This window comes from Rattus norvegicus, chromosome 6, assembly GCF_036323735.1.
Source record: "Rattus norvegicus strain BN/NHsdMcwi chromosome 6, GRCr8, whole genome shotgun sequence".
In the NCBI taxonomy this organism is placed as follows: Eukaryota; Metazoa; Chordata; class Mammalia; order Rodentia; family Muridae; genus Rattus; species Rattus norvegicus.
In genome coordinates this window covers 94,403,135-94,673,695 of record NC_086024.1, presented here as the reverse complement: position 1 = coordinate 94,673,695, position 270,561 = coordinate 94,403,135, and the positions used below count along the sequence as shown (strand labels likewise).

Below are 270,561 nucleotides of genomic sequence, written 5' to 3'. Positions count from 1 at the left end.
ATATATGACATGAACTATATTAACACTGTGGTTGTAGGTCAAGATGTCTAGCATAGTATAGAGCCGAAACGAGGCGAAATGAGCTCATGAATTACTCTCTGCTCTCTGCGGTCTGATGCAGTCTGATGTGAGAGCTTGCATTTTCTCAGCACTGCTGAGTACAGCTAGGAGACCTACAGTTTCCCCTGCCATACTATGGGGTTTCTGAGGCGCTAAGATTGCAAAACATAAAACTCTTCTATTAAAATGGACATTTTTACATAACCAACTGATGTTTAGCCCTAAAGCATATCTTGTGGAGATCTCTTTAGTAAGGATTCTTCCGTCCTTAACCCAGAATTTTGTCGAGTGGTGAGAATTCAGGACTTGAGGTTATGAACGTGTATATGGCCAGAGTGCATTCTTTGTTTTTTACTTCCTTTGACAGGCTTCTGTCTCTCAGTTCCTGTTTGCGTTTTTGAGTGGTGTAGGTGTGGGGCTATTTGCAGCCATTATCTACATTTTCAGAGTGTTTTTATGTGCAATCTGGGAGATCTGCCATTTACTGCTTTCACATCTTTCACACAGTAAATTCCTATCCCGACTCCACCATGGAACCCAGCTGACAGAAACTAAGGAAACAGTTAACTACGGGACACGTTGTAAACATTGTAATTTTCATTTCCAAAGGAAACACACTATTTAGACATAGGAAATATGTTTGTGACTATAAACTGAGCAGCAAGAGCAACTGGATCCAGAATAAAGAGACAGATCTTGTAACTTCAGTGAAACAAACAAAAAACAAAAACAAAAAACAAAAAACAAAACAAAACAAAACAAAAAAAACAAAAAACCCTCCTTCCCATGAAGAGGGACATAAGTAAAGCACAGCTTTCTGTCTTCTTTTCCAGGCCCTTCCTGGTTTTGTAGGAATACAGTCATGAGTCATTTAAACACGGGGGTTCCTCATCACTGGATGCATTTCTGTAGACATATGTGCTTAGCTGAATAACTCACTGTGGTCCCCTGATGCAGTCCAGAGTCAAGGTAGACACAAGATGTGTTCGGCTACTTTCTATGCGACATGGAATACTGTCTCAAGTTACTTGTTTCTTTAAGAAGTAGTACTAGATTCTGAAGTAATGCCAAAAGTGTAGGGTCATAGATTATGTCATATATAATATTGTGTGTGGTGTTTCTATATGGCAGACAGTAGATTCGTCTACACAGCAAATACAAACCCATGAATAAGGTGTTGCACTGAAAGAAAATGGGAACTTTCCAACTCCATTTCACTCTTATGGGACAACTGTTGTGGACGCAGTCTGTCCTGGCCGTGTGACTATTCAGATGGACCACAGTTATGTTGTCACACATCTCAAGAGCAGAACTATGCCCGACAACGTAGAGTTGGTTTGTGAGTTTCATCCAGAAACTCAAACCCTGATCCAGGCTGTGCTTCTCACAAAGAACACAGAGTGGAACCAGGCTTCCTCAGCGAAGTCAGGAGGCATATTTCAAAAATAAATCCAAATGTCTCGTGGATTCCAACAGATCAGTGTGGGCCTCAGCATATAATCAGAGCAGGCATTCAAACAACGGGACCTGGGAAAAGGGAAGAAAAGGCAAAAGTGAGAGACATAGGAAGAGATAATTCACGCATCCGTGGAGAGAGCCCAATTGCGTGTGAAGGGGGAGGGGATTCTTGGTCCTGCACTGGGGGGAAGCCCCACATACATGAAGTCTACATGAGGATATTAGCACTAAAACCCAACTTCCCGACTCCTCCTCATTAATGGAACCGTCTTCCAGCAGCTCAGTCAGTCTTTCTCTTAGACCACAAGCAACGATAACACAATTGCTGTCATTTGTAAGCCGTGTCAGAACGTTCTGAGGATTTATTAGCCGAGGGTCTGTTGGCTGACATCTCTACAGAGAATCTGATTCCAATGAATATGGGATTATTAAAACTACATGGACTACATTTTTTATTTCTAAAAGCAGAATATAAATTTAAGCTGTTGTCCGCAGCTTATGAAGGGGAGAGAAATCTGAGCTGTGTTCTTTTTTTTTTTTTTTTTTTTTTTGGTTCTTTTTTTTTTTCCGGAGCTGGGGACCGAACCCAGGGCCTTGCGCTTCCTAGGTAAGCGCTCTACCACTGAGCTAAATCCCCAGCCCCCTGAGCTGTGCTCTAAGGAGGTATCTTTTGCAAAGGCAGAGAGAGAGAGACAAAAATAGAAATGTGAGCAGTGGCTCAAAGCCAATTTTACTACCATTTGTATTGAGAACAAATCGTACCACCACATTTGTCATCAGTAAAGAGCACATCCTGCCCAACTAGGCTGGTGGATGTGATTTATGGGGCACTTTTGCAGAAAATGTGACTTCTGGAAATAAATGAGAGAGAATGGAGGAAACAGCTGTAAACAGTGATTATTAAAATCCAGGAAGGGCACAGGAGATGTATGGATGAAATAGCTTCGGATGAAAAATGCACCTCGGGCTCTTTGTGATGAAATGACCGGAAGCAAGTTACACTCCTTGTGTTTTTCCAGAGACGATAAGTTGCAAGTGTCCAGGGCCTGGAATTGGAGCTGGTTCAGGCTTCCATGTGTTTAATGCACATAAAAAATGATTTCATAGCTCAGAGAAAATCATCCACCAGAAAGACATCTCTGTCCACTTAACAACCTCAAGTTTACAAAATTGTAGGTACTTTTAAGGACATTGTAGTTCCAATTAGTTCAGGAGCTCTGGTCTGAAATCCAGGAGGGATCCTCTGCTATTAGTAACTTCTGATGGGACACAGGTGACATCTGTACTTGAGAGTCATATCAGATACTTAAGGTTGGGAAGTGGTGAGCTATAACTGTGGTTCAGACTGGGAAATAAGAATACACACACATGCATGCATGTGTGCGTGTGCGTGTGCGTGTGCGTGTGCGTGTGTGTGTATGTGTGTGTGCGCACGTGCTCTGTGTTCCTTTTGATGGTACAGAATGCCTAAAGGGTGTATAACACCCTAAATGACAGGATGTTGGATAAATGTTTTGGTGTAATATTTGATTTGGTCCCTGATTCCTAATACAGAGTCCTTCCTTCTTTCCTTCCTTCCTTCCTTCCTTCCTTTCTTTCTTTGTTTTTTGAAAACCACCATTTTATTTAATAAAATTTTAAACAATTGTTATTCATGTTTAATAATTTTGTACATTGACATCAATTTCTTAACATCAAAGTAAATTATGATGACATTAAAGTACATGAATAATATGTTTGGTAATACATAATGAATTAGCATTAAAACTTTTTCAGAAGATTTGCCTCTGATAGAAAATGAACACATCATAGACGCCTATTTCTTATTACAGATTTTATTAAAATCAAGTCTTTGCAACATATTGGAAAATTTAATGTTCCACAGTAAAATATGTACATAAAAACCTCTATATGTAATTAATGGCACATAAATTTAAGAACATAATTAAAAGTACACTAAATATCTTTCTATCCACATAGACACAGATAAATATCTGTCCATATAACAGATCTATAGAATATATGTCACATAATAGACCTATACATCTAGACAGATACATTTATATCACAAATTCATGTTGATGACCTGGAATACTTGAGTTTTTATGCTGTTGGTTTTCCAGACAGTGCAAAATCATTTGTCATCCTCTTTATAAAGGGCACAACCAATCCAGAAAAAATAACTGGTTGATAGATGCTCTCTCCCAAAGATCAAACAGGAGTCTTCCACAGGATTAAAGCTTATCTTCCGAATCTTCTCCCAAGGGGAGGTCAGTCTGTGTTGTGAGGAATGATTCCCATGTAGCAAGGCACTGCTCAGAGTAGCGGATGCTCAGAGTAGTGGACGCTCTCCTCTCTGTGTCTGTAGACGCTGACCTGAGGCCACTCTGCGTGTTCTGCCTCCACCTTTCCCAGTCTGCTTTCAGGGCATTGTTAGCACAATCCATGTTATCTTCACATTTTCCAATTTCCTCTATAAGCAAATCAGCATCCACTTTTTTGTAGGTCAAAGCTTTGGAATCCAGTTCTGTTTGGATTTGATCTCTTCTCAGAACACCCACTAACATCTCACTGTAAAGCACATACTCGTGGATAACAGGGAGCAAAGCCTCTGACAGTCAGGCATCTGCTTCTCCGTGCCCTTAGAGCACTGGTCAATGCGGCTGGCAATGCCTTTCAGTGTATCAACCAGGTCTCCTTCTGAGGCTGACCATAGAATCTGAATAGGCCATACTCTTTCACTTCATCAGAATAACCCTCTGAGATATTTTATCTATTAAGTTTATTTCCTGACTGAATGTTTCAATGAAGTCATTCATCTCCATGAACTCATCGGGCCGAATCTTCACTCCTTGCACAGAAGATGCCACTGCTCTGACTGTCTACCCCATCCTACTCAGCAAGCCAGGCCCTTGCTTCTTATAGGCAGAGAGTTCCCAGGCTTGTGCAGTGAGGAAAACCTTAAATTCCTCCTTAAATGTTAAAGGTGGATGATCGGTGATCCTGTTCAAAAACTTGTGCAGCACCTTCCTGCGGGTCTCAATGAAGTCATCATTGAAGTGTTCCACCATCCATGCCTTTCCCAGTAAACTTTTCTGGCAATGGCCTTATAAACTCATGGGAATAATGAGAGTGGGGTTTACTTCTTCAAGTTTACCCTACAACTAAAGATAACGCTGCCTGACTTCAAATTCACTGGAATTTGAAACTCCCCATGAGATGTCTTGGGTATGATCCTGTAAGTGATGAAAGTTTCCACTGTAGTGACAGGGCTCTCAGATGCATCAACTGTAATGAGGAGATCCTTTAAATCTGGTCCATCTTCAACTTGATTTGGCTTATCATCGACAAAGGGGCTAAGTAAGTTCATGTCCATCAGTGAGACATCCTTACTGAACACCTCCAGGTCATGCTCTTCCTCTTCTAGATCCAGCACGTCGGCCAGAACTGCTGCCACTCAGGATCAGGGCGTTGCCCCGAGGGCTCTCCCCAACCACCACCTCTGAGGAGCCCAATACCCCCTTTTTTTAAATTAACAATTCAACCTTTATTTTCTTTTTTCTTTTTTTCTTTTTTTCGGAGCTGGGGACCAAACTCAGGGCCTTGCGCTTGCTAGGCAAGTGCTCTACCACTGAGCTAAATCCCCAACCCCTCAACCTTTATTTTCAATACCAGAGCTCACACTATACGTAGCATACAATAAACACTTTATATAAGCTGGCCATTTAAGAATTAGGGTTGGTGTTGTTATTCTACGTTTGGTTTCTTGTGTTCCAGGCCAACCTCAAATGTCCTATGTAGTTGAGGATGGCCTTGAACTTCTGATCTTCCTACTTTCACCATGTTGGTTTATGAAGTGTTGGGAATTGAGCCCAAGGCACCATACATACTCTATCAACAGCGCCACATCCCTTTTTCTCAGACAGCTTTTTACCATGTTGCCTAAGCTGGTCTGTACTCATGATCTCTCAACCATTGGACTGAATTAAGGGACCCCTATGGAGGAATTAGGGGAAGGATTGAAGAGGTTGAAGGGGAGGGTGACCCCATAGGAAGACCAGCAGTCTCAACTAACCCGAACACCTGGGAGCTCCCTGAGACTGAGCCACAAACCAGCGGCACACACTGGCTGGTCTGAGGCCCCTGACACATGTATAGCAGAGCTTTGCCTGCTCTGGCCTCATTGGGAGAAGATGTGCCTAATCCTCAAGAGACTTGAGGCCCCAGGGCAGGGGGATGCCCAGTGAGGGGGAGCACCCTCTCGGGGGAAAGTGGAAGAGGAACGGGATGGGAAACTGTGGGAGGGGGTACTGGGAGAGAAGGCAACAGCTGGAATAAATAAATAAAATAATTTTTAAAATAAAATAAAATAGAGGTAAAATTGTTCCAAAGATTTTAAAATAATATTTTAAAGTATGAATATGTTTACGTGCATGTATGTATACGTACATATGTAATCAGATGTGGTGGTACACAATTAAAATTCTAGCAATTGAGAGGTGGGAGGGAGGAGTTCTTTTCTTTTTTAACATAAGGCTTTGTTGACTCTTTGGGAATTTCACGTCATGTACCCCAGTCCCACTCATTTCCCAGTCCTACCATATCTTCCCCTCTGCCTTTGTAACACCCCCCCCCCTCCATAATAATAGTAAAAAACCCAAATGACCAAAAATCCATCTGGTCAACCTGACTGCTCTGGGCAAAGACCTGCTCCTCTATCAACCACTGCCTTCTCACTCATCTGTCCCAGCTGTCAAGCTCCCGGTTCCACTGAGCATGCACTACCACTCCACTCGTGTTTTCCTGACTCTCCACCATCACATATTTATTCATTGTAGTGGCATTGGAAGCTTCCATGTGTCAAGCAGTTTTCCAAACAGCTTTCCTTGCAAATGTTCATTGCAATGAGTCATTGGTCTGGCTGGAGGCCTCTGGCTTTTGCTACACTATCGATACTGGATCCTCATTGAGACACCTCTTGGATATCGTGTTGTTGCCCTGTGTCATGGTGATCCTGTGGCTTGGTTCCATGGGACCAGCCCTTTCACAAGCTCTAGAAGATCCTTGATGGGGTCAATGTGGGGGTGGGCCAACTCAAAGCCCTGGATCTGGTCTGGGTGGTAGCTCAATTGTCAGCCTGCCAGTTCTTTCCCTCATTCACAGCGACAACGACAGGACAGTGGCACAGGGTCCAGCACTCATTCTGGGCCCAGGAGAAGGGCAGGGCCAGCTATCACACTTGCCAGAGCCAGTGAGGAACAGGACCAGCATATCCCTCAGACATTGATGGTAACATGGCCCGGACATCAACACAAACTGTGGTGCTGTAGGGCCAGGACCCAGACATGGCAGCCCCATAGACATCACGATGGCTTCATTACATCAGGCTGTTCTTCACTGCAGTCATTTCTTCAGCGGTGAAGAAGATACCCATTCCAAGAAGAAATACCCCCTTCCACCATGACTTTAAGAGATCATATTTTCATCATTTTACATGAGAGAACTGCCAAGCTCAAGTACTATTAAAACCCAAGAACACACCCAGCTAACTTTTAGCACACCACCAATATGTTCACCATGCCTCAGAGCCAGGAATTTCTGAAGAAAAAAATGTGCTCTCTGTGCAAAGTGACTTAGCAAAAAAAAAAAAAAAAGTATTTTTCTCATTATAAAGTATGAGGCTTCGAATGGGATCAATGTGTAGATTGGTTAAATCATTATTTTTTTATAAACAAGAAGGAAATGTATACAGCGTGCATTCAAATTTTCATTGACATTCTCTTATTTTTCAGATTTTCATGAAGATGTGATATGTATGTATGTATATATATTTTATTCCAATATTTATAAGCAGTAATTTATTATGTGTTTATAGGTATTACAAAATAATAATGTGGAAAATAAAAATTAATCAAGGAAGTACAGATATGGAAATTACTCTAATATATTTGCATAAATATTTTCAAGCCAAGTGTGTTATGCTCTCACTTCAAGACTTAATTTTCAAAAACAAAATAAAGATTAAGTAAAATTTTATAATCCCATGTTGAGTAGTCTTCAGAATTTCAAGGTCTCCTATGAGTTAGGCTCCCCCAAAAGCTAAAATAATCAACATTTTTACTACAGTAATTTTGTGCCTGTATTTTTTTCTGGAAACAAACAGGAACTTCCACATAAACTTTATTTGTAGCATCTGAAAAACTATTAATAAAAGAAAATTTTCAGCAGGATCGACTTATGTCAGGATTCAATTGGGGAGAGGAAATTATGAATTATCTAACTGATATATGCTCCTCAATTAGAATTCCGTATTAAGGTCCTGTACATGAAAGGCCTCAGATTTGCTTAATGAGCAGTAAGGGTCGTCTTATATCTTTTGTTCAATAAATTACACTGCACACTTGAAAATATTTTTTAACTAAAATTCTATGTAATGAAAGTAAAACCTATTCCACATATGTTCGGAAGGCTGTGAATGTATGTCTCTGGAGATTTAGGTTTTTTTTTTTTTTTTTTGGTTCTTTTTTTTTTTTTTTCGGAGCTGGGGACTGAACCCAGGGCCTTGTGCTTCCTAGGCAAGCGCTCTACCACTGAGCTAAATCCCCAACCCCGATTTAGGGTTTTTTTTAAATTTTATTTATTTGGAGCTTCAGATCTAAAAGTCTTGTTAAACTCGCCCACTGTTCACCTCACCTGGGATAATTAATGTGCGAGCCAGTAAATTCCACATTTATCCACTTGCCAGTTCTTTCTTATGACACTGTGGGGGTATTTACTGTTAAAGGTAATGTTCTTTTTGGAAATAAAACATGAAAAAAAAAGCCAGAAATTATTAGCTATGGGGGAGTATTGGATTGTGGGTAGCAAGTCTTGGGAATACAAAGTCTTCTTGTGAAACCAAACTTCCTGGACATTCACCCCTCTGAGGCTTTGTTTCCCCTTGAAGTTTCTGCTTTACTTCTGCTAATTAAGTTTTGTTTGCTTCCTGTGGATATGGGTGGGCAAGAGAAAAAAATCCATCCTGTTTCAAGCCAACCAGTAAACTATCAAACTGCTATGAAAGGAATCCCATGTATCATTTTTTTGAAGAGTTCTTTAGAAAAGTTTGTGCTGAAAGGCTCTGGAGAGGTATTAAAAAAATTACAGGACAGATTCCAGCTAGACAGGCTGATTTCCTAAAGGCCCAGAACTAGGTGTTGAACAGGTTATGAGCTGGCTTTTATAAAGAAGGTTTTTCTTAAAAATATGGTGGTAGTTTTGTGGATAATCATAGCAGTTTAACTACAGGCAGTAGCTGATGACCGTGGATGACTATGGATCAAAAATGTCTCCTGTAGGGGATGTGGATGATCAATGCTAATACTCATGCTTACTCTGACTGAAGCTCAGAAGAGACTATGTGTCTCTGTAGAGCACTGTGACTAGCTAAGAAAAACATTGCAGGATGTGTAAGCACCTAACAAGCTGCGATCCCAGGACTGGGAATGTGGAGACAGAAGGAGGCCCCTGGAGCTTGCTTCCTGCACAGTTCAGACAAACCAGCAAGCTCTAAATTCAGTAAGAGACCCTGTCCCAAAAAGTAAAGCAGATATAAGTGAGGAAGATAGTCAGTGTCAACCTCTGGGCTCCAAATGCCTGCATATCCACATGATCTCAGACCCACACACACCCTGCAATTTTTTTGACTAGTGTCATCTGGGGACAGCCAAACCTTTGTGGTATTATGCATGTAGATTGCCCGGTAACCAGAGCATGATGTTCACGGTCTGGGAGACTACTATAACCAGAAGTCTTTCTGTCTGTAGGTACTGGAAGGGACAAACCACCAGTGAGGTAACACTGGGAAAAGAGAAATCCTTGTCACTGAGTGACAGATGGTTCCATACTCCCCTAATTATTTCAGTCAGAAACTGGGTGGGTACCAGGGATCAAACTCATGTCCTCACCCTTGTGCAGCAAACAATTATTGAGTTATCCCCCAACTCCCAACCCCTGATCTCTCTTTTCAAATCACTGGTACAACATACCTATGTTCACAGAAATATTCTGAGCATCACACATTGGGAGGCTGATGAACCTACATTTTTAATTCCAGCTGACTTCTAGAACAATAAGACAAGTCATCTCTGTGTCTGTTTCCACCAAAGACAATAGATTCAAGGGGGAAAATAATAACCTTTGTCCACATGTGCAAGAATATCTTGTATCCTCCAGGCTCCACTTTATTTTGTATTTATCTAGTACATTATTTGTGAAAAGACTATTTCCTAGAGTATGCTTAAGAGTTTAAGAGGAATGGATGAAGAGCAAAGCAAAAAGAACTGAGGTGTTTTAAATGAGAACAGCTCCAAGTGAGGCTCATATGTTTGAACAATGTGTCTCCAGTTGATGGAGCTGTGTTGGAAGGATTCGGAGGTGTGGTCTTGTTGGCAGAGGTATATCACTGGGCGTTGAGCTTTGAAGATTTAAAGTCCCATGTCACTCCCAGCTGACTCTACCTCCTGCTTGTGGATGAGGATATAAGCTCTCAGCTTACTGCTCCAACACTATGCCTGCCTGCTGCTGTGCTCTCCACCATGATAGTCGTGGACTCACTCTCACAAATTAAGCACTCTCTTCTCTTAGTTGCCTTGGTCATGCTGTCTTATCACAGAAAAATTTAAAAAGTAATCGTGGAAGCCTGTGTAGGAAAGTTGTGAACTTACTATGAACTATGAACACGGCAAAGTGCTCTGTGTTCTTCTCACAAGGTGGCCTTCTAGGAAGAATGGCCATGATAAGTGAGTGCACTTGAAAGCCAGGACAAGAAGACTCTACCTTAACAAGTCCACATTATCTCTGTGGGAAAGTAAAGCCCGGGAGGGATATTCTTGGCTGTTTTCACATGACAAAGATAATAAGGCATAACACCGGGTATGTTCCTGCTGTACTTGTATTTGTTTAATACCTGTAACAATTGTCTTATATCTTACCTGCTTTAACAATAAAATGAGAAGTGTTTTGTTTGTACTACTCTTGAGCTTAAAACTCTTGGATCCCCCTGTTTATACCACACAGGTCTTCAATCCAGGGAGACTTAGCATCACTGGCTGGAGCGGGTTGACAATTAAGACAGGGCCTAGTAAGCATGCCCTATAATATAGTTTAAAGAAATGGAAGTTGCAGACTTAAGATCCCTTATGAGATAGAAATATTCTATCTACTCTGTGTTCTAACATAGAAACAGTTAAGTTTATAGAGATAAATGGCTACCTGACAAATGACTGGTGATGTTTTTGAAAAGGCAATGTCAAACTGCATTAAAATTTCTAATTCCTTATACAGAATTCTTCCTCAGAGCAGAATACAGGCAACTGGAAGCAAGCCAGGAATACAATTAGTAAAATATGGTTGATCATGTGCATAAAATGAGTAGAATGGATTCACATTTGATCCCGGGGCAGTGATAACTAGATTAAGGCCACAAAGTGGAAGGAATTTCTGACTGAAATAATTAGGGGAAGGAAGAAACCATCTGTCACTCAGTGACAAGGATTTCTCTTTTCCCACTGTTATCTCACCGGTGGAAAGCTTGTGGTCTGTCCTTTCCAGTACCTACAGACAGAAAGACTTCTGGTTATAATAGTCTCCCAGACTGTGAACATCATGCTCTGGTTACAGGGCAATCCATACACATAACACCACAAAGGTTTGGCTGTCACCAGATAACACTAGTCAAAATGACTAGAGAAAGGTAAACAAGGTGGGGTAGAGACAAGATCTGCATCACACTCATGCAAGTGACAGAATAGAAGCTTTCTCTGTGTTTCCTCAGACAAGTGACTTATTTCACTTACTGAATTGAGAGTTTGTCTCAGTGCTTGGCTAAGTGACCTCATCAAGACATCAAGACAAGACTGCATCACGACAATAATATTTTGTCTTGTTCTGTTTCCTTGGGTTGTGTTTTGTTTTGAGGCAAGCTCTTCCAATGGGCACAGTTGACCTAGGGTTGGGAATCTCTTTGCAGCAGCCTCCTGATTACAAGGTTGTTTATGTTATGTGATTGTAATTCTTCATCCCTTTCTCATTGCATTCTACCTTTAACTAGAACAGTCTTTTTTTTCTTTTTTCTTTTTTCTCGGAGCTGGGGACTGAACTCAGGGCCTTGTGCTTGCTAGGCAAGCGCTCTACCACTGAGCTAAATCCCCAACCCCAACAGTCTTAATTCACCCTTTCTCCTTTGTAATTACCCTTCCTACTAAGTTTTTTCTTCAATTTTTATTTGTTTCTATGACATTAATCATTAGTTACACTCTGCTTAATTTTTTCATTCTTACCCCATAATAACTAACATACAAAATACACTATTATTGGCCCTATATTTTCCAAAATTATTTAACTTGAATTTATGACTATTTTTGATTGGCTATTTGCCTATTTCTATAGCAGGACTGTGTACTGGTTTTGATTGCTTCTGCACATGGTATTCTGCTTTTGGAGTGGTGCCTGGAGCTGTGTGAGGACCATGCACATGTATGTCCCACCCCTCATCCAGTGGAGAGGAACAATACCTCAACCTTAGGTACAGCATAGTCCAACTTAAGCATTGAAAAAACTTTCAATGAAAGAATATAGGTGGTCAAAAAACTCAGCCCACAACCTAAGAGCAGATGTGCAAGCCCACTCTAGAAACACAAGAAACATGTAAAAATCATAACAACATGAGTCTTCCCAAACCAGCAAGCTTCTTAGTGAGGGGTGACAATGAGAGTAAATCGGGCCAGTTTCCAGATAAAGAATCCAATAAAATGACTACAAGAATGCTTAGCAAAGCCAAAGAGGATGCAAATGAATTGAAATAGTTCATAGACAATTCCACAATTTAAATAAGAACCAATATAGGACATGGAAGAGGGCTTCAATGAAGGATAGTAATGCCAAAGGAAGTTAAATTGACATTCAGAAATAAAAACCTTAGTAAGTCAAATAGAAACAAACAAGGTAGATTAATTAGAACATTTAGACAACAATACATGTGGTGGTTTGGAGAGAGAGCTCAGCAACAGAGAGGGGATATTGCTCTTCCAGAGGATAGAGTTTTGTTCTCAATACCCATCAGGAACCTCACAATTGCCTGTAGCTCCAACTCCACAGGGATGTGAGGCCTCCAAAGTCATCTGCACTCACATGCACGTTAACTATTCAGACACATTAACACACACATCATTAAAAGTAAGATATTTTAAAAGGATAATATATATGAACAAAACATGAGCTCTTTGTGCTGTGATTAAAATTTATGAATTTATGGATTCTACCCAAGGAAGGAGAAGCACAAGCTAAAGGTGTAAAATATACTAAGTAAAATCATATCAGGAAAAAATCTAGGGAGATGAGTTGTCATCCAGATGCAAGAAACATTTAGACAACACAAGAAAAGGATCTCCCCGTATCGTATTATAAAAAAAAAACTAAGAACATATAACAAAGAAAGAACACTGAAAGCTTCGAGATAGAAACACTAACCACATCAGAAAGCAGTAGACTTATAAATAAAAGCTAAAAGCCAGAGGACATGAGTCAAAGTTTTCCAAACTCTGAAAGATAGTGTGTGCCAACCTGGAATACTATACCCAGTAAAACTATCCTTCATTTGAAAAAGAAAAATCTTATATTTTTGGTTGTGAGCCTAGCCTTTAACAGCTGAGCCATCTCTCAATGCCAAACAACCAGAGCTTCCAGGGACTAAGCCACTACCTAAAGACTATACATGGACTGACCCTGGACTCTGACCCCATAGGTAGCAATGAATATCCTAGTAAGAGCACCAGTGGAAGGGGAAGCCCTGGGTCCTGCTAAGACTGAACCCAGTGAACTAGACTGGTGGGGGGAGGGTGGCAATGGGGGGAGGGTTGGGAGGGGAACACCCATGAGGAAGGGGAGGGGGAGGGGGATGTTTGCCCGGATACCGGGAAAGGGAATAACACTCGAAATGTATATAAGAAATACTCAAGTTAATAAAAAAAAAGAAATGTATATAAGAAATACTCAAGTTAATAAAAAAATAAAATAAAATAAATTAAAAAAAGAAAAAGAAAAATCTTTTCATGATGAAAAGAAACAAAGGGAGATAATGACTATTAAGACAGCAGGATAGAAGATACTTGAAAGAATGAACAGACGGAAAGGGAAGATAAACACACCCATGAAGTCTCCAGAAAGAGTAAGGTGCACTAGAATAGCAGATAAGCAATTAAAGATTATGAGTGTATCTCAACAAAACGACAAAAATTAACATCAGATCCCAAAGAAACTCAGGACGCATGGCTAACTGTGGTGCCCATTAGTGTAGCAGAGTGCACACTGGTGGTCAGGTTCACTCTACCTGTGGGTCCTCTCTACTCTTCTCACCTCCCCACCCACCCTACACCTCTCCACTCAGGGGCTTTGCTTCCTCTCCCCAGTTTTTCCTTCCTACAAAACCCTGCCATTTCAGCCACACATTCTCTTTGTATCTTTGGTTCTTCTTTTCTTGGTCCTTCTCTTGCCTCTTTCTCTTAACTTCCTCTCTTGTCCACTCCCCACTCCTGCCCTGCACCACAGCTCAGTTTAATCTGATGGCTGTGTTCAATCTGGAGTCTTCCAGATGCCTCTGGCTAAACTCCCCCTCAAAACTGCAATAAAACCCTTCTCCTTAACCATATCTCGGAATGATCATGTCCTCATTTTCATTCATTTAATACACAACTTTCCATGGAAAGTATAAATGTCGATGCTCCTTCTCCAAACAAAAGGAATAGAGTAGTAGAGTGGATGAGAAAATAGGAGCCACCTCTCAGTTGCCTACAAGAAATGGACCTCGTTGACAAAGGACAGGGCCCAGCTGCCAGACTGCCCATCTTGGCTTGTTAGGGCTGTCATGACCCAGGCACTGAGCATCTCTAGTAACGGGTCAGTCTCACTTTGTAAAGTCTGCTAACTGGAAACTGGAACCCCCTGGTAGAAGCCTTCAGCATTTCCCCACTCCTTAGGCTGGGCCCTACATGGCTTCCCAAAGTCCTTCCATGGGACAAGCTCCAGATTGCACAGTCTTTGCTGCTTGCACACTTTCTCTTCCTTCTCCTTCCTTCTCTTACTTTTCTCCCATCTCTCAAATAAAGACTGCAGGAACATTCTGGTCTGACATGGGGAACCCATACCAGACAAACCTCTGGAAGTTCATTGTGTCCATAAACAATGTAGCTTAGCAAACGCATCCGATTAATTAATCTCATTATAATGTGATAATATTCCATTGTGCTGTAAGTGCTATTTCTCTTTTTGAAGACGTCTACATGTTTAAACCTTACATCCAGTGTCTTATCAGTGTTCGTTCACTTCCAGCTTCTCTTTCAGATGCATTTGCAAATTAGAAAAATATTATTTTACAAGAGGAATGAAGTTCTACTATCCATAAATAGCCACCACTGGACACTTACAGAAAAATGAGAAAATAAAAGCTGCTTTGGAAGGAAAAAGAGTGAGGTGAGGAAGAAGGTTGAACCTCAGAGTCACTTAAGAGACGGTGTAGTTGAAGGTGCTTGTTACTTCTACCATTGAAGACAGGCCAGATTGTCTTTGTCTGTGTCCTGTTAAATTACCTAAAAACGGCCCTAGACCTGGAAAGTTCTGAGGGTTTCTTTGGTCTTCAGTGTTTATAAACTACTGCAGGGAAATCCTCTCAATATTTCCAGTGCTCTGCACCTTAGACAAGAGGAAGGGGCTTAGGAATGTCTGAAGGGAAAACATTAGTCTCATCCTGGATAGTTGATCCATGCCAGTACCTTCCCCCACGGAACACTCTTCCTAGGCAGGCATTTATCTAGGTTTAGAGTCATGGACTCCCCACTAGAGAATCCAGAACCCTTTCTCATTTCCCATGTAACCATGCAACAGCCAGTGACAATGACTGTCCCAGTTAGATACACTGATGCAACACCTCCAACCAAACCTGGTGACCCACCTAAGCTAGTGCCAGGCAGGTTCATTCTGGGAAAGGAGACTGCAGAGCCAAGATATTTCAGAGGCTTTTCTGGGGCAGACACAGTGTGCTTCATCTGTTAGCTTCTGTTGTTTCTTCAAAGGTCAACCAGGAATAGAATTTGCATATTGCCTTGAGCTACTCAGTTTCAGAGCAGATTCTCTAGTTTTTCTAAAAATTCTTGTGCCACTGCTGTCATCTGGACACATTTTTCTCCTTGACCTAACTAGAGTGAATTTTATCTACTTGTAACCAAGAATATATCCTTTATACACCAAGCTATGGAGAGATTGGTCCTGTGAGTAAGAGGATGTCCTGGTTGTGTGTGTGTGTGTGTGTGTGTGTGTGTGTGTGTGTGTGTGTGTGTGTCTGTGAACTTCCCACAAACTAGAGTTATCTGAGAAAATGAACATCAGTTGAGGAAAAGGCAGATTCCTCAGATTGCCTGCAGGTGAGTCTGTAAAGCATTTTCTTCATTAATGATTGCTGTAGGAAGGCCCATACCACCGTGGGTAGCACCCCATCTGGGGAGGCGGCCATGGGCTGTCTAAGAAAGCAAAGTGGGGAGTCCAGGAGGAACAAGCTAATAAGCAGCATTCCTCCATGGTCTCTGCTTTAGTTTTGGCCTCCTTGTTTCTCTCAATGGACTGGTACCCAAAATATGTAAGTCAAATAAACCTTTTCTCCTCAAGTTGCCTTTGGCTACTGTTTTTATCACCGTATACTGAAGTACCAGGGTTTTGGAATGCTTCTGTGACAGACCTGAACACATTGCTTTGGTGAGGACTGTGGAGGACTGTGGAACTCTAGACTGGAGAAGTCATTGAGCGTTCTGAGCTTAATGGATTATTATGGGAGCCTGAGAGATGGGAATGCTGAAAGAGATGCAGATAATGGGGCCCTGGCTTATGGAGTTTTAGAGGGAAGCAAAGACTGTATTGGGACCATTCCTGTGATATTTTGAATTAAGAATATGTGGTGTCTGGTCAGCTGGGACTGAAGAAACATCCGTGGTTAATAAGAGACCAGCATCATTAAAATAAAACCTTTGTTTGCTGAGACAATCTAAGCTGGTTAGCTGGAGCTGAGAAACTAGCGGTGATTAAGAAGAGAGAGACCAACGAAACTGAGGTGAAAACTTCCGGGAGTATTTCATCAGAGTCAGCACACAGCAGCTGTGGTCCAGAGGGGACAAGGTTGCATCTATCCTGGTATTTGAACTGGGTAACATGTGACAGTCACCTAGGTGATACCGGCTTTGACGGTCTGAAAGAGTCATGGAGAGACACTGTGTGTCAGGACTGGGATCTGTGAAGAGAAGTCAGAAGGGACATTGGTGAAGGTGCATCCTCAGTTACAATGGTGATTCCAGCATATTATAGATACCAGGGCCATGTGATGAGCATCAAGGACAGCAATAGCCGTGGCATGGAACCAGCCTAAGTCTATGAGACCAGCCATGTGGATGCAGAACCAAAGAGGTGGAGTTGTCCAGCTCCTTTGGAGTCCAGAAGATCATGAGTCCCAGTTGTCTGACACTGAAATTTATACTGTTGGGCTTTGGTTTTGCTTTGTTTTGATTGTGACTAGGCCCTGGTTCTTCTCTCTTGGCATAAGAAAGCATGGTATAACTTTTTTTTATAGTTGAGACTACAGTTTGGATCTTTAAAAAGACTTTGGACCTGTAAAGAAATGATAGCTTTTATAACTTAAGATTTTTTTAAAAAGACTGTGGGACTTTCAAAGTTATGATTTAGATTGTGACACTAATATTAATATGAGATCTTGAAGATAAACAAGAAAGCAAAGGCTATGGTTTAACAATAATGTATTTGCATGTCATGTTGTCAAGGGGCCAACTGTTCTGGTTGTTTTTGTTTTTTGACACAAGCTAGACAAACCTGGAAAAAGAAAGCCCAGCTGAGAAAAAGTCTCCATCCAGCTTGCCTATAGGCAAGTCTGTGGGACATACTCTTGATCAATGTGGGAAAGTCCAGATCACAACAGATGATGCTGTCCCTGCGCAAGCAATCATGAAAGCAAAGTGGGCAAGCAAGGGTGAGCAAGCCAGTAAGCAGAACTAGTTCATGGTCTCTGTTCCTGCCTGGACTTCAAAGGACTATGACCTAAGAGATGCCAATCCAGAAGAGGGCCATCTATCCCAGCATTTGAACTTGATAACTTGTGACAGTCTTTTCTTCCCCAGGTTTCTTTTGGTCAGTGTTTTCTCACATGAAAGACAGTAGACTAAGGCAGGTAGAAAGAGACAAGATAACTGCAATATACAGGCAGAGGACAGTTACAGGCAAGATTTAATTTTTGGAAACATCTCCAGACCTGATCAATTGTGAACTGTAATGTTGGTATTTTGTATTGGTGAGACTGGATCTTACTATAGCCAAGGTTGGGAATCCTCCTGCCTCAGCTTCCAGAGTGCTAAGATTACAGATGTCTATCAACATGCACAATGTGAACTGATTTTTCTTGGATAAGTTCTTCAACATCTGTGAGTCTCCATTTCCTATCAGTTAGAGTAGGGACAGGCATGTGAGCACCCACAGGATCCTGAGATGAAGAGTTGTGTTGCTTCCTTATGTCCATTCTTCCTTTGAGCACAGGGCAAGAGACTGGGTAGATAACTACAATGTACAATAGCCATGGGTATGGCAGAAGTCTGTTGTAGAGAGACTAAACTTTCTAGAAGCAGTTCCCGGCCAGAGCAAGTGTGAACCATGTTATTATTTTGTTTGGTTGAGACAGGGTCTTAGCCTAGGTTGTGGGCACTAGACTATATGCCTTCAATTTTTTTCAGAACTAGCTGTGCATAGACATGTGACTAGCGTTACTGAGTACATTGAGAGCAAAAGCAGTAAATCCTTATCCTGGGCTTCTGCTTCCTTCCTTTCCTCCTAGTCAGTGGGAAGTGAGGGACGAGTGGCGGTGAAGCTCAAAATAGAGAACATCAGAGTCATTTGGCTTGTCTGGAGTCCGGACCAGTCTGTGGACAAATACTCATGCGCCATTATTTGAAGACTTATGGGAGAAATAAATGTGTTTTATTTGCTTGTTGTCTCAGTTGTTATTCTATTGCTGTGAGGAGACACCACAACTAAGGCAACTTAGCATTTAATTGGGGGCTTGCTTCCAGTTTACAGACATGGTGCTAGAGCAGTAGCTGAGAGCTTACTTACATTCGGATCCACAGGCAGGAGGCAGAGAGAGAGGGAGAGGGAGAGGGGGAAGGGGAGGGGGAGGGGGGAGAGGGGAGGGGGAGGGAGAGAGGAGAAGAGCGAGAGAGAGAAAGAGAGAGAGAGAGAGAGAGAGAGAGAGAGAGAGAGAGAGAGAGAGAGAGAGAGATCTGACAGGGACTTTTGAAACTCAAAGCCCTCCTGCAGTGAAACACCTCCTCCAAGAAGGTCACACCTCCCAATCTTTCCCAAACAGTTTACCATCTGAGACCCAAACATTCAAATATATGAGTTTACGGAGGCCATTCTCATTCTAAACCACATACTTGTACATTTAACAGGACTGAGAATTGAACCCGGAGCCTGTGCATGCTAGGCCACTGTTCTGCCACTAAGCTAACCTCAGCCCTCCCCACTTGTTTTTTTTTTTTTTTTTTTTTTTTTTTTTTGAACTTTCTATTTCATTTTCAGGCTGAACCTTTATTAGCTACCCAGATTGGTAGCCTTGAACTCTATAGCCCAGGCTGACTTTGAGTCTGCGATCCTCCTACCTTGATCCTCGGAGGCGCAGAGATTATTTGCATATACGAGCAGGCCCAGCCAATGTCTATGTCTTCTAGGCCTTTATATCACCAGGATGCTTAGTCACTTAGCAATTTTGGCTTCTACCCTAAACACTGTAGTTATTACATGATTAAATATACATGTGCTTTATACATAGCTAACATAGTTCCTGGCACTAAATACTACATTTTAGCTAGCTCCTCCCCCTTTTCTCATATGAAGACGTTGAGGCCCAAATGGATTAAGCATGAAACATTCAACATGTTGGAATTAGAATTTCAGCCCCGTAACTGTCCAGATAGCTTTCTGCTGTGGAACTACACACGATTTCAAAGTTTGTTTCTTTGTTTTTCTGCTACTTCTTATTTTACCTAAGTCCTATACCTATATACCAATAATGGATCGCCAACCAGTCTTATCTTCCTGGACAGCTGACATGGGTTTCATTTGCTTGGAACTAAGAGGTGTCTTCTGTCCTAGCTTGCTCTATAGGCTATCAGAGGGATAGGAACTAGGTGACACCTAGATCTTTCCAGACTTCCGGTCTATGAGACAAGGAATCCAGGTCTCACTATAAAGCTATCCCTGGGGTCCATTTGGGAAGAAAGAAAAGGAGCACAGAAGAACAAGGAGTTTTGAGCACAGGGACTGTCTAGCAGCCACAGTGAGGAGGTAAAGAGCACCTGAAGGACCTCGAAAATGATGGAAAGGCTAAGCCATAGGAAGTGGCGGTCAGTAGAGGGAACTTTAGATTTAACGTGGTTTGTCTCAGTTTTTTCCTTGATGATACATACATACATATATATATATATATATATATATATATATATATATATATATATATGAAGCAAATTCTTTCATATTAGCAGTCCATATAGTTTCCCTATATTCAGTTTATAAAGGGATTTATTCACTTACCGGCTTATTTGCTGAGAATAACCCTTCACTACTTGTCCGGATGGCTTTTCAAGGCTTGATTGCATATGGATCTAAGGTTTTGACTGACAGCGCTCTACAACAGAAGTGCAGACCTCTAGGGTTACAAAGGAAAGGAGGAAGGAATGTGGGTTCATTGAGCACCCACTGGTATACATTTGACATTTTGAGCATATAATTTTCTTTACTTCTAATTACTCGTGACATTTTATTATCTCAGTTTTTAAGGCGAGAAACCTAAAGTTCAAAGAAGTTACGTAACTTATAGAAGATCACAGACTTCTCAAGTAGAGGAAGTGCTCAAGCTCAGCCTCCCTCCGACTCTGGTCTACGCCCTTGCTGCTTTACTGTCATCACACCCGTGAAGATGTTGGCTTTCAGTCAGCACTACATTTCCTATGCTAAAACAGGAGAGGCAGAGGTATTTACCCTAATGGTGCATGCTACAGAAGGGATGATGAATCAGAAATGGCTCTGCTTAGAAAGCACACATGAATTTTCTACATAAAATCATCAAATTCATAAGGTTATTACATATTACATTTATTTGTTAAGGTGTCTGTGAATGTGTGTGTGTGTGTGTGTGTGTGTGTGTGTGTGTATGTGTGTGTGCATGCCCATATAGTCCACTGTGAGTGTGAGGAAGCCAGAGAAAAACTTTTAGGAGTCATTTTTTTTTCCTCCACTACACAAGTCTCAGGGAATAAATTCATTTCATCTGGATGGTGGCAAGTACCTGTGCCCACTGAGAGAGACATCTTGTCAGCACATAGTCGATAAGGTTTTAATGATATTTCATTTTTCATTGAAAAAAAAAAAAAACAGTGTGCGTCTGGCTTGTCAACCTGGCTGGGTCTCGGAACTATGAGTGGCAGCCTGGACCAATTGCTCTATCTCATGTTATGTCAATCAGCAATGTGACAATCGACTTTTCCTAATTGTTCTGGGAGATAAACAAGAGGAAGTTACCGAAGGACAGATGCCAATAATCCATGGAGGGTGAATCACAGTTGTGTATAGAAGTGAAGGTCATTGGACATGTCCAAACTGGCCAGGCAATCATTTGGGAAAGGTGATGCCTGACAGCACCCTGCAGTGGCCTCTGGACTCCAATCTTCCAATCCTGTCTCCTTACTGAATCTGTCTTCATTCTGTGTTGGTGGGAGCCACTGTCTACTTCCTAGGTAATTTCAGGACATCTCCACCTTGAAATTTATATGGATTATGCTGGGTTGAAGATTGTTATCTTCTTCAAAAGCCCTTTTCCCATTCGTCTTCCCCTGCACCTTTTGAGGGAGGAACCATGTTGAGCATCTGCTCTGGGATTCATGTCCTGTCCTCCAGCTATGCAGAACACCCCCGTTCCTGTGGGGGCGGGAGGCTTGGCTCTCCTTTTAGAAGCTCCCTTCTGTGCTGTGCTAATCACACCCTCAGTACATTTCACATCTTATTTTTAGGAGCAAAGCATAAAGAACCCCAGCACCAACAGCAGTTTCTGTGGCAACCTGGATCGCCCCCCTTGTTTGTCCAGCTGTGCAGAATTAAGCTCTAAAAGAGGCCATTTACATCATGGAAAGGAGATCCATCCGCAATGGTGGCGAACCTTTGAAAAGGTTCTCTTCTAAGAGAGAATTAGCTAGGAATTAGGTTGGGGGGGAAGGGGGGAGGTGAACAAAAGAAATAGAACCTTTACTTAGAGCTAGAACTATTATAAAATCCCAGGTGAGCCCAGGCATGCCCTAGTTGCCTTGATTTTTTTTTTCCCACAAGGCATCATCTCAGATGCAAAAATAGGATTTAGACCAATGAAAACTAGTTTGAATATTTATATCACAGGGGTTTGTTGATAAGCTCTCCTGCACTCCCTCTCTCACAGGGTCTTCCTGGATGACCTTCCAGGCTGGCGTAGATGATTTTGACACAGTTCCTGAGTTTTCTTGTCTAGCTCTTTCAAACCAACTGTCCTTCGTCCCCAGGACACCTTCAGCAAATTCCCTCCTCCTAGCCGTCAACCCAAGCTGTGCTTTACTGGGCCAAGTACAAGGGTAGGCCTGTGGAAACACCTTCCTAAAAGTGTGATCTGGGCAGCACCCAGAGACAGTCATCCCCCGTCATTCCCACCCTTACCCCCAGGGTCATATTGTGTTTGAGATTACAATGGTAGCAGTGTTTGGGGCCAGGTTATTTGATTATTCATAATTCTAAACAGGTGCCCATATACTTTGGAAGGGCAACATCCTGGTATCTTTTTTTTTTCTATTTTATGTAACACCTGATTTTAAGAAAATGTGGCACAGCTGATATTTTTAAAAATATCTCTAAGGATGTCTGCAAAGAAAAATAGAAATAAATGGGCCCAGGCCTACGGGATGTCACTAACCTTAGCTAATAATTGAGCTACAAGTTTCCTGAAGCCAGTCAAAGAAAACCTTTATTATAAGTCATCGCATGATTATATAGTTCATATGTCCATATGATTTTCTGGTACAATTGGTATCTAGAGACCAATGTTTTAAAACATCTGAAAATGAACCACAGCCTTGCCATACTGTGACAGTTTTCCATTAGTGTGGTCTCCCACGTGTTGGCTTCCAGAATTAGGGCACTGATTTTTCTCAAGATTCACAAATTAAGTTTCCATCTTAAGGAACATGGACTTGGCTTTTTAAAACTTGGGCTACCTTTAAATTTCAGTGATGCTATGACCTCAGTAAAATCGATTTAGCCATAACAACATGAGACCCTTGTTCTCTGTCTTTTACCTCAAAAATAGCTACTAGTGGCAGACATGGATCCATGTCTCTCAAGATCCCTGGAGTACAGTGATGGTTGGTGAGTTGTACCTAAGGACCAATGGTTAACAGACTAATGTGCAGGGTTATCTTTATTGTTCAGAAGGGAAGTATGGCGGGAAGGGAAAGGAGGAAAGTCCATCCTAGTTTATTCTCTTATTGGATCACCACAGGCAGAGGACACAGATGGTTCGTTTAGGAGTCCTAAACACCTATACTCCAGGAAGGCAACACTCAGGACATCAATACCGAAGGAGCTGATAAAAAGACCGAGTACTCTAAGTGTAATTTGTGACACCCCAGCAAACCTCACATGCTCTGACCTACACCGCTATCCCTCACACATTTGGAAGCGAATTGAAGACCATTGACTCCAAGGGGCAATGGGAAGGGAGGCGCAGCTCTCCTCTGCATTGCCATCCCCTATCTCTGTCAGCATGGCAGCTACTGGCGGTGCTCACTAGTTTGACTCAGGGGATTTGTGTAGTCTTCCTCAGGCAGAATGGCTGCCACTGGGGCCCAGGACCTCGAAGCAGGTGCTAGCAATCCAATGAAGTTCAGCCAAGTCTCTGTAAAGGAAACCTAGGACAAGGAACAGTAACAGCAGGGTCCTGTGGCATGGCCCACAGCAGAAGCCCAGAGGCATACAAGAGCTGAGGATGCCTCATTCTCTCTATCCACGGATAACCCCAGAGGATGAGGGTTTCTCCTTCACCACTTCTACTCTCTGTATGTCTTCAGTGGCAAGAAGCCCCTTTGTGACATAGTTATGTAGGTTTCACGAACGGTACAGAAATGGCGTGGTCAACTCTGCATATCAGTTGTGTGATTTCCCTCCACTTGACCTCATAGGGTTCAATGTGACAAGTCCTTCGATAGACCTGACCATATTTTCATCTGTCTCTGTCTCTTTGTCTCTCTCTGCCTCTCTGTCTCTCTCTGTCTCTGTCTCTTTATCTCTGTCTCTCTGTCTCCTGTCTCTCTGCCTCTCTCTGTGTCTCTGTCTCTCTCTGGGTCTCTATCTCTGTCTCTGTCTGTGTCTCTATCTCTGTCTCTGTCTCTGTCTCTCTGTCTGTCTGTCTCCCTCTCTGATTAGCTAGCCTTACCTGAGAACTAAGGGTTCTTTGGCTCATTCTGTTTTCTCTGTGCTGCTTTTAGGTTGAAGGATTATTCACTTTTTTAGTCAATTTACTAATACCCAGAATTTTGAACTTTGAGTTTCTTGAAAGTATAGTTTTTCATTTTCTGGGAAACCTATATATCAACACCAAATCCTCTGTTGTTGCTTCTCTGAAGTGTTCTCTCTCTCTCTCTCTCTCTCTCTCTCTCTCTCTCTCTCTCTCTCTCTGTCTTCCCCCACCCCATCTTAATGCCCCAGATTTCCCAAGAGCTCACTGTTAGCACTGAGGTCTGAATCATTGTCTTACCTGATGAATGCTAACATATTTAGCTGAGAGATTTAGCCCACTCACTTTTATTTTAACCATCTATTTTTAGTCATAGTTTTGACTTTAAATTCTTTGTTTTTTGTATTTCTTATATGCTGTTTCTCCCTTTTTCTTGACATGTACCAAGGTTTCTTCTTCTTCCTCTGTGCAACAGAAATTCTGTTTCTTCAGGTTGTGTGAAAACTCCACTGTCCCGGGACTCAGGACCCTCTCTTAGGTGCTGGTCTGGGCGCTGGCTTTACCTTGAGGGTTCGGTCAGTGGAAAGGAGGGGGAGGAGAAGAGAACACCCTCCTCCTGAGGTAGGCATCCTGAGAGACATCATTTCTACATGCATCCTTGCAGTCAAAGTTAACAACAGCACACACTTTGCTGACAAGTGAACCTGTGATGCAGACAAATTTTGAGTCGTATAATGGCTACAAATCCCCTGAGTACAGAAGAGGAAGGACAAATATTTGGGGAGACTATGGCAGCCTTTGCTTCAGCTGAAATGTTGGCTTTCTAACTTATTGCGGGGATTAATTGGCAACTCTAACTCCTTTCCTAACCCAAATAAAACCGTGGGCATCTGGCTATGTTTTAGGTAAGTGCTATGACTCAGTGCATTTGAACAAAATTTTAACCTCAGAAGGTCTGAGCCCTAGGGCAGTTCTGTGTGGAACTTTCAAGAGGTGGGACCTTGTTGAAGGTCCCGACTTCTGTGGGGATATAACTTTGAAGAGGATCATGGGATCCTTGCTACCATTTGCTTCTGGATCTGAAGTGCTAGTGAATGTGCTCTGTCACTTGCTCTCTCCCTCATCCTCCCTCACACCCTGCTCTGTTCCCCCTCACCACTCCCCTTCTTGGACTGGAAACACTATGAGCTAGATAAACCTTCGCCCTTCATATGCTAGCTCAGGTATTTTGTTATGGTAGCATGAAGCTGACTAATGCAATTGTATCAGCACATATTAAACCCACATGCTCATGTACTTACCTCGTTCTCCCTGGACTCGGGTGTTTTCCACACCCAAATGAGTTTTTGGTGTTTTATGCCTTTGATTTAATAGATGCGACATTTTATTAGTGGTTATTATTTTATTATCCTCTCATATATGCCCTGACTGCAGTTTTATGCCAAAGACCTACTGTGGCACCACATGGTAAACTGATTCAGGGAGCAAGGTGTGGTGTTGGTTATTGGGGTCAATGCTGAAAGCAGCTGACAGGAGTCGGTCCTGATAGCTGTTGCCTATGGCAGCCAGCCATTAGAGAAAAGGAAAGGGGGAAATCACACACACACACACACACACACACACACACACACTGGTTGAAGCAAAAGCAGGCTCCATTTTTTTCTCTTTTTTTTTTTTTTATTAACTTGAGTATGTCTTATATACATTTCAAGTGTTATTCCCTTTCCCGGTATCCGGGCAAACATCCCCCTCCCCCTCCCCTTCCTTATGGGTGTTCCCCTCCCAACCCTCCCCCCATTGCCACCCTCCCCCCATAGTCTAGTTCACTGGGGGTTCAGTCTTAGCAGGACCCAGGGCTTCCCCTTCCACTGGTGCTCTTACTAGGATATTCATTGCTACCTATGGGGTCAGAGTCCAGGGTCAGTCCATGTATAGTCTTTAGGTAGTGGCTTAGTCCCTGGAAGCTCTGGTTGCTTGGCATTGTTGTACATATGGGGACTTGAGCCCCTTCAAGCTCTTTCAGTTCTTTCTCTGATTCCTTCAACAGGGGTCCTATTCTCAGTTCAGTGGTTTGCTGCTGGCATTCGCCTCTGTATTTGCTGTATTCTAGCTGTGTCTCTCAGGAGCAATCTACATCCGGCTCCTGTCGGTCTGCACTTCTTTGCTTCATCCATCTTGTCTAATTGGGTGGCTCTATATGTATGGGCCACATGTGGGGCAGGCTCTGAATGGGTGTTCCTTCAGTCTCTGTTTTAATCTTTGCCTCTCCCTTCCCTGCCAAGGGTATTCTTTTTCCTCATTTAAAGAAGGAGTGAAGCATTCACATTTTGATCATCCGTCTTGAGTTTCGTTTGTTCTAGGGATCTAGGGTAATTCAAGCATTTGGGCTAATAGCCACTTATCAATGAGTGCATACCATGTATGTCTTTCTGTGATTGGGTTAGCTCACTCAGGATGATATTTTCCAGTTCCAACCATTTGCCTACAAATTTCACAAAGCCGTTGTTTTTGATAGCTGAGTAATATTCCATTGTGTAGATGTACCACATTTTCTGTATCCATTCCTCTGTTGAAGGGCATCTGGGTTCTTTCCATTTTCTGGCTATTATAAATAAGGCTGCAATGAACATAGTGGAGCACGTGTCTCTTTTATATGTTGAGGCATCTTTTGGGTATATGCCCAAGAGAGGTATAGCTGGATCCTCAGGCAGTTCAATGTCCAATTTTCTGAGGAACCTCCAGACTGATTTCCAGAATGGTTTTACCAGTCTGCAATCCCACCAACAATGGAGGAGTGCTCCTCTTTCTCCACATCCTCGCCAGCATCTGCTGTCACCTGAGATTTTGATCTTAGCCATTCTCACTGGTGTGAGGTGAAATCTCAGGGTTGTTTTGATTTGCATTTCCCTTATGACTAAAGATGTTGAACATTTCTTTAGGTGTTTCTCAGCCATTCGGCATTCCTCAGCTGTGAATTCTTTGTTTAGCTCTGAACCCCATTTTTTTTTATTCTTTTTTTCGGAGCTGGGGACCGAACCCAGGGCCTTGCGCTTCCTAGGTAAGCGCTCTACCACTGAGCTAAATCCCCAGCCCCTGAACCCCATTTTTTAATAGGGTTATTTGTTTCCCTGCGGTCTAACTTCTTGAGTTCTTTGTATATTTTGGATATAAGGCCTCTATCTGTTGTAGGATTGGTAAAGATCTTTTCCCAATCTGTTGGTTGCCGTTTTGTCCTAACCACAGTGTCCTTTGCCTTACAGAAGCTTTGCAGTTTTATGAGATCCCATTTGTCTATTCTTGATCTTAGAGCATAAGCCATTGGTGTTTTGTTCAGGAAATTTTTTCCAGTGCCCATGTGTTCCAGATGCTTCCCTAGTTTTCTTCTATTAGTTTGAGTGTGTCTGATTTGATGTGGAGGTCCTTGATCCACCTGGACTTAAGCTTTGTACAGGGTGATAAGGATGGATCGATCTGCATTCTTCTACATGTTGCCCTCCAGTTGAACCAGCACCATTTGCTGAAAATGCTATCTTTTTTCCATTGGATGGTTTTGGCTCCTTTGTCAAAAATCAAGTGCCCATAGGTGTGTGGGTTCATTTCTGGGTCTTCAATTCTATTCCATTGGTCTATCTGTCTGTCTCTGTACCAATACCATGCAGTTTTTATCACTATTGCTCTGTAATACTGCTTGAGTTCAGGGATAGTGATTCCCCCTGAAGTCCTTTTATTGTTGAGGATAGCGTTAGCTATCCTGGGTTTTTTGTTATTCCAGATGAATTTGCAAATTGTTCTGTCTAACTCTTTGAAGAATTGGATTGGTATTTTGATGGGGATTGCATTGAATCTGTAGATTGCTTTTGGTAAAATGGCCATTTTTACTATATTAATCCTGCCAATCCATGAGCATGGGAGATCTTTCCATCTTCTGAGGTCTTCTTCAATTTCTTTCCTCAGTGTCTTGAAGTTCTTATTGTACAGATCTTTTACTTGCTTGGTTAAAGTCACACCGAGGTACTTTATATTATTTGGGTCTATTATGAAGGGTGTCGTTTCCCTAATTTCTTTCTCGGCTTGTTTCTCTTTTGTATAGAGGAAGGCAACTGATTTATTTGAGTTAATTTTATACCCAGCCACTTTGCTGAAGTTGTTTATCAGCTTTAGTAGTTCTCTGGTGGAACTTTTGGGATCACTTAAATATACTATCATGTCATCTGCAAATAGTGATATTTTGACCTCTTCTTTTCCGATCTGTATCCCCTTGATCTCCTTTTGTTGTCTGATTGCTCTGGCTAGAACTTCAAGAACTATATTGAATAAGTAGGGAGAGAGTGGGCAGCCTTGTCTAGTCCCTGATTTTAGTGGGATTGCTTCAAGTTTCTCTCCATTTAGTTTAATGTTAGCAACTGGTTTGCTGTATATGGCTTTTACTATGTTTAGGTATGGGCCTTGAATTCCTATTCTTTCCAGGACTTTTATCATGAAGGGGTGTTGAATTTTGTCAAATGCTTTCTCAGCATCTAATGAAATGATCATGTAGTTCTGTTCTTTCAGTTTGTTTATATAATGGATCACGTTGATGGTTTTCCGTATATTAAACCATCCCTGCATGCCTGGGATGAAGCCTACTTGATCATGGTGGATGATTGTTTTGATGTGCTCTTGAATTCGGTTTGCCAGAATTTTATTGAGTATTTTTGCGTCGATATTCATAAGGGAAATTGGTCTGAAGTTCTCTTTCTTTGTTGTGTCTTTGTGTGGTTTAGGTATAAGAGTAATTGTGGCTTCGTAGAAGGAATTCGGGAGTGATCCATCTGTTTCAATTTTGTGGAATAGTTTGGATAATATTGGTATGAGGTCTTCTATGAAGGTTTGATAGAATTCTGCACTAAACCCGTCTGGACCTGGGCTCTTTTTGGTTGGGAGACCTTTAATGACTGCTTCTATTTCCTTAGGAGTTATGGGGTTGTTTAACTGGTTTATCTGTTCCTGATTTAACTTCGATACCTGGTATCTGTCTAGGAAATTGTCCATTTCCTGAAGATTTTCAAGTTTTGTTGAATATAGGTTTTTATAGTAAGATCTGATGATTTTTTGAATTTCCTCTGAATCTGTAGTTATGTCTCCCTTTTAATTTCTGATTTTGTTAATTTGGACGCACTCTCTGTGTCCTCTCGTTAGTCTGGCTAAGGGTTTATCTATCTTGTTGATTTTCTCAAAGAACCAACTTTTGGTTCTGTTGATTCTTTCTATGGTCCTTTTTGTTTCTACTTGGTTGATTTCAGCTCTGAGTTTGATTATTTCCTGCCTTCTACTCCTCCTGGGTGTATTTGCTTCTTTTTGTTCTAGAGCTTTTAGGTGTGCTGTCAAGCTGCTGACATATGCTCTTTCCTGTTTCTTTCTGCAGGCACTCAGCGCTATGAGTTTTCTCTTAGCACAGCTTTCATTGTGTCCCATAAGTTTGGGTATGTTGTACCTTCATTTTCATTAAATTCTAAAAAGTTTTTAATTTCTTTCTTTATTTCTTCCTTGACCAGGTTATCATTGAGGAGAGCATTGTTCAATTTCCACGTATATGTGGGCATTCTTCCCTTATTGTTATTGAAGACCAGTTTTAGGCCGTGGTGGTCCGATAGCACACATGGGATTATTTCTATCTTTCTGTACCTGTTGAGGCCCGTTTTTTGACCAATTATATGGTCAATTTTGGAGAGAGTACCATGAGGAGCTGAGAAGAAGGTATATCCTTTTGCTTTAGGATAGAATGTTCTATAAATATCCGTTAAGTCCATTTGGCTCATGACTTCTCTTAGTCTGTCGACATCACTGTTTAATTTCTGTTTCCATGATCTGTCCATTGATGAGAGTGGGGTGTTGAAATCTCCCACTATTATTGTGTGAGGTGCAATGTGTGTTTTGAGCTTTAGTAAGGTTTCTTTTACGTATGTAGGTGCCCTTGTATTTGCGGCATAGATATTTAGGATTGAGAGTTCATCTTGGTGGATTTTTCCTTTGATGAATATGAAGTGTCCTTCCTTATCTTTTTTGATGACTTTTAGTTGGAAATTGATTTTATTTGATATTAGAATGGCTACTCCAGCTTGCTTCTTCTGACCATTTGCTTGGAAAGTTGTTTTCCAGCCTTTCACTCTGAGGTAGTGTCTGTCTTTGTCTCTGAAGTGTGTTTCCTGTAGGCAGCAGAATGCAGGGTCCTCGTTGCGTATCCAGCTTGTTAATCTATGTCTTTTTATTGGGGAGTTGAGGCCATTGATATTGAGAGATATTAAGGAATAGTGATTATCCTTTCCGTTATATTCATATTTGGATGTGAGGTTATGTTTGTGTGCTTTCATTCTCTTTGTTTTGTTGCCAAGACGATTAGTTTCTTGCTTCTTCTAGGGTATAGCTTGCCTCCTTATGTTGGGCTTTACCATTTATTATCCTTTGTAGTGCTGGATTTGTAGAAAGATATTGTGTAAATTTGGTTTTGTCATGGAATATCTTGGTTTCTCCATCTATGTTAATTGAGAGTTTTGCTGGATACAGTAACCTGGGCTGGCATTTGTGTTCTCTTAGGGTCTGTATGACATCAGTCCAGGATCTTCTGGCCTTCATAGTTTCTGGCGAGAAGTCTGGTGTGATTCTGATAGGTCTGCCTTTATATGTTACTTGACCTTTTTCCCTTACTGCTTTTAATATTCTTTCTTTATTTTGTGCGTTTGGTGTTTTGACAATTATGTGACGGGAGGTGTTTCTTTTCTGGTCCAATCTATTTGGAGTTCTGTAGGCTTCTTGTATGCCTATGGGTATCTCTTTTTTTAGGTTAGGGAAGTTTTCTTCTATGATTTTGTTGAAGATATTTACTGGTCCTTTGAGCTGGGAGTCTTCACTCTCTTCTATACCTATTATCCTTAGGTTTGATCTTCTCATTGAGTCCTGGATTTCCTGTATGTTTTGGACCAGTAGCTTTTTCCGCTTTACATTATCTTTGACAGTTGAGTCAATGATTTCTATGGAATCTTCTGCTCCTGAGATTCTCTCTTCCATCTCTTGTATTCTGTTGGTGAAGCTTGTATCTACAGCTCCTTGTCTCTTCTTTTGGTTTTCTATATCCAGGGTTGTTTCCATGTGTTCTTTCTTGATTGCTTCTATTTCCATTTTTAATTCCTTCAACTGTTTGATTGTGTTTTCCTGGAATTCTTTCAGGGATTTTTGTGTCTCCTCTCTATGGGCTTCTACTTGTTTATTTATGTTTTCCTGGAATTCTTTCAGGGATTTTTGTGTCTCCTCTCTATGGGCTTCTACTTGTTTATTTATGTTTTCCTGGAATTCTTTCAGGGATTTTTGCGATTCCTCTCTGTAGGCTTCTACTTGTTCTCTAAGGGAGTTCTTCACGTCTTTCTTGAAGTCCTCCAGCATCATGATCAAAAATGATTTTGAAACTAGATCTTGCTTTTCTGGTGTGTTTGGATATTCCATGTTTGTTTTGATGGGAGAATTGGGCTCCGATGGTGCCATGTAGTCTTGGTTTCTGTTGCTTGGGTTCCTGCGCTTGCCTCTTGCCATCAGATTATCTCTAGTGTTACTTTGTTCTGCTATTTCTGACAGTGGCTAGACTGTCCTATAAGCCTGTGTGTCAGGAGTGCTGTAGACCTGTTTTCCTCTCTTTCAGTCAGTTATGGGGACAGAGTGTTCTGCTTTCGGGCGTGTAGTTTTTCCTCTCTACAGGTCTTCAGCTGTTCCTGTGGGCCTGTGTCTTGAGTTCACCAGGCAGCTTTCTTGCAGCAGAAAAGTTGGTCTTACCTGTGGTCCCGAGGCTCAAGTTCGCTAGTGGGGTGCTGCCCACGGGGTCTCTGCAGCGGCAGCAACCAGGAAGACCTGTGCCGCCATTTCCGGGAGCTTCAGTGCACCAGGGTTCCAGATGGTCTTTGGCTTTTTCCTCTGGTGTCCGAGATGTGTGTGCAGAGAGCAGTCTCTTCTGGTTTCCCAGGCTTGTCTGCCTCTCTGAAGGTTTAGCTCTCCCTCCCACGGGATTTGGGTGCAGAGAACTGTTTATCTGGTCTGTTTCCTTCAGGTTCCGGCGGTGTCTCCATTTTTTTCTCTTAATCCTTTTTATATCCCCTCAAGATAATTTCTTTCTATTTAGAAAGGAAGCTACCGGGGTTGGGGATTTAGCTCAGTGGTAGAGTGCTTGCTTAGCAAGCGCAAGGCCCTGGGTTCGGTCCCCAGCTCCGAAAAAAAAAAAAAAAAAAAAAAAAGATTAGAAAGGAAGCTACCTGACAGCCACAAGTTACACATTTTCTAAAAACAATCACCACAAAAACATATTCTTCAAAAACAGATTAAAAGCATTACACGAGAGAAAATTGCAGTGGGATTATTGATTTTGTATTCCTTTTATGAAACTTATATCTAGCTAAGCAATTCTCATTTATCTTTCTTTCCACGAGCTCACTGTAACGCCAAAGCAGTAATTCTTTTGTCACAGATCAATACAGTTTAAGCAAGCTGAGTCTATAATAGCAAGTTTCTCCCTCTACTTGGCTGAGGACCATCTGTACTTACTAAGGAACAAGTCGTTTATCTTAAATCTTAGTTTTTGACATTTTGATTAGTTAGACTGGCTAATCATCTGTCCTCTGTCCTTATAATGGAATTATTTATTCTTTATTTATAACCTTTCTGTTTCACGGTGTACACTAAAAACCTATAACCACATTCCTCGATCACAAGATCAAGAAACTCAGGCCCAACCTAGAGTGAATGCCTTCTTTGATCATTAACTTATCCTAAGCCTGTTTTTCTTACTACTTCAATCACATACTTGTAATAGATGAATACTCACTGTGCTCCTTTCTCTAACTCATGCAACTCTTGCCAGTTTATGAGGAAGGGGCACGTTCTATTCTTGATTCTGACTTTAAACTTTCTATCCACTACCATAATTTCCCAAAATTACCTAAATCAAGTCAATTTCCTAAAACTACTTAAATCGAATCAGGAATTCCATAAAACCATTAATTCATATAAATAGCATTATCTCAAGAGCCTTCATCTTCATGTTGATCGGTAAGAAACTTGCCCAACAGAGTGGCCCATCACCCAGGAAGTGATTACACCAAGTGATGGGCAGTGAGGGTCTCCGGTGTCCACTCACACCAAGCCAAGTGAGGGAGGAGTATGGCAGTGACACACAGGAGAAAGCACAGGAGTAGCAGGAAGCAGTCCTGGGAGGAAGTCTCTGGGGCCATGTCTTTCCAGAGCACACCCATCCTAGCCAAGCAGGAAGGAAGCCTCTCCAGGAAGCCTATTTGCCCATGATAGCCTTTCCTGTATGGAAAACTGCACCTGCCAGTTTCCCCTTCCTCTCCTCCACAACCTCTCCCCCCACCATTTTCCCGCTCCCCCAGATCCACCTGCCCTCCACCTCCTATCAGAAAAGAGCAGGACATCAAATAAACACGGCATAAAAAGCTACAATAAGACCAGACATGTATCATCAAATCAAGGATAGATAAGGCAACCCAGTAGGAGGAAAAGGGCCCCACAAGTAGACCAAAGAGTCAGGGGACTGGACACCAGGCTGCTTAGTCATAGCATATACGCAGAAGGACCTATGTTAGACCCAATGGGCTCCCTGATCCCTGAGTTCCCATGAGTCCCAGTCAGTTGATTCTATGGGCCATGTTCTCATGCACCCTTACTCCTCTGGTTGCTTCAATCTTCCCTCCCTTCCTCCACAAGACTCCCAAAGCTCCATGTAATGTTTGCCTGTGGGACTCTGCATCTGCTCCCATCTCTTACTTGATGAGTCTCTGTGGTCTCTCTGATGATGCTTCTGCTGTGCTCCAGTCCAGCCCATTCTTCAGATAGGACATACTGTGGGTCAGAGCTTTTGTGGCTGGGTTGATGTCCCAATTCATCTACTTGAGGCCTTGCCTAGTTTTAGAAGGTGGGTAGTTTAAGCTCTGTGTCCCTAACTGCTAAGAATCTTGACTAGGGTTACTCTTATAGATTTCATGAAGTATGATCCAATTATTCTTTGGATTTTCTCAGTGTCTGTTATGTCCTCCCTTTTGTTTCTGATTTTATTAATTTAGATAGTCTCTCTTTGTCTTTTAGTTAGTTTGGATAAGGCTTTGTCAATATTGTTGATTTTCTCAAAGAACCAACTCTTTGTTTCACTGATTTTTTTGTATTGTTCCTTTTGATTCTATTTTATTGAGTTCAGCCCTCAGTTTGATTATGTCTACTCTTCTTGGGTGTGTTTGCTTCTTTTTGTTCTAGAGTTTTTGATGTGCTTTTAAGTTGCTAGTACGGGATCTCTCCAGCTTCTTTATGAAGGTTCTCAGTGCTATCAACTTTCATTTTAGCAGTGCTTTCATTGTATCCCATAAATTTGGGTGTGGTGTATAGTCATTTTCATTGAATTCTAAGAAATCTTTAATTTCTCTTTATTTCTGCCTTGACCCTGAAATTGTTCAGCAGACAATTCAATTTCTATGAGTTTTCCTGTTTCTTTTGTTGTTGTTGTTGATGTAGAGCATTAATTTGTAGTCTGATAAGATACAGAGAATTACTTCAATTTCCTTGTATCAGTTGAGACTTGCTTTGTAACTAAGCATGTGGTTAGTTTTTGAGAATGCTCCATGAGGTGCTGAGAAGAAGGTATAATCTTTTGTGAGGAAAATTCTATGTCTATCTGTTAGGTTCATTTGATTGATAATGTCTGTTAGCTCCATTATTTCACTGTTTAGTTCTTGTCTGTATGACCTTTCCACTAGTGAGAGTGGGGTATCAAAGTCTTCCACTATTAATATGTGAGATTTAGATGTGTGATTTTAGCTTTAGTAACATTAGGTACCCTTGACATTGAAATGTCATCTTAGTGGATTTTTTTCTTTGATGAGTATGAAATGTCTATCTCTATCTCTTTTGATTAATTTTGGTTTGTAATCTATTTTGCTAGATATTAGAATAGCTACACAGCTTACTTCTTGGATTCATTTGCCCAGAAAAATCTTTCAACAACATCTTACTCTGAGGTATCATCTATCTTTGATGTGGAGATGTGTTTGTGTTTCTTGTATGCAGCAGAAGAATGAATTCAGTTTTCATATCCATTCTGTTAATCTGTGTCTTTTTATTGGGGAATTGAGTACACTGACATTCAGAGATGTTAATGTCCAATGATTATTATTTCCTATTTTTGTGGATGTTGTTGAGGTGGTGGTGATGGTGGTGGAGGCGGCAGTGTGTGTGTGTGTGTGTGTGTGTGTGTGTGTGTGTGTGTTTCTTCTTTGGGTTTTTCTGGTGTGAGATAATTTATTGTCTGTGTTTTCATAGGTATGGTTAACTTCTTTGGGCCTGAGGTTACCTTCTTGTACTTTCTGTAGGGCTGGATTTGTGGATAGATATATTTTAAATTTACTTGGACATGAAATATCTGGTTTTCTCCATCTATGGTGATTGAAAGTTTTGCTGGGTATAGTAGTCTTGGAATGCTTCCGTGGTCTTTTAGACATGGTCTTTCCAAGACATGTGTCCAGGGCCTTCTGGCTTTTAGAGTCTCCATTGAGAAGTTGGGTGTAATTTTAATAGGTCTGCCTTTATATGTTACTTGATCCTTTTCCCTTGCAGCTTTTAATAGTCTTTCTCTGTTCTTTATGTTTAGTGTTTTCATTATTATGTGGCATTAGGACTTTCTTTTGTGGTCCAATCTATTTGGTGTTCTGTAAGCTTCTTGTACCTTTATAGGCATGTCCTCCTCTAGGTTAGGAAAATTTCTTTTATGGTTTTGTTAAATATATTTTCTGGGCTGTTGAGCCAGGATTCTTCTCTTTCTTCTATTATTCTTAGGTTTTCACAGTGCCCCAGATTTCCTGGATGTTTTGTGTTAGAGATTTTTAGATTTAACATTTTCTTTGACCAATGGATCTATTTCATCTTTAGAGCCTAAGATTCTTTCTTCCATCTCTTGTATTCTGCTGCTGATGCTTGTGTATGTAATCCGCATTCACTTACCTAGATATTCCATCCCCAGGATTCTCTGTTTGTATTTTCTTTATTGCTTCTACTTCCATTTGTAGGTTTTGAACTGTTTCCTTCACCTGTTTGTTTGAGTCTTCTTGGCTTTCTTGGCATTCTTTAAGGGATTTGTTGTTTTCCTCCAAATTTTGTTTGTCTTTTCCTCAGTTTCTTTATTTCTTCTATTAGGATCTCGATCATCTCCATAAAGTTGGTTTTAAGGTCATTTTCTTGTGCTTTAGCTTCCTTGAAATATTTGTCTCATTATCATAGGATAGCTGGGCCTGTGGTCCCATACTGCCCTGGCTGTTGTTGATGTCTTCTTACGCTAGCATTTAGGCATCTGGGTTTGGGATGATTATAGATCTAGGTGCTGATTTCTGGGTCCTTGTTCCTTGGTTTCTGTTTCCTCTTTTGTCTTCTGGTCTTTGTAGACTAGATTTCTGGTGGCCATCATGACTTCTGATCCAGTAGCTAGTCTCTGACCTGGGGGAAGGGAATGGGTTTTTGGGAACCCAGTCTAGGGAGTGTAATAATTCACCTAGTAGATGGGTTACTCCTAGATGTGACTTATTAATGATCATTCTCTTGAATCTGACCTCTAAATTCAGAGGACAATTAGGCTCCATCTTCCCCTATTTTTCTTCATGGAGAAAAAGCAAAAGACAAGAGAAAAGCTTAATACATTTGCTTTGTACGACCTAGGTTTTAATTATGGTAATTGTGTTTAGTGGTAGATGAATCGCAATGAAATGTTTGCTGATGTGACACGACACTAAAGGAAAAAAAAAAAAACAACCAACCCTCCACAGATGGCACATGTCAGTGCACTAACTCCCCCTGGTGATAAGTGTTGTCAGAACCTCAGTCATCCTCTGCCTCTATGAATAACTTCCCATTTGTATGTATGGGTGTCTGACAGTTTGTTTACATGTGCTATGGGAGGGGGGAGCCAAAATTATTTGGCTCACCATGAAAAACCAGTCTATTTTTGTTGTCTGCAATGCCCTGGTGTGATGCATTTTAATAAGTTTTTAACAATGCATGAGTCTGAGTCCAGGGAACTGCTGAGAAGGCTCAGATGACACAAATTTGTCATATGATCTAGAAGGATGAGACACCATCTATTGTTTGCCAAGCCAACAACTCTTAAATTAATGCCCCTTTTCCTTCAGAAGTTTTCCATTATAACTGGGCGCAAGCCACTTATTATAATTTGCTGGGTTTCTATAAAAGAGTTTAAACCTGAAGCCATGCTTGAGTTAGTCTCAAAATTTGATCACATTTACACTGTCTTCAAGTCTTCAGCAGGGTCTAGATTTGCAAGGCTTCTGCCCTCCATGACAACTAGAAGTTGTATATCACTGTGTGGATATACCTTGATGCAACCTAAGGCAAAGGCTGGAAGGGGTGTCATTTCAATTGGAGGTCATAATCCCCTTTTCTGCATGCTTGTCTCCCTGCTTTTTGACGTGACATTGAACCAACTGTGAAATTGTCAATTGTAGAGCATCGACATTTTTTCTTGACTTTGCTGAACTGATTTTCTTGAATTGATGAAGTAATTTGGAGTCTTTCATTCCGTTCTTAACAAGTAGCCCCTGTGCAGCGGCAAGCTAGCTGACTCAGGCTACTGCAGCCTTTCTCGGCTGCTGCAGATAGAGTGTGAAGTTTAAGTGGCCAAAACAGAAAACCTGCCACCCAGGACTCAGTAACAAATTTCTGTGTGCTGTAATGGAAGCTGCAATCTGTTCTGTAAGCAGGTCCTTACTAGGTTTGACATTGCAGGTAGAGGAAAAGCAAACATCTCTATGCTAATTAGGGTAAGCTCTGAAATAATCTAAATACAGATGTTTCTAACAGATGTTTCCATTCATTTTAGTGGTAGGAGTTGAATAGGTCTGTGTCTTCTAAATATACATATAGATATGTATGGAAATATAGACAGATGAGTGTATAGAGGTATATATAAATTATACATTTGAATGTTGTTTTAACATGTAATTATTTAAGAATAACTTGGACTTTAGCTAACATGTTGCCCATTTACTACTGCAATTGCATCCAGAAAGATGCCTCAGTGGTCAAGAACACTGGCTGTTCTTCCAAAGGACACTGGTTCAATTCCCAGCACTCACATGGCAGCTCACAGTGGTCTGTCACTGTAATCCTAGGGCACCTGATTCCTTCTTCTGACTTCTGTGGACAGTGCATACAAGTGATACACATGAAGGCAAAACACTCATACAAATAAAATAAAAATAAAGGAAAAATGCTTAACCCCTACAACTAGCTTATAGTAGACGGGATAAGGCATCAAACCAACACTGCTTCTCCTATCGGTTGTACTAGATGCTGTCTTAGGATTTTGATGTGAGGAGACACCATGACCACAGCAACTCTTATGAAGGAAAACATTTAACTGGGGCTGCTTTACACAGTTCAGAGGTTCAGTCCATTATCATCATGGTGGAAAGCAGGGCAGCACTCAGGCAGACAAGGTACTGGAGAAGGAACTGAGAGTTCCACATCTGGATCTGCAGACAGCAGGAAGAGAGAGTGACACTGTACTTGGCTCAAGGTTCTGAAACCTCAAAGCCCAGTGACACCCTCCTTCTAATAAGGCCACACAGACTCCAACAACGTCCTAACCCTTTCCAATAATGCCACTCCCTATGAGTCTATGGGGGCCATTTTCATTCAAACCGCCATGGGTGGAATGGAGAAAGATGGACTTCGGAGGAGAAAGAAGACTTTTCTTCACCTGGAGACTGAGGGCAAGCTGTGAGGAATCAGGTTTGGGATGCACCAGGCAGATACCCGTTATGCTGACATGTCAGGAGAAATGACCCATACAAAGGCCTGTTCCATTCACTACTCTTTTTCTAGACTAGAATTTACCCAGCTTACTTAAGCAGGGAATCCCACCCCCAGCCCCCATGGATCACACTTGTTAATATGCCACAGAATGTGCCAAGAGGATATGGTGTTAGCTAGACTTTTTTCTGACACTCATGGACTCATTTTGAATAATTGTTCAAAACTTACTCCTGGCCCTTCCCAATACCATGTCAGGTGGTGGGTCTGTAGGCCTCACGAGAATGCACATGGATGTTGCTAGGTCTATGCTGGAGAATGTGCCACAGACTGAAATGGGCGTGCTCCCCTTCATCATTGTAGAGTAGCACAAGACAATGAGCTTACACCTGGAATAGTGCATTCAGGATCTGTGGCTTACTTACAGGGAAAGCAGAGACACCCTGCTGATATAGAACCCAGGGGAATGGCATCTCTCATTTGTAGCAAGATACTTAGAAATCAGTACACAGGCAGTATAGTTTCAAGCTTCTTGGTGGTTCTGACCATTCCCAACTCAATCATGTTTTGTATCAAGTGTGAAATATTGAGGGGAGATGGCACATCACACATTGCTATTAGCTTCAGTCTACCGTCTTGTCACCTTCAGAGCCATTGGGACATGCTGAGCCTTGTTGTCCCAGCAGTTCATCATATAGTTAATCGAATCTGAAGCAACTCCGCTCATCATTAGGTGATCTGGGATGTGAAGCAGTAAACAACTGATTTCCTTGATTGCTTTGGCTGAATGGATGAAATGCCTCAGAAACAGCAGAGATGGTTCACTGTGTGCAATTTACATTTTTGCTATCCAGTAATTACAGCGTGGGTCTAGCCAGGACTCCCACAGGAATACTGTGAAATGTTCGGAATGGGCATGTTCATGACACCTCGTTATTTTCATTATATTTACCTGACATAGAGAATTCCAAAGACAAGACTAAAGTGCATTAGAAGGATGGCCTGTCCCCACCAAAGATCAACTAGAGAAGCTATGTATGGGTAATCTGTGGCTGTGTGAGGAGTCAAAAGCAGTATATACCAGCAGTCCACAAATTCAAATATACTAAGAGCCTTTAAGTTACTGCCTCTTGGTACAGCTACTTATAGTGATGAACCTCAAGAGAACAGTAAGGCCACTTATCCTGTATTTCAAAGACTTAGGGAGCTATCCATTCATCCAGGGTCTTGTAATGTGCATCTGGTGGTTATAGTGATGGTGGGCATTTGACACTGAGTTATCCTAATGGGAGAAGCATCTTTGCATGCTCCTTGGTGCCTGCCCCTTGGAGCCTAATTACTCCATGGCTGCCACTAGCCAATTACTAGATATAATAACAAAACAAACTTGACACTTGAAGGTCCTGGCTATGGTTTGGATGGCTATGGTGTACCACTATGCCTGACATTTATATGTGGCGTGTGGAACTCAAACTTGGGTTCTCATGCTTGTGAGGCAAAGGCTTTGCCACGTGAGCCATCTCTCCATTGCCAAACTACAGGATCCATTTGCATCCTTCTGCTCTACTTTTCCTCCACCTTACTGTAAATCTGGCTAAAAGCTACAAGCAATAACAATGTCACATCATGAATGTGACATCCTGAAATCTCCTCTTCCAGATAAGTTAGTCCATTACTTTTGAATTCAGCCTCATTCAGAGTTTCAGGACAAAGGAAAATACAGCAGGATATTTCACCAGGACACAAGAATGGCCTCTAACCCAAGTCTTGGTATAGTCCTTGTTCCCATCTCCAACCTTGTGACTACAGTCCCATTTTCCACATCCTTAACCAGCCTCCATCCTTCCACATTTCCACCAGAATCAACCACTACACTCTTCCTGATCTTCTAGGGTTTCCCTCCTCTATACCTGCAAGCTCTTAGACACTCTCCCAGGGCTGAAGGTCAGTTCCTCACAGCAATGCCCCACTTCTTCCTGGGAGTCTTCTATGTTTTCTCATTATTGTGACAAAAACACCCAACAGAAGCACTGCAGGAGAAGAAAGGGTTCTTTCCATTGGTGGTTTCAGAAGCAGAGTGCCCTATGATTGGGAAGGCACAGGTGCAGCTGAACAGCTTGGGGACAATGAAATCAGGTGGAGTGACTCCTTACATGGTGGTAAATACAGAGGACAGCCTGGAACCAGAGATGGGCCCACCTCCAGTGACACCAGCTTTGTCCCACATCCTTAGGGCTCCAAAACTTCCAAACTTCCACAAGCTGTGGGGCCAAGTTTTTAAACACAAGAACCTACGAGACACTTCACACTCAAACCATAGCACTGATTCTCAAGGGTTCTGTTATAGTAACACATGTGGATCGAGGCTGTCTTTCAGTGCATATTTGGCTTGGGGACTGTCTCATAAACCCTGTTTCCACATGGGTTAGACTATGGGTTGAAGACACTTTCTATCCACTATTACTCTTCCCTCTTTGTCCTTCACCAGAGTTATCTCAAATTTCTTACTTATCTATTTTAGCAACCATTTATTAGAAGATTCAAACCAATGTCTATGAATTTTATACCACTATAAATAAAAGAGAAAGGGGACTATTCATAGGGAAAATAGTACTGGGATTAAAGTAAAAAAAATTCTGAACATTTAACATCATTTATTTGCCAGATTCACAACTTAAGTGTAAAACCATGTGTGTGTGTGTGTGTGTGTGTGTGTGTGTGTGTGTGTTCGCAAATGCATTTTCATTTTAGTACATATGCAGATTAGCATCTTGCTTCTCGCTATGTCTTTATAACATTACCAAGTTTGTATTTTTAATGGCTACACACTATTCTATTTTCTAATGACCTCACTATTTACTTAGTGTCCCTTGTACTCTATCCTTAGGTTGTCTTTTATTTTCTAGCTATTATAAGTATCCATATACATAAAACTTGTCTGCATTTTGGAATTCTCTCCTGCATATAAATACTCTCTGGTTTCCCCATAAATCTGTATCTGAGGAAAAATAACCCACAGGCTCACTCCCCATAAAGTGCATTTGAAGACCATAGCCTGGGGTTAGAAGCCTCATACTGACTAGCTGAGGCTCTCCTAAGCAAGCATCTTCAACCACAGACAGTGTCTATACCTACAAAGTTGAGGAACAGCAGCAGACGATCCCTGCTGTCACACCAGTGCTCAGTAGTTTTTGATTTGCTTGGTGGTCTGGCTGCACATCCGATGCCATTATCTTTCTTTGTTAGGGTTGTATAAACACAAGATGAAGACACAATGTCTAGGACATTGTTATGCTTGGTGTCCCAGTGAACACTCACCGTTACATTAGAATAAGGTTGATTCTGCATCTCACATAACTTACTGTCTGTGTGCTTCGTAAATCACCTTTGGTTCAGATTGTGAAGTACATTAGAGCCATATGAACCTGATCCCCAAGCCCCACACAAACTATTGCTTGTTTTTTATGTACTAAAATCTCACATTTAACTTGTTCCTTTGTGTTCCCTTTATATGTGACTCAACCTTCATTTTTAAAAATGCTGCTTTAAAAGTGTTCCTCTGGTAAAGCCTGTGCCAGGGCCTGAGTCACAGAGACATAACTTTTAACGTCCAGGAATTTCCAATTGAAGAGCCAGGACACTGAGAAGAGCCAGGACACTGAGAAGTGGCAGGCAGGACAAAGGGACATCTGAGCAACCAGCCTGTCCCTCACTGCCTGCCAAGAGCTGCCTTTCGGGAAGTAGGGAAGGAAGGCAATGATGGATGCTGACCTTGGAGGCTGGAGATGGTCCACGTCCTGCTCTCAGAGATTTGCTATGTGTGGGAATAAGGTTTCAGAAACTTTGCAATGACAGGGCAAGACCTGGAGCCTACCAGGGCTAGCATTTCAAAATTTGGCCTCTCAGTATATGGAAGTTTGTGTCTGTTAAGTGTAAAGAGAGCCATTTAATGTTTTACAGGATGAAAGTAAGACAGCTCTGGGATAAGCAGGAATGACAAAAACTTAAGCAAGGCAGGTTGTAGTGAGTGGTAGAACCACCAGCTAGTGGAAGTTGTGTGGGGAATGACAGCTGAGGTGTTGGCTATACATACACGAGGACACACAGTTATTGACAGTTGTGCCATACCTCTGCCCAGGTAGCCTTATAGGAAACACAGTAGTTCTAGCTTTTGCTCTCACAGATGGTGAGCCTTATCTAGGGCCGTCATTAATAACTCCAGAGGATTTTGGTCAAATACAAGATAAATATTGTTTTTCCTCCAAATACATTTTGACAACAGAGAATTAATTGCAGAATTTTGAGCACACTAATGTCAATCAGTGCTGTACTATGATATATTTTTTTGTGAATGAGACTTTCTTTTTAATAGACTGGTACCCAGAATACCATGCTACCCACACATAAATTTTATGGTCTTGCCAGTCAAGCCAGAAGAATCTCTGATGAGATCCCTCTGAAAACAAAGTCTAGACAAGGCCTGGGTGTGTCAGTGAACTTAGGAAAGGATCCTGGGGACCAGAAGTGGGGTTGTTGAAGAAATGACCTAGAACTAGGTAAAGGGCCAAAGTATAATGACTGTGAACTGTAGAGGACAGCAGGGGCTCAGTTACTACCATAGACCCTTGAAGGAACAAGAATGTTCCTCAGAGTGGCCCACTAAAAAAACAGATGTGCAAGAGAATTTATTTGCTAACTCCTGTTCTCTGTTCTTTGAAGATTGTCTGCAAGCCAGTGGGGAGGGGTGTCTTCAGAATTTCTGAAACAAAAAGAAACAGATAGATGATGATGATGGTGGTGGTGGTGGTGATGGTGGTGGTGGTGATGATGATGATGGTGGTGGTGGTGGTGATGATGATGATAGAAAGGGAGAGATAAGAAAGAAAAGAAGGAGAGGGAGAAGAAGGAGGAGAAGGAGGAGGAGGAAGGAAGAAGGAAGAAGAAGGAAGAGAAGGAGGAAGAGGAGGAGGAGGAGGAGGAGGAGGAGGAGGAGGAGGAGGAGGAAGAAGAAGAAGAAGAAGAAGAAGAAGAAGAAGAAGAAGAAGAAGAAGAAGAAGAAGAAGAAGAAGAAGAAGAAGAAGAAGAAGAAGAAATAATAATGATGATGCTTATCGTGAGCTGGATTACAGTCTTAGAGGCTAGCCAGCCTCACGGGTTGTCATCTGAAAGTTGAGAATCAGAAAAGCTGGACCTATAATTCAATCTGAGTTTAGGATCCAGAAACCAAGTTGCAAGTGCAGAAGAAAACAATTAGCAAAACTTAATAAAAAGAAAGAGTAAAGAAGGAAAAAAGATAAGGAAGGGCTGGATCGCACAGCTCAAGGGACAACGAGAGACCTCACATTTCTCTGCACTTCTATTCCAGCTGGCCCTCGTGGGGCTGGTACATATTGGTGACAGTTATTACCTTAGTGTACTGACTCAAATGCTAACTCTTCTGGAAACATCTTTACAGTCACACTTAGAAATAATCCTTCACCAGCTAGTGGGCATCATTTAACACAGTGAGGTCAATGCAAAAAGTTAACTGCCACAGACTCGTAGAGTATTATCCTCTCCATGTTCAGATCTCATCTATGTGGGATAAGTGCTTTGAGGAAGATCTTTGGAATAAAGGCAGAGAGGTGCCCTGGTAGACGCTTGAGGCAAGACATTGAGACTGTTCCCTGATGAGTCCTTGTGTACCATCTTAAGTCTGCCTCATAGACAGATGCCTCTAATACAGAGTATAGCCACCACTGACTATCTTAGTCAATGCTACTGCCTCCCTCGCTGCAAGTTCTACACTATCCTAGCAAAGAAACCATCCTAATGGGTAGAAGTATGTAGTAGGGTCTCTGGTAAACCAGTAAGCATAGGTTTTCAATGCATCGGTTGCAATCCCTTTCGGGGACACATACCAGATATGCTGCATATCAGATATTTACATTACATTTCATACCAGTAGCAAAATTACGGTAGCAACAAAAATAATCTATGGTTGGGGCTCATCACAGCATGAGTACCTGTATTAAAGGATCACAGCCTTAGGAAGGTTGAGAACCACTGCAGTAAGCCGGCTGTAACAAGCCTTCCTGGCTCTTCTCTCCACAGGGCAGTGCTCGCACTTCTTGCTGTCTGTCCTTATCATGTGGACACATCAAGGAAACTGACCAGCAACCTCTTAAGCTCACTAGGAGATTAAACCCTAATTCGGGAAAATGACCCTAGGAGGACACTAAGTCATGGGAAAATGACCCTAGGCTAATAAACAACTTTGCTAAACAACTTCCCATCCTCCCTCCCTCCCTCCCTCTCCCCAGCACCTTCCAAACTCACTCCTACGAATGTTCTCAAGTTCCTGCCAGGACATATTAGTAATATCTCATAGTTCTTGCAGAGAAACGCTGTCTGATCCTGCAGCACACACTCTTCAGGTCATACTGAGAATGGATCCAATAAATATGGTAGAAATGATGGGGGTTGGGGTAGATCCTGAGAAGATTGGGGATCGTGTTGTAGCTGAGATTCCTGTGCTGTGGGTTGGCAAGGGCAGGAAAGGGCTACTATGCCTCTGCCATCTAGTCGAATTTGGACTTCAACATCCTCAGGCACAACTACCAACAAGTCTTCTTGTTTCCCAGCATCCTGCTGCCTCTGTAAAGGTCTCTGACTTCACCGGAGGATTCTTGTCAAGGACAAGCAAACAGCATCCACAGAGGCACAGCTGCCCCTCATATGCAGGAGATAATCGTTCCTTTACTGATGCTGTGTACTTTCTGGGTCTTATGGCTTGCCCGAAACTAACAATCTACAACCTCTTTTCTTCAAGGATGTAGAACAATAACAAAACAGCCAACTCAATAGTACTCATACTCAGCCTCAGAAGTGCAAGCATGTCTGACACACACCAGAGTCTGAGCCATTGGGAGATGCCACCCTGGAGGTCCTCGCCAGCTCATACGTTATGGCAGCAGGGTCCCTGTACTTGTCTGATTGTCTTCACTACCCCATCTGGGCCTTTGACATTTCCAGTGTCATTTCCATGTGAAAAGTCTTAATCTGTGAGCCTGAAACAAGAACTCTGTGCGGTGGCTTGAGGATAACCCCAGGAAGCTGAAGCAAAGGATAAGAGAGTCAGACAAAAAAGGGAGGAGAAAGTCAGTTTAAAATAAAGTGCATTTTGAGGGGCCTAATTTTCTTCAGCAGCTAGAACAATCGTCACTCACCAAGAATGAATCCAGAAACAGACATTTTTATAGCTGTTGTTAAAGAGCTATTATTCACAATGGCCAAAAGGTGAAAATAACCCAAATATCTACTGACAGATGAACAGATAAACAAAATATGGCATGTTCACAGTAGGTGCCCTACTTTGGAGTGGGGAGTTTGTGTTTTAGTAACAACAAATTTCAGAGAACAAGAAAGTGCTCTGGTGTGAATCATCGTATGATTGCACTCCATACCACCAAGCTGTTGTTTAAAATTGTTAAAATGATGTATTTCACATTATATTCATTTAATTATACTTAGGGAAGGGAAGGGAAGGGAAGGGAAGGGAAGGGAAGGGAAGGGAAGGGAAGGGAATAGAAAGGGAAGGGAAGGGAAGGGAAGGGAAGGGAAGGGAAGGGAAGGGAAGGGAAGGGAAGGGAAATCCTGAGAGGAGCAAGCCAGTTTTTGCAGACACACAAATCAGGATGCCTTTCATTACTGGATACAGAATAGTGGCTTAGGTTTCACTGGAGTTTCTGCCCAGCAGCCCTGCCCAACTCCCTCTGTCTGGTCCTAGAACCCAAACTGTAGGGTGGTTCACCTGCTCTAACTCTCACCACTACACTGTTGCTATCAGCTGCTGGGAACAATCAGCTGTGGGTGACCTCCTAGCCACTTCTGCAGTGAAGCTGTACTATAGCCCTTCAAATCTTTTCCCACATAGGCAAATGGAGATTCAGTGGTGTTGAGTCATTTTCTGGATTCAAACTACGAAAGCATCTCTCTTGGTAGCTAGCCACTCCAGGCTGGCTTCTGGCTAGACTCTAAGTGGGGAGAGACTGAGTCAAGAGCACATGACTTTAGTCTACTGTGGCAACTCACAGGATACTGGTCACCATGCAGGGAACATTACTATGGTCTGCGATCTGAAACTCTCAGCATTCCCATGCATCTCATAAAACCTCCTCTGCACATGACAGGAAAGTTGAAGCAGCCTGGGGGTGAGGATATGAGTATGCCCTTGTCCACACTGTAGAAAAAACATAATTAAAAAATACATGGTTCTCATTGAGAGAGGGAGAGAGAGAAAAAGATCTTCTACATAGAATAATGAAAGCAAAAGAACAAATGATTTAACCAGGAAATCACCAAATTAGAAATATTTAAAATATTTTAATATTTAAATTTTTTATTTTATTTTTATTTGACAGAGAGAGAGAGAGAGAGAGAGAGAGAGAGGGGGGGGGGAGAGGGAGAGGGAGAGGGGGGAGAGAGAGAGAGAGAGAGAGAGAGAGAGAGAGAGACTGTGCGTGTGCACATCCAGGTACCTGAGAAGGCCAGGAGATGGTCTCCCATCACCTAGAGCTGGAGTTACAGGTAATCCATTTGCCATGGTTTCTAGGAACCAAACTTCCATCTTCTGAAGGAACAACAAGGGCTTTTATCTGCTGAAGCTTCTCTCCATCTTTCACAACTTTTATGTGGTAATTTATTCAGAAGAATGATTTGCAACATATGTTGAAGACATTGGGCACAAGTTTGAGAACAAGACAGTCTCACCGCCTCAAATTATCACTCCACAGATCATTATTAAATAGAAAGGAGGAAAGATGACTTTACAGTGACTGTATCTGGCAGGTACTCTATAAATAAGAAATTAGATGTGATCACTTTATGGTTGCCATGAGGAATAGATTCCTCTATGGGTGTGACTTACCATTATATAATAGACCAAGACATCTTTCAACCCATATTTGAGAGGCTTCTTTTTGTAGCAGAGGGTGATTAACACAAGACCAACAACAGGCTGAACTGAAAAGAGTGAGAGACTGCGTAAGCCTCAGCCTTAAAGGGAACAGATACACTGCTCAGAGATCATCGGAGAAGAGGGGTCAGAAAGAGGGTAAGAGTCAGAGGTGGTGGATGACTACAAGAGGTGGGAGCGACTGCACATATGAATTCACGGTGTGTGTGACACCATGCACAAAGTCTGCTTAGCCCCAAGCCAGCCGAATCCCAACATCGAGAGGGGAGTTGGATACACTATCCCATCCCTAGCAGTGGAGTGAATGGCAATCTTGAGCTACTAGGAGAGGGAGGATCAGTGTTCTCTAAGAAAATAGCCTAGATAAATTGACCGCACTCCAGTGGAAGACCACATATCTAAGAATATCAGGACAGTCGAATTGGACTTGGGTTTTTGTTTTAAACTACACAAAGTTGGGTGGATAGCGAAGATAGGGCAGCAAATACAGTTAAAGCAGTGTATGAACTCAAAACTCTCAAAGAGGTGATGCAGTTTTAAAGGAAAAGGACAAATGTTGAGCGATCGCAGCTTCTGTCCTGTTTTCCCGTCTTCCAGCATGCACTGGAGTCTTGGAGCACTGTTTTACAATAACATTTTAATTTGTGAATGAAAGGTATTTCAGGGCCTGGGGACACAGGTCAGTGCTTAAAAGCACTGGCTGTTCTTCTAGAAGACCTGGGATCAATTCCCAGCACTCCCACGGCAGCTCCCGACCATCTGTAGTAACTCCAAGTCCAAGGAATATACCCTCTTCCTGGCCTCAGTGGGTACCAGGTACATACATTGTGCACTGGCATCCACGAAGACAAAATACTCACATGCAAGATAAAAATTTTCAATTAGAATATTCCTATTTTATAAACCAAACAACCAAGGCAATAGTTAGTGACTACCAACGTCTTCTTAAGTCATGAGAACTGCCCCATATCTTCTTGCCAGCCAAAGGAACCAAACTTGGACTGATATGGTCTTCGGGACTGCTGCCAATTTTCAGGAAACCCCTGAGGACAGATGAGCATGGTGAATTGCAGGTGTGTCTGATTGGCAAAATCACTCTAGAGGCCCAAGGGGGCCTCCCCCACACCACCGCCAAATAGAAAGAAATGGGAAGTATGTATCTTAGGACATTTAACTAGGGCTGGCTTACAGTTTCAGAGGTTCAGTCCATTGTCATCACAGTGGGAAGCATTGCAGTGTCCGGGCAGATGTGGGGCAGGATGAGCTGAGAGGTCTACATCTTGACTGAAGGCAAACAGGAGAAGACTGTCTCATGGGCAGCTAGGAGGAGGGTCTCAAAGCCCCCACAGTGACACACTTCCTCCAACAAGGCCACACCTTCCTGGGCTAGTCCCTGGGCCAAGCATACTCAAATCACAACAGTATGATCATATTAAAATTCCAGCATGTCTTCCTTGGTGGGCACAGCAGGACCATCACGTGCAGGCATTCAGTTTGGTGAGGAAAGTGCACAGCAGCAATTACTTTAAAAGTGATGAGAGAAGACGGGTATACCTGGGAGTTAGAGGAAGGCAGATGTCTGAGTTCAAGAGCAGCCTGGTCTATAGAGGGAGTTCCAGAAACACAGAGAAAACCTGTCTCAGAGAAAGGAAGAGGGTGGAGGGGGAGAGGGAGAGGGAAAGAGAGAGAAACAAAAACCTGGAGTTCACCACAGAGATGAAAAGTGTGAGAAGGCATCTGTACTCGTTTACTCACTACATTGCTGAGGCTGGCTTCAAACTTGTTATGCAACTAAGGATGGCCCTGATTCCTCTTCCTCAGTCTGCAGTTTGGAGATTACATACACACCCTATACTATCCTGAAAGACAAAGGTCTATTTTTTTGTTTTGTTGTTGTTGTTGTTTGAGTGATAGTTGTAAAAGTATTACTTTAAAAAAATGTATGTAGCTGGGCAGTGGTGGCACATGCTGTTAATCCCAGAACTCAGGAGGCAGAGGCAGGAAGATTCTGTGAGTTAGAGACAAGCTTGGTGTATAGAGTGAGTTTCAGGACAGTCAGGGCTACACAAAGAACCCCTGTCTCCAAACATAAAACAAACAAACAAATATAAAAATAGAATAGTAAGAAATTATTGTCATAATTTTTTTCTTTTTTTTTTTCGGAGCTGGGGACCGAACCCAGGGCCTTGCGCTTGCTAGGTTGTCATAATTTTTATGTGCATGTGTGTACATGTGAGGGGGTGTGCACAAATGTGCAAGTGCAAGTGATTGTATGTGCAGTGCACAGTGTTTGGAAGCAACAGATCAATGTGGGGCCTTAGCTTCCATCACTCACGACCTTATCCTTAGGGACACGGTCTCACCGAATCTGGGTCTCCTGGAGAGAACGGCTGACCAGCATGCCCAGTCTTCCTCATGTCTCCACCAGGCAGTGCTGGATAGATTAGTGATGGGTACTGAATCTCAGCTCCCCCCTCATGCTCACACTGATTACCACTGCTCTTGTGGGCTTTCATATAGCTTTGTTATACATCCTATGGAATACAATTTAACTTAGAGTACACTAAATAAATAAATAGCAAATATAATGTTTGGGTGTCATTTGGATCCTGATTTGAACAAACCAGAAAAACAAAACAAAAATGAAACAAACAAAACAAAACAGACAGACAAACAAAAGTCAGGCTCGCAAGGTAAATACTTTTATGTACTGGACAGTCTCTCTGGCCTTGCTCTTTTCGTATTTAAAAGTTATTGTCAGTTTCTAGACATAACTGTGGTACTGTGTGGTTTAGAAAATACCTGCATTTAAAGACATGTTTAGATACTATGTGGAATTTACTTTAACATAACATTCCAGGAATAGAGCAATCAGGTACAGGCATAAGTGAAAAAACAAACTGGCCGTGTGTGGACAGACAATCTGACTGGAGACAGGGCCATTCCTTAAACTATTCCCTCTACCTCAGTGAGTACATGAAGTTCCCCACAAGACAAAAATGTCTTTTACCTATATGATTTGGATGAGAAGTTCATGGCAAAAGAAAGATGCACCCCACAAGTCTCGTATATGGGTGGTCAGGCAACCTCCTCTCTCCTCAATGAACTGTTGAGGAAGACAATCAGGGAAGTAGACCCTTCAGCAAAGGTGTCATTGTCTAAATCCCTGAGGGTTTGCCACCATATTGCTTCCCTGGATCGGCCTGGAATAAAAACAAAACACATTCTACCTTCCCTTGCCAGGCACTGTGATTGGGCAGGGCAAGACCGGAAGCTGGGGTGCCACCACCTTGTAGGACAGAAACAGACATTCTGCAGCGTGAAGCCCAAGCCGAGAGCCTGTCTCTGATATAATAACATGTTGTTTTCAAGGCCTCGCTGCTCCCATTCCTGGCTGGCATCAGCACTGTGTGCCTTCTGGGGTGTCAAATTGAGAAGAAAAATGTTTTTACTACCACCCTGCTGATTTTTCAAAATAACACATCCAGTGAGCCAGCTGTGGTGGGACAGAAAGCGCAACAGCACTTCTGAAGTCAGTGTTGTGGAACCAGTGTTGGTAACCAATTCTCTAACTTTTCTCTCGCTCCCCCCCCCCCCCCACTCTAAGATAAGCACCACTCGGATGGCTTGTGGGGTGGCGTCTGTTATTAACAGGGCATTTTGGAAGAGAAATGTTTCCATCAAGAGGTGGAAAAGCTTCATTTATCCCATAATTTTAAATATGGTTTTGAAAAAAAATGACTTGTATTTTACAACACAGAGCTGTAAGTTCATGGAGTCACTGTGCAATCAATCTTTCTGAAACCTGAAATGGGGAGAAATAAAGGTTTGTGCTTTTGCGTTTGGTTTGTGTGTTGAGAATGCAGATCTAAGGAGAGACAGCATAGCTGTCCGTCAGCTAGCCTGGGCTGGAAAAGAGTGAGTATATTCCAAAGAACATGTCCTTCTGAAGTCGCTCTGTGCAATGTGTGATGGGTGGCGATTGATCTCCCATAAAACAGAAGAACGGTAACAGAGTGTGAAAAATGATGTCAGGGCCCCAGCCTTCACATTCGGTCCTAATCCAGAGAATCCCTCACAGGCTTGTCCAGGGGCTTGATTCCTGAGTGAGTCTAGATCCTTTCAAATTGATAAACAGTCTTAGTCACCATCAGTGGCTTAACTCAAGGCTCTGAGTGATATAAAGTAGGACTTGTGACAAAGACCTCCTCTGCTATGACCCACAGGTGTCAAATTTGGAGACTCAGGGTACAGGTCACAAACTAGAGTGTGGCACCCTAACCTTGCTCACAGGGAGGTTTGTCTGGCTTCTGTGGTTTTGTTTTTAAATAACCGAGTTAACTGGAAATATATTTTAAATGAGAATACTCTATAAAACAATTGTCATTTTTTTAAATTTATTTAATACTTAATAATAATTCTTTGGTTTCCAGGCAAACATCTCCCTCTCCCCTCCCCTTCCTTATGGGTGTTCCCCTCCCAACCCTCCCCCCATTGCCACCCTCCCCCCATAGTCTAGTTCACTGGGGGTTCAGTCTTAGCAGGACCCAGGGCTTCCCCTTCCACTGGTGCTTTTACTAGGATATTCATTGCTACCTATGAGGTCAGAGTCCAGGGTCAGTCCATGTATAGTCTTTAGGTAGTGGCTTAGTCCCTGGAAGCTCTGGTTGCTTGGCATTGTTGTACATATGGGGTCTCGAGCCCCTTCAAGCTCTTCCAGTTCTTTCTCTGATTCCTTCAACGGGGGTCCTATTCTCAGTTCAGTGGTTTGCTGCTGGCATTCGCCTCTGTATTTGCTGTATTCTGGCTGTGTCTCTCAGGAGAGATCTACATCCGGCTCCTGTCGGTCTGCACTTCTTTGCTTCATCCATCTTGTCTAATTGGGTGGCTGTATATGTATGGGCCACATGTAGGGCAGGCTCTGAATGGGTGTTCCTTCAGTCTCTGTTTTAATCTTTGCCTCTCTCTTCCCTGCCAAGGGTATTCTTGTTCCCCTTTTAGAGAAGGAGTGAAGCATTCACATTTTGATCATCCGTCTTGAGTTTCATTTGTTTTAGGCATCTAGGGTAATTCAAGCATTTGGGCTAAAAGCCACTTATCAGTGAGTGCATACCATGTATGTCTTTCTGTGATTGGGTTAGCTCACTCAGGATGATATTTTCCAGTTCCAACCATTTGCCTACGAATTTCATAAAGCCGTTGTTTTTGATAGCTGAGTAATATTCCATTGTGTAGATGTACCACATTTTCTGTATCCATTCCTCTGTTGAAGGGCATCTGGGTTCTTTCCAGCTTCTGGCTATTATAAATAAGGCTGCGATGAACATAGTGGAGCACGTGTCTTTTTTACATGTTGGGGCATCTTTTGGGTATATGCCCAAGAGAGGTATAGCTGGATCCTCAGGCAGTTCAATGTCCAATTTTCTGAGGAACCTCCAGACTGATTTCCAGAATGGTTGTACCAGTTTGCAATCCCACCAACAATGGAGGAGTGTTCCTCTTCCTCCACATCCTCGCCAGCATCTGCTGTCACCTGAGTTTTTGATCTTAGCCATTCTCACTGGTGTGAGGTGAAATCTCAGGGTTGTTTTGATTTGCATTTCCCTTATGACTAAAGATATTGAACATTTCTTTAGGTGTTTCTCAGCCATTCGGCATTCCTCAGCTGTGAATTCTTTGTTTAGCTCTGAACCCCATTTTTTAATAGGGTTATTTGTCTCCCTGCAGTCTAACTTCTTGAGTTCTTTGTATATTTTGGATATAAGGCCTCTATCTGTTGTAGGATTGGTAAAGATCTTTTCCCAATCTGTTGGTTGCCGATTTGTCCTAACCACAGTGTCCTTTGCCTTACAGAAGCTTTGCAGTTTTATGAGATCCCATTTGTCGATTCTTGATCTTAGAGCATAAGCCATTGGTGTTTTGTTCAGGAAATTTTTTCCAGTACCCATGTGTTCCAGATGCTTCCCTAGTTTTTCTTCTATTAGTTTGAGAGTATCAGGTTTGATGTGGAGGTCCTTGATCCACTTGGACTTAAGCTTTGTACAGGGTGATAAGCATGGATCAATCTGCATTCTTCTACATTTTGACCTCCAGTTGAACCAGCACCATTTGCTGAAAATGCTATCTTTTTTCCATTGGATGGTTTCGGCACCTTTGTCAAAAATCAGGTGCCCATAGGTGTGTTGGTTCATTTCTGGGTCTTCAATTCTATTCCATTGGTCTATCTGTCTGTCTCTGTACCAATACCATGCAGTTTTTATCACTATTGCTCTGTAATACTGCTTGAGTTCAGGGATAGTGATTCCCCCTGAAGTCCTTTTATTGTTGAGGATAGTTTTAGCTATCCTGGGTTTTTTGTTATTCCAGATGAATTTGCAAATTGTTCTGTCTAACTCTTTGAAGAATTGGATTGGTATTTTGATGGGGATTGCATTGAATCTGTAGATCGCTTTTGGTAAAATGGCCATTTTTACTATATTAATCCTGCCAATCCATGAGCATGGGAGATCTTTCCATCTTCTGAGGTCTTCTTCAATTTCTTTCTTCAGTGTCTTGAAGTTCTTATTGTACAGATCTTTTACTTGCTTGGTTAAAGTCACACCGAGGTACTTTATATTATTTGGGTCTATTATGAAGGGTGTCGTTTCCCTAATTTCTTTCTCGGCTTGTTTCTCTTTTGTGTAGAGGAAGGCTACTGATTTATTTGAGTTAATTTTATACCCAGCCACTTTGCTGAAGTTGTTTATCAGCTTTAGTAGTTCTCTGGTGGAACTTTTGGGATCACTTAAATAAACTATCATATCATCTGCAAATAGTGATATTTTGACTTCTTCTTTTCCGATCTGTATCCCCTTGACCTCCTTTTGTTGTCTGATTGCTCTGGCTAGAACTTCAAGAACTATATTGAATAAGTAGGGAGAGAGTGGGCAGCCTTGTCTAGTCCCTGATTTTAGTGGGATTGCTTCAAGTTTCTCTCCATTTAGTTTAATGTTAGCAACTGGTTTGCTGTATATGGCTTTTACTATGTTTAGGTATGGGCCTTGAATTCCTATTCTTTCCAGGACTTTTATCATGAAGGGGTGTTGAATTTTGTCAAATGCTTTCTCAGCATCTAATGAAATGATCATGTGGTTTTGTTCTTTCAGTTTGTTTATATAATGGATCACGTTGATGGTTTTCCATATATTAAACCATCCCTGCATGCCTGGGATGAAGCCTACTTGGTCATGGTGGATGATTGTTTTGATGTGCTCTTGGATTCGGTTTGCCAGAATTTTATTGAGTATTTTTGCGTCGATATTCATAAGGGAAATTGGTCTGAAGTTCTCTTTCTTTGTTGGGTCTTTGTGTGGTTTAGGTATAAGAGTAATTGTGACTTCATAGAAGGAATTCGGGAGTGATCCATCTGTTTCAATTTTGTGGAATAGTTTGGATAATATTGGTATGAGGTCTTCTATGAAGGTTTGATAGAATTCTGCTCTAAACCTGTCTGGACCTGGGCTCTTTTTGGTTGGGAGACCTTTAATGACTGCTTCTATTTCCTTAGGAGTTATGGGGTTGTTTAACTGGTTTATCTGTTCCTGATTTAACTTTGGTACCTGGTATTTGTCTAGGAAATTGTCCATTTCCTGAAGATTTTCAAGTTTTGTTGAATATAGGCTTTTATAGTAAGATCTGATGATTTTTTGAATTTCCTCTGAATCTGTAGTTATGTCTCCCTTTTCATTTCTGATTTTGTTAATTTGGACACACTCTCTGGGTCCTCTCGTTAGTCTGGCTAAGGGTTTATCTATCTTGTTGATTTTCTCAAAGAACCAACTTTTGGTTCTGTTGATTCTTTCTATGGTCCTTTTTGTTTCTACTTGGTTGATTTCAGCTCTGAGTTTGATTATTTCCTGCCTTCTACTCCTCCTGGGTGTATTTGCTTCTTTTTGCTCTAGAGCTTTTAGGTGTGCTGTCAAGCTGCTGACAATTGTCATCTTTTACTTCTCTTGAAAATGCTCTGGGGAGGGAAACACCCATATAGAAGGGGAGAGGCAGGGGTTAGGGGGATGTTGGCCTGGAAACCGGGAAAGGAAACAACAATTGAAATGTAAATAAGAAATACCCAAGTTAATAAAAATGGAGGGAAAAAAGAAAAAAAAGAAAATGCTCATAATCTCATGTGGCAAACAACTGAATGTACTGTTTTGGGTGGTTTCTGACATTTTATGTAATTGTGTGTGTATGTGTCTGTGTGTGTGTGTCCATGCTATGGGACCCTAGTGGAGATTCAAGGACAATGTGCAGAAGTCAGTTCTCTCCTTTTTCTGTGAGTGTCCTAGGGATACACGCAGGCTCTCAGGCCTGACACTGGGGCTCCTTTAGCTGCTAAACCATTTCACTAGAGCTAGGATTATTAAAAACTAAATCATATTCGTCTACAATATTATACTTCTGTATATAGGTGGTGTGTGCGTGTATGTGTATGTGTGTGAGTGTGTATGTATACGTGTGTGTGAGTGTGTGTGTACATGTGTGTGCATGTGTGTGTATGTGTATGTATGCATGTGTATGCGTGTGTGTGTAAATGTGTGTATGTGTGTTTATGTGTGTATGTGTGTATGAATGTGTATGTGAGTGTGTGAGTGTATGTGTGTGTATGCATGTGTGGGCGTGTGTGTACATGTATGTGAGTGTGCATGAGTGTGTGTGTGTGTGTGTGTGTGTGTTGGGAAATTAATGGAAGCACAAAAAGTAAAAGTTTCAGTTAAAATAGAAATGATCTTTGTCTCTGAGCTCCTCTCTTCCTGAAGTGTTGAGTGTTTCCGATTGCTTTATTTAATTAGTGTGGCACCCCATGGCTCTTTATATTTCATGGAGGGTTGTTTTCCTAACTCTGGAATTATCTTCTCTCTCCTCCACTAATGTCATTGCCTCTGCGGTCACCCACTAGCCTCCTTTACTTCATAATCTAGAAAATGTCCACCTACATACTGCACCTTAATTGTGTCATCTGCCAAAAGGCAAGATGATTGGAGAAGAGGATCTTAAAAACACTTCCTACACATTCACACATTGCGGATAGGGGGCGGCGCTTCCATAGCAGGCACTCTGGAGTCCCGCTGTGTCTGCACAGAACTTTAGAATGATTCATGCAGAAAATAACTTGTGAAAATATGAACTCTGGAAGATTCTATGCGGTGTGAGTGTCAGAGTTCTGACTCAGAACATCTCTGACACGGTCAAGGGCTTTCGTCTCTTCCCCACCACAGTCACGAACATAAGCACTTCCATTAATTAATTAATTAATTAATTAATTAATTCATAAAATGGTCCTCAAGGATTCACTTGAGCATGTGGCCCCTAGATGCTATAAGTACTGTGTACAAGTGGATGCCATGGCTTGGGTCCCTTGCACATAGGCACTGCTTTGTACTTAATAATAATCAGATGTTTCCTAGACTCAGAAGCAGTTGATGGTGTCTCCAATGACAGTAACCCAGACCAGGTAGCTCATATTTGCTACCACAAATGATCACAGTTGTTTTGTTTCCTGCACGCTGGGGTAGAGCCATTGGGCAGCTCACAGGGGTTTTCCAGAAAACACCACGGAGAATAACACTTGTAGTATGCATTTTCCTCCTACAAGATGGCATCTTTGGATGACAAATTAGCTATTGCTAGAAATTTAAGCTGAAAACTGAAAATTACTTAAACATTATTTCCTAACTACCACTTCCGAATAACTAAAAAGCGTGACAAAACGCCAGAGATTAAATGTCTATCTCCTTATTGTTGCAACCTGAAGTGAGCTCCAACAACGTGACATGCTGAGAAAAGCGCCTCTCAGGACTGTCTGAAAACATGTTCATACCACAGGAGCCCCTTTCTCTCAGCTGCTGTAAAGAAAATGCCAACTATCCAGAGACTCCCATCCATGCCTCTCAACCCTCTGACAAGCTCTCCAGGTATCCAGGGCCCGGGAAGACAGTGTTACGTTTCAGACCAGCTGCTGCCCACGGCATGCTCCATCTATCTCAACGGCCATGGTTGAGTCTGGACTGCCTACTACTACACAGACAGACGGAGATATCTCACTGAGTAACCTTCTACGGCTACCCAGGCATCCAGATTCCAGGAAAATGGAAGGTGCTATCCTCACTCCCTCTAGGAAGTTTGCAAGCCCAGTCTACTGGACTCTAAACCATACTGATATAGTAGGAACACCTTAACCTAATGTGCTTCTTCTCTGCAGTACCCTGGTATCCTCTAAGCCACACACTAACAAGATCCCTTTCCTTCCTTTCCCAGAATACCTCTTGCGTTCTCCTACCAATCTGGGAATTAGTGGCATCTAATGATAGTGCCAAGGGCCACCAACCCCCGCCTTCCTCTGAGATCTGTATAGGAAAGAGCCCACATTCTGCCTCATGGGCCTGAACTCTCCTCATGTTGCCTTCCTGTGTTGTTAATAATTCTGACAAATCTCTTGCCCCAAGTCACACTCCTCAATGTTCCCTGTTTAAACCTCTAGCCTAAGAATCTTAAAGAATATAAATACAGAAATAAGGCAGCAGATACCCTTTAACCTGGAATCTGCTTTGGCTGGCAAGGACTCAAGTGAATCCATCCCACCCCAAATTCAGTATTTAAGACTGATGTGACCTTGGCCAGTCCCCATAACTGAATCCAAAATCTTTATCTATAGCTATAAGAAATTATCCCCTATCAAGGCAATAAAATTACCTGTCCCATAATAGTCTGCTTGCTTAGTTCATCCTCCATTGACTCCAAAAGCAAAGGATGTCCCCTTGGGACAGTGTAGCTACAGCCACTGCCCCAGCTTCTGCTTGAGGAAAAAAGTGTACACTAGTCTCAGATCGTATTGGAGGCTCTTACCAGTGTTGGCAAGATACAACAAAGGGAGCGGGCTTGCCTTTCTGAGGAGAGCCAGCAGACAGTATCTTGAAGGCATTTCTGAGCAGTGAGGTGTGCTGGCCCCCCCGGGGTCATTTAAAATGCCACTTCTACATAGTAGCCCCAAGTGAAACCCATCTTCCTCAGTGTGATTGGGGTTCATGTTTTCCCACATGAGAGCTACCCTGACTTGTATCACTGCTCACACCCGACCTGCTGTCCTGATTCTCTTGGGCTCTCTATTTTCCTCTAGCCTAGCTCTAAAACCTGATATAAAACACTGTTTTCAATCCCATTGCACCTGGATACATCACCTGTCTTTTTCAGCTGGAATATAGCCTTCTGTGGGACAAAAATCTTAGTCTATTTTGAACCTAATGTAATGGACAATCAGTTGAGTGAGTAGATAAACTGGTTGACTCGTGATCTCTGTGCACATCCAAGGATGTGCTACCATTAGTAGGTCAGAGAAAGCTGGGGAACTAGTCTGACTGAATAGGAAAAAATGGTAGGAGGAAGATTTCAATGCTTCAGGGTTTTTTTTGAACCATATTTGATGCATATTTGCATCATGGACGTCACTCTTTCTGACATCACCCACCGGTAATCCTGAATGTGCCTGACTTCTCCTTCTCCCCTAAAGAACTTTCTCTCCCTTCTCTCTCCCCGGTTCCTCAGCATTCCTCTGTCACATCTCAGAATAGTAAGCACTCTTCCTGCTGCATATGCATCAAGACATATCTCTTTTTTTGTGCAAATGAATGTTTTAAGAAAAGTGTGAAAATGAACTTCAGTTTCAAAACAGAGACGTTCTAATCAAATATGCCATTATAACAAAACGTCTTCCATAAGGACTCACCGAACAAGATCAGCAGCAGAGAACTGGATTGATTGACAGAAGAAGCCAAGCCTGAAGTCCCTAGAGGTCCCAGAAACTGATGTAAACCACGACAACGGCTTTGATGGGCATGGAGTCTCAGTGCCAAGGCCCAGTGATGAAGCAGGTGAGATGAGCTCTTGGTTTGGCCCTAGGTTTCTGGGGCTGCTCACCGAGTGTTTGTCTAAGGTCAGGAAATCTGTCCTTCTGGGCTGCAGCTCAGATCAAAAAGCCACTGGTGCTATGGCATCTGAGGTAACTGCCTCAGAGGGATGAAGGGACACAAACAAGCAGAGCTACAACACGGTGTGAAGAAAACAGAAGGAGATGTGAGCAGGGAGGCGTTCAGTGTTATACATTCATTTCCACAGTCGGCAGCAGAAGCAGCTTGACTTCCAGGCAAAGCCAAGAGCCCTGCCTTCCAGTCTCCGGCATGTTGAAACGTCACTGGAAATTTAAAATATCTGCGTTCTGTTATCCTTCCAGCCTCCCCTCCCCCGCTTCCTATATCTTTCATCTAGTTTATGCAAGTGAATTATTGTTCTACCCTAGATCTTTCAGCTAGGAAAGCATAAATACTGTCCCTCTTCATTTCTCGACTGTGACAAAGCACCTGAAACAGTGACGGCACCAGCCTTTACAGGACTTTGCTCCTAGGAAGTTCATGGTCAGCCATTAAGACTCTGTGATGAGCAATGCAAAAATGCAACCTGAGGCCTTGTGACGAACACACGAATTCCGAACCCTTAACCCCTTATTCAGAAAATGAATTTCTTCTTAGCATATGAAGATCTGACCAGCCTAGATCCAGTGCATGACTTTAATACACATCTATGAATTTTAATTACACAAATAAGTAAAATATAGATGGGCCACTTTAAATACAAGATGTAGACATATTTCTCATAAGATTATTTCTCTGTATAAAAACGTTAGTAAATTCCAGCGCCAAAATTTATCAGAATCACACTTCTCAATGATCTGAAAATATCTTATTAAAATAAAGCCAAAAAAAAAAAAAACCCCTTTCATTGATTTCTTAGCTTATATTCAATCCACTGACATAAAATACCCCACTGGTGTAAATGAAAACAACATGATTTAAATTTTGTGTGGTATTTCTTAGTGTTGGCTATGGCTTCTATTCCAAAGACAGAGTTACACAGTGTGTTCTCCAAACCAGACTGTCCCACACCATTCAAATCTTTCCTCCTCCTCTACACACACACACACACACACACACACACACACACACACACACACAGGATTTGTCGGTTGCTGGAAGGGGAGTAGGTCCCTGACCTCCAGCTTTCATAGTCCCTATCCCTGGGGAACACCCCAGTCCAGAGCCACTGAGTAGCACCCTCACAGGGGCACTTCTCACTGGAAACAGCAACCTCCTTATGAAACTCAAAAAGGCACAGTATCTCTCTTACACTGCCCTTCAATCTGTTTGCTGGGTCCTCCCAGAGGACCCAGCAGTCACAGCTCAGTGGCCAAGGGCTGGAGGAAGGGCCCAGGCAGAACCTGGAGCTCTAGTGGTTGCCATGGCAGCAGCAGGACTACGTAAAGCTTCCAGAAGCAGATCTGTCTCAAGAGTTTATAACACAGCCATATGCTGTCTGTGTTTAACCTGTGCTGAGGAGGGAGACAGTTCACCGTTTTCCCACTCCCTCTGTCAGCTTGTGCTGAGATTATTTGCTGACACTCTGGAGACACGGGTCAGATGAGGCCTCTGACCCAGGCCCTTCAGGAGATTGTGCAAGAATGAAGGCTTGCTTGGCGCTTGTTTGCTTGGATGGGGTGTGACAAAGCAGACGCTACTGTGTTTAACCATTGGCGAAATGTCTGGTCCTGTGGCAACTGAACACCCTTTACTAACTGCAGAGTGGTTGATCTAAGACAAAAATCGATTCTGCTATAATCATGGGATTACTTAGAAATACTTAGGCCTATCATACAGGCAGTGCAGGGGTGTGCCTTAAATGCATGCTTCCACCTGAACATTTCCCTCCCTCTCCCTCCCTCCCTCCCTCCCTCCCCCTCCCTCCCTCCCCCTCCCTCCCTCCCTCTCCCTCTTCTTCATCCCTCCCTCCCTCCCCCTCCCTCCCTCCCTCTCCCTCTTCTTCATCCCTCCCTCCCTTCCCCGTTTCATTCCTTCCCTTTGGGTCTCTCTACCATTCCATCCTTTCTTCCCTCCCTCTCTCCCTCCCCTATTCCTTCCTCCCCTCCTCTTCATCCCTCCCCCTCCCTCCCTCCCTTTTTTCTTCTTTCATTCCTCACTGTCTCACACATCCCAGGCAGACCTTGAACTTCCTGTGTAGCTGAAACTAACCTTGAACTTCGGATCCTGCTGTGTCTACCCCTCTATCGATGGGAATACAGTCCTGTGCTGCCACACCCTCTGTTTTCTGCAGAGTTGGAAGGGATGAAGGGCCGTGTGCACAGGGGACAAGCAGAAGGGCCGTGTGCACAGGGGACAAGCAGAAGGGCTGTGTGCACAGGGGACAAGCACTCTGCCAACAGAGCTGCATCTGCAACTCTGGGAGGGTTCATCATGGGCTGACCATGGACTTCCCAGCTAAACACCATGCTTGCCTGTGCTCCCCGTGTGTTTCTGGCTAAAGTCAGCATTTGAGTCTGTGCACTCACCAAAGGAGACTGCCTGATTCTGTGTAGGGTATTTTCCTGCCCTCCAAGCTTTGAGGATCTGAATAAAAATCAAGGGGGTGGAGGGAAGGAAGTGCCTTTCCCCTTTCATTGCTGAGCTGACACCCAATTCCCTTCATTTCTATTTTTTTCCTCATTTATTTGGTGCCAAACCAGACGAATGAAAAAAAAAAGGAAATAAAAAGGAAAGGGAAGGACATGACTGCTCCTAGATATGGTGGAGGAGAAAGTTTATTGTAGAGATATGGCAGAGCAGAGCCAGAGGCAGGGACATCTGGGAGAGTCCAGAGTGGACATGACCCTGAGCCAGGCCATGCTGGGAGATAAGGAGGAGAGAGAAAGGGGAACCAGGCACAGCAGCCAGGAGGCCCAATGGTTCAAAGAGAGTGGGTTAACAAAATGGCTGGATTATATAGGAGAGAGCAGCCCAGCCCCCTGGGATAGAATGTTCAGGGTAAGGGCTGAAGAAACTCCATGTGATGCTAGGCATCCGTTTTAGTACCCAATAGCCATTTCTCTTTGGCTCAAGCTCCTGGAAGATAAATTCCCCAACAACCTGGATTCCTGGATGCACCTCCATTTGGTAATGTGCAGCCACGAGCGACTATCTGCTGGGTTATGATGCGACTAACAACTGTGGTTTTGTTTGTTTGTTGCCTCTATAACTCAGCAGACAGTCAAAGATATTTTTGAAGTCACCTTGACCATCCAGACTGGGCAGAGCAGAACAGCTCTTGTGGTTCTCACCTTTAAAAACCTTCCTCAACCATCTCTGCGTGGCATGCCTCTGATTGGCTTAGAGGCCACGGCCCTGCCGGCAGTCTTAATACATTTGGCTAATTGTAATCTAAATGGAGTCTGGGGGTTTTTTCACAGGGGTCTCGGATTGCATACGTCTAGAGCAGGCAAGCTCAATGAACTTAGACTGTGTTGCCAGAGGCTTCATGGAGGAAAGGGTGATTCCTTAAAGGTGCAGAGTTTCTGCTCGGAATGATGAGCAGCCTGTTGCTGTGAAATTAAAAAAAAATAAAATAAAATAAATGCTGACTTTTACCCCGCACTAGATCTGGCACCTCGGTGCCCCAAGATGTCTGGTGGATGTTTTCATCTCAGTCAGCAAAGCGTCTCACCCACTTTGCTCCATCCCATATCACATTGCCGATGGTCATGCTCTGAGCCTGGCAACAATCTCTCTACCCATCCAGTTCCCAAAGAAGGTTGCCACCCGTGCCAGAAATACACATCCCAATTCGGTGGCGGCCTACTGTCTCCAGCCACCATGCACTCTCTTGAACTTAAATCACCACACAAAAGAACACACAACACAATAACCTCTGATCCAATTGATAAGATATAGTTTGCTCATCTAGACATACAAAGCCCTGTACACATCCATCCCTTAAGAACATTCATAACAACCTGTAAATGTGCAGAGAGGACTCTTAACATCTGCCTCCATGTTCTCTAGGTTGCCCCTCTCCTCCTTACTCCAGTCTCCTCCCCCTCTAAAACTTTTCTCCTGCCCATCCATCCTTCTCGTCCAATGACAGGCCTCGTTCTATCGTGTACCTACCTTCACCTGCGTAAGGCACCATCCTACAGCAACCTTTCTGGGCATGGATCCACGGAGCGTTGGCACAACATTGGGAATGTTCTTAATGCCGCTGAGTACTCATTTTACAGAAGTCAAAATGGTAGATTTTAAATTTATTTTTACCAGCATTGTAACAACCAACCAGGTTAAATTTTTTTTGGAATAAGGGAAAAGTGGGATTTATCTAAAGAATGGATTCTCACCTGTAGGCCTGGCCACTTGTTCCAGAGAAAGAGTAACATTTCCAAACTAAGCCCACTTTCTTTTCTATTTGTATTAGTCACGGGAGAGGGGTAGGGTGAGAACTGGCTTCTGTGACTGTAGAGACTGAGGAGTCCCGCCGCCTGCTGACTGCCTGCAAGCTGGGCCTGAGGAAAGCCCATGGTGTCAGCATCTCAGAGCCTGAGACCCGATGGCTGAGGGTGTAAAGCCCAGTCCCAGGGCTGAGGAAGATGGGGGAGGACGCTGTCGGCTCAGCAGTGGAATGGGGGAAAGGCAACTTCTTCCTCCCCTCCCCTTCATTTTATTTAGATTCTCAAGGGCCGCGTGATGGGAAAGCATGCTGAGTGGGACAATCTTCTCTTCTGAGCCACAGACTCAGAGGCTGTCCTCAGCCAGAAATAATGTCTAACCTGGGAAACCCATGGCAACTCAAGTTTACTAACTTAGATCATCAGAAAACCCAGGGTGTGTGTGTGTGTGTGTGTGTGTGTGTGTGTGTGTGTGTGTGTGTCAGAGAGAGAGAGAGAGAGAGAGTTTGTCTGTCTGCCTGCCTGTCTTTTTGTCTCTCTGTGTCTGTCTCTGTCTCCCTGCCTGTCTTTCTGTCTCTCTGTCTCTCTGTCTCTCTCTGTCTCTGTCTCTCTGTCTCTCTGTCTCTCTCTCTCCCTCTCTCTCTCCCTCTCTTTCTCTCTCTCTCTCCCATGCACATATGCACTTACATTTTATTTAAAGTATCAAGTATCACCTGTTCCTGAGATGAATGCCTTAAGAATTGAGTGGTTGGAACAGTGTGGTTTTGAAGTCAGGTCACCTTACTTTCAACAGTGCAGTAATCAGGAAGAGAGTGATTGTGAGCAGATTAAAGGGAAAAGTTTTTGTGAAGATTTCCTGCAGTCATCAGTTATAAGTTGGTCGCTATTTTCCCTCCTCTTCCTGCTTGCTCGGGACCTCAGTTGCCATAGAGCTGGCTTCAAATACAGGAAAAAGAAGTGCCCACTGTGAATGGGCCATGGTAAAGATATATTTTTTAAGCAGAAACTTTTCAGATTTAGATGACTGTGGATTATGCCTTCGTTCTTATCCTGAAGAATCTTCAGCCAGTTTTGCAATGTTTTGTTAAAATTTGTCTAAGACACAAATTGCAAAGCAACTTAATCACTGTCCTCACCTTTATACCTGAAAAGCCTGTGGGAAATCCATCCTGCAAAGGACGCATGTTTTAAACCCCCAGCACGTACATTAATCAACCTCTCTCTGACTAATGCTTTTGCTGCAAACTGTCTTTTCCCAGTATCTTTGAAAGAGAAGAAGATGGATTGGGACCTTCGTTTGTGTTTCGGGTACCTGCCCTTGTTCTCCGGAAGATGGAAAGCCTTTTCAAAATCCTTTTGTAAATGAGCTCTCAGACTGTTCTTGTATGATTATAATGCAAAACAAAGTGTACCATTAGTCATTCAACACATCCCCCTTTGTGAAAAGCATCCAGCTTTTAAAATCTGAAGGATAAATCACATTTACCTAGTGGACAGAACTTGATAATTTCTCCATATGCTAATACTTAAAATGGACCCAGCAGGCTCTGTTGAGAAGTGCTAACCATATAAGTCTAAAGAGTGAACAGTTCTAAAGTCTGAGGATGGATTGCCATGGTCACATCCCTTTGCAGCAATTAAACAACTTCCAGAGTACTATTTACAAAATTGCTTCTTCCACAGCCAGACTGCGGGAAAAGTCACCAGCCTGAGTAACATTTTTCTGATACTTAAGACACTAATGGATGACTTTTGGGAATGCCCTTGTCAATGGACCAACAAAGCAGGACCCCACCCGCACCACTGATTTCCTATAATAGTTGATGTCACGACAAGGACCATCAGTTGGAAAGCAGGACCCTCCATAGTGGGAAACTCTAAGACACCATCTCCAAGTGCTATCCCATCTCCTGTGGTCATTGTCCATTCTTTAAGCCTATACACTCCAGGCAAGCATGTGTGCCCCTTTCTCCAAGAAGCTGAAAAATTCTACTGATTTTATACAAGCTTGTTCTTTGGGCAATGATTTTCTTTTAAAAAAATTAATTAAAAAAAAAAAGTAATGGCAGCCAAAACCAACATTACTCGATGGCAGCATTCCACTGTTAAAACCCTGTACTTTTTTTTTAAAGCCCATTTTATTGATTCTTCGTGAATTTCACATCATGCACCCCAGTCCCAATCACCTCCTCATCTCCTCGGATCTGCCCTCCATCCTTGCAACCTCCCCACCAAAAGATAATTTAAAAAACTAAAAATAAACAACAAAAAAACCAACCAACCAAACAAACAAACCAAACAAACCAAAATGCAAAACACAACAAAAACCATCTTGTCGTGGAAGCTGCAGAGTAAACCACAGTATACCCTTTTGTCCTCACGTCTTTATTTGCAAATCTTCATTGCAGTGAGTCATTGGTCTGGTTGGAGGCTTCTGGCTTCTGCTACACCATCAATACTGGATCCTCACCAGGACTCCTCAGCTATCCTGTGGATTTGCAGGACTGGTCCCTTCACGACCTTCAGCAGTTCATAGATGGGGTAGATTTTGGAGTGGACCAACTCAAAGCCCTGAACCTGGGCCTGGATGGTAGCTGGGCTTGTCAGCTTACCAGCTCTCCCACAACTGCACCACCAGGGTGAGCTCTCACCCAATGCCACAACATGCGAAGGGGAGGAGCCTGAACTCAAGGTTTACCCTGATTCCTGCCTGCAGGGCCAGCTCTCCTGTGCTGCCCAGGCAAGGTGCAGGGACTGCTCTCCAAAATGCTTTGTCTGTGAGGCTGGCAAGGGTTGGGGCCAGCCCTCCCAAACGCCACAGCTAGCAAGGGGCAGGGCCAGCTCTGTACAGTCCTTGGATATCAACATGGTTCCAGGTGACAGCCTAGACTGGGGACATCAGCGTGACCTTTGGTGGTACTTTCAACCATGGGTATCAACACAGATCCCTGCTACTGCTGGAGTGGCAGGGAGGGCTACTCACAGCAGGCTATTCCTCTCTACCCTCCTCTCCAGTTCCACCTCTCTTCAGAGTGCTCAAACTGTTCACCTCCTCTTTCTCCCCCATCTCTCCACCTCATATTTGCATGTGGTAGTGGCTCGAGCTGTGGGCAGGCCTCTAAAACCTGTATTTTTGCTTCAGTAGTTCCTAAAGCGCTCTCTCTCTCTCTCTCTCTCTCTCTCTCTCTCTCTCTCTCTCTCTCTCTCTCCTTCTCTCTCCCAACTTGTCTGGGCATGACATGGCAAGACACTACTGTTTCTTTTTAATAAAATTAAACTCATTTGTTCTGATTCTCTGACTTGCTGAGAGATGCATCCTTCCATATCTGTTAAAGAGGCAATTCAAAAGGAGGGAACTCTAAACTCCATTTTCTGTGAGCTAAATGCATTCTATGAGTAAAGCTCTGTACTTCACTCTCCAATTCAGAAGCCACAACCACATATAGAGTCATAATTTAGTCCTATATGAGTCTAACTTCGAAGTCAATGATCATCAATTATTATTATTATTATTATTATTATTATTATTATTATTATTATCATTATCCTCTTCTCCTTCCTTTCCCTTCCCTCCTTCTTCTCCCTCTTCCGAGTGAAACTTCTGGCAGAGTGTTACTATGTAGTACAGGCTTGTTTTGAACTCACCGCATAGCCCAGGCTGACCACAGGTACAATCCCCTCAGCTCAGCCCTCTGAGTAGTAAGATTTTATGTATATGCCTGGCTCAAATCTCAACAAAGCTCACCGGAAGAACATTTATATTCACCAAGATTCTTCTAACTTAATTTCCTGAACTAGAATTATTCCCTGTGTGTAACTTACAACTTACATCTGACAGTTTTTATTTGCCGCAGATGTAGGAAACACAATTAGAGCACCATTTCCCTACTAGAACAATCCAACTTGCTGTGACTATAGGCAGCAAAGCCAGCCCTGTGCACACTCAGAGGAAGCATCCTGTAGGTGTCTGTCTCTGTCATCAGGCAGGCTTGTGTTCATCTACTGAGCAGTGACTTAATTCATCAGTGACTGTGCAGAGTGTGACAAACACAGCAGGCCGTTCCTTGTCACTGTTACATAGCAGGGATGTGAGGAGGGAGAGGAAGGCAATGAAAGCCAAAGGGGTTTGAGGAGGAACAAGAAAGTCCCTTAGGGCCACAAAGCACAGGCCTGTATGCTAACATACAGAGACCAAAACTTCCACTTTACAAAGTCAAGGACAGGGCTTTTTCCTCCTATCTGGGGCTTGATGAAGTTTTCTTCTCTTGAACAGTCTACTTCACACTTGAGAGGAAAATCTAAGCTTGGCAGATACCAAACAGCTCTGTGATGACAACAGTGTTCAGATATCACGCCTGGTGACAGGACAAGCTGACGGCGTTCATACCCTCCTCTACCTAGGATTTTGAATTCTCAAATGTGTCCTGCCGCCTGCATGCACGGGCAGATGTATTTATTGATGACTTTATTGCAGATTAGAATTTCCATGAGGTGCTAAGCAGCCCCTGCAGTTTTGACAGGTGGAAGAGAGGTGGTGGAGGTGGGCTTATGAATGAAGCCACCATGCCACCCACTACCGCACCTCGTGGAGGAGCAGCAGGATGTGCCAGTTTGTCCCTGCTGCCATTTGTTCCATAGGGATGAGTGACAGCTGCTGACAGGAAAAAGCCTTTCTAAGTGAGTGTACTGTCCCTCCCCTACTCCTCGCCCCAGCCTTCCACACTTCCTGGGGAGCTCCTTTAGGGAGCTTACAGGGCTGAGCTTGTCTGGCAATACTGTTTTATATTTCTACATCCATCCATGAGGGAGACACTATCTTAGCCCCATTTCACAAGTGAAGGAACAGAGTTGGGGCAGATGAGGAGATTGTCTTGCCTGAGTCATGCTTGTCACCACACAGGGAGACACACTAAAGTCCTCAGGATGAGGTGGGCAGAGCCTTATATGTGAACAATAGGAGAACAACATCAGGACTTCTCCACCACTTCCCTCTAACCAGGGCTGCATTCAGTTGGTGTAAACTGTGTTCCTAAGTTCTGTGTTATGCACCTGTGGTATATTTCTCATTTGGTACACTTTCTAGAGCAAGTGAATACCACCAGTATCCTTCCAAATGGGGAAACTGAGGTTTAGGTGGGGATAAGAAACTCGTCCATGTTAACAAAACTACCAAGAGCCGGCTCCAGAATTTTAAAACTTTGTCTGATCCCAGACCCTATGCTAGACATCCACGACCAATCAATCATTGGGAGTTGGCATGCAAACAGAAACCCATTAGCCCTGCCTGATTCAGAAAGCTTTTAACAAACTGTCAGGCAGGGTTATTAAGATCAAGCTTGGTGTCCAAAAGCAAATTGGGAATTAAGTTTTCCTCTGAACAAATAGCAAATTTAGCAGTGTGCACCCATGGGCACATAGCAGTAGCACGAGAAGAGAAAGTAGTGAGGATTCAGCCCTGGGTGAACAATGGTAAGGGAAGCTCCTGACTGACTCCCTCACTGGCTTTGGCTCTCAGGAGGACATGCTCTGCCTTCCTGAGACACTCCTTTGGAGGAAGTAGTTCTAATGAGAATTGTTACCAGGGAAAGTCATTAGTGTGGTTGACCTCTCTGTGAATTCTTAGGCAGTGCTGCTACACACACCCGCTAACAATGTCTAGACTCCTATCTCTACCCAGAAGGCCTACACCATTAATAGCTTACCTTTAAATGACAATCCACTTACTACTTTGTTTATGTTGTTTTCATTTAGAATTGGCCATGGACCTTGTTGAGAGGGTAAGGTCTAACAGCAGAGGAACCTGTTAGTCACAGAGCAACAACACAGACAGGACTGGGGAAAGAAGCTGGAAAGGATGAGGCCCAGAAGCCAGGAGAGAAGATGGCTCTGTATTTCTTCATTTATAGAAGTTTGATCATATCAGTAAAAGCCAACTAGGAGATGCTGGCCTCCTAGCGCCTGTAGGGTTCTCTCTCCAGTTTCACCTTTGGTGGAAGCAAAACTTCTAATTTTCTCCATCAAGTTCACCATCAGGGTTTTCCTTCAGGAAATTACTGGGGATTGGGGGTGGGGTCTAATTCATACAGAAGGGAAATGACCAGGCAGCCAAATATTTCCTCTTATATGTAATACATAGGCATCTAGGTTTAATGACTGTTGTTGAGTTGAATTTTATTTCATTATTTTTTCCTTAGTTTAAAAATGCTTGCTTTTCAAATTTGTGTTTTTTGTGTTGAATGTGAGGGTTTATAGGAACACATGTTGTATGGGTGTGTGCATCTGTGCACGTGTGTAAAGAAAACAGAGGGGATATTGGGGTTCTCCTCTGTTACCATCTGCCTTGAGACAGGCTCTCCCGCTGAATCAGGAGGCTGGCCAGCGAGGAGTTAGCTTCACCCATCTGTCCTGCCTCCACCTTCCACGGCTCTAAGATAACTGGCTTGGGTCCAACCTTGGCTTTTAAGAGGGTGACAGAGACTTGAATTTAAGTCACCATGCTTAAACAGCAAATTCTCTTACGCATAAAACCATTTGCCCACCCCCACAGAGTCTATGCTAATCAAGAAGCCGGAAGTTATGCAATTCTCAATTGTTATCTAGGTTCCCAGAGGGATTTGAATTAACACCTGAGGGTGTGATATTCTGTGACTTGTGTTATCTGTCGCAGGGTGTGATGAAGTCATACATTCTCACAAGCTATCTGTACATGGAGGGCACGCACCAACACCCCAGAGACTACAGTTATGACTAGCCTAGCACACATGTACCTGAGAATACTAAAGGAGTAAATCAGAGGCTAAAATGTAACCCGAAGCAGCAACTCCAACAGGTAAATAAATACACGTCAGCAGATCCAGAGCTGAAGAGGATGCCACGCTGTGGCTGAGGTGAGCAACTGTGAGACACTGACTCACAGATGGGTTCTTATCTAAGATGGGGCTCTGAGCTCCTGCAGCTGGTGATGAGGGTGCTTCAGTGGGGTTGTGGGGGATGCTTGAATAGGGGAATGGAGATGATTGGGAAGTATCAGTTGGAAGGGAAAGGTTTTTATTCTAGCAATAACATCAATGAAAACGACTGCTTTCGTTAGTAGAAATTGCCCAGCTAAGCAAAAGTTCATCCACCATTTGTTGGAAAACTCCATAGACAGCATTTGCCAGAACAGACACACTTCAAAGTGAGATGAGGCCTGATCTGTTTAGTAAGGATGATAGGTTTTCACTATAATACAAGGAACTTTAAATTAAGCTTATTCCTAGACCGTACTGTTAGGCTGGAACCCCTGCTCATCCCCAGTACAAGTGGGAACCCTGTATGGCCTCCTTCCCCAAATCCCTCCCACACAGAGGAAACTCCCCCATCTGCTTGGAGAAAACTCCCGGTTAACATGTCATCATTCCTTGTCTCTGAGTTTACACAACCCACCCAAGAGTGCCTGCTCAGGGACTCAGTTTTTGACCATGTATAGACAACATCCCAGATCCATACCTAAACACTATAAACCCCCCTTGTTGCCCGGATTTGTGACTTTGCTGACCTCAACCTGTGAGATTGGTGAACCCCCCACCTCACCCCATAAAAGCTTCCTCCTAATAAACTTGCCTTTATCTACTTTTAATCTGGTCTAACCTGGCCTATATCTGCATCACCAAGGGAGAGAAAATGCCTATCATGTTATTTGAAAATTGTCATTTATTGTAATACTTAACAAAAAACTGAATACGTCAGATTCCAGGGAAGGGACCATGAACTCTCTGGAGTTTCTAGGCCACAGTGGAAGCAGACGGACATAAACTCATGTAGGTGTGGGTCTGATGCTAAGGTCCTGTTCCCCAGTTGGTTCTTGATCTATCAGTAAAGAAGCCATGGGCCAACTGCTGGGCGGAAGGGGTATGTGGGACTTCCAAATCCCTGAAGGCAAGCAGAGAGACACAAGGAGAGAGGAGAGGTGTTTGCCATGCTTCTGATGAAGAAAAGTTGACCAGTCATGTCAGATCTTGAAACCCAGGCTGCCCCTACAGGCAGATGAACTAAATGTAACTGAGTGCGTAAAGTTTAGGGCGGACAGGAGGGGCTGAGATGAGAAGAGCGATAAGGGCACGATTCTCCAGGTGGGAGATAGTAGCTTCCAGCAACTCTGTCAAAAGGCAAATTGAAATTGAACAACTGTGTGTGTCTGTCTTTTGTCTGTGAATTCAAGGAAAGCTGGGTGGGTGTGGGTAGCGCAGTCCGTTCCAGGAGCTTAGCCAGGGTAGCAAAAGTACGAGCAACAAGCTCACTCCTGTAGGGAATCAGTGTTTCTCCATCAATTTCTAGAGGTGGAAAGGGAAACATGGGGTACAAAATGTTGTCTTGCAAAATTGATTTGGCTGGCCCTGCGAGTGACCTAAGCCTGTGTCTTTTTAGCCTTTACATCACATCTGGGAGCCCCCATTCCTCTAAAGCTGCTTACTCACTAGGATAAGGAGAACCAAATGTGATCCATAAACAAAGTATTAGTGAGAAGTGAGGTGCAGCACAAGAGCATGCTTCTCTGCCTAAGTGATCAAACTTAGCCTGCCATCACCTTACAATTGCTGTAAGACTGAAGCAGAAATTTTCTGCACAACAAATAAAATAAAATTATATTTATTTAATTCTCCTTTCCCGAATGAGCCTCTGCTCTATTTTATCCTGCGTAAATGTCACTTAAAGTATCTCTAGCCTAATTTAGCACAGGTGCATGTGTGAGATGTTTGTAGGACTAAGTGCACCACCGAGTCTCTCCTAGTCCCAGCAAGCAGGGGAAACTCTCTCCCTGAAGACCCCCAGGCAGATCTTCCTCTTTCTCCCCAAAATATGTCCTAAAATGAGAGACTGGTAGAAGCTTTGGAGTTCAAGGAACTATCTCAGCATCCAGGCGTTGTTAGGGTCAAAGCCTGAACCCAGCTAGCTCTAAAATCCCAGGTCCAGCCATTCACTCTTAATAGGCCAAATTAAACACACGGATAATCGTGAAGAATGGAGAAAGATTACTTACTTGGTGTGGCCACATTTGGAAGAGGGAAATATTATAGTGGTTCAGTGGTGTCCCCAAGTTCATCGTCAGTGTCCTGGTAATAATGACAGTCCTAGACTTATCCTGACATAATTTAGAATCACTCGGATGGGAATGTCCCCTGAAGAACTGTTCTGATAGTCTGAACGTCTGTGGGAAGACACACCTGAGTGTAGTTGGTAGCTTCTGGCAAAAGCCCAGATTTGTTGTCGTTGCTGTTAAATTGCAGCAAAAGGAAGACCATCTGCCGTTTGCACACTGGCCTTTGTTCTCGTCTCTGAGTTGACCCATCCTGTTGCTGCTTCAGTGATATCAGAAGCAGCATTTCTAGATTTCGATATTTGACTGAGGACCAATGGCTCTCTGGGAATCTTTCAGATTCTCAGCACCAGGTTGGGACTACTGAAGTGCCCAGCCTCATGGCCTGAGCAGCTACTGGGTTCTCAACACCTTGGATGTGAGCCAATTTGTTACTATTTTAACATAAGCTGAACTATTTTTTTTTTTTTGGTTCTTTTTTTCAGAGCTGGGTACTGAACCCAGGGCCTTGCACTTCCTAGGCAAGCGCTCTACCACTGAGCTAAACCCCCAACCCCTGAACTATTTTTTAAAATTAACATTTAAAGTGTGTGTGGGGGGGTTGGGGATTTAGCTCAGTGGTAGAGCGCTTGCCCAGCAAGCACAAGGCCCTGGGTTCGGTCCCCAGCTCCGAAAAAAAGAAAGGAATAAAAAAAAAAGTGTGTGTGTGTGTGTGTGTGTGTGTGTGTGTGTGTGTGTGTGTGTTTACATCCTATTGTTTTTCCCCCCCTCTGGAGAGCCTTGACTAATACTGACACCAAAATCCCTTTTTCCTAACAAGTCTAAGAATCTGAAACCAAATTATTGTGTTGGTCAATTTTGCATCTCTTTGACAAATTCCTAAAAGAAATCAAGTTCAAAGAGGAAAGGTTTCTCAGTCTCTGAGGCTTCAGTCCACTGGCTCCATTGTTCCTGGGCTGATGGTCAAAGCAGGGGCAATATAGTTCAGTCACCCAGCTCATCTTGTGGCAGACAAGAAGCAGAGAAGAGAGGAAAGGAGGGAGGGAGGGAGGGAAGGAGGGGAAGAGGGAAAAGGAGAGACAGACAGACAGGGGATAAGCCATATCCAGAACACAGAACATATCCAGTGACCTTCAAGGAGGCTATAACTCCTACATTCCCACCAGCTGCCTCCGTTCAACCTTGATTCTGTTGGTGGATTAACCCATTCATGAAGTTAAGAGCCTTCATGCTCCAATCACTACAGCACATTGCACTGGGGACTAACACTGAACACATGAGCTTTTGAGGGCATTTCCTATCCAAACCATAACCCCGACAAGTGTCTTCAGCTTACAGCAGGACAAACTGAGTCTTAAAGTAATCAAGCAACTGATAAAGGGAAGAACGAAGACCACAGAAGCTTTGTGATCATATATATATATGTGTGTCTGTGTGTGTGTGTGTGTGTATGTGTATGTATATGTATGTATGTATATGTATATGTATATGGCTCTTCAAGTGATCTGAGTGTTCACATCACACTACTTTGTTTTCTGGATGTATCACAGAATGCCTGCCTGTTCTTTTGCTTACTGGAGGGTAAGTACTGGAGATTATAAATAAAGCAGTTGTAAATATATAACGATCCAGTGTTTGTGTCCTCCAAATTTCATATACTGAAATCCTATACCCCAGAGTTATAGCATTAGGAATGGGAGCCCCTGGGAGGCTCTGTCTTCATGAATGGGACCTGCAACCTCTTGGGAGACCCCAGAGAATCTCTTTGACCCTTCTACCGCAGAACACTGCTAAATGTCATTTATGATACCAAAAAGCAAACCCTCACTGAACACTAAACACATTAGCACACTGACACTAAACTTCCCCACCCCCACAACTGTGCAGGATAAGTTTCTGTTGTTTATAATCTGCTCAGTTCATGGTTTTTACTCTAAAAACCCTATCAGACAAAAACAGTATGTTGGCATAAGGTTTCAACAAATGTACGTAAACACCAAGAAGTAGAATTGCTGGGTTATGTAGTAAAACTTGGTTTTACCTTGTAGGAAACTGCTAAATTCTGCAAAACGCTGTATTTTGCGTCCCCGTCAGCAGTAACTGAGACTTCCTTTTGCTCCGCATCCCCAGACGACTCCAAGTTCCCTTTTCAACACGCACCTGCTCTCTCCCCAACTCACTCACTCTTTATCTTGATTAGGCTTTTCCAAGAAGCATGCCCTGAGAAACAAATTTAAATCCAAGTATTTTATTTAGGGTTACTGAAAAAGAGCACCACTAAGCAAAGGAAGTAAGGAAAGTTTGGAAGGTATTGAGTTACGGGTGAACCACCACCCTGGGCAGCTTCCTCACTCCACTGCAAGGTTTTAGCCATCATGAGGAAGACACTCGCCTACTTAACAACTGTGGTATTTTGGGTTTCATTGCTGAGAAGAGATACCGTGACCAAAGGAACTCTAATAAAGGAAAACATTTAATTGGGGCTGGCTTACAGTTTCAGAAGTTCAGGCCCTTATCCTCATGCGGGGGAGTCTGGCAGTGTGCTGGGGAGCTGAGAGTTGGTCAACCTTATCAGCAGGCAACAGAAGGAGACAGAAGGACACTGTGTGCCACACTGGGCAAAGCTTAAGCATATATGAGGCTTTAGAGCCCACGACCAGAGTGATTCACTTCCTCTCACAAGGCCACACCTACTCCAACAAGGCCATGCCCCCATGAGTGCCACTCCCTATGGGCCAAATGCATGAGTCTATCGGGACCATTTTTATTCAAACCACCACAGCAACTTTGTTTGGACTATTCTCTCTCTGTCTCTCTGTCTCTCTTTCTCTCTCTGTGGGGGAGGGGGGATATTATTCATGGTTATAAATATGTTTGGGTAAACGTCTGTAAGTGTGAACATGCCTGAGGTATCTTTTTTAATCACTTTCCATTTCGATTTTTGAGACAAGGTCTCTCACTGATCCTGGAGCTCATCGGTTGAGAGGTGCTGGCTGGCTGATGGGCTCGAGGCATCTACCTGTCTCTGCCCTCTGCTATGTTGGAGTTACAGACACATACCAATGTGCTTACCTTTTATGGCAGTTCTGGGGACCCAAACTCATGCCCTCATCCTTACACAGAAGGCACTTTAAAAACTGAGCTCTCTCCTTGACCCCACATATTATTTCTAAGAGTATTCCCTCCCCGAAGCCTCAGCTTGCCCAGTATGTGGACTGAGTGTGCTTTTCTGGCTAGAAAAAAGTCCTCAAAGGCTCACAGAGGTTTTGTGATAGTCTTTCATGAAAGAGTTCATGCTAAGACAAACCAGGCAGGGTACCAAGAGCACCTGCCTCCATGGGATGTAGAGATGTAAACAGCTAAAGTATGACTGATTAACTAACTTTACTTTGGAATTTTGATTACAAAGAAGAAAGGAAAACTTAAGCTAATCAAGAGAGTAAAGTTTATTGTACAGATAACAAGAGGCCCATGAGTATTTAGTAGAGAAACCAAATTAATGTCATGCCTAACAGGGGCTGGAACTACACAAGCCCCGAGACCCAGTGTGCCTACTTAGCTCTTCCAAGACCCATGCTCCTGGCTTTCTCCTACCCGTTTCCTCCAATCTTCTCCCTTTACTACTGTATGAGCCTTGTCTCGTGTCTGGTTATCTCAGGCTAGTTTCTAGGGAAACGGAAATGGGTATTTGGAATGGCTTCTACCCACCCCTCCTGGGAACTTCAGGTGGTCATAATTTACAACTTTGTGCAAATGTTTTAATAAGTTCCTACAGAGTTACATAACCATTTAAAGATATATGCAAATATGGAGAGTTTAAAGAGGGACATTGTCAAGTCTACCAAAACCTTTTGGTATCCTGCATAGATTCCTGTCATAGTTTGAATATGAAATACCCCACTTAAGCACATGTATTAAAACTGGAGGGTGGGCATTGTCAGTGATGCTTTGGGCATTTCAGAAGTTTGACCTACCTGGAGGAAGCAAGCCACGAGTAGGTCCTTGAGGGTATCTTGTCCTTGGTCCCTTCCTATCTCTTTTTGCTTCTTGTCGGCCATAATGTAAGTGCTCTTTTCTGCTACATTTTTTACCCAGGGTAGACCAAAGCCTCTGAAGCGGTGAGGTGAGAAAAAGACATAATTTCTCCCTGTTAAGTTGTTCTCAGGTATTCTTGTTCCAGCAACACAAAAGTAAAACAATTCCAATGCAAACTACTTGTCTCAGTTAACAATATTGATGGGCACTCTCCTAATCCAAGGTGCATAACACCCCTATTTTTCTCTGGTCTCTATGTCAGTAGTACTCGACCCTCATACTCCTGAAAGAGAAGAATTCAGAGGGGAAACAGTGGATCCAAATCTCAAAAGATTAATTGGAGCAGGCAAGGAAGCAAGAATACACTCTTTAGAAAAAGAAAAGGCCATGAGCTGAACTGAGCAACGATGACTCATCCTTGGCAGAGGGGAGACTTTCAGTCTCTTCTCCTTGTGCCTCTCCTTGGGTAAGCACTTCCAGGAAAGGGGGGTATGCTTTTTTCTTAGAAGCCCGTTTTACCCAGAATTCAGCCTGCTATAACTAGATGTGTAACATGCATAAATATGAATCTGGGCTTAAGTACCCCTATCATCGAGTATTCTGAGCACGGCTCCTAAGTGAAGAAGGCCCTGAAGCTGGTTTGAGCTCATCCAGAAACTGGGCACTAGCAGCTATTGTTCTAATTCCACTTTGGGGTCCTGTCTTAGTTAAGGTTTCTATTGGCAGAAGAGGCCATGACCATGGTGACTCTTAGAAAGGACAGCATTTCACTGCGGCTGGCTCACAGGTACGGAAGTTTAGTCCATTATCATCACGGTGGGAAGCATGACTGCACAGAGGTGGACATGGTGCTGAAGAACCACCCCCTCCTCCCCACACCCACAAATCTGAAGACAAATGGCTCTAAATGAGAACAGGGAGGGATACCAGAAAATACCTCCTTCCTTGTGTTTGTTCTTTAACTCAGAGAGAATACAGAATTAGCCACCAAGCATTACAGTTTAAGAAATACAAAAGCAATTGTAGTTTTCATTAGAAAACATTCATCTTTCCTTTAAGAGTGGAAAAGCTGCCAGTGCTCCTCCAATTTGCTCTCCTCATTGCTGAAGAACATCGTTCGGGCGAATGGTAAGTTTCATGGGATCGTATCCGGTATTTACACAAACGAGAACAGCTGCAGTCATTACCAGGGATGATGAAACTACAGGACCAGCAATCCCACACTCCAGGGCACGGTCAACCACCAGCTGGAACAGAAAACAATCTCCCAGCGGGCTGACATTCTACAATGTCACCAATCGCATTCAGATTTCTTAAATTCCCCTTTAAAGATAACCCGGGGTGGTGGGCTTTAAAGTACATCATGGTCAAGTAGTACAACACAAGAGGACATCTTCAAAGGCCTAACAAAAATAGAGAAATTAATTTTAAAAATGGTAAACTCTCGGAGAAGCTAAGTGGGATAGCAAAAGTTGAATATTTCAGGTTTTGTTATGTGGGGACCTGACAAAATCTGGACTCAGTATTTACTTGGTGAATGAAGAAAAGGAACTACAACCTTCCCTTTCTTGGGTTCTAATACTAGCCTCACCAGTACTGGATCGTGAAAGTCAGTTCATTAATCTGAAAAACGGGAATAACTGTTCTAATTACGGGGACTGACTCAAGTCATGATGTCTGGAAGAGTCAAAAGGCAGCCATTTGGAGAGCTCTCTAGGAGTGACTGATGTGCTAGTTCCTGACCAAACACACCCAACGCTAACTCATCTTAAGCTATTTCCTAATTGATCAACTGTTCCGTAAGTCTGCATCGTATTGAGGGTATTTGTACCTGACACTGAATCCTACCATTGGACAGTCCCTCAGACCACCCACCCTTTGCTGTGAACCAAGGGTAGCCTGTCTGCTAATGACTGGACCTCTTACACGGCATACCCTAGTTAATCCCCAGACCTCCTTCATGGTATACCGTGGTAGGCAAAGCCCAGACTCCAGAAGAATGACAGCTCCTTACTTTGCCAGCCAAGGTTTCCCTGACTTGCACAAGCGAATGCAAAATGCATGAAAGTATTGTAACATGCAAGGGTGGATGACCCTCTCCACCAATTTCTTAAGAATCAATCACTTAGCATGAGCAAAGTGTCTTTGGACTAATGTAGTCTTTGTATCCTGCACTAATATAGATAATGCCCCCAATCAAATCTGAAGAAACTCTTTGCCTGTAAACAGATTGCATATACCTTAGCAGCTCTGGTCTCAACTAATTAAAATATGGGTTAGAAATAAACCCTGTAGGATTTGTGACTAACATAGTTTTAAATAACAATGTGAATTCTTCCTCCCACACAACCAATGATCAACTACTGTAGTCATTGTGCTAAAAAATATATTTGCGAGATAATCCAATTTATTTGTACTATTTCTCCAAAAATCAAAGATTATAGAAAGTACTTCTTTTCCCTGGACAAAAAAAAGTGCTTTTAAATTATAAATGAAGCTATGAATAATCGTTATCTACTGGAAGTTGAAAATTTGGAAGATCCCACGGGACTTGAAAACCATTTTTGTCACTTGTTTTATGAATCACTCAGAAAATTAACTATGTGTGCCCCCAAGATAAATTACTTCCTTGGAATGTCACTGGATTCAAAGATTCTACCCATTGAGTAACAGGCTGATATATTGATTCAAAGATTCTATCGTCGTCCTCATTTAAGGGTTATGCAGGCAAGGGGCAGGATCCATTATCTCTAGCACGATTTGGGGAAAAGAGAAATCGGTTAGAATACAAGGGCTATCATTAGATTCCTTCATTACCTCACAGAAGCAAAAATAACACCCCGCCCCCTATTCTGGAATTTATGGTAGATGCTAAGGGCATGTGACATTGGATAATATCGTTTGGAATCAAACATTGGAATCTGCAATGCCATAGCAATTCGTTCACATAGCTAGTTTCCAAACAATAGCACTCAGAAACACACAAACTCTGCCTGCTTCAACTCAACTAATGTTCCTGGGGCCTCTCTAAAACCCAGCCAGATGCTGAGGGATGAGCTTCGAGAGGCTGGGAGGGTGAGAAGAACCTAGGTACCTTCACTCCAAGGCGTAGGGGCCTCCACACATTTAAAACATGTAGCGATGGTGGTACAGCTTTTGGAGGAATACTGAGCCTTTGCCTCGGAGTAGGGAAAAAGCTACCGGGGAGGGGGGGGAGCGCAAGAAGGGGGCACTGCAGCCATGACACACAACCATCTCCCCCAAACACGATGGATGCGGGCGCTCCAGCTGCTTCTGAGTGCTGGAGAAAAGCCCAAAAGCCCCCAGGAAGGCACGGGGGAGGTGCCAGCTTGATGCCAGCAGCGGAAGGAGAAGGGGTGGGTCGGCGCGCAGACTAGAGCTGGAAGGCAAGCCCCAAGCGCCGGCGACAGGCAACAGCAGCCCACTCACGATTGGGAGGGGTTCTCACGCCCCCTGCTCCCGGGTGACTGCACTCGAGCTCAGAAGGAAGCGTGTGGGGGGTGGGGGTGGAAAGGGATGAATCATCCCGCCCCACTTCTCCTTCTCGGCCCTTGCTCCAGCCCCCTCCCAAAATCCCGCGCCAGCTTCAGCAAGCCAAGCGGCTGCTCCAGCTCCGACTCACTGAGCCCCCTGCGGCCTGCAGAGAAGGGGAGACGGACAGGGCGGGAAGCCAATGAGAACGCAGCTCTCACGGCCGCCGTCCGATGAGCCTCGGCTCCCTGGCGGGGTGGGGCTAGCAGCGGGAAGGGGGCGGGCCCGGGCTGGCGCGCAGCGCGGACGCTCCACCGCTCACAGAGAGAGCGCGTCCTGGGGAGTCGGCGCCTAGGCGACGCGGAAAGGCGCCACCACCGCCGCCGCTGGCCAAGGTGCTGGACACCACAGGCCTATCGACTGCTTCGCCAGGTCAGGCCCCCTTTGCCGCAGCCTCTGCTGCCTCGCTTCCAGCCAGGTCCCCATGGAAGAGATGGAAGAAGAGTTAAAATGCCCCGTGTGTGGCTCCTTCTATCGGGAGCCCATCATCCTGCCCTGCTCTCACAATTTATGCCAGGCTTGCGCCCGCAACATCCTGGTGCAGACCCCGGAGTCCGAGTCCCCCCAGAGCCGCCGGGCCTCGGGCTCTGGGGTTTCTGACTATGACTATCTGGACCTGGACAAGATGAGCCTTTACAGCGAGGCGGACAGCGGCTATGGCTCCTACGGAGGTTTCGCCAGCGCCCCCACTACCCCGTGCCAGAAGTCGCCCAACGGCGTCCGTGTTTTCCCCCCTGCTATGCCGCCACCGCCCACCCACCTGTCACCGGCTTTGGCCCCTGTGCCCCGCAACTCCTGCATTACCTGCCCCCAGTGCCACCGCAGCCTCATTCTGGATGACCGGGGGCTCCGCGGCTTCCCCAAGAACCGCGTCCTGGAAGGGGTCATCGACCGCTACCAACAGAGCAAAGCCGCGGCCCTCAAGTGCCAGCTCTGTGAGAAGGCGCCCAAGGAAGCCACGGTCATGTGCGAACAGTGCGATGTCTTCTACTGCGACCCTTGCCGTCTACGCTGCCACCCACCGAGGGGTCCCCTAGCCAAACACCGTCTGGTGCCCCCGGCCCAGGGTCGCGTAAGCCGACGGCTGAGCCCGCGCAAGGTCTCCACCTGCACAGACCACGAGCTGGAGAACCACAGCATGTACTGTGTGCAATGCAAGATGCCGGTGTGCTACCAGTGCTTGGAGGAGGGCAAACACTCCAGCCACGAAGTCAAGGCTTTGGGGGCTATGTGGAAATTGCACAAGGTGAGTCCTATGCAACCCACCCCTGACTCCCCGCGTCCTGGGTCCTCCTGATTTGCAGCACTGGTTCCCTCTTAGGGTGACAGCGCATCCCAGTGGGGGCGCCGTGCAAGTGCCTTCGGCGTCTGCCTTGCGTTGTGGTGCATTGCAGGAGGCTCTGGGGACATTTGAGGCGACGCAGGGAAGTTGAATGTCTCCAGAGAGCTGTTGCAGGAATGCCTTAGCATGGGTCTCCCTCCCCAGGCATTCTGCCTGTGAGCTGGGTCAGGCCGCCCCCTCTTCAGTCTTCAGCCTATCTATGGTCACCGCCGCCGTAGGGCAAAGCCTATTTGGCTTGGCGGAAGCGCGCGGGTGGCAGAGGCCTCCGGGCATGCGCTGGTATGGGGTAGGCTGAGGGCCTAGGAGACTAGGGCAGGTGGGGGCGGTGGGGGCGGATAGACCTCAGGGGATTGTCTCCGACAGGGAGACAGAAGCCCTGATGCACAGCGGGGGGTGGTCCGTGGACAGAATACTGATGAGTCTGCACTGAGCTAGACCTGGCTCCAGCTGGAAGAGAATCAGGTCCGGGTTCCCAGAACTCCTGTGGTCCTAAGGCATCCTTAGGAGGAGGGGGACCTAAGGCTGGAGCAGAAGGAGTAGAGTTTTCTGAGCGGTAGCGAACTAAAACCGTCCTTTCCCCCAAACCCTTATTCCACCAGGGGTCAAACCTTTTCCCTTTCAGTAGCTGCACGTAAACTTTGAGACACCTGTTAGCAGAATTATCTTTTGGGTTGCTTTTGACATGCTGTCATGGAACTCCTCTACTCTGATGGCTTCTTGTGATTCTCAGACCATCCTTAGAACATTCTAGCAAAGCCTACTTGACATGTTCCTCTAGTCCCCTTCTGCTGATTAGCCCTGACTCTCTGCTTCTGTGTTTCTTGCTGTTCCTCAGTCAACACCTAAGCCTTTACATTTGGGTGTTTCTCTCCTGAAATTCTCTTCCCCAGTGCCTAGACAGAGCGACCCTCTCTTACCTCACTGACTGTGTTCAGATCTGAGTTAAGCCCAGATGGAGGCTGTGATGACCCCCTGCTTCAGACAACCCTTTGCTCCCTGTTTTGTTTTTCTCAGTAGTATGTATCACCATGGTAACGTGCCACATGTCAATTATGCTGGCCTTGTACTTATGTATTGCTCTTTCCCCCTAACACATACAAAACAGGAAGGTAAGCTTTGTGAGGAATGCGCTCTTTTTAATAACATGTCTGTGTTGCTTAGAAGGAAGGAGACCACTTTGCAGAGATGTGCTTTAAGTCCACTTTACTTTTCAAGTATTCCGTTTACTGGGGAGGGGTTGGGAGGTTCTGCCCAGTGTTGTCAAAGGAGAAATTGTCCTTATACCACAGGGTTGTCTGCCCAAGAATAAGGTAATGAAATGGTGTTGCAACCCTCAGCTGTGTCCCTGCTAGTTTGCCAGCATTCCTTGGACTCTAGAGACGCTAACTGAGAGATGCCCTCTCTGCAGTTAAGATTGGGACAGCCATTTTCATTGCCAGCATTTTCAGCAATCACTGGGGGACGTCCTCAGCTCTTTCCCCGTCTCCCAGGTGACAAGGGATTTATGGCATGTGCTACCATGCCCATCTCTCCAATTGTGCTTTTTAAAATAACATTTAATTTTGAAAATTGGAAAAAAATAGTTCTCAGGCATGTTTCTGTACAAAGTATCTAAGAAAATAGTCGCCCTGCCTGGACAAAGACCTTAGTGCTACATGCTAATTGGGATTGGTAGGAACCACAACATGTTCATGAAGAAAAGCCCATACTCTAGCCATAAAGACCAAAAGGAGCCTTCAAATCCCTGCCAAGCCCCGTGTACAGTTGAAATGTCAAGCTGTTTGTGAAGCCTGATAATGGATATTGTGGATAGAGATTAGAGTTGAAAATTTTATATCTGCTTTAAAAAAAAACATGAGAAATGGAATAAAATGGCTAGAAGACCACGTCTGGATTTTGGCACATTTTGCCACAAAAATAAATCAGTTTCAATATGTCCAGTCAATATCAGAGTGACCAAATGGCCTGGGAAAGCTGGGTGGAGAATGACAGAGTTAGAACAGCACTTAGCATTATCCCTTAATTTCAGTTTTTGTAACAAAATAACATGGTGCAGCTGTGTTGTCCCAGCTAGACTCCGTCCTAGGACTTCTGTCTCTGAAAATGCTCCTGGGCCAGAATGGCTATGACCTTCAAGACACAGGAGAGCAGAAAACTATACCTCCTTCTCTCAGAGTCTGGGCATTCAGTTGTGAATGGTTTCATTCATATTCTGTGATAGTAACCATTTCTACTTTTAAAGAAAATCCCGCGAATAAATATCCATGAGGCAGAGGTCATTAGCTTGCACATGCAAGGCAAAATTGTTTTCAAGTAGCTTTAATAGTGGTTAAAATTTATCATCAGTTTACCAAATTAATTTTTAGATACTTATGACTTTCAAAAATCCATAAAAATACATGAAATAATAATCCAAACCAAATATCTGGTAGCAGTCTTTATACTATATTAACACATATGCTATTCCTTTTTTCCAAGTCAGGCAGATTGAAAACCTTGTAACACAAAAGGGGTTTGCAGACATTTGGAACTACTATCATACTCACTTTGTAAATTTTTGTTGTTTGGTTTGGTTTTTGAGACGTGGTTTCTCTATATAAACGGCCTGGTTGTCCTGGACCTTACTTTGTAGATGAGGCTTGCCTTAAACTTACAGAAATCTGCTTGCCTCTGCCTCTTGAGTGCTGGGATTAAGGGAGTGCACCACCACTGCCAGGCATCACTTTGTAATTTTTAGCACTTCTCAAGAGTCACCATAGTCCTAAACTCTTGATGGTTTACCAATCACTGGATCAGTAAATGTTTCATAAAGCCTTCTTCCATGTTTGTGCTACCAAGCAAATGCTTTCCTTCCCTTTTTACCCTAAACATGTGCTATTCGTCCTGATCTGATCTAGAATGGTCTTTCAAATGACTTTGCTTTTAAATTAATTAACTTTGGTGTTTTGAGATTGAGACTTATGTAGCCCAGGCTATGTTGCCAAAGATGACTTTGAACTCCTGATTCTCCTACTCCAACCTCCAACCAAGTTCCCTCTGTTTTAAAATTAAGATTTACAATGTAATCATTTTAAAATAAGCTGTCGGGCTGGGGATTTAGCTCAGTGGTAGAGCGCTTGCCTAGGAAGCGCAAGGCCCTGGGTTCGGTCCCCAGCTCCGAAAAAAAAAAAGAAAAAAAAATAAAATAAGCTGTCAGTTGGTTATACTTTTACTTCTAAACTATGCTGGAAAAAAGTCTGCTTAGCTGTAGCAGTTGTATGTAAAATGATAGCTCTTTAGATGATGTCTCTAAAGTAATGTTCTGTTAGCTATATGTTACAGTGTATTACAATGTATGTTCTTGTGGTCACTGGGCTTAGTAGCTTACATTTGTGCCTTTCCCCTTTCTAGTACTTTACTTGAAGTCTATGAAGAACATTGTGTGTGTGATATAAACATTCTTACAGGTCTTAGGACACTGTTCCTGAGGAGAGAATTGTCCTTCTTGAATTGAGGCACAAAGAACTTTGTATCCCCTTTCATGACTTGTGACCATTACCTGGTTACCTGCATTCTGTTTTTTTCTACTTCTACTTCTATCATGGATATTTTGGTTTGGGCAGTAGATAAGCTTATAAGATATATTCAAAACCAAAACTGTAAAGTTTAATGTGAAATCCCACAGTTTCTGTTTCAAGTGTCCATTCTAACAGTAGAGAAGTTCTTTAAGTTTTAATGACTTTGGGGGTCTGGTTGATTTTGGTATGTACGTACGTATGTATGTATGTATGTATGTATGTATGTATTATTATTATTATTATTATTTTGAGACAGGGTTTCACTGTGTAGCTCTGACTGTCTTAGAACTCACTATGTAGACCAAGCTGTCCTGGAACACCAGAGATCATCCTCTCTCTCCCTCCCAGGTGCTAGGGTGAAAGGTGTGAACCACCATGTGAGACGCTTTCTCTCTCTCTCTCTCTCTCTCTCTCTCTCTCTCTCTCTCTCTCTCTCTCTCTGTGTGTGTGTGTGTGTGTGTGTGTGTGTGTGTGTGTGTGTGTTGTGTTGTATTTTTTTCTTTACTTACAAGTCTGTGGCAATAAAGTTTAGAAAATTTTAAGAATGAACCACAGTGAAGAAGCTAGAGGACAGGAGCTTCAGGCTCCACAACTAACAGGCTACTTACTCTCAGGACTAAGCAAGACTTGCCTCTCTCTGACACCCACAAGGATGCAAAGAACTTCAATGATACTTTCAAAAGTATTTGAAAATATGTGGTAAATGTTTATGTTATTAATTTTGACTTGTGTAAAGTAAGAGCTAACTGCCCTATTATCTGTTGTTTGGTAGTTAGAAATGATGTGCACATGCAATTCTGTCTATCAGCCCATTTCTCACCTATGTAGGTGTCATTTGTGTGACACTGCGGGCTTTCAATTTACCTCTTCTCTGAAATACTTGAAATGTTTCAGATTTTGGGGGTTTTGAAATATTTGCTAAGTATAGTAACATATCTTAGGACAGGACCCACATTTAAACCTGAAAGTTGCTCGTTTCATGTGCATTTTATTTAAATAGCCCGTGGGTCATTTTATCCAGATTTTTGAATTACCAGCACTGCACTAGAGACTCATCTGAGGTAGCCAGGAATTTGTCATTTCTGGTGTCATGCACAACTCAAAACCAGTTTGGCTTTTGAGGCATATTCAGATTTTAGATTTACAAATTTGAGATACTCAGCCTGTAACCTGGGCATCCAGGGAAGGAAAAGAGCCATTCATGTGAAACTAAGACATGAAATAGCACAATTGTTGCGGATAATATCATTTTAAGATCAATTTTTTCAGAGACTTCTGGTTATAACAAACAGGAGCCAGCTTAGGTGATGTAGGAAGATTTCATAGAAAGTACGACAAAATCTCCCTTGTGGCGGAGATGAACCTGGCAAGCCAGAGTTCACTGTGCTGGTCAGCATGGACCAAGCGATGCTGTGCTAACAATCTCCAAACCTCCTTAACTCGTCAGTGTCACATTTTTCTCCTTAGCTCTTTGTGATGTTTTGCCTGCCACTTTCAAGCTGAGAAATCACAAGTTACAAATGTGTATGATTTTTAAAACACTGGGCCATTTGCACTGAGGATTCTAATTGTTTTTGATTCCAGATATGGTCTCTGGAACAGTCTATTTACAAGGCTGCGTTCTGACGCTGTAAACAAATACCAAGACAGTGTTGGTTTGGCAAAGCAAAATTGACATTAAATCTACCTGTTCCTGTTAGTTGATTTCTCTGACTTTTTCATTGTGAAGTTGTTAGCAAACAACTCCAAGGGAAGCTGTATTTAAAAGAATGCTAAATATCCATGTGTCCTGATGCTGCTTTCTTAAAGGACCATCTCCTGCACATACTGGATCAGTAATCAAATTTCTGCCAGTTATAAACATTGTTTTCAAAGGCAACAAGCCTCTTGTTGTGCATAATGTTATGCATAATAAAAATCCAGAATGTTTGTTATTTTATTTGTGTATGTATGCACATCCACCCAAGTGTGTTGCATACAAGCATGTTAATGTCCCATAGAGGCCAGAATAGTGTGCTAGATCCCCTGGAGCAGGAGTTAGAGGCAGCTGTAAGCCATCAAATATAGAGCTGGGAATTGAGCCCTAGATCTGTGCTGAAGCAGCAGGTGCTCCCACCTCTTGAGTCACCTCTCCAGCCCCACTGACCTGCACTCAAGGTCAGAATTTCTTACACTATATTCTCAGTAACTTTCCATAGGTAAGTGTTTGGAACTCTCCATTCTGAACACTCCTGACAGTTCCCATTGTATTTTGCCATATCATAATTCCATATGGTGACCTTCTTTAGCCCACACTTTTACTCTCTGTGGTTTCAATTATTGAAGTCAAACAGAGTTCAAAAGTATCCAATGGAAATTTCCAAACGTAAACAATTTCTGAGTTTTAAGTTGCTTGCCATTCTGGGTGGCGTGATGAACTCTCGTACCATTCTGGTCTGTCCCACTCAGGACGTGGTTCACCTTTCTCCAAAGTATTCACCGCACAGCCTCGGTTGGCGGGTTGGCCCATTATCAGGTGCACTGCGGCAGGATGGCAGTACTTGGGTTTAAGTAGCTCCACATTATGTCCCAGAGCCCACATCATCCACCTCAGTGTAGAACCTCATCTAGGTATAGCACACGCCATCGCAAGAACCACAAATACAATATATTTTGAGAGAGAAAGAAACCCTATACATATCACGTTCATTATATATTGTTATAACTACCATCTTCTACAACTGTCATTAATCTCCTTCTAATTTAGAAACTAAATTTTACCTCAGGTGTACATGTGCATAAAAACACATTGTGTATGTGGGGCTTGGCATGATACAGAGCTTGGGACATCTACTGAGAGTCTTGGTCTATATCCCTCAGAATAGGATAGGAAGAGAAGAGGGAATAGCATGTGTCAGCCACAAACCTGCAAGACCAGCATTTTTAAACTTACTCAATTTTTGGAAACATTTTCTTTTGAGCAGCTGAAATGTTTAGGAAACATTGTTACGAGTGATTAGCCGAAAACTTGGTTAAAGGTAATAGTAATTGTTCAGGCTTTTGTCCATTTGGTTGGTTTTGTTTTGTTAGTTTGTCTATGCAGAATAGAATACCCCAAGCCCCCTTTGTACATCTTATGTTCTTAAGTAAATGTTGAGTTAAATTTGTTACCATTTAAATACCAAGAGTCAGAGGTAAAGAACTACCCAATTTTGTAATGTTTATATATAAGGATCTGGGTGCACACTGTCTTCTTTACTATTGTAAATACTGTAATTCTTTAAAATGATCACAGGCATCAGAAGTCTAAGGCCATATAATGAAAATTAACACATCTTCTCTGACTGATGTTAGGCTTTATGTACTTAATGCCAAGAGTAAGTTTAACTGAGTTTCTCATTAAACTGTATTAAGTATAAATATTATTTTGAAAATGCTTTTGACTTGAAAAGGGGCAGTATTGAAAAGGGAGAGGGCTACAGAGATGACTCCGTGGTTAAGAGTGTGTATACTGCTCCTCCAGAGAACCTAACTTCAATTCTCAGCACTTAGACCCAGAAGCTCACAGTTGCCTGGCGCTAGGGCAGTGGTTCTCAGCCTGTGGGTCTCAAACCCCACAGAGGTCACATATCAAATATTCGGTGTATCAGATATTTACATAATCTGATTGCATAATTCATATAGCATCACAATTATAGTTATGAAGTAGTAACAAAATAATTTTATTTATTATCACAATCATAAACCATGAGGAATTGTATTAAAGGGTCACAACATTAGGAAGGTTTGAGAACCACTGCTCTAGGGGAGTCTGATGCTGTCTTTTGACCTCCAAGGGTATCTACACTCACACGCACGCATGCACGCGAGCACACGTACGTACACACACACACACACACTCTCTCTCTCTCTCTCTCTCTCTCTCTCTCTCTCTCTCTCTCTCTCTCTCTTATCACAGCTGCTCAAGCCAACTTGTAGTTGCTGTCAGGTGGTCTTCCTTTTCTTCTGCAGTTGCCTCAGGGACATGAGCACAGTATTTTTGTTTGGCCCATCTTTCACCCTTCTGGATGAAATTGAAACACATTGGCCTAGTCACAGTCTGGTGAGCCACTTAAGTTTCCTCCTCCCCACCCCATCTGACCTTCTAACCTTCCAGCTATCTTCCTACCCATTGGGTTTATTTTCCCCCACTTCTTAGGCAAGACTTTGACATCCCCAACTAAATACATCTTGAATGAACTGGCTCTTGCCCCCTGCCCGTGCTGTCACCCAGAACAGGATGCTTCACCATCCCTGCAAAGGTATCCCTGCACCTTCAGTCTCTACAACTCCAGACGGCTCTAACTGCAGAACTCTAAAAACAAACAGTAAGAAAATAGAGATAGAGAATTCTCTTAATTTTGCTATGATTTTTAAGCTAAAAAGGTAAGAAAATTCTTCAGTGTTTTTGGTCTTGAAAAATCTCCCCCTTTCTTCTTAATGACTTTAGAAACATCATGGCTTTACCTCCTGGGTGTTTGAAGCAGACACGCTATGTCCATGTCCTTGGCTTTGCTGCTCTGATCCCGTGGTCTCTCCAGCCCTCCCTTCAGTTCGTGCTTCTCCCCAGCATTCCCAGATCAGCGTTCTAAAGACAAACATCCTCCATTAAGTAACTGTTATGTGAGTGGCTTACACTGGATTCCTTTTTCTGATTTTATCCTTGTCCCCACCCATATTTTGTACTTAGTGAATGTTAGGTAAAGATTTACTTAATGAAGGAAAAAAATTGGCGAGAGGAAGATTAACTACTACTAGCACAATCCCAGCATTTTAAGTTTATAGATTAGCCTGCCAGTGATCATCAAAATTTAAAACTTGTATTTAACACTCTGTTCAAATGTTCTGAATATTTATGATACACAAGTCAGTGAGCCAAATACCATTTGCAATTTGGTATTTTGGGTGTTTTGTTTTTTAGCTTTTATAATCTACCTAACTTCCTATTAAGAGAATGCAGGGATGTTATAAAATCACACCAAGTGAACCTAGGTCATCTGATCACACAGCCCTCGCACTGATGGCTGTTTAGCTATACCTTCCGATAAGCAGGTATAGTGCCCTCTAAAGCACAACGCTATGGTCTCCTAAATCCGGTGCCTTAATGAGCAGCTGGGGTCCTTTATTTCTCAAGTATAAATGTTGTTGAGGGATTAAAAGTCATTTTTCTCCTAAGTTTCCCTGTGACAAAATCCGTTACACGAGGAAAAAACATGACAAGGGAAAAGGAGAGATGGATTTGTTGAGCATCCTGCAAGCTACAGCCAAGATTAGGTCCTGAGGGGTCCAGCCTGCCTCCCTGCCAGAGCTGGGTGACCTGTTAGCTTGGCCACAGTCCGTTCAGGAGTCCATTCAGCGACATTTCAGAATGTGCTGGAAATTCTGTCCTGCTCCAAGTCTTTCACTTTTAACGAAAAATTTTTTAATGAAACTCAAATGTCAACTTTTGATACTAGATACTCTAATCCAAGAGTACTAATTAGATATTTGCATTCTCGTGAATGTAGTGGGAAAATATTTTCCAAGTCTTTTTTTCTTTTCAGAGATTAAACCATCATGCTTCTATAAGAACAGAAAACTTTGTAGGTACACGACAGACACTGCAATATACAACTTATGAGAACCACAAATCTGAGGCATCTCAGGGTAGTTTGCCGGACTTGACCACTCACACGGTGCCAAACTTGAATGTTCTACAGGGAAGTCACGCCTTACAAACACCTCAGATCCATTATGTGCATCTAATCATCCTGTGTTCAGAGCCTCTTACTGCTCCCCAACTTTCCATGACCACCCCATTCAGTGCCACATGATGAAGGAGCCATGGGTAGTCCCGCTCGTGAACAGTCATGGTTCAGGGACACATTAAAGCTCCGTCAAATAAAACCATGATTCATAAACTTCCTGCCGTGGTCTGAGGCCATCTTCCAAAGTCCGAGTATAGACGTTTATTCCTCAGTTGCAGCACAGATGAGAGGTGGGAGCTTTCGGGCCTAGTCAGGTCAGAGGGCTCTGCTTCCAGAAGGGATTGATGGCATTGTGAAAGAATGCTGGACCAGTTCCTGAGAGTGTGGAGTCCTGCCGAGAGGAGGAGTCTGGCTTCTCTCTCACTTTCTGTCACCCAAGACACACATTCTGTGTCATGCTACTGCAGGTGGCCCTCAACAGATGCAGTTCTGATCTTCCAAAACTGTGAGCCAAATCAATTTCTGTTCCTCCTGAATTACCCTGTCTGAGGTATTTTGTACAGCAGCTTGTGAGCTGCCATGTATATCACTACAAGACATCATCTGTCCTCTGAACAAAGCATCCAGCAGAAATGGGCATAGGTGGTTACCTAAAACAGGTCGCCATGGCAGGCTCTGACTGCAGACTGAGTAAAACCCTGGCAGGTCAAATAATACAGGCTAAAGAGCAGGCTCGGGTGCAAAGCTGACCAGGACTCCATAACACACTCTATCCTAATCTTCCTTTCCGGATGGTCTGTGATTTCTTTCCACCACAGCAAATGACCAACAGCTGACTGTACCACACACCCACATCATCCATTGCTTACCGGTATTTATGCCATTGCCAGGACAGAATGAGTCACCACGCCTATAAAGCCACGTACATAGCTTATGCCCAACCATCCTCCCTCTCACACCTGTGAAATGTTAGCCCAGGAGCCTTCATCACATAAAGTCAGATGTAAAATTAGACTTCCATCCAACCTAATAAGTCTTCTGTGGCAGAGACAAATCCCCGGGGCTTCTAGCAAGCAGCTGCTATAGGTTTTATTGATCATCAATCATCTAGCCAAGCTGTAGCAAGGAAATACCATAAAGAGCTTTCAGCATGTTATCAGTGGGGAGGAAGTATTGTGTTTACAAGCTGCTGGTGTATCTGGCCATTTTCTGCCACTATGGAAGTCAGCCTATATTGGCTGGGGCTAAAACATGGAATGGTGTTTAAATAAAGTGTTCCCCACTTTCCAGTTTGAGGAACAAGAAAGATAGAATGTTGAAACGTGCATGAACACAGAACTTCAGGTTGGCTTTAACAAGCTCTTTATTTAAAGGCACCATATTTGACCATTCTCTGTAGACCCAAGATGGACATGTACTAGTATGTGTACCTAAAATAGATCATGATTATTTGAACTTGCTTCTGGGAATGGAACCAATGGCTTCTCACATGCTTAGCCCATGTTCTACTATTGAGCTATGTCCTCAGCGTCTTTCATATTTTATTTTGAGACAAGAGTATCACTAAGTTGCCCAGGTTGACCATGAACTTGTGATCCCTCAGCCTCAGTCTCTCAAGTACCTTGGATTATTCATTTAACTGTATTTCAAATGATCAAGATTTCAGATTTTATGGTTGAGCTCATGTCTAGCTATCAATCCAGGATTTGCACTGACTTCAGTATCTGCAGTCCCCTGGAACCTTCATCTGAATGGACTACGGTCACCTCACACTTAGCATGCCAAGAGCAAATCTCCTCATCTCTGTCCCACCGGTTACCATGGATTGCCTCTTTTTGCTCTGAATAGGGTCTGAAGGATGCAATTCTACAGTAGAGTCAAATTGAAACAAGAGAATGGGGGACAGAGTGAGGCCTTATCCCAAAGCCTGGCAAAATTACCATATGAAAAAAGCAAGTTGGTGAAAAGGAGGGCTGAGCCCTCTGTCCAAATCCTTGTGTGTGCCAACTAAAACTATTTGGAACCACTGGCCCAGGCAGAGAGGCACCCAGTGTCCAAGAGTTGCCTATGGCTGTTTTAATACTAAGACGCACGCCTCTATGTGGATGCTAAGGCAGATGACCCATGAAATTGTGTGCAGAACTGAAAGCAGATGGGCGTGTGTAGAAAAGCCTGCTGCACTAAGCTAAGACTGTTTTATGCTATAAAAGTTCCCATGTGTCCCACTCCCATCTGAACCGCCGGACGCCTCTGATAGGTCTGTCCCCTCACTTGGAAGTGGATTCTTTAATAAACGCTCTCATGTTGCTTGTACTATCTGCATGCCATGTGTCACTGTCCAAGTCTTAGTTCTGGGGTACAAGAACTTGGTAATCCCTCAATAGGCTTCCACCAACCACCCAGATCTGCTAGTATCTTAATGAGTAATCTTGATTTCAAGACTGAAGATACCAGATTAGGTGCTTCAAACCTGCACATACTTCAGAACGGCAGCATTAGAGAACTAAGCAGCAACTCACTTGGTAGAGGGAAGTGTCAAGTTTTAGCATCATCAAATAAGGAAATGAGGTTGAGACAGCCCTGGACAAAGCTTTAGTAACTCTGACCTCTTCCACCCAAGCACACGGTGCTCTAGGAGCTGATGCAAGGACTTCCTCCACAGTCATGAGTGGACTTCTCTTCATTTTGTAGCACACACAGGTACTTTGCCCTTTCTTGTGATAATCTATAGCTGATAATCTATTGTGTTAGATATATCATGCTTGTTTGTGCATGCACACATGGTGAGCATGGTTACTCCCAAGTCTCATCAATTCTACTTAGGGCTGCTTAGATCTCTCTGCACAGGTTTTGGTGTGGATATATTCCCAATTATCTCAAGTGTGGAGTAACAGACATATTTGCATTTAGTACCTATAACCATGCCTAGCCTAGAACTCATAAGGCCTCTAATATCCCAAATGATAAGATCTCCTTTGCCCACATCTGAGTCTGTACTAGTGAGGTGAGTCCAGGTGGGCCCCATACAGCTCCTAGAAGCTGGGCCCCGGAAAGACCAAATGCGAAACTCTCATATGCTACCTACACTCCCTGGCCTCTGATCCACAGGGATAAAAGTAAACTGAAAGCTCTGTAAAAAAATTCCTGAACAGCAAGATTCAGGGGCTGTAGGTGTAAGCCCGTGGCCACAGAGAATGTAGCACTCCCAGAGAACACGCAAGCTCCACACTCTTCTTGCCTCGTCTATTCCTTGCATTCGGCTGTTCCTGAGTTCCTAGTCCTATGAGAAAACTGCAAGCACAGAGTCTCCTGAGGCTCCTGAGTCACCATAGAGAACCACTGTACCTGAAAGGGAGTTTTCCCAAAATTCCAACCAAATCAGGCAGACATCTAGGAAAAGTCAGGACCTGGGGCCTGGGGCCTGGGGCCTGTGACTGACATTTGAAGTGGGGGCAGGCTATGGGTCTGACATGGCAGCTCAGGTCAAAACCTACTGACGTTGAAAAATCAGAAGACACCAGAAATGAGTATCTGGGAGTGGAATTACTGAGTCATTTTGGAGTTTGATATTTGACACTTTGAGACTGTCAACCTGTTTTCCAAAGATGTTGCCCCGTCTGGTCTTCCCATCAGCAGTGAGTGCCCTCCAGGTTCTACCCAGATAATGTGCTATTATCTATGTTGATTACAGATATTCTAGAGGGTGTGAAGTGGTGTCTCTTTTCGGTTGTGACTTGCACATCCCCAATGACTAGTGATGTTGTTGGGGAATCTTTTCATACACTTTTGCTTGTGTCTTCCTCCTTTTCCTACTTTCCTCATTTTTAGAAAGACGCCTATTCAAATCTTTTGCCCACTTTTGATCTGATTATTTAGGCTTTATTTTTAATTATGAGAGTTCATTATGAGTCTGGCACTTGCTTATCATCTAAACAGAAGGGGCAGAGCTGTGAGCCTTTTGCCTCTCTGAAACACAGGAGTAGAGCAGACACAGCTGAGAGTGGGGAGATTTGTAGACTTACTTGTCAGGGCCCAGGGCAAGTCCCTCATCCCATAAATCCCAAAGGGCTGATTCTGAGGTAGAGCTTTGGTGAGCTTTTCCCAGCCTGGCTCTGACAGAAAGCATAGAATATCTCAGAGCAGAAGGCACTTCCCTCAGTACCACACTTTCCTCCTCCTCCTCCTCCTCCTCCTCCTCCTCCTCCTTCTCCTCCTCCTCCTCTCCCTCCTCCTCCTCTCCCTCCTCCTCCTCTCCCTCTTCTTCCTCCTCCTCTCCCTCTTCCTCCTCTCCCTCTTCCTCCTCTTCCTCTTCCTCCTCCTCCTCCGACCATCTCTCCCTACTCTCCTGTGGTCCTTGTGAATCTCCTGGTTTCTACCAACCTGTCTGCAGACTGGCTTGCTTCCAACCTACTCCCCTTCCGTCACACTCACTGTGGCTGTGGGTTTGCAGTGCTGGGACTAAAGCAGGCATGTTAGGCAAGTGCTGTAGCCCTGAGCTGTACCCTGAGCTGACTTCTTAGTCATCTCCAAGGCTTACTCTCATTGGCATGTCTGTGGCTCAGCCAGCTGCTAATCCTTACCCAGGAGCTTCTGGGGAGCCTCTCCACATGGCTTGTATCCTCTGCCCTCACTTAGCCACTGGCTTGCTCAGCCCTGGCTTCATTCCCACAGAAGGTCCAAGTGACAAGAGCTCCTCAAATCATATCTGTGTCATAGCCTCAGGTCTGGCACTGATCCCAGCAGTATATTATTGTAATGTACTTGGCCAACAACATGTAATGATAAAATAAGATTACAACATACACATCAGGCCTATTTAAAGTGTGCTTGCTTACATCTTAGCCCGAAAGGTGTCATAAAGCAGTTTAACTAAATGCAACACAGAATCTACTGACATGTAGCCACTACTGATATGACATAGGGTGGAATTGTTGTTGTTGTTGGTGGTGGTGGTGGTGGTGGTGGTCCTAGGGTTTAAACCCAGGGGCTCATGCCTTCTAAGACAGCACTCTAACCACTGACCTTCATCCCTATTCTTTTTTTTTAAAAAAAATTGGAGACAGATCTTTGCTGAGCTGTTCTGACTAACCACTAACTCCCACTCTCCTTCCTGCCTCAGCCTCCTGAGTAGCTGGGAGTCTCGGTGTGTGTTACACCATCTGCCTTAGAGCAGACATTAAATAGAACCTGGGCAGTCTGCTTACATTGAGGACCAGAAGTAAAAAATAACTTATAAATTTCATCTGCAAGTGGGAAATCGAATTAGTCAATAGAACATTATTATCTAAATTAAAGGCTGGATGAAGACTGGCCAATTAATTATTCTCTCTGAGTATGGCCAAAGAGTTCAATTATATTTTCATTCCATTAAGTCATGATTTTGAAACAATATCATTAACATAGTTTTAAATTCTCTTTATTCTGAGTCATGACCTCTTTATAGAGTCCAGGCTGGTCTCAAACTCACACAGTCCTCTGTGTGTAGCACATGTGCTGGTGTTATCGCCTGCACTACCAGTCTCAGATTTATTTACTTATTTAATTGGCATGCTATAGCTCAGGAGGGCTGATTACTAAGTTCTATAAATCTCAGTAAGTACAAAAGGTACAGTGTAAAATAGCCATTGAAGGCTTTTATTCTATTTTCCAGATATGCTTTACCTTATATGTTTAAGGCTCACAGTGTGATGTTCTGAGACACCTGTAGATAATTCTGTAGCTAGTGAGTGAATCAGGTGACACACTTGTCGTCTCACACTGTCCCTTGTCTATTCTGAGAACCCTTAGCAAAGGTCCTGTAGAATACCGTCTTCCTTACTGTCCTTCTTAGGTTGTATGTTATGCATTAGATCCTGAGACTCCCTTATTCTCTGAATCTATTGTACTTTATCATTTGACCCACACATTCTAATTCCCTTACCTGCTGACTCTGTTTCTGTATACATGAGGTTTGAATTCCACGTGTAAGTGAGACTGTCAATATATTTCTTTTTGTGTCTGATTTATCTCACTTAGAATAATGTCTCCAGATCCATCCATATTGTGGCAAGCAGAAGAAGTTCCTTTCAAGGCTGAGTAAGTGTGTGTGTGTGTGTGTGTGTGTGTGTGTGTGTGTGTGTGTGTACATTTTCTTTATCTCCTCATCCTCTAGTGGATGAACTTAGCTCATTTCCATACCTCGTGATTCATATTGTGAATGTGAATCCCAGAATATTTATTGAAGAAATCATTGTATCTGAAGAGATAGATCAACAGATCCTGTGTCAGAAATCAGTTGTCTTTGATGTTTGCTTAGAACTCATGATTTCCCTATGAGGTTGAACCACGTTGATCAGTGGGGTGCTATATTCCCCTCATTCTTTCATATCTTTACTTTCGTACTCTTTACTTCTCAGGTATGATGAGGGATGTAGATGGCTTGTATTCAGAACCCATTCGTATTGTAACTACCTGAGCCTCCACTTAGCTCAAGTGAAGTCCTTGTCAATTCAAGTTCAGGTGCAGGTGAAAGGTCTGTTGTATGTTAGGCAGGCCTTGCCCCCAGTTTGATCAGTGAGGGAGATGTGTAGCGGATTACATGGGCAAGCACTTTTATGTGCCCAGGAAGAAGCATGGTGGATGCTTACATAGATGATAGTGTGTGGCCATTTCAATCCCAGATGCCTCTGAAAACTGTGCTGTTGTTGTTGTTTTATACAAAAACCATGATCAGGAACAGGATTTTGTGGGTGAACTCTGCCCTCATTCCAATTCATTTGCTTTTTTTTTTTTCACTGTGGACCTCTCTATGGCTTGGCAGGGACTCTCATTAGAATTGTCTTAGGAGAGCTTTGCAGGTGTTGAAGCAATGACTGATGAGGAACAGGGCTTAAGTTTGACATGTCAGAGGTGCCTCATCTCAAGTCATATAGTGTCTTTTACATCAGTGTCTTATTGACGGAGTACAAGTCACAGCCAGCATTTTAACACTATACATAGCTAGGAGAATATGAGGTATCTTTAGGAATTCAGATTAATGCACAAGCAAATATAAGAAACGGAAGAGAATAGACAGGACAGAGATGCAAATATAAGTCTCTGGTTAAGTCTTTTTATGGCAAGTGTGAGTGAAAACCAGAGTTAGAGTCAAAGAATTAGAGCTCAAGGAACAGGGTTTTCCTGATAAAAACAGCAGGGACAGGCAGCTACCAGAATAGGGGTAGAGAGGCCAGGTTCACTTACTGGGTCTATGACAATCTGGAAAGTACAGTGAAAGGGTGAAGAATATATGGTGGTTAGCCCCACATGAACTTGGGTTTCTTGGCATTTCTCATCTCTGATATGGACATTGGAACAGATCCCACCCCCAAGGATTGCGATAGGGAAGGAATAGCGGTTTGAATATCAAATGTCTCCTGTAGGCTAATGTGATAAAGCTCAGGTAACCCAGTTAGCAGGTGGTGCTATTTGGGAACCTTATGGAAACTTCAGAGGGTGGGGTCTTTCAGGAAGTAGATTCCAGGGCCACACCTTTGAAAGTTATAGCTAGCCTCCAGTTCCTTCCCTGTTCTTTGCTTCCTGTCCACCATGACATTACCAGTCTCTACCAGACTCCCACTGCTGTGCATGGGACCAAACTACTGCAGACTGAGCTCTGAAGCTGTGAGCTAAAATAAAACATCATTCCCTGTGAGCTGTCCTCATTAGGAGTCTCTCACAGCAATGCATTCGTAGCTAATGAGAGAGTGGTAGCAATATATCCAGCGTTTCATTGTGTTTGTATAAATACACAGATAGGTTCAACCTATACGAAGAGGGGGAGAATGCCCTCACTGCTATGACTGAATTCTTGAGCATGAGTCCCTCCTCTGGGAATGAGGGGAAATCAAGCTGGGCACATAGTCTATTTCAGAGAACACACAAGGTGAGGAAACAGAAAAGGAAGGAATCCAAAGACAAAAGGTCACTCTAGGCCTTGAGTGGGACCATTGCTCTGAGTAGAGGAGGCCAGTGACTTAGAAGCCTTGGGGATCAGGAAACCTCATCATCTTTATTTATGTGACTGCGTTGCTAAGTGATCGACAGGGTCTGCACCTCAGGCAAGTTGTCTGCAGCCTGCTAGAGGCGGTCCAGAGCTTGTCATTGAGAAGTCCCAGACATTGGGATGTTTGCAATAAATAACAGCTCCTTTAAAGTCCTCCCCACCAAGTAGAGGCTATTTAATATCCACTTGCTCAAATATCCTTTTAGCCTTTACTTGACAAAACAGCTCACAATAGTAGCTGTTTGTAGTTAGTAGGTCTGAGCCAAATGCATGTAGACACATTACTCAGAAGTTGGCCAATACTAGGAAAAATCAGACAGATCAGACTAGCCACCAAGCTCCAGAATTCAGAGTTCAGACAGATCAGCCAAGCCCAGAGCCATTTTTTTCTTCCCTGAATTCTATTCAAGACCCCTGACTCACACATGCCATTGGTTTTTGCTAAAAATTCATCCCATGACTTCAGGAAGAGCAACACAAATGGGCAAAAGGGATAGGCAGGAGCAAGCCTAACAGGGTGGGTACTTCTGGAGTATGAGTTCCTAAACCCTTTGTGTAGACTGGAGTAGGTTTTACACATGTAAGAGACACAGTTTCAGTATGAAGACCTCTTTGCTGTATATTTTCATATATAAATAAATACATACAAAACTACATTCATTACCTTGAACCCAAGACACCAACACATTAACAACAGATTTATAAATGTTTTTCCATAGGAAGAAACAACAAATGGAGGGGATCTCAGTCCCAGGCAAGGGTCATTAGAATCTAGGGGTATTGATGTTTCTCTGAGTCTCTGAGACAAAAGTGCCTGGTGCTGGCTGCTGGTGTCTTTGTGCAGACCCTTCACATCTGCAGTGTTTCAAGACTCAGTGGGGCACTTCAGCTCTTAGGGATCAAAGAATGAGAGACTCTTTCTTTCCCATTCCCCTTTTCTTACCAGGCTTTGGAAATCTCCAGAGGGCTTTATAGCCCTGTTGGACCCTTGTTAGAGGGAAGGGAAGAGAAGAGGCACAAAGGCAGCCAAGTGTGGGGAGGAGGCCTCATGCTGGCTGACTTTGAACTTGATTCCCATTCCTTGTAGAATTACAACCCACAGGCTGACCAGTATTGACCCCAGTAGCCCTGGTCTATAGACCATACCCTTTGTCTCTTCCTCACAAGGAAAGACAGGAGAGCACAGGAAAAGCAAGGGGGAATTAAAAGGCTGTTTTTGATGATTTACTTCCTAAAATAATAAGTGAAGAATGAAAGCAAAATAAATATCTAAATGTCAGCTTCTCACTCGGGGCAGGGCACTGAGCTGGGGTGTGAACCTGGCCTGGAGTTCTTCCCCTCAGGGTAAGAGCCACAGTTTAGTGATGAGCTTCTAAGGGGAATAGATATTTGATAAACGTTTATGTGTTTGATCCCCGTTGTAGAGGCCAAATGTGTTTGCTTGTTGTTATTGCCTTCTTTCTTTGTGTTCATAGTCCTTGCCCTTGCCCTTGCCTGTTGGTCATATTCAGGGTTGAAAACACCTTGACTCCTGGTTTGTGCCTTGGCTGGCCTCAGACCACCTTCGAGAGATCACGGGAGTTGGAAAGGACCGGTATGAATCAACCCCAGCACAGCTTGTTAACTTTTAGGTCTATAGGAAAGATTGCAAGTATTCTAAAGCTATTTCTAAAATTGTTGAAGCCTGCAGCTGAGGAAAAAGTCAGAGAACTTCAGTGCAGAAACCGGAATGTATAGCAAGCTATGCGTCCTCACAGCAGCCCCTCCCATAGTGCGCATGCGCACTCTGTCCTCTGTCCCTTTCTATAAGTCATAGCTCCCCTTAGACACACTAGATAACAATCCAGGGAGAAGTGTTCTAAAGAGCAAATGTTTTTAAAAAGAACAAGTATTTCTTAAATAAAAGTAAGGTCTATTCAGTTTCTAATAAAAAAAGCCATACATTTAACTCTAATATTTATGTTTCTGACCTTTTATAAATATGAATTTGGGGACATTTCCATGCATAAACCTAGTTTTCGCTTCTTTAACAGGGGCGTGTGTGTGGACAGTAACAACTAAATAAAAACCCTTTTTCCTCTACTGCAGTTCTTTAAAAACCAACAATAACAAAACTAGGCTTGTCACCACTCCTCCAAGGCATTCTGAGTGGCTCCTCATTGCCACTTTATAAGCTGATGGTGGTTGTTGGGCAAGTGAGACTCTGCACACACCCAGAAATGGAGTAGCCTGTGGTGCTCTAAATTGCACCTCAGCCTTGCTTCTGTAAGCCACCCTAACTAAACTCATTGAATCAACCAAACAATACAAATGAGGAGACTTAAATAGGACAACAACTAACTGGGGAGAAAATGGTGATTAGTGGGAGGGGGACAAATGAGGGCAATGAAGGATAAATGCAATAAAATACATTATGTGCATATGTGAAATGTCATAACAAAACCCATTATTTATAATTAGTCTATGCTAATAAAAGTCTTCAACTATTCACTGAAAGGTTAATTGCTCTTGTATATTGTGTGGGTGTCTTGTTTCTAAGAACCCATGTTTAAATGGTTATATGCTTATTAATCTATAACTGAGTCTATGGCAAGATCAACAATTTTCTGACAAATCCAAGAGGAGAGAAGTCTACCTGAAGACTGTGGAAGTCAGCCACACATAGTAGCGTCCTTCACTGTGTTTTCTTATGGAAGGAAATAATATGAAATTCTCAAGACTTGTATTTCGAGAGAGAAAACTTTTCCTATGAAGATAAAGAAAGAAATTTCCATAAATATTCTGGGAACAAAAACCAGAATATTCCCAGAACCCCCTGATATCTCAGACATCCTCCTGGAAGCCCGTTTGCTGACTTTTCCCATTGCATACAACTTGGATACCACAGCCAAACTGGGAGACCAGGCACTTCCCCATTCATTCTGCTCCTCCTCACTATGGGGCAATTTAAATAGCAAAACTGCCAGCAAGAATTCGAAAATTACAGCACTGACTTCGTAGAGAAGGCACCTAAATTACCGCTGGGAGACCGGAATCCAGAAGGTGGAGTGCGCATCCATGCTCGGCTGGACTCCTGGAGCAGCGCGAGGTTCACTGCTTTATCTGTGAATGGCTGCCAAAGTGCTGTATGTAAATTTTCACTCCACAAAAAGGCCATTTGCTAACACGGACTCTGCAAGTGATAAAGACTGACTCTGTTCTCTTACTCCAGGGAAAATAATAGTGCAAGGATAAAGATAAGGATCATGTCGTGCTGGGCTCGGTGATTGGAGAGAGAGAGAGCGAAGGTTGTAAGACTTCCGAGCCAAGAGATACCTGGTCAGTTACAGCGAGATGTTGCTTTGAAAAAAATGTGGACTCAGTATGCAGACCATCTGAGAGAAGCCTGAAGTCTGCCTAATGTGAATATGGCCTCTCTTGTTCTGAAAGTGTTTATTATAGGGACTGTGGAGAGGGCTCAGTGGGGAAGAGCATTTGCTGTCTATACACAAAGACCTAAGTCTGGATTTCCAGCTGGAGTGGCCACCTATGCACATGTGACCCCAGTGAGAGCAGAGACAGAGGGATGGCTGGTGATTGCTGGCCACTAGCCTAGCTTGGGTTCAACGAGATAACCTGCATCAAAGGAATAAGGTGGAGGGTAATAGAGCAGGACACCCGAAGTTCTCCAATGGCCTCTGCATGTGCACACATGCATTCCCCATACCCTTGTACACGCACAGCACCACCGTGAAACATACTACACCTCGCTGTGTCTGGCTCACCCTGGGATCTCTGTTTCATATTCCCTTTCTATGGGTTTGGAGCAGGGGTTCTCAGCCTTGGCACTGCTGACATCTGGATGGGTAATTCTTTGTAGCATCCCTGCTATACACCATAATGTGCCAATCCTGTGAACTCATCACCCACTCCTGAGTTTTGAAAACTAACATGGCCTCCAGACATGACTCCATGTCCTGAGGAGGTGAGGAGAGTCCAGCTGAGGGCATATGAGGGGCTCACTATGCTCTCGCTCTGCTTCTGAGATCCCTATTTCTCCTGCTTCTAGTTCCTCAGTCACCTTCTTCTTCCTCCTCCCTAAACTCACCTCACTTGCCTGTGTCCTCTCTCCTACCCAGCAGTAGGTCTCCTCCCTCAGCACCCACGATCTACCTCCTGTACCCTACAGACCATCACTGCCAACTTGGTGCATCCTGGGGCCATCTTTGAAGGCATGTTTCAATCTCACACACTCCAACCCCTAAATTTAAGTGTTAATTGATCCTGTGTAGTTGCTTATCAGAAGAGACAGTGAGTGGTCTGCCCTGGACACTCAAGAGTTCTGGCTAAAATGTTCAGAGTCGTGGATTCTTTTTAAATCTTCCTGACCTTCCGTGGGGGTGACGAAATAAAGTCTATCTAAAAACTTTGGCTATGAGATGAGAGCAAAATGTAGTTAGAATTCTTATATGTCTTGACCTTGCCGAACCTCATTTTGTTTTATGCAAATGGGCATTAGAGATAATATTCGCAATTGTGAGAGATTTTGATAATTGTATAAATTCTTTTTAAATTCTGATTAGAGCCTGGTAACAGCTCCAGTGGCTTCTCCCAGATTTTGCTGTTTACCATTACTCTCATGTATATTACACATGCGTATGTTGTAAACCACAAAGTACAGGCTTATAGCTTTGCCTTCAGCAATCACGTGCCTTTTAAATAAACTGGGAGAGAGCATATGTAGTCTCTTCCCTTGCGGCCCATGCACACTTAGGCCTGTTTTGGTGCTTTATTCCCTCCAGCAGATTAAACTTGCCATCTTGTATCACTCCTTGGCCCCCTAAAAGATTCTTACATTTATGCAGTGCAACTCTACTGCAGTCAAATTCCTTTCATTTCTATTTATTTAAAAACATCTTTATTTTGGGCCAGAGATGGCCCAGCATCCAGACCTGGCAACCTAAGTTCATTTCCCTGATCTCATGAGGTATCAAGAGACAACTGAACCCTGAGGGGTGTCCTCTGACTTCTACACAGGTGCTGTGGCATGAACACACTTGTTCTCTCTCTCTCTCTCTCTCTCTCTCTCTCTCTCTCTCTCTCTCTCTAATAAATATAAAATAAAATTTCAAACAGATTGATTTTATCCCCATTTTTGAAAGTTAATTTTTCTTGGACATAAAAATGTGAAAATTTTTTTCCTGTAGCATTTTGAAGGTTTAGTTCCAGTCCATATTTTCTTGCTCCTGATGGGATGTCAGCTGCTACTTGTCATAAAATGCATTTTTCCCTGTCCAATGTCATGGCATCCACCATGTGCCTATATACCATATACACATATGTATATACATATTATATAACTAAGTCTAGACTCTACAGAATCTGACTCTATACACTCTATTTCACTACATAAGCACACATAGATGCCTGTGCCTATACAAGAAACATTGTATGATATTTGTCTTCCCAGGCTGGCTAATTCTGCTTCACATGGTGATCTCTGGTTCTGTCTCCCTATCTGGAAATGACATCACTTCCTTCTTCCTTATGCTGTGGAACCAGTGACTCTGTCCATTTTTACGCCTTTTTCCTTTCAGCGTGTGGAATTGCTATTGGTGTCCTTTCTGAACCCCTGTGTGCTGTTAAACCTACTGTGTGCTGTTAAGCCTACTGTGTGCTGTTAAGCCTACTGTGTGCTGTTAAGCCTACTGTGTGCTGTTAAGCCCAGTAAATTGATATTTACTACAGATCTACTTTTCTGTTCTAATATTTCCATATGGTTGCTTTTTAACATATATTTTATAACTCCAGTTTCTTCTTTGAAATTCCCTATGTGTTCACTCTGGGTCCATCTTTGGACATAGCTGCTATAGCTGTTTTGAAATGTTTTAGTCCTAACGTCTGAGTTAGACGGTGTGTGTCCCACCAGGCCTGGCTCAAAGCCACGTTTATGGCTTCTTTGCCTCCCTTCTTCTTCTTGGCTGTGGCTCTCAGGTTTTGTTCCTGGACATGTTTCAATGATGTTTTATTATTTACTGAACATTCTGAACAGTGCATTAAAAACTCCATCCTCTGCTTCCTTTTCTTGGGCAGTATGTCTGTTGATGTTACCACATAAGTTACCGGGCAACCACTTGGGCCTGGTAGAGGCTTAGTGTCTGCTTTGCCAGGGATCTCTGGACATCCCAATGTGGTTATCAAAATCCCAAACTGTCAGGAATCAAACCCTGTGCCTCTTAATTGGACAGGTATAGCCCCCCCAATTCCTTCACCCCCACAACTGTCTCTTGCCTCTAGACCTGTGGTGCTCCACCTGTGGGTCACGACCCCCACAGGAGTCACAAATCAGGTAATTACAATATAATTCATAACAGTGGCAAAATTACAGTTATGAAGTAGCAACAAATAGTTATATGCTTGGGAGTCACCACAAGAGGAACTGTATTAAAGGGTTGCAGCATTAGGAAGGCTGAGAACCCCGGATTCTAGACCCCTCAGAACACTTCAGCACCCACAATTCAGGAGTTACCCTAAGATTTGGATGGAGGTAAAATGCGTATTTGAAGGTCCCCTCTCCTTGGCACCTTCTTCATAGGATAATATTCTCTGCCCCACAATTTGTAGCTGCTTTGGTAGACATAAATTCTGTCTCTTCACATCACTGGCTATGAGACCTCAGTTTTTCTAGCTGATGTTGTCTAGCAGAAAATATTCTGTAAAAGTATACTTCCCTTTGATCTTGTTTCAATTGCTCTCCAGAGCCTTCAAATGGATTTTTAAATATTTACTTTGCCTAGGGTTTATGATTAAAATCTATACAGATGTTATTCATATAAAAACTAGTTTTCCAATAGGCACTTACATTGTTTTTTTTACAACTCGGTTTTTGATATCTAGCCAATAACTGTAAGATATTTCAAGAATCCCTGGTCGAGGCAGGAAGAAATCAACATAGGCCCAAAGGTGGTCCTGATATTGGTGTTACCAGATAAGGATCTCACATACGAGTATCCACACAGTAACGTATTTGGTAGAGAAGTTAGTCAGCATGCACAGATTTCACCAGAAAGGAAACACAGAAACAATTAACATGTTATTATATTGGGCATGTCACTCATGACTGCTGCTTTTTGCCTTGGAACTGCATTCTCTCTGCATTCTCAGTTCAGTGATAACCAAAGATTTAGGTGCAAGTTAAAAACATGACGTCATTAAAGCAGAACCTGCTCGCTGGGCTTTGTAAGAGACGAGGGCCAAAGAGAAAAGTAGCAGTGAACCAGGAGGAGGAGGCACCCGCAGGGAAACCAGGAAGATGAGGAAGCGAAGACACGGCCAGAGGGTCTGAAATCGGACGGTAGTCAGTATCTTAGTGTTGTCTTAGTTAGGGCTGCTATTGCTGCGGAAAGATACCATGGCCGCAGCAGCTCTTAAATAGGACGACATTTAACTGGGGCTGGTTTACAGTTCAGAGCTTTAGTCCATCACCATCATGGTGGGAAACATGGTGGCATGTAGGAAGACACGGTGCAGAAGGGGTAGTTGAGAGTTCTACCTCTGGCTCCTCGGGCAACAGGAAGAGACCGTGAGCCACTAGGACTGGCTTGAGCTTCTGAGCCTCCAAAGCCTGCCCCAGTGGCACACTTCCTCCAACAAAGCCGCACTTTCTAGTATCGCCAGTCTCTATGAGCCTATGGGGCCATTTTCACTCAAACTACCCTAAGTGTCATCAGTATTTCATCTTACATATTTTATATCACATGTACTTAGCAACATAAAATATTATTAGACTCCATAAACGGGAGAGGGCAATAAAGAAATAATTAAAAATTGATGATTATTAATTTTTCTAAAGTTAGAAAGTTAATTCAACCCTCAGGAAAAAGTGAACAGAATCCCAGATAGAATGAATGGGGATAAATAACCAGATCCTGTGTGGAAAATATTAATTAATGAGAGTGCCAGCTGTGATATTAATATACATGTACATTAATTTAACTGGACCATAGCATCAAAAGTGCAGGTAGAACCATTACAGTTCTAAAGAAAAGTACAGAAAAATATTTTTGCAATTTGAGATGAGCAAAAATTTCATGGAAAGGACACATGAACTGTTAACTGTAAAAAAAGAATATATACATTATCAAAATCTTAATTCTTCCATAAATAAAAAAGTATGAAGGTATAGACTAGGAAAATATGACATTATTAAGGGTTATACACATGTTATGGGAGTGTGTGTATGTATATATGAATTCCTATAATAATAAACAACAAACAATTTGATTTTAAAGCTAACACCAAACAGATGCTTTATAAAAATATATAAAACTGTCACTAGCACATAAACACATTCTTGGCATTAGTCATTAGTCATGAGCAGTAGAAAGGACATGAACCAGGGGTTGGGGATTTAGCTCAGTGGTAGAGCACTTGCCTAGCAAGCACAAGGCCCTGGGTTCGGTCCCCAGCTTTGAAAAAAAGAAAAGAAAAAAAAAGAAAAAAAAAAAAGAAAGGACATGAACCATTGTCAGAGAATGAATTAGGTAAACTGTTAACTTATTATATAACAAACCAATAAACCACAGTTAGGAACGTTCCTAGAAAGGTGAAAATATAAATCCATAAGAGACTTCTAAGAGTGTTCACAGCTGTGTGACTAGAAGGTCTAACACCAGTGAAACCGAGTGTCTGAGAACAGGAGCGTGGGTAGATGAGTAGTAGCTGAGGCACGATGGCACCTGTGATCCCAGCCTCTGGAGGAAGAAGGACTACGAAGTTTCAAGGTCAAAGGTCTTAGTTCATAAAAGATAAAGACCACCACCAAAAAATGCAGTCTGGAACACCCATGAAATAGCTTGCCACTCAACAGTATAGGGGCTGTAACAGTAAGACTGTAGCAGCACCGTCGAAGGTGTCAAACCTCAAAAGCGTGATGTTGAGTGAAAGTAACTCACACATAATACATACACTAGCTCTGTGCAAATGAGGATGGCACTGTTAATTCCAAAGATGGGAAGAGGACTGCCAACCTAAATCATCATGGCCAAATTAATTAAAACAAGCAATCTTTCTTTTAGTTCTATACACAGGCTGCCTCCCCCTAAAGTGGGGTTTGAGAAGTCAGCCTTGGGAGAAAGAAAAGCAAGGGTTTTATAGATGAGGGACAGAGTCTTTTCAGAGGGGATTTGGGGGGGGGAATAAGTGGGTTACAGGAGCATAACAAATTAGTCGTAATGACCTCCTGGAACTAGGACGTGGTTCAAGGGGGCATAACAAGGTAGTCATAACACAGGTAGCCATAATAGTAGTCATAACAAGGTAGTCACAGATGGTCATATACCCTTTCAAAACAAAGCTAGGGTTGCAAGATGGTTATAAACTTTTTTGAGGTCATATAACCTATTGAAATAAAGGCAGGGTTGCAAGATAGTTATGAACAATTTTGAAACAAAGGCATGATTACCATTTCTGGAACAGGCATTGCAGAACCATTAAGTCAAGGTTACAGGTAGGACATAGAATCCTTGAGAAACAGAGGTTTAATCATAAACAGAAATGAACCTAGTTTGTCTTTACCATAAGTGGCTTTTAAGCCTAAGGTGGAGGCAGGCTGGTTCTTCAGTAAGATATATGCAGAGACTTACAAAACACAACGGTGACCCAAGAAATGGCAGCAAGAAGATAAACTGACATGTGCCTTGGAAGACTTAGCTATGGTGGAAAGAATGGAACAAGTAATAATAATAATAATAATAATAATAATAATAATAGGATGTCAGTGGGTAAATAATATGGTGAAATGGTATTTCTCCAACATTATCCTAAAAGGTAAGTGCAGTCTGATGTGGGAAGGGAGACACAGAGCTGGGAACCACATTCTAATACAGATGTCAGTTCATCTATGAATGAAAGACCCACAGATGTCTTACATTTCTTATACAGAATTTACTTCATATTTTCTTTTTAACACATTCTTTGGAGCACTTTTGTTGTTTATTGTTATTTATTTGGTTGATTTTGCTTTGCTGGTGGTGGAACACAGGGCCTGGTCCATGCTAGGTGCTGGTGTTTGCTAGGCACACACCCTGACCCTGGAGACTGAAGGTTTCCTGATGGTAAGATGTCCTCATAGAGGAGTGGGCAATAGTCTTTTTCTACTGCACTCTCAGAGTTATTAATGTTTGTGAGCATTTATACAAAATAATGTTGAAAGAAAAGCCTCCCTCAAGTGGATATATTTTTAATAGATGGCCAGCATTTCCCATTATTAATGAAAGTACCTGGGCAAATTTGTGGCTTATCAGCTCCCACAATTGCTGTTTCTGTAAAAACTAATTCAGAAGTATGTAGTAACCATAGTAACGTGAGGGCAAGTTGCAGAAGTGTTTAAGAGAAATGAAAAAATCTTTCCTTCCCCTGCGATCTGACTCTCTACTCTGTTCCTCCCCTCCCAGAGGGGTTTCCTAGGACACTGGAGCAGGGGTGGGAGTGGGGGGATGGGAGGTAGGCTAGAATGGTATCAGCCTAATGGTATCATTAGTTCTTGCTTTACAAACACATTCTAACCTGGCCTAGACACATTAAATAACAATGATTTATGTCACAGTTTCTGCAACCTTCAAAGAAAACTACAGCCTGTGTGAACATTTTCCTTTTGCTTGGAGGGTTAAGAATAAGATTCCCTAAGCGTAAAATCAGCAAAAATTTCATATTCTTCAAATATCCCATAACGAATCCCTTCCAGTCGCCATTTTGAATTAGTGTGATAGAGACACACCCTAAACATCTAATCTGAAGGAGTCTATATGGTTTCTTTCCTGAAACACTCTGCTGAGTGTCCTGTCAAAACCCTCTTTGGGGTCTAGCATCTTTGGCCTGTTTCTGTCACCTTCAGGGTCCCTGTGGCTCACAGTGATATCTGCCTTCTTACCTCGACATTAGATAAAGGGGAGAGGGCATCCCACAGCTGTACCACTTTTGCCTCTAATCACTTTGTTAGAAGTTAATCCCACGCCACGCCCAGCTGAAGCAAGGCTAAGAAAGGTCGTCTTCTTTCTGGGTGAAGAGATCAATTACAGACGGAGTCTCATTTGGCTTCATGTTGAAGCATTACTGCTGGATACTAGCTCTTCCCCACGTTGCTGTGAAGCTTAAAGCACGTGGGATCTAGTTCAAGGGCAATGAGACAGGAAGTGCCAATGTTTGCGCATGAGCATTGGCCCAGAGTTCCGGAGTGTGGAACGGCCGCGCTGTGATTCTTATGGTGGGAGGCTGCATGATTCCCCAACTCCTTTTCTCAATTCTCCACGCAACCGTATTGGAACAATCCACCGACTGTCAGCCACTCGAGTTGTTTATTTCCCAGTGAAGGTGGGAGCGGCCTTTTGCATGGGGGTTCAGGATCTCATGGTGATGTAAGAACTGGGAGGCTTAGTGCCGTGTAGCATCAGCAGGCACACGGATGACACTCATGTCCTCATGCTGGCTAACGAAAGAGCTTTAGTAATGACTGCTCCAAAAACCGAGGGTCCCAGAGTAATTTTGTTAATGCATTCGAGATGGGTGGTTTATCTGTCCTTTCCTTTGATGGGCAGACACGGAGGTGAGGCAGGACACATCTTAACAAGTGTAAGGCATGGCCTCAAATCTCGATTCCGCTTAACAATTTCGTGCTTCCTCATCCTAAAACTTAACGAACAGTGCTTTTGATTTGAAGAATATAAGAGAAGGCTCAGAAAATTACATTAAACTGGACAAAATGGTAGTGGCTAAGGAAACAAAGGAATGAAGGGGAGGGGAGCTGATGGGAAAAGTCAGGATTGCTGGTGGCGTGCAGTTAATATGTTGAAACCCTGAAGCTCAGGAGCAGGAACATGCACAGGAAGAGTGGAGTCGGGTTTTCTTGTTTCTTCTGCTAAGCTGTGGATGCAAACCAAGCGCCTGGGCCAGATATTTCATTTCCGGAGTGGGCAAACCCATGTCAACCAGCCAGCTCTGCGCATGTGAAATACCATTTCCAATCTGTGGGGACATGTTAATTCTGCCTGCTGAATATCAAACTTTATATGTGAGCTTATGAGAACAAGGATCTGGTGTAACCTGACTCCCGTGGGGGATTACTTCACAATAAATTGGTTTATTTTGTTTTGTTTTCAGACACTCGGCATTGGAGTTTGTGCCTTTGAGGATAGCGTATTTGAATAGACTTAATGGCTAGTGTACTAGAACCCAAGGCTAATAAAAGGATTTGGGGTTTTTGTAATTTGGAAAGCAAACAAATAACAATATTTTTCATTCCCTGATTGCATAGTACCTGATTACAAACTAATTTCTAATCCACCTAGAGAAGTGGACTTTAAAAAAAAACCTTCCAGAATAATCTATTTTTAATCTGGATCAGAATGACTAATCCATAGGCATTACTGTGTTCTCTTGTAAAGGTTTGCTTTTCCACGCTTGTAATAAAGTGGGCTAAACACCAAGAAGAGTGGATTGTCAGCCATAGGTTAGTCCTGGAAACACTTACTGATTTTATACATGCTGTCCCTTACAGAGTGCATTAGAACGCTTTCCATGGATACTTAGTGAATAAAAACTGAGTAAAGCTCGTGAATTTAAGTATCAAGTGAAATATAAATATTGTAACTTTACAAATTTGTGGTCATTGTATGCCTGGATTCCAGGGGTAACCTTGTCTCAGCTGCCTTGTCTGCATAAATCAAACATTGAGTGGTTGAGTAGACACGGGTTTATTCTCCTGCCATCCTGTGGGGCAGAAGGCTATCATCCAGGTCTGCACCGTTGCTTTCCCTTTTGGAGATTCTAGGACACAGCCTACTTTCTCCCCTGCCAAGTTCTAGAAGGCCCTCCTACTGCTTGTTGCAGCTACTTCCTCAGTCCTTAAAGCCAGAACAGGTTTCTCTCAGGCCTCTCCTGCCTCCCTCTTCGGCCCTTGTGAACACTCTGACTGACATCCGTGTGATCTCCTTGATTGCTTATTAGGAAACTCAATTTCACCCCTAACTTTAATTCCCATTTGCCTAACAGATTCATGGACTCCACGGACTAGGATACAGACATGTTCTGGGCATCATTATTTCACCTACTTCTACACAGTTTCCCTATTGTAGAATTTCGCTATCAAAATGCTTTTGACAGGGGCTGGAGAGGTGGCTCGGTGGTTAAGGGCAGGTGTTGCTCTTGCAGAGGACCACAGTTGGGTTCCCAGTGCCTATCAGGTGTCTCACAACTGCCTGTATCTCCAACCCCAGAAGCCGGGACATTCCTTTGACCTCCAAAGTAGCTGCACATAACCCAAACACAGACACACACATGACTAAAAATGATAAAATAAATCTTTATAAAGACATGCTTTACAATCAGTGTGCTAAGATGCTGTTTCATAGTTTATTGGCAATGCTCTTTCTTATTGGAACATAAAGTAAGTTGGAATCTTGTACCTGAATCTTAAACTTAGTGAGACAGTAGCTTCAAAGTGGTGCCAGATGAGCATAGTAAGGATCAATCGGGTTTTTTTCTTCCAATCATAAATCACACCCTTAAGATGTCAAAATTATTTCCACAGAAAGATAAATTAATTCTGTGATTAGTTTCTGGACTTCAACCACTAAATTTTAGAGCAATCAGTTTTTGAACCTCAGATGGACACTCTTTAGGGAAGATAGCTGGTCAAACTGATAATTTACAATATAAAAGGCTTTTAAGGCAATAGGCTCCTTGTAAATTCACTCTGGCTTGATATAGTTCTTTTAGGGTTGTTTGTGTGCGTGCATGTTTTGGGAGTGGCTTGTTTTTATGGGTCATGTATGTACATGTATGGAGTCCATAGGTCAATCTGGGAAATCACTTCTTAAGACCCGAGTGCTGGAGAATCAAACTCAGAACCCCAATCTTGCACAGCCACTTAGCTGACCGAGCTATTGCCTGAGCCCCTTTTTACATTCTATAGCCAATCTTGATCTTTTGATAGTAATTTCTCATTTATGAATACCTGCTGTGATCATTTCCCTTCGTCCTTGCATATCTGAGATTCCTAGGGAGCGTTGAATGAACCTTTCTGTGTTTGAATGGTCAGTGTGCACGGCATAGTGCTTCCCTATCCTCCTGAGACCCAGCAGCCAGAAGACTCTAAAGGAAACAGCTGTGGGTCACAGAGTGGGATTGAAGTCAACGGTGGACTGTGTGTATGATGTGGCCCATAGATTCCATCACTTAACTTGGGCATCACATCGATGGAAATGACAAGTGGCCTCACAGTGCGATTCTCAACACCTCCCCATATGACGCAGGACATAATGAGTAAGAGTACCAGGAAAAGACTGGGGGCCTCTCTTAGGCCCTGGGGTGGGCTGGGGTAAATGCTGACTTATCTAAAGACTCCTAAGACTCAGATAAGTACTAGGAGAGGCCAAACTAAAGCCCATTCTGCTGTTATTAATAAAACATCTCATAAAAATGAATAAAATGCTGTGTTGGGTCTGGAGAGATGGCTCAATGGTTAAAAGTACTTGCTGCTCTTCGAGAAGACCTCTGATAAGTTCCCAGCACACATGTCAGACAGCTCACAACCACCTGTAACTCCAGTTCCAAGGGGTCCAACACCAGCTCCTAGTCTCTGTGGATTCCTGCACACACGCAGCATATATACATATGCATACACATAAGGATATGCATATGCACGTTAATAACTTTTCAAGTGCTCCCTGCAAAGCATCTGTCAACATCTTTGTGATCTTCATTGGTTGCTTGGTTATGGATAGTGAATTGGCAATTCACCCCATGGCCACCAGCCAGGAGAACCTATGACTGAAATCACGTGACTACTGACCTCCAACTCTCAACTCTTAGTGAGGCCTAAGTAATTTCATCCACACGTGGAGTAAAGACTGGGTCTGACTAGAGATGAGCTGAAGTCAGGAAGTCTGAGCACAGTATGGCAGCCACTGAAATGGACGTTCTGTGTCTGAGTGGCTGCTGAGCCAAACCCAAGTCCTTATTTTGAAATCAAGGACTGATTGCTGGAGTGATGATAGGGTAGACACAGCTTCAGGCTTTGAGAACCATTTCCCTCTTCCTTCTCAAAACTAAATCCATAGGGATTAAAGATACATTTCCTGTTGCTAATAGCAACAGTAACCAGAAATAACTCCAAGGGCTGGAGCTGTTGATCATCAAATTTAATTCCCAGGAAAAGAGAAATTCTAGCAGGCATGCAGTCGAAATAGAAAAGGTTTTGAACACATGTTATTAATTAGTTAGTTCCTAATTATAGGCACAGACCTTGGGTCATGCCATCGTCGAGGGCTTCTTCTAGGGTTAAGGAGTCGGTTAATTTGCTTTACAATGTTTATAGGTAAACATCTCTCTCTTTAAAGCCATGCCACTGATTTTGAAAAGAAAAAATACATGTTGAGAGAATTAACACCACGCTAGGTCAGAGTTTTAATGGAGTTTGGTAGCTGGATCCTTCTAGCTATTATGTCGAAGACCTGGATGTGACATTTGTCTATTCCATCCTTTCCTTTAGTAAGCCTGTATTTATATCCCATTAACAATGGTGATTTAGGAAAATTGAGCTATTTGTATTATTCTCCTCCGCTAATTACACCCACGATAGTGAGTTACATAAACGCATGTCTTCTAGGGAGCTTTGTATGAAACTTCCCCCACCTTCAGTGTGCAGTGCAGGCAGTCCAGGCAAGACCTGCTAGCTCATGCTGAGCTCAGCCCAAATTCCTCTACACAACTTATCTTCAATACCATAGCTTTGACTAAGAGCGACACAGGTCCCCTGATATCAGGGGAGAGAGCAGGGCCCCCTGGGTACTGCGGAGGCTTTCTTGTCTTTGGAGAGCATCCTGGGATGAGTTAAGGTTCCAGCAGTCCACAGCCACCAAAGCCACCCCGACCAATGGCTTCCAGATCCATCATCTTGAAAACTTGAAGAATGAATTTTATGAACAGAAAGGCAAGTTTTTAGAAAGGAGTTTTATTGTAAGAAAGAGCTTAAGTGAACAGAAACAAGCCTGTGTAGCAAAAGCCAATCCTGAAAGGGCTGCAGTGCAAGGTCCCTTCCTCAGATTAATAAGGCTTCACTGGGCTGCAACATGGCCTGTCCGGTTGCCTCGCCTGCAAGGCATGGCTAGCTTCTCCATCCCTCGTATCAGGACTGAAGTTTCTGGTGCACCCTGATGTGAAGCTTCCAGAAGAGAGATTTGTAAGCAAGCTTAGAAGACATGTAAGATCATTTCAGTCATGTCTGTTGAGTTGGAACAGATTCAAGGAGTAGGAACACAGATCCCCTCCTGATGGTGGGTCACATTTCTGCAAGAACATCTAGAAAAAGATTAATACACGGATGTGAGAATCTTTAGAAAATATAGTCTTCCATTGGGCAGGTTTCCTGTAGTCAGATCTTTGTGACTCTGTTAACTCAGGTCATACCCCAGGCTCCTGATGAAGAATTTCACCCCCATAATCTCTTCCAGACAGACTCCCTTTTTATTATAAATAGTAAGTGGAATATCTGTGCTAATATTATATCATATTTGATTTTAATAACAGAAAAGCAATGGAGATAAATCTTCCTAGGCGCATTTCCAAGTTGCCCCAAGCATTGTAGTAGCACTGGACTAAACACAGGGGTGGACCAGGAAAGCAGGACGACACTTAGCCACGTGCCCAACACTTACGCACCCTCCCTGTGCCGCAGGTCACTGTGAGCCTCGATGTGATCTCAGTCTGAATAAATGAGCATGAAAAGTCTATCACAGTGTTTATGCAGGCTATGTTCTTGGAAATGCCATGCTGGGGTGGGATGAGTATTAATTTATAGCTTCTGGATCCAGTCATTTGCTTTCGAATTCCTCAACCACTCAGGCCAAACTCAGAAATTACCTGAAAAGTGATGTGCTAACATGACCACATCAAAGGACTCAACATTCAAAGTAAGTAGACACAAATGGACTGTAAGGCTGGCCTTGAGGAGCCCTGGACACAGGCCAACTGTGCTAGTGAGAAAAAACCCTGACCTTCTCTGAGCTAGAACCATACAAACCAAGAACGCTGTGTGTGGTTGCTAGCTGGGACATTTAATAACAAGTTAATAATGGCGATTGTGCAGGTGACAAGGTGCCCAAACACCCCTGCACCATCTTTCCCCCATGGCCTTGTCCACGGGCCCTACCTGACTAGGCCACTTCACCTTCTTCTTCCTGCTGAGTTTCCTTCTCTGAGAATTCCCCATCTCTTGAGCCTTGGCTCTTTCTGGGGCCTTTCTGGAGCCCTGTCCCCAAACTAGAGCCTGCTGCTTGCTTCCTTGCGTTGTCCCCACAGCACCTTGGGGACACACAGTGCACGACCACTCTTGATCACTGATGCTTACAGTAGCACACCACCATAATGTTCGTTTGTGTCTGTTTACCTGCCTTACCTCCTGGAACATGGCTTCTCAAGACCACAGCTGGGTTGTGTTGGGTTTCACAGTAATGAGACGATGACTTTCATGCCAAACATACACGGGGATCTGATAAAAGAACAGGCAGACAGACACATGTGAGGTTCTCTAACTGCCCCACTTCAGGAAGAAAGTGTGAAAATCTCTCCCCCAGCATCCTGTACTGTACTGGGAAAATGACTGATGGCCGTCTTCCTGGACTGTCACGGTGGGTGCTTCTGTCTGTGAGATCTGGGAGGTGAGAATCCCCAGGGCTGGTCTTTGCACTCACTGTGGCCTGAACTTCATGGACATGAATTCAAAAGGCAGAGATAGTTCCAAAACACAATGGTTTCTCCCTATGCTTCTAGAAAATCATTCAACCCCAAAGCCCATGTTTTGTAGGATAGTTGGTGAGTGTAGCTTGGTACAGCTGGACCTGCCTTTCCCAACTTTAACAAGGGTGAGTGAAATTCAGGAAATGGCAATTTGGAGCAAGATGTCAATGAGGGGAAATAATGCCTGAGGTGTCTGGGTGGGAGTGTATAACATACAGATACAAGGTCTGTAAAGTGGATTCTTCAGGTGGAATAAATTTAATGTGAAAACACAACTATCACCTCAAAGAGAATAAAAGGTAGTTTATTCTGGACCCAAATACCAGTGACGATGACCCAGGAACTCAGGTTTGGGTTACCTCCAATCTCTGTTTCCTGGAGCTTTTGTGTAAATAGATCCAGAACAGGTCAAGGCCTTTTAAAACTTCACTGGTGGAAACATAGAGAGTCAGGGAACAGACAGGCAGGCCCAGATGGGCCTGAGAGCATCCTTTACTCTTTGATTGGAGTAGAGTAGGGTTTTCTAAGTTAATACATTCCAAGAGAATTTATCTTTTTTATCAGGATGTTATGTCTGACTCAGAGATGGGCAAGGAATGGCTTCTTAGGGGAGTTGAAGGTAGCCCAGGAAAATGGTGATTTGTCTGAGGAACTGCACCATTCCAAACTGTCGACAGTCACTGGAGTTCTAATTCATTGACCTTGAGGACTCAGCTTCTTTGCAGGAGTTCTCACCATATATGTGTATGTGGAGTGTGTGTGTGTGTGATGTCAATTCTCATCACTACATATATATCACATGTATATGTGTATGTATATGTTCAAAATAAATTGCTCTTCCATTGTGAATGATATAGAAAATTATACTGAAAGCTATATACCTCCCAATTGAGAGTTTCGTCTTTATTTGTATATTTTTCCTTGCTAAAACAATATAAAACTCTAAGTGGTCCAGTTTCCCTACGTGTTGGTATGCACCCCTTTGTGGTGTTTTCTTACCAGATACAGATGGCTCTATGTATGCCTTTCCCAAGTGAGGCCTCATAACCCTTGAGTTGGACCCCACCCTGTTTCTCTTTGCACTTCAAGGCCAGACCTCTCGACCTTGCTGGTGTTGGGTGTTCCGGGTAGATTTCTGTGGTGCCCTTGTTGGGACGGCGACTTCCCACACCCACAGAATGGTTTTCTAAGCTGTGATCCACGTCCATTCCTCCATCTCAGCCACTGCTCAGCACACCTTCCATCATCCCCCAGGAGCTCTGGTGAGAGACAGAATGGACAGACACAAATGACAACAGAGACAGGCGCTGTTGGGGTCATGACCAATTCTTACCTGGGGCAAGCCAGAACAGTATCAGTGAAAGGAGACAGGGAACTCTGGGAAGAGGCTAAGTAGCCCAGAGCCTCAAGTCCACTAGCACCTTCAGGTTAAATGCTGGCCCACAGGCGGTACCAGCCAGGGCTTGAGCAATGACGCCATCTATGTCTAAGACCACCTATTGTGTTCCATGCCTTTCGGGCCAATCTCTCTTTTCCACACTTACCCTACTGTAGTGTTACTGTCTTCAGGTTTCACAGTGTGAAACCCAACGCTGTGCTGGGCACTCAGTGTGCTCTCAAGTGCTGTCACAAACATTGCATGGATGCTGAGCTAGTCCATTCTCAGGATTCCACACTGTAGGTGTTCTCATTGGTCCAGCTTGCTAAGGAAGAAACCACCGTTTCCCATGGCCAGAGTTCCTCACATTACATCAGAGAGCTGGGGTTCTACTCTGGGCACCTACATCTGTACACTTCTTCCTTGACCCTAAATGTAATTGTTATTAAAAGCCTCCCAGGTCTTGCAGGTTATGTGTCGTGTGTGTGTGTGTGTGTGTGTGTGTGTGTGTGTGTGTGTGTGTGTGTGCGTGTGTGCGTGTGTGTCTGTGCATGCACATGCGCGCGCTCAAAGCTGACTCTCTCTTTCCACCATGTGAATCCTGGAGACCAAACTCTGATCATCAGATACCTTTTATTCATTTTGAATTCATATGCAGTTGTAAGAAATAATATGCAGAGAGTCTTAGTTTTCCCCATTGGTAACATTTTGCAAAACAATAGCAGAGTCTCACAGTACCACTAAATATAGGTGTTGGTAAATTCTACTAATTTTATTCAGATTTCCCAATTTTACATGCACCCTTCTGTGTCTATGTTGTTGGACACCGTGTTATCACCTGTGTGAGTTTGTGCAGCTATAACCATCAAGATAATAAATAGTCCTAATTCACAAGTATTCTTTCTATTGCCCCCTTTTCTACCCCATATCCAACCTGTCCCACCTACCCCCACCCTACCCCTGGCCCTGGCAGCCACTAAATGCTTCCATTTGTAAAATTCCATCACAATGCTGTGCTTTACGTATCTCTCGTTATTTTGAAACTTACCTTTGGCTCAATAGGTAAGAGCACTTCTTGTGAAACCTGGGTTCAAATCCCTAGTTTCATGTTAAAAGCCAGGCATGGCGGTGTGTGCCTATAACCCCAGCATTATGTGGCAGAGATGGATCCTTTGAGCAGCTGCCTAGCCTAACCCAGTGAGATCTGAGTTCAGTAAAAGATTCTGTCTTAAAGTAATAAGGTTGAGAAGAGAGGAAGACACCCTAGTCCTCCTCTGGCCTGCACACACACACACACACACACACACACACACACACACACACACACACACTCAATCCCCTCTGCCTTCTTAAAGGTTGTAACCCATTGACAAAAAGCGCTCACCTAGCTAAATCCTCTTTCTTTCTTCCACAAGGACATGTGTTAGATTCATTAACTCTGTGTGATCGCATGGTAGTTGGCTTGGTGGTGTTTATTTCATGTGAACCCCCAATGGTTTCCAGGAACTGCAGTTTTCATTTAAGAGAGCAGAACTTCTATTTGCAGTAATGACTTCAAGGCTTCGTGACTTCACTAGTTCGTGTGGAAAGTGGAGCCTCCCACGTGTCTAATCTCGTTTAGGTTTTCTGTATCTGAGCTTGGTACATTTACCAACGAGACATCAAATTTTGTGTAGTGGCTTTACAGAGAGATATGACTTACTTACCAAAAGAGGGTCACTCTCTTAGTAGGTTTTAGAGTAGTCACTGCGTTGGACGAACAGTACGGCCATCTAATGAGGAGCTATTCAGTCACCCTGAAGAGAAAACTAGTGCTGAGCCACAGTCTCTGCTTCCCCCTCTCTCCGACCACTGACGACTCATTTCCTTTTCTTATCCTGGACATGGATTTGCTTCATACTGGAGGACGTGTGACCTTCTCCATCGTGCATGCTCCTACGGGTCAGCTGTGGCGTTGTGTGTGTGGACACCTCCTTCCTCTTGATTGTAGAGCATTCCACTCTACAGTCATTCATCACTTGCTGGTCATTCGGATTGCCTTAGTAACTCCTATTCGGATGTGTGTTTTTACTTCCCTCAGGAATCTTAGGAATGGTTTGCTAAGTCATTGTTAGCTCTAGCTCCCTGAGTAATGCCACTCCCTTTTCTGTAGGGCTCTGGCATTTACACACTCACCAGCAAGGATCAAGCATTCTAACTGCACCTTATGACAGACACTTCTTCCTGCCTGCCTCCCTTATTGTCTTCTTCCTACTGGGTGTGAAGTGGCATCTTGGTGGGGTTTGTGCTTTGATTATTTATGTACATGGTGCTCTTTGTCTTCAAAGGAGACTTAATTTGCTTATTCTAGAATTAGATGGCTTCCACGCCCCTTTAATACACATATTTTTATTAATTCCTTCAGAATCTCATCTGTTGTATTTTGATCATATTTACCCCACGACTCTTCCCTTAACTCTTTTCAGATCCACCTCCACCTTTCTACCTCCCACCCACATCATGTCTTCTTTTATTTTTTTTAAATAACCCATCACGTCTGATTTGTGCACCCACATACTCCTGGGTGTGGGGCCATCTACTGCGGCATTCCACACTGTTTTGTCCTTCTGTGTCGGGTGGGGTTCAGTTAAAAATTGCAACCACTCAAAGATATGAATGAGTGGATGAAAAGGTGGAGGGAGGGAAGGAGGGGTGCAGGTAGATGGACTTACAAGTTTTTCCTTTATGCCACTGTGGGCGGAACTGATGGCAGTCCCTATAATGTCCCCACATGTTATCTTGCAAGCTTGCAGGCCACAGAGTGGCTGAGTGGGCAAGCAGGAAATTGGGTGCGGTGGGGAGGAGTAAGAGAAAGCTGAAAACACAAGCACCAGCTAGAGCCGGAGGACGGCCTAAACCATTTCACTTCTTGCTCTTCGGTGATACGGTACAAATGACTTGCAGACACTGTGGTCTTTTCTGAGGAACTAAACACACGCACACGTGTGCACACACGCATGCCTGTGCACACAGGCACTCCCATGCACCTGATACAGTAATTTTCCCCCCAGCAAGTTTCCTTTGAAGCTTCTGTGTCACCCGTCTCCTTTCTCCTCTGACTCTTCCCCATCAGACCCCAGGGAGGGCGAATGAGAAAGCAGCGCTGTGTCTGTAGAGACAGATAGATTACAAATGAGGTGTTACACAGAGACTTTCAGACGTCACAGGTCCAACATCCAACTTATTCTGGGCTTGTGCAGCACCTTCCCAATAGCCATTCATTGTCCACCTCTGTGTCAGAACTGACATCCAGTAGATAAAAGCCTCTGTAATCTTCTACCTCAACAGACCCACTGGCTTCCACCAACCCCAAAGCTGTCATCAGACTGACTCTTAGGCCTACGGAAGACCTTCCAACCTCCTGCAGTCCTCTCTTACGTACTCAGCAATGTATTTTAAACTTGCCTTGATTTACCACTTTCTTTGTTCTACAAAACTATACAACTTCATGAAACTACTTGCACTAACGTGGAGTTTGGGATCACGTAGGTCTGTGTCTCTGAACCGTAGTCACTCAAAATGGCTGCAGAATAAGTTATCTCTTGTCTTTTAGATGGAAGCTGTGGTTTTGTTTCTCTTGTTGCTGGTTTGGGTTTCTTTGTTGCTGTTGTTGTTGGTTTTGTGTTAACACTACCTAGCCTTCTAGACAGAAAGCTAGCATTCTAGCATGACAGCAGGTGCAATATATGTATCAGGGCCTTGTTTAAGCACGGTGTGGTGTACAGCGCTAACCACAGGCTTAGACAATGTCCCGTTATGTTTAGTTTTGCAGTTCAAGAGATTAAAACCAGGGCCTAGAATATCTAGGCAATTGTTCTACTGATGAATGATGTACACTAGACCTTTAATGTTTTAAGCCTGGGATGGTGGGTTGCAGGGTATGTGAGCACATGCATACATTCTCGTGCACACACATGTGCATGCATACACACACACTCACTCACACACACATACCATACACACACACATACACACACATACTCTCTCTCTCTCTCTCTCACACACACACACACACACACACACACACACACACACACACACCTGGAATGGAGAGAAGCCAAGGTTAAAGGCAGGAAGTGAGAAGGCTAGCCCCATGTTCATGGTTCATGCAGAAAATGCTGGGACCAGGTCTGAGTATGAGGAGTAGCCCGCAGCAACAAAGCAGACCATGCTCAGCGTCCTGGGGAAGGTGCACAGCATGGAGACATCAGTTCCTCTACCATTTCCAGTTGGACCAGGCTGCCAATGGCCTCAGAGGAATATTCCCACCCCAAAGAGGAAGATGCCCAAAGGAGAAAAAAAAGACTTCATCCTACAAGACCAACTCAGGTTTGCCTTTTAGCCCATAGTGACATTAAAGTGACTTCAAGACACCCTCCCTTCCTCACCAACATCGTTCCTGCACATGGAAGTCCTTTGAACTACAGTCTCACTTGACAATCAGAAATGAAAGATTTAAAAGGAAAATCTTTGGTTTGGATAAAAATTTAATGTGAACAAATTTCTGTGAAAGGATAATGGGTTTTTGATGTAGGAGTAGGGATGGCCCCAAGGGATGGGCTAAGAGAACCAGGGCAAGGTACCACGTGGGAGGCTGGGACTTATCACTAGTGGCAGCCACCATCTTCTGCTGGGTAGGGACAGCACGGGCTTAGGTATCGAGGGAACTGCACAGTGACTTTTAAAACCATTCTTCTAGTATATGTGCCAGCATGCTGGGGGCCGATATAGCCTCCCTGCCCTCTGCAGAGATGTGAGGAGTCGTCTCAGTGGAAGCTGTGCACGCATCCCCTTCTCAAATCTGTGCTGACAGCATCACCTGTCTTTGTCAAGCCTGCTGCTTCAGCAGGGAAGGCCACCCTTCAGAAGAGACCCCTAACTTCAGTGTCCTCAGGGATTTGAGGCCACATGGAATTCATTTGGTGAATTATAGTCTACTAGATTGAGAGCTTTTTAATATATATTCCTGCACATGGAAGTCCTTTGAACTACGGTCTCATTTGACAATCAGAAATGAAAGATTTAAAAGGGAAATCTTTGGTTTGGATAAAAATTTAATGTGAACAAATTTCTGTGAAATTTATTCATTTATATGAGTGTAATTGGCAAGTGCATCTATAAAATATTATTTAAAACACATATCATGTTTGACTTTTAATTCAATTAAAAAATTGAGATGTTTTGATGCATTTTTAAAGTAATATAATAAAATAACAGGGTTGCTAAGGAGGAGAAATGGAGGTAAATGCACAGTAGTAACATAACTTTAATCGAGCAGCAGATAGAAATTCTTGTCTCCTGGCCACATTCAGAATAGCTCTGGAAACCTCTTCTTTTCAAGGAAAGAGGAGGAAAGGTAGGTTATAGGTAACATGTCCTTAGATCAAACCCCTTCTCTCTATTTTAGATTGAACCATCCCTGCTGTTCTGGAGAGGGCCAGGTTCTCATCCAGGTCCTGGAAGGAAGAAGCTTGAGTCCTGCTTAGCCAACACATCAGGCCTCTTTCTCTGTGTGACATCAGCCGTAGGTCCAGCATAACATCACCTCGTGCTTCCTGCCCCTGTGTGTGCACCCTGTTGCAGGCTCTTTGTAGGAAGTCACCACACAGTTATTTAGCTGCTTACAAGATCAGCCAGGTCCCGTGGCAAGATGTATTTCTGTGGGAAATAAACCTTAGATTCTACCTCACTGAGGAAAAGCTGTTGTCATGGAAACCATTCCTATTTTTCACTAGGATGGAGCTGCAGTTCACTTGCATGGAAACAGGTTGATAAAGATATTGAGCAGAGGATGAAAAAAGTCAGACGCAGCTAAGTCCACTTTCGTGGGTAATATTGATCATCCCTATTTGTGTTATTACAGACAGAAATCGGCCTGTAAAACTGGATCCTTGCAAAGCTATCAGTCCTGCCAAGGCAAAAGCTACATCGAATGTAGACACTAGCTAAGATACCCCAAACTTCGTCAGCCATTAGAGTAAGATTGTGTTTTAGTTTGTTTGTGAAACAGTGTTAAGAGGGAGAGTTGTACTGAGGATGCCTTTAGTTGTATTTGAGCTTTTAAAATTATGCAATGTTAGTTAGGGTTATCAGAGACCTTTGTATGTTTTGCCATTGATATGAAAGAAACAAATGTCTCAAACTCATAGTCAAATACAAGAATGAACCACAAATGCTCAAGTGCTCTCTTTACAAACTAGTGGCATCGTGACATGGCCAGGAGGGACTCCTGTGTGTCACAGGCCTTATCGTGTTTGTCCCACTCTGAAGAGTAGAGTACTTCTCAGGATGGGCGAAGGTGTGTGCAGAACGGTCTGTGCTATGGCCTTCCCCACTCTGGGATCTCCTGCTCCCCTGAAGAATCACCGTGCTGGAGTTACTTTGCTCATCCGTGTGATAAAACAGCTGACAAACACAACCTGAGGGAGGAAAGATTTGCTGTGACTTAAAGATCCAGGGGATACTGCCCTGGTGAAGGGGACACATGGAGGCTAGAGCAGGAGATGGTGGTCACATTGTGTCCAGTCAGGAAACAAAGAAAGATGGATGCTGGCATTCTCCCCCACCCCTTTTCAACCAGGGATCTCATCCTATTATGGTACCACCCCTATTTAGGGTAGGTCTTCCTACCTCAATTTCATCTAGATAATCTCCCTTAGGCATACCGGGAGATTTGTATCCATAGCGATCCTAAATCTCATCAAGTCAACAGTCAAGATTAAGGATCACAACCAGGTTTCCAATTAGGCGTAAGTAAAATCATGTGTTTGCGGAAGAGACTTGGCCTCTGCAGAAATAGCATTTGCCATGTGACTAGGCTTTGGATATTTCTGGGTCCCAGCAACAGAAGGAAAACTGGCAGTTCAGTGTGAGGAAGTGCACCCAGAAATTGGAGCATCCCTTAGGTTGTTGGGTGAAGTTACCTAAGAATCAGGATGCCTCTCCATAACACATTCCCAAAGGCTCGAAACCAGAGGAAAAGAGGGGAGCTTTAAATAGAGTGGCGAACTAGAAGGGTGTCCTTGTTGGGCCAAGGAGCACTAGGGGACAAACAGGAACCTGGTGGCTTTGGTCTGTCCACTGAGACTTTTGTTGGTGTAAATACGAAAACTGAGTCTGCCCAAGGTGACAGCCAACCAGGGAAGAAACAACCACGTTTAGTTTCTGTCAGTTTTAACTTTCCAGTACAGGATGTTCTATGTGGCTCCAAATTCAGGATGAGTGTTTGAGATCATTAGGAAGCCCAAGGCAAAGTTTTCTCTCCCCCAACTAAATATTAAATATGTCACTGGCAATGTTCAAGAGTACATTTGAAAACTGAGATTAAAGGCCTGTGTGCTACCACTGCCAGCTCACAAAGCCGGCCTTAAGAGTACTATCAGGGGGAGGGAAGGAGCTTGTTAAGCAAATGCTTTAGGCAGCTCTCTGTGTGCCAGGCCTTCTTCCAAATGCTTTGCAAATACCACCAGTGAGAATTTTCCCTTAGCTGGGAAAAGATCATTAGGAAGCCTGGGGCAAAGCTTATCTCTCCTCCAACTAAATATTAAATATCACGCTGGCAATGTCTAAGTGTACATTTGAAAACTGAGATTCTATATGTTAATGTTTTATATGATTTATTTTATGTATGTTTGTGTTGGGCTGAGTATATATGTGTGTGAGCCAGGCGCCTTCAAAAGTCAGAAGAGAATGTTAGATCCCCTGGAACTGGAGTCACAGGTAATTGTGAGCCACGTGGGTGCTAGGAACTGAACAAGGTCATTCTCAAGGGCAGTCTCTTAATCTGGAACATCTCTCCAGCTCCAAGGTTGACTGCAAATACAAATGTGCCATTGATATTATTTGAAGAGATTCCTTTTACCATCTTCTATGGGAATATAAATGATAATCCCCAAAGGGCAATTTCGGGAACTTGATTTCCAAAAATCTCTAAATCTGAGTGCTTGTTTATCAAGCATATTTGACTCTAGAAGTAGGAATAATTTACAATACATTCAAATACTCACAACATGAATTTCATTTCAGCTCTTTGCAATAATGTGAAAGCAGTCTAATTATGAAATGGGAGATTAATTATGTAGATTGCAGTGATGTACAGAGTGAATTACACTGAAGCCCTGAAGTGAATAGCATGGACCCTGGGCCCAGACTGCCTGGCTTGGAAACCCTGCTTTGCCTCTTAACAGTGTGACTTCAGAACTCACCCTTCCTGTTAGATTCTGTCAGCTACAAAAATCGTCTCAAAAGCCAAATGAGACAATATGTTTAAAATATTACAAACAGTAGCTGGCATATAGTGAATATTGTCTAAGTGTTTGTAGCTATTGAGAAGTAGAAAGATATTTGTGCTACACTAAATGAAGAAGGCAGATTGATACCTGGCATGACCCCAGTTTTGACAATGTTCACTATAAATACCTAAAGGGACATGTGGATCTGCATATAGATGTATGAAAGTTACCCTAGGTGTTTTAGGTCGTCCTTCCAAAATCATTACTTAGTTTTCCAGAAATGAATTCTGCTTTTGTAAATAAGAAGGTTATCTCTTAAATAAAACCTTGTCCTCACTAGCTGGCCCTCCCCATCTTCCTCCACCCCCTGAAAACTTGAGTGGTTGATGGGTGGGCTTCCCTGTTTTAACAGTTAACCCTGAGTCTGGAAGGAAGCAATGAAGACCTTCCTATGTAAAAAGTATATTTCCATGACGGATTGACTGGATTATACTGATTTCTAATTACAGGCTTTTAATTGGTCAATGAGTCATTGTGTAACTGAAATTTTTCATTTCTGAGAGCTGAAGAATCATGACCCTAAGCCTGTTTGCTCATCTCAAAACTGTCCCCAGCAGTATCCGACAGCAGACTGCTGTCCTGTCTGAGCTTCAGGAACAGTCTGTGTGGTGTGACAAGAACATAGCAGGGGCAGCCCAGGGAACCCGAAGAAGAAGACTCAAAGTCTGCTGGGGACAGCTCTCCACAGGAAAAGGCAGCATGTGTGGTGACTTCCTCTCTAAACCAATAAAATCCAGTGTTTGTTCATCACTTAGCCCAAGGAAGACATTTCTAAGCCCAAGCTGTGCATACGTGGCACCTGCCTCGCATCACACATTTCCCAGTTAGACTATCCACAGACTCATGTGTCCTCTGCCCAGTCCTGTGCAGAGTGATGCTCTCATCACAGCCGGCACCCTGACACCTAATAGCCTTCAGTCACAGAAGACCCTGTGGAAGTCTCACTGCCCCAAGCACACCAAGCAAGGAGCCAAGGGGACCAGCCAATCGAAGTCACCTAAGAAACTGTAAATTCTGGGCAAAGGTGGCAGTTTGTTTTTATTGTGTCCTGAGGCCAGAATTGGCTCCTTTTACCTTACTTTAGGGGGGGAAAGGCCCATCAGGAAGAAATAAGTCTCTACTTTGAGAACCCATTGACCAGGGCATAGAATTTTCTAAAATTTGTTTGGTTGTGACTTCTCAGACTAAATCTAAGGTTCAAAGTTTGACCAAAACTAGCTGTGTCTTGCTGTAATGTGGGTATTTTACTTATTTATATTTCTTGCCTTTGCTGAGAATAGAGAAGCTGTTACCTGTGTGCCTGGTTATTAGACTATCCAAAGAAATAGACCTTTTGGTTTTTTACTTTTATTTTATTTATATTTATGATCTTTTTTCAATGCTTATATCACACCCAAGGCTTGTGTGTGTTAGCAAGCACTCCATTCCTGAGCTATGTACCCAGCTCATGGTTTGGGGAAACAGGCTCTCCCTTTGTAATTCAGGTTGGCTGTAAACTTGCTGTGTGGCCCAGTCTGGCTTCAAACTCTAGAGTCTACTGACTCTGCCTCCCTAGGACTGGATAACTGTGCTTCATCACCCAAGCCTCTGTGTGTGTGTGTGTGTGTGTGTGTGTGTGTGTGTGTGTGTGTGTGTGTGTGTTTGTGTTTTGTGTGTATGGGTGCTTGTATGTATATGTGTGTTTTCATGTATATGCTTGTGTGTGTGCGAGTGTGTATGTGTGTGTGTCTCTGTAAGCCTGGCATCCAGAGTTCAATCCCCAGAATCCACAGAAAGGGGAGTGAGAGAACAGACTCCACAAAGTGGTTCTCTAAGCTTCATGTGTGCCACTGTGGCACATGTGCCTGTATGTGCACGCACACACATGCACACATACAGAGAGAGAGAGAGAGAGAGAGAGAGAGAGAGAGAGAGAACAATTTTATTAATTAAAGAGAAAGCTAGCTGAATAGAGGTACTCACTGCTCTCTTCATTGCTAATGTGAGGCAGTGTGACATCTGCTTTGAACTCATGCCACCTTGACCTCCAATGGATTGTACCTTCAAACTAAGAGCCAAAATAAACTTTCTCCTTAAAGAGGTCACTGGTGTCAGGGTTTTCGTTTGTTTTTTTAATCACAGCAATGGGAAATGTAGTTAAGACAATGGGAGGAGTTTGTATATAATATATAATCCCTGGATCTACACATGGCTCAGAATCAGATTCACATGATGAGATTTGTTTACTGTTCCCTAGCAACAAGACCTCTATGACAGTAGCTTCTGTAGCTAGTGTTTGCTACTTTGTGCGTTCTTATTTCTTCCACCCTTTCAACAACCTAACACTAGATTAGAGAGAAAAAGAGATAGAGAGGAAAGGAAAGAGATCCCTGAGTAAAGTCAGGGGTCAGAAAGGAGACAATGTTACTGTTAGACTACTAGCTGCTGATTAGGGGCATCGAGTTCCTTGAGGCGTTTGATCTTGATATCTAATTTCTTCTTCTTCCTCCTCCTCCTACTCTCCGCTTACTCTTCCTCCTCCTCTTCTTCTTCTTGCTTCTTCTTTGCCCATGACTACTTAATAAACCATGACCAACAACCAACAACCCACCCCACCTCAGGGGTCCTAGCATTTATATACCCCCTGAAAAGCCCCCAGAACCCCAAACATCACACACTTGCAGAAACTATCTGCAGCTGGCAAAATGACACCCATGTTAGAGCTCAAGGCAAATCACAGCCAGCTGCTGTGGACAATCTGAAGTGGCCCTGTATCACACAACTGGGATTAAAATTAAAACCATAGTCATAATATTTCTGTGTTTTTTAAAGAAACCAAAATTCCAGAATTGTCACTATAACTTCCCCCAAAGCCAAGAGCCTCCCACCCCACTCTGATGGGTGCACACATGTGCCAACATTTCATACTCACACAGAAACATCCCATAGGACCAGGGAAAGGCAAGTAGAGATTAAAGGAAGAGGTGAGGCTTGGTTTTTGGATTTTTGGGGTTTGTTTTTGGTTTTTTCCTTTGTTTCAGACTCAGTGTCCCCTTTTCCAGGGAGGCCTTGATTATTCCACGCATGACCTGAGCCAAGGAATCCATCAGGGGCTCTGTGACTGCTTCATTGTAACGCTACCCTTCCCTTTCAGAAGCCACCTCAGATTAGGAAACAAATATCCAAGGAACCAAACTTATAAATAGCCTTTAGTGTCGGTGCCAGCACGGTACCGAGAATCGGGCGAAAGCCTGCGGGATGAAAGAAGCACACACACACAGGTTATTCGTGTCAAGCCAGAAGAGGAAGAGAGCTTCTGGTTTCTTTATTGACCAAACTATATATCCAAAGAACACCACTTAGCAGGTATCTGTCAAGCACAGTGGGGAACCCTGGCTGAGACTTCGGTAACAAAGGACTATGTGGCCTGAATAAATTAGGGAAATAACCAGGAAGGCCAGCCTAATTCTGACTCAGGTGAGAAGTACCTGGCCAGACTGTTCCCAGTTGGGGACAAAAGGCTTCCACATGCAAGGGCAGGGCTCAGCAGGGGTCAAACCTTGCTGGAGACCCAGAAGGGTCTGGCTCAGGCTGACAACATTCTGTGAATGTAAACTTCTTGTGCCACACAGTGACAAAGCAACCAGGCCCAAATCCAATACAGCTCCCACACTTTAGAACCATACCTTTCTCCCTCTCAAGACTATGTCCAGCCAAGGATGCTGAAAGGAAAACTCACATCATGGATTTGTGCCTTCAGCGCACAGGCAGGAGTTCGTAGCACTGCTATGTGGTCCTGAATACAGAACACCTCTGCTAGCACAGGCTAGAATTAAAATGTGCTAGCACAGGTAGAATTAAAATGTGATCAGGGGGTTATCCTATGAAAACAGCACATATAAACCCTTATAAGAGCATTTTCTGCTGATAAATAGCTACCAGGGTTTTTCACTGTCTGCTGCAGGATTCTGCAAGTGGACAAAGCTTGAGGAAGGTTTATAGATCTCTATCTTCTAATGTAGCTATTTATCAAATATCAAACAATTACAAATCAGGCGGAAGGCATTCGGCCTCCAACACAGACACAAAAAGACTGACTCTGGAGAAAAAAATGATTATTTGGCAGCTCATTTACTGCTCAGGTGTATAAGATCCTGAATGAAGACAGAACTCTTTGTCTACTACTAAATAACATTTCAAGGATTTGTGGGGGGAAGGGTATTTGTACCTATTTGTGTTGTGTGGGTGTGTGCACCTGTACATGTGGGTGTGCACACATATATGTATGTAGAGGCCAGATGTGATGTTCTCAATCACATTTCAGCCTATTTTCTGAGGCAGAGTCTTTCACTGAACCTACGTCATCCCTTCAGCAAGGCTGGCTGGCCAGGAACCTCCGGATTCCTCCTCTCTGGCTTTCTTGTCCTGGGATTGTAGACTTGTGCCCCTGAGCCTGGCTTTTTCTGTGGATGCTGAGGTCATGCTTGCACCCACTGAGTTCTTCCCAGACCCCATTATAGCTTCTCCTAAGTTTGCAACAGTAGCCAGTCAACAAATCTTTATGACTTTATATAATACACATTTCACAGACATGGTGAATTTAAGGTTGAAATATAAGAAACCTGGCAGTTTAATGTGTGTGTAGCCAGATGAATTTGACTCTGTCTCCCAAATTTCTAAGTACATTCACTAAGGAGATGGGAAAATGATCTTTGTAGCCCTGCAAACTTTCACTCACTTGGGGGAGATGAAGAAACAGGAGTTCTAAGGATGACAGTGAAAACCAAACTTGCCTTTAAAATTGGTCTCTCATTTTATTGCTGTGCTTTCCAAGGAGAACTCCTTTTTTTTCTTCTGCTTCTTTGGATCTTGGGAACAGTTCCTAAGGAGAAAATTTACCCCCAAATGACATGGCACCACTGACACGGCGGTGACAGAGTGATAAGTGGCCCCTTCGCAATGGTGGACTCACTGTGCTCTTTTGGTTGGTCTGGCATGCATGCCCTCTGGAGGTCAGAACACAGCCAAGGAAAGGCGAACAGAGATATTTTCCTATTGAGTCTGTGCTTTGAATCCCTCATCATCAGGTGTTTACCTGCACAGAAATGAAGAAAGTAAACAGGGGTTAAAACTACCCAACACTTATTAAGGATGTACCTGCCTTACAGGGTCCTGGCCTTTAAATGTGCTAACTCGTGCAATGCCCACACTCAAGAATAAGTAGAATCTTCATTTGATGCGGGAGGCAAAACTATGTATAATCCTTAGACAGCCAGTAGTTGGCAGCATCTATGAATGGGACCTAATAAATGCTCCCTTAAGCATTGCCCAGTATTCACAAGAGCCCACCACAAAGTACTATTTCAATCCTCCCTTCCCACACTCCAATTGGAGTTATGCAGACAAAGGTGACTTCTCCAAAGGGCGGGGCCAGAACTTAACCCCTTCTAATCCTGTTTTCTTTCTTACCCTCCTATGTTGCTTCCACCCAGCATTTGGCCTGCATGCTTTAAATAAAGTGGCCAATTTCCTCTTTAATAAGACAGATATAAGGGGGGAAAAATCCCAAGACTATGAGATACCATTTTGAGGTTTTTGTCTTTTTACTGAAAGGCGAGTAAGGCATTGCACTGGCTGAGGAGATGGATGGCTTTTGGACTTTCAAGAAGGCACAGGAAGGAGGAGGAACGAGAAAGCTCTGCCTCTGCCTGAGGGACAGAGGGGTCTGCCCAGCCTGCTAGGAGAGGCATCTTGAATTAAATATATTGCTAATGGCTTCAAAGAATGCAAACCTCAGAACAGAACTGAAATAGCAGTTCGTTCTTCCCAACAAGAAGCACGGAGGTGAGAGGCTTTACATGCCGACCCAGAACCCAGTGTCCTCACCCCTCCATTCTTACTGCATTGACCTCTTCTTCAGAAGACATCCATCTGCCTCAACGGAAAAAAACAAAGAGGACAAGCTACACCATGACAGATTTCCTAGACCCTCCTTTCCCCATAGACCTTCACTGAGGCCCCCCTGATCATCAGTTTGGCCACTGGCTGTCCCAGCAGATGCCGAGACTGGAAAGCAGTGCTCGCCTGTGCACACTTTGCCAGGCCATTTGGTGGTTCGGAAGAGAGTAGGCCTTGGCCTTGTTAGGAGGCTGGTATGGGATCGTAAGTGCACTTGAGAAGGAAGAGGACATTGGTTGGGTGGAATGCCCTCCTGGCCTCTATCTCTGTGGTTAACATTTTTGTGGCCCCAGAACATCACACCAGATCCCAACTCTTCTTCCTTCATCCTGCACTTGAGCATCTCCATTATTTCTGCCCTGCACTCCACTCCCCAAACCTTTGGGCTAAGTACTGCCAATAGGAATCAGTTCAGTTGGCTCCCTAGTTTTTTTTTTTTTTAATGCCTAACAAATGAACTAAATGATTAATTAACTAATGAAGTAAGGGCACACTCTAGGTAGTATCCTGTGGCCAGGAATGTTACTGCTTCAGAGAAGAGAATGCTCGAGCCCAGGGAAGCACTGCCTGCCTGGCTACAGAACCCACCCCCACATGCTACATCAAACACCTAACCCCAAACAAGAGGACTCAGGGCAAGCTAATGGCTCCTGGGATTGGGAGCTGGTTACTTTGAAGTAACCCCCACGTGGCCCTGTGTGACAGCAGCTCAAACTTTCCTTCCTTCTCTCCACAGAGCCAGCTTTCCCAGGCGCTGAATGGATTGTCAGATAGAGCCAAAGAAGCCAAGGAGTTCCTGGTGCAACTCCGCACCATGGTGCAACAAATCCAGGTATGGCGGGGAAGCCAGCTCAGCTGACAGCAACCAAAGCAGGGTGGGACCCTCTGACCAAGGTGTTCCAAGGAAATTCCTCTTGCTTTCTGCCCTGTCTCTTCTACACAGGCAGACACACACAGCGGCCAGCCTCACCCAGGCTCTGTCTTGAGGTTTCTCCTCTGACCATAAGCCAGTGTTGACTGTCTTGGGTGCTTCCTGCCTTCCACTCAGAAGCCCCAAGTCACCACTACACTGCAAGCCTATTTTTGTGAACCCAGATTATTCCTGAGGTTCTAAAACCCCATAGGTCCCCAAGCCCTATTTTACTGGACATTAACTAATTCTTTCTTGTCTTCTCTCTTGTTTTTTTCTTTCTCCCTGGCCCATCATAACACGTCTTCTTTCTCTTCTCAGACAGTGGGATGCTGTCTAGCCTCAGTCCCCTGACAGCTATGCTTTACAATGATTTATGTAGACACAATGACTGGCAGGTCAGCCAACAGTTGAGAATGCATAGTTTCCCCTGACACCTGCAAAAGGCCGGAGACATCAAAGCAATGACCCCTCTGCAGTGTTTACCTTCTTACCTGTTCTGAGCTTTGCCTCTTAGGAATAACCTTAACTCTGCCCTCAAGGGAAACAGCTTTCTGAGTGACTGTCTCACCCTTGTCAAAGCAGAAGTGGATTTTTAATGCAGGGCGGCCTCTCAAAGCATCACACTGGTTCCATTACTGTTTTTATGTGCATAGCCATGTTAAACTGTGGCTTCCCTAGCAGCTTTGCACATTTCCCTCTGTTTTCCAAAGCCCCACAGTTTATCAATCAGCCCTTTCTTTGCATTTGCTGGCACAAACTATGCAGCCCCAGGCTGTCACACCCCTTTCCTTGCCTCTCTACTGGAGCAAAGTGTTCTTTCCCTAAGACAACAGTAGCAGAGTCTTCAAGGGGAAGGATCCCTCCTATCCATCCCATCCACACCCTACACAGGGCACAGGAAGCTCTTAAAGGAGGAAAGGCCCCTTCAAGGATTTTTCTCTGAGAATTCAGACTGTTGCCATGAGAGCCAAAATTAGCATCCTTGGAGCTGGTGCTCGATCTAATGCTGTCTGAGACAAAGACCCTGCATTTGAAGTGGCAGAATTAAGTATCACAGCATCTTACCCTTAATAAATGTCTATAAATCTAAATTACTAGTTATAAAAGAACTATATGGGTTCAAGTCGAGTAAAAATGTTATGCCCAGCATTTAATTTAAATACCATGGGGCCACACTCCTCCCATTTTCTATGTAGCTCTCATGCTTCAGCAAGCCACTGTGTCTTTCCTGATTTTAATAGCAAAAAAAAAATGTTGTTACAAATAGGTTTTTTCTCATTGTGGCCTTTCTTCATGTAAGGGACAACTTTTTTTTGCCTGTTATTCTTAGACCTTATTATATACTTCTGTTATCATTGGATGGCAGCACTGGATCATTGTTTAACGTGGGGGACCTTTGTCACCCCTTCTTCTCTCTTCTGTTAAGTTTAGTACTCCTCTCTCTCTCTTGCCTTGACTCTCCTCTTCCTCCTAGATACCTTATTTCAGCATGCAGAGCCCAGCAGAGACACCCATCGAAGGACGATTGTACCACCCTACAAGCCAAAACTTTATTGTACTTATTACAATTCAAACTACAGAGGTGGTTTCTTTAGATTAAAATTAATATAAGTAGCAAATAGCTATCTTTTTACATATAAATTTAAAGCAAAATTTTACACTATAGAGTACAGTTTACTAGCAGTTTGGAAATGATCAGTGTACTCTACATAGTTCCTTCCCATCTCTTCAGTGGGGAGAACTAGGGTGCTCTGGTTTCCCTGGCTACCTGAGCTCCCATACCTGTGCCTGAGAAGTGTGCTCTCTTGTTCAGGAAAACAGTGTGGAGTTTGAAGCCTGCCTGGTGGCTCAGTGCGATGCTCTCATTGATGCCCTAAACCGAAGGAAGGCTCAGCTGCTGGCCCGGGTCAACAAGGAACATGAGCACAAGCTGAAGGTGAGTGGCTCATTAGGGTCAGTGGTAGACAACCAGCCAACCGGGGGCAACAGTGGCCCACTGGGGACAGCAGGAGGCAACCAGCCAACACCCACCCCGGGGGGCAATGGAGGCCAGTCACAGGAGGATCTCATTCCTCACCCACATGGCCTGATCAGACAGGAACAGACACATCCCTGCATTCTCCATTTATGCCTTCAGTTTTCTAACCAGAACTTGCTAAGTGACTTCTCTGGACCTGGGTATGGAAATAACAAGATAAAAAGATCGGCATTCGTTCTACTCTCCCAGGAGGAGCAAATGTTAAGTAAGGCTTCCAAGGGAAATATACCATAAACTAGTTTTTTTTCTTGTTTGTTTTGGTAAGAAAGGGGATAGTAAGTCCTAAGAACAGGATTGAAAGCTTATATAAGGGTGGTCACACATAAGCAAAAAATAAAATGTGTTCCTATGTAGATAAATAGAATATATGTTTTCTTAAAAAATAAAATGTTTGTAGACTTTTCGATATAGACTTTGACCACTACGAAGTAAAATTAATGCATTATAAATCTGGGGTGCCATTGACAGAACTGGTCTTGAAGACGTGGTAACCTGCCTGTCACTCACTAGCAACAAGGTGGAAAGTAGGAGCAGAAGGGGGTCCAGTGGTTGGAGCTCAGCTAAGGACCACACACATGGCCAACAATCATCAGGCCTGGTGAGGGGAAGCGTAAGCAGTTGTGACCTGGGGTTAAAGCAGAAGCAAGTACCTTCAAGGCTGTCTATTGGACTGGCATCAGGGGACACAGGGCCACTTCAAGGGAAGTGGTGGGTCAATGGCTCAGTGACAAATATTACCCAGCAGGTCAGTTACCTAACACTAGATCTTCAAGAACAAGAGAAATATAACTTCTAAATTCAGATCCAGTAGCTGAACCAAAGAAGTTTCAACAATGAAGAAGTGTATGAACACAGTATCCAGGTCTGTGGCAAGGAGATCCCAAGTGTAGCATCCTTCCCTGAGACTCTCTCCCTTTCCTGCCTCCACAGCTCTCTGAAGTGCATTCGGAGCTACGTGGCTGCTGTTTCCCTGACTAAACTCAGCAAGGCAATGCAGTGGGAGCAAAAACCTTTCCCTGCTGCCTTTTGACTTGGATTGCCACTCAGGGGACAGTTCAGAATTGAGGCAAGCAGCAGGCTATGTTTCCAAACAGGAAGGGCTCATGAGAGCCTCGTCACTTAGTGAACCATGTGTCCTGACCTCCAGCTTGGGCTCCCTGATGTCATACCTCTTTGGGTTTTGCAGAGAACAACGGTACAGTGCTATCAAGGAGTGAGATTCTTAGGTAAAGAGAATAGCAGATCTTGAACTCGGCATATAGACCTAGATTTAGGGTGGGGATGGGGAGTCCCCAGAATGCTAATGTTACAGAGCCCGTGTGGGTAGCAAAGTCTGGCAATCATGATCTCAGTGATGGGTCTGCTAAGAAGGAATCCTGGGTGAGAAGGTCGTGCCTTTGATCATTATCAACAGTGAAAGTCTGGAGGACTATTCTTTGCAGCGAGAGCATACAAGTTAGATTATAGGGATCCCCTTGATAATTTCCACAGTAACTCTGTGAGGTCACTGGTGCTATTATTCCAGAGAGAAGGGAATGATAACACCATGAGTTAAGAATTAACATCACGGGGCTGGGGATTTAGCTCAGTGGTAGAGCGCTTACCTAGGAAGCGCAAGGCCCTGGGTTCGGTCCCCAGCTCCGAAAAAAAAAAAAGAAACAAACAAAAAAAAAAAAAAAAAAAAGAATTAACATCACGAGCCACAGAGCCCAGAATCTGAACAAAAGTTCCCTCACTGCTCATGACAGAAGTTCCGTGCAGAAACAAGGCATTTCTCCTCAGCCAATGGGTTACAGTGCTGCGAAGGGGTACAGAGAGGCAGGGACACAGTGGAAGCAATTAGTATTACCACAGATGGCTGCAGCACAAGTGACCAGCAAGCTTTTGGGGGAGGGGTGGTCAGTGCCTTAGACGTTGTAAGGAAAACCACCGACAGTATAATCGTCACAGAACACCTCGTAGGAGAGCTGGCATCGTAGATGCCTCATCTGTAGGTGTGTTCATGGCCACTGCATTCCTGCCTGCAGGAGGAAGGCTGCCAGGGAAGATGGTGGTGATCAGGACAGTTAGTCCTCAAGACTGATAGTCTCCATTGCCATCCTCCACTCAATGACTGTCACATAGCCCTTCCTTTGTCCCCTATAGAAATGCAGAAATTTACATTTAAGCAATCCTCAGAATATCTTGTGCGTTTTGGGGTTTGCGTGCACATGTGCATGTGTGTTATTGAGGATTGAGCCTACGGCCTCACACACACTAACCAAGCACTCTAACACTGACCTACACTGCCCACACTCTCCTTTTAGTATTCTGAGACAGAGTCTTGCTGAATTGCCCAGGCTGGCTTTGAAAACACTCTAGCATAAGTAGGCCTTGAACTTGTGATGCTTCTGCCACAGTCTCTAGAATATTTGTGCTCACAAATTGTGTCACTAGACCTGGCTTCAAAATACCATCCAAGTCACATAGAGATGTGTAGGATAAAACCGTGGCTGTCTTTGGAGCATGCACTGGACAGCTAGTGTCATCCAGCTGAGAACCAAAGCAGGCATTTCAGTACCTACTTTTGTCTCACTGGAGTCTCTTTGACCAAACATTGCAAGCACTGGCCCCAAAGCAGTGACCACAGTGAACATTTGTGGTGCTGTGTGGTAGAGGTGACTATAGCTGTCCTGTGTGGGAGAAACAGAGACCAGCAGTCTCTATGGAAGAAGAAGTCAAAGACTGGAGAAGTGTCATTGATCTATCTCATGTCAGCAGACAGCAGAGTATGACAGCCCCTGCACTCCTAACTTGGTTCCATCTCTGCTGGTCAAGACTGGGGATCTCACCCATGGCCTGTGCAATAGCTAGATTCTCAGGAATGGTCTCTACCACACCCCCAGGCCTTCCCTCCCACTGCCCTCATCTTCCCCCTGGAAGGAGAGTTGTGCTACAGGCCACATGGATGCCAAAGGGCTATTGGACAGAGGACACTGGTGCCCTCATTTCACCCTGCTCAGACTCTGGAGGATGATGAAAAGAGACAGGAGGCTAGCTGTTGCCCTCAGCAGCAAAGCTGTTCTGTCTTCTGTCTCTATGATTCATCTGTCATTTTCAGCCAGTTGTATCTCTCGACACTCCTAAGGCAGCCACCAGTGTCGCTGCCACCATAACTACTGACACCAGCCTCCATGGGATGTCTTCATTTGTCCCTGTCTGTTCCCCTTCTTGTTGTTTTTGTCACTACCAAGACCTGTGAGGGAAGGCTGGCCATTTAAGGACATCTTCACCAAGCATAGCACTTTGTTGGTTGTGTGGCAGGAATCTCATGTTCTTCCGTTTCCAAGGGCTGCTCTTGGCTGACAAAGAGGCATTGTGTGTGTGTGTGTGTGTGTGTGTGTGTGTGTGTGTGTGTGTGTGTGTGTACACAATTCAATAGCCATGGGATGCTGGGAAGCCAGTGTGGATTTAGGAGTCTCAGTACTCTCTTGTGCCCTGTTCTTACAGCACTGTCAGCCTGAACAAATATAAGGGCTCTGGGGAGACAAGATGGAGTCAAGCATGGAAAAGCCTAGATTCTGTGTTACAGAGACCAGATTGTGTGAGAGGTCAACCTCTGTCACCAACAACTCTCTAACTTTGAGGAATTCTATGGCTCAGTTTCCTTTCTCTGTGTGTAAGATAGAACGCAGATAGAGCATTGTTCTCACCTGTGGGCCATGGTGAAGCGTTCGTCACAGTATCCAACATAAGAAATTATATGAGTACTTAGCACAGTCTCATATTTTGGGCCTGTTTGAAATATAAATCAAAGTCACTGCTATTCTGTGGTTTGAAAAGCTCAGGGATCTAGTTTTGGGATGTCATAAACTGAAGCAAGCTACCGAAAGACATTAGAGAAGGCGTCTGTGAACTTCCAAGAAATATTCCTAGTTTGTGTGTAGAATTAGTGAATTATTTGTGCAATGTTCTAATGATCAGCAGAGGAAGAAAGATGTTATGTTACCATCCTTCCCAGGGCCTCCTCTGCTGGGTACAACCCCCAAACTGTCCCCACTGCTCCGACGTCCTTAAACATCCTTAAATCCAGACAACGTTAGAATGTGCCATTGACGCTTTTTGTATTTTACAAAAGTTACATATTTCCATTTTCTTGTGAGAAGTTTGAAGTATTACCTGAGAATTAATTTTGTTTGTAATACTTTCAAACTTGAAGTCATTCTAAAAGCACCTTAGATATGTGCTTCCTCTCTCTCCCTCCTTTCCTCTCTCTCTCTCTCTCTCTCTCTCTCTCTCTCTCTCTCTCGGTCTCTCTCTCTCTCTCTCTCTCTCTCTCTCTCTCTCTCTCTGTCTCTCTCTCTTTCCCTCTCCCTCCCTGCCTCCCTCCCTCCCCAGCATTTTAGGATGATCCAAGGTTGAATGGTATGAACCTTTGAATTTGGCATAGTTGTAATACTAAAGCTTGCTAGTTATCAAACTCCATATTTGTGGAGGACTTCCGTATGTCCACCATGGTTATATGTAGGCTGCTCCCTTCTGGAGCTGTTGTACCATTGTGTTTTGTTAGAATAGTTCCCATTTTAAAAAAAACTATCATATGGTCATGTCACTAAACAGGAAAGCATCCTGAATGTTCCTGGCTTATAATATGCCCCCCCCCCCATTGCTTCCCAGCAGGCAGATGACCCTTTGAATACGGAATGGGAGAAATAAAAGAATTTAGCCACACTCACAAGGAAATTTTAAGTAATTAGATGGAGTTAGTGTCAGCAAGAAAAGGAGATTAATTCCAGCTGAGCCCCAGCCCAGTCTGGTGAATGCAGTAAAATGAATGCAGAGAATTGGTTGGGCGTTGGGAGGAAGTCTTGTATAAAACCTAAGCACCTGGAATATCGTGAAACCTTTACTTGCCCTTGGCCAAAGTCGGGATGGGGAGAGGGGTAAACACTAATATTGTAACTGCAAGATTCACTGATTTAAGCCTGTCATTATGTCTATGGTCCTCTACCTCCTACATATGAATAAATCTGAAAATGTCTGTGTAAATAGAGTTCCCACTGCCCCCAAAGAATCAACAAGATGCCAGCGCACACACACACAGTTAGGGTCCTCATGAGTAAGACGCACACTTTAGTACCCCAACGCATTCTGGCAATGCCAGTGAAGGGCAGTCTCAGATTGCCTTTGACGTCCTTTACCCAGATACCAGTGAGCCTCCTGCCTCTAGAAGTCATGCGACTCACTGTGGGGCTGACAGACTACCCCTGTACAGCTCCGTACTGCATCCTGAGGGATTCCATGTTGCAGCACTCTGATGCGGCCACCCTCCCACCTCCACGCCCCCTCCCGCCCAGTGGTAACCACCCACTCCCCCCACTCCCCAGATGGTAAACATTCTCCTGCGTGGACAAAATGCCTCCTGATTGCTGTCTTCCTAGGGTGTGGGCTTCCTCCTCCATTAACTTCTCTGTGCTAGGATACAGGCTGCTCGACACCGAGCTTCGCGCACTCCACACAGTGATTATCAATGAGCCTGCTGCTGGCCTTCACGATTCAGAATAGACCACTCACAGCTCTGCTGTTAAAACTCCCGTGCTCTCCTTAAAACATGTATGTGTTCTGTGTGTTTAATAGGCCTAAGTGATTCTTTTCTCAAGTAAAATCTCTCAAAGCTTTAAACTTGTCTTTGTAAAAACTGCTGTCAGGTGAACCCAATGTCATTCGGAGCGTGGGGTTGGGGATAGAGGAAAAGCATTTGTCTGAGACCCTGTGGGAGAGTAATGGTATACAGTATTCTTCTTTAAGTTAAATTTCTCCAACTTTTAAAGAATGTATTATTCTTTAAAGAGAAAAATTACAAATAATACACCTTAGGGGGGAACTCTAGAGCTTTCGATTTAATCAAAGAAATCAAACCAGCACACTTCCCCTGTGACTCCCCATGAGCCGCTCAGTTCAGAGCAACCTCAGTTGCTCACTGTGCTTCTGAACCTGGCTGGGTGCAGAGAAATTTCCCTAACAGTTAGGAGCAAAAACCAGTGGGGAGCAAATCCTTCAGGCTTGAATTCTGAAAGCACATGTGTCTTAGGTAGAAAAGAACAAGCAAGAAAGGCTAAAGTTTTTCTCTATGTGGTGGGGGTGTTAAACTTGGGGTAGAAATAATAGATTACATTTAGAAAAGGGTGAAAAATAGAAAGGACATTGTCATTTACTCAGACTGATGACTTACGAGTGATCTCCCTCCAGCATTCACAAGAGGAGTGTGAGTCAAAGCTGTTTATTCTTATAAATGAAGAGGGAAAAAAATTACAGGCACATGGAAACTGGAGAGGCAAGTGGAAGTCGGGGTGAACGTACCTTTTTCAAACTTAGGTAAGAGTGGAATCCTCTTCTTTAACACCAAGCCTCGCTGTGGGTTATACCACGTGGGCTGATGGAGGAATGTAATGTGCCTGTCATTAATGGGGACGTAGTGTGGTCAGAACGAGCTCTACCTGTGTGCACACACAGTCCTCCTGGGCTAGCTCGGCTGCTGAAAAAGCCTGAGAGTTCAGGGAAACTACAGACCTTCGTTAGACTGTCCCTTTTCCAAATAGGTGCTGGTGTCATGTCCTGACCCAGGCAGTGACCCTCATTACTTTTGCAATTTATCAAAATAAAACTCGTCAAATGATCAATAGGTTCCTGCTGTCCTGCAGAGGCCATCGCTCTTCTGGTAAAATTCCCTAAGCTTCCCCTGGTTTCATGGGCTACAGACAGATCCCGTGGGAACTGGGTTAGACTCCAGTGCAGACGAAAACAGGGGGACTGTTCTCCCAGGACCTATTTCTGTCACTCCTGTGACTTGCACAATGCCCAGGAAAGGGACTTGACTGCTGCCAGCTGCAAACACAGTGCCAAATGGTTTTCTGGGTCACCAGCATCAAAGCCCAGAAATGTGTACCTCAAAGGGGTTTGGGAAAAGACATCCTTGCTTCCTAGGAACCAACTTCAACAAAACGACGAGAAAGAAAAAGAAGGAAGAACGGTCTAAGCAGAAAACTAATGGGTAAGCGAGCTGAGAGAAGAGTTGACCAGAGAGTAAAACACATGCTCCTCACCGGGCCGGGGAGATGGCTTAATGGATAAAGTACCAAGACCAGAAGTCAGGTCCCCAGCACCCACATAACATGCTGGGGGGGTGTGGTGCCTGGAACCTAATGGTAACAACTTGGGAGGCAGATGGTGGGATTTGTGGTAGCCAGAGAGCTAGACTACCTGAATTGGTGATCTCTGGGCTCGAGTCACCTGATGTCAACCTTTGGCTTCCATATGCACAGGTTTACACATATGGATCTATGCACACATGCATACATACCACACACATACATGCCATTTGGGGGTCTTGGGGTTTTTGTTTGGGGAGCTGTTGTTTGTTTCCTGATTGTTTGGTTGGTTTGTTGGTTTTTTTGACCAGTGTTTTCCCCTGGAACTCACTCTGTGGCCTCAATCTCAGAGATCCACACCTACCTCTGCCTCCCGAGTGCTGGGATTAAAGGCACATACCGCCACTGCCTGGCTGCAAAACTTTTAATTAAAAATTCAATAAAATTTTTAGACCTTACAAAGTGTTTATACTCGTAAAAGATCTAATTAGTTGGCTGATCTCCGTAAGGTAGGAAATATCGGTTCAGAACGTGGAAATCAGCGACAGTTCACCCAAAAAACCACCAGGAAGATCACTGAGGAGCCAATCCCTGTTCTGCTTGCTTGAGAATTACCACCTCTTAGGCAGAACGAAAGCTTCTCAGGAGTGGGCAAAGAGCCCCACACTCACACAGCAACAATCAACTTTCCTTAAGAAGGAAATCTTTAAAGCAGACAGAAAACTTTAGAGTATTGAATGGTATCTTTATTAGTACATGTGCGTCATAAACTATCACAATGTAACAATAAAAGCCAGAAGTGAGAAATGGGCAGAGAGAAAACTATGAAGGCATTAAATACCCTATAATGGAGTAGTAGGAATAATTGCTATCATTCCTGTTATTATCCCACTAACTGGGATGTTTACATAGCCAGCAGCATTTACCCATGGTAGCAGCAGCAGCAGCAACAACAACAACAACAGCAAAAATGCCCCTGGGTTTCAGGTGGGGAAACCCCTTAGAAGAAACAGCAGGCCTGGAAAGAGGGTGAGTGCAGCCAGTATCCTTGTAGAAGCTGTAGGTCTCTTACTGACAACTCCTGCCATCACAGGAGTGTCAATATTATGACTTCTGTAACCTTTTCTGAAGGGTCCTGTTAGCAATGTCCGGTAAGAACATCACCCATCTGTCCTCCAGAGACCTTGTTCGTTCAGAAAGCAGCACACACTATTCTCCTCCATGTGGATGCATTTCCATGATGCGCTTGGATTCTGCTTTGCAGGAACTTTCTACTGTGAGGGACCCCCTCTGCTGTTTCGCACCCACCTTTCTGTTCTCTCGCCAACCTTAGGTGGTCCGGGACCAGATCTCTCATTGCACAGTGAAACTGCGCCAGACCACGGGCCTCATGGAGTACTGCTTGGAAGTGATTAAGGAGAACGACCCCAGTGGCTTCCTGCAGGTCAGTTTACTACCTTCCGCTTCCTGTCCCAGATAACCCATACCACTGAGTATAGAACACATAGGTGGGACATCTAGCAGACTGGCTTACCCCATATCGCTCAATAGCAGACCCTGCCTGCACACTCAGGGAGTGTTCGAGAGCCTGTTGCAGAACTCCACTGACTTCCTGGAAGTCTCTGACATCCTATGCATCAAGACTGAGAAGAACATGGGCTGAAGGAGGGTACCGGAGGCTTTCCTTCCTGTGCTTAATCATGAGAACATAATTCTCTGTACTTTCTCCCAAAGAAGAGAGTATTGTCTCGCCTGAGAATCGGGCCTCCCCCCTCATAGATCTGAGCAGTTCTGTTAGCTGACGTCTGTGTGAATGTTCCCTCCTTGCCGCCTCCTCCTGTTGCTCAGTAACCCAGTTATTTTCCCAGTGGTACTAGAGAGGTTGCTTGTTTAGGACTTTTTTTTCATTCTCAGTTGTAAAGAGCTACAGTGTAAGCTGGGGTTTGATTGCATGTTTGATATCAATGACGAGGCGCTTTTTTACTAAGCTGGGACACGTAGATCTCTTCCAGTTCACATTCTGCAATCAGCCAAGAGTGATAGTTAGAACCAAACATAAGAAATGAAAAGAGGTCTCTCCCAAAGAGTCAGTGAGAGCCACATGAAGCTAGTGTGGAACAGCCTCTCTGGCCTGCAGGCCTCATTCCGGAATTTTTGTCTGGCTGCCCATACCTTAAAACAGAAGGGTGGAGCTGTCGATTCTATGGAATGAACTAGTCTCCACTGAAGCATGCTCTTAGGGTCGAGCATTTGGAAGCTCAGTGATAGATCCATGAGCACATTTCATGTGAGACCAGCTAACAGAGGCTAATTGTTTATAATGCCCTCCTTCTAACTCGAGAAAAAGGTTCCACTTTGCTTCAGAAACTGTGGGCCACTCTAGTCGTGCCAGTCTTTCTCACCAAGCACACTGAGACGGGAAGGGCTTGAGGTCCCTGTGGTTGGGTGGTAATACTGACAGAGAGTCCAGGAGCAGTGTTGTGGTTTGAGGGTGACATCGTGTTTCTTTGATGTGTTTAGATTTCAGATGCCCTCATCAGACGAGTTCACTTAACTGAGGACCAGTGGGGAAAAGGCACACTCACTCCCAGGATGACCACGGACTTCGACCTGAGCCTGGACAACAGTCCTCTGCTACAGTCCATCCACCAGCTGGACTTCGTGCAAGTGAAAGGTGCGTCCTTATGTCCCCAGGGTCAGCACACTGTCCTGAGCAGGCGCTGCTGTTTGAAGTACTGTGGATGACCCTGTGATGAAGGTTATACCATCCAGAGTGAGACTAGACGAATGACCTCAGCAGTTGGGAGCGCTTGCTGCTGGGTGTGGCGTGCACTCCTATAATCCTAGTACTTAGGAGGCAGAGGCAGGCAGATTTCTGTGAGTTCAAGGTCAGTCTGGTCTACACAGTGAGAACCACATCAGGCAAGACTACGTAGTAAGACTTTGTCTAAAAAAGAAGAATGAGAAACAAAAATTAGAAAGGAAAGAGGAAGAGGAAATAAAGAAAACGGTCTGCTGCTCTTGCAGAGGACCCGCGTTCAGTTCCCAGGGCCCACTTGAGGCAGTTTACCTGGGATGCCCACTTCTGGCATCTGAGGGCACTTAAAACACCACTGTGGATAGCTGAGCCCTTCCCACAAGCAGTGACCCCCAGATTGTGTCAAATATCCAGGAAATCTGGCTTTGAGTTGAAAGCTTCCTGTGGGGTGGAGAGAGTGTGCCCGGTTTTGAGTGTGGGTGAGCCAGAGGACGGCTGCCAGCCTGGGGGAGAAATGAAACTTGAGAGAAAGTAAAGGTTAGGTCATGGAACTACAGAACTACAGAACTACAGAATATGGCAAGACCGGTTTGAAGTTTTGGTTCGTGTGTGTGTGTGTGTGTGTGTGTGTGTGTGTGTGTGTGTGTGTGTGTGTGTTTAATGTTGGGCACCTAAAGGAAATGAAAGCACTTACAATTAAAAATCCAAGCCAGCTATGTAATGGTATTAATGGCACTGTGAGTCATCTACTGAAGACGGTTTTCTGATTTTTTTTTATAACTTCATGTCTTGAAATACATTCATAGAAAGCTGCAAAAATAGTAAGAAGAGGCCTTTTGTACCAGTTATCCCCTTCCCATCTCCCACCCTGTGGTTACATTTTGTACTGCCCCAATACAGTACCAAAATAACTGAAGTTGACACTCGTGGGGTGTATGGATAATTCTATGACATGACATATGTGGATTCCCACAACTACCACCACAGTCAATGGAGACCTATTCCAACACCATGCGAAAGGATGTAGATCTGTAAGCCCAGCTATGGGGAGCGGGGAGGGGGGGATCTTGATTTCAGACCAGCGCAAACTTCATAGTTAAGATTCCATCTCAAAAACAAAACAGAAAGACCTGCATTCCAAGTCAACCCGTCCCACCCTCACTCAAATCCTTGACAACTATGGCTCTGTCTTCCCACTCCACCATATTAACATTTGAGAACTGAAGAAACGGCCAGGCATGGTGGCACATTGTCTACTCAGCACTCAGGAGGCAGAGGCAGGTCTGTGAGTTCCAGGCCAGCATGGTCTACATGGCGAGTTCCAAGCCAGTGGGCATTACATGGTGAAATACTGTCTTAAACAAAGTAGCCTTTCAAGCAATTCAAAAATGAAAACAATACCTTTCGGGGTTGCAGAGGAGACCCAGCAATTAAGAGCGCTCGCTGCCCTTGCAGAGGGCCAGGCTTGGTTCCCAGGACCCAGTCAGGTGGGTCACTGCCACCAGAAACTCCAACTCCAGGGAATCTGACATCTTCTTCCTGCCTCTTTAGGCATTTACATTGCGAACCCACACATGTACATATAATTAAAAACAAAAGTAAAATCTTTTCTTAAAAACTGGAGAAATTTATTTACATTCTTCACCTCTTACTTCAAGTCTGCATGTAATAAATAAATCCTAAAAGTAGATACTTTGCAAACTGCACAGTCTCATGCTCACTTAGCGATGCGCACAGAGGTAAGAGCAGGGGAAAGCTGCGTGTGTGTGTGTGTGTGTGTGTGTATGTGGGGGGGGGGGTTGCTCAAGTCCGTATACACAGCAGGGAATGCCAACCACACTCCAGGCTAAACTGCAGGGCACCCTAATTCCAGCCACGGACCTGGCACTCAGAACATCCAGAGCAATTCTTTATGGCATTAAAAGAAAGACCATCTGGCGTGAGAGTCAATTTTCTTTTTAACACACTGTTAATTTAATTCAATTTTGATTATTCTCTCTCTGCCTTGTTAATTTGTGAGTCTTGCTTGGTGCTCCTTACGCTTAATCAATTCAGTGGGAGCCTGCTCCCGTTCTGTCTGAATAATGTTTACCTGTCAGAGGCATGTGGTGAAAAGAACAAGTCAAAGGTCAGTCTCAGTTGACTGGCTGCATTTGAAAAGCCCCGCCTGCCGGCTTTTGGGATGCTGGTTAGCACAGGCAGAGCTGCTCCTTGCCTACTGTAGTTTGTTTGTTTTCTAAAGGAACTCAGTCCACTTGATGAACTGCCCTTTCACAACTTATCAGTAAGTTTTGTTTTACTTGTCAGTAAAAGCTATATTTTTCTAACGATGTTACATGGACACAGTCGCAACTCAAAGAAAATTTTAAGTAACTTCAAGTATACGTTTAAACTTCTGACTTTTTATGCAAAAACTATTTGCCTGTTCCTTGACAAAAACCGTTCACACCTTCCCGGTTGTGAAATCACGTCACAGGTGTTCCGTTGTCACTGTGGAGGAGAACAGGCTGCTGTGAAGTCCAGGGACTTCGTCCTGGCATTGCTGTTCATCAAGCTTGGGGTCAGTGCCTCCATAGCTAAGGATTTAGCTGCCTGTCCCTTTGTGGGTTTCTCATCCTCGGCAGGTGATCCCTATCTTGAGAACACTGGACTTCATGACTCTGCAGATGCCTGAATTATTAGCACGCGTCGGTTGTACCTTAATGAGAAAACCACTTCACCTTCTTTCCAAACCGCCATGAGTGACATCTGAGCTCCTTGTCTTTGATTGTATAAAAATGGCATTCACGTTTTGTCTGCCACGTTTATTAGAGATCATTTTAAGGATATTTTTCTGAATTCTCTGTTGGTAATGTCAACTCTTCCCTGGGTCTTGGGGACAGAGTTTTGAGCGTCTTTTTGTAGTCTGCCCAGGGTTCTGCTGTATGGGTGAGAGTAGGTTTCAGTTCTCTACTTTCTTTGAAGACTATTACCCTAGGATTGTGTGGGCACTGAGAGCAGTTAAGTCATGTTGCTAAAATCAAATGCCTGCATGTTAAATTCGTACCAGGACAAAGCTGTGACCCAAAGCTACACCCGCCTCCCAGCACATAGATCGAATAATTGTTCGTTCTTTAAGTGCCTCTCCTTCCCTGGGGATATATTAATCTTCATTAACTCCTCTTGAATGCAACATCCCTTGATATATTCCAAGGTCACAGGCAAGGGCAGAGTGATCTGAGCTGACTTTCCTTTGTATGGCAGGGAAAGAGCTGCAGGAGGCCGTCAGGGGCAGGAGACACACACATGTACAGGCAATCTGACCACACGCAGAGGCTCCCACACATGTACAGTCGGTCTGTCCACAGACAGAGGTTTGGGGCCTGAAGTGACCCCTCAGAACATGAATGCCTTCCCAGTGGACCAGTGATAGTTTTCTAGCAGTGCCCTGCATTTCCTCTAGAGCAGTGGTTCTCTGCCTTCCTAATGCCGTGACCCCTTAATACAGTTCCTCATGCTGTGCTGACCCCCAACCATAAAATTACTCCATTGCTACCTCCTAGCTGTTACTTTGCTACTGTTGTGAATTCTAATGCAGACTATCTGATATTCGATCCCAAAGTGGTCACAACCCACGGGTTGAGAACCTCTGCTCTAAAGCTTAAATGCCATTTTCATTGTTCGGCCACTGTAGAGAGGGATGGATGGTGGACAGGTAAACCTTCAGAGAAGGGGATGCTGTCAGATGGCGTCCTGACACTGTAGTTCTGAATGGGAGCAACAATGGCTACAGTAACCCTTGGGACCTTTGCCATCCAAAAAGAAACAACTTGACTGAGGTGTGAAGACTATCCTCTAGTTCAAATCCCCTGAGCCCCAGCTTCAGGAGCAGTTGACAGTGCACCAAGCCCACAGCCTCAGAACCATCCTGCTAGGCTTCAGACCCCAGTCCCACCACTTGTTAGCCAGGAAACCTCTCTGGGTTTCAGGTTCTCTGTCTATGAAACAGAGACAAGAAGAAGGTGGCTGTGAGAAAATCCCATAGGTGAATGCATGTGGGCCTCTTACCACCCCTGGGTGTTCATAAAACACCCCTTAAGCTTTATGGTCTGTGGGGTGGGGTGAGGAGTCAGCTTCCTTTCTCCCTCACTACATTCTAGCTTGTTGTGGAGGGTCGACAGTGTTCCTGACCTGAAGAATTAGAGTAAGAGTTAAATAAGGAGAGAGCAGCCTCCCAAGGATGGGATTTGAAAACATTTGTAGAGGGCACCACTGTAGAACACGGCTGCAAGCCTCACTTCCACCAGACTCGCCACGGAAGCACGAGTCTCAGCATACTATCCAAGAGCACGTGGGGTATAGGCCAAGAGGATATTAAATGCTGCATTTATAAAGGGAAAACCAAAGATGTCTCAGAATGAACACAAGATGCAAAGACCAAAACAGTCAGGGAAGCCCCAGACACAAACATCTCAATAAAATAACACATTCTTCAACCTCACCCTGGAAACCGCTGTGCTATCTCCATAGCCAAGCCATGAAATACAGAACGATGGAAAATGCTTTGCATTTCCTATAGACTACTCATTTCATACCTGATAAAGTGAAATAGGGTAAGAAAACACCCACCATAAAAAGATCTATTTTTCTAAATATCAACCCAACTCTTAGCTAATAAGGCTGTAACTTGGACATGCTTGCTTTCCATATACAACATCATCTGTGGTAAATAAGGAATAGATAAATATGGAAAAAGAAAAACTAATTCTTAGTTTGTAGAGAATCAGATTCAGACAAGCAACAGGGTCCAATTTAGACATGCCACTGTCTCTGTGTACCCCCACCCTCACCCACTTTGGTCATTTTCCTGTTTTAATATGAGACAAAATCAAGACCTGAGCATTAGTGACAGGTTTTTTTTCCCCCAAGTTATTTGTTTCTTTTTACAGTCTTCCTCTTGGGGATTCAAAACGGAGTCCTGGTGGGTTTTTCAATTATTATTTTTATTGGATATTTTATGTATTTACATTTCAAATGTTATCCCTTTCCCGTTTTCCCACCCTGCCTGTTTCTATGATGATGCTTCCCATCCCACTCACCCACTCCCACCTCAACCCCCTGGCATTCCCCTACACTGGGGAACCAAGTCTTCACAGGACCAAGGGCCTGTCTGCCTATTGATGTCAGGCAATGCCATCCCCTGCTACATATGCAGCTGAAGCCGTGGCTCCCTCCATGTGTACTCTTTTAATTCTGTGTATCATCATGCATTTTACTTATTCGATGATGTCTTTGTCTAACAGGGAGATTTGCGTTTCTTCTCGGACATTGCAGGCATTTGTATGCTTTAAGTTGAAATCATTTCATGGTCTTAGTCTTTGATTTTATAATTGATGGAGTGTATACTTGCTCCCAGCATCATTGAATTAAATTAAAGATTGATACGGGGCTGATGAGGCAGATGGTCCAAGGAGTGGGTTCATGATACTCCTAACAGAATAAAAATCCCAGGAAGATTCATCCGCATGTCTAGATCAACCGATTGGCTAAATCCCACATAAACATAAAATACATATTCCATTTATAAACGAGACATAGTTTTAATAAAGAAAGCTTCACATACGAATAGACTCAAGCTAGCCCTCAGTGGTAACACCCAAGTGATGCCTGTCTCTGCCTGGTGCTTTTATAGCCTTTAAAGTTACGTCTTCTGTCTCCTTTTTTCATGGAGTCCTGGAGTTTGTTATGGAAAAAAAAAAGCAAGAGTTTCTTTCCTTTCCTCCAAATTCAGATGCTCTGGGCACTCAATGGCTGCAGAAGTCATTGGTCTCTTAGAAGGTTCTGCCCTACACCATTGAAACTTGAAGCAGGACTTTGTTCCGAATGGATCACCTTCAGTTAGCTACTCCCTAATTTGTTTTATGGAACGCTTGATGCAGCTCAAATCTGGTTGCACTGGGAGTCTTTCCCAAGCATAAGGTGGCCTCTCTCACCTTCACATCATGCACATACATTGTAGCTGTGTTTGCCTCCTAGGTCATCCACCACAGACCCTGTTTCCTAAGCAGCCGTTAATCAACACATCCTGGTTGGGTGACTGACAGGAACATCCTTAACTTAGTGCAGGACTCACTAAGTCCCATGTTGGTGCAGCATACCACAAGTTCCATCATTAATATGTGTGCGTGTCACCTAAATGTCGCCAAACTTGAATTCCAAAGTGCTCTCTCCTGTAATTAAAGTATGGAGCCTTGGGCATGTTCTGGTACTTTCTGTCGTTGTTTTGGTTTTGTATTTTTTTAAAATATTAATTAAGAGACTACAGAAGTGGCTCAGTGGTGAAAAGCACTTGCTGCTCTTGCAGAGGACTTGGGTTCTGTTTCCAGAGCCCATGCAGCTCACGGTTGTCTGCGTCTCTGGTTCCAGGACACCCGGACACCTTCCCTCTGACCTGCACAAGCACCAGACTTGCAAGGGGTGCACATCCATACATGTAGGCAAAACACTCACACCCATAAAATAAAAAGAAATACTCAAGTTTTTTAAAAAATCTGCTAAAAGCATTTCTCTCAGCTATGTATGTTGAGTTCCCATATTGGGAATGGAGGCTATCAACTGGAATTTTTACGTCCATGTGTCTGAAGATTCAGCAACTCTATGGTTTTAAATAATATAAAAGAATCAGTCTAAATTAGAGAGGGTTGCCAATCACATCTCACAAGACTTGAAAACACCGAAGCCTCCAGTCACACTCAGATCTGCCTCTGGGCTCACAGCTAAATTGTCCTATACCTGAAAAACAAGTGGACATGACCTCTCACTGTCCCATGCTACAACTGCCATGAGAATGTCACGTGCTTCAGAAGTTCCCAGTCTGTCACTTGTTACCAAATTTCAAAAACTGCTGCTCCTGTTTGTGGGCACAAGATCTGGAAGGGCACTCGTGAATGGATGCATGGGAAGAGAGACAGGTGTGTGTGTGTGTGTGTGTGTGTGTGTGTGTGTGTGTGTGTGTGTGTGTGTGTTTTGAGACTACTTGCTTGTGAGGGGGAAGCTTACCCTTACAAGATAGTGAAACGGCTGTAACTCAACAGAAGCTAGAGTGGCACTAATTTCTGTTCAGCTTCCTCTCCAGTCCCAGCAACCCCCATCCTCCAGCTGGAGGAGTGTTGCACCCACAACAACAGTGCTACGCTGTCCTGGAAACAGCCCCCTCTGTCCACTGTGGCCGCCGATGGCTACATTCTGGAGCTGGATGATGGCAGTGGTGGTCAGTTCCGGGTAAGTAGATGACCTACTACTTATGAAGCAATGCCAGGAGCTCCCTCAGAGGACCTGCTGTGCAGTCCTGACTTGGTTCTCCCGTCTCTCCTGGAGCTGGGCTGCCCTGCGGGGATCTCTTGTCTTGTATCATCGAAGATGGATGGAGTCTCTCAAATCATCCTGCTTTTTCACAAGGACGGTTTAGTTGGGTGGTACAGCCTGTGTATTGTCTCTCTGAGCCTTCGGGTTCTCACGTGCCAGGGAGATGGGCCAAAGACAACAGTGTGTATGTGGCACTTTGCTGCTTAGACTCCATTAAATAGTCTGTAAAATCAGCATGGCGCTGTAGCAGGGATGAGCCTGCAACATTAGCCCTTACAGCCACTGTCACGATTTACTGCTAATAGTGCCATCAAGCATTGCCCGAACCTTGTGTCCACAATGACAGATTCCAATGTCTTCCACTGACACTTTTCTTACCTGGCAAACTCTTCTATTACAGCCTCCTTGTTGTGAAGAGTTTTTCTAGAATTTTGTCCAGTTGTTTTTCTTGCTTCTTTCTTCCTTCCTTCCTTCCTTCCTTCCTTTCTTCCTTTCTTTCTTTCTTTCTTTCTTCCTTCTTTCCTTCCTTCCTTCCCTTCTTCTTTCTTCCTCTTCCTCCTCTTCCTCCTCTTCTCCCTCTTCCTCTTCTTCCTCGTCTTCTGGATTAGCTTTCCATCAGGCAGAACTGGTGCCTAAAAGTTATTATTTCTGCAAAACAAGGAAGTGCTGACCACACTGGGAGGGCTTGGTTCTCCTTGGATATGAAGCTGCCTTTGGGCAAGACATGGCTGTTTTGCCCACAGAATAATGATCTCTATGTGGCTACCTGACTGTGCGTGCCTGCTTCTGTCTCAAATGCACTGTACTAGTCAGGGTTCTCTAGAGGGACAGAAACTTATAGAAAAAATATATGTATATGATGTATTAGGTGACTTATAGGCTGTGGTACAGCTAATCCAACAATGACTGACTATGAATGGGAAGCCCAGGAACCCAGTAATTCAATCCATGAGGCTGTGTGTCTCGGCTGGTCTTCATTATATGCTAGAAGCCTGAGTAAATAGATGATGATGCCACTGATGGAATGGACTTAGTGAGGGCAGACAGGCAAAGAGAGAGGCTTCCTTCTTGCATGACCTTATATAGGCTTCCAGCAGGGTATATGGTCCAGATTAGAGGTAGACCGTCCCACTTCAAATAATTTAATTAAGCAAAAATCCCTCACAGATGTGCCCAGCAATTTTGATGTTTTGTTAATTCCAGATGTAGTCAAGTTGACAACCAAAATAGCCAACACACACACACACACACACACACACACACACACACACACACACACACACACAGACAGAGACAGAGACAGACAGAGACAGACAGAGACAGACAGAGACAGACAGAGACAGAGAACTTTCTTCCTCTCTCCTACACTCACAGCTTGCCTTCTTCTACCCCACTCAGTCTTTCTGAGCTTTCATTCCTGGAAGGTCCCATGCTGGAACCACACAAAGGAGCAGCTTTCTGGGTACCAAAGCCCATGCCAGCATGGCAAAACAAACCACAAGCCTCAGAAGATGAGGTTTTCTTCCAGTTACTAGCCAAGGGCCCACTGGCTTCCAAGACCACAAGGCTGTCTGGTTTTCGTCTGTTAGATATACATCCTTTCAATAGGAGGTGTCTTATACAGATCTCCTCAAGATTCTCTACCTTGGTAGAATTCCTCCCTTTATTTATGTATGTGTTGACTGGCATGGAAAATCAAGTGTCTTTCTGTCCAAAACAGGAGTCTTGTGGGTTGTGTGCCTGCCTGCATGCCCTTGTGTGTGCGTGCTTGCGTGCATGCGTGTGCGCAAAGCAGTCTGTGTATTGGTCAGCGTCTTACTTCTTTGGCCTCTTCAGCTCTTTCGTTTTCTTGGCCTTTCATTTTTTATTATTTTTTTCTCTCCTTATTTTCCTCATTCCCTGAAACAGCTGCCCTCCTTCATCGTGTCTGGATATCACCTCAGGCTATTGCTATTCCAAAGGCTCTCTTTCTCCTGCTGCCTCACCACGCTTCCCTGCCTGTCTCTTCATCCCCACATCTTTTCTGATAGTCAGGCCCAAATGTCTACCTATGGAGAATTTTCCACTTTGACACTTTGAAGCTGGTCTAAACTTAACATTCAACTAAGCCACTCATCTTCTCACAGAGAAATTTCTTTTCCAGCTGCCCTTTCACAGACATTTCACTCAAAAATCATAGCACCAGCTAGCTGGCTCCTCTCTCCTTATAGCTCAGGATTAAAAGGAGTCACCCTCTGGCCCCTTCTAATCTAACCACAGCTCTCACATGGTCCCTTCCACTTATGCCACAACCGCCATAAGAAGAGGTCACCCTTATTTTAGGACATGACCCCTTCAAGGACCCATCTAGTTATTCAGCACTGGCTTCACCCCATGTTAAAAGATGCAAAGTCTCAGACCCTACCTCAGGGACCTGTGGGAACCAAAGTGTATTGTCATATGATTCCTAGGTAATTCACATGCACAGATGAATCAGACTCTCTGAATGAATAGTGTCCCATGCAGGTTTTCCTAGCTGCCACAGCAATGGCTTTTCTGTGGCTAGTCCAGGACCTCAGCAGAGAGCTGCCGCTTTAGAGCTGTGTGTTGAACGCAGAATGTTCTTACAACAGCAAACCTCTGCAAAGTGTAGGGCTAAGGGAAGAAGGCCCCAACCTGTGTGGAAAGTGCATTATGCGAGGCTTTATTTTAAGCTTTTGAAATGTCATTCTGCCTTCCTCCCCCTTCCCTCCATACTGTGTGCAAACCTCCATGCCAACGGCTTTAAGTATAATCCTCGAGTCAGTTAGGAACACAGCTTACAGTCTACCCTCATGGTTTTATGCTTTTCAAAGATGCTTTGTACCAGCCGTGCTGATGGATCAAGGTGTTACATTCCCTATAAACACCACGTGTACGCATAACCTTAGCCACAAACTCCCAGTTACAGCTTTTTAAATCCTAGCCGCTGATCACGAGTAAGCTACTGAGCCCTTTTAAATGACAATAACTACATATATAGAGTTAGATTGCCTTCGTGGCCATCTCGAGGAGTAGATATTAATGTCCCTGTTTTACAGATTAGGTAACAGGCTTTAAGCGATAAATTAAGCAGCCCCGTAACTTGTAGATTCAGGTCTGGGTCGGGCAGATAGCAAAGCTGTACTAACTTGCTTCTCCAGTGATTATAAGGAACGCTGAAGGAAATGAGGATTCCCTCATGGGAATTCCTGCCAATTAAAATACTTATGACTCCTCATGATTGGTTTCAAGTGGCCAAAGCCTGCCTAGGTGAAGGTAATATTTTACTATGAATGACTATATATGAGAGCTTGACTCATAGAGAGTTATCTAAGATGCCTGGGCAAAAGAGGGGAAGACAGTTAGCATCTGAAAGCTTATAGGTGCAGGGGAATGGCTTGGAGCAGCAGCTCAGCTAATGATGACTAAGAAAGCTCTAAGGAAAGTATCAGCTGCGATCCCAGAAGCAAACACCAAAGGGCTTGCTGATACGACAGAAATCGAGGAACCTTTTGAGGATTTTACTGCTCGGCTGACAGAGGCAATAGAAAGAATGGTCCCTAGCTCTGACTCAAACAATATTGTTTTAAAACAATTGGTCTTTGAGAATGATACGCCTGCTTACCAGTCTCTTCTAAGGACATTTTTTTTTTTAAAAAATCTGGAAATATTTTTGATTTTATTAAAGCTTGCCCTGAGGCTGCTCCTTCGTATCTTCAAGGTGTGGCCATGCAGCAGCCTTAAGAGGTCAGACCACTGCTCAGTATCCTACTAATCAAAGAAAGGAAAATTTTAATCAGGTAGACATGGCCCACAAATGCTTGTCATGGGACAATCCTGGGCATTTCAGCAAACAGTGTCCTAGTAGAGCAAGGCTGTGGGCTGTCTCTCCAGGGAGCTCACTTGTCCTGCATGGCTTCTGCCACCTAACCACTGAGCAACACTTCCCTCCCTGTTCCTCATGTGATGACTCACTTTAAATGGTGTCCCGTTTTCTGTTGACAGGAAGTGTATGTTGGAAAAGAAACAATGTGCACAGTGGACGGCCTTCACTTCAACAGCACATACAACGCCCGCGTTAAGGCCTTCAACAAAACAGGAGTCAGCCCCTACAGCAAGACACTGGTCCTCCAGACGTCTGAGGGTAAGGCCCTTCAGCAGTATCCCTCAGAGCGGGAACTTCGTGGCGTCTAACTTGGCTGGCAGCCTGGAGGTAACCCCGTCAGTACCACATCCCTCAAGTTTTCCATGACTTGCACTGTCTCCGGCCCCAGAGCCACTGTGTCCCTCTCCTGCCTTTAGAAGGCCCATGAGGTGTGGATGTGAGCAAAGCAGAGACCCCACATCAGCAGTGCCAATGGCTTCCTTTGCTAACACTCTAAGCTACCGTGGAAGAAGCTGAACGTGCAAGCCTGAATGTGCCCGTGTCTATCTAAGATGGAGGTCCTTAGGCTCTAGAGCAGCCTCCCCCTCCACCAAGACACACTAGTGGCCGCTTCTGCCCACATGATTCTCGTGTCTTTGTAGCTCTTGCTTGCTCCCGAAGGGGCTGGAATTTAGATTCTTTCCAGCCGTAGATCTGTATGACTTGAACATGTTTCTGGTGGGTGCGGGGTGCTAGAACCTGTTGACCTCTTCTGGCTTAACCAGCTCGGACTCCTTCCTTTCCTATCCAAAGCCCAGGCCATCAGCACCAGGACTGAGATTTCCTGTGGGCACCAAACAGGAAGAGACCAGGAACTCTGTTTTATCTCGCCATGTGGGTCTTTGACAGTCCCTCTAGGGTGATTAGGCTGTCTAGTGCCACTGTACAACATTATCTCTCTAGAGGACATATGGTTCTTGGCTGTACTATAACTATTCTGGTCATTGGAGACGATCTGTCTAGAAGGTTTGCATATATATATGATGGCCTGGTACGACCTCTAAGGCATTAATGTTTTTTTATCTTACAAGCAGCGGGAGCCCATGAGACAAAACCTATGAAGGGTATGTGTGGCTGGCGCCAAAGCATTTTGGGACTTTTGGGTGTTGTTTTACTCGTGGATTAAATCATCTCCTATCCCACTGGCATTTGCCACAACTAATCTCTGATGTCGTCTTTGTTCAAAGTCAAGATGTTAGCTAAAAGAACTGTGGCGGCTTCTCCAGCCTTTCGCAAACCTCAGCATGTGTCAGTCACCCCTAACATGCTTCACATGGTTCAAAACAAGCACAACTCTAAGACCCACAGCAGGGGCGAAAGACCCACAGCTGGGAAAGCAATGCTTTGGGGGAGTGGGCTTAAGTCTGAGTGAAACTGTTCAAAGAAGAGGTTTGTTAAGGATGAAATACTCACATGACCTGCACCCACAAAGACAACAGTGGTGTGACATCTAGCTCTTTCCCCAGACCTAACATTTTGGCACCTTCCTTCTGGGGTGACCTACCAGCCTGAGAGCTGTTGCCTCATTTCCTGAAATACCATACTAAATGCTAAGGGCCTCCAAGAGTTCTTTCTGACAGCGCTGCAGAAGGCCCATGGTGCTGGCCACATTGCTCCATGTGCTGAAGGTGGTTTGATGAGATGGGAGGTGCTGTAGCCACAGTTCGGGGGAGCTGTGGCAGGGTTAACTGTTATCTGTCAACAGAACTGTCTGGAAACTGTTTCTCTTCGAACTAGATTATAGAACGCAGGCTATTATACTCAAATCAGCTACTAACAACCTGAACACTTGTGTCTGTCCTTTCACCCCACAGGAAGGTGACATTTCTTAGTCTCTTTTCAATGTTCATGAGATACCGGTGTCTAGTATTAGTTACAAGATGTGGATCTGCGATCCCCGGTACCACAGTTACAGAATTGGGGGTCATTTTCTAAGTGAAACTAATGGACCACGTTCTCTACGAACAAAGAAACTGTATTGTAGAAATCCATTCCTCCACGAATTTTATATAATATATACTATGTGCATATATATATATATAAGGTATGTATGTGACTGTGAGTCACCCCAACCACCATGTAGATATATCAGTGTTCTCTGTTACTGCCCAGAAGTGATTCGCTCATGATGAAATAAAGTTCACACACATTCTTTCTCCACACTTTGTTTTGTTCGATTTGTTCTCCCTCATTTACATAGTGACCCCAGATTTAGGAAGTGAGGGGACATGTAGCAAACTGTCATTTCAAAGGAGACTTGACCAATCTGTTACAATGGAGAAGCCTGTCTCATTAGATCCTTTTCGGTTTTCTAAAAGTCAGTGAGGAAATGCCGCAATGGAGATCTAAAAAGTCTGTTGCATTTACTGTTTCTCCTGTTATTTCTACAGTTTCTGGAAAGTTTACTTTGGAGTTTCTTGTTTTGTTTTGCTGGGGCGGTTGGGTGTTTTATTCTAGCTTTGTTTCGTGATAGTCTTTCACATTGTCCTTAGCAAGGATCAACGTCTTTCCAAACTTCAGAACAGCAAACAGGTCAGTATCTCAGAAGGGCACATTTCATACTTTACAGCAAGCCCAAACTAATGGCATACATGAAGTGTGTGTTTAAATCACTTGTCACTAGTGCTCTGTCACAAAACCCAGAGGCGATGTTACATGGGGGGAATCAAGTGTGTGCATTGTTGTGAATTCTGATCATCCTCCCCTCCAAAGTTGAGTGTTTCTGTCTGTCTATCAGAGACGATTTGATAAGTGGGTGTGGTGACACACAGTGGGTAGGAAGTGTAGAGTCCCTGTCCCCCTTAGAGGCTAGAAAAGGAGATGGAGCTTTAAAAAACATACATGTGTCTGCAAAGGAAAGACAACAAATACATAAGAAAATTGGTCCAGAAAACAATGCACAATAATTTAAATCAATGGGAAATGCAGTGTTACCTAGGTTCAAATCAGGTTGGCCCACTGAAAGCAGGTCACTGGGAATGTGTCCAGGACGGACACTGAATGAACCCAGTCCCAGATCTCAACCAAACTCTCCTGACTTAAGAAGAAATATAAACACAAGCAACTGTGAATGTTAATGAATTGAGTCTGACAGGGTAGCTCAGCAGGCAGAGCCCTCTAGTCTGAGTATCTGAGTTCAATCCCAGGACCCATATGTAGGAAAGAACCAACTTTGGAAAGTTGTCCTCTGTCCTCACAAGCATGCCAGCTGCTCCCTCACAGCACATACAAGTAGTTGAATAAGTAAGTAAATAAAAGATGACATTAATGAAGTAGTTTAGTGACGTGTTAAAATAAGTCTCAGACACTTGGTTGTTCTTGTTTGTTGTTGATGAAGGTTTTAATTAACTCATCGAGTAACTCTCCTGACTATGCACTGCCTTTGAAGCCATGTGCAAAGAGTCCTGAAGCCATTATGTAAGGAGGCCTTCTCAACACAGCGTGTTCTGAGGCTCATTCTGTACCACAGACTGTTACCTCCACCAAAAACAATCAGGCAAGGCTGAGAGCTGACGGGGAACTTCCTGCTCATTGCCCCGTGATTCCCTTCTGCCCACCTGAGCCAACAGTACCTTCTGCTTACCTGTCATTATCTAGAGGGACTGAGGTACAGCACTGGTGATACCCCTGGGGCCCTGAGCTCACCGTAAGGAAAGGTTTCCTGGGACTCTACTCTGCTGAGCCTCCCAAGGCCAGGAAATTCTGTAGTGTTCATACCTGGCAGTCTTCCAGAGGAGGTACTGCTCCCCCTTGAGCAGAGTGTAGGATTAAGACCTCTACACAAAACCTACTCTTTGTCTCTAGTCTCTGTGGAAGGTTCATCTGGACAGGTTCATGGGCCTAGAGCTACTTCTGGGCATTTTTGAGGTCCTTGGCCTGTGTTCCCCAATTGCTTTCCAGATAGACTGTATGCCAGGAGCGTGTGGATCATTCCAGAGTAGTGTATCACCATAATTCTTCTACCTTAAGGTTTAATTTAAAATAATAGGTAGTCACTTCTAAAAATAAAAATGTTTCTAAAAGAATTTGGCCATATGTGTTCATAGAATTACTACCATGATTATTCCATGCCTAATAGCCACACGAAGTAACTTGCAACACATTGTGGGTTGTGGGGAATGGGGCGGTCAAGATCTAAGGAGGTGGAGGAATACTTCCCGGGAAAGATGTAGGGGGAGAATCCAAGCAGATAGGATTGTGATGTATGAGGCAAAAACCTCTGCAATCTACTTTGACAGCAACAGTAAACTTGATCATTCCAGAACTCCGACTAGCTGACCATCTAGGTCATACCAGAAACCAACTTAGCCTCCTATTCACAGAGATGCACAGAGGACAGCTGTCTCCTTTAGCTTGGGGACCTCACTGCTCTTTTGCACATGCCCCAACAGCTCTCCTCTTTAAGCTGTCCGTCCTTCAGTCTAGAACGCCATCTTGAAACCATGAAGTCAGAAGAATGGACTATGGTTAGCATGGGGAAAAGATACAAAGTCTAGGCTCATTGGTTCCTAGGTACCCAGTCTGCACAAACTCATCGACTCATTGCTCCGACCCCAGCAGCCACATTGGAGAAAAGGCTGGGAGCCAGGTGTGGTAGTCCAGGCCTGCAATTCTAGGTGGGGAAGGCAAAAGAATGGAGGGATAAGGGATAAGGATCTTCTATGGCCATAGGTGAGTTAAGTGAGCCTGTGCCACATGAAATCACAGACACATAGGTGTCATATCTATGGAAAGAGGAGGGAGATTGAGAGAAGCTGAGGCTGTTGAGGGCAGTGAGCGAGGGTGAAACAACCAGAAGAGAAGAAGAAGGTACACCCTACTAGATCCGCACTGCCGTCTATGAAATTTTAAAACATGCAGTGAGTTGTGGAAAGATTCCCATCTAAAGCCCCCAGGGGATGTGAAGCACATTTCGGAAGGCTCCGTAGAATCGCACCACAAAGTAAACACAAACCAACCAACCAGAAACCTTCAGCTCAGACTGACTTTACATCATTCATGCCAAGCTGCTGACAGCTTCCTTCATTGTCCATCAAAAAACTCCATGAAGAATGACAGTTACATGGCAGCCACACAATATTTTGGGGGTAGGGAAGTATAATAGAGAAATCATATAAAAACTATTCATTATGGGGCCAGGAGGTGGCTTGGTTGGTAAAGCACATGTTGAACCAGCATAAAGGCCTGGATTAGGTTCCCAGCACCCACATAAAGAACTGGGCAGAGCGACACACGCCCACCTGTAAGCATGACCCAGGAAGACAGAAACCAGGATCCCTCAGGCTTGCTGGCCAGCTAAGCCCGTCAAGGACACTTGTCTGTAAATATAAAGACATGCTTACCTTTAGCCTCTACGTGCTGTGCATACATGTATGCACACACACATTTGTTGCATTTTACTATAAATTCATACATTGAAAAACTTATCCACCCCCATGACAGTTAAACAGACTACACTACATCTCTGTGCCTGCCACTGACGTCAAGATCCCACGCGTGCGCATGCGCTCTCCCTCCCTCCCTCTCCCACTCCTTCTCCCTCTCCCTCTCTCCTCTCTCCTCTCCTCCCTCCCTCTCTCTCTCCTCTCCCTCCCTCTCTCTCTCTCTCTCCTCTCCCTCTCCCTCCCTCTCTCACTCTCTCCTCTCTCTCTCGCTCTCTCCCTCTCCCTCTCTCCTCTCTCACTCTCTCTCATTCTCTCTCACTCTTGTTCTCTCTCGCTCGCTCTCTCTCCTCTCTCCTCTCTCTCTCTCACTCTCTCTTGTTCTCTCTCGCTCTCTCTCCTCTCTCTCTCCTCTCTCTCTCACTCTCTCTTGTTCTCTCTCGCTCGCTCTCTCCTCTCTCTCTTCTCTCTCTCTCACTCTCTCTCTCTCTCTCTCTCTCTCTCTCTTTCTCTCCCACACACACACACACACATACACACACACACTCACTCACCACTCACTCACTCACATGGACCCTGCTTTGCTGAGGTAATGGTCCTCATGCCCCCGTGTTAGTCTTCTACTATTGTAACAAGTAGCCGTAAAATTAATGGTATAAAACAGGACACTTGATCCCCTTACACTTTTTGAGATCAGAATCCTACTGGGCTAACAGTGAGGTGTCAGCAGGACTGGGTTCCTTTAGGACAGTCTAGAAAAGCATCTATCTCCTTGTAATTTCCAGCTTCCAGCACCCACCTTCCTTTCTTGGCTCAAGGCGTTTTCCTCTATCTTAAGATCTAGCAACATCTTCTAGCCTCCTTCTGACTCTGCCTTCCTTACGTAAGATCCCTTGTGATAACCGTGGTCCCACGTGGGCAGCCCAAGATAGTCTGCACACATCAAGCATCTTAATGAAAGAGCTGCAAAGTCCCTTTCCCTCTAAGGGTAACCCATTCAGAGGTCTCTGGGGATTCAGATGTGGGTATTTTTGGATGGACCACTAATCCAGCTACCGTACCATATGAGGAAGTGGTTATCCTACCCGAGTTGGGGCAGCTAAGCTCTGAGAGGTGAAGTGACACTTCAGACCCAGCTCTTTCAGACACCAGACACTGTGGCACCGCTCACTATGGTGCTGATGTTAGAAAAGTGTCATTTGCCTTTGCCTTCAAAAAGAGAAAGAAATCTACCCCAAGTCTACCTGGTGTGTAAACATTTCCTTTCAGCATGAAGCTGCTTGTGATGTTGCCTTGTCTCTCCACTGGCCAGAAATAGGATGCTGATGTTCCCAGAGCCACAGATGACTTTTGTCAAAAAGAATCTAGCCTCTTTGCTTTGAGAAGATGTAGAAGTGGCTTCATTTCCAGCATATGTAAACCCTGCAACATCCCCCAGCCCCCATCCCAAGCAAGCACTTAGTCTACAGCAGTGTCTCTCCACCTCCCTAATGCTGTGGTCCTTCCATGCAGTTCTTCATGTTGTGGTGACCACAGCCACAAAATTATTTCATTGCTACTTCATAACTGTAATGTTGCTACTGTTGTGAACCATAATGTAAATATCTGATAGGCAGGAGATCGGACATGCCACCCCTGTGAAAGATTTGTTCAAGCCCCCAAAAGAGTCACAACCTACAGGTCGAGAACCTCTGGCCTAAAGGGGTCCCTTCTCTCCAGTGTGACTCTGGATGTTCTAGGCAGGAGGGATTGTCACTTAGAAAGAGTGTCAGAGATTTATGAGAGCCTCAAAAGTTCCTACAGATGAGGGGCTTGAGGCCAATCTAGCCTGAAGCCATCATAGTTGATTAATAGCTTTCCCGCCCTCCAGATCTAATCTTAGGAAGGAAAGTAGAGAGAAAGAAACAGGAATCTGAGAGAGCCGTGTTTTACACAAGGCTGTACAATCCATCCAGCACTTCTGCTAACTGTGGGCCCTGGGCACCAAAGAAAGGATTCTCAAGAATCCTGGATGGGATGTCCCAGTTGCCGTCCTCCCAGAATCCACCTGAGCAGATGCTCAGCGTCATGCTGCCCTTATAGTAGTAGCGTCTCCTCCTGTTCAGCAAAGGAAATCACCCTGAGGTACTGAGTAGTCCAGTCAGAACCTGCCTCCGCCCGTCTGAACGTCAAATGGCCTCAGGAGCACATGTCTAGAATCCCTTTATAAATATAATTTAGGTGAGCCTAAGGACTTCTTTTTAAAACCCCAGTGCACTGAGATGGCTCATTCCATGGAAGTTGTAAGGAAGAGACCTCTCAGGTGAACAGCGTCAAGGGACACTGTAGTCACCTACTCCTATGGCCAGCACACCAGGGGATAGTGGCACACTTGCCTTTCAGTTCCTAATTACTGCTGTCCAGAGAACAACCCTATTTAGGAAATAAAAGGTTCATCCTCAATGCAGTACAGGGTCTGTGGTCGGTGCTAAGTCATCCCCTCAATCCTAGATGACCGCTTACGTCTCTAAAGACAACTCTGACCCATGGCATACACTTTGCTCTTTGTGCACCTCTAAAACATTTTAAAAAATCAAAAACTAAAGCAAAGCAAAACAAAACAAAACCCAGCTTTGTCATTCTCTGTTTCATCCACCAGAAACCGATCTTGCCATTGTCTCCAGTCCGGCCACGGCTGAGCTCGTGACTTAGATGTGTTTGTTCCTGCCTTTCTAGGCTTCGATTCTTTTCTATGTAAACCCACAGAACCCTTAAGTTCCTACAACTAGTGCTTCTGTGGTCTTTGTCTGGCTGGAAGCACTATTACTGTATGTTGAATGCAGGTCTGATGCCAGTCCCACGTGCCTCCTCCAAGGTCTTGGTGGGTCTAAACATTATGTCTATAACATTTAATATCATATATCCAGCAATAAATTAAACATTTGAGAAACTATCCTTTATGGAAAACAGGTGTCCTGGGAGTGTGTTCTTTCCATGCCTCTGCTTTGTTTTGCCTGCTTAGAGCATCCCAGCCTTTCCAAAACCTAACTTAATTAGAACATCCACTCCTAGCACAAAATCCCCAACGTAGGTAAATCATACCAATTTGGCCAAATTTGGATAAATTTTACCACAAAGAAAGAGAGAAAGATGAGGATAAATTTTGGAACCCAGAAGAGAAAACACTATTTTGTCCCTTTAATGTTGACATGTGACATCTCTGAATTAGATCTTCAGGTCTCTCTGGATCTAGAGGGATGTGCTCTCCGGTCCTCTGGGAGTGTGTGTCTAATTAAAGTGTAAGGACTATCAGGTCTCCTGATGAGAGTTGCTGACAATTATTCCATGATGTTCTTCTAAATTAGAGTGAGAGATTGGGCAAGGAAACACACAACCATCCTTAGGATGCAGGGAGCTGGCTCATTCTTTTTAAAGGAGGTTTTTCAAAACAGATCTGTTTCTTGCCCCTGGACAGCAGTTACCCCCACTCTTAAGAATGTTAAGAAGCCACCTTTTGTTATAAATCATACACCCGTTGGGCATAATTGTGACTCCGCCTGCCTGCTTGGTCGTTTGAGAAAACAGCTTCCTTCTCCGCAATCCTCCTTGGCTGTTTTTAAAATCTTCCCGACAAGAGCAGACCATTTCGCAGGGTTCACCCTGCAGCAGAGCTCGTCCTTACGAGGCCCCTGCAACTCCCTCTGGCATCTCTTGTTTGCTGTGCTCTGAAAAAAAAAAAATCAATCCTCCTCCTTAGACACTGGCCCAATGGCCGCTCAGTTTCAAAGCTGTGCCTGCCAGACAGGAAGACATCCAGGGCTTCCCCAGGACACAGAGGAAGATGAATTCGTGAGCAGTGTTGCATAAGAAGCTTCACTCTTTGCCTTTGAGTCCCCAAAATAGCACATTAAAGCTTATAATGTATCAGGCTAGAGAGATGGCCCGGGGCCCAGGAGCACTGGTTGCCCTTGCAGAGGACCGCAGTTCAGTTCCAAGACCCCACTGCTCACAGCGGCCTGTAACTCTGGTTTCATGGAATCCAAATGTCCTTTTCTAGCCTCTGTGGGCATTTTCACACATAGTATACACACAAGCACTTTTAAAAGATGGAATCATTTACACGTACAAATTATTCTACATCGTCTAAGACTTAATTTTTAAGTTTTCAAATATTAAGAAATCTTTAATACTCTTCATGTTAGAATAAAAAAACGCCACCCCCAGAAGTATAAAACTTATTAATAATTGGCACGTTTTCTCCTGATTATTTCCTTATAGTCGGCTCCCCTGCCAGCTTTATGCTTCTCAACTCCTGAATTCTAACGCAGTCTCTAACACATGGTATTTCTTCAGTTGTGTCAAACAATGGCTACAAATAGGCTATGTCACCTGGATCTTTCCTTCTCCATCCCAGGACTCGGTAAAGAGCATGTGTGGTCCCCAGTAGAACTTCATCTTGGTAAATCTTGAGTGCTTCCTTAGAGCAGAGCCCCCTACCATTAGCTGAGTCTCCATTCCAGAACCCAGTGGGAAGGGAAAGAACCCCAGGGAAGAACAAGGGGAACCCATCGGTCCTGACAGAGCTGACAGACAGTGTGGGGGACACATTTGCGTTGGAATACAGTTCTCATCCGGAGCTTACCAATATGAGTGGGGCTGAGGGGATGGTTCAGTCAGTTCAGTGCTTACCCTATAAGTACCTGATTCAACCCTGAACCCACGTCTAAAGAGAAAAAAGGTTGACTGACTACACATGTAATTCCAGCACTGGGGAGAGAGACAGGACCAGTGGAGCTCTCTCGGGCTGACTAGAGTAGCCAATGGGAAACTCCAGGTCAATGAGTGACCTTGTTTCACAGTACAAGGTAGATAGTGCCTGAGGAATAAGTATAACTGTCTTCCTGCCTGTGTCCACACACACACATAAGCATGTACATACACCGCCTGCCCCAAGTGAGTGCAGTCTCCACCTTCAGCCGTGTGGACAGGTTTCTGTCATCCCTCCCACCAAACCGCTCTTACTCAGTGAAGTTCAGCCAGGCAGGTCCACAGATGCCCACGATGAGACAGTAGCAATGTCCTAAGATGGCCCCCGTCTTTCTCTAGTGCTTGTCAGATAAAGGTGGTGATTGTTACCGCAAACATTAGCTTCTGTCCTGTATTCCAGAAAACAAAACTACAAAGCCTCATTCTTCTTTGTCTTGACAGTAGTTAAGGGTCGAGGAGGAGCCTTCTCTGAAGGCTACCACTAGTTGTGCCTGAAAGAGAAGGTGAGGAAGTGGGATGTGCTTTCTTCCTGTATCCCACAGTGCAGCACGAAATACACACTGCGGTAGTTGTATTCATGTTCAATGTGAATTAAAGCTGCTTTGGCTAAACCAGGAGGTGATCTGGGGAAGCAGGACCAGAAAGACGATTCATGTGTTAAAAAGTAGTTATAAATATCTATTTAGCTCAGAGTCGGATGATTTAATGGGGTTTGATGATTGATATCAAATGCTTGCAGGACTGGTGGTCTGTTTCATTTGGCCCTGGATAGTACCTGGGGAGAGGAGCCCAAAATGAGTTGTATCCATGTCATAAAATCAATAACACCAAACACAAGGTGCTGGCCGGGGATTCGTTCTCTGGGGGACTTCACAGGAAGTTTGATGGTTCCTCCTCAGACGTTTCTAAGTGTCTAGCCACCAAGACTACGACAGTGTAAAATTATTATAAACTGTCCGCATACCCTGTAGACAGCTGACCAAACACAAGTGCCCGTGGGAGAACCCTGGAGGGAGGATCGCCTGTTAGTCTGACTGGAATTGGGTGGAAATTATCTTTTCTCCCTCCTCTAATGTGTTTGGAAAGTTCTCATAGCAAGGTAGGTTTGATTTCGTGTGCTTTGTTTTGCTTCATTTTACTTGGGGGAAAGTGGGGTCAGATCCCATCTGGTGGGCATGAAAGGTCACAGGTCAAACACAGAGATGAAAGGTTGCTGACCTCTCTCTCTGGCTAGAGGGCAAGTTTAAGAGTAAAGAAAATATGGATAGGCAATCAATTAATCCACATAAAAATAGGGGGGGAAAAGCACATCTCATTGCCTAGTTATTAGTCCCAGGAATATACATGTCTACACTCAGCCTCACTAAAAATAAAAAGGGGGTGTGGCCTCATGATAGGTTTGGATCTGATCCTCAGACTGTGGGTCTAGAGCACATCTCTCTAAGGGTGGGCAGATCACTGGAGATTCAATATATTCCAAACATCATCTTTCCTTAATTTTTAAGGCACTATGCAGTTAATGGATTAATTGTCCCATCTGGTGAAAGATACCTTTTAAAGCAAATTCTTCTGAATTAAAAATAGTTTTCTGACATAAATACAGTGGCAAATGTCTTCTCAAACTAAAAAGAGTTGGCTCTGTAGTTATTTTTCAAGACTTTTCGGTAAGCTAAGAGGTTAGTTTCCTTTTAAGCAAATAATGTGGGGGCCAATGAGACAGCTCAGCAGATACAGGCCTCTCCCACCAACTATTATGGTATGGGTTCAGTCCCTAGACCCATATACACTTATCACACACACACACACACACACACACATACACACTCACACATTCGCGTGTGCGTAAATAGATCTGAATTATGATAACTTTTAATTTATTATATCTGAGCAAAGAAATGGTCATACATGCCACATCACCCAAACTATACACATTTTAAATAGGAGTCAATATATTCTTATTATTGGGGATATAAAACTTTAGCCTCATACTCTTTTCTCTGATATTTTGTTTATTAAAAAAATCAAATCTTCCCTCAGGGATAAGACTTTATAAAGCCTGGAAAACTAACATTAAATACTGGAAGTTCAGAAATGAAAATGAGATTGCTTCCTTGCTGTATTAAAACGTGTGGTATCCCTTCTTATAAGGTCTCCAGATACATATGTACATACACACACACACACACACACACACACACACAAGCACACAGCATGCACGTACACACACACATTTGCTTGGATCCACACAGTGTAGCATTTTAATCAGAAAGGGTTATGTACAAAGACAAGGGCTAACAAGACAAAACAAGCCCCAATAACATCCTCTGGTCACTAAAACAAAATTACCTTTTCATACCAAAATGTTTCCTTGGGAGTCCAGACCCTGAACTGACATCTGTGCTTCTTGAATTTTCACTATTAAACCGAGCTTTACTGGGCAACAGCTGTGACCAAGTCCTCACCTTAGTACATTGATGACCGGCACGGCAGACACCTCACACCTGTGACCCTTCCCTCCGCCCACATTCTGTTCATTACTAGAGAACTCGGGTGAGTTAGACAGTGTCCATGGAACATGAGACTACTGCAGAAACAGAGAGGTCTTTTCCCAAGTTGCGTGTCCATCTAGAAATGGGGGGGAGGGGTACTAGTAGAGAAAAAGAAAACTATCCAGTGGTTTCTAAAAGTTATCATCTCCAAGTTAGAAACCCTTCAAGAAACCAATGTTAAATGCACAGTAGTTTGTGGAATAGCTGAAGTAAAAGGAAATGTTGATTTTTCTCATCGATGCGTAAAAGATACCTGTAAGTCTCACTCAACATATTTCACTCAACAAAAGAAAACTCCCTTCATGCTTTTCTATTACTAAAAGTTACAGTAAAATATAAAATGATTGCCAGTGGTGCTGGAATGGTTGTCTGGTCTGGGGTGTGGACCCTGGGAATTCCCAGCCTCAGACTTACTGCTTTGCTAATACCTGTGGGTGGCGCCTCAGGGCTGATGAAGCTTTGTGTGAATGCTTGCTTAGTCTTTGGGAACCTGGCACGGGCAGCCAGCAGATTTCTGATCTCTGGTTTGCATTGATCTTACATTTAGACACAGATTCAGAAGAACAGACCCTCCCTTTTCCAGTGCCTTCGGAAAGATTGCCGCTCCGTAGAATGAGTCCTTTCTCCTCCACCCTTAATCTACAACCCAGCTTCCCCGGGAGATCCTACTTTGATTTCCGGTCCTCACCCCACCAGCTGAGCTTGCATTCTTCTTTACAGTCTCTCAATGCACCGGGTGAGCTGAGCTGTCAGATCTTTCTCTTCATCTCTGTGTCTTGGAGGCATCTCTGAAACGCCTGTGTTGTTCTTACCATTCGTGTGCGTGGTGACGGGGTGACCCACATCTGTGTCTGTGGCTTCCAGTGTGAAGAGCATCTGGCTGAGGGAGCTTCCTGCCTGGTGTTCTTGTTTGTATGGTGGAACAACCCATCCCAGAGCTGTGGTCCATGTGTGACGGTGTTGGGATGGGAGGTAGGAAGCTGTTCTTTTGGCCTCCGCTGGTACCACCATGGAAAGCTGGCTCTTCATCACAAGCAGCAGCATAGCACGGCACAGGGACCAGCTAAGTAGAGGCTATGGCAGTAGTGTGGAGGTTTATAACCTTCTGTATCCAGGAGACCAGCTGTGTCTGGGACACTGGATCAGTGCATCCAGCCTGGAGTGGTCTGATTAAACATAGACTCAAGAGATCTTTACCAATAAAAATACAAAACTAAAAGCAAAAGCATGCCTGACAGCAGAATTCATCCTTCAGAGCAGGAAAAGCAAAAGCCCGCAGTGCATGTACTGATAGAACTGCAGGCTTACAGCAGATCACTTTCCCAGCAAAGGGCGGGGACCACTGGTAGCCAAATTAGAAACCATTCAGTCGTGATACGTATAGCCAACGATACTATAGTCAAAATATGCGGCCCCAGGAAAAATATGCGGTTGCTCACAGCCAAGATGTAACAGGGCTTATGGTTGACTCCTGGGAAGCTAGACTCATGTTACTTTGCAGTAAGCTTTGTCTAGCAAACAGAATCTTCGAATTCCTAAAATGCAGACCTGTTGGATCTCTTCAGGGCTATATTGTAATCATGGACACACGATGCACATCTCACGTTTCCGAGCGTTTCTTTTGGGTTTTATTTTATTCCTTTGGCTCATCCCACATCCCGGAATGAAGAAGGCCACAGCATGTCAGTGCAAAAAGGATGCGGGGACTTCAAGCTCCCTTGAAAAGTGACATTTTTTTTCCTTGTGTTTTCCGTTTCTTCTTGTTTCTCTGTGCACTCCTGGCTTCTCCACATGCTTTGTTATGGAGCCCTCTGCTTGTCTCTAATGTATGGAAATGCTGTTACAGTCTTTGTAATGTATATTGTCTCGAGAATAAAATGAAATGGAATGTGGGGTCTGGGTGTTGGCAGGTGTATTGAATAGCCTGGTTCTAGTTGTATCATTGAATCTTAAATGTACGATGTTGTGTTAAAATTAATGGGAAAAGAGTTCAGAATGTTTGTTTTGTTTTTTTTTTAAAGACTCCAAAAGGCATGATTCATTTTTAAAAAAATCTTGAAAGCCCTATTCAGATTCCACAAATTTACTTCCAAACCTGAATATGGAATTTGGTTTTAAAATTTTTTACATTCCATACTTACTGGGCCCCTATTATTCATACAGAGGAAGCAAAAAGACACTTGGCAGAAATTAAACATAAAATCAACCATGAGCTGGAAGAAAGTGGATGGATCCCAGGATAAAGAAAGCTAAGCAAGAAGGTAGTGCTAACGGTTAAGTCTGTTAACTCGGCCCTCTCCTATAGCAAGTTACCTTCTTAACTCTCGTAAAACCCTACCAAGTCAGTACCTTGTCCTTTCTATGGTTTTAGAAATGAACTTGTAAAGACAATATTAAATTTGGAAACAAAACAAAACAACATGATTCTTTTCCCCCAAAGACTCACATTTCCTGGAGCAGTCCCAGCATGACTCAGAAATTGTAGGCCATGCACCTGAGGACACTCTGAGTCCGAATCATTCTCCTCTGCCTTGATCCAGTGTCTCATCAGAAGGGTGGCCAGCTTTACTGGGAAGAGGAGAGTAGAAAAAGCCTCCCCAAGTTGACTCCTGAGCTCCAAGCCCATATTCTACCCCTACACCAGCCTTCCTCCCCATCCCTCAGGTGAGAATAGGTGCTGTAGCCAAGCAAGTTAAGAAGGAAAGTAAATATCTTCCTTTTTCTAACACTCAGGCCATGCCACTGTTGACTGTGAGGTGTCTTTTCCTAGGTTCCACTCTTCTTCCTCTGTGGACCATTTGCCTTAGGCTCATTCCAACAAACCAAGGGCACATCAGTAAACTGTTGGCACAGAGCAGGCCTATCCCTCCCTGGTGATTTCTTCCACTTCTATTGGGCAAGTTTGTCCTCATCTTTAGAAGAGTTGATCTCCTCAGCTTGCAAGTGTTACTGCACAGAGTTAAGCCAGGAAGAAAATAAAACGCAAGCCGCAGCATTTACAGTCCACAGGACAAAGCTTCTGTCAATATGTGAAAGGACGACCTTTGTGTTTGGAAAGAATGCAAAAGCAATTTATATCCAGAAAAGAAAATGAGCATTTAAAAGGGCTTTGGTTTTGTTTTGTTTTTCTTTTTTCATGAATCAGGCCTTTGGAGACTATATTCGGTTGGTGCTTTCTAAACAAATGCAAATAATATTTATTGACCGGGTTGTCACTTCATAGCCTTGATGTTTAGTATCTTTTTATAGGCTGCAATTTTGAGACACAATCTGCATCTTACTCTCAATTAGGCAAGTATACCTACTGTAATTGTTACCTTCTGCCTATGTGACCGTGATGTTCAATTTCCTTTGCAAAATAAATGGTGGCTTTTGTCATGTCAATAAAATTCTCCAAACGTCATTCTAACTCCATTATAACCGTTTTCAATTTCTTAGAAAAATGCCCGTCTTTTTTTTTTTTTTAACGTATGCCTCAACCCCATCCCCTTTCCTTCTGCATCAGTGCAAACCACTCTTTCTGAGCGGTACATGTCAGTAGAGGCCCAAGCAGGCCTGCTGGTGTTGTGTATGCAATGTTCTCAATGGAGTCCTTGCGGGTATTGTCTATCAAGAGAAACAAGCTTTCTTATCAATGTCAACTGTGCTTCCTATTTCTCTCCCCCATGCCTTTCACCGGAATGACAACAGTTGACATTAAAAAGCTGTTGGCAGGTATGGAACACCATTATTCTCTTACAAAAAGCAGAGCTGAAGTGCATGTGCAGTGACTGCGGGCTCAGTAGTCCATCCGCACTCTCACCCCTCAGAGAACAAAGGACTATCCACTGTAGGAAATATGCAGAAGTTGGGGGACAGCACCCAGTGTCCAATCTGCTTCTGCAATGTATATTACGTGCCAGCTTTAGGAGTAACACTTTTCCATAAATTATAAGAGAAGCAACCCGCCCTACATCCAGGTCACCGCTGCACAAGAAAACTAGTTTATGTTGCTTTGTAGCCTCAAGGCTTGCGAGCAGGTACGAGAGCTGACGAAGTTTCCAACACTTCTGCCTAAGGGTATTTCCTGGTTTCACTCAGTGTGTTCTATCCCTCCTCTGTCTAGGATTGTAGATCTAGCCTCCCCACCCCAGGGTTCCACAGGCGTCCTAGTACACCCCTCACCCTTTATGTCTCTGGTGCACTATCCTGCCAGTCACCAGGTGAAGGGACTTGATGGCACTTCAGTCCCGGATCAGCTGGTTTGGAAGTGCAGTCTGAGCCAGGTAACCTCTGCTGGATCGGTCGTGTGTCCTCTGTCTGTTCCTGGTGCAGAGTATCAACTCCCAGGACGTGCCCCCCCCCATCTGCTTACTTACGGTGACTCTGGCCCCAGATCCTTCCTTCCTGCATGGCAGCATGAGAACGCGACACTGTGTGCCACAGTGCCCGGAGGCATTCTGCAGTGCCAAGGCATTACTAATAACTCACTCCCCGTCTGTCGTCCCCAGTGGCGTGGTTTGCGTTTGACCCCGGCTCGGCACACTCTGACATCATCTTCTCCAATGACAACCTGACAGTGACATGCAGTAGCTACGATGACCGGGTGGTGCTGGGGAAAACTGGCTTCTCCAAGGGCGTCCACTACTGGGAGCTGACCATAGATCGCTATGACAACCACCCTGATCCAGCATTTGGCGTGGCTCGCATCGATGTGATGAAGGATATGATGTTAGGAAAGGACGACAAGGCTTGGGCAATGTATGTGGACAATAACCGGAGCTGGTTCATGCACAACAACTCGCACACCAACAGGTACCCTGCAGCCCCACGCCAAGCCTTCTTCATGGTGGCTTGGGTTGAAGAGGAAGAGCCTAGTCGATAGCCTATTATAGAGACAGCATTAGGAAACAGAGCAGATGATCTCTACTGAGTAGGAGGTCCTGTAGTCTCTTAGCTCAGTCCATTCTACTGTTTTCCACAATGCATAAAGATAGAGTTGTTCTCCTCCCGCTTGGCCCTTCATTGTTAAATTCCACTCAGGTCACAAAAGACATCCCTGGGCCTGTCTTTTATAGACAAACCACCCAAGATTGGAAAACCCAGACCTAGGACTTAACCACAAAAGTGTTTGGGGCCAAGGTACTTCAATTTTTTTTTCTGAATTCTGGTTTGTCAATTCTCCAAATTCATATAATAATATGTTTCCATGCAGGAGAGGTCTGAAGACTACATGAGATGAGATTTGCAAAAATGTCTCCCGTTGGAAGTGCCTGGAAATGGAAGCCATTCTTGTTACTATCATTATCAGCAATACCGCTTCTCAGAATAGAAGCCATTAACTAAACTTGGTGTTAGAGATGCCAGTCCGGAGAGCTCTAAATGAGAAGGATTTGCTTGTTAGTGTGAGAATTAGAGCACCCAGTCTGCTGAAGGGAGAATAGTATCTCCTTAAGCAATGCCCTCTATCAACAAGATATTGACAATTTTAATTCAATATACCCTATAATCTCCCTTTCAATTTGTGGTCTCTTCAGTGGATTTCACTCATCATTTCTGGAGCCAAAGGTGTCTTTTGATGACACTGGTCTGTCTTAATCACCCTCAGGATACATTTCTCTTTGGTGTCTCTGGAAAAAAATTAGTTATGTTCAGTGAAATCAGAGGGAAAGCAGGCCCAGCAAGGGCAGAATAATGACCTCACTCTCTCAGCCTCTCCTGTCAGATCACCACTGATGCTTTGCTAACCAGTAGACTCCTAGAGCTTCCCGGTCCTCGGACATTCTCTGTCCTGTTCCATTCGGTCTGTCTTAGTGGCTATCCCTTGAACTGAGCACCCAAAGCAATTTATCTTGGTATCGAATCCAAGTGGCTACAGAGAGCAATTATCTTCAGCGATCCATACCAGGGGAGACTCCGTTACTCGGTCCCTGATACCATGACCCAAACATCCCTGATTCCATCACCTGTACACTTGTGTTTAGCCCCTTGACTCCAGAGTGGTGGGATAAACAATAGTAACACCATCACACGATGCAGAACAGCACATTTCAGAAGCCGAACACATCTCCTTGCATGCAAACTGAATGTGGCTTGTGCTGTCGCTGACAAACTTGTATATAGCAAGATGTAGTCCTTAAGCCCGTCCGTGGCGGTGTCCAGTCTGTCTTCTGCATGCAGGAGAAAGGAGTGGTGTTTCTAAATGTCTGTGCTCTGCTGAGATGGAATTCTGTTTTGCTAGACCTCACACTAAGGAGAGGAGACAGACCGGGCTGGCTGTCTCTGTGCAGTCATCACTTGCATCAGAAGACACGGTTCTTTGTAAGATGATGTTTGTACTTGGGTTGGAAATCACAAATTCCCTGCAGCATAATTATGTCTCAGGGAAGCATCTCGCCCAGTGCTGTCACTTTACAGAGAGAACCTAATGTCTTCATTCAAAGTCAATGTGCTGAAAGATTAGCGTCGTTCCGGAGTGAGCTTCACTGCCTCGTGGGAAGCAGAAGGCTCGGAGTCCAGTATCTCATCATATATGCTCTGGGCTTGACCTAAGTGCTTCTTTATTGTGACTTTCCAGTTAAATCATTTTGTATGAAATGCTGCTGAAGTCGTACTGTACATGCTAAGTGCACAGCATAGCTAGTGCACCGTGGGAGCTTAAAGGCTGTTTGGGCCCAGTCTTTGGTATCGTCTGCTACTGCAGCTCAGTAGCAGAAAGTCATTGATAACAATTCTCTCTCAGCAAGGCACAGTAAACAAGGGACTGTCATGAGGGGTGGCTGTCTCTGCGGGGGGGGGGTGGGAATTTGGGAGAGCAAAGCATCTAAATCATATGTTATTGTGGGAAGCACAGACACACAGAATATAAATACCACATAGTATATCTAAGGCTTTAAGGTTTTCGTATGAAAAGGGTTACTTAGAGCAAAAATGTGTTTTTAAGAAGCTGACAAAAGTGGAGTGGGGGTGTAAGGAGGTTACACTGGGCCTGGTGGGACAGGCCTATAGTCCCATCTTCTGGGAAGGCAGGAAGACTGCAAGTTTAAAGCTTGCCCGGGCTATCATGGAAGTCCGAGGCCAGCCTGGTCAATTTGGTAAGACCCTGTCTCAAAATAAAAAGTAAAAAAGAAAAAGGTCTGGGGTAAAACCCAGTGACAGAGCACTGGCCTACCACACGCTAAAGGCAACCCCCAGTGCCAGAAAGCAAAGGGGAAACGCAGCAAAGGGGAAACGCAGCATGGTTCATGGAGCTGCAAGCAGGAGATGCAAAATGAAAGCAAGCGGATGAGACTCCACTTTCCTTTTCCCACAGAACTGAAGGAGGGATCACAAAAGGGGCCACTATCGGGGTCCTCCTCGACTTAAACAGAAAGACATTAACGTTTTTCGTCAACAATGAACAGCAAGGCCCCATAGCCTTTGAGAATGTGGAGGGCCTGTTCTTTCCTGCCGTCAGCCTGAACAGGAATGTACAGGTAAGCGCCTGTCCCCAGGTCTAAGGGCTTGCTCAGGCTGCTGCTTCAAAGTCTGCCCCTCCCCCAACCCCCAGCTCTAAGAGGGAAGCTGGTACAAGGCCCAGAGTGAGACACACTACAGACTCCTTCCCACGTGGCTGCCACAGTCTAGTTAGCCACCCATGGGAGGCAGAAGCCACCTCTGCCCTATTTACTGTTGGTTTTGTCTCTAAGGGCTACTGAGATAACACCTACCCGGCAGGCACCAGGAATGCCTGAGAAGAGCAAACATTAGACACTTCTCGGCAGCTGCTTCTCATCCTTCACTCTGCATTGTGCTGCGGGCTGGGAAGCAGCAGCCCTGCCTGTGAATTAGATAGCTGCAGTTCCCCATAGATTCAGAACAGGTCCTTCCCTGACTCAACAGACAGCTGCAGGGATCCTTTAACCCGCCAGGCTCCACTGTAAACATTTGCTATCTATCGGTGGGAGAGGAAAGCAGATACAAATCTTACCTTCCTGAAGTTGTGTGCTAGCCACAGACGATAATCTATGTCCACGGGGTGTTATTTATAAGGGACGTTAGAGGGTCCGAGTATGGTAAAGGGGTCCACGGTGCTGGGGATATGCTAAATAAATAGCCTTAAGCAGGGTGGTCAGTCAGCCGGTCTTCGGCTGTTTATCTGAGTCCTGCAGGAGGGAAGGTAGCAGGCTGTGTAGATTTCCAAACAGAAGGCACAGCCCAGACTTAGACTTTTCTAAGGCACGAGCGGTTTTGGGTGGGCAGAGAGTGGTAAAGAGGCTAGTGGGCGAGGGCAGGGAGCAGACAGAGGGGCCTTCAGAATATGCAAGGACTGTGGGTGACGTCCTGCCAACCACTGTTAGAATCCAGGGCTTCACTGCCCTCCTGACTGGGCCTCTTATTACTCCATATAAACCTCACTAACCTTAGAATGGGACTTGAGAATCAAAACACTGTAGAGAGTTCGTGCCCTAGCTACAGCCACGGTCTTTAAAACTCTCTTAAATTGATTACTGTCTATGAGCAGATGTAGGAAAACTGCATACAATCTGAGACATCTGCTTTCCAGCATTGTGGGATTGATTGTCTGAGGGGCTGGAATTTAATTCTCCAGAGGCCAGCATGCACATCAGAAGACAGAAATCCTTAAATACCTGTAGAAGGCAACCTAAGGAAAGCCTGCTTCAAAGTTTTCCACCGTTTCAGCCATCTCCCTTCCAAAGACTATCATACTGATCGTGCTTCATGAATTTTAAGGATATTCTAGTGCCTTTAGACAAAGACTCTTGATGGGTGGTGGTACAGACGAGAAGGGAGAAATGCCATGTTTATGAAATGCTTCTAGTGTTTCCTCATAACTCTCCACCATAGTCTGAGGTTGACTAGAAATCGTCAAAATAGTGTGAGTGCCCATATTTCTCCCCTCTATAAAATCTTTCATGAAATCATAGAGAGAATTGAGTACATTGAAACTCGTGGACAAGCTAATCTGGCCTCTGTCCCATAGACTTAACAGTGATCACTGTGTGTAGGCAAAAGGCTTCACTACCTGCAAATGAGTGCCCTGCCTTCAGCCATAAGAAACTCAGTCCCCAAAACCTTTTAAAAAATGTGGAGACTCCTGGGTTTGGAAGTCCACCATGGCGGCCAGGCTTTTATCGCAGCTAGGATCCTGCTAGAAGATAATGTCTTTTAGGATAAATGTTCAAGAGAAGTGAACCAGCTCTTACTGAACTGAGGGCACACAAACCACACTGAGGGACAAGGGTAAAAGGGGTGCCCTGCGTAGCTTATAGTCTCATTCCCCAGGTCACGCTTCACACTGGGCTTCCGGTCCCCGACTTCTACTCCAGCAGAGCTTCCATAGCCTAAGGGTGAGCTGTGGAGGCACTGGCTGTCCCTGAGAAGGACAGCCCAGAGCCTGCAGCCTCAGCAGAGGACACAGAGCCGGTAGAAGAATGAGAACAGCTGGTCCTCAGCAATCTCCACCTTTAGAGCTCCACCCTTTCCCATCAGCCTCTCCGCATCGCTGAACCCAGGCTCCCTTCCTCACCCAGAAACTCTACCCGCGCAGAGGAGCTCTGCAGCCCACCGCTCCCGTGTGTTCCCACTTCCGTGTGTTCTTTTTCTTTAATTTAGTGGGTTTTTGTTGTTGTTTGCTTGTTTGTTTGTTTTTGTTTTAATGTAGGTTGAATTCATTTTGATTCTTTTCTGATTGTGTTTTGGTGACTTACGTACACTACCTGGCACTGTCAAAAGACATTCTCCTGGAAACTTTTTTTCTTAAGCGTTTGGACAAACAAAGGTGTTCTAGGAGAGCAGGTAGGAAAGAAGCCGAATTTAGAGTTTGCCATTTGACTCCTAGAATGTTCTTGCCCTGGTTCTTGTCAAGCAATGTTAGTTCTTCATGGCTACTTCTTGGGAGGTGGGCAGAAGTGCATTTGGCATCCAGAAGTCTTACTACACCCTAAAGCACAAATACATCATCTACACTGGCTCATGGCAGGGTAAGGACCTTCCAGACAGGCTCTAGGTACTGGGAAGACCAGGTGGCCCAATGGTTTGATTCATTTGACTAATACAAGTTTTTAATTAAGAACTACTACGGACCAGGCACTGTTCAAGACACTAGAATGCTGTGTTCATGAACAGTCTGTCTTCCTGGAACTTATATTCTATGTAACAAAGCAACAAATAACGTCAAGTTGTTCTAAGTACCAGAAAGGAGAGGAGTCAAAGGAGGTGTCACTGACAAACCCTCAGACTGACGCTGAACCCACACACTCCAGCCATCACACAGACATGTACCAACCCAGTGCTTTTCCCACCGCACTACCGTAACTAAGGTCTCTGCTGCCACTCACCGCAGAGCCCGTCTTCGGCAGAAATGATGTCACCATTGTTACTCATTAGTGCTGTGCTCAGAACAAGCCTTAAAAGCCAGAATGTTAAAAAACAACATGACCAGAGGACACAGGACCCAGCCACAACCCTGGGCCTCCCGAGTTGCAAACCACAACATTTACATCCTCAGGATAAACATGACATCTCCATGTATACTCTCTGTGCCTGTTGCAAATGAGACTCCATCCGCTCACCGCTGTCACAGCCTGACTTTCTAAAGAAGCTCAAATCGGGTTTGGAACAGCGTAAGTGTGGACATCATTCCTAGCATTGACAGAAGACTAACCAGGCTTACGACTCTTAACGGAGTAGATACCCTTCAGATGCTTCTGTTTGACACGAAGCTTTAGAGAATGTAGGACCTGGGGGCGGGGACTTCTGATTAGTTGTGTAAATACTTTCCACTGAGCCAAGAAACCCATCAGTATAACAGTGACCGACAGAGGTGGGGCGGGACAGCCACAGTGCTTTGGCAAAGAGTAATCTATGTAAATAGCTCATCCTCTGCCCATGTGCTCCCTCTAGATCATCTCTGTCTTTGTGTTTTTCTAGTTAGAACCTAATTTACTGAATGGGTGCTATCCTGTCTATGTCTGTCTCGGGTTCCTGTGACTACAGAACACTCTCGTGGGACTATACTCGTTTGATCTTTGATTGTTCCGATGAGACTCCATGGCTGGGCCGCTAGTTACTCCCTTGATTAAATCCATCCCCCTGGTTAGAGTTCTAGTGACTTATATCAAATAGTTTACACTGAACTACAACTATAGATGCATATAACTGCTGTACTAGGAGAGAAAGGTCATCCTCGGTATGCCAATAAAGCATTTTTATGAGAGGAAAAACTGTCTCTAGAGAAATTCTTTCTAAGCTTGTACACATCTGGGACACAATTCACCTCACCAGGGCAGTATAACGAAGCACGAGTGTAAAGTCCCCAGAGATCTCGAAGGAGCCTGTTCTCCGTCCATTTCCACGAGATCTCGGATCTGCTACTGGGTTGACTTGATATGAAGTGAGCACTTGTGGAGTACTTTGGCATGCCCCTCCGAACACTGAGATTTAACTTGAATAAGCCTAATTCTCAAAGGTCTGCAAACTTGTGCTGCAGAATAAATGATGTCCCTGGCCCCTGTGACTTTTTTAAATGGCTAAATGACACAGTTATTTCTATGTAACCATGACACCACTGATCGCCTCTCACTGTAATTAGCCCTGTTCAGTGAACCGTCGTCATCACTCTGTATGAAAAGAAAAGCAGGAGCTGAAGTGACTTCTGTCAGTAAAGGACCTGCCCCATCTGAGTCCAGTTCCCAGAACCCAACTAAAAATAGGCAGGCACGGTGGCTCATCTATAATCCTGCATGGGGAGGTGGAGACAGGAGGGTCCCTAAGAGCCTGCTGGCCATTGGCTTAGCCAGCCTTGAAGTGCTAAGTGAATCAAAGACCCCATATCAAAAAAAAGAACAAAGAAATACAGGTGGATGGCACCTTTCGAAATGATTCCTGAAGTTGTTCTCTGGTCTCCACACAGGTGTATGCACATGTAGACATGCACCTGCACACACATGCACATATACACATGTGAACACACATGCACACACACACACACACAAACATGCGAGCACATGCACGCTAAAGGGGGAAAAATTATGAAAGTCACTGGTCTGAGTGACAGTTTCACAGAGTAACATGAGATGCCAGTCAGCCCAGGTGGCCCTATATCCATTTAGTTTCTGTCTGATCTTTACCCTGCCCCCTAGTGGGGGACCTTTTTCTGCTTCCTTTTTTCTTTCCCTTCATCCATGCCAGGTTTTCGGCTCCTTACTACTTAATGAGACCCATTAGCAACTCTTTATTCTTCTTTGGGGCTAACGTTAATGGACTTTCTGTTCCCAGTGTTTGCTCACAGGAATGAGGCAGTGACTTGCTCGAAATCACCCTATTTTCCGGAAATGGTCAATTCACAGATGTAGAAGGGAGATCGTTATTGTATCCAGATTTCTGGTTAGAACATAGGGAACTATAGGAATAAAACAAACATTTGCAGATCACATCATCTTACGACCTTTATGGACACTAGAGAGAACTGAAAATATTCCTCAAGTATGCATTTCAGCTGTTCCTATCAAGCCTGGGACTGCAATGACTCATCCCTAACCAAGACTACCGAGGTCTTGTGTGTCTCTAAAGAAATAACATCTGGGGATAAACATGGGATTTGGGTGCTGCATTTGGCTGAACAATCTGAGCACATGGGAAAGCAACACTCCAGGCCTTTGATTTGTGAGCTTGCCACTCTGATGTGCTAAGGAACACTGACAAAACATGTGGTATGTTTCTCTGGGTGAGGTGAGGGTGAGGGGACCAAAGATCTATCAAAGTTCTTTTATAGAATTAGATATCATGGAATTGGATAGTGACCAAATAAGCATGTCAGTTTCTGAAAGGCCATGAGGTTGTACACTCTGGGACCTAGATATTAGTTATGAATAAAGTTATTGGGGCCTAGGGATATCTTTCAGTCAGTAAGTGTGCCTGTCTCATAAGTACAAAACTTTGGGCTCTGTCCCAGCATCATTTAAACCCAGGGTTACGGCAGACGGCTTGACAAAAAGGGGAAATGTGTTTAGCTCAGTCTTAACAGCTCCACCATGCACTCTTCTTCACTCATTCACTGGAGAAAATTCATGTTTTTAACTAAAGGAAGTCATATGGCTTCTCTCTAGCATTTCCCAAATCGTTACTCTTGCATATCGAGGCCAACATGGTGTTAAATAAAGCCTATTTTAACAGAAGGACTGTGGTACATTGAAGCAGTGTGTCTGACCATGGAAGACAGCTAGAAGGTGAGTAATGGGCAAACGAGCAGGGACAATACCATGTGGGATGCCCTGAGCAAAGGGATGATCTGTGGGAAGGATGGTTGAGGAGGACCTGTGGTGTTAGCACACTCTTCAGAGGACATACATCTCAGTCTCTGGTTTTTAAGACAGAGTTTTACTATATTTCACTAGCTGTCCTGCAACTCACTCTGAAGACCAGGCTAGCCTTGACCTTGCAAAGATCCTCCCGTATCTGCTTCTAGAGTATGGGGCTCACAGGCAGACACAACCGTACCCAGGCCAGACAATTTTCAACTTATGCATTGTGGTTTCTGGAAGCTTCTGTATGATGATTTCAGACTGTGGTTGGTCATAAGCGACTAAGAGCCCAGGTGACAAAGCTGTGAATAACAAGCAGGAGACAGACGGACGTGTCTGCACAGCAAAGGGGTGCACGGGGAGGAGGAGCATAAGAAAGTGCTTTGAGCAGTAAGAGGAAAGAAAGGCATGCCAAACAGCAGAGTGAACTCTTGAGTAGCCTCTACCCTCTGCCCTCAGAGCACTCGAGAGTGAGTCAGTCTAGTGTGGTGATCAGCAGCTGGCAGTGCCTGCCTCAGCTCTGGTTCATACCATGTGTGTGCCCAGGCAACTGATGACACTCACCCACGTCGTCCATATCCCTAAACTGGAGGTGAACATATAATTGTTCTGAGGGTTTAATCAAATCATGTTAGCTACAAAACTTGAGTGTCAGGCTGTTTCGAAGCAAACTGAAGCAACCTCCTGGAAAGAGGAGGGTGTTCCTGAGACTCAAGAAGTAAACAAAACTTGCAAGTCCAAGAATGGCCAAACGAGATTCTCAAAGCTGGTCCCAAGACTCTGAGACTAGACTTGAATATACATCAGCCATCAGTTGGTGGGGAGCTGAGACCCTCTCCAAGCCTCTGTCAGCTCTCTCTGCCTGGAGCTCTTGGCATGCAGCTTTCCTGAGTTGTTACTCATTCTAGGCGTTTCGGTGACGCAACTGCCTTTGAGTCATTCATGCTCCTAAAAGTAACCCCGATAAACTCACCGCCTCACTGGGGTAGTTTGGTTGGAATTGTTTCTTTCATGCTTATCTGGGCTGAATAGATGCTCACTAAAGTCTTGGTAACAGATGCTTCAAAACTCAAGTGACATCTCAACTGAGTGTCAGTAGAGATTCTTACCATGGTATTCTGACAAAATATGTACCTGATAGAGTTTTCACCACAGTAATCAGAAGAGTATAATTCCCGAGAACAACTGCAGCATTACTTTTTTAGAAATTGATTGAATTTTTCATGTAGTTTGAACAGAAAATCACAAAAGGGGGAAATATTATTTTAAAAGGTGAAAAAATATTCAGAAATTGGTCAACTAGGATGGGAGAGATGGATCAGCAGGTAAGGGTCTTGCCCTCAAGCCTGAAGACCTGAGTTCAATCCCCAGGACCCCACTTGGAGGGAGAGATCCAACTCTCGCAGCTGGTTCTCTAACACCAACACTGACACCATGGTATGCTCCCTCTAAAGAAACCATGCTCTCCTAATTAAACAAATGGCCTTTCTGAAAGTTAGAACTTGGCTAATTAGAATATAGTAAAACTATATTCTTCATCACATCACATTCAAGATATTAAGGTGTCAATATAAAACATTGAAAACTTTAGCCAGGTGGTGGAGGTGCACCCTTTAGCCCTCTAGAGACAGAGGCAGGTGGATCTCTGTGAATTCAAGGCCAGCCTGGTCTACTAAGAGCTCCAGGACAGCCAGTGCCACAGAGAGAAACCGTGTCTCAAAAACAAGATAAAACAAAACAAAACTGTAACAAGCAGGAGAGGATCCAAATACTTATTTATATGCTCTTTCTCGAGGAAGCTTAAACTTCTGTCAAATATTTTATTTGATAGGCCTCTTGATTTTCTAAAAGTTTGCTCCAATTTTGCTCTCTGGTTTACATTTTAAGCCTCTTTTGATATCCCTGCCGTAAGCCCTAGTCTTCTGTTTTCTTCGTGGGCTGGAGAGATGGCTCAGTGGTTAAGAGCACTGACTGCTCTTCCCAAGGTCCTGAGTTCAATTCCCAGCAACCACATGGTGGCTCACAACCGTCTGTAATGGGACCTGATGCCCTCCTCTGGTGTGTCTAAAGGTAGATACAGTGTACTCATACATGAAATAAACAAATCTTTAAGATAAATAAATACATAAACCATAGTCTTCTGTTTTCTTCTTTACTTAAGCACAGATTCTGAATTTGCTAATGTAGTGTCATACCAGTTCCTAACAGTTTTGTTTTTGTTTTTGATTTTGTTTTTTCTCCCTTCAGCTTTTTTTTTTTCCAAGACAGGATTTCTCTGTGTAGCCCTAGTTGTCCTGGAACTCACTCTGTAGACCAGGCTGGCTTCAAGCTCTGAGGCCCACCTGCCTCTGCCTCCAGAGTGCTGGGATTAAAGGTGTGCACCCCACCCATCCAGCTGAGCACTTACGGACTCTGAAAGGAAGGGAAGTCTATATGGTGACATGCATCCTGCTTCTGGACTGTGCTTTAAATCGAGGGGTTAATTAGTTTGTGACCAGAGGCGCAGCAGCAGTGGATGACTTCTCGTCACTGTGGTGTCCTTCTCAAGAACTCTCAGCACGTTTTCCTGAGAGTTGTCTTTGAGTACCGCAGCTGTTGGCATGAAGCAAGACGCCGGCCTGGGCTGAAGATGAGGGGTGGGCGAAGGTTAATTTCGACTTCCCAAGAGGCTGGTTTCAACATTAGCATTTGGCAGACATGATCGGTTTGGCAGAATATGCAAGCTTAATCTAGGCATAGCAGAAAGATGTAAAAAAAATCTTTGTCAAAAATAAATCAGTCCTCTGCCCTTCAGAAGGACAGCCAACTCCATGCCTCAGTCAAACTCCACATCAAGATTTCAACTCAGACCCAGAATGAAAATGCAGCTGGGCGGTTGTGGTGCACACCTTTGATCCCAGCACTTGGAGGCAAGGTAGGCAGATCTCTGAGTCGGAGGCTGTCGTGGCCTGCTGAGTGAGTTCCAGGTCAGCCAGGGCTACACGGAGAAACCCTGTCTCAAAACAGAAAGTGACTGGAAGGACAGTGCAGTTTTCACCCTGGACACATACACTTCTGTTAAGCTAGCTGTCCATCTTCCCAGCGGAGAGGACGCTTCCCCCGAGGTCCAGAGCATCTACGTATCTGCTCAGTGTGTCTTGAGAATGACCTCCCAGCCAGTCAGATGAAGCACTGAGGACCTGACCTAGAAGCATCAAGATGTCAAACCAGGGACCCAAAGGAAGCACCAGGATACAGGGGACCGGAGCACAGACGGTGACAAATTCAGATTCATTTCACACAGTTCTCTTTTATTTGGTTTCTCTGGAAGTCTCAGGCTTCCCTCATCCAAGGCTCCACAGTACCGACAAAGACTTAATAATCTCTGGGCTACATCACTAGTAGAAACATTCATCCAAAGATACCATAAAATAGAACAACTCAGCAATACTGGTTCTCCCACAAGACTTGTGTGCCCCATGTCACATTTGTTATGGTCTAAACCCTCCTGGGGCTGACATAACAATAGTGAGAACCTCAGGCTCCAGAGCTTCATTACTTCCCCAAGGTAAAGAACACTTGCTTTTTCCATTGTTTTTCACATTTAGCATTTTTCAAATGATGACACATTTTATCAGCTGGATTGTGTGGTCCATGTCTTTGGTCCCCATCCATGAAAGGCTGAGGCGGAAACCAATCTGGGATACACAGGTAATACCACACACACACAGAGAGAGAGAGAGAGAGAGAGAGAGAGAGAGAGAGAGAGAGAGAGAGAGAGAGATGGAGAGAGAGAGAGAAACAGAGACAGAGACAGACAGACATGGAGAGAGAAAGAGAGGGAGACAGAGATAGACACGGAGAGAGAAAGAGACAGAGAGACAGATACAGACAGAGACAGAGAGACTAATTTAATTGTCTGGAGTGCAATATGACCATATGAGTCTGTGGTTGTGCAGTTTCCTCTGATGGTTTTGGTAGCACAAACTGCCAGAAGGCTCCCCAGTGAAGACTGAGTGAGCGGCATACACTCGGCAGCATCACCTTGATTTACAAAAAATATCTGAATGAGACTGTATCGTTCCATCAGTCTGCCACTCTTCTTATGTCATTTGTATTGATGGCTGATGACGTAAACTCACTTCCTAACTACCACTTAACGGGGCTTCTAAAGGATCACATTGTGAAGCTGGGAAGATGGCTTGATGAGAAAGGGTTTGCTACACCAGCATGAAGGGATGGGTTTGGATCTCCAGCACCAAATAAAAAGCTAGTTGTGTGGCGTGCACCTATAATCCCAGTGGCGGGATAGGAGGCAGAGACAAGCAGGTTCTGTGAGACACTGTCCACTACTATCGACTACTGTCCACCACTGTCCACTAATGTTGTCCACTGTCGATCATTGTCCACTACTATTGTCCATCCACTGTATACTACTGTCCACTATGGTTGTCCACGACTGTTGTCCACTACTATCCACTACTTTTGTTCACTACTGTCCACTACTGTCCATCACTGTCCACTATTGTCCACTACTGTCCCCTACTGTCCACTACTGTTGTCCATCCACTGTCCACTGTTGTCCACTACTGTCCATTACTGTTATCCACCACTCTCCACCATTGTCCACTCCTGTCCACTACTGTTGTTCACCACTGTCCACTGCTGTCCACTACTGTCCACTACTGCTGTCCATCCACTGTCCACTACTGTTCACTAAGAGGGGTTCAGAGGGCATCCTTGCCTTTTTAAACAAAAGTAACACTTCCAGGAATTAACCTGGGTCCTGAGAGAACCAAGGTTTCCCTACTTTACCACATGTAGGACCCAGCTTCCTAGCACATGAACCTTTGAGGGACACATTCAAACTACGTCCAAATCATAGCACTAAACTGTATTTCCCGCACAAAAGAGAAAAAAGAAAAAAAGGAAAAAAACTCACTCAAATATATCAGATGTAGCAACTAAAGTTCCAAAAGAAATAAATGCATGTGTGAAATTAAAAAAAAAATGTGTACAAAAGTATTCACGTCAGCTTTGCTAATAACCCACACTAAACAGAACTTTTCTTAGTTTCTCTTCTGTTGTGATAAAAAGCAACCTAAGGGGCAAGGGTGTATCAAGTTCACAGTCCTAGGTTGCAGTCTGTGCGTGGTAGGGATAGCCCAGTGGTAGACGGTTGAGATCGGTGGTCACATTATATCCACGCTTAAGAGAGTAGAGCCATGAATTAATGCTATCGGTCTTGGGGGGGTCAATATGCGCCCCAAGTTGTGTCTGACCACCAGTCCTCAATAAGCCAATTAAAGGAGCCTAATTAAAAGTGGAATAAAAGAGATTCATCCAACATTCTTCCCACATTGAGAAGAGGAACAAAGAGATCCAGTGGACCCCTCAAGTCTGGTGTCAGGGTCTGGAAATGAGACCAAAGTTTAAATAAAGAGAGCCGAGGATATAAGCTCATCAAAGCAGTCCCTATCAAAGTGTGAGTCCACCCACCACCGACACTTGTCTGGGTTTCAGTCTCAGGTGAACTGACAAGTTACTTGAAACCTTTTTCTGGGAGACAAGCTCCCCACCCCACCTCACCCCCAATCCCCGGCTGCTGCTGCCTCTTCTTCCACCATGAGGTTTCCGGAGGAAATCCCCATTTATTTCAGTCCCTTATTCCCATAGGCTAAAGTCAGATTGAGAAACTAGAATACCTCCATTTCTGCCTGCCAGGCCTGTTACTTTAAAGCTTCTGAGTGCTCGGCAAGCCCTCTCCACCTCATAGCCCAGGAGTAGTCCTGCCCACAATAAGCATGGGTCCTCTCACATCAGCTACCTTAGTCAAGACAATCTCTTACCAACATTATCAGAGGCTAACGCTAATCTAGAACAGTACTTCCAGAGTCCCAATGCCACAATCCTTTAATATAGTCCCTTAGGTTGTGGTGATCCCCCAACCATAAAATTATTTTGTTGCTCCTTCATAACTGTAATTTTGCTGCTGTTATGAACTGTAGTATAAATATCTGATATGTGATTCCAAAGGGGTCTCGACCCACAGGTTGAAAACTGTTGCTCTAGACAGTCCCTCACAGGTGTGCCTGCAAGCCTGCCTGCTTGGCATCAAGTTGACAGTTAAAACTAACCAGCACACAACTCAAGGGTGCCACAGTTGTGTATCAGTAAACGATACAATAAAACAAGAGCATATGAATTTAACAGGGAAACAAAAGTTGCGCGCACAATACTGAATAATTAAGTCAGACAAACAGAGGCATACTATGAGAGTCCATTTATACAAAAACAAAAGTGGGCATAAAAGTCATTTACACTAGGTTCAGTGGCTTATGCCTGTGATTCTGGCACTCAGGAGGCAGAAGCAGGGGGATTGAAATGAGTTAGAGGCCAGCCTGGAGTAGAAGACCCTGTTTCTGAAAGAATCCTTTGCAGCCCTGGAGAGTGGGGTAGCAATGGTCTGTGGAAGAAACAGTGACTAGGAGAGATACAGAGGGGACATTAGCTAAGAGTTAGCCTATACTCACTGTGGCACAAACCTAAGATTTACATCTGTCTGAATATATGAATTACCTCCCAAAAGAGAGTTTACAAATAACTATACATCATTTATTTTGACCCATCTATTAAATGAAATACCAAGAACCTAGATGATAACATACATGATATTTTAACATGTGCTATATCATGTATTACATATATAATGTATATTTATTAAGTCCTCATAAGTGCAAAGATGAGGGTACCCCATTAATACCAGCACAAATAGCACCAATTCTTGCTCCCACTTAAAACAAACTTCCAAACTTGGCTTACAATGTGCGGAATCTCCAGAAGGTGTCCCCATAAGCTCCCTCTCTGCTACAATGCCCAGCCCTGGCCCCACAGTTTTGCCTTCTTGTCCCTAAACTGTACAGAAGATGTTACAAGAGGCCGATTCCCCTGTTCCCGACAAAAGGCAAAACAGCGCTTGTGGGATCGGAGTATCTATTATAAGGCTCTGTGGGAAAGGTCTCTCCATGTTTACTGACTGCCCGCCACAGTCTTGGGGCACACACTGGCTTCGAGGCAGCTGAACCAGGGAAGAGAATCAAGAAAACTGCCACAGTCAGAATTAGGGTTCCTCTGACAACTAAGACTTCCTTGTTAATCATTAGATTCCTGCCTTTAAGGTGAGTTCTTACCAGAGAAGCTTCTGACCTCTTCACAGCCACCCGCAGCTCTTAATCCCAGCAATGGGTGGGACCTGATGTCTTTCTTTCCCTAGGACTCCCCTGACTCACTGACTTCACTCTGACCCGTCTGACCAGTTCCCAAATGTGTTCAGACAGGCTAGACATCAAACTTTGAGCATTTCCTAAACCTAGCATAACATAGTAAATTCCTATTTTTATTTATTTAAATTTCCCCAGTGCCCTGCATTAGAATAAATTACTTCTCTAGATTTCAATATATTCCTATCTAAGATATTAAGGGAGACAATTTGCCATCTACTGTATGCTCTGGGGAGAGTAATAAAAACAGTAAAGCATTGTTCCTCTTCTTCTGGCTATGGGTTTTTTGTTTTTTTGTTTTTTTGGTTTTTTTGTGGGTGTAACTATCCCGAGCAAAGGGGAAAAAAAGCTGTGAATAAAATTACAGCCATATCCGGGCTGAAACCCGGTGTTCATGCGGTGTGCTCAGAGGCCGAAGTACTCCACCTGCTGGTCTCGGGCTGCTACTGCAGCTCATACACACAAAACGGTTCCATAGCCTGTTCCTCAAAAATCTAAAACAATATCGGGTGAAACTTCAGGGGGAAGGCAGCCTCTTGTTTTTCTCTTAAGTTGGAAATACACTGTGATTAATGACTGGGCAGCGTCATTTAAGATGAAGGGAATAAGAGATAAGGCATACAAAGGGGCCCAAGATGGAGCAGACATGGTCACAGGTGAAATCGCCTGCACTTATACAGGGAACGACACCTCAGACTCTCGGCCGTGATCCCTGAAAATATTAAGAGGAAGCTGCTTTCTTTTTTTTTTTCTTTTTTTTTTTTTTATTAACTTGAGTGTTTCTTATTTACATTTCGAGTGTTATTCCCTTTCCCGGTTTCCAGGCAAACATCCCCCTAATCCCTCCCCCTCCCCTTCTTTATGGGTGTTCCCCTCCCCACCCTCCCCCCATTACTGCCCTCCCCCCAACAATCACGTTCACTGGGGGTTCAGTCTTAGCAGGACCCAGGGCTTACCCTTCCACTGGTGCTCTTACTAGGATATTCATTGCTACCTATGAGGTCAGAGTCCAGGGTCAGTCCATGTATAGTCTTTAGGTAGTGGCTTAGTCCCTGGAAGCTCTGGTTGCTTGGCATTGTTGTTCATAAGGGGTATCGAGCTCCTTCAAGCTCTTCGAGTTCTTTCTCTGATTCCTTCAACGGGGGTCCCGTTCTCAGTTCAGTGGTTTGCTGCTGGCATTCGCCCCTGTATTTGCTGTATTCTGGCTGTGTCTCTCAGGAGCGAGGAAGCTACTTTCAGTTTAGATTCTAGAACTTTTAAGCTCTCAAGAATTACCCTTCCATAGAGCTAAGCCCCTTGCTGTTAAGGATTTAATGAGAAGCAAACCAGAGGGGTTAAAACATCTGACTTTTATGTATTTGGGCTTTTCAAGTCTTTAATTTGTTCCCTCAAAGGAACAATGTCCTACACACCAATACTGGGTCTCAGGAGTCCCTCAGCGTCTTATTTTTAACTGTTGTTGTTTTGTTTGTGTCTTTGCGGTGAGGGGTGGATCCTCTGGGCCTGTGCATGCTAGGCACACGCTCTCTCACTGCGCTCGCTCGACGCTAGCCCTAGGAGTCTCCTGTGCGCAATTGATCGAGTGCAAAGATCAAGTAAAGGTATGGGTTCCGGGGCAGCGTGCTTTCACAAAGGCCCCGAGACAAGGAGACAGGAAGGTCAGCTCTTGAACATGTTGCACCACAATGGTCTGTGGAAACCCTGAGTTTACCACACTTGCCACTCCCTTCCCTGGGCAGGATTTGCTAGTGTCTCCCTGCACAGTTTTTCCAGACTTAATCTTCTCATTGTTCCCTTACATAGTTAAGTGAGGTTTGGGGGTTGGAATTTCATTTGTTTGCTTGCTTTGTGTCTTTTTGAAGCCCAAATCTTGTTGTATTCCTAGTGATAACAGAGGGTAAAGTCAAACTATGCATGTAATACAGCTGTGCATGGCATGCAGCAATATATGTGTGTGTTTATACATGTGTATATGTGTGTATGTGTATGAATATATGTGTATATGCATGTATATAGTGTGTGTATGTGTCTATGCATGTATATAGTGTGTGTATGTGTATATATGTGTGTGTATAGTGTGTATACATGGGTGTATACATGTGTGCATATATATGTGTATATGTGTATGTATGTGTCTACGTGTGTATATATGTGTGTGTATGTGTATACATGTGTGTGTGCCTGTGTGTGTGTGCCTGTGTGTGTGTGCCTGTGTGTGTGTGTGTGCCTCTGTGTGTGTGTGTGTGTGTGTGTGTGTGCCTCTGGGGTTCTACGGCTGCTCAGACTTGTCCAGGATTCGATCGTCAGTCCCTGGGTTCTCTGACATGCCCAGACTACCTGTTGATTCTACGTAGTCTCCAGGCTCTTCACTCTAAAACTAGTGGCCTAATACTCCCTCCACAGCCCAGTGAATCTCACACCATCTTCTCCAGATGGTTGGCCCACCGATTAACTTGCAATTCCAACCTGGGAAGCTCATGACTTCCTCACAGAAAACACGCATGCGCACATGTATAGGTGTACACACACTTGGTAACATAGCTCTTCAAGGGGCACAGAAAAGACAGTGAGGAGAAAATGAACACCGTTTAGTATTACAAAAGGCACGTTTTCATCTCGGTGATGCCTTTAGCATTTCCTGGCCTTGGCCATCCATCTCTCTTCCAAAACAAGTTGACTCGAGGACTAAAAGGCCAGAGCATCCTGATTTTGCATCATCAGACATTGGGACCCTAATTCTCTGGGGTCACCAAACTTTGTACTGGCATATTAAAACCATCCATGATTTGAGGGACAGGTTATACATCTCTCCGGCCTTTCAGAAACTCCCCCTGGACCACATCAAAAAGGCCCAGCTACGGTACTAAGGAGCAAATTAAATATGACAGGAAATGAAAGCACCAGGAAGTGGGTTTGCTCCAAGATAAGCAGATACGCTCAAGTTTAACAACACCGGTCACGGTCACAGCCAACTACAGGGAAGTAGTATTCAGACAGCCCTTGTGCCGTGTGCCCACGGGGTATTTGGCAGTCTAACAAACCCAGGCTCTCGGTTGTCACTGTAAATGTTTAAAACAGCAGGGTGTAGATGCGAGTGCCGGCTGTTGCATGCATGCACTGAATGCATGGATTAGAGTGTATTTACTTCTGCTCTCTGAGCATAAAACATGGCTCTGTTATTACATTGTCCTCCTCTACAAGCCATGTGACCTGTATGTGGGGCCACTTTGGGCCATTTCCCTGGGCTTCAGAACTGATTAAAAGCAGGTCAAAAGGCCAATCTAGAGCACAGAGCCGTCCAAGTGAACGGAGGACATGGTTAGCTGAGGCTCAGTTAGTTAAACTCACGTTTACTCAAATCCCAAAGGGTTTGGAGACGTGAAATCTCTCCAATCAACTTAGGGAGTGGTCTCGAGCAGATCCAAGAACCTGACCTGAGAACCTGTAAGCCTCAGTTCCCTCATTGGTAAAGTGGAGGGAAAGGCAGAAATTGCCCCACCACACTGCTGAAAGGATCCCATGGAGCAGGGTACACTGGGAGCCTAACCGGAACAGCTGGGTGCTATGCCTCAGGAGACACTGAGGCAGGAGGTCCTTATGTGTCTCAGGCCAGTGTAAGCTGTAGTCTGAGACACTGCCTAAGACAGACAGAAACTTGGTCTAACCAGAATCCCTGGCAATTCTTTAGTTTTAGTTTGGTGGCTCTGAACAGGGTATATAACCCTGCCTTGAGACCCGGAAGACATCAAGTTATCTTTATCTTGTGTCTTTCTGGGATGTGCCTCTTGGCCACCTGCTTCTGAGGACAGAACCACCCTGGGGCTCTGAACTCTTCCCTCTCTGTGGTGTTTGCACAAACACAGTGCCAATGACTGAGCACATTCCCAACACTCCTCTGACAGCTGACTTGTCTCACAACTGCCCTGTGGCCTTACGGGCAGGTCTTCCTGGGACTCAGTAATCTGGAACAAGTCTATGGCCTATTCCCTCCCTTTCTCCTTCATGGGGTCACACTTGGATCTGACTGCACTCGATTGGCCAGCCTGGCTCCCTCCTGGCTAGGTGTCCCATGGCCATTTGCCCTAGGAAGAGCCTTGTGGGTCTAATCCTGTCCCCAGTGTCTGCTTCTCTGAAGACCTGAACCAACACAGGTTCCCATGGTTCTGTTCTGCCAGTAAGCAGCTTGTGCTTGTCCAGGGAGGCCTGGAGAGGCTGTTCAGCCATTCACAGAAGCCTTTTCATGATGGCAGTAGGAGAGGCAGTGGGAAGAGAGCAGAATACAGGTAGGTCTTTGTTGCTGCTGCGAGCTTGTGGGCAAGGTAAACCTGGTGTATTTTAGAAAGCCGTGGTGGTTTAAAGGTGAGTTCTTTAAAAATAGTAACCTCCTTGGTCCAGTAAGTTAACTCTCCCTAGCCTAGGACATAAGGAACAGACGGTAGATTTGGAAGGGAACTGGAGTCTACCTTGGTTCTCAAGCACCACATGTCAACACCACACTCCAATCCCCCTTTCTGTTTTCCTTTTTGTTTGTTTGTTTCTTTTTTTCTTCCTTTCTTTCTTTCTTCCTTCCCACTCACATGCCAACCTAGATGGATTTTCTAGATACAAATTTACTTTAACATAAAATTTAGAAAACAAAGTTTTGATCAGGACGTAAACTAGGAAATCACCATTTTCCCAAACTGAGAGCAATGCCATTAATTACTAGCTAGGTATTGAAACCGAAAGATCGCTAGAGTCTAGCAATAAAAATAGATTAGCCAGTGTCACGACTCGGTAGACGGTGTCTAAAGGAGCAGTTAGAAGAAGGTGCTGTCTGCAGAGTACTTGGTGCCATCTGCTATGATCATGTCCTCTTTTACGTGTGTGTGTGTGTGTGTGTGTGTGTGTGTATGTGTGTGTGTGTATGTGTGTGTGTGTGTAGGTCAGAAGTTACTTTGAAGGCTGTTTTTCAGTCACAATCCATGGTTTGCTTTTCTTCGTTTAAAGTCAGGGTCTCACAGTAGCCTAGAATTATCAAATATACCAGGTATTGCCTACCTTTGCCTCCTCAGCTCTGGGGTTATAACACTCTGCACTGCCCAGCTTTTCTGTGTTCGGGCTCCATGTCGGGCACTTTACCCACTAAGTTATCTCCTCAGTCCAGTCATATCCTCTTTAACATGTTGGCAGCATCGTCCCTCCTCACGTTCTATGGCTGGAACGTTATGAGGTCTACTTTTTTCCATGTAGAAGGAATGTTTAACCCAGGGAACAGGGCGGGCTCACTGACTAGAACCAAATCAAGAAGATAATGTGCCCGTTGTTATCCTTGCTCCCTGAAAGAATCCTGTCCCCTTCAAGAAACAGGAGAGCTAGGACCCACCTGCAGGAGGACATCCCTGGCAAAACTAGAAAGTTGCCTTTGCCTTTGGAATCTCCAAAGTTTGGACAGTCCATGACAGCAGAGGGATTATGGTGGTGGCAGCCTGAGGGGTTGGCCACATTGCACCACAGTCAGAGAGAGGCGAGCACTGTTGCTTTCTCCCGTTACTCATTCCGCAACCCTTTCCCACGGGATGGTACCGACCACCTTCAAAGTAGGTCTTCCTTTCCTCATCTTTGAAAACACCCTCGCCTGCCCAGAGCCATGCCTGCTTATCCTTATTCCAACTCCAGTCAAGTTCACAATGAAGATTCATTACCACAGAACTCAAAGATGTCAACTTTAACAAAATAAATAAATAAATAAACAAAACCTGCTAGGTTTTGCAATTCGCCAGAGGACCTTCTCACTCAGGTTCCCCTCACACCTCCCCACGTGGCTCTTAAGTCAAGCATTCTGACCAAGCTCCGCACTCACTCTTAGCTCTGGATATTTATGTCTTGTTCAACTCCAACCCTTTCCCTATTTCATAGGGTCATTTTCATCTGTCCCAAAGGCTAGAGACAAAATCCTGGAAGCTGGAAGGATCCAGATCTGAAAACACAGCCAGACCTGTGAGAGTAAAACTTTCATTTTTAGGGTAATAGCTGTTTTGGTATGAATTAAGTAACCAAACTCCTAGTCTGATCTTTACTCAAAATAATTAGCTTTGTTTAAAAAGAAAAAAGAAAGAAGGAAGGAAGGAGTGACAGACAGAAAGGAAAGCAGGCAGGCAGGCAGGCAGGCAGGGACCCTCTAGATGGCTCAGCAGGTCAAGGCAGCTGCCGACAAGCCTGGCCACTCGTGACCCACCCCAGCAACCATCATGAAAGACCAGAGAACCAACCCTGGACCTCTATGTGTCTGTGTGCACATTTGAGGACACACACATACAATCACACACATACATTTTGAAAAGAAATCTGACATCTTAACATGCCTCATGTTTACTTTTCCAAAGTTTAAACACCGTCACATCCAGATCTGGTGTTAAGATCACACACCAGTGTTTCTCCTGAACATAGCAACTGGATCTTTGAGTGCTCTCTTTCTCCCTCCCTCCCTCTCCCCCAACACACACACGTACACACGCACACACACGCACGCACACGCACACACACGCACGCACACGCACGCACGCACACGCACACGCGCGCACATGCACACACACGCACAGTCATACACACGCCCTTATTCCTATGCCTTATTTGGGACACTACAGACAAGGGGTCTCAAATGGAAATCTTGTCCCCCACTGAGACTAAAGCTTTCTCAACAGACCCCTTGACTTTTACACCAACTGTGGCCGACTACTGTGGGATGGCCCAGCCTGGTCTAGGAGTCAAGAAACCCTAGTCCTGTATCCACAGAAAAAAGAAATTAAACAACCGAGCCCCCCCTGCCTCCCGTAGGATACAGGATAGGATTTTGCCTAAGACTGGAAAGCAAGATGGGGGCAATTAGGGTTAAATCACACTAACCCTACAATGTCACCCTGCGAAACTACAGTGGAACCTACTGAGAAGAGCCAATGGCTTTGCTGGGAACTCAACTAGAGAGCCAGAGGAGGCTTCCTTCCACACCAGCAGATGCGGTCGGGGCCTCCGCGCGCTACGTGACCCGGACGTTCTGGGAGCGGCCAAGGGGCGGTGCCCGCAGCTGCAGCGCCGCCCAGGGGCTCCCACGCCCCCTGGGGGTGTGTTGCTCCGGAAGCCGCGGGTGGGCGGGAGCCAGGCGAGGGGCGGATCCCCACTCCCCAGAGCCTCAAAAGCAGTATGTAAGGTAAGGGGTGGACAGTCCTGCAGCCAGGCGACCGGCTCTGAGTTCCCGCCACCCGCAACCATGGCGAAGCCCTTGACCGACCAGGAAAAGCGACGGCAGATCAGCATCCGCGGCATCGTGGGCGTGGAGAACGTAGCGGAGCTGAAAAAGGGCTTCAATCGTCACCTGCACTTCACTCTGGTCAAGGACCGCAATGTGGCCACCCCCCGCGACTACTACTTCGCCCTTGCGCACACAGTGCGCGACCACCTGGTGGGGCGCTGGATCCGCACACAGCAGCACTACTATGACAAGTGCCCCAAGGTACCAAGCGAAGTGTATTTGTTCTCTCTCCACTCCATGTCCTGATCCCGAAGTCTAGGCGGGCAGTGGGACCTATGGGGCCATTCCTCCCACCTCCCCCGTAGCGCTGTGCCATCCTCAAGGCACCATTGTGCTGTGAGATAGGAGACAGGCTGGTGGCAAGAGCTTCCCTCTCCTGTGAACTAAGAAAACTATGGCGTGCCTACTCAGCACTTAACCAAGGGGCCCCGGGGCGCCTCCTATGCGATGTGTCTAGGTTCCGGGAGGTGTGGAGGGGCTGACAATCCGCTCTGGGCGCGCAGGGGCTGGGAGGGGCAGAAAAACATACAAAGCCTAGTTTTATAGGATCGCGCTTAATGTTTAAGGAAAGGAGAGGAAAATTTAGAGTTCCTCTAATAGTGACCCGGCCCAGGCCTCGGGGCTGCCCAGCCCAGCTATGCAGCGGAGAGGTAGGGAGGGCCGAGATCAGTGAGTGTAGACTGCAGTTCCTGAACTTTCTGATTTCTACCGGATGGGCCTTGCCAAGCGACTCACCTGAAGCTATCCCTCCCCTTCAGAGGCCTACCCCGGAGATGTGGGGGACACTGCCTTTCCGGGACGGCTCCTATTTCTACCAAGGGCCAGAGTGCGCAGTCTCTGGGGGTAGACTTGTAGAGGGAGAACACCACCCCATCATGACCAGTCTAGGAAGAGAACTAGAGCTAATGAAAAAGGTTAGGGAGGAGCCTGCAGGGAGAGGGACTGTGCACACAGTAAGAGTGTGAGACAGCCCCTTTAATGGAGGGTAGTGAATGTTCTAGAAGAGAAAGCTGGGGAAACTGGCTATGGAGTTATGTTGAAAAAGGTTAAAGCAGATCTTGGAGGCAATGGGAAATACGTCTATACACTTAGGAGGTGTTTCTAAAACACATAAGAACAACGAGAAAAGTTATGTCTACCATTTGTGCCTGAGAACTATAGGAATTTCTAAGACTGGGAGATAAACTCCCATAGTACGATACAGCCATAGTAGTTGTAGGAGCCTAGCAGACTGCGACCCAAACAGAACAACTGCTAATATGTATCCTTCCCAATCTAAACATTTGCTTAGAAAACACTTCAGGTCCACATTTGTGTACTGTATCTTTTTGTCGGTGCAACGTGCTGCACCTTGACTTAGAATTTTTAGAGGTGGACCCGAACTTGCCTGAGTTTGAGCGACATTTCAGAAACACACAAATGCAGGCGCTAGTCTGCAGCGTTTAGCATCATAGCACAGAGAAATCTGTTATTTCTCTTCCAGTGGTGATCTTCCTGGTTCAATGGTTAGTTTTTCTTGTCACTCTTCCTTCCTATACAAGGGCAGAGCAAGCGAGACAGGGTTACAATGCAGGGAAGCAGCGAAAATGTTGCATAACTCTTCTTAGAAGAGCTTGGGTGTTCTTAAAAATTGGTTTCACGTGGGTTGGTAGTGTTTGCTGCATGATGGTCTCTGTAGAAGCTGGACAGCTGCAGTCCTTGAAGAGAACTTGGAAAACTAGGAGGTGTGCACAAGCTCCTTCCCCAGCCTCACTCCCTGGTGCCTCGCTCCCTGGTGTGCCCACAAGTCACCTATTCCGTAGCCCAGTTCCTGTGTAAGCATGTCAAAGGTTTAATCATACTGAAGTCTCTTCCTGTCCCTCAAACTCAGCACACAGAAACTCAAGCCACATTCCTTGAAATCCTGACCTGCTCTCTGTGTGTTTTTTATAATATTTATTTATTTATTTATTATGTAATTATGTAGAAGTATACTGTAGCTGTCTTCAGACACAGCAGAAGAGAGCATCAGATCTCATTACAGATGGTTGTGAGCCACCATGTGGTTGCTGGGATTTGAACTCAGGACCTCTGGAAGAGCAGTCAGTGCTCTTAACCACTGAGCCATCTCTCCAGCCCTGCCCTCTGTGTTTTTTAATTTAATGGCTCCGTTTTACCACCATGACAGTCACTGCAGCCTAAAACTTGGGGCTAGCTTTTGACTTTCTTTTATAGTCCCCCTTTCAAATTTCTGCACACAGGCACCCCAAACTTCCTGCTCTCTTCCAGTCTCTGCTTAGGTGAGAGGCCCTGCAGGTCTGTTGTAATGGATTCTCAGCTGTGACCTCACTTTTCAAGAGCTGTAAGCTGGCATCCAGGGGCTGGCCATGGCTAGCAGACATATACTTCTGGGTAGTTGAATTCAGTGGCTTTGGGCTACTGTCTGGCCTGTTCCAGCTGTAACTTCAGTTACATCTTCATTCTCTCTGTCAGCTCCTGAAGGCATCTACAGTCCCACTGCAGTTCAGGCCTGTGTTCACCGAGCTTCCTAAAACAGCACATCCTGACACTGTTAAGGTTGGGTGCGGACCCTGACATTGTCCTTAAGCACATCAAGGTCATCTCCTTTCAGGTGAACTTGCCTGTCCTTCTCTGCCATTACCTGCCTGCATCTACCTTCCCATCGTCCTCCTCTCCTATTTAACCATTCCCCGATCCTGCTCTCCACTTGAAGTACCTCCCCACCCCCACTCCTGTGCTGGTCTCTAAGTATCACTCCTGCCTGCCATGCAAGTCTCAGATCTGTTGTCACGTTTCAAACACCAGACAGTGTACCCAGACAGCAGCGCCCAGACCCTGCTGGTCAGTGCTGGAAACAACATAAAAAACTATTGTTAAAGCATTTATCATGTTGTATCATCCTTATTCTATCTTTTCAAACCTTTTGTAATTTTTTGTACAATGCACATACAATATTAGGAGTGTTTTGTGCACGCAGTTTACAAGGTGCATGAAGATATTCAAATATTTGATCATTAAAAATATGTAATGAATAACCATAAGACATTGAGGGAACAAAGGTCTATTTTTCCAAGGTCTTACATATTCTCAAAAAATTCCCTCGAAAAAATGTTACTTGTAAGAAAAATAGGAAATCCCCTATAGTCCCCGCCCTTAAAAAGTCTTTCATATATAAAGATACTCAGAGCAAGTCCTATCTAGAAGAGCTGGAAACACCTTAAATATTCTTAAGATGTTTTTCATGCTGGTGGAACTGAAGTCGGTGCTGTTCTGGACTTGAAAGAAAGCTCAAAAGGCTTTGCACAAATGTCATGGTTCCAGGGGTGTGACTTCACAATTCCAACTATGGGGTATGGATATATTTGCGAAAAAGCTTTGTATAGATCTCTAAAACAGGAAAACAGGCTCTGTTCCGTCAGAGAGAGTGAAAATACACATGAAGGCTGAGCTGAGCTAACCATACCTGTGGTCTGACAGGCTTGCTCTTTCCTGGGGCCTCGTGCACGGGAGCCCAGGCCTAGGGTTCTGACTCTGCAGCCTGAGTGTGCCCAGAAAGGTATCTTTCTCTAGTATTCATGGACCTATATCTAATAGGATAGCAAGGGCCCAGAAGTTTCCCCATAAACATTCAAAGAAGCTGGACAAAATGCTGTGCTCTGGGCAGCAGTATTGGATAGTGGCACAATCTGGTAGGGCACAATGTTGACCATGTTGTGAAGGTTCAGAATCAACTGTTTCATAAAATGAAAGTGAGAAAGTGAAATGTCTTAGTTGATGCAATGATGATTTGTTACATGAATTACTACTACTACTACTACTACTACTAATTATTATTATTATTATTATTATTATTATTACTATGTTGTCCAGATACTTTTACTTTTGGTTCTTCTTATCCTGTGGAAATGGGAAGTGTGTAAAATTTGCATTGACTTGAACAGACTCTTACTGTTTTGTTCTGTGTCTGTCGGAGAGCCGGGTAACTGATGCCGAGGGCAAAGGGTCCTGAGAAAAAGCCTCTATGTTCACTCACTCATCCACTCTTTTAAATCAGCAAGCTGCTTGCCTTGAAACCGTTGGAAGCAGATCTGAACTTTGTGCCTCCCGCTTCTGCCTCTGCTCATATTTACCTGGCTTTCCCCAGGCCAAAGGCAAACAGTTTCCAAATCCATGGGGAAATTTGCCATCCCATCAAGAACAAACGCTAATAAGCCTAGGGAAATTTTGCTAGAAGGAAGTGCTACACAGACTCCCTGGGGTGGTCTTCATTCCAAAGAGAAGCTGTCAGTGAGGGAAGAATATGCTCTAGTCACAGAGTGTGGGCGCTAGTCCGTGTGTTTCTTAAATGCCAAGGTCAGAACCAACCCTCTTGAGAGAAAGGTGAAGGAAGGCAATTCAACTTGTTTGTCTAAAACATGTTTTATTCATGACACTCATGAATAGGGACACACACACACACACACACACACACACACACACACACACACACACAAAGAGTCCAATTATAACTAAATAAAAGATAGCAAATTACTTGGCCAAAAAATAGTGGATAGCACAGTTTCCTGGTGCTGTTGGTGGTCAAGACTTCATCAGGTGACTGCAGGAGTCTCAGGTGAACATGAGTTAAAGTAGCCCAAACCCAGATGGGTTTTTATTGTGGCCTAACATGGATTTGCATTTTTATGTGTGTTGACAAACATGCTTGACCTCACAGAAGAGTGATGGACTTTTTTCTCCATTTTAGAGGGTGTATTACCTCTCTCTGGAATTTTACATGGGCCGAACATTACAGAACACCATGATCAACCTTGGCTTACAGAATGCCTGCGACGAAGCTATTTACCAGGTATGTTGTTCTCATGCGCCTCACATCTTCTTTCTCTCCACTTCAAGCTCACATTAACTCACACAAATGTGCACATGACAAGGTGCTCCTTCAATGGCTGTTGCAAACAATGAGATGGATACACAAGTTGGAAAACAGGCGTGGGTGTCATGGCACACGCCTTTAACGCCAGCACTGGGGAGGTTGGAGCAGCTTGATCTCTGAGTTCAAAGCCAGCCTGGTCTACCTACTAGACAGAGGGGGAGAAAGGAGTCGGAGAATGGCTTATCACACATGACTTTTTTATATTGCCGCCAAAGTCTTGTAATTTCTGAAACAACTTATATTTTTATAATGAACCTCCTAAAAGTTTTCAGGATGGGCGCTGGTGGTGCATGCCTTTAATCATAGCCTTTGGGAGAGGAATCTCTGTGAGTTCGAGGCCAGCCTTGTCAACAGAGCTAGTTCCAGGGCAGCCAGGGCTACAGAGAAATACCCTATCTCAAACAAAACAATTAAACAAACAAAAACAACAAATAAACAACCCCCCCAAGAAAAACAAAACAAAAAACCCCACTACCAACAAAAAGCTTTATTATGGGAATCACAAGCCTTTTACTTTAGGTTTCTGGCTACGTTTTAAGAAATAATCACAGGCTGGAGAGATGGCTCAGCGGTTAAGAACACTGACTGAGGGGTTGGGGATTTAGCTCAGTGGTAGAGCGCTTGCCTAGCAAGTGCAAGGCCCTGGGTTCGGTCCCCAGCTCCAAAAAAAAAAAAAAAAACAAAAAACAAAAACAAAACAAAACACTGACTGCTCTTCCAGAGGTCCTGAGTTCAATTCCCAGCAACCACGTGGTGACTCACAACCATCTGTAATGGGATCCGATGCCCTCTTCTGCTGTGTCTGAAGAGAGCAAAGTGTACTTACATACATAAACTAAATATTTAAAAAATAAATGATCAAAGTTTGACTGTTATTCATACATCAGAATAACAGAAATGTTAAGCTATTGAAAACCCATCACCATGTTTCTCTCTTGCCTAATGAGATGTGACACATACTCCCCTTTAAGGCTTTTTTTTTTTTTTTGTAACTATGTTCATCCCTTCCTACTGATGACTCTCCACCTAAAACAATCGATCCTTCACCTTTTTGTGTGACTGAACAGAGAGTAAATGTACAAGGACAAATCCAAAGGAGACATGGGTCAGAATGCTCCCTTCCCCAGGCCTGGGATGGTCCCTACTGTTCTGCAGATAAGGTGGAGCACTTCCGGCCAGAGAACCGCTGCAGCTCCCCTACACTTCCCCTTCTTTACGTCCCTTAACATTAGCAGAAAAATTGCAGACCTTCCCTGGGTTACCCTGTAAGCATAGCCTGCATCTTCATGGTTAAGGTTGAAAGCCTGTCTCGATTTTCTGCTTTGCAATTTTCAAGAACCCAAGAATTAGTTAGCAAGGAGCGTTGGCTGCATGAGGACCCAGGAAGCCCTAGTCATCGGGGAGAACATCCTGAAGCCCCACCCTTCTGAAATGATATGGAGCCCTGCTTGAGTTCCCATAAGATTTAATTGTCAATGCTTATGAAAGACCCCCGAAGGGAGCCCCCCACTCAAGTCTCGGGAAAGACGCGCACCCAGTAGGACACAGACACCGACCTGCTGTAATCACACGAGGAAGATTTATTGTGAGCGAGATGAAACGAGAGCTCAGGCCAGCATGCTGGGGTCGAGACTCATACACCACACAGGGAGTAGAGGAGTTCGACCCCGACCTGAATTTTCACAGAGCTTATAAAGGAAAAAACCACAAACCAGGGGGATCAAGAGGGAGGGAGGAGGGGAATTCCAAAACCATAAACTGCCCATACAATTTAGGACTTTGTGACATTGTGATTAGGGGTAGTGACATTTTACAGGGCCATTGGACCATTGTGGCCGGAGGCTATGGGTCATTGTGGCTGTTCCAGGAAACCTTTCATGCAAGAATGTTCCGGGAACCATTGTACAGCAAGGGAGGGGCGAAAAGTTCATGTTCTCACAGACCCTACCTCTTCTTTTTGGGTAGCTAGGCGGCTTATTATTAATTTTTAATCCTTCATTCCCCACTTCTTCTTTTTTTGTTAATAGTTCTAATCCTAGAACTTCATGGAGAACTCAGCTTCATCTAGCATAACAGCTTGGTATTGTAGTCTTAACATGAGGATTCTAACCTGGACACTATCCAAGCCTATCCACCAAGGTCATGACTAGCTTTTAGAACTTCTAAGCTTATACGGACTGTGATCCCTGAGGCACAGTCCCAAGAAGTGTTAAGAGTACTAACATATGCAATGTTACATCATTTGTAATGGAAATCAAGCCTATCCCACACCTATCTTGATAGAACCCAGGACAAACATGACTGAGTTTCCCTCTAGCTCTCAGCCCCAACAGCTAGTACATGGCTGGTGAGGGCTGAGAATTGACAGCTGTCAGGGTGGTCAGCAGCACCAGGTACGGTCCTTTCCAGCGAGGCTCGAGTGTCTGGACTCAGTGTAGCTGCAACCTGGAACTGATGGGATGTCTCAGGGGTCTCCGGGGCATAGGCTGCTGTCAGCTGTGAGCAGATTTCTTTCTGTATCACCTGTAGGTCTTTTAGCCTGGCACACAAATCATTATTACTATGGCACTATGACATGTTGGTTCAGTAACATCATCTAATACAGTCAGGGGGGCTGAGGCCCCATATAAGATCTCAAAGGGGGTAAGGCTGAATCTGGAAGGGTATTTCTTGCTCTGAAGAGAGCAAGAGGGAAGGAGTGTCACCCAGTCTGTGCCAGTCTCCATGGTTAATTTGGTCAGGGTCTCTTTTAGAGTTCTATTTATTTACCCTACCTGTCCTGAACTTTGAGGTCTGTAAATACAATGTAATTTCCAATCGACCTCTAAATACTTGGCCACACCCTGGCTTACCTTGGCAACGAAAGTAGGGCCATTGTCTGACCAGATTACCTTGGGCATTCCAAATCGGAGGAAGATTTCTTCCAGTATCTTCTTGATGATTGCAGAGGCCGTCTCTTGTTTGGTGAGGAAAGCTTCTATCTATTCCTGAAAAAGTATCTACAAGCACTAGGAGATACTTGTGATTATATTTTTCTGGTTTTATCTCAGTGAAGTTCACTTCGACTTTTCACCAAACTCTCTAGGTCTCTTTGCCCTGTTTGCTTGCTAAGCATTCACTTATTGACATACCTTATACTTTCTACTGTCTCTCTGGCTAAAATCTTAAAGTCTATTACATACACTTAACTACTTGGACAAACTTTTTATCTCCTAATTGAGTCCATTTCTGTATTTGGCAAAGTGAGTCTTTTCTTTGTTCTCTGGGAAGTATAGCTTTCCCCTCAATGTGCCATTGTCCTTTAAGCAATTTGGGCCTTTTCTAAGTGAGGCCATCCCTTAGTCCGATCCCAGTTCCCAGTGGCTGTCTCTTGCAGGCCTGCAACCAGGATGGGCTCCTGCATAACCATTTTTCGAGCCACTTTATCTGCTTCGTTATTGCCCCATGTCACTGAATCTCTTCCCTCCTGATATCCTGAGCAATGAATAGTACTCACAGTTGTTGGCTTCACCAGGGCATCCAAGAGATGGTAAAGGCATCTGCAGTGCTGATGTACTGGGGGGGGTAGAGGTTCAGTCATCCCAGATGACATTGTGTTGTCCACCATGGCAGCACCCACTTGTCTCTGACCTTCATTCATGAAGAGAACTGTTCCCGTCTGTGGACAAGGTCCTCGGCTTTCAGCAGGGGTCAATCAGCCAGTCGCAGAGGTCTTTCCTCCACCCATGGGCTTCTGCCAGTACTTGACACTCGTGCTGTGGTGGCTCCAGGTCCGGATTGGGCAGCAAGGTGACCAGATTGTCCCCAACCGGTGGGGAATCTAGTCCATGGCAGCTGACCAGTGGTCCCATCTTTTGGGACACTCTATTCAAAAGCAGAACATCAGCCACTCTATCACAGTTTAAGTCCTGGATTGGGTGATAATTGTTAGTGCCCGGCTGGCAGGAGTGATATGTTCCAAGTAGAACAGCGCTAAGCCATTCGTCTCCCAGCATCAGGTACTGGTGCACTGAGACAGGTCTTAAGTTCCGCATACACAGTCTGTAGATATGCATACACATGGCCTCACCCAGCCATTTCAGCCCATGCAAGCCATTTTGGAGAGCAATTTTCTCATGAGCAAGGGATAGGGGCAGTCAGGGATGACTATGAACTAGTGGGTTACCCGGCCCACGCCAAGGTCCACTGTTCTTCGGGCAGTCCATAAGTATTGTTTGTTGCCAGTAGGCCCCTGTACCCAAGGTCTTTGGATATTGGCCCACTGGAGGGGGGCATAGGAGCACAGAGCATTGGGTCCCTGCATCCACACTTCCCTTCTATCTCTGTACATAGCCAGCACTCTAGGACCAAGAGGCTCTCCAGTGTCCCCTCTTGTTCTTTCTGGGGCAGTCCCTGACCCAGTGTCTTTTTTTTTTTTCTTTGCATTAGGCACACTGATCTTTAGCCAGGAATTCTCTTCTGTTGCCAGGTACTGTCTTCCTAGGTTCCCTAACTACTGTGGCCAGTATATGTTCCTCTCTTGTCTTTTATCTCTCTTTAGCTCTCTAGCTTCCTCTTCTTTTAGTCTCTTTTCTTCCCTAGCTTCCTGCACTCTTTACCTCTTTCTTTCTTTCTTTCTTTTTTTTCTTTTCAGTCTCTCTGCATCTTCTTCTACAGCTATTAGGTGCTGTCCACTTTTCTGCACAGACCCTGAACCATGCATCAACTTACAATAACTCTCTCAGCGACTTAGCTTAACCCTTCAAGTTTCTGTAACTTTCTCTTCATATCTTTTCCTTATCTTAGCCAGATTGGTGGGGCATTTTCCAGCCCCTAGGAGACCGACCCTTGGAGCCTGGGGGCAGACCTGGCACTCCCTACCTTCAGGCGTCTGAAGAGAGCAGGCAGAAGTGAGGGCCTTCTATCCGTGTCTGGAACATTTTTTTCTGGTCTCCAGTAGGATTCCGTCTTTCCTCGGTGGTAAAGAAGACCTGTAACAGTTACTAACAAGCATATCAAATGGGATGGTGAGAAAACAAGAGAATCTTGAGACTAGAGTCTACCGAAGAGGGCAAACAGCATTTAGTCACACAGCTAAACCAGGAGGCCTTTCTTGGAACAAAAAGGCCATTGTCAGTGTCAGCTCCATGGCTTTGCCTCTCAAGAGAACCAGCCTCCAAATGACACTAGGCTTCTAGTAACAACTAATAACAAAAGGATGGAGAGATGGTTAGAACCTGGGTGCTAGATGCCAGGGGGCTGATAAAAGAATTGTAACCAGTTCACCTGGGGCTATCAGGACCTCAGTAGTAGCCCTTTACCAAACTGTCTCACTGGGTTTAAAGGCCCATGGAAAAGAAAACATTAATCCTGACCTTGGCTACCTCCAAGTAATTTAGTGCTGGAGACTGACTCCTCCCTTGGAATAAAGACAGCAGATAAGGCAGGCTTCCTTAAAGAACTTCTCTAAATGAGTGCTCTCCTACTGTGAGCAAATGTCAGAAATTCCTTTCCTATTCTTGTTTTCCTTATAGCCCCACCTAGCTCTCAGCCTTTTTAGATTATTCTTCCTGTAGCATTTCTAACACAGCCTGTCCCTTTTTTATAGCCTATTAACAGCATTTCTGATCTTTTAGGCTGCTACGCACTAAGTGTCATACCGGCTGAAACTCCACCTTTAAGATTCTTTGCTCCCAAGCAAAATTTAAATCCTTTTCCAGCTTATCTCAGCTGTCCACCATGAGATTCCCAGAGATCGCGAACCAAGGTGTAGTCATTCACTAAGAAATCTCTCTATAGTGTTTCTTTTTACCTTAAGCCTTTTCCTTTTAAACAGCTCCTGAAGAGCCAGAAAAATTGGGTGAGACTTGAGAAGTCCCCATGCTCGCTGCAGCAGCTCCGCAGCTAATTTCGCTCCCCTCTACTGTGTGCTGCGAGCACAAGCACAGATAAAACACTATTTTAAAAATTAACTTTGGCTATCAACCAACACACCGCCACTAGAGCGGGGTCCATAAGATTAAGTTTCTTACTAAGCATTAAGGGGACCAAGTAAAACTCTTCGACGAACAAAGCAAACAGTTTCATGATTTCAAACACAGTCGTCAGTCCAAGATTTTAAACACGGTCGTCAGTCCAAATTCAAACACGAAACAAAAGTCAAAAAAACACTGGACAATACCACAGAAAACAATCCAGACAAACAAGACCAAGACAAAGCATCCTATAACCAATTTCCACAGATGCCTGGTACCTTCAGTACCTGGCCCAAACTGCAGCTTAACCTTAGCTGCTTCCGGGATACCAAACACAGAAACAGAATACAGACAACAGACACTAACACATCTAAGCACACTTGTCCGTGCCTATACTTAAATAGGCAGCCGAACTCGACCTCCAAAGTCACAGTCAGATCTTTTTGACTGTCCGTTGCCGGGTCCTCCCGACAAAATTCGGCTCGAGGAACGTCTCTCACGCGTCCCAGAGCCAGGACCCAACAAAGGCTGACTCGTGGAACGTCTCTCACGAGTCCCAGAGCCTGCGCGATTGGGGCGTCCCCCGGTGCGCTTTCTAAAAAGGAAAAAAAGAAAGAAAAAGACTATTCGGAGTAGGAATCCTTCATCTACTCACAGGCGCCATTTCGGGGTGGGGAACCTTCTTCCACCCGTGCACAGGGCAGGAATCCTTCATCTGCCCAGACAGTGCACTAAGACCTTAAACCGGTACCGAAAAACACAGACTACAGGACTTAATTCACACACACTCACACACACGAGCACAAACAAAAGAGAAAAAAAAAAAAACAAAAAAACAAAACCGACGTCGACTTCGTGTCGACCAGAGGCACTGAAACTGATCGGCAGGTCGCAGACCTTGCCTAACAAACCGGTCGTCAAGGAGTAAAGTCTCCTCTGGACCTATCAGATGGGGTTCACCAGGCGTCCCTGGTCCCCCCTTGTCCTCCTGGGACGTCTCCCAGGGCGAACGGACGGTGGGTACCTGGACACGTCTATCCCTATCCACCCCGCTCTCCTTCCTGGAGCGCGGTCTCACTGAGCGTCCGCAAAACCGAAACAGCGATCGCACCAGATTCCCAGACAGAACATAGACACAGACCCAGACACAGCGCTGAGATAAAACAGAGAATCTTACCTCCAAGTGGGTCTAGGACCCCTGGGTGGTCGCGCAGATCCCGGACGAGCCCCCAAATGAAAGACCCCCGAAGGGAGCCCCCCACTCAAGTCTCGGGAAAGACGCGCACCCAGTAGGACACAGACACCGACCTGCTGTAATCACACGAGGAAGATTTATTGTGAGCGAGATGAAACGAGAGCTCAGGCCAGCATGCTGGGGTCGAGACTCATACACCACACAGGGAGTAGAGGAGTTCGACCCCGACCTGAATTTTCACAGAGCTTATAAAGGAAAAAACCACAAACCAGGGGGATCAAGAGGGAGGGAGGAGGGGAATTCCAAAACCATAAACTGCCCATACAATTTAGGACTTTGTGACATTGTGATTAGGGGTAGTGACATTTTACAGGGCCATTGGACCATTGTGGCCGGAGGCTATGGGTCATTGTGGCTGTTCCAGGAAACCTTTCATGCAAGAATGTTCCGGGAACCATTGTACAGCAAGGGAGGGGCGAAAAGTTCATGTTCTCACAGACCCTACCTCTTCTTTTTGGGTAGCTAGGCGGCTTATTATTAATTTTTAATCCTTCACTTACATAAGAAACTAGTGGAGTAGAAGGAGAGGGGTCCAGAAACATGGCTCAGGGTAAGCGTGGGCATCATGTTAGGCAGCTCCTCCTTACGTGCATGTTTTCAACACTGAAATCACTTTCCCATTAAAAGCTATCCGAAGGCCTTGGAGATGGCTCGGCAGGTAAAGGTGCCTGCTGTCAAGCCTGATGACCCAAGGTCAAGCCCTGAAGCCCTGAGATTTACGTGATAGAAGAGTAGAACTGACTCACAAGTTTTAAAACTATCTAATCTGGGGGACTGCATATGAGTTTTAGATAAGGGCATGTCACAGCAGACTACCCTTTAGTTGGGTTGGGTGAGATTGTCATCTAGTCCACAGAGAACAGGTCACTGAACTCATCGGACCATGAGTTTCCCCAGAAAATAAGCGATCTACAGTCTACTCTGTGCTGTTCTAACCGGGGTGCAGTGCCAGAGGCTTCAGGATCATGATTCCCACCCAGCACTTCAGAGAAGGGATCTAGCAGTCGTCCCTATGTTCAAAGAGGTGCTTTGCCAAACCACCCTAGAGAGAAGAACAGGGATTCTGGCCCCATTGATTGAGCTATAGATGAGGCCTCCTGCTGGTGCCAGACATCCGGGCTCACGGGCATGGATCACTAACTGTTTTGGAGTTAGCAGCTTTTGACTCTACTGAGACAACACCCTGTGAATTTGCAAAGGTGAACTCCAGTCTGTCCTGAAAAGTCTGACCTTACACCTTCTTCCTGTCACTCAGCCCAGTTACTGTCAGCTTGGAACTGTATTGATTCTAATCTCATGTCATATTTTTAATTTGTTTTGCTTCAATTTTAAGAGTCACATTTAGTGTGTGTGTGTGTGTGTGTGTGTGTGTGTGTGTGTGTAAACATATTCATGCTGTAATACATCACCACACATGTAGAGGTCAGAGGACAACACGTGAGAGTCTGTTCTCTATTTCTGTCATGTTTGTCTTAGGAATCGAACTAGGTCATCAGGTTTAGCAGCAAATGCATTTGCCCAGAGCCATCCTGGTGGCTCCATACTTTTTTCTTTTTTCTTTTTTCTTTTTTCCGGAGCTGGGGACCGAACCCAGGGCCTTGCACTCGCTAGGCAAGCGCTCTACCGCTGAGCTAAATCCCCAACCCCACTTTTTTCTTTTTAAAGAAATAGCTAACATAGGGCATATCTGCCCAAGACTAATGCTGTTGCTTTGTCCATATAACCTCACTTGACTCACAACCCTAAATTAAGTAGGTATTTTTAGCCTCCGCATTTTCACAAGGGAGATTTAGCAACCTGTCTAAGGGTCAGTGTCCATAATGAACACCCAAAGATTCATGCTTCTCTGAGCCTGGCTATTGCATTGTGTACCACTGGCCCCAACGATTGCTAGCTTCTGCAGCTGACAGGCAGTCAGAACAAGCTTCAAGGGAGCCAATGCCAGATCAAGCACACAGCTAACCCTGGTAGCTGGCCGGTGCCTTGGTAATTGTCTCTGGAATGACCTGAGTGTGTATCCATGTCCAATATTGTCTTCCTTTCTACTCAGCTCGGACTGGACATGGAGGAGTTGGAAGAAATTGAAGAAGATGCTGGGCTTGGCAATGGTGGTCTTGGGAGGCTTGCTGGTGAGTGGCCACAGGAGCGGGTTATTGTCTGAGTGATGTGTGCCTTCTTGGGTGCGATACACAACCGTGCGTAGAAGAGCCAACTGGCTTTCTTAGAAGAAGGAGAAAGCATGTCCCTACTGTAGACGCATTCGTTCTTGACCTTCCCCTGTAGCCTGATCAGTTCCACATAGAAAAGAGGTGTTGCTTAAAGCCTTTTCAGACATTGCTTAAGACCCCAAAGCTAGCCAGTTCCTTCCTGTTCACTGAAGGGTTTCCAAAGCCACCCGTTTACACCACTGCTGTTTGGTTATGGCCGGTCAGTTCCCATAAACTCTACTCTTGCCTTGCAGGCTTCAGCTCGGTATTTTGATTGACTGGCGGGCAGTGATGTCATTACTATATCTCTTCACATACATACAAACGAATGGCTTTTCAGAGAACAGAGAGGAAAATACTTAGAGTATAATACTAGCTCTACTTGCTGTGGCAAATTACCCAGCAAGAGCAGTTTAAGGAAGGAAGAAAAGAAGGCTTTATGGTTGCTCAGAGTTCTAAGACACAATGTGGAAATCATGGTAACAGGAGCCCAAGGCTGGTCATGCAAATCTATAGTCAGGAAGCAGAGGAAAAATAAATGTTTATGCTCAACCAGCTTTCTCCTGTTTACACAGTTGAGGGCCCCAGACCATGGGGTGGTGCCTCCAGATTCAGGATGGGTTTTTCCCACCTCAGTTAACTCAGATAATCCACACAGGCATCCCCAGAGACTTGTCACCTGAGCTCGTTAGATCCTGTCAGGTTGACCTGATTATTAAGCACCATAGCCTGTAACCAAGCAGGTCCAATGTTCAGGAGAATTTCTCCAAAGCAGACACCCAGTGCAAAGTGTGCACAAGAAGATAAGAGAAACCACAGGGACCGGATGTCGCAGTGCTGTTTCTCAAACCCCATTAAAAGCAGCCTAACTTCAAAGAAGGATGCTGATATAGACATACTTGTCTGTGTGAATCACCCAGCTCAAAACAAAGCAAGGCTCAATAAAACCCATACAAAGTGATACTATTTATGTTCTTAGAAAAAAAATGTATCTTCTTTGAGTTACCTATATAGGGAGACACAGGGGAGAGTCTGGAATTCAAATACTAAATTGAGTTTGAGTGTTAAATGCTCCTGGTGGCTCCTGGTGACTCCTAGAGATTAGCAATAGAATTAAAGGAAGCCACCAAAGGGGGGGGGGGTGGCTATCACAGTTTTATTTTTTAAAGTCTCTTAATTTGTCATTTGCTCTCAAGTTACTAGGAAGTCATTTACTTTCTACATCGGCAACAGTGTGCTTTAGTACCCCTACCAGTCAGTAGTAAAGTACATAAAAGTTCTTCAGGTGAGCTGTTTGCCATTGTCCTGTGGTGCACTTATCTGAGGACTTCCCAGGCTTCCCTGAGCCATGGGAAGGTGGCAGCACTGGTGGAAAGTCTACCTAAGAACAAGGATTGGTCTGCTTTGCTTTTATGTGAAACACCAACTCCTCAATATTGGCTAGCAGTGTCCACTCTGCTCTGGACCAGGCTTCCACAGCCTCGCTCCTTCACTATTGGGAAGGCTAGAAAAATAGAGCTGCAGGTGAGGCTGGGTCTTGCTGAGATGACCTAGCCTCTTGCCTGACTGTGGAAGTTGGAATCCCTTAGAGCTCAGGCTCTAAGGATCAACTTGTCAGGCCCAGTGGAATGCCAAGAGCTACAGGCCAGACGAAGCAGGAATTGGCCATGTTAGACCAACTCAGTCCTTTGTGTTCATGGCTCTGTGTTAGAATTGGACCATGAACCCACCCCAGGCTCTCTCATTTTGTGTGATAGCTCTCCAGTTCTTTCCAGTTGGAATTCCTTCTCTAGGTTTCCTCATTCCCTAACAGCTCAAATTCCCAAGAGGGACAGTCTGATTGATGTAACCCTTTGGATTGTATCTAAGCACTAGATAGATCCCTTCTCTACCTGCTGGTTGGCCCTTCTAGCTCAGATGCTCTGTCATTGGATAACAGAAAATATAATAAGAAAATAGTCACATCAAGATTGGCATGGTGATCACAGAACAAGAGCCCCGGATGTTGGGGCTGACTTTATTGTACCCAGATTCTGGGTCTCCATGCCCCTTCTCTCCCTTCCCTCACAGTACAAAAGACAAAGACAGCAAGGAAAGTCTTCCATAGAAACCCCCTGCCCTCGGCAGAATCCTAGTACTCTGGGTGGATTGGATGCCATTGCTGCCAAGACGAATAGCTGTCACTGGTGAAGGAAATAGAACGACTACAAGTGTTTAAAGGGCTTAGATCAGTGAAGCAGGTCCACTTCCTGACCCATATGACCTACCTTCCTGGAGCATACAGGAATGAATATGGCATCTAGTGTCCCAAGAGCTGTGGGATTCCATCAGTCAGTTGGGGGCCATGTCAGAATAGGTCTCACGTAAGTTTCTATCTCTTGGAATGACAGTTCAGCAGGCAGGAATAGAGGCAGCTTCCCTTAGAAAAGCAACCAGGGTGACAACAGTCAACCTACCCAATGTAGGTAGCGCCTCTATTTGTCCTCAGACAATGCTATCATGTACCCAACCGCTATTCAAGATGGTTAGGAAGAGTGCAATATCTGTTTTCTTTAAACATCTTTACATTCCCTGTTTTCTAATTTCTCTATGGTAATTAATTCTATAATTTAAAAAAAGTTATTAAAAAAAAACAGCAAAGTCCATGCAGCAATTCTGTGTGCAAAACAAATTGTGCCTGAGGGAAGACTTTTGTGGCTTCCGTGTTTTTAAAAGAGGATTTGACATTGATGCTAAGTCCGCTGGTTCTGTCTTTTGGTCGACGTGGTCAAATTCAGCCTGCTTCTTGGACTCCATGGCAACGCTGGGGCTTGCAGCCTATGGATACGGCATCCGTTATGAATATGGAATCTTCAATCAGAAGATCCGAGAAGGGTGGCAGGTATGCAATGCTGTCACCTGAGCCTCTTTCTTTGTGCTCTGGCGGGTGAATAGTGTGGGACTTCCATACAGCACTTCCCTGATTTCTCTGGCATTCGGCTGACAACAGTGGACACTTCCAAAGTCAGCTCCCCACTCAGTAAGTTTCCTGAGCAAACAGCCTGTGTGTGTGTCATTCACCTCCAGATCCAGGGCACCTGGCACGGTGCCTGCCTCTCACTAGCTGGCTCGTGGCCCGCTTCTTAACCTCTTTAACTCCCGACTGTACCATTTATGAAATGACAGTGATAACAATACCGCGTGGTGATAAAGAAAAATATTCTTCAATGAATCACCATAAGGGTCTGCCTGTAGTGAGTGCATTCCTGAGGGCTGGGTAGGGAACTGGGTTTTGCTGCATGGAGAATGAGGCCTCACAAGGGAACTCTGAAAATACTTACCCCTGAGCCCTGACTGTGGGCCGCTCTTGTGTGCAATATTCTGTCTCAAAGTTCACAGAAACACGAAATAAGGCTTGTGGTTAGAACTGTGGTTTCCTGAGCAGTTCTCCATGGTAAGAAGCGCACTGCCAATGTACAAGATGGGAAACCGAGTGTCTTCCAAAGTAGAGTTCCCCCAGATCGCGTTACTGGTAAACCGGGGTTCGTGTCCACAGATTTCTGCACCCACATTCAGCACATGGGCATCCGCCCTTCTGCCCATGACTGTCTTATATGATACATGAGTGAATGTCCTATAAAGAATCTTGTTGACTGTTATAAAATAAACCTGACACATATTTAATACTGTGTTCTATATAAACATACACTAATCTATCCAGATCACTGTAGTTAGACCTGCTTAAATCTCATATATTGGTTTCTTTCCTCTCGGGTAGCTTTTTGAGTCCATGGTCAAGGGCACTATGAACCTCCCCTGATCTTAAGTATAGACTATGCCCATTCCCTCTCTGTGTTTCACATTCACACATTTAAAAAAAAAAAGTATAAACTGCATTTCTAAACGCTGTGCTCTATAAGTGTGCTACACTTTGGGGCCCAACAGCAGAAGGCTCGGAGCTCATCATGGGCTGTGTGAGGAAATGAACCATACATGAGAAGTGTAGGTGTGGTTGAGGGGCTCCAGTTCACTGTCCCTCTCCCCAGTCCTTGGCCACTAAGTAAGGAACCAAAGACTTGGTGGGAACCTTAAGTGAAAAGCCAAGTTTAGGAAGGAGGCTCTTGGGAATGGAAGACGTGTAAACTATAAGTGAAATTCCAGGTTTTGCTTAGGACAAGAGCTGTGTATTTTTACCTAGCACTAAGAAAATAAGCTGTGGGGCAACCTGGAATAGAGGAAGGACTTGGCGATAATTTCTGATGGAGATCTAACTTCCACTCTGCATAGAAAGATCGTTGCAGTGTGAGCCTTGGCTTTCTGGTCTTCACAATGGAGATGCCGATTTCACAGAACTATTAGGAGAGCATGCAGAGTGGGCACACAAACAGACATAGCTTGAGAAGTTTTATTAAAATATAAAAGCATTTGTGTTCTTTAGGGACAAAAAAAGACCTAGAATTATATGACTGGACTGAATACAAGTGTCTGAGAGAGGCCAGGAAAGAGAAGTAGGTGAGGAAGGAAAACCCACCAGGAGCAGGAGACGTGGCTCAGGAATAGGTTATTTATGGTGGACTCACGTACAGCTCATGCAGAGGACCAGGTTCCGTTCCTCATGTGGAGACTTGCAGTCACCTGGAACTCCAGTTCCAAGGCATCTGTGACCTACTTCTGCCCTCCACGGGCTCCGGTATCCATGTGATACCCATAAGCTCATGCAGACACATAAATTTAATTAATAAATAAATCTTTATTTTTAAAAAATATAAGAAAACCATATAGGAAGGCTTCAGCATTAGTTATCTTTGGAGCATGGGTTGCGGATAGTGTTTATTATCTCCTGTTTGTTCTCCCACATGCCTTATATTCCATAAGAAATGTGTGCTTTTATAAACACAGAAAGCTGTAGAAATGAAAGAATCGATTTCCTTCCCCAGGTGAAGTAGCTAGAGTTCTACACTGTGCACTGGGTTTAGCAGAGATTTTTCCAATATGGCCGGCATTTCCACACAACCTCACCAAAGGACTATAATGCATCCATCCTCAGTCCTGGAAAGTAGACTGTGTGGTGCTCTCTGTGTTCTAGACTGCCTCAGACTTTCTTTTCTTGGTTTTTAAGCTATTGACGTGTAAAAGAATTAAAGAAACTCAGCGAATAAATCTAGAATTCCTCAGATGCATTTCCCCTACCAATTTCATTCCTAATCCTGTCGATCAAGGAGGTATAGGTTTCAACGTCCTTGATTTTAAAAGGAGAGGCTGGGGCTATAGATGGATAAAATGCTTGCCTCTCATGCACGGAGCCCTGGGTTTGACCCCCTGCCTCCAGCATCAAATAAACCAGATTGTGGCGGCACACACTTGTGATGATCAATACTAGGGAGGTGGAGGCCAGAGGATCAATGATCATCCCCCACTGCTTACCATGTAAGTGCTAGCCTGCACTACATGGGACCCTGTCCAGAGAGGGGGGATGGGAGGAGGGGGAAGAGAGATGAAGAGAGGAGCAGAAAGGGGAGAGAAGGAGAAATACCAAAAGCTCCTGCTAATTCCAAAGTTAGCCCCATTAGACATCAACGCTTCTTTAATCATGACTTTAAAAACAACGAATCAGGACACACAGTTTTGCTCACCACCTAATTTGTTTCCCAAGATGGAGTTACAAAGGGCAAATGTAAAATAGGTCACATGGTAAGAAGACCGTTTCCGTGGAGACAAAACACCTATGCCAGGGAGTCTGTGGCCCTTCAGACTGTGTTAGGTCTCATTCCTGCTCCCTGATCACCTGCTTTCTGCTCTCCTGTGTCAGACTGTTAGCCTGTACCCTGCTCGCCTGCAGACCCAGCCCTCCCACACCTTGCTTGCCTGCATCCCAGCTCCTCCAACAGCAAATACAGACTGTGCTGATGAGACTCAAAGCCGCCAGCTGGGAAGATTTTTGAAGGCTGGTGGACTTTAAACTTTTGAGTCTATTCAAAGAACATTTGCATAAAGTGTGCTGACTGAACCTCTGAGGAAAATAAGTATACAGTTAAAATTCTGGACTTGCCACAACTCTAACAGAATGTGGAACCTTATCAGAGATAGTCCCGCATGAAAACACCTGGCTCTTGGAAGGAAGAGAGGGATGCCATTAGAAGGCTGGCAAGAGGCAGAAAGGCGATCACAGGATGTCCCTTCCGCCTCTTAGAACCTGTGCCAAGCCTATTACAGTCATGGTTTCCACTACCCAGCCAGCCTCTAGTCATCCTTACTGAGTTATTGGAGTTCCCCAGACATGTTTTTTGAATCATTTATGCTCTGAGGAAGCAAAACTTGTTAGCATTCTTGGCACTTGTTTACGAGTTCACCTCTGCGCCCCACATTTGAGGAAGTGTTTCTTGAAATCCTATCAGCCGTACAATGGCAGAGCTGACTTCTGCCTCACTGGAGTCCACTGGTCAGTCCTCCATGGAGATGCTCAGTCTGGAAGCCATCTCTTTCACTCCCAGGAGCCACAGATGCTATGAATCATCGCTCCAGAGCCTCTCGGATGGGATAGAGTCCCAAAACCCACTTGGATGTGGGGATCAAAGCTCGTCTCCCACCTGCTCCACACATTCATATACCTCAGCGATTAGTGCTTGCAAAGATCCTTGTGGTTACGTGAAAGTCTAAATTCACAGCCTGCTTTCTTCATCCACAGGCGGAAAGTGAAGACAAGAAGGGTCCTGCCCATTCCACAGCAGCTGTGGTTCCTCCTTGGCCTGCTGTAATGAGCCTGTAGCCGTGACTTTCCTACCTTTTAATACACCTTAGAAACCAGCCTGAGAAAGTTTTAAGCTCTGTTCACCGATCCCTTTCTGATTCAGCAAGGGACTCAGAATGAAAATCAGCAAACAGGGCTCCTTACAAAATTTGTTAGCCACAGGAAACTGAAACAGCCATTTTGGGGTGGGGCAAATGAAGCCAACGTGTAATGGCATTAAGACTGGTCAACTGCTTCTTTGACACTTAAGAGTGTATCCCCACAAGAGTAAAGGCCACTCAGGCTTGGAGCAGGGCAGGGACAGGTATGAGGTGCTACCCTGTCCCCTGGGCATTTGTTTCTTGATGGCAGAAGAAAGGGGAACACCTTGTTCACATCGGCCAAGCTATCTAGATCCCTACCCTAGACCACCTCCCAGATGTGAAGGCATGGCCTCTGAACCACAGAACTGAAGTCGATCGTAGCTCTGTCATCATCCGTCTGCATGACCTGTCACATTTCCTCCTCTCTGAAAAGATTGAGATCATAGTTCGCTCCTCTAGGGTTGCCATGAGAAATACAGTCACACATACAACATGTATGTCGTCGTCAATGAGCAAGGCCACTGCTGTCTTAGGATGTAATAGTGACAAAGAAGAAATGAGGTTAGGAGACCCAGTGTCCTTTCATTACAAAGCAGAACTCTTGAGTTTGGGTAAAAGATATCTTTCCTGTGGTATAACTGAAGGGCTAGGACTATGTCCTTTGAACAGTGAATTCTAAACCTTGTCCATTTTCAGGTAGAGGAGGCAGATGACTGGCTCAGGCATGGAAACCCTTGGGAGAAGGCTCGTCCTGAATTCATGCTGCCTGTGCATTTCTACGGAAGAGTAGAGCACACCCAGGCAGGAACAAAGTGGGTCGACACCCAGGTAATCGGGCTCTCAGGACAAGCATTTTATTTTGCACAGCATGGCGAACATTACACTGAGCGCACAGTATATAGCACTCACTGTTCACGGCAGTGTACACAATATCAAGAATGAAGCATTGGCTGGGAATAGGGATGAATGCTTTTAATCCCAGCACTCAGGAGGGGGAGACCAGTGTGGTGAACAGACAGTTCCAGGACAGCCAGGGTTATGTAGAGAAACTGCCTCAGTCAGGGTTTCTATTCCTACACAAACATCATGACCAAGAAGCAAGCTGGGGAGGAAAGGGTTTATTCGGCTTACACTTCCACATTGCTGTTCATCACCAAAGGAAGTCAGGACTGGAACTCAAGCAGGGCAGCCAGCAGGAGCTGATGCAGAGGCCATGGAGGGATGTTACTTACTGGGTTGCTTCCCCTGGCTTGCTCAGCTTGCTTTCTTATAGAACCCAGGGCTACCAGTCCAGGGATGGCACCACCCACAATGGGTTGGGTCCTCCCACCTTGATCACTAGTTGAGAAACTGTCTTACAGCTGGATCTCATAGAGGCATTTCCTCAAGGGAGGCTCCTTTCTGTGATAACTCCAGCTTGTGTCAAGTTGACACACAAAACCAGCCTGTACAGAAACTGTGTTTCAAAAAAAAAAAAAATACTGAAGGAAGGAAGGGGAGGGGAGGGTAAGGGAGAGAGGAGAAGGGGGTAAAGGGAGGGGATAAAGTAATATCTTATGTATCAGATAGCAGAGTGGAACTGTATGCGTGAACATGCTTGTCGTCTTCATAGTGCCTGCCTGTTCCTTAGGAGAGAAGGGCGCTGAGGCCAAGAGGGAGGCGGCTTCCCTGAGGTTAGCTGATTTACCAGGGCCAGCCTGCAGTCGGCTTGCAAAGATTACTCCATTCCATAGCACTAAGCACGATGAGCTCTTTGGATGCTTAGCTTCCTGGTTTATAATGTTTCTTGATACCAAAGCAGAGTGATTTAAAGGCCTTTTCTCAGCCCACTGCACATTGTAGCACTGCAATTTTCAAAAGATGATGCAGGCTTCAGCCCCGTGCTGTGCTGGATCTGTGATCTGTGTCAGGTCACTTCTAGAAAAGGGATGCTTCAGTTTCTTCAAGGGCACTTGTCCCACTATTCTATTGCATGTGGCCCTGTCACAGAATCCTAGCTAGTCCTGTGGCATGTGATCCTCTGTTGTCATAGCTTCCTGCAAATGACTGCTCGGTCCAATCAGCTCAGCTTCACTTGACGTATTCGCTTTATGGAGATGCTCTTGGGCTGATGTCTACCTTAGTCATTCTTGAAAACCTTCCCGAAAACCCACTGAAATAATGTCCTGACATATGAAATGTTCCAGCATACTTCATAGCTGATTTCCTTTTTAACTACTGGTCCATTTTGCTAGTCCTTAGAAAGGTATACAAAGTTCAGAAAAAAGAAGACATTCAAATGTTTCCTATCTGAATGTGACCTCATGTGGCCTGTCAAATGGCAGGGGAGACACTAACACGAAGAAAATTATGTAGGGTATAGACAAGGACTCAGGCTTGAAGGTAAATCCGCTCTGTTTATTTTGTTTTTTTCTTCGTGTCAGTTAAATATCTAGCCACAGTCTAAGTTACAAATTCTTGGTCATAACTGCTGTCCTATGAGCTGCAAACAGACCAGTTAATCCAGTCTAAGAAACTGCACACATGGAAGCCCTTGGTCCTGCTAAGACTGAACCCCCAGTGAACTAGATTGTTGGGGGGAGGGAGGCAATGGGGGGAGGATGGGAAGGGAAACACCCATAAAGAAGGGGAGGGGGAGGGATTAGGGGGATGTTTGCCCGGAAACCGGGAAAGGGAATAACACTCGAAATGTATATAAGAAATACTCAAGTTAATAAAAAAAAAAAAAAAAGAAACTGCACACATATTTGGTATTAAATTAGTATGTGGGATAGAGCTTGGTGCCTACAACTTCATTAGCTTTTGATCAATCCACGTTTACCCAATCAATACCAGAAGTGTTCCGATGGCACGATAGGGCCCGCCACTGAGCCATTTTGTTTTTACAAAGCTCCTCTGGGTGCTTACCTCTCTGTTTTCATGGAGAATCCAGAAATTCGATTAGAAAGTACTTGTTTCTATATCTAGAGGACCAAGGTTGTGGGTCAGAGATGACATACATGAGCTAGGCGAAACCCTGCAGGACGTTATGGATCGCCCACATCTATAGGTGGTGAGGTCAGAGAGCATGAGGCCAGACACGCTCTGAGAATGAAGGGAATGGCCTGCAGCAAGTGGAGCTCTTTGCTGTTATGTAATTCAGGTCCCTAGGGAAGTGGATTCCAGAGAGAATTGGCTGTGCTAGTGATGTGTCCGAGCAAACCTAGGGAAGATGAGGAAGGGGGCAGCAGGAAGAAGAGGAACGTCTTCATGGTACAGGGTGCCACCTATGAAGAAGAGGGACAAGGAGGGGCTCATGTGAACTGCAGCGCTGCTCTGCGCAAGTGAACATTCTGAGGGACTAAAGCATACCTTTTGGAAACACTATAGTGTTCTGAACATGTTGGAGCATCCCAAAGATGATACACAGCCTTGGGGTGAGGTTTGAGGGGACGCATTCTCTCTATAGCCCCTGGAAGTTCCCTCGGACTGCCTCTGTAGTGCTGGGAGGAGCAGAAGGACAAGTCTTGTTTAAACCAGGAGTCATTCCTTTTTTCTTAATTGGATATTTTATGTGTTTACATTTCAAATGTTATCCCTTTTCCAGGTACCCCCCTCTCCTATGCTCTCTCCCCCTGCTTCTATGAAGTGCTCCCCTCCCAACCACCCACTCCCACCTCACCACCCTGGCATTCCCCTACACTGGGGAAATGAGCCTTCACAGGATCAAGAGCTTGTCCTCCTATTGATACCAGACAATGCCACCCTCTGCTTCATATGCAGCTGGAGCCATGGGTCCCTCCATGTATACTCATTGGTTGGTGGTTTAATCCCTAGGAGCTCTGGGAGCTCTGTTTGGTTGATATTGTTGTTCTTTCTGTGGGGTTGAAAACCCCTTCGGCCCCTTCAGTCCTTTCTGTAACTCCTCCACCGGGGACCCTGTGCTAACTCAATCTGATGGTTAGCTGCGAGAATCCTCATCTGTATCAGTAAAGCTCTGACAGAGCCTCTCAGGAGACATCCATATCAGGATCCTGTCAGCAAGCACTTCTTGGCATCAGCAATAGTGACTGGGTTTGGTGGCTGCATATGGAATGGATCCCCAGGTAGGGCAGTCTCTGGATGACCATTTCTTCAGTCCCTGCTCCACTCTTTACCCTGTATTTCCTCCCATGAGTATTTTGTTCCCCCTTCTATGAAGGACAGAAGCATCCACACTTTGGTCTTCCTTCTTCTTGAGCTTCATATGATCTGTGAATTATATCTTGGGTATTCCAGGCTTTGAGGCTAAGCCACTTACCAGTGAGTGCTTACCATGTGTGTCCTTTTGTGACTGGGTTACCTCACTCAAGATGATTTTTCTAGTTCCATCCATTTGCCTAAGAAGTTCATGAAGTCATTGTTTTTAATAACTGAGTAGTTCTCCATTGTGTAAATGTACCACATTTTTTTAAATCCATTTTTCTGTTGAAGGACATCTGGATTCTTTCCAGCTTCTGGCTATTATAAATAAGGCTGCTAGGAACATAGTGGAGCACGTGTCTTTGTTGTATGTTGGAGCGTCTTTTGAGTATATGCCCAGGAGTGGTATAGCTGGGTTCTTAGGTAGCACCATGTACAATTTTCTGAGGAACCTCCAGACTGATTTCCAGAGTGGTTGTACCAGTCTGCAATTCCACCAACAATGGAGGAGTGTTCCTCTTTCTCCACATCCTCGCCAGCATCTGCTGTCACCTGAGTTTTTAATCTTAGCCATTCTGACTGGTGTGAGGTGGAATCTCAGGGTTGTTTTGATTTGCATTTCCCTGATGACTAAGGGTGTTGAACATTTCTTTAGGTGCTTCTCAGCCATTCGGCATTCCTCATTTGAGAATTCTTTGTTTAGCTCTGTAGCCCATTTTTAATAGGATTATTTGGTTCTCTGGAGTCTAACTTCTTGAGTTCTTTGTATATATTGGATATTAGCCCTCTATCAGATGTGGGGTCGGTTTCCCAATCTGTTGGTTGCCCTTTTGTCCTATTGACAGTGTCTTTGCCTTACAGAAGCTTTACAATTTTATGAGGTCCCATTTGTCAGTTGATCTTAGAGCATAAGCCATTGGTGTTCTGTTCAGGAAAATTCCCCCATGCCTATGTATTCGAGGCTCTAATCAGTCCTATAACCCCTAAAGAAACAGAAGCAGGAGTCATTCCTAATTTACAAATGACCTCTCCTGATTGGTGACAAATTGCTTGAAAGTATGTATAAAGATCTGCAAAGACCTTTACTTCTTTGTGAAAGACACAAAGGGTGCTTTGTTACATGGAGTGGGCTGGACCAAACAAGGCATCACATCCTCCCACACAGTCATTCTGTCGTTCCTCCTCCATGAACTTTGATGCTAATGAGACAAGGAATGGAAATGGGTCGTTTTTCATGTGAATTTTAAATGTCCCGTGAAGCAGGTCACATCCCAGTCCTTCTGTCTGAAATGCTGTCACAAAGATGGGGCTGGAATTGCCAAAGCTGGCACCTCGAGCCCAGCTCAGCTAATTCTCACCTGAATTGGCAGATCACCACAGGAGTCACTAAAATAGTGTTCTGCAACATCACAAAAGCTGGCGAGCACAGCACACCTCAAATGCCGTGTGGGGTGCTCCTCTCTCATTTTGCTGTTCTGTTGAATTTTAGCCTATTTTTAGCATCAGGTCATTGAATGCCTTACACAGAGCATGGCTGCTGCCCTTCAGGGCGTCACATTCGTGGGCGTCACTTTGCTTATACACTGTAGTTTATCATCTTAACCCCTTTTCTACCACTAACCCCACAGTGGTCCCCTCCGGTGTCCACCTTCAGGGCAAGAAGCTCATAGGAATTCAACATTGAAATGCTATGAGGATCAGCAACCCGGTGACTCCAACACTGCCTCCAGTCCTGAGACACACTTCCCAGGACTTATACAGTTTGAGGACATGATGCAGTCAGGACTAGAGATCTAGTGCAGCCTCCAGCCATTGCTCAACCTCTGTCATCCTACCTGAGCCACGGTGACTGCTGATGTTTAACCCCGCAGGTGGTGCTGGCTTTGCCGTACGACACCCCCGTACCTGGGTATATGAACAACACGGTGAACACTATGCGCCTCTGGTCGGCCCGAGCACCCAATGACTTTAACCTTCAAGACTGTACGTACAGCCGGTCTCTGCTCTCTTTGTGTACATTGCGACTTGATGGCTGGTTAGAGACACATTGAGGTTAAGGAAAAAGCCTTGGGTTTCTGATCTTTGGTCTTCGGGAAGTGAGAAGGCATAATTGTTTGTTTGTTTGTGTTTGTTTATTGTTTTGTCTTGCTTTTTGAGACAAAGTATCACTATGCCCAGGTCGGGGGGACAGGGCATACTCTCCTAAGTGCTGCAGCCAGTGAGGGTCAGGGCCCCTTCTCCTACTCTCATGACCTCAGGGCCAACTCGCCCACCTGCTGCACTTTGTGGTTGGGGTGACATTTTTAAAGCCATAGTTCAGTCTGGCATTGAACTCTCCTGGGAAGCCCAGTGTTGAAGTTTATTGAAACACTTTGATGTTTAAACATGGGAGGACATTGGATGAGCTCGAGAGACTTGCTCCAACAATGGCAGCGTGTCTATTTAGTGCTTTTCTACGTTCTTTACAGTTAATGTCGGAGACTACATTCAGGCTGTGCTGGACCGGAACCTGGCTGAGAATATCTCCAGAGTGCTGTACCCCAACGATAACGTGAGTGATGCACGGCCACCTTAGACAGCTTACTTCTCAGAGCCTCTCCGGTAACCTATGAAACAGAATAAGCTGTGCCCCTTCTGTAACTTTCCCCTCCATCAAGTGAGGAAAGCAAATGTGTACAATTCATGAGATCAAGGTGGTATTTTGATTTGATCGTGGCTCTATCAATTGGGAAGATTCATAGATGTATTCCAAAACAGAGGCTGGATATAAAAGATGAGTGAAATGTTAAGGAAGGCTGATTTTGTGTCCAGAAAGAATCTTCATTGGCAAAGTTAGAATTGGGAAGATTCCCTTCCTAGTCTCCCCCCATTGCTCACCTTCCTCATCTTCTATCCCCAGGCTGGGGGAAGTCATGGTGGTCCTTAGATCAGACTAGAGAACTAGTGTCTGATTTTTCTGCCATTAGCTTGGATCCTTAGCTTTTCCTGCAGCTTGTTATCCTAATGCTATTCTAAAAACTGTGTGTATGTCTGTCTGCCTGTCTGCCTGTCTGTCTGTGCCTGTGCAAGCATGCATGCACCATGACATATATGTGGAGGTCAGAGGATAACCTTGAATGTCAGTCTTTGCCTTCTGGGGAGTCTCCTGTCTCTACCTCCCATCTACCAGTAAAAGCACTGGAATCACAGGGGACTCCCACTCCCAAGCATGCTGGGCATTCAAACTCAGGTCCCCGAATTCCCTCAGAGAGTGCTTCATCCACTGAGCCTGCTTCCTAGCTCTGGTTTTGTTTATGAGACAAGATCTCTTATCTACCCCTGGGTGGCCTGGAGCTCACTAAGTAAGCCAGGCTAGCCTTGAACTCTCAAGGATCCTTCTGCCTTTGCCTCCAAGGACTGGGATTACAAAGATGTACCAGAATGGACAGTTAAACGACTTAGTGTTTGTTTGATGTGTGGAGCTTGATTTCCCAAGACCTCTGCAAATTCCTAGTTGACTTAAACATATATAATGCAACTTTTCTATGGATAAAATTATGTTCCTGAAGATGTAATGATTCTTCTTGGAAGTAATTTCAGAGGTGACCAAATTAGTACTCTGCCTCAGAACAGTGGTAGAAGCCAAAGACTCTGGGGATCAGAATGCAGTTTAGGCTGGATGTTCACTCGGTGATAAACCACGGGCTCTAAGAGGGAAAGAAGGAGGATTTGCTGTAACCTTTTCAAGAACCTAAAGAGATATGTCATTTTTCTTTTAGAAAAAGACCCAGTGCTGTCAGTGCATTTCAAAGGAATCACTAATCCAAGAGCAAAAGTTTGCTCTTCTGAGGATCACAATAAAAATGTGCTCAAGTCTACAGTCTTCCACCAGCCAACCCCAGGACTACAGAATTCTGTAACTGGAAGGGGTTACCTTCTGTCAGAACCAAACCTGACATGATTTGGAAATACTCATCTGTAGTAGTCAGCATGGTATATTAAGTTAGCATGAGATTTTTAAAAAGGCAGGATTTTTGGGTTAAAGTATCCCTTGAGATACTGTCTTGTTACTGCTGTCTTTTCAGAGCGGGTCCATAGTGGTGTGTGAGTGTGTGTGTGTGTGTGTGTGTGTGTGTGTGTGTGTGTGTGTGTGTATGTGTGTGTCATGGTTATAAAAAAAAGTCATTTTTCTTCTAAAATATGGCCAAAGCCAGTGTCCAGACTTCGACCTTTTTCATAAGAATCTTGCTGCTCTTCTCACTCCCCCTCCAGTGAATCTCGTGCTCTGCCAAGGCCCCGAAAGGCTTTTCTGACCACGCGCAGGGTAGACATGGAGTCTGAGCAGTGCCTGGCCTGCTCCCTAATTGGTCGCGATGCTTGGACTTCTCCGCCATAACCTTGACCTGTATTGAGAGTCCAGGGCACTGGACTGGCCATCCTGCTCCTCCCCACCCACATCTCAGGAACTACTCCGACCCTGTGTGTTTATCTCACAAATTCTGACGTCTTTAGGACTCAGACCAAGAATTACTAGATCATCTGGATCTAAAAGTACTGTGCCTTAAAAGTCCTAAAGAAATCATTCTCACTTCTACCTCCCTGCTATTAAAGACAGAGATAATTTCATTTCTAGGACTGGAATAATTCTCTAGATTAATAGATGCTTAATTTCATCATAAGCAGGGTCATGGTGCTTTTTGTTATTTTTAGAAAAAGACCTTCATTGTAAATTGTACAGCAATATATGCCATTAGACAAAAATTAAGGTATACAGAACAAAAAAAGTAAAAAAACAAACAAAAAAAAAACAAAAAAAAAAAAAACAGTAATCTTTTTTTTTTTTTTTGGTTCTTTTTTTTTTTTTCCGGAGCTGGGGACCGAACCCAGGGCCTTGCGCTTCCTAGGCAAGCGCTCTACCAATCTTTTTTTTTAAAGACTTATTTATTTATTTATTTATTTATTTATTTATTTATTTATTATAAGTACACTGCGTCTGTCATCAGACACACCATTAGACGGTATCTGATCACATTACAGATGGTTGTGAGCCACCATGTGGTTGCTGGGATTTGAACCCAGAACCTCTGGAAGAGCAGTCAGTGCTCTTAACCACTGAGCCATCTCTCCAGCCCCAACAACAGTAATCTTAAAAGTCTCATTGTTACTATGACCCATGTTACTATTTTATTAATGAAATTGTCGTTTCTTCTATTTTTATCAAAGATATACATGTTTGGAAAGGCAAACAGTCATCCGTTCTCAGGAAGCTGTAACTTCATGACATAATACCATGAAGATGTTTCTACTTTATGATTTTTCTATGCCCTCGATTGTTTGTCCCCCACTTCTAAGGCCTACACCTCATTTTCTCGCATCACAGAAACATGTCCCACCCATTCTCTCTGTGTGGATACAGAGTCTTCACTGGGCTCCTCAACTGGTGTTTGCCGAGTGTCAATTCCTGTCTCTGCCTTCCTTCAGAGGGCTTGTGCTTACCTCCCACGTGAGGTCACTGTTTCTAGGTTCCTGTGTCTTCCAGTTCTGGGTTTGCTCACCGTTTCTTGTAGTGTACATCCCTCCCAACCTCCAGGGAATGGGTGTCTGTGAGCCGAATTTTCTTGAGACCCTGTGTGTCTCAAAGGCATTTGCATCCTGACCTCACGGTTTGCCCAGGTACAGGGCAGAGTCTACTTGCGTTGCTGCTGTTGCTGCTAACAAGTACAGTGCCGTTTTGATCAGACTAGTTTATGCGAATGATCAGTTGATGCTGGTAGAGCCAACAGTGGCTGTCTGTGGTCAGCAGTCAGGCTGGGAGAAGACATCACTCACCCCATCCACTTTCACTCTCCGCCCCCGTGACACATTTTTCAAAATGAGCTCATTGGCACCCGGCCTTAACTGCGCCCTTCACTGGAGACTTAGCATCTCCTAAAAATCCTGTGCCTGTCCAAGTTGGGAAAGGAAATGGCTCAACTGCAGGGTTTCTTGAGGTCCAAGGTTAGCTGCCCCATAGGCAGTTCTCACATGACCTTTCTCTCCACCTGTACCCCTACTTTCAAAGGAATTAGTGCTGCCAATGTCTAAAGCATCCCCCGTCCCAGCAGGAGAGCTCTGATATACAAACTGAAGTGCCTCTTGGCTCTTCTCCACTAGCAGGCCAAGAGCTGGCTTTTTTGAATCTTCTGGCTGGATTTCCACACGCCCACCTGTTTCTCACCATCAGATGTCTCTACCGAGCTGGAAAGGGTTTAACAGTTAACAGCTGGTACCGCTCCTGCAGAGGACCTGAGCTCTGTTCCCACAATCAGGTCACACCATCAGTAACTATAAAACCAGGGAATCCGATGCCCTCCTCTGGTCTCTGAGGACACTGCATTTGACTTCCTCTCTCTCTCTCTCTCTCTCTCTCTCTCTCTCTCTCTCTCTCTCTCTCTCTTTCTCTCTCTCTCATATTTACTCTCTCTCTTAAATTAAAAACAATAGATCCTTTTTTAAAAAAAGAACTATATTATTCTTTATTTAAGAACGAAACAGACAAACAAAACACCCGAAGTGTTACTACCCCCTCTTCCGGCTTCTTTATCTTTTATCTGGACGCCCACCCAAGAGCACTTGGCTGTCATTTGAACAGGGTTTCAGGGAAGCAAAGGTTGATACTTCTCCGTTCACCCTGCCACCTCTCTGCGGACATCAGGCAGGGGAGGGAGGGACACTGATCACATTTTGGTCACAGCTCCACTGTGACCGTCTCTCACTCGGGTTCCTTGGCTTGAAGTTTTTTGAAGGGAAGGAGCTGAGGCTGAAGCAGGAGTACTTTGTGGTGGCTGCGACCCTGCAGGATGTCATCCGACGTTTCAAGGCCTCCAAGTTCGGCTCCAAGGATGGTGTAGGAACCGTGTTTGATGCTTTTCCAGATCAGGTGAGTGTTCAGACCGGTGGTTCCCAACCTTCCTGATGCTTCATTCAACCTTTTAACACAGTTCCTCATGTTGTGGTGAAGCCCAACCATAAAATTATTTCGTTGCTACCTCATAACTGTAACACTGCTGTGGTTATGAATGGTGATGTAAATATTTGATATGCAGGAGATCTCATATGCGCCCTCTGTAAAAGGGTTGTTTGTGCCCCAAGGGGGTCACGACCTGCAGGCTGAGCCCCTAGTTCAGACTGTGGTCATAGGTAAGGCCCACAGAGAGGCTTCCATCAGACGTACTCTCCTGGTGCTCAGAAGTTAGGCGAGCAGATTTTCCTGGGAAGTGGGTGTTCAGGGCTTCATCCAGATGTTTGTGAGGACAGGAAGCCAGCGCCCCTGGGGTCACTCGCTCCACACCGCAGATGTCTTTTCTCCCCCCAGGTAGCCATCCAGCTGAATGACACACATCCCGCACTCGCCATCCCGGAGCTGATGAGGATCTTTGTGGACATTGAAAAATTGCCCTGGTCCAAGGTCTGGATAATCTGGCTTCTTTGTCTTTATCCGGGTGGAAGGCCTTCCGGGCGGAAGGACTTCCTCGAGGCTCCTTTGTTTGTGATCAAAATACATTTCTGTTGCTAGATTGCCACAGTTGAAGGTACAGTTTGCCCTGATGCCAATGTATCTCCACTCTTAGCATTCTACCAGAAATAAAGCTAAGAGCTGAGCAGAAGCAAGGGCAGCAGGGGGCGCCAGTAGCTGTGGCGAGGATTGAACTGTGTTGAGTTGAACATATTTTGCTTATCAAAGGATGTGAAAGTAAATATTCTAGCACCAGAACACAGCTGACTAAAAGGGCGCCCCTGTAGCTTTGGGGTCAGTGTTTTATATGTGTGTGTGGTGGGGGCGGGGGGGGGGTGCACAAGCTTGCATGTAGAGGACAGCCTTGGCTGTTATCCCTCAGGGGTCATCTGCCTTGGTTTTTGAGACGAAGTCTCTTGATTGGCCAGAACTCATCAAATAGGCTGGGTAGGTGGTCAGTGAGCCCAGAGATCCTCCTGCCTCTGCCTCCCCAGTGATTTTGTTGTTTGACGTGGATACTGGGGGGTCAGCTCCTCGCTCCTTGTGCTTGTAAAGCCAGCACCTTACTGCCCGAGTGATGTCCCCAGCCTAGGAGTCAGAATTTCAACCCTGATTCTGTGTCTGTCAGTGTTACTTAATTAAGGTTTTATTCCGAGTAACTATTGTTTCATAATAAAATACAAGGAAATACAACTGGAGAAGGCTTATCAAAAGGCTATTTAGTATCTTATTAGACAGTCTGACAACAGGCTTTTTCTTTCCCTGAAAAAAAATAAAGTGTAACAGTGTTGCCCAGACCATTCAGAGACTCCTAGAATCAAGTGCACCTGACTGCGCATTCAGAAACACTGTGGCAGGCTGTGGGCGCTGAGGGACCCTTGACTCTCTGGGTGCGTGCTCTGAAAGGCCAGCAACTGACGCTCTCTTCTGCAGGCCTGGGAGATCACCAAGAAGACCTTTGCCTACACCAACCACACGGTGCTCCCGGAGGCCCTGGAGCGCTGGCCAGTGGACCTGGTGGAGAAGCTGCTGCCTCGACACTTGCAGATCATTTATGAGATCAATCAGAAGCATTTAGATGTAAGTCATTGTGAAAGACGCCGACCTCGCAGGAGAATTCCGCTGTAGCTCGCTCAGGGTGATCACAGTGCTCTCCCTAAATGAGGCCTCGGCATATCCCAGTCATTGATAATAGTACTTAAGTCTGGGTGGGGCTCTGTTAAACGCGTGTCCTCAAAAGATGGCTTCTCCGAAAATAGCTCTACCTCTCAGGAAAGGTTTCTTCTCCATCAGAGATTTTGCTCCGGGCATGCATAGCGTCTGAGGGCTGCTTTAAAACCCCAGTGGGCAGCAAGAAAGTGTCTTCTTCCTTCACCTAGAGAATCGTGGCCCTGTTTCCTAAAGACATCGACCGCATGCGGCGGATGTCTCTCATCGAAGAGGAAGGAGGCAAAAGGATCAACATGGCCCACCTCTGCATCGTGGGCTGCCACGCGGTGAACGGGGTAGCGAAGATCCACTCGGACATCGTGAAGACCCAAGTGTGAGTGTAGATACTGGAGCTGCGAGCCTCCCCTGGAGAGGCAGTGATGGGTGCAGTGATGCTGCTTAGCACAGGGTGTGCTTCCAGATGAGAAGGGGCCTGGGATGCTCTTTCACATGTCGTCCGATGGAGAGAGAACTGTTTTCTTAAAAAAGAAAAAACCATAAAAACGCCTCCTTTCTGTACCATCCTGAGTCTAGATTTACAAGCAAAAAAATAACTATTCTGCTGAAAACCTTGATGTAGGTGTCACAGCCAGGAAGTCAGATGGAGGGGACTAGACTTGGGGCAATCGTTTTGAATTGCAAATGAATCTCTTCTAGTTAAAATGACAGCCATAGTTTCTGCCCGTCCCTGTCCCCTTTATCTGATCTTTCTGAGCCTACCCTTGGCTTCAGGAAAATAACTCTGAGCATTGCCCAACAAGCAGGACTCTGACCACTCCAGCCAGAGTCAGTGCTTTGTCTTCTCTCTCCAGATTCAAGGACTTCAGTGAGCTAGAACCAGACAAGTTCCAGAATAAAACCAACGGGATCACCCCGAGGCGCTGGCTCTTACTCTGCAACCCAGGGCTGGCTGACTTGATAGCAGAGGTAAGAGGAGGTGCGGAGGGGGAAGCTGGTGAGAACCGGGGAAGCAAAGGAAGGTCTGAGCAGATCCTACCTGTGGCAGGGCTGGCTTCTGAGTAAGTGGCTCATGCTGTTGATAGAGCAGGGTCATCCTATTTTTTAATTATTATTTTAATTTTTAGTTATGTGTTTATGGAAATAGTATAAGCACATGGGTGCAGGTGCCCTTAGAGGTCAGAATAAGGTGTCAATATCTCCTGAAGCTGGTATTATGGCCAGTTGTGAGCCTCCCTGTATGGGTGCTGGGAACCAAACTTGGGTCCCCTGCAAGAGAAGTGTGTGCTCTAACCACTGAGCTATCCCTTCATCCCCCATCATGAAAAGCTTCAATTTTGAACAAGGGATGCACAAATTACAAAGCAGTTCGTGGCCAACAGTGTCTATGTGGCCTACAGATGGAGTAGGGTGTCTGTTAGCAATGAAGGATAACAAAGCTCAGAAATGTCACAGAACCCGGGTTCTTGGTCGTCCTCGTACGTACGTTTCTTATATTTAAGGTTCTTCCCACATAGGCTGTCTAGCCTCTTTGGTGAGCAGAACAAGCCATTTGTGAACTGCTGGGCATGAGAGCCATTTACCACACACCAGCAAGCCCTGCTATGATGGCTGTGCTCACGGTCTCAGGCTAAGATCACGTTGTCCTTTACATTGATAGAAAATTGGAGAAGACTATGTGAAAGACCTGAGCCAGCTGACGAAGCTCCACAGCTTCGTGGGCGACGACATCTTCCTCCGGGAAATAGCCAAAGTGAAGCAGGTGAGACTGCCAGGCAGGCACGGGCCCCGCCCTCACCCTGCAGTTGAGGGTTTGGGCTCCAGCGGACACCCAAACTTCCATTCGACGAGAGCTCTGGCCTGTTCATTCTCCACAGGAAAATAAACTGAAATTCTCCCAGTTCCTGGAAAAGGAGTACAAGGTGAAGATCAACCCATCTTCCATGTTTGACGTGCACGTGAAGCGGATCCACGAGTACAAACGACAGCTTCTGAACTGCCTGCATGTGATCACCATGTACAATCGTGAGCTTTCCCGGAGCTCCCAGTAGCACCTCTTGGGGGTGGAAGCATTGGTCTCCAGGTAGGCCCCACCACCCCCACAGCACCCACCTTTCTGTCTGTCTCCATCTTTTTAAGGCATCAAGAAAGACCCTAAGAAGTTCTTCGTGCCAAGGACAGTCATAATTGGTGGGAAAGTAAGTTGGCTGGATTTCTGGGGACTTACAGGCTCTAGTCTCTTGCTACTTGCCTTCTTCATTGATGGGACCTTCTCTCCACACATTGCTGTTCTCCCCCAAGGCTGCCCCAGGATATCACATGGCCAAAATGATCATAAAGCTGGTCACCTCCGTGGCAGAAGTGGTGAACAACGACCCTATGGTTGGCAGCAAGTTGAAAGTCATCTTCTTGGAGAACTACAGAGTGTCTCTTGCTGAAAAAGGTGGTGTCCTCATTGCAAAGCGTAGAGGAGGGTCAGGGGAAAATCTGGGCTCACTCGGGGTGGACATGGGGCAGTAGACCCTAGGAAGCCAGTAGCACAATAGAAGGCAAACTAAGATGGCTTCTACAATGACCCAAATGACCTATGAGGTCAGTGTCACACGATTATGTTTGCAAGTGCCTGGCTCCTCTATACGGAGAGCTTGTGACGGTAGAAATGCTGAAGTCTGGCCATGGTCTTCTGCATGAGGGAGGGAAGTCTTCAGTTGCCTGCCCAGGTTTTGCAGGAGAACACCAGCTCCCCATTCCCAGATGATGGCCCCCAGGTCACTACATGGAGGAATGGTTGTCATTTGTTCATGTTGTGACAGCAAATGAGGACAGACAGGATGCTGCCAAAGCACGGGGCTTAGATGTGCACCCAAGAATCAAACACAAAGTCCCCACCCAGGGGACAGGCAGGCAGGAAGCCAACACCCCTTTCTGTACCACAGGGACCTTTGCTAGTTCACAGGGCAATACTGGCAGAGAGGCCACCCACTGGCCAGTGCCAACTGTGCATTCACCTACTTCCGAGATTCAAAAAAACTAAAAGTCAACTTTCTCTTCGTGGCATTGTGGGCTCCCATGGGGTTACTGCTTAAATGCCTCTGCCTAAAGAGGAAGGAGCCAGGTTCCTAAAATTACAAATGAGTTACAAATATAATCCACAGAGAGGCTCTCAGAATAAGGGTTGATTTGTGGTGAAGGGACTTGGAGGTTCAGGCACATCTGATTTGGGTGTACTTGGGGCAAAAGAGGCAGGGGTAAATGTCTAGCCCCAGGGACATAGAAAGGAACATAGAAGGCAGTTCAGTCCCTTGCAAAAAGAAGAGTTAGGGAAAGGCCCTGGGATGTTATGGGCCAAGAAACAGAAGTTGCAGTGTTTTATAAATCAGAGGAAATAAAAATAGAGAGATAAAGAGGGAGAAAGATGATATCCAGTTTATAGCTCAGCACAGGTTAGACACTCTTTTACAGTTTATAGACCAAGAGTGGTCTAAGCAATGGGTTCAGATGGGCACAGTAAGCGCCTGGGTCAAGGAGAAAGTGAGATCTGTCCTTCTGCCCCACTGAAGGTGCACCAGGATAGGCACATATTCCTCATCGACATCAGGCCAGCTAGATCAATTCTCACATAAAATCAGGGATCCAGAGGTAAGGGATCACCAGATTTACATGGCCTGCTTACAGTCATTCCAGCCACGGACCTGTCAGAACAGATCTCCACTGCTGGCACGGAAGCCTCGGGGACGGGCAACATGAAGTTCATGCTGAACGGGGCCCTGACCATCGGGACTATGGATGGGGCCAATGTGGAGATGGCGGAGGAGGCCGGGGAGGAAAACCTGTTCATCTTTGGCATGAGGGTAGATGATGTGGCCGCTCTGGACAAGAAAGGGTGAGAGACCCACTGTCTTTTGTTGAGCAGGTGACCCCCAGGAAGGGACATTATCTCTAGGAACTTACTCCTCAGGCAGGCATCCCACTGAGACCTGCTCTCATGAGATGTAGAGACAGAATGTGAGAAATCAGGACCTCCTAGCCACAGGTAGCCTTAGTTACACAGCCAGGGTAACTGAAGGATGCTTAGGGCTGATGCATGGATAAGTTTCCCAGAGTTACCAGCCACAGCAGCTCAGTGAGCCATCCAGCTCCCCGAGTTTGGGGTTTTTACTTTGATGAACCATTAGCTAACCGGATGTTTTGGCCATGTTAAACCATATCTGGTGTTCCTTTAAGACTGGTTCTCAACCTATGACTTAAGACCCCTTTGAGGTTTGAATGACCCTTTCACAGGGGTCACATAAGACCATCAGAAAGCATAGATATTTACATTATGATTCATAACTATCACAAAATTACAGCTATCAAGTAGCAATGAGATAATTTTGTGGTTGGAGTCACCACACCAAGAAAAACTATATTAAAGGGCCCCAGCATTAGGAAGGTTGAGAAGCATGGTTTGAAGACAGACCTCTGAGTGATGGACCATGCAAGGCAAAGGGTAAATAGAGATGGATCTCAGCAACATTCATTCTCAATTTAATGTCTAGTTGGGTTTATCTAGAGCATGTTAAATACAATTTCTGACCCTTAGAAGTAAGTCTCACTCAGTAGCATCAAGTTTTATGAATCTGCTGGGTCAAAGAAAGCAGCTAGTTCCTTTTTTTTTTTTTTTTTTTTTTTTTTTTGGAGCTGGGGATCGAACCCAGGGCCTTGCGCTCGCTAGGCAAGCGCTCTACCACTGAGCTAAATCCCCAACAGCAGCTAGTTCTTTAACACCATGCTGCTTACATCACAGTTGGTTTTAAAATAAGTTTTACCATAGTCTATCAGATTAGACCAAGAGAATTTTCATAATCTATTGCTCTTAATGCTTTTCATTATAAGAGAAATGAATCGGAATGGAGGGGATTGATTAGGATCTAGCTTTCAAAAGCAATTTGTGCCCATGTTGAAATCTTTAATGATTTCCATAAATACTGATGTTTCTGTGTGTATTTCACAGCGAATGCTGTATCTGGCATTCTGCTCATCTCATACACTAATGTGGCCTTTTCTTTCCTCCCCCACCCACCCACCCTTTCACTACAGGTATGAGGCCAAAGAATATTATGAGGCCCTTCCAGAACTGAAGCTGGTCATTGACCAAATTGACAATGGCTTCTTTTCTCCCAATCAGCCAGACCTCTTCAAAGACATCATCAACATGTTATTTTATCATGACAGGTGAGTTACAACGTGGTATGACTTGACACTGGGGGATGGGACAAAAAGATCTCTAACTAGCAGAAACCCACTTAGCACAGACCTATGATCTGATTCGATACCCTAAGCTTGGGGGTGGGGCATCCTGCACATATGGTTAAGGCTTGAATCTTGTGTTCTTTCTCTCCTTCCACCCATACTCTCTCACATGCATACACATGTTAACATAGTTGCATATGAGAACCACGAAATCACGAAATGGGTGACTATTCTGGTTCGTAAGTCAGGCATGCTCGACAGTAAGCAAAAGAGAGGTTAAAGTGGATCTATGTTAATGTTACCCACTTTAAAGTTAAAGGAGTCTCTGCTAATCAGGATGTTCTGTCTGTTTCTCTTCCAATCTCACATCTACAAAAAACCATAAACAGATTTAAAGTCTTTGCAGACTACGAAGCCTATGTCAAGTGTCAAGAAAAAGTCAGTCAGCTGTATATGGTAAGTGTGAGATGGGTTTTAAAGACTTTGCTGTGGTTCACTAATTGCTTCTTTTTAAGGAAATCCAAATAACAGAGCCCTGCTGACCAATCAAACCTAGGGAAGCCTGGTTGAGTATTTGTCTATCGAGAGAGAGAGAGAGAGAGAGAGAGAGAGAGAGAGAGAGAGAGAGAGAGAGAGAAGAGAAGAGATAGAAATCAACGAGAGAACTTCCCAGATGTTCAAAATCTGCCTTTTGGCTAGTTTACAAGACACACCAGGAGGGCCATTCCAGGGTTGGAATTTGAGATTTCTGTAACAATTGTAAAATTTTACATTATTCTAATTTAAAAAGCAAATCACCAGTGATTTGCATCCAACGAGTACCTACCGTGTAGCAGTTCTGCCTCAGAAGCTCAGGGTACCTGCTTCAGAGGTGGGAGGGTCCTCTCTGTGCTGAGCTCTGCCCGGCTTCCCTCAAGCAGTCTGTAACCCCAGGCCTCTTAACCGGAACTACACATCACAGTCACCAAGGCTGCTGTTTCCAAATACACATGACAACTTACCCTTCGCCCACAGCGATTCTGACCCAGTGGTGGGTAGAACTTTCCACTGATGTTTGAAAAACTTACCAAGATTATTCTAAGATTGAATCCCAGTGTAGTCGGGTAGGAACTGGCCTGGTAATCTTTGAAAAAATAGCAAAATAAATACCTCCCCTGGAGCAGCCTTGTCCGGATCATTAGACTATAGACCGAAAGAAGAGGGGTTTATATATGATTATGTAAAAAACGTGAGCTATGCGAAGAAGCCTCTGCATGCAGTCATGCTTGGGCGAATGGCCCTCCAGGTGTGTCTGTAAAAGCATGGGGTGGGGGAGGGGGGGATGTTAGCAAAGGCGCAAGCTCTGAGCTGAGACTCCAGGACCCCTTCCCAAACATCCCCTTCCATTCTTTTATCAAGGCAGGTGACTGTGGCTGGAGATGGCACAGGTTACCCCTGCCGTCGCCCTAGACAGCCCTCTGGGGTTTTCAAATGGATCCTTCGAGTCTGTGCTACTTTACAGCCAGCCTGCATCTTCTTGGCTGAGTCAGATGAATCTCCTAACAGAGTGTAGAGCCAAGTGCGAGTCTGTGGCTCTGAACATCCGTGGCGTTTCTGGAGCTAAGTAGCTCACGGGCCACTTCCATTCAGCCCCCACTTCCGTTCAGTCCCCACTTCCGTTCAGCCTGTACATACCAGGAGCTCAGAGGAAAGAGAACAGCTGCCTGGAGAAACAGAAATCAATAACATAAGGAAAGGAAAACATGAACAAGGGCAAGGACAGTCAGATCCACTGGGGCTTCCGTTAAAATTAAGCGCAAATCCAAACGGTGCCCATTGGGAGCACAGCAGTTCAATCATGCCTGAGTGATTCGTTAGTGCAGACTGCAGCTTTCGACTCTTGACAGTCATTGCATCGCTGAGGGTTAGTAAGCACAACGTGCATGGCTAGGAAGTGTAGGTGTTATCCATTTCCCTGGTTTTTAGGTTTATGTAGAAGTCTCCAAGCCTGAGTGGGCTGCCATGCTGTCTTGCCTTAGCTTATGGTAGGAAGGTAGTTTAATTCTTATGTTAAAAATGTCCTAATGTGTTAATAACTTTGAATAACTTCCAATAAACTCGCAGAGATCTAAAAAGGAAAAAGAGACTGTAAGCTAAATATATTTTTATACTCTTTTATTTTAAAAAAGTGTAAGATTGTGAAATATTTTTGATTGCGAATAAGACCTTAGTTCACCCTCTTTTGAAACCCCAGTGGGGTTGTGGGGATTCAGAACAAACCTAATGGGGCATAGGCCTTCAAAGGGAACACAAAGCTAAGTGGGTCAGCCAAGCTTTTGGTTGTTTCCCTGCTAATGTTCATGGGTTTTCAAACTTTTTGAGTCACAGGTTAAATCTCTTCGTTTGTCTGCCCACAGACAGTTATATTAGTCCCTCTGTCCACCTTTAGCTGAAGGAGAGGTTGTTCCATTTATTTCTAGGATTTGTTTTTATTTATGTGTGCCTCTGTGTGCGGATGTCAACTGTGTGCAGGTAGCCATGGAGGCTGGAGAGTTATGTGCTTCCTGGCGGGTGCTGGGAACTGAACTCAGGTCCTCTAAAAGAACGCTCTCAACGAGTGCTCTTAACCACTGAGACATCCATTCCTCCAAACCCAGGGCTCTCCACTTTTAATATGCTAACCAATTCGAGAATATTCACCCACAGAGTCATATTCTCTCTCTCTCTCTCTCTCTCTCTCTCTCTCTCTGCATATCCATGCAAATACTCTGGCTCACTTGCTTGCTTTCTTACCCTCTCTCACTCCCTTGCTTACTCTCTTGAGGAATAGCGTCTCTATATAGAGCAGGCTGGGTTTTGAACTTGAAATCTTCTTGCTTTAGCCTCTTGAAGGTTACAACAATCCCCCACCACACCATGCTCGTGGTTTCTCTTAAAATGAAAAACACTTTGTCATCACTAAGAGAACTACACTCTGAATTTGGAGAAAGTGCAGCTGCTCTGCTCCTGCAGGCCGTCAGCAGAGCAAGCTCCTTTATAAATCACTGTCCTTTGTCCCGTTTGGTTCAATGTTGGCCCGGCACACAGGCCCTGAACTGTACATGTATGTTATTCACAGAATCAAAAAGCCTGGAACACAATGGTTCTCAGAAACATAGCTGCCTCAGGGAAGTTCTCCAGTGACCGAACAATCAGGGAGTATGCCAAGGACATCTGGAACATGGAGCCTTCCGATCTGAAGATCTCCCTATCTAAGGAGTCCAGCAATGGGGTCAACGCCAATGGGAAGTAAATGCTAAAATATATTCTTATTCAATAACTTCTTACTGGACTTGAGTACTCTTAGAGCTTCCCTGAGTCTGTTTTGTTATTGAATGGTTAGTAAATGTATTTCTGTATTAGAGCTAAAAATAAAATGTCAACTTCGAGTTGTCAATCAGTAGCCTGCTAGGATTCCTTTCCTTAAAAGTAATCAGACCCACCAGAGCTCCCAGGGACTAAACTGCCAACCAAAGAGTACACATGGAGGGACCCACAGCTCCAGCGTAGCAAAGGATGGCCTTGTCTGGCATCAGTGGGAGGGGAGGCCCTGGGTTCTGTGGAGCCTTGATGCCCCAGCATAAGGGGAATGCTAGAGCAGTGAGGTAGGAATGGGTGGGTAGGTCGGGGAGCACCCTCTTAGAGGCAAAGGGGAAAGGGATGGGATGGGAGGCTTGCAGAGGGGAGACCAGGAAGGGGGACAACATTTGAAATGCAAATAAATAAAATATCCAATAAAAAAATGTTAAGGCATGAGGAGATGGCTCAGTGGTTAAGAGCACTGACTGTTCTTACAGAAGGTCCTGAGTTCAATCCCCAGCAACTACATGGTAGCTTACAGCCATCTGTAATGGGATCTGATGCTCTCTTCTGGTGTGTCTGAAGACAGCTGCAGTGTACTCACAGACAATTAATAAATAAAATCTTTAAAAAATAATTGTTTTAAATTTAAAAAAAGTAATCAGTTGGAAAACCACTTGGAACTGTTTAATGCCATTTAAATGAACTAAGATAAAATTTTTTCTCACACTATTGTTGGAGTTCAGGCTCCAGGCTGCTATCTGGGTCTGTTCAAGCTGCTATAACAAAAGGTGCTAGTCCAGATAACTTACAAACAACATAAATAGTGTCACAGTTCTAGAGATGTAAGTAAGATGTCCAAGATGAAGAGGCCCACGGTTCAGTATCTGATGAGATCCACTTTCTGGTTCCTAAATGGTTCCTTCTCATCCTGTCCTCTTCCCATGGAAGAGACAGAAAGAATTCCCTTAGACCTGTGTTTCAGGGACCTAATTCCATTCCCAAGAGCCTGGCTCAACACCTTTGAAAGCCTCTGCCTCCTGATACCATCATGCTGACAGGTAAATGTTAACACAGGAGCTTGGGGGCAGACACCACTTCCTATACCGGCATCCACCTTACTCACAAATATCCCTGGCAGGTTCCATAGCTGGCCATTTGTAGATAAGGTCAGATTGCATTAAATTCTGACTCTGCATGTTGAAGATTTGGCACGATTCTCAGAGCACATGATGATGAACTATAGAACATCTCACAGGGCTTTGTTTATTCAAATGGCCTGTGACCTGTGAAAGTCTCAGTGGCTTCAGGTCATCCAAGCAGCCCGGTGCAGTTCTGCATAAAGAAACCACCCGGCTCAGGTGAGGTTTGTGCCACATTCTCACTGGAGATTTCTGCTGGTCCGTTCCTTCATGCCCACTGCTGGCTCAGAAAGTCTCTGCAGAAAAAGGACTTAGGTCAGCTCACACTTGGGCTGACTAATGCCTGGTCACCGTTACAGCTCAGGGGTCACAGTTAGCAAGGGTTCTCACCTCACACTTCTTATCAGCATGGGACTTTCACAGAGAAGGTTGTGATGGTAGCCAGGAGGAAAGACGACCATTTTGACCCGGTCTTTGTTCCTGTAGGCACTGCGTGCGATTTCATAGAGCTGCGGGAGTAGCAAAGACAAGAGTCAAAGGTGGTAGTAAACAGCCATAGACCCCTAGTCTGGTTTTCCTAAAAGGAAAGGGACTTAGGGAGCTTCTCATCAGGTCAGAGACTGAGGGACCCTCCAGATCCTCGGGTGCCTGTTTCTATAGCTACGGACCAGAAGGCCTATGACTAATAGAGACCACTAATGAATGCTCACACCCCTCTGAGCAAACTTCACTGCACAGGCTCAAAGAATTGCTATGGCCCAGCTCCAGCACAGGCATGTTTAAGAGAAAACATTGTTAAAAGTGACATGGGGGTCTCACTTAGCCACAGACCCCAGGTGAGGGACCAAGGTCTACCCCTTACCCCAAACTCCTTTACACTAAGCAGCTAAGAACACTGATTTACATCATTGTTTACATCAGGGAACATGGTCCTTTAGGGATGTAGAGAATCCCCTGTAATGTCAGAGACCTCTAGGCTCCAACCAAAGGTCAACTAGATGAAGAAATGGTAGAGTTCTCGGGTTACCTGCTTTCCATACTCCAGAGGCACCGTCCTGTCGTCTTCTCCATGCAAGATGAGAAGCGGGGAGGACAGAAACTTCACACTAGGAGCAGACATGAGAGAAACACCCAGCTTAGGAATTCAACCTAAGCCCTTAAGTCACAGTCCTTGTGACACATGAAGCTTGCCCAAAGCACAAAAATAAAATTTTCCTTCCAAAAAGTCACACAGCCTTATGTGTGTAAAACTTCACCTTCTAACCGTTTTATCCTCGTCCATGCCCCGCTCTTTCATTTGCTCACACAATTGAATTAATTCACCACCTAAACATTGAAATTATTGATTTGTGTTCTGCTAGTAGACCTCATCTTCCTACTCTACAGTGTAATGCCTGAAGTATTTTAATTAAAAGTCTACAAGATAGGGAGATGGCCCAGTGAGGAAAAGCACTGGATGTTCTGGTTGACCCTAGTGACAGCTCACAATCATTTGTAACTCCAGTCCCAGGGGAATATGACACCTCTTTGGGCATCAGACATACACACATACACAAAGTACCTACACACATGAAATTAAAATAAACAAATCTTTAAAACTCTATGAAATAAAATAACTCAAAAAGCACAAAACTACCGGAGAAGCTGAGCCTCTCTTATTGCAATTTATTTACTTCTCCCCATAAAAGTAGAGAGTGGATGTGCATCCCAGGTGTGAGTGGTCACCTGTGGATGAGCCTTCCAGGTGTGATTGGCCACCTGTGGACTTGAATCCCAGGTGTGATTAGCCACCTAGTTAGCCCAGTTTGTCAATACAAAAGGTCACTGACATGTAGAAAGACTTCTGGTCTCAGGCCCTACTCAGACACTTCCCTGTCCTTCTGAATTCATCACTAGAGGTCACTGCTTAGAACACTGGCTCTCCTTCAGTGCTGAAACAGGAAAAAGGATATAGTAACAGCTGCTTATTTAGACACGTTCTTAAATTATTTCTAATAGTGAGAGATTCCCCCATAGATGGTTAGACTTGACCCTAGCAGCTTTTCACGGGGTCTATAAAGATGCATATTTGTGACATCAGAGAAAGTAGTGACGTTGGTGAAAGCATTGACCCAGACATAGGGAAACAGGAGATGCTGAAATGTGTAAAAACCCTATTCCAAATCTATCCGTCATCTCCCAGGACCAGCATGAAATCCAGAGAGATGCAATGCCAATGCCCTAGGTTCTCATCTGGTACACCGTGGCAGTTCCTTGAGAGCCAAAGCAGACGTCTTGGTTAGCTTACTTTTCATCATTAGGGAAGACTATTTTGTCTTCTTTAAAAGCATCCATAAGCGTTCTTAAACATCTTGGAAGCTTCTGGTAAATCTATTTAAAGAAAAGGAAAAAAAAATGAAAACCAAAGATGTTAATGCTTGCCCCACAGCTGTCTAGAAATACATGGTTCCTGGAGCTCAGCAGCTTTCCCCAGCAGGCGTACATACATACAATCTGCTACAGCCTCTCACTACGTGAGCCCTAGATAGCAACAGAACAGCTACTCTCTACACTAGACTTCAGAAAACACTTATGGATCCTCAAAAGTAGTTCCTGTAAACGAAGAATTTGGGAGGGGGAAACAAAAATGAGCAGAGAAACGGCCACACTTCGGTTCTAGCATCAAAGATAACCAGTGTTAACATTTAGCTGTATATTCCTGTATTTCTTCATTTCAGATGCACGTGACACTCTTCCTCCACTCACAAGGGAGCAGTAACACACGAAATCTAAAATTTGCTTCTTATGCAAGCAGAATTAACTAGTTTATTTGGGGTGCAGCATTCAGATCCGCCAATTCTGATGAGGATATTTGATAGGTGGATAATTGGGTTTAGAAGATTTGAACACTAGATGGTAGAAAATGGTTTGATGGTATAAACCTTTAAAAGCATTTCCAGATTTGACAATGGCCACAGGACACTAAATACAATTAATTGTGTTTGTTCGGTTGGTTGGTTTGATTTGGTTTGGTTTGGTTTAGTTTGGTTGTTCAAGACACAGTTTCTCTGGTAGTCTTGGATGTCCTGGAACTCATTCTGTATACCAAGCTGGCCTCAGAGATCTGCCTGGCCCTGCCTCCCAAGTGTTGGGATGAAAGGCGTGTGTCACCACCACCCGGTGACAGCTGTCAGTCTCCACACACAGATTTTCCCCTGAAGGGTCAATCTGCAGAACGTAGAGTCGGAGCTGAACCCGCCTTCCAATATAGGGATGATGTCGTCATGTAACTTAGCTCAGAACCCCTAAAACCTTCTGTTTTAACTGAGAACATGGGGTAGAGGACAGGAGTCCTGCACAGCATAGTGCCACCTCCCACCTTCCCACACTGGCAAACTGAATCCCAAATCCAAAATTGCCCTCTGTCTCCACTGCGGCCAGCCCACACCACTTCACTTTTGGACTGATGCAGCTCCCAGCTTGCACCCGTATCCACACTGGTTAGCTTAACGTGCTTCAGGGGTCTGGACTGAGCTGAACACAGCACTTTGACCTTTGAGGCCCTGCAGAGTTGGGTAGCTGCCTCTTCCCGCCTTTCCTCACTAAGCCCCTTGCTGGCTGTGTCTGACTTTGCGCCTTCTGCTTCTAGACTAGTACAAACTGCCTCAAAATGGCACCTCCTCAAAGACACAGATAGCTGTTTTTGCATCAACATATCTCAGCTGAGGTCACACTTTCCTTCTCCATGTTTCTTTTAAACATTTTTGAGATAATTATTTAATTAAAACTCTGCTTCTTTCCCTCTCCTCCCTCCAAACCCACCTTTAAGCCTCTCATTCTCCTTCAAATTCACAGCCTCTTTTATTCACTAATTCTTATTTCATGCATGTAGCATATGTGTGTGTGCAATATATGTAATGTATATATAATACTCATATGTTCCTAAGAATAACCTGTTCAGTCTGTACAACATTACTTGTATGTATGTTTTCAGGGTAGTTTTATAGATGTGCTTATGGCTTATAAGTTTTGCAGCCTAGTTGAAGTCTTGTCTTCAACATTTCCTGTGACTAGTACTCTGTTGAGATGGGTCTTTCTGTTTCTCCTGCAAGGACATAACTGCTTCACTAGTTGAGTAGGGGTGCAAAGACATTTCTCTTTTCCGCAGTTACCCTCAAAATCTAGAAGACTTCCTGGAATATACTAGATGTTCAATACATATTTGCTAAATTTAGAATTCATCTTTTTCTGCAAATATTCTTGTGTGCGTCATTCTTAGAATAGACGTTTACAAAAGAAAGACCAGCAGAGGCTCACACAGATCTCGTACTTTAGCTCTGAGGGGAGGGCAGAGGGACACAGGGCTGTGAGTGGGACATGGCAAAGGGACAGAAATAGACACCGAATAGGCAGGCCAAGGCCAGCAAGCTTCACAACATTTTTTAGATGGAATCTCACAATGATGCCAGGCTGGTTTGGAACTCACGATCTTCCTGCCTCAACTTTCTGAATAGCTTATATTACAGGTACACAGTGCCACACTTCTAACAAAACCAAATTTTACGTTTATCTGGAGTGAGTGTGAACAGTTGTGACCTTTGACCACGTGGGCTCCGGGGACCACATTCTAGTCAGTCAGCCTAGCAGCAGGTGTTTAACCCAGTGAACTCCCGTCCAGCTTCCCAATTTCTAAAAAGAAGAAAATCATGAAAATTGGGCCTGCCACCTGCAATGTGCTGCTCAAGAATAGTAATTCCTTCCTAAATGTTACATCTGATCGTCTAGAAAGGAATTCACAACTCCATTGGGAGTTTAGTTCGACAACTGGCATAGACAGTGATTCCAGTACCAGGAAGTAGTCTCCGTTGGTCACTTAGGGACAGGCCCACAGCTGTGACAGTCCTCAGGTGCTCAGGATCTGCCTGGGCCACACATTTTCAGCTCTCTGGGGATCTGCATTCGGGTGTGGGCTGGCCATAGAACACTGCCTCTCCTCCCTGCCTTCCCCTGCTGTTTCTATACTAAGGGCAGGGTTACTGGGTTTGTTTTCTTTTCTTTGTCTCCTAATAGCCCCCTCCCCTCCTGGAATCGGGACTCATGGGAGAAAAATTCAATAAGAGAAACCCTGTAGCAATTCATCTCAAATTCTGAAGGAGTAAGAAGAAAGCAGACCCAAGTCAATCTTCTCCCATCATTCCTCAGTCCCTACCAGGGGAGATGCCTTTTGAGACTAAAAGGTCATATGGTTACCCACAGCCCAGACTACAGAGGCAGGCTTTTAATTGGTCTTCCTGCCTCCCCTTTCTTCTGTAATACTCTTTGTAGCCCACTCTTACACAGAACAAGGGGGGAAGGAACAGGTATTGTTGCTGTCCCACTGGAAGCTGGGTATGTCCAACGCTGTATCTTACTTGGTTTTTTGTTTTGTTTTGTTTGTAACAGTCTTGTGCATTTGCCATTGTCAACCACATTACTTTTTCTTAATGGGAACCTCAGAGGACAGACCAGTGTAAACAACAGCAGGGTTGTGGGGGCCGCCATACAGGACTAGTGGCAGAGACTAGATTGAGCTCAGATCCATTTGGATCCTTCCACAAGACTGAGAGGATCCCTGTAGTCACTCATGGCTTCCATCACACCCTCTCTCTCCAACCAGAGCACGAGGTGGAAGACCTGCGCGCTCTACCTCCCCTGTGCCACACCGTTTATTGGATCTTCCTCAGCAGGGTTGATCAGGCTCTGGCACCACAGGCAGACAGGGCAGCCCTGGCCCACGGAGTGCTCTTTGCGCGGGTACAACCGTAGCTGCCTTCATATGTCAGTATGTCCGTTAATTTGTCACAGCAAATTTGTATAAACTTTTCTTATCACAGTTTATACATGAGGTCACTGGAGCATTTAGAAAAAGAAAAGGCCCAAGATCTTAGAAATTTAGAAAATTAAGCCTGGGCGGTCAGCAGCCAGAGCCTGTTATACCAGCAGCTCCTGGTTTGCAATGCAGAACAGTACCAAGGTGCAAAAGGAGAACCTGTTGAGCAGAAACTGTAACGACCTTAAATGGTGACGTTTCCCTGGACCAGCAACATGAAGTACGATCCTGGATGGAGCTGCCAGACAGCAGCAGTCAGCTGCAACACCCAGTCAGCGAGCCACGGGACAGCAGGCATCCCAAACGCCACAGGACTGGTGAGCCGCCATGCCAGCAGGGGCGGTGAGAGCCAAGCGTGAGTTTATCCTTGCTGTCAACGGCCATCTGTAAGTTTTATGCCATCTAAAATTGAGTTAAACTCTTAAAAACTCGAGAGAACCTGGGTGGGTGCAGTAGTCCACACCCAAGTCCTAGCTACTTGGAGGCTGGGGCAGGAGAATCACTTTAGCCCAGGCGTTCTGGGCTCTGATACAGTATTCCTCCATGGTCCCTGTTTCAGCTCCTCCATCCAGGTTCTTGCCTTGAGTGCCTACCCTGACTTCCCTCAGTAGGGACTATAAGCCATAAGATAGAGTAAACCCTCTCCTCCCCAGGATGCTTTCGGTCATTGTGTTTTATCACAGCAATAGAAACCCTAGCTAAGACAAGAGTCTATGTGTAGATCATGGTAGAGTCAAGGGAGGAATCAACAACACATCAAATAATAATTTCCCAAAATATATAGGGTTATGAAAAATACTTTTACTTCTCCTATATGGTCAAGAAGAAATCACAATGATATTAAAATACTTTAACTAGATGAGAAGTAAGTACTTAAAATATTTACTTATTTATTGCATATATATGCTTTCCTGCCACAGTGCAAATGTGAATGAAGGTCAGAGGACTTGTGAAAATGGGTTCTCTCCATCCGCCCTGTGGGTTCCAGGGATCAAACAGAGTTTATCAGATATGGTGAGTTGAATGATAATGGTCCCCATAGTCTTATATGTTTAAATAGTCATCACACACACACACACACACACACACACACACACACACACACACACACACACCGTGCCATGGTGGAATTGTTTGAAAAGGATTAGGTAGAAGGTGTGGTCTTATTGGGGACAGGCTTTGAGCTTCCAGAAGACTCATACCATTCCCACCATGCTCTCTGCCTCCTGCTTGGAGATGGAGCTGTGAGCTCTCAACAGCTCATCCACCTGCCACGATAAACCATAAACTCTAACTTCCTGAAGCTGTAAGCCCAAGTAAACTCCTTTTAAAGTAAGTTGCCTTGTCCTGGTATTTTACTCAGCAATAAAAAATAATGCATCAGGCTTGGCAGTGTCCTTACTCAGTGGGCCATCTAGCCAACCCTTGGACTAGCTGACAAAACACACTTTAAAACTTGTGGCACTCAGAAGTGTGGCTTAGGTAGAATCTATCCTAACGCATGCATTGGAAAATAAATCCCCTGAATAAATTCTTACATGATGCTGGGCAGAGTGGTGCACACCTTTAACCCCAGTACTCAGGAGGAAGAGGCAGGCAGATCTCTGTGAGTTCAAGATCAGCCAGATTGACAGAACAAGTTCTAGGACAGCCAAGGCCACACAGAGAAGCCCTGTGAGTATAAAATACAATATATATTAGTATTAGTACTACCATGTCAAGAAGTTTTTCAAATAAAAAATTAAATATCGGGGTTGGGGATTTAGCTCAGTGGTAGAGCGCTTGCCTAGCAAGCAGAAGGCCCTGGGTTCGGTCCCCAGCTCCGAAAAAAAAGGAAAAAAAATTAAATATCAAAAAACAGACAGAGATGGCTCAGTGGTTAAGAGCACCGGCTGCTCTTCCAGAGGTCCTGAGTTCAAATCCCAGCAACCACATGGTGGCTCACAACCATCTGTAATGGGATCTGATGCCCTCTTCTGGTGTGTCTGAAGAGAGCAACAGTGTAGTTATATACAATAAATAAATCTTAAAAAAAAAAACAGAAAAATAACCTAGAGAATAGTGATATACTTGTTCTGACCCAAAAGGCTGGAAAGAGGCCAGCAATGGAAGCTGAAGGTAAAGACAGAAATTAAGGAAACAGAAGGCATTCATTCAGTCAGATGATTAGACAGCAACTGTCTCCTGCTGCTCCTGCAGGCTGCCTGCGACTCACAGCTGCTCCCTTGTATCTTGGAAGACAGGAGGCATGGTCTCTGTCCTTCCTCCATCCATCCTTCCATCCTTCCATCTGTCCATCCATCAGTCCATCCCTCCATCCCTCCATCCTCTACCACGGGAATGGCAGGAACAGTACACCCTAAAGCCTCACCTCCATGGGACTCGCTGGAGCTGGACTCCTCCTGAGGACTCACTGCCTGCTCTTTCCCCTTTTCTACCCCATAATCCCATTCACTTGTGGGGCTTTCCACGGTGTGCTCCCATAGTCAGCCACACACAAAGTCCCTGCCTGGGGCTAGCTTCTCAGAGAGTGTGTTGGAAAGCTTAGACTAAAGAAACCTAAATGATAGATAGATAAGCAGGCAATATCCAAATGGCCGATAACATATAACGAAGCCTAATCTTTTCACTCACCAGGGAAATGCGAGCACAAGGGTATGCCTATGATACAAAGTATGATTCTCCCACATGTGGTGAAAGACACAGAGCACTGTCCATGCTACGGCAGAATCTCACAGGAAACTATTCAGTCCGCAGGCTCACTCAGTGCAGGTCTGCACATTAGCAAGGCATAAATAAGTACAACGCTGGAAAGGAGACTCGGCCGTTAAGAGTACTGACTGCTCCTCCAGTTTCTGAGTCCTGGCAGTCACATGGCCTCTCACAACCATTTGTAACCTAATTCCAGGTGATCCGATGCCTTCTTCTGACCTCTTCGAGGCACTGCATGCATATAATGTAGACATATATACAAGCCAAACAATCACACGGGAAAAATAGAATACAAGCATAAGAATGTACACCACCAAGCTGGGCGAGCAGTCACCTACCATGTGTGAGGCTGAAAGTTCAAGCCCCAATACACAGACACACACAGACACACAGACACACAGAGACACAGAGGCAAACAGACACACACACACACACACACACACACACATACACACACACACGAGAGAGAGAGAGAGAGAGAGAGAGAGAGAGAGAGAGAGAGAACACAATAACAGTGCTATGAACTGCCTCAACCTGAGAGTGACTTGAATATCTTTGAGTAACAGGATGGTGTGTGTACGTTATAGCTGAATACCATATAACAACAGAAATGACCAAACTATGGTTTTTCACATCCAGACTAAAGTCTCATAAGTAGGTTAGGTGAGAAAAGTAAGTAGAATGTAACCTTTGTAACTATACTTGTATATGAAGAAGCTCAAGTAGAACTAATTACTCTTTAGAGACACACGCATAGGCAACATCTTTGCAAAGAAACACACAGATGTGGCTACCTTCCCATGGAAGCACGTAAGCAAACTTTAGAAAATCCTGTGATGGCTTACGGTATAAAACATTTCAGAAATAAGCAGATCAGAGTATCCCCGTGATGCTTTATTTCATCAAATAATTTAAAACTTCTGCCTGTATCTCATCTTAAACTTTTGCCTTTCCTCAACTCTCCTGCTAAGCCTTCATTTGCTCACATTTATTGTGGGTTTATGACGTAAACAATTGAATCAGGCCTTGAGTAAAAGTGTAAAATTAGGGTCATGAGCCAGACGGAGTGGCTCATGCTGGAATCCCAGAAATCTGGGAGCTCGTGACAAGAGGACTGTCATTGGTTGAAAGCCAACGCTTGCTATACAGTGAGTTCAAGCGTAGTCTGGGCTATGAAAGGAAACCTATCTCAAAAAAAGTAATAAAAATGATGACAATAATAGTGAGAACAGGAGAATGGCACAATAAATATTTCAGACTCATCTTTGTTTCAGTTTCTTGAGAAGACTGTTGTCTATACCTGGAGTACTATGTAAAAGCATTTTCCCTAGAATCTTCCTCATGATAAAATAATGTAAGAGCTGGTATTCATAAAGCTGAAACATGTATAAAATTTCATTTTCAATTCAAAGTGAGTCATCACCATGGTAAAGCTATATCCAATGAGTTTTAAAATTGTAAAATGTGTGTTCACTTCAGCAACACATGTATATAAAATATATACATAATTACTTACAAAATAAAATATATGGTTCACTTGTTGGGGCTAACACTTGTGCCTTCCGTAGTAAACTGACCAAGCCTAGAACAACTTGGGAACATATGAAGCTCATTAAAGAAAGGACCCCTGTTCATAAACGCCTGGGGATGGAAACAGCCTGGACACCAAGTGAGGGGAACGGGAGACTCACCTTTAGCAAAGGATAATTGATACTCGCCACCCACATGTTGGTAAATGGAGCTTCTAAGACAATGGCATCAACTGGATATCCTAGAAAACAAACACAAGTTAGCTCTCTTCTTCAAACACCAAAACACCACCTTCCCTAGGTAAGAGGGGTCCTCAAGGTCTTGTACATTAACTGCCTACATCAAAACTGTTTGTGAAGTGTTTTAATGTGCAAGCTCTTGAACCCTATGGGGTACCTGGGGTAGGGATTAAGAATGTGTGTGTGTGTGTGTGTGTGTGTGTGTGTGTGTGTGTGTGTGTGTAAGGGTACCTGAGGCCTACTACTATGTGAGAATTTTTAGAACCAGTACCAAGTGAGAAAAGCCCAAAGAATTTAAGCTGCCTTTCCCTCAAACAGATGAAACTCTAAATCAGCGGGTCTCAACCTGTGGGTCATGACCCTTTAGACCGTTGGAAAACACAGACATTTACATTACAATTCACAACACTAGCAAAATTACAGTTATGAAACAAATTACAGCAACAAAGTAATTTCATGGTTGGGGGCCACCACAACATGAGGAACTGTAGTAAGGACCACACCACTAGGAACGTTGAGAGCCGTCGCTCTGACTGCTTCTGTCTTAATTAGCAGGATTCAAAACTAAACTGAGAGTTACTGGTACTCTCACAGACCCAGGACAAAGACCACTACTGTTCAGGGAGCTGTGGAGATGGCTTGGCTGGAACAGTGGTTCCCACACAAGCATGAAGACCTGAGGTCAGATCCCCAGCAACCACGCAAGGAACAGTGTGTGGCAGGTGGCACACATTTCACTCCCGGCACTGAGGAGGCAGAGAGATGGAGGGCACGTCCAGCTCACTTGACAGTTAGTCTAGGTGAAAGGTGAGCTGAAGGCTCAGTGAGAGACCCTGCTCAAAAATAAGGTGGAAAGCAATGGAGAAGGATATCTGACATCAATATTTGAACTCTACATGCATATTTACACACATGCAGACACATGAACACACATACACACATGCAGACTCAGGTGTGCTTGCACACACAGACACATGTATGTGCTGGCACATTCACACACATACATGCACACACATACACGTGCATACATACCCATACACCTATGTACATGCACTTGTGCATACACACACATACATATGCAGACACATCTATGCACATGCATGCACACACAATTACTAACTATTCAAGGTATGACAAGGAGGTGGAGAGACCCCCAGAGCATTTCTAGGGGTTTTGGCTGTGACCTCAAAGGACTTCATTCTAGGAAAAACAGTGCATTAGCTATAAAGCAATGCTGATGAAGGCATTCTGAGGGCTGCTTCAAATCAACTTAATCTCTGATTGGTTCGTGGTGACTTTATCCCCACCCAAAATGCCTTGAAGGGGAAATGTAGAGTATTCCTGAAAGAAGAGAGCATCATCCCAAGTTCTCAATCCATCACTTTCCATAAGTAACTGTTATCACTAGGTCTATAAAGACCTAGGTTGTATCTCAGAAGTGTTACACTTTTCTACTACGCCTGAGGCCAGGAGTTCAATGCCCAATTTCAAATAAACAAAACAAGGTGTCAAGTGTTAATGGCACATGATTTTAGTTCCAGTACTCAGGAGACAGAACAGGGTGGATTTCTGTGAGTTTGAGGCCAGCCTGGTCTACAGAGTGAGTTCAAAGATAGCCAGAGCTACACAGAGAAACCCTGTCTCAAAAAACAAAACAAAGGGGGTTTAGCTCAGTGGTAGAGCGCTTGCCTAGCAAGTGCAAGGCCCTGGGTTCGGTCCCCAGCTCCGGAAAAAAAAAAAAAAAGAAAGAAAGAAAAAACTGAAGTCCAAGGGTATTTTTTCTGGAGATTGAGAGAAAAACAACTGCTTAGGCAGTCTGCACAGCTGCCAGAAGTCAGGGGTCGCTAAAGGTGGGGGGGGGGAGCGAGCGTTAGAGCAAGCATGAGAACTCTGAGTATCAGGGTAAGTACACAGGATTGTTGTTCTTAGACAAAAGAGATTGACAGACAGGCAGGCAGGTAGACAGATATAGATTGATTTATAGATAGACAATAGGTGGATAGGTAGATAGATAGGTAGGTAGGTAGGTAGATAGATAGATAGATAGATAGATAGATAGATAGATAGATAGATAGATAGATAGATAGATAAGTAGGTAGGGTAGGTAGGTAGGTAGGTAGGTAGGTAGGTAGGTAGGTAGGTAGGTAGGTAGGTAGGTAGGTAGGTAGAGGATACATGTCTCTCAATGAAAGTACACATATTTAGCAGTAAGGATCTGTAAGCAACTGCCAGACAAAACAAAACCATGTGTAATTGGTCATGAGCTTCTTAGACATTTCAGAGCAGCATTGGGATACATTCTTTTTAATCCACCACATCTATACATGGAGCAAACCTTATTTTTTTAATCTCTAAGTAAATGGTCTACCTCTACTCACATCTATTCATGGGGATTCTAAATTCATAAAACCAGTGAGAAAGCAAGAAAGTAAGCCACACTTTTGGACCCTGATACCTGATACACTCATAACTCTTTGACAAACACCAACAAGAATATCAGGGAAAATGGGCTGCAGAGGCAGTGTGGCTGTGACTATCGTTTCAGGATACGTTAGTTTCCTGTCTTATCATTAAAAACCCATCATTTTAGAAAGAGGACTCTTGGAGACTAAGGCTTGTTATGTAGCTATGGCTGCTTCAAACTCGAGATCTCCCTGCCTCCGTCTCCTGAGCCAGGGGCTCATAGGTGTGTACTACTACACCCAGGGAGGTAACTTTAGCTCTTGGTATCTGTTCTCCATTTCACAGCCTGGAATAGCTGCACTTACACTGCTAAAAAATCTTCCAAAATCGGGGCACCCTGGGGTCTATGGTCAGTGTGCACACATACACGCAAATTACACAGAACCTCCTGACTTTATATTTTTCTACCTCAAACCCAAAATCTTCCATTTAGGAATCTCCCATTACCTTTTGCCTCTAATGCTCTCGCAGCATTTGTTGCGACTCTGTAAAACAATGACAGCATGGGTGTGAAACATGGCAGTCAAGCTGACACTGTGGCCTCAACACCCCAGAGCCAGCGACTGATGAAAAAGCTCTGGACTGTCTGCCCAGAAAATCCACATAGACACAAAATTTTGCCCAGAATTAGCCCTGATGTAAGGGTCTTATTCTTTAATGCTCTCACCAATTATTCCAGAATAGACAGTGTTATGATTACAGAGGAACTTTAAGGAATTGGGGAGAGTGTCTTTCAAGCAGCCATACCGACAGGGCAGGCTCTCACTGTTTCTAGAGAGACCAAAGAACCGAAGTTTCCCAGTTTGGCTTCCCTTCCACTGTTTGCTGTGCCTTTAAAGATATAAACCCCTCTAAGGACCCACCAGAACACGGTCTCAGTTCGCACTTACCCTGTCCCCAAGGAGTGGCCCCACAGACACACAGGAGTCCCACCACTTCTTGTCTTGGCCCATTCATAGACACAAACAGCATCTGTGGTTAGTCCCTCCTCCGTGGGTGTTCCTGTAGAATCCCCAAACCCTGGCAGCAAGAAGAGACAAACACAGGATCATGCACTCCAAACTAAGGAGTCATCAAAAGCCTTCTCCTCTCCCCACCCACCCCTGTCACTTCTTCATACACTGTTCTCAGCACATACCTCTGTAGTCCACAGACAAGACGTGAAAGCCACCATCACTCAGCACCTGCGTACCAGACGAGCTGTTATCATTTCAAATGAGAAGAGACAAACACAGAAGACTCCTCTCCACACATCTCTATTCCTCGTTGTAATGGGAATAAAGACGAAGGGCTATCGCACCCTGGTAAGGCACATACCTAACATGTTCAAGCTACTTGGTTTGAACCCCAGAATCACAAAGATTTTTTAAATCTTTTTTAAATGTATTTTTTAAATTTACAGATGAAGGTCTGCAAAAGACAGAAAGCAGCCTAGGTCACTCACATCCGGGCTCTGCCACTAACCAGCTATACAGCCTTAGCCTGTGTGTTAAACATTCAAACATGTAAATACTACTCAGGGCCGCTGGAGGTTGCATGGGTATTGCACTTATGCACTTGATTCCATGTCACAGTTTCATTTGAGCAATCTCTAGAGCTGGAGGTGTAGCTCAGCAGGGAAGGAAGCACTAGGCCCTGCAAGCTCAAGGCCCTGGGCTCTATCCCTGAGACCACACACATTCTGAATGAATGAATGAATGAATGACCACATACATTCTGAATGAATGAATGAATGACCACACACACTATGAATGAATGAGTGAATGAACGAATGAATGAATCTCTCTGATAATAAAACACTACACAGAGTGTAGGGAGAAGCAAATCTCATCATGGAGACGGACTTGTCTTGAATATGGCCAGATAAAAGATATACTTTTAACTAAAAACTAAAGAGATCACCACTTGATTCTATGAACTCATTTCCCAGTCCCAAGTAGGTAAAGAAAAAATATGAAAAGCTCAATTTCAAATGAGCTGAAATGCAATAATATACAAATATGAGATATCTTTAAAGATATTTTGTAGGTAAAGAGATCGAAGAGAACATCCCTACTCACTAGCCTGGCTAGATGTTGCACAGATTCTGCCCAAGCCTGCCTGGGCCTGTCTGCATCTATGCACTGTGGCCTCCTGCTTCGGGGATGTGTGTGTGTGGCTCCGCCTCACAGAGATCTTTAACATTCAGAGCAAACTGTGAGTAAGGAACTAACTGGAACTTTCTGTTTAAGCTGGGCTATGTAGTCTTCAAAACGCTAGCCAACACATAGAAGCTAAGTACCAGGGACGAGGAGTAGGCATGTCCACGTGTGACTTGTGGCACCCCAGACTGAGTAATAACAGTAACAGCCCTTACCCTGTCCCTCAATATTTATTCCTAAGAAAATAAACAAGGCCCCAAAACAAAATAGATGTCTTAAGTGTTCCTTAGCTATAGTATTTAAGTAAATTGGAGGGAGAAGTGAGACTTATTATAGTATCAGTGGGCCGGTTAGCAGTTACTTATGAATGAACAGGAAAAGGTACATTCGTGTGGCCTTTAAATCGGTGACTGTGACCCTACGTTAAACACTGGAACATGGGGCTGAGTGGGAGGTAGGAACCTAATCACAGCACTCGGGAGGCAGAGGCAAGCTGATCTCTGTGAGTCCAAGACCAGCCTAGTCTATATAATAATTTCTGGGCCAGCCAGGGTTACATAACAGAAAATGTTTATAAAACAATATTAAAACATGCAATATAAAATTATATATAGGTACAACTATAGTATCAAAGTATTTTATGAGAGAGAGAAAAGACCAGTGGAGAATGAACTCAAACGGAGGGAAGGAGAGAGGGATTAAAGGAAGGAAGAAACGATATGATAATAAAGACCTTTGTTGTTGGGGTTTTTTAATCACCTGTCCAGACAGGCTCAAAAGATTTGTAGAAATGAGATCAAATTCATGAAAGGGTTTTCACACACGCACATGGTCACGCACATGCACACACTCACGCACACGCACACGCACGCACACACACACACACACACACACACACACACACACACACACACACACACGCTCCCTGTGGCCTCTCAGGCATACCTGTGCCAGCTTAATTCTCGGAGGAGCTGCCCTGTAGAGGAGAGAGGCAGAGGGGAAAAACCACAAGAATTAGGAACTACTAAGACAATCTCAATAAAAGTCACTCAGGCTTCAATCCTACTCAGTCCCCTCCACCTTTCGGTTTTAGATTTGTTTGTTTTGTTTTGTTGCGTTGTGGTTTGAGACAGAGTTTCACTCTGTGGATGGCCTCACAGAGCTCACACAGATCTGCTCCACCTCCCAAGTGCTGGCATTAAAGGAGTGTGGGGCCACACCTAACAACTCCAGTCTATTTTTTGGGTCGGGTTTGGGGTTTTGTTTTTGATTTTTGCTTTGTTTTGTTTTGTTTTTGGTTCTTGTAGTTAAGAGAAATAAAGAACAGGAGAAAGAAATGTTTCTTCATGGCAAGGCCAGCTCGCCTGTGTCAAAGCAGATGATTGAACGATACCCCCATCCCCTTCCCCTGCCTTTCTTTGGGTGCACTGGTCTCTCCAGGGCTTCCCAACATGGGCTTTTGATAATGTGCTGTAACCCATCTCCTCTGGGTTCTGTGCGACAGAACTTAACCCCTAGGTGTTCTATCAGCTAAAGGGAAGTTTGGAAAGGGCATTTTCAGAACCAGGGGGTCAGATCGGGTCATCTGCTCTCAGCTCCAGTTTGTCTGAACCTCACTAATTCAGCCGCAAAGTACAAGAAGAAATCGACAAAGATGCCTTTGGGAATACAAAATGCCCCCCAAATGACAGCATATACTCTCATCTTGACAAAACAAAGAATTAACCAAAAGGCAGGAAATCCCTTTAAGGAAAAAAAAAAAGGCCTTTAGAGCCAGAGTTGTGAGCAGTGAGCGTGGAATTCCCAGAGCATCTGGTTAAAGCAATAAACCCATTTCCTAGAAACAAAATGGAGCCACACTTCAAATTTCATATACAACTGGATACTCCAGTGCCTAAATACCCTGATTTGGGTACATTAACAAATCTCCCAGGACTTCCTGTTTGAGGAATGGTACTCAGTACTCAGTACTCAGTACTCTACTGACTGCAAGCTGAGCCTTCAGGCCAGAGGCCGAGGATGGTGTGGTCCATGAATCTGGATCAACTGAGTACAATTTCAGGTTCACTCAAAGGCAAAAGCAACGGCAGTGAGGCCTACTGATCCTTAAATAAACCTACTGTAACACTGTCTGACTTCATAAATCAGAACACGTTAAACGAGGCAGACCACTGTCCAGTTTCACTGAAAAATCTCAGGAAATCTGAGTCTAAAACAGACAGAGTAGGCACGCTCCTGGAGAGAGGGCAAGACTTGAGAAAGCCATCACCTGACAGAAAATGACAAAGAAGCACAGGCGAGGTAGCCAGTGGGCAGGTTCCTGAGCCCTGAGACGCCCCACCCCCACGCCCACAGACTTGAGCGACAGACCTTGGTCTGTGCTAGCTCTGCTCTGGGCCTAGCTGTCCTGTAGCTCCCAACAGATAATCATCTGGGCCAGGGGAGACTTTGACAACACATCAAAGGACAACAGGCTTCTGGGAGGCCAGCTCTGTGACAATGCCAGACAGGAACCACAGACTGAGGCTTATGTTAGAGCGGAAGTTATCAGAGTCCCCAGTTTCTGTGCTCAGAGTTCTAGGTGACTTCTCAGAGTTCTCAGGTGTCAGGCTTCTGATGAATGAAATTAACGCTAACGGGCTCTCCACTGTCATTTTCCTGATGTGGAAATTGCTCTTCCTTTGCCCTTAACACATGCCTAGGCCTTTTCCAGCCATCCATGGGTCTGTCAATTTGTGGAGTATTTGGAGACTGGAACTTGCAAGCATTACAACGGGAACACACGTCACATAGAAAGCTATGCACAGCAATGCAGGGGAATATTTTACAGGAGACTCGAGGAGGATTGCAGGGAGCCATTTAGAAACAATTATTCCTAGCAACAAGACCAACAGCGCACCAGTCTGAGGCTGAGGGGAGAGTGGCCAGGCAAATCACTTGACACACATTAGGATCTGAGGTCCCCGTGGCCTTTGTGCAAGGCCATGGTTCCGGCCAGTCTCCTGCACACAGTTCTTCCTGTTGGACACAATGAAGAACATTCCCCCCTCCCACCATGTTCCAGCCTGCTAGCTCTAGTCCTTCTTGGTTTAAAAACAACTGACGCCATTTTGATTCAATCCATCATCTTGAGTAATTTTGATGAGTAAAGAAACCAGTGACTTCACTGAAATTGATATGGACGTTTTAGAAGAATTGTTATTTCCTCCCATTCAGAAACAGACCCCTGCCGTTCTACATGCAGACTGCTTGTTTAAAGAGAATGTCTTTGTCAGAACACCCTCACATTTCAACAAAGGACTAGAACTAGGCAAAGGCATGTCTGAGGTTGAAAACTGCCTTCACTATCCCATGGCTTAGAAACACTCTTAATCTTTCAAAGGTAAATAGACAGACAGACAGATACACCAAACAAACGTGCCGACCTGTGTTCTGCACTGCCATGGAGATAAACAATAATCGGGTTCCCGTCACGGAGGGCGGCTTTGTACCAGCATCGACACTTCCCCTTGGCCTCTTCTCCCCGGCAGCTGGGGACTGTGTGCCTGAAGAGCAAGGAGAGGCTTCACCATGCTGCAGAGGCAGAAACGGACTTCTTCCCGTGTACTTATGAGAGAGATGATGTATCAGAAACGACAGCTGCATATATACATGCTTTAAAGATATTTTTAAAGTCTTCTCTAAGCAACACATGCATAAGCTAATAATATAATCTAAGAGCACAAAATATCTGAGGAAAATTGCTACTGTGACCCCACCACCCCACAGAGGGTGTTAACTGTTTACAAATGTTTTAATTGTTCTAACTTTGGTCTCTTTTAAGAAGTGTCCAAGATGGCAGTTCTTAGACACAAGTTACTGAAATGGCAACAGCAAAGGTTGAAACCAGTAAACGAGAATAGATACTTATTTATCCAGAATTTGAACATGAATCCAAGCTAATCCTTTTTTTCCCTCTCAGTAACCAATATATTATTAAGACACTCATGCACTTCAATAGCTGCTTATGCTTTGATGCTCAGGTTTCAGCATATGAGTACATAACAACTTTAAACATACAATTAAAGATGGCCCAACACGGTGTGGGGTGATGACTAGTCTTGGTTGTCAACTTGACACACCTGGGAAGAGGAAACCTTAGCTGAGAAATAGCCTCCATCAGACTGGCCTGTGGTTATTTCTATGGAGTGTTTTCTCAATTGCCCACTGTGGGTAGTGCCATCCCTAGGCAGCTAGGTCCAGAAGGAAGTAAGAAAGGCAGCTGAATGTGATCCTAGGAGCAAGCCAGTAAGCAGCCATCTTACTTCCGCTGCAGTTTCTGACTCTAGGTCCCACTCCAAGCTTCCTGCCCTCTTCCCTCAACCATGAACTGCACTTTGAAAGATGAAATAACCCCTTTCTTCATCAAGTCGCTTTGGCTGTGGTGTTTATCACAACATTAAAGCAAAGCAGGACAGCTCTCTCCCATCACTAAGTGATGGTTACTTCAGAGCACAAGTCAGGTGGTTGAAGAGAAGCCTGTAGCAGACCCCGAGATCCCTCCTAGATTACACCCTTCTCTACAGACAGGTGTCTTCACTTTAACTTCTAAGCTACCCAGCTCCAAAGTCACTACTCAAGGAAATCCATGCAGTCTGACTGAAAAAACGCATGTGGCCTTGAGATTGTAAACACCGGTCTTGAGTTCTTCTATCTCATTCAACTGACAAGAGAACCCTGAAAATGAAGTGCTGCACTGTATCATTTCATAGGTCACGCAGAGCTGGCTAATGGGTGATGAGTCTTCAATCCTCTCAATCCCCAGGACCTCCGGAAATCCAGGTGCCACTGTCCTCTGGGTGAGCCGATCATAGCTGCCTCGTCAGGCCCAGGAGGTCAACCTAACTATCAGCTAGACTGTCCCTGGGGACAGGGAAAAACTTATATGCATTGTTCCAGAACATTCTCCAGTTGGAACTCCAGACTAACTGATGAACTATAAAACAGAGAGTTAATAATGACAGCCAATAGCTAGCAGGAGACCCAAAGAGAAGACCCCAAGATCACCACAGCAAAAATAAAAAATAGAAGGCACCCATGACCTCCTTTGACCTTGACCGGATATTTGCTGTGTATAAAAGTAAAGAAAAAAATCACAATACCTTTATCCCATTACAAGGAAAAGAGTCATTGGACACGGGTGGGCACAGCATATTTACCTCAAGAGGAAGATGAAGAGCAAGGGAAAGGAAGGTTTCCTGAATCTAGCAGTCAAAGTGAGACACAAAAGCTGAGGTAAGGTAGATGGCAAAGGGAAGGAGCAGACAAGTCCTGGCTGTGGCATTTGTCAGGGAGTCGGTGTCTGGACTAGAGGGATGACAGCATGTGTGGATGGAGTAAGGCATAAACATGTGAGACCAGAACACTCTGTCGGTCTGTCTGTCTGTCAGTCTGTCTGTCTGTCTCTATCTTTAGCATCTCTCTCTTCTCTTCTTTCTACAGTCAATGCAGGTAAGCGGAAGGGTCTCGGGCTTGGGGAGAGGTTTCAGTGGACAGAGCATTCACATGTCAGGAAAGCCTAAGAGTTAGGGAACTGTCAGCTCACTCACCAGATGCCAAGCAGCACCCCAGGCTCAGACCTGAGGAAGAAGTTCACAGTGTGAGCAATCTTTGTTTCAGGTCTCTTTAAATCCACGAGAAGGGGAAATTTAACTGTAAGGCAGAAATCATAGTCAACCACAGCATCAGGCTCCATGTCGGTTCAGCACAGTTGTTAAAAAGTTGCACCTTTGTAAGCCAGTGGTTCTCAACTTTCCTAGTACGGTGAGCCTCTAATTCAGTCCTCACATTGTGGTGACCTCCAACCACAAAACTATTTCACTGCTACTTCATAACTGTGATTTGCTACAGTTATGAATCATAGTGTAAATATTTGTGTTTTCCAATGGTTTTAAACGACCTCTGTGAAAGGGTTGGTCTATTCCTAAAGGAGTTGCCCACCAGTTGAGAACCACTGTTGTAAGCAATTAGTTCTAAGCTGCAGGCTAAACAACAGTAGAGTCCATGCAATCTGCACCCTTTCTGGAGCTAAAAGCAGAAGAAATCATTTTTCCATAAAGGTAAGTAAAAGGGGGCAAAAATAAACCCACAGGAAATGTCATTATCATTAGCTATAAAGCAAAATATAGCTAGTACTAATATACAAGGAAGGGCACGACACTGAGAGCTAGCACTCCAGAACTCTACAGGGATACACATCAATCTCCTTATGTTCTCTCTCTCTCTCTCTCTTTCTCTCTCTCTCTCTCTCTCTCTCTCTCCTCCCACCCCCCTCCCGTGTGTGTGCGCGTGTGTGCCTGTCTGTCTGTCTTTGTTTTTCTGTGTGTGTATCTCCCTTCTCTTGCTTCTATAATGGATACAGGTTAAGAAGAACAACCAGAGGGCTGGAATGATGATACAGAGGATAAAATGTTTGCTTGTCACACAAGCATAAGAACAAGAGTTAGGCTCTACCATACCCACATTAAACACATATGCACGCACGCACACGCGCATACGCGCACGCACGCACACACACACACACACACACACACATATTTTTTAGCAGTGTGAATACAATACAGCAGTTTCTGACCATGTGAATCTAGCCAGTTTTGTAACAAATGTTTTTCTTGTGCCGTGACTGTAAAAGCAGTGAGTTCTCACCTGGGGAGAATTTATGTAGGAATACTTATGCACAGTTCATACTTACAAAAATTAAGATATATCATCATATTCATCAGAGGAGGGACAATGTGCTCCTTTAGCGATTTACTTGTGAAGCTTCTGTATTCCGCCGCTATTTTTCTCCCGAGTGCTGAGCAGGCACATGGAAAAAGTCTGCAAAATATTGAGGAGCAAACTTTTCAAGGTCAGCTCAAGTTTTGTCTTGGTTTGTTTCTCTCTTATGATTCAAATCCAGCCTGGTGGTGGTGGTGACTCCCTTTAGTCCTAGCACTCAGGAGGCAGAGGCAGGCTTGGTGTACAGAGCAAGTTCCAGGACCGCCAGAGCTCCACAGAGAAACGTGTCCCAAACAACGATGACCTCGACAACAACGACGACAGCAATTCAAATCCAATTCCAGAGGCTAGCACTGGCATGTCAGCAAAACCCTTCACACAGCTGCCCTCATGTAACTGTGTAAAGTGGCACTGAGGGGCAGCCAGCCAAGGAAGGCCATTAAACAGAGCCCCTGCTGGTCCCTGCAAAAGCCAAGGATGGCTGGAACAGGGAGGGAAGCTATGCCAATGCATCTGAGTGAACAGTGCATAGGAGGCCAGGATAGGACACCAAAGTCGAGCAGCTTAGTCAGTGCTCGTAGCCCCATTAGCTCTGAGTGAGCAGCCACTAGAATCACAATCTGGCTGGGTCTCAGAAAGCAGCCTGTGGAAGAACCCACCTTTGAGAGAAGAAGGACCCATGAGAAGCAGGCACAGAGACTTCAACAGAGCTAGAGTCAGCGGACGAGATAGGGGCACATGCATTTACTCTGTGTGTGTGTGTGTGTGTGTGTGTGTGTGTGTGTGTGTGTGTCTGTGTGTGCGCGTGTCTGTGTGTGTATCTGTGTGTGTATATCTGTGTGTGTGTCTGTGTATGTGTGTATATCTGTGTGTATCTGTGTGTGTATATCTGTGTGTGTGTCTGTGTGTGTATCTGTGTGTGTGTGTCTGTGTGTGTGTATCTGTGTGTGTGTACTGTGTGTGTCTCTGTGTGCGTGTGTATCTGTGTGTGTGTCTGTGTGTGTGTCTGTGTGTGTATCTGTGTGTGTGTCTGTGTGCGTGTCTGTGTGTGTATCTGTGTGTGTATATCTGTGTGTGTGTCTGTGTATGTGTGTATATCTGTGTGTGTATCTGTGTGTATATCTGTGTGTGTGTCTGTGTGTGTGTATCTGTGTGTGTGTCTGTGTGTGTGTATCTGTGTGTGTGTACTGTGTGTGTCTCTGTGTGCGTGTGTATCTGTGTGTGTATCTGTGTGTGTCTGTGTGTGTATCTGTGTGTGTGTCTGTGTCTGTGTATCTGTGTGTGTGTCTGTGTGTGTGTGTATCTGTGTGTGTGTGTATCTGTGTATGTATATCTGTGTGTGTCTGTGTGTGTATCTGTGTCTGTGTCTGTGTCTGTGTATCTGTGTGTGTGTCTGTGTATCTGTGTGTGTGTCTGTGTGTGTGTGTATCTGTGTGTGTGTATCTGTGTGTGTATATCTGTGTGTGTCTATGTGTGTATCTGTGTGTGTGTCTGTGTCTGTGTATCTGTGTGTGTGTCTGTGTATCTGTGTGTGTGTCTGTGTGTGTGTGTGTGTTGCCAGAATGTATGTATGTACACTATGTGCTCTTGGGCCTCTGCCTTTCTTCTACTGTTCTCTGCAGCACAAACACCTGAAGCCAAAAGCCATGGCAGCCCAGTGATGACTGTCCACTAAGGCCACCTCTGTCTGGAGCCACATTTTTCATGAAGGCAAGATGGTGTCCTATTTTTGAGAAATATATCCCCATCACTTGTTATACAAACCCTTTTCCCTATGGTAACTGGTTGGCACTAATTGCTTAATGTAATGTTGTTTGTTGGTTGCCCAGATCCCTCTGCTACCCCAGAGGGTAAGGTGGTAACTGCTATCACCTTGCTTTGCATATGAGGAGTGTTAAAAGTCAGGACTCTGTCCTTCCCAAAGTCACAATGAACCATGGTCCCCAAGTCTGCTTGACTCCCTGATCTCCAACAAGATGCCACAGATCCATTAGGTCTATGTGCTTCCCGTGCATGCAAAGAAGACCCCAAGAACAATGACATGGGCAATTCTGCTCCTAGGGAGTGGTATTCATACACCTTTTCCTCCTCTGCCCCCTCACCCTGTCTCATTGTCCCTTCTTCCTTAGTTTCTTCCCTCTTTTTCTGCCCCTGCATTTACAGGAGCCTTCTGCTGTGGAAATAGCCAAACTGCTAAACAATTCTCCCTCAAGTGTTGATGAATTAAAGACCAAAGCCCTTATCTAGATCCAAAAGATGCTACAAGAAAGATAATGAATCATGGATTTTTGGGTGCATTTACCGGTACCAGAAAAACTGCAAGCTCCGAGGAGCCAGTACCTCTTCAAATAAATTTGTCACACACAGGCAACTGCCGATCCACAGAATCAGCAAGAAAGACATGAAGAGGACTGTTTCGTAACACTCTAAAGAAACCACCAGGAAGGCAGCAGGAAGGGCAGGGCATTTTTTAGAGATGAAAATCCCAGCCCCGAGGCTCTGCTTTGAGCCATAGATCAAGGCAACTGGGGCAGAGGGAGCAGGAGTCCATGAGGGTAGGCATCCTTCTAGTGGGCGGCCTCCTGCTAACTGTCTATGCATCCCAGCGTCCCTGCATCCCGCATCCCTGCCTTGCCTTCCGGGCACCCCTTAAGTTATCTTTTGAAGGTAGGCAGGGTAGTCTCCTGCTAAGTTACCTTTTGAAGGTCTGTCTGCTTGGGGAGCAGAGGCATTGGAAGGAAATATGTCTCTTTCTCTCTTTCTTTTTAAAGGAATAATTTATACAGGACCTTTTTCTCAAATAGCTCAAGGCACTTCAGTGAGAGCCTCTGCAGGAAAAGAAGAGAATGACCTGTTCCCCCAACATCAATAATGCAAAGGGGCTTCTTTTAATGAGGGGGTTGTCAATTTGACTTCCCATAGATCAGCAGAGGATCAAAAGTCACCAGTGGCTAACAGACCTGATTTGAGCAGGGGAGACAGTTTCCAGCCAGTTGTGGCTATAGGCTGGCCACATCAAACAGCCACCTTGGAACCTGGGTGTTCTTTCACCTGCCTTTTGATCAGCCACAACTGCAAACACAGGGTGCCTTGCAGGGGCCAGAGGACCTTACTGGGTGATTCTTCCTGGTGAAAACTCTCTGGAGCTTATGTGGATTGACCCATTCCTGTCCTGAGAGTTCATAAGCCAGCTTTCGGGGACCCAGATCAGACAATATCCAGCCAGACAACTCTCCCAAATATTAAGATTTGTTGTCCCATGTGCCGACTGGCACAGCCAACACGCGCTGATCAAGAAGTACCAGGTTATACCCTCTCCAGCAGGATTCATCACTTTGTATCCTGCGTGCACTCAGGTATTTCTTGCTGAAAAGCCACCCTCCCTCCGTGGCTCTTCCTTTTTTCCTGTCTTCCCTTCCCACTATTGAACAGAGACTCACACTGACTCTTGGTTGCCCATCTTCCCCACTGTGTGCCAGGTCTTGAGAACCACATGGCATAATACAGCTTTTTTGATATCCCTCTCTGTCTAGCACGGGGCGAAGCCCAGTCGGTATCTGCTGACCCATATGGTGAAGACTGACAGATGCATTTTCTTTACAAGGGAGGAAGCAGCAATGGAGGAGGCAGTGGGGACATGCCGGCTTCACCCTTTAACTTATTTATGTTTTTAACTCTAATTAAAAATTAATCAACATGAGTTCTGCAAGCACAGGATTTTTGCCCATTTTCTTTACTCCCATTGATAGAAAAATGTGATGACAATTCACTGGCTGTGCTAAGAGGAAAATATCTTTTAGGCTTTGTTAGAACTACACGCTGAGTCCCAAACAAATCACACCATGTAGCAGGTCTCACGTCCAGGGTTTATTGGGAAGGGAAATAGAGGCAGCCTCTGGGGGAGGGAGGAGAGAAGGGAGAAGGGGCTAGGGAGACCAAAGTTTTATTGGGCCCGTGGCACATGTGCAAGGGCACATGCGACAGGGACCGTGTGCAAAGGGACAGACACAGGAGCACCTGTTGGGCCGCTAGAGATGACGTGTCTCATCGCTAGGTCCCTCAAGAGTTGGCTGTACAGACGCCTGATTGTGGTGAAGTCACTTCTAGCTGTCCACTGATGTGCCTGGTTAGCAACATTTCTCCTCTTGGCTTCTTTCCTGGGAATATTTTCCATTTTCCTGTCTTAGGATTTACTCTCATCGTTCCATCCACCTTAGGTAGTAACAGTATCGGATGAACTTTTAAAATAAGTATACTAACCAGGAACATGCCTAGATTAGTTTTTTTTTTTTATCAACTTGACACTGGCTAGAGTTATCTAGAAAGAGGAACTTCAATTAAGAAAGTACCACCACTAGATTGTCTATAAACAGGTATGTGGTGCATTTTCTTGATCAATAACGATTGATGTGGCATAGCCCAGACCGCTAAGGGTGCACAATCCTTGGGCAAGTGGGCCTATGTAATTTTAAAAGCAGGATGAACAAGTCAGTAAGCAGCATTCCTCCATGGCCTCTGTTTCAGCTCCTGCCTCCAGGTTCCTGCCTTGAGTTTGTGCCCTAACTTCTCTTTATGATACACTATAAGCTGCAAGATGAAATAAACCCTTACCCTCCCGACTTGCTGTTGGTCGTGGTGTTTTATCACAGCAAAAGAAAACAAACTAGGGAAAATACTAAAACTCTGTCACTGCGGACAGAAGCTGATCGAGTGTTCTCCTTCCACCTCTCATCACATAAGCTAAGGTGCAGGGTATATACAGGGCTGAACATGGTCAGCACCCTGGGAAACTGGTGAATCCAAACTCCCTTGGCTCAAAGAAGGAACAAAAGTCTGGAAGCTGGAACTGGGTCTGGGCCTCAGTCGGACTCACTTTAGATCGACAGTCCTCTGCTCAGATGAAGAGCTGCACCATAGGCCATTCTTTTAGAAAGCATTTCTTGAGTCTCAGGAGACTTGCTTTTTACTAATCAGTGAGCCACGCAGCAGAGGGCCCTACCGACAACTCTGTTTTCAGCAAAATGGCTGACTGTCCAGAACTGTGAACCATATCTTTAATTGTCTACCTAAAAGATGCTCTTTCCTGCCTAGTGAGGGCTGAACCGTCAGCCACTGGTGTTATAGAGAACTTGGGTTGGAGGGACTCTCATATCAAAGGGTAAAGAGTTGGTAACTGGAGCAATGTGATGCCACCCACTCTCCGACCTCTGCACTGGGAAAGGGGGTGCTGATAGGACAGTAAAGATCCCCATTGGCCATCAGTGACATCTCCTGTGTGAGGCTGTGACCCTAGAGTACTTTGTAACTAACACAAAATAAAATGAAACAGAAACAAGACACGTAACAAGATTACCAGTATCCACAAAACAAACCACATACGCATACCTCCTGTGGCCACTGCTTCAAACCCAGGACTAGCTCCAATGCTAACAAGACTGAGGATGACTGATTAGACCATGGGCTCTTGAGAGACAGTGTTTAAAAACAAACAAAACACCATGATAAACAGACATTTTCATACATAAGGAATGTTAAGAAATTACACAAGTAACCCCATACATACATAGTGATTTCAATATGCCCAGAAGTTCAGCCAGTCATTTAAATACACACCCGGGAACCCATTCCTGAGAAGCCAAGGATCTTTCCCCACCTACACAGGCCTTTGACCTGAAAAGATTGCACCTCTGATTACAGCACATCATATGTTATGGCTGTCTCTAGTGTTAGTAATATTTAAATTCATCTGGCAGAGTAGTAATTTGAGCAGATAAAAGAAACCATCTTTCTGGAGTCTCATTTCCAAAGCAATTTTACATTTCTGAAAAGTCAAGCCTGCCTGTCTCGCTGGCCTAGGTAGGATTTGAACTCAAGGATAAAGCTAGCTTCCAGAACTCAGGAGTTTGTAAGAATGTGGAAGCCATGAAGTTCCCCTAACCCAAAGCCAGCCCTAAAGCTTCAGTGCCTACCAGAGCTAGGAGAACGGTGGTCAGGTTCTGGACAGGATGGCCCCAGCAACTGCCTTACCTGTGCCTAGAACAGGACAAGGGAGCTATGAAGGTGACTGACCAATCAGGCACACTCACCGCAGGTTCCTCAGGACCATAGCCCACCAGGAGGCCACACAGGAACAGGCAGGGTCCCCAGGCTCGGAGGCTGCATCACAGTCTCTAGTGTTCCCTTTCATCCTGAGGTGCTGTCACTACTGAGGGAGCTGCCACAGGCTTCCAGGGACCAGGCTTGCCCTCTCCTCCCCTGCTGCTCTGGCTCCGCCCCCCTCCTCTGCCCAGAGGAAAACTCAGCCAAGGTCACACCCATGGCAGTGCCTGGGGCTTCCTCCCTGGTTGATCCCATACCTAGGCAAGCAGCTGACGAATGGAAACACATAGATACATAAATAACTATGTATCCATTTGTCTCATCGCTTTTCATTAAATGTCCCTATGATTTTTGGGAGGTGCTCACCCTTGCTGGGCCCACAGAATGAAGTAAAAACTCTTAAAAGCATGACAGTAGTTTGCTAGGCATGGCTTTATAAGATCTGCCTGTCATTGCTGTCACAAGAATTGCTTTGGTTCCCTTTGGTTAAAAAACAGTTGAGAGACTGGAGAAATGGCTTGGTCGTCAAAAGCACTGACTGCTTTTCCAGACAACAGTACACAGTCTCTAACTCCAGATTCAGAGGCCTTTGTGGGCACTGGGCATGAAAGTAGTGTTCAAGCAGAGCCATATGCAGGCAAACACATAAACATGAAGTAACATATAACACCGTTCATCTGGCCAAGGGAGCAAGAGCTACACAATTACTTCATGTATCCAAAATGAAAATCTTGTTGGTGTTGTCTCCTTATCAGTATATAGCAGGACCTTGTGCCAAGGTTAGTGGACACCTGAGACAGCTGGTACCTGGTACAGTTCTACTTGGTAGCTTTCCCCTAAGGCAGAAGCTGCTTCACAGAAGCCATTAAGGCTAAAGGGTGGGGATGAGGAGAAAAAAGGATGCAATGTGATGCCAGCATCCAGGCTTCCTCCCTGAGCAAGGTGCATCATCTCCAGAAGCCAAGGGTGCTTTTCTGTGGTAGGGTCCTCGGCAGGCTTTGACTGTGAAGCCCTGGTGCAGGGGACTCTTACTTGTGGAAAATAGACCCTTTCAGAAGAAAAGGCGGCAATCAAGAAGGGGATGGTTTCATTTCATAAAATTGGCAAGGACAGAGTATCCGTTTCCTCTTTTAGTAACTCTGACCAGGTCCATTTCAGGGGCAGTACCAGGGTTGAACCTCTGCTTTCCATGAGCCAAAGCAGGCATTCTCCCACCGATCGATAGCCCTCGTCCCCTTTATGGCTAAAGCATGAGTTAGACTCCCACTAAGTGACACAAGTGAACCTAAATTCACTCTGTGTCCCTTGCCAAACTTTAGCTCGTGATCTCTCTGCCTTGGCCTCAAGAGTAGGTGAGACTACAGGCCTGCACCGACAGGCCCATCTGCTGGGTGTCTACCTTCTGATTCATATCAATATCGGAGCAATCAGACTAGGCCCGGTCTGTGTGAGCCGTTTGACAGCTGCCTCATTAGTGGGCTCACATGCCTGACAGATGAGGCTGCCTGCTGCAGGTGAGAGTCCACAGGGCCACACCTGCGATGAGAAATGTTCCTAGGATCCCATCCCAGGAGTTGGCCATGGAGA

The 270,561-nt window shown here is 44.5% G+C and overlaps 3 protein-coding genes, 2 long non-coding RNA genes and 1 pseudogene across 20 annotated transcripts; 2 read left to right on the top strand and 4 right to left on the bottom strand.

The window, feature by feature from the left end:
* Positions 1 to 3,573: 3,573 nt before the first annotated feature.
* On the bottom strand, positions 3,574 to 4,999 carry Snx7-ps1 (sorting nexin 7, pseudogene 1; annotated as a pseudogene).
* A 42,320-nt stretch (positions 5,000 to 47,319) lies between these two features.
* LOC102549102 (uncharacterized) lies at positions 47,320 to 81,059 on the bottom strand. Of its 5 annotated transcripts, XR_010052260.1 has the most exons (5): positions 77,266 to 80,961; positions 75,333 to 75,511; positions 50,935 to 51,127; positions 49,114 to 49,558; positions 47,320 to 48,967 (listed from the first exon to the last, which is right to left on the bottom strand). It is a non-coding gene; the product is annotated as an uncharacterized LOC102549102 (long non-coding RNA). The 5 variants fall into 5 exon arrangements; XR_001838452.3 differs by having other exon boundaries at positions 47,631 to 49,558; XR_010052259.1 differs by lacking the exons at positions 47,320 to 48,967; positions 49,114 to 49,558; positions 50,935 to 51,127 and adding an exon at positions 64,759 to 72,126 and having other exon boundaries at positions 77,266 to 81,059.
* Positions 81,060 to 81,098: 39 nt separating this feature from the next.
* Trim9 (tripartite motif-containing 9) lies at positions 81,099 to 180,907 on the top strand. Of its 12 annotated transcripts, none has more exons than XM_008764693.4 (14): positions 81,099 to 82,124; positions 133,659 to 133,754; positions 135,649 to 135,771; positions 144,334 to 144,444; positions 145,521 to 145,674; positions 152,861 to 153,018; positions 157,108 to 157,246; positions 158,062 to 158,091; positions 170,251 to 170,439; positions 172,953 to 172,994; positions 173,394 to 173,417; positions 174,194 to 174,443; positions 176,995 to 177,157; positions 178,968 to 180,907. In XM_008764693.4, the coding sequence occupies exons 1-14, from the start codon at positions 81,303 to 81,305 to the stop codon at positions 179,028 to 179,030; spliced, it is 2,364 nt and encodes a 787-aa protein (XP_008762915.1). In that variant the 5' UTR covers positions 81,099 to 81,302; the 3' UTR covers positions 179,031 to 180,907.
* Positions 180,908 to 197,476: 16,569 nt separating this feature from the next.
* On the top strand, positions 197,477 to 240,138 carry Pygl (glycogen phosphorylase L). The gene is given in 20 exon segments (NM_022268.1): positions 197,477 to 197,734; positions 202,278 to 202,379; positions 211,723 to 211,801; positions 214,657 to 214,760; positions 219,386 to 219,517; positions 224,722 to 224,833; positions 225,319 to 225,401; positions 229,605 to 229,748; positions 230,184 to 230,276; positions 231,258 to 231,404; positions 231,704 to 231,867; positions 232,346 to 232,460; positions 233,152 to 233,253; positions 233,369 to 233,516; positions 233,631 to 233,689; positions 233,793 to 233,934; positions 235,167 to 235,374; positions 236,571 to 236,705; positions 237,113 to 237,179; positions 239,821 to 240,138. Coding segments are annotated over 20 exon segments (2,553 nt in total). The 5' UTR covers positions 197,477 to 197,491; the 3' UTR covers positions 239,995 to 240,138.
* LOC134479216 (uncharacterized) lies at positions 204,021 to 210,170 on the bottom strand. The gene is made up of 2 exons (XR_010052258.1): positions 206,094 to 210,170; positions 204,021 to 206,018 (listed from the first exon to the last, which is right to left on the bottom strand). It is a non-coding gene; the product is annotated as an uncharacterized LOC134479216 (long non-coding RNA).
* A 1,162-nt stretch (positions 240,139 to 241,300) lies between the features above and the next one.
* Abhd12b (abhydrolase domain containing 12B) lies at positions 241,301 to 269,102 on the bottom strand. Its single transcript, NM_001395730.1, has 13 exons — positions 268,962 to 269,102; positions 262,847 to 262,974; positions 261,705 to 261,807; positions 259,542 to 259,661; positions 257,062 to 257,092; positions 255,114 to 255,159; positions 254,866 to 254,995; positions 254,423 to 254,460; positions 251,435 to 251,514; positions 243,471 to 243,553; positions 242,211 to 242,289; positions 241,574 to 241,692; positions 241,301 to 241,479 (listed from the first exon to the last, which is right to left on the bottom strand). The coding sequence occupies exons 1-13, from the start codon at positions 269,060 to 269,062 to the stop codon at positions 241,452 to 241,454; spliced, it is 1,086 nt and encodes a 361-aa protein (NP_001382659.1). The 5' UTR covers positions 269,063 to 269,102; the 3' UTR covers positions 241,301 to 241,451.
* Between the last annotated feature and the right edge of the window lie 1,459 nt (positions 269,103 to 270,561).

Coding starts and splice junctions, on each gene's coding strand:
- Abhd12b (NM_001395730.1), bottom strand. CDS start 269,062: ATGAAAGGGAACACTAGAGACTGTGATGCAGCCTCCGAGCCTGGGGAC. Junction 257,093..259,541: donor CATGGCAGTGCAGAACACAG/GTCGGCACGTTT, acceptor TCTCCTCTACAG/GGCAGCTCCTCCGAGAATTA. Junction 241,480..241,573: donor ATGCTGATAAGAAGTGTGAG/GTGAGAACCCTT, acceptor CTTTTTCTGCAG/AGACTTTCTGAGCCAGCAGT.
- Trim9 (XM_008764691.3), top strand. CDS start 81,303: ATGGAAGAGATGGAAGAAGAGTTAAAATGCCCCGTGTGTGGCTCCTTC. Junction 133,755..135,648: donor CCATGGTGCAACAAATCCAG/GTATGGCGGGGA, acceptor TCTCTTGTTCAG/GAAAACAGTGTGGAGTTTGA. Junction 170,440..172,952: donor ACAGTCTCTCAATGCACCGG/GTGAGCTGAGCT, acceptor ATCTTTTTATAG/GCTGCAATTTTGAGACACAA.